Source organism: Prorops nasuta, unplaced genomic scaffold (genome assembly GCF_024137725.1).
Source record: "Prorops nasuta isolate Cenicafe-Biocafe unplaced genomic scaffold, Cenicafe_Pnas_1.2 PNAS00008, whole genome shotgun sequence".
NCBI classification, from domain to species: Eukaryota; Metazoa; Arthropoda; class Insecta; order Hymenoptera; family Bethylidae; genus Prorops; species Prorops nasuta.
In genome coordinates, this window is record NW_027116805.1 from 8,320,557 (window position 1) to 8,598,006 (window position 277,450).

Below are 277,450 nucleotides of genomic sequence, written 5' to 3' on the forward strand. Positions count from 1 at the left end.
CAACAAAGTGGACGTAGGGAGATACATATAGATGTATATGTGTACATTTATATGTCATTGAGAGATTATCCCATAGTGGGCGTAGATCGTACTAAAAAATGCTTGGCTCTGGAAAACTAAGAGTTTCGTTAAACCCCATTCCACATCGCATAAGGATCGAAAGCGGACTGGGCTTGACGATACCGTTAAACTGACTTCCGTCTGAACTGAGCTGAACTGAGCCTACCTACCTACCTACCTACCTACCTACCTACTTTCGTCCTCGCTCAACCAACCAACACTGACCGTTTCGCAATCCAGGAGGACCGGCTGTGATCATCCTCGAGCAACGCCAACGTTCACCAACATCCTGGGATCGTTCAATGACCTCGGTGTGTACCGAGTCCAAAAGAAACAGGGTACAAAATGCGATGATACTGGTACAATGCCATTGTAATGTAACCCCTTCTTTCTATCGTTCTCTCTGCTCTTTCTATCTTTCTCCATCTTTTATCACAGAGGATGCCTCGTAGGAAAGTACAATAGTTGCTGTACCATAGTAATCAAGGTAGTCCTATATATATATCAACCCTTCTCTCCTACGCTGTTCAGCTTCTTCTTGGACAATTCTTCTCGACACTTTTCCCGTTGTCCAAAGCTCGTCAGTCTTCTTACCTGAAAAAATTGAACATTTTACAAATATTGTCTTCTCGCATTGACACAGATGTGAGCGTATGTTTATGAAAGGACCCTGATATAAAAGGATTGACTATTCATGGGTTGGATTCTAGGGGTCGTGAAGTCGAAGAAAAGGTGGTGTCTAGGGACCGGAAGTCGTCAATACAGAAAACTAGTGGTTTTTCGCAATGGCGTAGTACGTCTGCATTATCAAAGTACTTCTACATAATTTGAAGTTATTCATGGATTGACTCTTGGGAGTCGATGAAATCAAAGGAAACGCAGTATCTGAAGACTGGAAGTCGCGAATACCGAACAATTTGAACAATTGTCTTCCCTGATTGGCTAGGATAGGAGTACGTCACGAAAGTGTACCGATCTGCATTGTAAATTTTAATGGATCGGCTTTGTAAGGTCACAGGAAGAGTACTGGCATCTGGGGGCCGGAAGTCGTAACTTCCGAGTCCTTTGGCCCCGCGAACCGCGAGTGTTGCCTGGTTGACATTCGAATTGTCTTGAAAGCGTCGAAAGGTTATTTGGGATGGGACGAAGGGGGTGTACACTGGGTGTATGCTGTATGCTGAGGTGGTAGCTTGGCGAAGTGTGAGCTGTGACGGTAAAGTAGGAGAAGGTGGAGAGTCTCGGCTCACGGCTCACTCAGTTCGGTCGTCTGCCGTCCCGGTTGGCGGGAGTTTAGCGGGGGAAAAGGAACAAGCGAGAGAGACCCTCCCCCCTCCCCCACTCATCTCTCACTACGCTTTATACTCTCACACCATACACTCTCTTTCACTTCTCCTCACGAATAGGATAGAGAAAGAAATAAAGGCACATACAGGGTATGTGTTTGTGTAAGTGAGAGGAAGAAAGAGAACTAGAAACAGACAGAAAGAGAGATGACGAGCTGTTGGCTACGTCAAGCCAGCGTTGGGGAAAGGAAAGGGTACATGTTGAGCTCCTTACAGTGCATTGGCTTTACGATGATACCCCGTACCCCGTTCGTCACACCCCGTGCCATGAGCCACGCCACCGACAAATCTCCTACTGTAGTGCTGTGGAGTACCGAGCAAGTACCGAGTACCGACTGCCTTCTTTCATCGTTAAAAGATCGAAAGGACGATCCACCTCGTCGTCACAAGATTCGAGTATTTGCATGCCAATCGAATCCCCCTTTTGATATACCTCCTCTTTCATTATTTCTAGCAATTCAGAATTTTCACGAGTCTCACTTTTCTGAAAGGGTACAACTACGATGTATTAGTTGGGATTATAACCTGTCTGCCACACCCTGTACTACGGACCAACTGGGTATCGCAATACAACTACTCCCGAGATTACATATAAGGTAATAGTTGGTGTACTCTTCGAACTTTATTCAAAAAGTTCAGAAAAACAGCAAACAAACCTACTGAGTGTTTTGCATCATGGAATTTATTCGTTTCTGATCTTAGAGATTTAGGTATTAGATTTAATGTTTAGTATAGTGTGCAGAAAATGCATCAAACACAAACAAATTTATTAATGGATCGAAAACAGAATCAAGATCGGTTCACTCGTTACACCCCAGTTAGGACTAGGTTCTTAAGTTTGTTTAGATGTTTCCCCCCTATACCTTTTTTTCTTTGGCTGACACGTCGCACCATACCTCTATTTCTCTTATCAAATTATTCTTTTCTATGTATTGGTTGGAAATAGTATTCTCGGAAGGAACAAGAAACGTTTCACGATTATTTCCGTTACTATCATTGAAAATAAAACTGGATACCAGTGGGGGTCTAATTTCTTGGTATTATACTTATTACTATTTCTAGTTATCGTTTTTTGATCCTTTGGATGCATTTGCTTATTCCAGATGCCCCCGTGGTTTTATCGAAATCTCCACTATCGTAATTTAGCTCAGCTTTCCGTAAATTTCTGTTCCTAAAAGCTTACCGGATGTGCAACTGAAATAGACCGGACATTTCACTTTTAAATTTTCATGAATTTATGCTCAACTTCGAGCCATTCGCCCTTTGGATTGTTTCAAAGAGATGAAATCAACTGTAATACCTGAAAACATATATAGGGTGGATGAAAAAAAAACTGAAGAAAAGAAGAAGCGGGTAGTAGTCATGTAGAGGCAGTAGTACCGTAATCCCAAGTTGGTTCTTTCGGTTGTTTTCTCTATCCAGCTGTATCTGTAGTTCACGCCCTTCTCTTCCAGCATAGTACATACACGTAGAAGTCCATGTCTCTCTCTGTGTATACGTGAATACTCGTTCCTTGAAACCTTCACATAAATGCAATGCACTCGCTTAACGGGAATAAACGCTCATTGCCATTTCTCTTCTCTCCTCTACCCTCTGCCCCCTAACAATAATACCGCCAACCAGTAACCACAGTTTTTCGAACAGAGTCGCCATCTTACGATTGCTACACCTATCAATGCTCACACAGCTGATCCTGCTGATCCAGCTGTTTTCATTAATTAATATTTGGAGTTCAGACTTTTGATTTTGTGCTCCTTATGATGCCGATAGTTTTATACCGCACTAATATCACATCACATCGTGCATTTTGTTTACACAAGTCGTATTCATTTTGATATTTTGTGTTAAAATATAAATTAATTGTATAAACATTCGACTTGTAAGTTTTATCTCTTAATTACGAATCTTCAATATTTAAACTATGTCCTTGTTATTTAAAAACATTATTATTAGAGATCTAACAAAGGTGCCAGTTAGATTTAAAAATCATAAAAATCATTGGGTAAGTCTTACAAGAATTTTAGAAAGAAACTCTAGTTTTGTCTAAAAACTCTCTTCTATTTTAGTCAGTCTTAAGAAAAAAAGTAGAGCCCAAAGACAAAGCTCTAACTTATTTTGATGACTTTTATGCAACCATCTATGGAAAAGATTGGAATTTTATCAGAGAAGCTTTAATGAAGGAAGAAACTAAATATGTAGCAGTTATAAATAATTTAAGTGAGCCTGAAAGAATCGAACAAGAACTGCAGGTAAATGATACTTATTTCATTTTAATTTTATCTTATATCTTTTTAATTGCATGTTTTAAATTACAGCTCAGAGGTGCGCTGAATCTTAAATCAGTTTATAATATTTATTTACAATCAAATAAGAATAAAGAGAAAAAAGTAGCTGATGTAGAAATAAAATCTGAAAAATTAAATCAAATAATTTCAAATGTTCAAATGACTAAAATTGAATCCTCCCTGCCTGAGGATTATAATGTTTCCTTGAAAACAGAAACCTCCTTGAAAGACGATAAAGAAAAGTCAGATGATTTTGAGACTCAAATAAATGTACAGCTTAGGTCATTGGAAGAGGATTTACAAGACTATGAGCCAGATCTGGAAAGGATTGTGGATCTCAATGATGGAAACGCAGCATTAAACGAATATGTTCCAGCAACACAATTAAAGGGTATGATATAATAGGCTTTTATAAGATTCTTTTTAATTTATCTCTTTATTGCAAATTAAATTTTTTTTTCATTTAATTTAGGTATGGAAGATTGGGTTTTGGAGTCTGATCATTATGCTTTTTATGACAAGGGGGCAGACTTTTCTGTAATGTCCATCGAGGAACAAGTTTTACTGTTTCCAGAGAGATTGAAGGTATATACATTTGAGGAAGGCAGTAAGGAAAGATTTCCATCACCAAAGAAAGGGGCTGCTGGTGTTAGTGGTTAGCATTAATTTTCATTATTTTACAGAAATTTTAATGTATCCTTAATGTTTAAAATATTGCTTCATTTTTTTCCATAGATTACTTTCTGTTTGATGGTGGTTCCATTTTGCCAGTCTTAGCACTGGATGTAAGACCTGGTGATTTGGTTTTGGACATGTGTGCAGCTCCTGGAGGAAAAACTTTAGCAATTTTGCAAACTTTCAATCCTGCTTTATTTGTCGCCAATGATATATCGATGTCCCGAGTGAATCGAATAAATAAAGTTTTAAATGAGTTTTTAGGTGAGATAGAAAACTCACAATTATTTGTAACTTGTAACGATGCTAGATCTATCGAAGACATCGATTTGTATAATAAGGTACGTTATTTAATGTAAAAGATTATTCATATTTTACTTTCATAGTTTTTATTGAAAGATTTTAGTGGATGTGCCCTGTACGACGGACAGACATAACTTACACACAGATGAGAATAATTTATTCAAACCTTCCAGACTCCAAGAGAGGATGAAATTACCAGAACTGCAAATGGAGATCTTAACGTATATAATGAATATACAATTTGCGTTTTAATCTTATTTTACATTTATACATTTTTACAGGAACGCATTAAAGATAGTGGCTAAGGGTGGAACTGTGGTTTATTCAACTTGTACTTTAAATCCTATACAAAATGATGGAGTAGTGCAGGCAGCCCTAAAAAATTGCTGGGAGCAAACCAGTCACGAAATGGTTGTAAAGTAAGTTTTTAGCAATTATTTTAATTTCACAGAAAATCTGCAGTTTACGTTTATTACAGAGATTTATCAGTCGCTTTATCCCCTTTAAATTGTTTGTTTAAATTTGGCAATTATGGGTTAAAGCATGGTCATCTTGTTATACCGACAATAAGGAAGAATTGGGGACCTATGTATTTTTGTAAAATTATGAGAGTCAAATAAATTAAATGGTAAACAGTAAACAATTATGGTAATATATGGGGTAAAGAGTGAACAAATGAGAATAATACATTAATTAAGACTAGTTTCTTTTAGAGGTAAAGTTTGGTCATTGGCTTCCTCATCAGTCTCCTTAGGTCTGTTCCAAGGTTGTTCTTCACCACTACCAAAAATGCAGTAAACTAAAATTTCTATAAAGTACAATCCAACAGTAATATAAAATATGATTCTCCATGCCTCTAGGGTTTGCTGCAAAAATTATATTTAATTAGTCTATGCTATTAAATAGGAGAAGATTAAGAAAAAGTTAATAAGAACATTCTTACGTTTCCACGAGTTAACTGGCCAACAAATATTGGAACGAGAAATCCAGGCGTTGTAGCAATACAATTTGTAATAGCTACCAGAGTTCCAGCAAAGTTAGGAGCGATATCGATATGATTTGCCAAGAAACCACAATACATTCCCCCGATGCATGTCACGCTAAGTGTCATCAATACTACCGCCAATGTTCTATTACACCCAATATGGGATACACCCAATAGGCAAATCATAGGTACAAGCGACGCTAAAGAAATATCATAAATGAATCATACAAGTATCATCAAATTTTTGCTTTGAAAAAGATATACCTACAAAATAGAGTTCCAATTTTTCTAGATTGTGTAATTGTGATCAATTGTTTGTTTTGCATAATAGCTAAAATCTTACTAAGGAGCATCGTAAAAATCCACATGCACAAATATGACACAGAGGAAAGTCCAGCATTAGAGCGCATGTCGAACTTTAAGATTTGATTCATAAAAATTGGTAATTCTAAAAGCAACATGTACCAACCAAAGTTACTGCAAAAATGTGCTATTAAAATGGCTATGAATGGCTTTGAACAGAAGATCTCTTTCCAAGGCATGGGTAATTTCTATAATAAAATTAATGATAATAATTATATAGCAAAAACATTGATTCAATACTGAAAATTTTGTAATGTGGAACCTTTTCCTCTGTGGTAGATTTACTTTGTCCCAAAGACTCCATGATATACAGCTTTTCTTCTTGTGAAATGAATCTTTGCTGCTCCTCTGGTGAATCTTGTATCATCAACCACCAAGCTGTGCACCAGATTAAACACAAAGTGCCTTCTATATAAAATATCCATATCCATCCTAGATTGGCAGCCAGTAATCCAGACAACAACACCGAGATGACAGTTCCCAAAGCTGTTCCTAGAATGATCGTAAATCTCAATTTTTGTAATTGGAACAGCATCCATTAACTCGATCGATCCTAATTATTTACCAGCGTAAACAATGGATGCTATAACGCTTCTTTCATTAGGCGGCGCCCACTTAGCTATCATCACGTGCATAGCAGGAAAAGTGACACCCTGAAATGTAGCAATTTTATACAAGTGCTTCAGTGAAACTGGTCAGCGATATAGGAAAATACGAGTAAGTTGAACCAACTCCTCCGATGCCTTGGATAAATCTCAACATTAAGAAAAGAGAAAAATGTAGCTCTACTGCAACTGGTGTCAATATTGAAGCAACCACATTGAGTAGAACAGATCCATTCATCATCCACTTTGCTGATAAGCGCTCTGCCATTCTTCCACCGGGCACCAAAGAGATCATATAGCCCCAGAAATAAGATGACAGGATTGCACCTTGAATAGTTTCATCCCATACGAAAGGACCATCCTGCAATTAACCGTTAAAACTGAATTAAATTGTTATCGAAATATCCAGAGTAATGATCAATTTTAATTTATAAAAAGAAGAAAGAAACCTCGACAAGCTTTGCTGTATCATTGACTGTATGATCACCCATTTGGCACACAGTATCAATGGAATCGGTAGAGAAACTATTTTCAGATTCGTTCTTTCCGATTATTTTTACAGCCGTATGGTTCACCATAGCCACTAAGGCGACACTAACGTTGACCTTGAACCCATAAATGATGGCGAGTCCAATGGATCCCAATATTGCCATTAAATACCTTATTGGCAAAAACGTTCTTTTACCTGTAATGTTATCAAAGATCAAGCAACCAATTATTGGATATTAAAACTTTTCTTTTCAAGAATCTGCTAAGGTTTGTACTTATTTCGGAGCAACGTTCGAATACATACCGATTAACATTTTGTTTGCGCAAGTTTACTGTAATGTGATTCACAAATGTGTCAAGATAATGTTTTCACAGAATTTTAACGAGAAACCCTCGGCGAAGAAAAAAAAAACGAAATAAATGGAAAGGAAGAATGAAGAAAAAATAAAATTGAATCTTTACGTGTTTACGAAGTTTTAAAACGGATCTGCGACCGCATTTCTCGCGATAGAGATTTATCTGAACTAGAGGGCACTTCAAGGGCAAATCAGGATGTCTCGTAAGAATGTTTTTTACGTGAACAATTAAATGTACCCTATCAGGATGAACTGTTCCAAGTATGCTTTTGCATTTCTTTTGATTTTGGTATATAATTTAACTTTTTTTTATTCAAAGGGATTACTCACCTTCTACGGCCATTTTTTTCTTCTTATTGTAAATTATCTTATTTCACTGAAAACTCTCGTCCTATGATCGAGCTGTCAATACTAATAATTATTATTTAATAACGAAATTAATGAGGCGTCTGATGCAATTGAATGTAAAAATATTGTTTTTTAAGAATTACTTTATTTTGTAGATGTAACAAGGGAATAACTTGTGGTACTTTTCTTTTACTATGCGCTTTGTTTATAAATTGTTGTAATAACTTTGATGATTTAGCAAAATAGTGGATGGACGCCTAGCCAATTGAAAGTCGTTGAAAAGACTGAAGCTAAAGAAGCTCTCCGTCCGCTGATGCAAAGCCGGCGACGGGCACTGGGCGCTCTCTTCCATAATGCTATAAATGCCGCGCTCACCAATACATCGAAAAACCTGGACTCATAGGAAGAGAAAATTCGTGAGGACCATTCACGTCACGCTTTTCATGCTTTCCTGGACTCTCATGCTTCACACGCAAACGCCACGCGGACGCGGACCGCAGACCTATTGGTTTGGTTTAATACGTGTCGACCATGCGCAATACAGAAAAGTCTGTTTGCATTTATCGATACCTGACTGGAAATATTGTCATTTCTTTATTTATAACTCTCTGGCTTCACTCATACTTTTGGGTTCACAAGCTGCAATGAATGACCGTATGCTAGTTAATGCTACATAATCCCAACCATCCATTGGTTAATTTCAAATACCCAATTGTGTTCTCACTCTAATTGAAGCACCCTTTCGATATATCGCTCTTTTTTTTATTTCATTCCAATGTTTATAAATTTGTACGATTTTCACTTTCTGACAGCTTCAAGTTCAAAATTGCAAAAATAAAAAATATCGAAAAATGGAAGTGGAAGGAGAGGAAACTTTGACTGAAATTTACAAATGGATCGACAATGTGCCGTTTTCAAGACCAAAAAGAATTATCGCAAGGGATTTTTCCGACGCTGGTAAATTTACCTCTTCAATAATGATTGTGTATACACTACAATCAGATTTTCCTCAGTTCTTATGGCGGAATTATTGAAGAGATACTACCCAAAAGTAGTGGATATACACAATTATATCCCTGGAAATAGCGTAGCAAAAAAAATAGATAATTGGTGTACGCTGAATCGGAAAGTTCTGTCAAAAATTGGCATGAAGCTGGGAAAGGAAGTAATTGAGCAACTGGCAAATTCTACTCCTGGAGTTATTGAAAAAGTCCTGTTGGACTTGCACACAAAGATCCTAAAGAATTCCAGCACAGACAGAAGTTCTCTATATGCTGGTTTAGAAGAGCCTAGTGCAAAGGGTATTAAATAAAACTATGTGGGTCTTGAGAAATTATTCAATGATAAGAACAAAACAAGTAAGTAAAATTTCATTTTCAGAAATTGGCTCAATTCTTGATCCTGATGGGATAGCCAATAAGTCTGTGCCACGTTACGTGTTTGTTAAGCTGAAAGAAGAACTGCAAGAAAAGGATGAATTAATTAACTCCCTGCACAGGAAAGTTTCTCACCTTGAAAGTATAATGAAACTGAAAGAGCAAAGAATTGCAGACTTATCAGCTCAGATTGTCAACTCTACTGGGCCAAACCTGTCTCCAAGAATAAACAGTCTTGAATCTGTCTCTAAAAATTTAAACTAACTTGTTGGTAGAAAAAAATATCATTTTATTTGGAACGCAGCTTATTAGTTAAAAAATACACATGGTAAAAAATTAAACTTGATTTTAAATTGGTGCTCTCATGCTTGGTGGAGAGACAAGAATAACACCATCTCCACGCACAAAGAGCATAGAAATGTTTCTCTTAGTAGTTCTATAAACCTCTTCGTAAGTTTCTTCATCAATTTCAACAGTGGTTACTGTCTCTTCTGCCTCTCCTAGGACCATATTTAAATGCTGGTCATATGCCTACAAATGATAATTTTGAACAACATTAGATCTTTAACAAAAAGCAAATAGCAAAGTAAAAAAAAATAAGCGTACGTGTAACCTGCCTCGCAGCTCTCTTTCGTTTCTCATCTTAACGTAGATCCTTTCATCTAAACTTAGTCTAATGAGATCCAAAGGTTCTTTAACATTGATAGCCGGCACCTATCATTCGAAAAATAAAAATTATGACAGGTTATGTTGACAGACACCAACAAATTACCTGTTCAGCCTCGTCCAGCATTGCCAAGTTCGCCATTTTGAATTATACTACGGGACCGAATTTGAGGGGAGAGATTACCTATGGACGTTTGCGCGCCGTATCCGCGCACGAGCTGTCGTCGCCACAAAAGCCTCTTGAAATCGGATATGCAGGGGGGTTAAGCCAGTGGCGCCACGTTGAGATAGAAGAGAGAAATTAAGATTTGCCAGACGTAGCCAAGAGGACGCTAGGCTGAGAAAGCAAGATTTGCTTTACCGAGGCTGCTTGCTATTGCGTAGAGCGTTTGTGGCAAGCAGTGTGGCAATCAGTACAGCACCAGTACAGCCATCATACAGAGAGAAAGAGAGCGAGACAGAGAAAAGGGGAGAGAGAATAGCAAAGAGTAACTATCAAGCTGTGAGCACCGAGCAGCGCAGCTCGTCAACAGCGAGCAACGCCATTTTCTGTGGCAGAATTCGGCCGTGCGATACATTTCCACGACCCCGACGAGGAAATCAAGGCCACCGGTCTTGTAAGAGGTTTTCGGTGCTATGTGGCAGATATCCACCGGCTTCCTGGATATGGTGAGTACACCCAACCCGGGAACATGACGTCTTGTGTCACTTTCCAGAGGCAACGCTAGGGATGGGCTCGTTCTTCCCCTCCAAAACCTCATCCGTCTGTCCACCAGGAATACATCCTACTCATCGCAAACGTCATAATTACAACGTTCGTCTCGTTTCCTTCAAATTTTTATCCTGACTGTTCATTTACTTAAAAGATGGGCGCCGGCTGTCCGGGGGGTGTTCTTTTACTCTCGACAGTCGCCAGCATTCGTGAGTCGACCCTACACCTACACCACCATATCCACCTCCACCACCTATATGCCCTTCCCTCTTTCGACTAACCTCACTCCTTACCCTGCTTCAACAAACTTAGACCATTTTATCAATAAACCTTCCATGCTTATACCAGTTCATCTATTTTTTCACAGATTCCTCTTCGGATAAGGTCGACATACTGGTTGGTTCGTGTTTCGCCTTTTTTCCTTTGAAAAGAGCAAATGTTCATTTGCAATCACAGCAGTGATGAGAGATTCTTGAGATGTGTCATAATGCGTTTTTTCTCTCCCTCTCTCTTTCTCTCACAAACACACACATGCATATTCTTTCATTAATATTTTATTAGACGAGTTTGCCTCTGCGTATAGTTCAGCGCGTCAGCCTGGATTACTGGCGTGAAACATTGTGGGAACGCAATTCAATTTGTTACCCATGCCCCAATTAAAAGTTTTACCCCTTTGGATGTCCTGCGAATCCCGGAAACGCTCATCTATGCTTTCATCAATTTTATTCGTGCTGTACTATGTTTATCTGTATAACATATATACCGGGTGGACTGTTAACTTTGACTAAACCTATAAATTTGAATAATATCAATAATTTTATGTAAAAGCTTTTATGTTGTTTATATATTCAGCCTTTAATGAAGGAATTATTAAATAATAAAAATTGCTTAATCCAAGGTTTCTTTTTCCTTTTAAGAACAAACTGACAGCCTGGCTAATAGAAAAAGAATTTTGAGTAGCTCTGCCAGTCAGAAGTCTCGAATTAAATAATCTTTAATTCGTTATAATTTTATTATTCTTGGGTAGATTTAAAAATTATAGAGAAACTTTCTTCTTAGAATATTCGTATTATCGAATTTTATAGGTTTGTCTGATGTTAATTTGCCTCCCAGTATGTCAGTCGTTCAACCCAGAAAAAATACGTAAGAAAGTTTTTTTTATCTATCGATTAACGATATCACATTTTTCCATAAGACATCTCGGAATGCAAATAATAAGGTCTCAAAACAAGGTTCTATGCAAAAATTTGATACTTCTAACATTTACTGAAATACACGTTTTCTTGCATCTTCACTCTGCGTCGTGTTAAGTACCGAACCTTGTTATGCATGTACTAGGTGTAAAATCCATTGCATTCCTTTCAATAAAACAACTCCACGCTGCCTACAAGATTTATTACGCAATCGATGAAACATTCACTGGTCTCTTATGATTCACTGGATGTGAAAATTCAATATTCTTCTCATTACCGACTTCACTTCAAAGTTTACAAAGTTGACCGTACCTCGACAGTCTGGACTCTTAGCGCCAAATCTATAAACCAGACTAACCTCAAACTTCGATATAACTCTTACGGAAATAGTTAAGTATTCTGGTAAAGATTATAGTAACACCGAATTCTTGGATATTTGCACTGGTATAAGTGTTCGTTTTTTTATCTTTAATTTTCAAACTAAGATAAAAAGAGACATTAATGTACAGTGTTTGCTCTTTTTGCCACACTACCGGATCGCTGCAATTGGTTAAAATAAGATAAGCATATGCTTTCTCACTCTAATTTATTATACTAGTGCAACAGTGTAACGAAAAGAAAAAGACCTACAGAACGCAATTATGCAAATCTCTAAATTCGCTATAAAAAAAGGCGTGCATAGTTAAAAGAATGCAAGTTAAATTGCAGCTCGGTTTCTAAATTTCACGCGTGCTGCATCTGAAAAGGTTGTCAGTAGTAATTCTTGTTATCGACAGTTACAGAAAGTTACGCGAGGAGCCAACAGGTTGGAAAAAGTCTCAGCTAACGGTTCGCGCGTATCGTTTCTCTATTTTTGCCAATAACAGGCAATACGAGATTCTGTGAAAGAGTGGGAAGAGGGGGGAGTGGGACGAAGAATGCCATCCGTACTGAAAAAATTAGAGTCACACGATAAACAAAATTCATGGACAGAGACGAAATAACTCGCTTGAAAATTGTCCCAAGATACTAAATGAATTCCAGTGAATCTCATTTCAGTTTACGCCATTTTCCTGGATGCCCGACAATCTCTTATTTCACGACTCTCTGCGACTCGATTGGATCATAAAACTTTTGCACCAAAATTCTGCTTCTTTGACGAAGTCAGAGGACTGTCGTAAACTGTTGATAATACACGTAGTATTAGATACGTGCCTAAAACATTCCAACGAGGTTATTCCATCCAGTACTTCTTACAAACAGAGGCAATAATAAATAATCTGTTGGAATAAGCACTGTATAGGCTTACTTCTTCTCTGTTTTGAACTTTTCTTTTTATTTCTAACCTCTTTACAAACAAAACAAAACATGCCTGCAATATCCGAGCGAATTTCTGATGCCTTATCTTGATTAGACGTCGATATTTTCCGTTGTAAGCAGTGACTGTTTCTATTAGTCAGCAGAGACCTTGCCATGTTGAAAGCATAAATAGTACTATTTTGGTGTTTAATTAAAAGCAACAGTGTCTCCATCTGCTTTTATTACCTAAAATGTACTGACTATTTTTTTTTCTATAGATAACAAGAAAGGCACGGTGAGGCGAAAATAGGATTGAGACAGGAAGGACAGTAAGGCTTGGAAGAAAATGCCGCTTCCTAAGCGGCTGGTGGAGCCACTGCACGTGGCACGAGGAACGATACCAGAGAATTTCCCATTGACCTCGGAATTAGAGGCTGCTACAAATGGAACTTTAGCAAATACAATCAGGCAATTGTCGAGTCTCTCCAGGCATGCCGAGGATCTGTTTGGGGAACTTGCGAAGGAAGCACACGGTCTCAGCGACCGTGCAAACTCTCTCCAGGCCAGGATAGACAGACTTGCCGTGAAAGTCACTCAACTCGACAGCAATGTTGAAGAAGGTTCTCTTTTTCTTGTACCTTGATTCAACGTTGATTCTTTTTTATCATGCATTGTACTCATATTTATATGATTTTAGTATCCCTGCAAGATATACACATGAGGAAAGCCTTCAAGAGCTCGGTAATATTCGACCAGCAAGTTGTCTCCAGGGACACAATGCCCACAGCTATGCTAGAGACCTACAAACAATGCGACACGCCCCCACCTCTGGACAAGCTCAATATTTATCGGTAATACATTAATCTCTGTTTTAGTCTTTGTTACTGATCACTCACCGAGTATCTCGTTTTTAGGGAGGATGGTAAGGATGGTTTAAAATTTTACACGGATCCGGATTACTTCTTTAATCTCTGGAGCCAGGAAATGCTCAAGGATACCGAGAAGAAGCTGCACGATAGAGGGAAGAAGGTGAGAATTTGAACAGTTGGATTGATCTTGATGGGCAAATCTTTCTTTGTTTCTCAAACAAAATGAAATACTTTCGTATATAAAGATTAAACTGAGTTCTCTAACGAAAAAACTCTGTCCCCTTGGTTATAGACCGAGTCAGAATATGCCGAACCGTTCAGAGAGGCAAGTCGATGGTTTGGATCTTTGTAGTTTCTTTATCACCACTTCCCTCTTACTTGAATCATCAGTCTTTTGCCAATTGTATCTTTAATCACTCTATCACTATCGATTCCTTTCTCATCATCCCTCACCATACATAATATCAGATTCACCTTTGTATTGCGTGTGGATTTTTCATTAACCAGGTTTTTTGCGCCGACATAATTGCGCTAGTTGCTCGCTTTTTTTACCCACCTCCATCTCATGTATCATTTCAAGATTCATTAAATCCTTCGCTATCTCGTTTTATGATTGGTCACATCGAGCCAGCCATGCAAGTTTTTCCTTCAGTGTACAACTTTTCCATATAAATAGTGTTAGATTACATTCATAATCGGATGTGTTATTGGCAAGGCCTCATCTCTCACCTCTCATCGTTTTTTCGGCTTATGTTTGATGCAAGTGCACCGAATCTCAGTTTATTGCATAAAATCGTCAACAGTCGAGGGCAGTCTCTTACGAAGTTCCTTTCTTTCCACAGCCCCATAGACCGAGAAACGAGGGTGGTGGCGGAGGAAGCAGGCATAAGAAGCGTGTGAGGCAACCGCACAATACCAGAGAGAGGCAGCGACAGTTGGCTGTAGGCCATGGGGAATACATAATGCCCGCACAAGGAATTCAGTATAGGGCACAGCATAATATAACTGATGAGGCATTACTGGGGATGGTAATGACCGAGCAACGACCACCAAGGCCCAATAGTATCGAGCTTAGAAGAAGTTACCCTACGGAAGAGCAACATTTATACAGTCCTCCCACTGATCATTACAGGTACCTTAAATCAAGTAAAGCTTTTGTTAACTTTATTGCTCATGGTACTATTTTCATGGTTTCAGGACAGCGAATTACGTAGCTCAAGGCTACGAGGATAGTCTATACAGTTCTCATTACGGTCCAGGACAAGGACAATCAGGCAGTGATACGTATCAAAGTCCTGGACAGAGTACACCGAGCAGGGGAGGTCGTAATAGACCATCCCAGCCACCACCAGCGCCTCCGAGTAACGCATCCAGCAATTCCACACCAACAATAGCATCTGCCAATAATACACCAACCAGGGGAAGATCAATGAGCACCGGCAGAGATACTCTACCCCCGCCTCCACCTCCACCTGGTGAAACCATGTCACCACCTCCCATGAATGGTTACAAGAATTTATTCTCCTAATTTTGGTCGCATCGTTAATGAATGTGGTAATGAACGAGAATTTGTTTTTTAGGGTCCATACCGTCTCACTTGCTTGCCAGAAACGGAAGTCGTTCGAATAGTCCATTGCCGAGTCACCACGGGGCACCAATAGGAGTTCAAATGGGTGCAGATGAAGTGGATCCGGCACCCCACGATTTGCCACCTCCTCCCCCGACTCCAGACCCAACCCCTTCGAGACCAATCTCCCCTCCCTGTAATATTCCTCCTCCACCACCACCACCTCCTCCACCACCTGTCGCCAATGGACCACCATCCGTACCGATGGCGCTGACGAACGGCGACATTGCCAAGATGATTGCCACTAACCCACCAAAACTCAGGCCCGTGAAAAATATGATCGATGCCCAGCTCAGGAAGTCCGTTAATCCAAATATTCCCATTGTAGATCCTAGAAATGATCTGCTCAAAGCTATTAGGGATGGTAACGAGTCGTTTCATTATTCTTCTCCTAATACATATGTATATAACAATATTAGAGTGGTATCACAATACTTTGTTTTTATTTAGGAATCAAATTGCGCAAGGTGGAGAAAAACGAGCAGAAAGAAGTCGAAAGAGTGAATGCACTGAACGACGTAGCTTCGATCCTTGCACGTCGGGTAGCTGTGGAGTATAGCGACAGTGACACAGCTTCTGAGAGCGAGTGCGACAGTGAAGGTTGGGGCGAACAGGAAAGCAATCTCGCGTGACCCGTCTCCTTTCCATCCGCTGCTACCGCCTCATAGATTCTGCTTGGCCGAAAATTCAAGCATTCGACAGATCTGGTCGATTATTTCGACAAACAGCAAATGGAAAAATTGTAACTCTTCAACATTCTACAGATTGATAGTAAAATTTCTTCGCGTCTTTTTTTCTCTTGACAGAGAAACTAACAGGAAGCTCGCCGTTCTATTTGCCGAGTGATTAAAATCAAGTAAAAGTACTGTGTCCAGAGGCGCTTCACAGTACCATTTAAGCATACCAATTTGCTAAATATTTCGTTTCATCTGTATTATTTAATTTCTCGTGCGTTCACCTTGCATAAGAACTGAATTTCGCTGATGATAAAAGGTCTTGGCTGTATAAACGGGCGCTCTATTATTATTATTACTATTACTGTTATCACTCTTGATCATTATTATTATTATTTTAAAGATAATACGATTCAAGCCAAAACACACGATCACAGAGAGCTATTATTTTTATTTGTTGTTGTATAAGTCTGTACAATATTCTCGGTTACACTTGATACAAAGAAGGAGTTGGCATAAGGATTATTTAATTTTGCATGTTCGAGGATCTTCCATGATTTTACTCATTTTCATTTATCTCGTTGATAAGCCTATCTCTAATAGAGTTGCCAATCCTGCGCAAATCAGCAAGTAAAGGAAGCCAATTGTGATTTATTTTGCATCGAGATTATTGAATTGCTAGATTAATATATGTGGATATATATATAAATATATTGTATAAGATTAAAAAAGGTATATGTATATTGATCGTTAAACTATTAATCAATTACGAGGAATGCTGCAAGGAAAGTAGTTTTTCTATTTTTCAGAAATTTTTCCTAATGTTTTTCGTCGGATTGTCGATATGCGGCCGATTGAATCGTGCTGTCAGGTTTACATTCTTCATGGATGCACACGGAATATAATAATATTGTATAGACTATTGGCAGTGTGTCATTTGCATTTATCATGATCATTTATTATACGTGTATTATAAATATTCAACATATCGTATAATACACGTATAATACTATCACATACCGTATATGATTCATTAGGATTAAATGACTTAAATTAGTATGCTTGATCTATTTCGCCAACTACGACACAGTATTCATGAAAGATACAAAGTGTGAAGGATAAGGGGGGTACAAGGGAAATTTAGTGGAAGTAGGAGTCCTCGAGTGTTTTACACGAGCCAAGTTCTTTACCTGTTTTGCAATGTGGTTGCGTGTGCTTATCGTCGAGGAGTTTGATGGGGTTTTGCAAGCGGCTGAGAAGGAAGGTATATATAAGAATTGATCAACCAAATCTCTGTATCCCTTTTCGTACTTGCACTCAAACAAAAGTCTTTTATTAATCCTTTGATTAAATATATAGATTAATCTATGCTCGATCGATGCAATAAGAAACGATGTTAACTCTTCTACCCCTGTATAACTGAAAATAATAACAACCAAAAAATGATGCAAAAGGTGAATGATTAAATAAAAGTAATAATAATCGCATTGGAGAAGATGGTGTACACCAGAGTGTGATCGTCTTTACTATCAATATACAATTGTATTATTAATATTAATAAATTTGTAGCAAAAACTGTACAGAGCTAAATAAATCAAAAAACTTTGATAAACCATATTCTCTCGCAATCTAGTTACAATTACACATGCGTTTCTAGAAATCCTGAGTTCCCTCATTATTCAACAATATCACATTTAATGCTCAACGATGAATTAATTCTGTAATACAAGTATCTTTCTCACGAGAGAAATCAGTAGTAGATTAATTATTGTTTATCAATCGAAAATGTGTAATAACAGAAATGCATTATTATTATTTGCTAAATAATTTAATTTTTTGTAAAGCTATGTTAATATTTTGTTTTTCAAGAACTCTCATATTCGAAGGATGAAGGAGATGGCAAGATCCTGGATGAGGTCATTGAGAAATCGCGAGCATCGACACTTCCAATTAATCATTTTCATGCGCAATCAATGCCTGGTAATTATTCCAATTGGACTGGATCCAAAGCAGAAGTGCAGGTTAGATAATCAATAAATTTTCGTAAGCCTTCAAGCATTGCATTGGTATGTCAGCCTCTCAATTAGTACTCGTAGATTGGTTTGGATCCTGAAGATCAAGCGACAGGAGTCGGTGAGAGTGAGTGAATGGAAGGAACAACAATGGAGCCAGGAGATGCAAAAGTTTGGTATTGCAAAGCAAGATAATATAAAGGTAATGGTACAAGAGAGTCTGAGTTTAATTGAGAAGAATGAGTAAATCAAATTGAACGCTTCTAATTTCTTGCAGGTGAATATTCTCAGGCCGATTGTCAGAGATGGAGAGCGAGGGAGCAATTAGTCATCTGCGGGATGTTTATATATATATAGTCTCGAATAAAGTGTTTAGCAGCTTGAACAGCGAGCGTCGCCAATCACAGTGCTACCCATTATCAGGATCGAAGAACAAAGTCCCAGCGTTACAAAGGCATCATTGCTAAAAATCTGTAACACCGGGAAGAGAGAGGATGCCTTTACTTTACTCAAGATGGATTCAGCTATTAGATCATCGCCTGTCTGCCTCCTGCTGACGAAAGCCGTTTGTCCGTTTAGCCGTTTAACCATTTAGTCATTACTTCATCTCGACTTGCGTCTCATTACTTTCACATTTTGCGTACATCCAGTGCTCTCCTTCCTACACACGCCATGCCATTATTGCGCAGTCGTCCATCCGATTCAGAATTATTCAGATTATTCCGCATCGAGCAACATCCGTCTAAATCAGCATTCCCCAATTATAACGAATTTCACGTTTTCAAAATGCGAGCAGTGATGTCTGCAGCCAGTATGCATTAATAATAGTCAAAATTAAGAAACAGCGATTCTTCAAAATGATAATGAATTCCGGTTCAGGTTCCACAAAGCTTTGATCCCGATGATGGATATGTTGTTGCGGGATCATTGCTGAAAAAAAGATAAGTAGATTAACACATTCAGTATTGTAAGGGAATGCAGGGAATTGCAAACAGAGATTTGTCTTTATTGTCGAAAGTGTGACGATGTCTAATGGGAATTCTGATGCAATTTGGCCATCGTACGCTGGCCCCCTCTTCTCACGTCTGTCCATATACTGTAATTAAAAGAGATTTAAGAATTTGAGAGGCTATATTTGTCAGGTAGAGGGAAATTTTTGTAGGACGCTCGATTTAGATCTGGAAGTAACAACAGCACACGTGAGGCCTGCTTTAATTGCTACTTTATGATCCATATAATTTAGAGCACCTTCTGACAATCGCCAAGCAGCGTTAATGATTATGTAAACTAATTGCAGGTAGATTCTGGCCATGTGTACAAGGATTTGTGAGAGATACTCATCGAGCAATATGTGGAAAGAAGAGATACATTGAGCAACGTTCGTCAGTATCGGAGGCTGCGTGTTGTGGAGTTGCGAAAATTGGAGATCGAGATGCACGAGTTCTCAACAACGACAAATCATCTCTAGAATTTGCCTGAATCGCTTGGCAAAAGGTCTGCCCCCAGCTGAATTGGCAAAGGCTAATGGTGAAAGAAATGGTAACATCGTATTTCGCATCCATCACGGATTTATTTCTTACGTTACACGAATACATCTCTTAAACACTATAGTTATACACTCAATTATTATTTATCATACATCGTGGTTGGCATAAACCTCGATGAGCCCTCCCCCATCTTTCTCTCTTAGCTTTGATTGAGCTTTCACTTGCTTGCAGGATGCAATTGCCAAGTCTTCATGCTGCACGCTACTGCTGGGTCTCGCTTATAAATTAGATAGAGCGTTACAATTACTGACTGACGTATGTAGTTATGATACATGTATGCTAGATCGTGCTTTAGAGCAGAAAGAGGAAAGGAAAGAGACAGAAGAAATGAGAATTTGTTGGTTTTTAAGTTAAGTTGCGTTGCAATGGCTCACACGGTTCTGGGACCCCTGCCGTGCGTAAAATAAGTAAGAATGTTGTTATCAATAGCGATAACCGTTGTTGTATCCATTACTGTATCCATTATTATATCCATTGCTGTAACCGTTTCGATTTCCAGTGCTTTCCTGAGTGTAAGTGATTCTTGGCCGGAAACCATGACTATCAGCTTCGTATTCCACGGTCTGTCGACGTCCGTCTGGTAGCAAGACATAATATACTCCTCTGGCAATGTCACCGTCCCTGCTCTCCTTATGGCCAAAATCATTGCTAGATTCAAAATCGTTCACGGAATACTCGAACTCGTACCTAGCAGGTGCCTGAAATGAAAGCAGTGATAATCGAAAATCATTGATAATTATGAATTGTATTGCTTGGAGTTCATTGAGAGGACTCACGTCATAGTCTCCGTAACCGCCCCCGGTTGCTCCGTATTGCTGATTTGGAGCTGTAAATTGGTGGCTCGATGATGCGTAATCCTGATTTGGTGGCAAATATTGATTATTGAAACTGTCCTGTTGATAATTATTATTGATGTTGTTGCCAAAGCCCTGTGGTGGTCTGTATTGCTGGCTTGGTGGCAAATATTGGCTCACTGGAGGTTCAGGTCGTGCTAGGACGTTCGTCGCTAATGCTGTCAAAGCTGCTACTATTAAAATCTGCAAGTGAAAAGAAAAATGCGCAAGCGCTCGTTATATGAAATGATGTAGGTAGAAGAAATGGAAGTTTTATGTGTACTGGTCGAAAGTAATGATGTATGATTGGGCAAGGGACATTCATGGATGGCTCTAGTTTAAAGTTTCTATCCACTTTACATGCGTTGCTTGGTGTTCACGCGTTCAAACACTTGACGAGGGTCCGGTCTTAGTCTCCTTATGTATTTTGTAATGCGCTTTTCATATTCAAATACGGATGAGAGAATCGGAGTACTCCCGCTTATAAAAAATTATACAAAAATTTTAAACAAATTTCAATGCAAACGTATTATAATAATTCCGTTTTCACTTAATGAAAAGTTTGAACGATTCCAAAAATTTATTGTTAATAACAGTCATGATAAAACAATCGAAAATTGTCGGACGGTTGGAAGCTTGACAGTAAAGCTCGTTTGTTGTTTTGTTGATATACGATGCCCTCACCCTCATGTTGATAATTTTCAATCAGGTCTGGAGAACTTTAATAAGTCGAAGATCCTCCTCAGATTCTGACAAAGATTCGCCCGGGCACGTTAATGGACTCAGAATACGAGGTAACATCTAACTTGGACGGATTTTATACTCTCACGAGAGCAGACTCATCCAACATTCTCCGATGTGTAACATCGCGAGCAAGGCCGTTACGTCATCGATTCCTACGCAATGGGGCAACCTGGACACGTTTCGGGGGTGTTCGACTTCCCCAGCCATTTCAAGTATAAACAACGCACACAGACAAAAGCCTCTCATTACCAATCGGCAGAACGCTAACAATCTTTAAGGACAGATCTTTATTTTACCATTAATCCGTCCAATATTCTTCCATCTCAAGGATGTCACTATGACTGAAAAATTAGTCTCAAGATTATTTCTACAATGGTAACTGCTTTCACAGAGAACAATGTACTGCTGCATACTGCTCTAAAAAATGTAAACCCTTTCGTTCACTATCGGTCATTTTTTAAGTCTGTTGTGCTTGCAGTGTGATATATTCAAATTTCATATAAAAGGAGGATAGTAAAAGATTGCCAAAGAGATCTTAACATATATGTATGGCTATGCCACTTTTTTCTTAAAGTACACATTTTCTTTGAAGGATTGATAAATCATTTATAACAAAATAAGAATATTTGTTTTAGGTAACTTTCCATTTATTCAATCTATAAATTAATTATATACACAAATAACTGAAATCCATAATTTATTACTAATTATTATCTTGATTAGGCTCACATCTGCATATCACAGATATTCGTCTAGTTTTTATAACAGGTTTATCTTGATAAAAAGACTCTTTTTGCTTGAGAATTTCATGATTGAATTTGTACCTTGCCATCCCACTAAGATAAAAGGAGATATGTAGTTTTTTATTTTGTTTTGAATTTAAATTGGAAAGCAATTATGCTTATATTTATTTGGTTACCTAATAATGTAAAGTGATCTCCTAGGTAGCAAAAAGTCTTCATAACATTCCTTTTCATGACCAACCAAAGTAAACCTCATTACACTGTCTGTCAAAAGACTTAATCCAGCAATAATTTCACCGCAAAACTAAAAAAGCTCAAAGAATTTAGTTTAAACAATAGTAATGATAAAATCTGAGACAAAAATGACTAAAATTCTAATTTTATACCCTGACACTATCAATATGAGGTTTTATCCATCCTTTCTCAGACAAATCTAGGATGTGGACCAGTGACAGTTGTGGCAATCCTTTAGGAAATGCTACTGTACGTATTCTATCTATTATTTTAGAATTATGTTTGTTCCATCTTAGCCATTCAGTTTCTCTGTAACCGTGTATTGCCTACAATTTTCCATCAAAAATATAGCTTTGTGCTATTTGAATATCATATAAAGAAAGATAGAGAGAGAATACTGACGTCATCCCAATGATCAAATTCATATTTAAGGTTTTTCATGTATGGCTCTATTTCCTCCATCAACAGAGTTTCTTCTTCCTCGTTAACAAAATTTGGAAGAATCTTTATGGTTTCCTGAAGACCCTGCTTCCATTCCTTGACATCTTCTTTTAATTCTATAAATTTCTTACTTGATAAACGAATGTGCCTAGCAGATGCTTTGCACAGCACCTTATTAGCATCTTTGCATAAAGCTAAAAATTTCAATGACATTATGCACTTAATCCATAGAAAATATCCAATGATTATATTTATTATTTTACTAAAAAGTTTTTACATCCAACTACTGTGAGTGAGTAGGCAGGGTAGGTTTGTTTTGAAAAATTTCAGGTTAGGTTAGTCACCAAACGACTGCAGTGTCGGGCGGAAAAGTTTGGTACTAATAAAAAAATTCAAATGGTGCTACGTACAGAAGTAGTTTATAAGATATAAAAGAAATTTAAGTCAATAGCAGACAAATTGTTATTGTAATTGATATCGAAATATTTACAAAGTTTAAGAGAAAAATATTTCGCTTGCTCCTCGTCTGTTTCATGATTTTCGCTGCTGCGTTCATGTTCATGTTTACAAAAATTTCAAAGATCAATGGAAAAACTGCGACTCCGGAATTCCCGTAAGCCTTTTGTAAGTCAAGGAAAGGTCAGGGAAAGAAAACAAAATTATTATTTCACTAGCCGATCGGTCGGCGTGGATGATTCTAAAGTTTTCAGTGCGCGTGAGATGTGCGAATGTCAAGGAAAAAGTTTGTCTTCTGGAAATATAGAAAAATGGGAAAGGTAGCTCGTTATGGACTTATAAGCAGTGGAGACCGTACGATTATCTCCGAGAAGGATGCTAAAGTTAAGAGGAAACGGAGGAAAAAGGATCTCGAAGAGTCGCACTCGAAGGCTATCAAAGTGAATAAACCTTTGGTATAATTTCTATTATTTTACATTTCATTTCTTCATTTCTAATATTTTATTTTAATATTTTTTTATCAAACTGTCATTCATTCAATGATTATTTCATATATATATTTTTTAAAGATGAATGGTAGAACACTAAGAACCAGAACTGCATTGACTAAGACTTTACAAGATGTTGTTGAGCAAAGGGAGAAAAATGTTGTGAGTTTATTTTCATTTAATTATCTTATAATTATCTTTATTTGTAATTAAATTTTGTATTCTTTATATTTTTATAGCAGTGTGCAACTCAAGCAGTGGTCAAGGGAAAAAGAATTAATAGAAAAAAAATTTGCAGTCGGATCCTGCCAGAGCCAGTTGGTATTTTTTACCTCACCATTTCCCAACACCTCTATTCCTTTTGTCAATTATTCAATTATTCTTGAAAAATTATATTTAACATTTTTTTTTTTTACTTGAAAGATAGTCGGTATCTACAAAAATGGAGCCAAGGGTAAAGAAGTTAGAAAGTGTAAGCAACTATTTTCTAAAAGCTCTCACTCAAGTCCTTTTATATTGATTTATTTTGGTTCTTTTGCAGCTCAATATATTACAAATCCTGCAGATCAAGCTAGACTAGATGGAGATGTTTTTAAATTACTGCAGGGAGATACCAATGAAAAGTATTTTACATTGATTTATTTGAATTCATTACCATATTCTTTTTTTAATGTTTATAAAGGTATTATTTTGTTTTCTAATTTCATCAAAAGTATTACAGAACCAAATCATAAAAATGCCAGTATCGAAGGACCTAGTAAAGTTGTACCAGTTGAACAAAATTCTTCAAATAAGAAACCATTAAGTTTGGATGGTATGGGAGGGAATGTTTCTCCGATAAGCGAGTACAGAGACGTGTGGTCATTGATATGTTCTGAAAATTTTGATTACAATCGATTTCTAAACGATAAAATGCCAGGTAATAGTTAATATTCAATAGATCAACTACTTCCTTTTTAATAATGTCTTATTATATTTGCAGATCCATTGATAGAGGTAAAGGCAACGTTAAGAACAATCTATGCGGATTCCTCGCGAAGAAAATTTGAACAGATTCAAGACTTGCGTAGCAAACTTAATTTTTCAAATCTGATTGAAACCGCATACTCAGAATCAACCAAAACCGATGTCCCAACTTACTGTTCATTCTCCAATGACTCAGTAGATTTTAGCGTGGAACAATCAAAGATGTTCGATTCCTTGGATAACAAGATAAAAACTCGCTTAGATGAATTTTACAAAAAAACCTCAAGAAAAAGTACTATTAACAAATTGCATTTTTCAACGGGAAATAGTGAAGGGAACGGCGAGTCATCCAATGCGAATCAGAGTCGGGACAAAAGTGATTCGTCGAATCAATTTTTATTCAAGATCGACAGTAAGGGTTACAGGAAACCGTCTACTAATGATTTGGAGGGCTCAGAGTTCTCTTTGGATCTAAGGAAACGATTATTCAATGGAATACGCGATTTGAGTGACAGATCATCGGAAATTGATCTGGATGACCTGGAGACAACAAATTTATCATGGCAAGAGAATTCTGTGGATACCGAGCAACAGGGATTAACTCATTTCTCTAACGAGCACAGAATCTCATCAAAAATGAATTCCAGGAACGAGAAAGGCTCAAGGACTTCAGACAATTCCCTGCAATCAACCCAGGACGATCTGCTATCGTTGAAAGTCAACGATACCACCAGTTGTAGAGCGGAGGACTTTGAGATCAATAATCGAGAGGATCTGCTGGCCCGATATCTGAGAGACGTAGCTATGAACAAATCTAATGAGATGAGGGACGATGGCTATCTGACCAATTCCAATAACAACGTTCCACGAGAGAAGCTGGAAACAATGAGGGAGATTCAGGAGTTAGAGGAACTTCTCGCTCCCAGGGAGGTTCAACAACTCTCTAAACCGACTGGTAAGATTTCCAGGCACGTTCCGGCTATTCTTCGACGTGGCAATTATCACGCGAGGGATTCTCAGCAGCAGGCGCTGGCTCAAAATTTCTGCTTTCCCAATGGTATTATGTGCCCTATTGCTCATAATCTTCGCTTACCCTATCATCAACAATCTCACAATATTCAACCAATATCACCGAGGATCTCTGATATAGATACCAGACAGCTGCCTTCTAGAAGCCTCAAAGTTCGTCATGGAGAGTCTAGAAGTTTCAATGTCGACCTAAAATTCCTACGCGAGCAGAGACCTGCGAAACTTTCCCAAGAATCGCAGGTTGTTCATGGTAAGACAATGAAAGCATGTTAATCATGATTGTGGATTGAAGATCATTTTAATCTCTATTTTCCAGGCACCAATCAGACTTGCATCGGTCGTGCTAGGAAAATTGTCACTTATACGAAGAGAAAGTCGAGTGTGCAAAGTCCTCAGCATGAAGGTAGCAGTGATTATCATCAGGTTTTCCAAATTGAGAAGACGCGAACCGAAACGCAGGGTGGAACGCAAGATCCGCTGCATCTTCCAAAAGATGCTTTCTATCAGCACTCCATGGCAGTGTCGCCAAAGATTAACAGACAAAGGAAAATCAAACATAGTGGTACGCATTTCATTACGTTAAAGACACTCGAGAAGCATGAAAAACCGCCTCGAGTCGAGAAAGGTGAGAAAACTCCAGTTAAATTTTATTTCTCGATCCCCGTATGGTTTGCCTGGACCTTTAATAAGAAAAAATACCTCTGTTGCACAGATGTACAGCGAGAACACATTGGAGAGAAACGTCAACATCAGACGTTTTGTTATCCGGAGAACGGGGAGGCTCGATTTGAGACTATGGGCAATAATAACGGAAGGTTTTACGTGGTAGCCTTGAACGAGCCCCCAGAATCTCGTGAGATGCAAAGCACTCAGAACTTTCAAAGGCCGAGCCAAGAGTTTCTACCAGTTCTTAATCAGAACACTGCCCAGAGTCAATTCTTGTTCCAAAGGCAGTCATCCGATTTAACTATTAGAAACGGCGTAAATAATTTACAATTAATGACATTAAGTGGTCAAGAGAATCTGATCAATGTACAACAAAATAGAGGAATGATATTCCAGGATTCTGTTCAGCCCTTAAAGTACCTGGCGATAGCGGATAACCATGGCATTCAGAGGATACCAGTTTATATTCAGCCAAACGGGCAAGCTGTGGTAGCTTCGAATTTCAATCAAATGCCCAACCCGGTATTTGTTCCTAAAGGGCCAATCGTTGTAAATCCCAGTTTTCCACAACCAGAGTATTCGATGGCGAAGCATTACGAGCATCTATCAGTCGTGCCTGCCGTGCCTCAATTGAGAGAACCTGTTCAGGTGAGAACTTTGAAATTAATATATCTTTAAATCTATCAAATCCTTTTCCATCTATTGTTCTCTTCCAGATTCCTCAAACAAGTAGAAATCCAGTTTTCGTATCCGACGCAAAGGATATTAAATTCGCTTATAACATGTCAGGAGTACAGCCTTGCCAATTCAAACAAGTAATTCTTTATTATTCTCTTTTATTGTATTTCTATTTCATTGTCTTTCCCATGCACCCTCTTTTCCCGTCTTCTTCTCTTTGTCTCTTTGATTCTTATATCTTCTGCAGGTATACACATTAAATGGATTGTATCCAGTGGAGACCAATCAAAACTTTTGAGCGAGTTTCTTATTATTAAATAAGACAACAATAAAATGGGAAGTTCTAGGAAGAATCAGAAAATCCAGGAATACAAAATTGTTATTGTTGTATACTTAGATTTATATGCGCCCGGGGGTCTTTGCTTCTTTTTGTAATTTATTTTCAACATATATATGCTATGTTAGTATTAGTTTGTTATTTGCGAGCTGGCTAGTTAATATAAATTTCATTTGTGTTTCGATTATATACTAGGAAGTGTTGCCAGCGATAAGAGAATGGAATAAAATGTTTCATTGTGCAACGAAAAGCATCTTTTAATTTATTCAATTACTATAAGCTAATCGAGCATAGGCGATAAATCGTTTATTATAACGATGGATAGCAGAAATAAATTTCTATTAGGGATTGTTAAACGGGAAATGGTTGCTAATGGACGTCGTGGCGTCGTTGACAATAATTATCAATAACAGAAATGACGCGTTATCCTTCAATATTATCATGAGTCAACTTTCGTACGGACCATTACTTATGAATTTTAACGGTTCCTCCATACAAAATTTGCAACGCGATTTATAATAATATAAAAACCATCAATGGTAGCATCTGTATGTATGTGTGTATTTGTTTAGCATTAATATTTCACAGTTTCTATTTGCAAATGTCTGCGAGAAAGAAGAAGTCAAGAATTGGCCGATTGTAGAACACAAGAAGAATCGATCAGTTTGGTGAAGCATATGAAGAAGCAGCATGCCTGCAGTTGCGTAGGATATTCAAGGCCTGAGAGTTCCAGTATGAGGATAAGAGGACAGGAAGCAGATAGAGACAAATCTAGCAATAACAGCGGAAATGGTCTCGCTGTCGGTTGGCCACTGGAAGATCAGAGGGAGGGATGCTTTTTCAACAAGTTTCTTTCCATTCATACTCGCAGCTCTTCAGTAACCACCGAAAGCTCTGGAATTTTAATTTTCGCGCACCGCTTTCTCCCCGTTTGATTTCCGTTTTGACTTCGAAAGGTACGAGAGATTTGACTGACCTTGCACAGGATGTGGCAATGAGTCAGCAGACATCTAATAATAAATTTTAGTTTTAATCTTCGACTTCGCACACTTAGTCAACTAATAATTTCATTGTTTTATTGACAGATCACGCTGTGTGTGGATACGAGTGATGTTTTCAATTGTCCTGTGAATCTCAAGAAATTTCAAGATGAGACATTGTACGTTGTTTTTGATGTTAGCTGTGTTCAGTCAGTGTTACATAGAGTCTCTACAAGTGTGGTCAGGAGGTAACAATACCACTTATAATTTTATTATTTGCTGAGAGTCTAGACTAGTTTATTAAAAATGATATTGAAACTTTAGTTCGTTGTCCTGCTGTGCGATTAGCCAACGGTAGAGTAAAGGCACGTGCTCGAGGAAGGATAATTAGGTTCAGCTGCTTCGATGGTTTTACCTTAGTGGGTAATAAATATTCCACTTGTGTCAGAGGCCAATGGGATACGCCAATTCCAGTTTGCGTCAGTGTGTATCAATCAAAGATCAATATTCTATGATTTTTCTTTGTATGAACGAGAATCACTAGATAACTCGATCAATTTGTATTTTAGATTCGAAGTGTCCAATACATACTGTACCGGAGCATGCATTAGTGGCACCCAAGTATAACGGTGCTATATTAATTTATTTTTGCGAGCCTGGCTACACTCTGATTGGGACGCCAGAGATTTATTGCGATGGAAGGCAGTGGAATGGTACAGCTCCGCAGTGTAGAGGTATTTGTAGTAATTACTTATGGCCAATAGTAGTACAGGATTGATTCAACAGGATTCGTAATACGTATAATTAACAGATACAAACGCGAAACCATCCACCAGCTGTGATTTCGAGAAGCAAGATCTTTGCTGGTGGGAGCAGGATCCTCATCACGATTTTGATTGGAGAAGGCAAAATTTTGAAACGCCCAGCTGGCACATCGGCACAGGACCTTCTCACGATCATACACTTGGAGCTGGAAACGATGGTCTAAATTTTACATTTTATTTTAAATCCAACCGAGAGTTCTTCCTACCTGTGCTTGCATTATGATTGTAGGTTATTATCTTTACATTGAAGCTTCGGGAAGACTCATGAACGACACAGCTAGAATAATTTCACCACTTTACAACTCCTCCTACACAGAAAACGGATGTTTCTCGTTCTGGTACCCTTATAACATTAAGAAACGTACGATTTTTCATGTTTCATTTTCATTGTAAATCAATTGAAATAAATGATTCCTTCTAGGTATCACATGTATGGAGCAACGATCGGATCTCTGCGCTTGTTCTTGAAGCCAGAGAACGAATCTTCCATAATGCTGTTTAACCTCAGTGGAGATCAAGGCAATCAGTGGAAGGAAGGAAGGTTCCAACTACCGAAAACTGACAAAGATTTTCAAGTTAATACGAGACCTGTTATTTATATTGTCTCTCGATATTGTATTTCTGTTTACAGCTCTAGTATTTTTAGATTATAATCGAGGGTGTTCGTGGCAGCAGTTATGTGAGTGACATTGCAGTGGATGATGTGGCGATTCTTCAAGGCGAAGAATGCACAAAATCAACAACAGAGGTCAGCCCCGTAACAGACGATAAGAAAGGTGATTGATTTCTATCCACAAAACATAATAGTAATCGTTGATTCAGAAGTAAAAGCAACAATCCTTATATCCTCACAGATCAAGTGGAAATAGTAAACGCTATGCAAACGTGCCGAGGCAGATGCGAGTTTAACTACATTACTCCTTCAACCTTGAAAGTACCTATCCACGTAATAGAGAAATGCTCCTGTACTTTCGACTGTGTAGAAGATTCTTCCTGCTGTCCAGACTACGCGGAATTTTGTGTATTAGGTTTTGCATAATCTTAATTCAACTCATTTTCTTATTTCAATTGATTCTTCAAGTACCGTTTATCAACTAAAGCCGTGGATTTTCAGCATTGACGGAGGAGCCTACGACGCGTCGACTGAATAACTTGGACGAGACAAATTATGGAACGAAAATTATACCAGCATATCCCAAGGATGAACTGGATCCAAATGCTACGACCCCATCAATTATTACCACAAAGGAAATTCTACGAATGACTAAGAAACCTGAAAAAAATGTTACCAGAACCACAGTGACCAAAAGAACCACTCCACGTCCAGAAACGAGGGAAACACCGTTTCGTACAGCATCTACAGTTGTTTTCCCAGCGGATGGTAGAATCATTTTCCTATAAAAGATTGAATATCTAATATCATATGTACTGAATACTCAATGTTAATTTTTGTTTAGAACCTAACAGGACTTTTGCAAAGAGTACGGTGGAAGTGACGAAAAACACGTCGATTCCTCTCTATGCATTAATATTGGTGGTAATTGGCGCGATCTGCGCGGTCGGTATAACGACAATGATCAGTATCGTAATCGTGCGTAGGCGGAAGTCGTACAAGAGGGGAACCAACGGCTCCGCCCTCTCCGATGACAGCGACGTCCGCTTCTTAACTTCCGACGAGATCCTAGATTTTAATCTCGCCAGGCCAAGCGACCATGACGAGACTCAGTGAGATATTCTTTTTGGGTTTCCCTTCTCTCTCGCCATCTCACACAATTTAAAAATCAACAAAATGATTCATAGTCATACAAAACTATTTACATTGTTACAAGAATCACCAACTAATCATCGTTAAGGTCAAATTGTATTCTAAGTAAGTTAATTTAATGAACTAATTAATTAAAAGATATGGCTTGTCGATTTTTTATAATTCAAGCCATTCGGGATAAAGGAGCAAGGCGTAGTCAATATTACGAATAAACGAAAATACACGAAGTACCTTTCAGAGTAAAGGATTTTCTTCTACTATTTTGTTTTATGCACACAACGACACGCAAAGTCTGAATAAGAATGAAGCGTTTATAGCTGAACAAGTGAAAAACTTATACATTGGTGTATTCTCTCTCACTCTCTCTTTCTTTCCTTAAAAGCCTCCTTAAAAAAGAATAATCCTTATAACTTAAGAAAACTGATAAAAATATAATATCTTAATTAAATTAAATAAGATGGCAAATAGGAAATATATGGCAGTGCGCCGAATGAATTGACTAATAATGGAAAGACCCTATATAGTTTAAGGGCCAGTGGAAAATGGGATGGATCGTTGAAGGATGAATATTCCTCTTATGAGGTAGTAGGGGGGTAATTGGGTGTTGGTCGATTGACCGTCCCCCAAAAGAGTATAAGCTTGCTAGCATCGTGCCTTATGAAAAATAGGAAAGGTCTATTGGCTATGAGGGTGTTGGCACTTCCGGTTCTCTCCAAGGAGACCGTAGTGACGGCTGCAGCTTCTGTTCCTGTCTCCGTGACGTCCATTTCCACCTTGTGAAGGACTTGATCAGCGTACAAGCGAGGATTTGGATGTCCAGTCAAGCTATTCCTCAGGTTGTCCAAACCAAACGATGGAAGATTCTGAGACTCTAGGAAGGCCAAAAAGTCACCATCTATCGGCCTGTCCTGTCTCTTTTTCCTCGTCTGAGCATTACCTTTGGCTGAGAATCCAATATTATCCTCTTCTGCAGTTGGTAAGGTACGTCGCATTCTACGAAGTTTCTTCATCATAAATCCGTTATGCCACTGTTCTACGGCGTAGCCGCCAATTTTCTCCTCGTACCTCAAGTAATTTCTCTTTTCAGAATTTTGCTGCTCCGGATTGAACCTCGAAAAGATCAAAATGTCATTGTTGTCGTTCCTTCTGGGCAATGGAGACCCTGTATATCTAGTATTAGAAGATTGAGGCTGAGCTGATGTAACCGGTGCTCCTGGAAATGCTATAAATTATATCGTCTTGATGATTATATTTCTTAAGATAAAAAATATAACGTATGCAATCTGATAAAATTTTACCTCCTGCAGGTGGTACGTATCCCGAAGATAAAATGCTGAGATCAGCCTCTGCTGGATTGAACAAGGAAGTTAAACCAAGAGCTTGAAGAGCTTCGTTTAGTTTCAAGGAACTTGAGAGCTTCATCTTTGGCATTCCTATTATACAACTGTTCACCTGCATCTTTCCTATCATCGTCTCCAAGGATTCGGCACTCAAATTCCTCTGAAAATTCTTCAAGGCTGTAGCTCCTACCGCATTTGGTAACACCACATACATCGTTGTCTGTGGAATGCAATTATTGATTTACAGGCAATTCTTCGTTATTTCTACTTTGACCTTCCTCCGTTTTAAACTGTACACTCACCGTGTCTCCTTTGTAGGGTAAAGCAACTATCTTCGCATCCAAAACAGGGTCAATGTAAAATGCGAATCTTCCACCATTGTACATCATGTCCACATCTATCGATTGTCCTGGCTCTACGTAAAATGGTTTCCTGCATAGGGAGAATAAAATCAAGATAAGAATAATAATGATGCTGAAGACTGAAATTGCGACTGGTAGCATCGATAAAAAAATTAATACAACACGCGATGGTAAGCAAGAAAAGAGAGAGGTAGAGAAATTATTGCATTATTGAACGATCAATGTCGGAGAATCTTTTTTGTAATAGAAAAATGTATTAATTATAGCCTCATGCACATGATCTACGGAAATCCATTCTTACTTTACTGTAGAGAACGTTTTTTTCTCTGAACTTATTTAGCTGTGTAATTTTTTGCTAACTCTCTACTTTTTTGTTTATTGCGATAATAACAGAGCGCGTGGTCCAATAGATATTGTATTTATCTATCATGACTTTTTTTGCAGGCTTTATACGTATAGAATTACACCGGAAGAGCGGATTGGTTTCCTTGATTAGGCTCCAGAGACGAAATTTACGAATAGAATGGATTAAGACTGCTAATGGAAATGCTTGATCGATTCGTCGTCAATACAATGATTCTGGTTCACCTTTTAGTTGCACCTTCGATAAAGTGTTGAGTCCATTCACCAAGGAAATAAAGGGCAGATGCTATTATGACTTTGGTATCATAACGTGGAGGTTCTGAAAGGATCCCGTTAATCTTCTGATAGGTCCTCTGTCTCACCCATGCATTCACCTTTTCCTGCGCCTCAGCTGCACGGTTCATAAAGTCAAGATTGATGGTTTCGCTCTTGTAAACCTTTTCACTGACTGCCTTGAACTCTGGACGGATCGGATAGCCTTCCTGCAAAAATATCGTTTGGACGAACAGGTTTCATTAACTGGTTCGTGATTATCGTATAATATATTTTGTAAATAATGCAGAGATTCTATTAAACTGGCTTCTCTATTTCGTACCTGGACAAAAATTGCACTGGCCACGTGAACTCTGACGGTGGAATTAGGACTGACTTGGACACCGTCGAGTAAAAGTCCAAACATTTGGTGAACAACTTCTGAGTGTCTTGAGATATCGACTCCGGCCTCCAGGCCAAGGATACGTGCAACTTGTAGGAATGTTGTCCCAGCTGAGCCCAACAACACCATTGCCATGGTCCCAGCTAGGCTTAAAGGGGAAAACACCACGTTCTCCGTATTACCAGGGGTCAATCTCTCCTTCATGTTTACTATTGCGTTATCGATGTCGATTGCGAATTTCATTATACCTCTCGATATCAAATTATTTACCTAAATTAAGGAAGCCATTATTAATGGATATCACACAGCAGAAAAGGTAAGCATTTTATTTTTCTAATAATAATTGGCAAATACTAACGTGATTGCTCCATCGTTCAGGCAGGACACTTTGAAATGCAGAACCCAAAGCATTGGATGCTGGTTTCGCGGTGGTCGTAACGAGAAAAATAGGAGATACGTTGGATGCCTGTTTCGCATGTAAAGGACCACCAGCGTACGGTGCGATTGGATAACTGGAAGGGTACATGGTTGGAATTGAGGATGGATATGATTGGGGAATGGGATTTGGTTTTATCCGTTGAGTCGCCTCAATTGTTGACTTCATCCTCTCAAAATCGTCCGGGTACAGGATCTGTGCCCCGACTACTGTCAAAAGACTGGCTACCAATATAGAATACATCTCTATAAGGAGAAAAATAACGAGATCAACTTATGGACCTTTCAATCACTTTTATATTACTTTTATAATTTTACGTGTGCTCGCTTCGTGCTTAAGCTATACTACAATTAATTTTAATAGGCAGACGACGGCAGGCAAGTCGAGAATAACGAGTTTATCTTGTTGGAATTAATGAGACCAGAGTCTTCTCGTACAGACGCGTGTAACATCTAATCACGAGGAGATATTATCGTCATAAAACGATTGATGGCTAAATATTTTATAAAATTTTATTGAATGTCATGTGTCATGTCGTAATCACATAACACTCTTTACTACACTGGCATAATGTTCATTTCATTCTTCTTTCTCGTCGATATTTTATAATCTGCACCAGGATCTGCCAGGAAATAATGGTTGATTTGAAGGTCAGCCAGAGCAACCTTTAGCTCACCCCTCAATCCCCAAGTTGTATCGACTAGCAAAAGACACGCGAGATATTCGTTTATAGGTATATATGAGTCACAATTGTGTCATTGACATTTATCGCGTCTCCTGAGTCCCGACGTGTCACGTCAATCCACCGTATCCATCTTTTTCTTTTTTTATTCTCTCCTGCTATGTCGTTCAAGCATTAATTTTCATGAATAGAATGCCAATGAGAGCCGGCTCATATCGCACTTATCACTGTTTTCTCACTTGTAGGACTGTTGGGAATGTTGGGGAACGAAGAGCAAGGAGCAGAGACGATGAGAATGGAGAGAACACAAGTTGGACTAAACTGAAACGCAACTAGGACTTATTTCTCTATTTACTATTGTATCTAATATTCATTGGATTGACCTTCAAGTCATCCTTGATTGAATCAAATTTTATCGATGCGTCATTCATGATTATTATGACTATGGTTATGATGTTTTTTTTGAGGGGGAAAAATGAATAGAGGAAGGTAAAAACAAATTTCAAGCGTCAAGTTTATACAGCATGTAGTACATACCTGTTTTTTTTTAAATCTAATACCAATTTTTTTCAGCGACACGATACAAGTATTTTTTATCAATGATATACCACTCTTTTGTAATATCAAAAAACATGAAAATTGATAATAGATTGAATCAAGAAGCTGTATCGTCCGAGCGGAACGACAGGGAAATAACCAACTGGAGATCCTCTCCACCTGCGGTCTTATTTACCGTAGTTCTTGCTTTCCCCCACCACAAATCATCGAATCGCCGGTTGGAGTAGCAGGAGTGGCCGGGCCCGCATTATCCTTCCTAGCTAGCGCATCTGGTCTGCAGTGGTCCGTACCTCAATACAGTTTATGTGGTTTATATGTTATAGTTTCAATGTGTGTATATACGGTGCAGCAGTACAGACCTCATGTACTTGCTCATGATGGCATCATGCTCATTCACGCAATTCACGTTCGCAGCGGCCGCTATGTCAGAGAGCCGCCCCCTGATAAGCCGACAAGTATATCTGGATATATTTATACATGAATGCTCCCAAACACGACCGCACATTTTAATTTTAGTTTTTATTATGAAAACAGCACAGATAAAAGCTAATAAATGTGTGTCAGGTAAAAGTCTATTGTATTATTGATTGATTTTAATCAATAGAACAGTCGTTTGTATTTAATCATGCTGATAATAAGCCCACAAATGGTTCAATAATAACATTAAAAGAAAAATTCTTTTAGGCGACGATTGGTGGATCAAAGAAATGACCTTGGATGATATGAATAATAAACAATTGAAAACGTACATAATAGATATACTACATTATTAAGAGGACACGATCTGTATGACAAAACAGATAAATTGATAAACGAGCATTAGGCGTGACGCAAACTTCTGCAATGTACTGACAGCAGTCGTAACAATAAAGAGAGGAAAAACCAGCTTGGGAAGTTCCCAAGTTCTTAGCCACGATTGGCGCATCACATTCAGGTCTGAGGGATTAGTGGATCCGCGACACAACCCACCCACGTGTAGGTAAACGAGCTCAAGATTAGAGCTGATGTAATATAGGTACATATAAATGTATATAATACAAATTTATATATATATATATATATTTATATAATGTAATTTCGGGGAACTACAACGTTCTTAACAATGGCAATTGTCAAATAGGAAAAAAGTTGACAAGTTTCAATGTCATTCGTTCACCTTTTACAAATTCTTCTTATTACATCCATTATTTTAGTCTAGCCAAAATTTGTTTATAGTTTATTTTAATTCAATCATAGGATACAGGATAAACACGCTATATTTGTCAATTGTTCAAATCTCGCGTAACCTGTATAATACACATATATTTACACATAGTTTCTTTATGGCCTTCTAGGTTTCTTTTACGACTGAATATTAATGAGGGCATTGTGTTGTATGGCCGAAATGCAAAATGCGGGAACCAGCAAGTTTCTTTGCTCTCCATAGATAAAGATATTTTCTTTTTGTATATACACGTGTTTATACAATTTGTTTGTGTTAATAATTCAAGAGTGCATGTATTTAACATTTTCCGTTATGTTCATGATTAAATTTTTTTATTAAGCTTTCACTGATGCAATTTACGAGCTCTATCGATGACGAAAAGCCTATTTTCGTTTTGATTTCGCTTCCTCGAAAAGCAGCTTATAAGGAACATAATAATGTATAGATAATGCCATAAAAGGAGACCGGATCCAATGCACGGCGTGTGTGCCCACGTAATACGTCACAGCATATTATCTATCATTTCTGAAAAATTTCAGTAGATATACACTATTTACTATTTATTTGCAATTAGTATATTGCGAATTTTCAATCGAACATATTTTCTATGTTTCCTGGTACTAAGTATTCATAATAGGAGAGAATATATATAAAGGGGGAATAGATCTATAAATTAGATCAGATATAAGTATACTGTTCCTATAGTATTCCACATATTCTTAGCTATTTCTAGGTAATTGGAATGAACGCGAGTTCTGCCGATCCTGTCTATCTAAGTATTAATTGCTCGTTTATAAACGAAGCTTGTGAAAATGTATAATCTCGGCAAATTTTATTGATTTGAAAGTAAGCTTTCCAATCCTCGCTTGAAAAATTAAATTTCATGATTGTTCCATTCATAACATAGGATTTTTGGTGCGCAAATCACAGCGCATGAGCAGCAGTGAAGGTACTGAACATTTTAGGTGCACATGCGCAATGCGCATCAGCATCACCCGCATGGCCGCGCGTGGCCGGTAGCCTATCCTATGTTACCGGCATTGTCGCCATCAGTCGCCATTGTCGGCGTCTGCCTGCCTGCCGGCGTTATGGCCGAGGATCTATGGCGCTTTAGTCGCTACAGTTTTTACACCTCTTGCTCAATCTACTTGCATTTTGTTTCTTCTGGCTTTTGCGTCATCTGATTAATTGTGCGGTGTACGCTTCGGTATAGCTCTTGACAAATTTCCTTATGTGTAAATTTTTTCAGCTTGTAAAGCGCTTTAATATCTGTGAAACTCTTCTGTAACTCAATAATTTTCTGTTATGGGTCGCTACAGAAGGTGAGTTAAATAGGTTTAGTATCATAAAAATTGAAATGTCCAACAAAAATTATGACCGTTCGGAGCGTCGCTAAGTTTTCGCACGCTCCAAATATCTAAAAATGAATATAATTTTTATATAGTCGACTATAATTATTAGTAAATACCTACTGGTAACGTAATTTGAACATATTCCTTTCTCATAACCTGCTTATTATTATTTTGATAGCGCAATGCTTTTTACTCTATAAACTCATCTGGATAAATAAACAAGTAATTTCCAAACTAAGCTATTTCCAACCTTACAAATGAACAGGTTTTCTGCTGGTCTCTGAATATTTCACTCTATTTTTTGATGTGATGCTTAATGGAGTAAAATATTTTTTGTATTTATTATAGTCGAAGTCGAGATAGAGATAGAAGGAGAAGATCTAGAAGCAGAACACGCAGCAGATCTCCAAGAGATAGAAGAAGCTGGGGCACTGGCAGTGGCAGAGACAGAGGCTCCAATAACCGTAATGGACGTAGTCAACCAGGAGCAAATTTACGCAAACCTAGATGGGATCTTAGTCGGCTAGAACCATTTAAAAAAGATTTTTATATACCGAGTGATGTAGTACAAAATCGAGATCCAAGAGTGGTAGAGCAATATAGAAGTGAAAAGGAAATTACACTCAAGGGAAAGAATATACCTAATCCAGTACTGAAGTTTGAAGAGACTGGTTTTCCAGACTATGTTCTTAAAGAAATAAAGTAAGCTATAGAATCAAATTTTAAGTATTCAATTTATAATTATTTCTGTTACTGATAATTATACAATAGTGTAAATTAATGAATTATTTTAATTTTAGAAAGCAAGGATTCAGTGAGCCAACATCTATCCAAGCACAAGGTTGGCCAATTGCACTAAGTGGCTGTGATATGGTGGGAATTGCATCAACTGGTTCTGGCAAGACGCTTTCCTATATTTTACCAGCAATTGTTCATATAAATAGCCAACCAAAATTAAGCAGAAAGGATGGCCCCATTGCATTAGTCTTGGCACCTACTAGAGAACTAGCACAGCAAATTCAACAGGTAGCAGATGATTTTGGTCATTCCTCTGGTATCAGAAATACTTGCCTGTATGGGGGAGCTCCAAAAGGCTCTCAAGCAAGAGATTTGGATGGAGGAGTAGAAATAGTCATAGCGACGCCTGGAAGACTGCTCGACTTTTTAGAGTCTGGAAGAACAAATCTCAAAAGATGCACATATTTAGTTTTGGACGAGGCAGATAGAATGCTTGATATGGGTTTTGAGCCTCAAATTAGAAAAATTATTGAACAAATTAGACCGGATAGACAAACGCTCATGTGGTCAGCTACTTGGCCCAAAGAAGTGAAAAATCTTGCAGAAGACTTTCTTAAAGATTACATTCAAATCAATGTTGGCTCTCTTCAATTGGCTGCCAATCACAATATTTTACAAATTATTGATGTCTGTCAAGATTACGAGAAGGAGACCAAGTACGAATTTTTCAAATGAATAAATTCTTCAAAAGAGTTTGATTTTATAAATAAATTTTTGCTTTTAGATTAAGTACTTTACTGAAGGAAATTATGGCGGAGAAGGAGAATAAGACAATAGTGTTCATCGAAACGAAAAGGCGAGTCGAGGAAATTACAAGAAAGATGAAAAGGGATGGCTGGCCAGCCGTATGTATCCATGGCGATAAAACTCAACAAGAAAGGGATTGGGTGTTGCAAGGTAGCGATCTAATTTCATTAGATCAATATTTCACATACTAATGAGCATGATTTACAGATTTTAGATCAGGCAAAGCACCAATTCTAGTCGCAACAGATGTTGCAGCTCGTGGTCTCGGTGAGTAAGCCAGTGCTGTTTTAAATGCAAATAATAATGATGAATAAGATCAGTTCTTTTAGATTCCAAAGTTATTCTTTGTCAGTATACAAGTAAATTTTTGAATTGCAATTTTAGAATTTAAAAAAAATTAGAAGAAAAGTTATGTTCAATAAATCAATGAAATTAAAGAGTAGAGAATATTATTGAAAAAGTCAAAATCAAATGAATTAATTCGATCGATGCGAACGAAATAATTCAGTTCCGGATAGAAGAAAGGAATCAGCTATTTTCTTGAAAATTGAACATAATTTAAGCATAGGAAAGCTTGACAATAGAAATAGCAGGGACAGATAGCAGATATAAAATGAGAGTAGTAGTTAAAAAAATAAAAATATAAAGAAAGAATGAAAAAAGAATTAGGGAAAAAAAGAGTATGAGGGATAGTTTTTATAGAAGAAGCCGAGGAGGAAAATTTGTGAGGAAGGGTGTGGCTAACGCGTGCTGGATGTTTTTTTGGATTGCAGAGGCACTTCGCGCGAGCCAGGCCGGGTAATGCAAAGCGATAGTTAAAAATTGACTGGGTGTGTCTTAAGAAAATTCGGTGGCGCATCCGGATCACGACTTGCATTGTCTGCGCCGGCTGCGGCTGCGCCGTGCCTCTCCATCTCGCCGTGATCACTCTGAGTAGCCTTGTGAAAGTTCAAGGCCAGGCTGGCCCCTGAACCTGTCGGTTGCCTGGCCACTGGACAACCCCTCGACTCCAACCGCGGCTCCGTCTCATGCACACCCTGTGCTGCTCTGCTGGCTCTCCGCCGCGGGTCTCGCGCCAGTTCTCACAGACACACTCGCACTACTCTCAGGAATCCTGAGAGCGAGCGGGCGGGCAGGCGGGCGAGATTCGAGGGAGAGAGAAAGAGAGAAAGCTAGGGAGAGAGAAAGAGTGAATGCTAGCGAAAGAGATTCATGCAGAGGTGGTGGCACGATTTGATCAGATGCCAGAGCCTCTCTTAGCAACGTAGCAACTCAGCGCCGGAGGCTGTTCCCGCGGAGACCGCGAACAGCCAGGCCCTGCCCGTACGTTGCTATCGACGAGTCGCCCACTACCACTTCTTCTTTATTAGTATGATAGTCACACTAAGCTTCTGATCTCATCTTCTCATTAGTTACTGCTAACACTTTTATTTTTATCACTATTAATACTACTAATACCAACACCTCAATTTTCTTATTTCTTTCATCTCTCTCATCAACAGTCATCTCTTCTTTTCTATTACTATTTCATCTCTTTTCTCTGGTACTACCATACTTTTCTCTTCTATTACCATAGCTTATTTTGATTGTCATATTATTTTCACCCATAGTTCTAACTCACTTCTAATTTCTATCGTACACTCTCTAACACAAGACGTACAATCATACCTCATGACATACTAACTTTAGTCGCAGGGTATTTGGTTTTGGTCTCCAATAATAATTGTTTTGTTTGCATGAATGCAATAGATGTACTCATCAATTACTACAATTTTGTTGTGTAATTCATCGTGAATTGTGGTTTGTTTTTAAGAAAATTATTTTACTATTATTAGTACAGTCATTGTAATTGTCAATAACATTAGTATAATGAGTGATCGTTTGATTGCCCACTGGACCAAAACCAATTAACCAATGATTTATATTTTTTCACACATCATTCTAATGCCACCAAAATCACATTGGTACGGCTCAAGTCTCTTCCAGAGGTGTGATTATCGGCTTATCGCTGATTAATCGAGCATTCAAATTCGTTTCAGATGTGGAAGATGTGAAATTCGTCATTAACTTTGATTATCCGTCCTGCTCGGAGGATTACGTCCACCGAATTGGAAGAACCGGAAGAAGGCAAAAAACTGGCACTGCCTACACCTTCTTCACACCCAACAATTCCAATAAAGCCAATGATCTGATTCAGGTGTTGAAAGAGGCAAACCAGGTTATAAATCCCAAGCTGTTGGAGCTTGCCGATGGCAAATCAGGCGGTTACGGAAGACATAGGGGTAAGTTTCATTGTGAATCATAAAATATAATTGATTACAATATTTTATATTAAATTATTACATCTTGCAACAGGTGGAAGGAACAGGTGGAGAACGCGAGCTGGTAGAAATGGTAAGGAGCACAGCATCTCGAGAAGCAGAAGTAGAAGTCACAGTAGAGAACGAAATGGTCGAGGAAGTCGACGTAGCTACAGTCGTAGCTACTCTCGTAGTCGAAGCCCAGTAAACAATCGAGCAGGTACGCGAGATTCGCTGGAAAACCGCATATATCAAATATTTTTTAATAATCTCTCCTCTGAATTATATAATGCATAATTTACTGTACGTAATTTGTCATAGAAGTAATCGGGAAGAGCTACTGGAGCAGTGAAAGATGATCACTGGACTAAGGATCTGTTGGATATTTTCATATTTTTGGGATGCTTAGGTATTTCCTGCACTGATCGAGGGCGTGGAAGAGACTTTCTAGGAATGAAGATTTCCTTGCGTTGCGTAAATTATCAAAGGTGGAATCTCCTGTGCGTTTCCTTCTTTTCTTGTCCTGTTCTCGAAAAATTAGGTGTAATCGACAATGACTACAATCGTACGTAATGGTACGTTAGCTAACCTAATAATTTTTATTTGTATATGTATAGAGCAGCATTTGACGATCTCGGTGATTTTTATCGGGACATCGGTAAACTATCAACTCGTCATATACAATCATGGTTCATCTTCTACGCTTAAAAGACTATATAAATCTTTTTTCCGTACGGATACATATTGTATGTATTATATTTAAGCAATTTTATACTTAGCGATAAAAGTATAATATAGTAGCATTACTCTGAATTTTAACCGTGTGTTGCAATTATATTAAGACATAGAAACCTCGAAAATGTCAATATGCGTGAAGCGATAACTGTCAAAGAATTCATCATTTTATAAAGAAAATTTTTATAAAACTGTTAAAGGGGGAAAGTACAGATGTAGAACCTCTTTAGATTTTGTTAGGTAGATATATATATATATATATATATATACTCGTGAACTTAATTTTATATATCCACTTGACTATTTTATCGTCTGGAATGTCTCGATTTTGTATTTTTTAACCCTATACCTTTTATTAGCAAACATTTTAATTGGAATCCAAGAGAGAATACTAAAAATCTTGCAAATTCATTCCTTGTGTATATGTATATGCAGTAAGTGAAATAACTAACAAATTTGTTTAGATGTATGTAAAAAAACTAATAGGTAGTAATGATTTATTTCATGTGTAGATTAAACAATTGTAGTCCTTATATATGTAAATCCATGTGAATAAAAGGTGTAGTGATTAATTATTTGTTAACACTTTAACATTACATAGATACAGGTAATTTTCTTTTGCTTTACAATCAATTTACAAGAGTTTTGATATTAAAAGAAACTGAAAGAAGTCTTTCCGATGGCTTTTACTCTCGCTTTTTCTCTTTAAGGGTTATACAAAAAATGCAAAAGCAACGATAACCAAATAATTCACCGTGCTACCGCGACAAAATGCACCACGTCGGGAAATAAGTGTACTCCGACACTGATACTGAAAAATCCGCTATACTTTAACATTGACTGGGCAGAATCGCCAAGTTACCATCATACTATCGTATAGGAATAATCCATTTGAATCAAACAATAAATTACGTTTTTACTACGAACTTAATACCCTAATACGAAAAATCCTTAAAAAATTATACCGCCGATCACACATATAGCTCGACAAAACAAATCAGTTATCGAACTAAAATAACATATTTTCTTACAAAAAAGAAACAATTTTCAGTTAGCGTATAACATAGAATTTTCAAGGATTTTAGTATTAACTTCGTAAGTGTTGCAAATTACAGCATCATTTTACAGATAAATCTAAAACGACTAAAACTAAAAAGAGTAACTTTTGTAACTAGGAGTTTCACGACCTCTTTTAATCATATGTTGTCTTGTTACTGTTCTAATATTTTTCTCATTCTGGTACCACAAGGACAAAATAAAAATAGCAAATACACGCATTGTTTGAATTTTACCCGATTGTATAAATCAGTGTGTGTGTGTGTGTGTGTGTGTAGATTCATAGAAGATATGAATAAATATCATGTATATATATATATATAAAACTTGTTTAAAATATGCGTTTTTATGTTTCATTATCAAAGTAATGAAATATGATGAAACGATTTAAACGTGTGAAGAATTAAAAGCAAGAGTTTATTTTTGACATTTTAAAGAAGACAAAATTGAATTGTTTCTTCTGTATACTGGCGCTTAATGTTTTCCTGACGCAGGACACAGCTGATCGCAATTTTTACGTTTCTGCGCAGCTTGTCTGCCTTGGCTTGGCTCGCTTGTTACATTTGGGATTACAATTGATGTACTTTTCACTGCTTTCCACGCTTGAGTCAATTTTTGCACAAATCTCATCTGAAATCAAGAAATAATGGTAAGGAGCATTAGAGTTTATTTATTACATTATTTATCGTTATTGTTTGGTAAGGTTATGTTCTTCAAATGATGACATTTCACTTTTTTAGTTTAACTTCAACATTTTTCCGGAAAATCCACGACCTTTTTACACCCAATACAAATGCTTTTCTGTGTCTATGCTGCCTGGTAGCTATAGACAAGATGTAGAACGTGGTGGAAAAAGTATGAAAGATATTTTGTATACTGAGGTATCACATTACTAACCGTTATTTTATTATCTGCTTTTTGTTATTAGTTATCATGCCTCCTTCAGCTCTAGAGCAACTTACAAGACTGAATATTAATTATCCAATGTTGTTTAAATTAACAAACAAAAAAACTAACAGAATCACACACTGCGGAGTGTTGGAATTTGTTGCGGATGAAGGAAAGGTCTATTTGCCATACTGGGTAAGATTATTAATTTTTATTTAAAGCTCTACTGTTTTAATATTAATATTAAACAATTTTTTAATACTAGATGATGCATAACTTATTACTGGAAGAGGGAGAACTGTTGAACATAGAGAGCGTTTCCTTGCCAGTGGCAACTTTTTCTAGATTTCAGCCACAGCATGAAGATTTTCTTGACATAACCAACCCAAAGGCTGTATTGGAGAATGGTTTAAGAAGTTTTGCCTGTCTGACAACAGGTGATGTGATTGCAATTAAATATAATCAAAGGATATATGAAATGTGTGTGCTAGAGACAAAACCTGGTCATGCAGTTACTATAATAGAATGTGATATGAATGTTGAGTTTGCCCCACCTGTTGGGTACAAAGAGCCAGTTAGAGAAATTAAGAAAGAGGAGGCTGAAATGGATCCTGCAGATTTAATGCCTGCTCCAGCTGGCTTTGTACCATTTAAGGGCCAAGGTAACAGGTTAGATGGCAAGAAACGTAAAGAATCTAGTCAGGCTGAACAGCTCTTTAATAAACCAGCTTATGTTAGAGGAATTCCAGATTATGACTATCAAATTGGCATGCTTAGATTTTTAAGAAATATGAAACCTATTAATAATAAAGAGGTAAACAATTTTCTCTCTAACATTACGTATTATAGATCATATAATTCTCTTTAAAAATCATTAACTTTTTTAGACAAAGGAACAAGAAGAATTCAAAGCTTTCACCGGTGAAGGGTTTTCTCTAAGAAAATCGAAAAAGTGACTAGTGAAACTAATATAAGTTTTTATATATGCACATATGGATATTGTCATTAAACCAACCTAGTATTTTTTATAAGATATTTCTCTCTGATCTCCTATTATTTATTTAATGACAAAATAAGGATATGTCAAAGTAAAAAAAAACACTTTATTTCCTGTATTACACCAGTCGTCTTTGTATGGTAAAATATTTTACGTACAAACTTAAGGTACTAATAAGCATTACATCGAATAGAAAAAAAAGTAGATTAAAATTACAAAGTATCACAAGGTTTCAGTACAATTAGACTATAGTCATTTTTAATCCACCAAGGGTCCCCAAAAATGTTTACTGGGCCTCGTGTGATCCTCGGTAAGGAAAAAGTCGCGTCCCAGAGTAACGAACTCGTAAAGACTTATTTTTCCATCTTCATTTGTGTCAATATGACTGAACGTCACAACGGCATGCTACAAGAAAATTGTACAATTGATGAAGATAATTTTTCCAGCAAAAACACTTATTGAGGATCATACGATTGTTTGTTATTACTCACGTCGTGTTTGAGATCTAAGCATTCGAAAAATAATTTGAATTCTTCCACTGTAATTTCTCCATTCTGGTCTTTGTCGACTGCCTATAAGATAATTAGATATACATATAAATCAAGGTAAATTCTTTAAGCATCCTTAACTCGAATCATACTTTGATTATTTTATTGCTTTCTTTTTTCATTACTTACCCTAAATAGGAAAGGCAAAAATTTGTGACATTTTTTTTTCAGGGATTTATCATTCAGTACATGCTTCATCTCCTCTAAGTATTTCTCCACACAGACAAGATTGTATGGACTGATTTCTCCCCACTGTTCCTCCCACATATCCTAAAAACATTTTGGATAAGTTGTAGAGTTGAAAACTAAGACGACTAAGTTTCGTTCTACTATCAAGCTGAAGAGATAATGATATAGAAAATTACATTTAGGACTTGTTTGAACTCCTTCTTGGCTTCTGGCGATAAGTGACCAAGTTTGGAGAATCTCTCGCCGAGAAGCATAAAGTCCTCGTAACTGATCACTCCGTCCTTGTTGACGTCCAGATGACTGTGGAGAGTTCTCATTTTTCTCCTCCAAAAGTTTGACTGACCCTGAAAAGGATTTAACGAAATTTTAAAGACACAATCAAGACCAATATCTCAAACGTCAATATTCATTAATTTCATATTCGAGAATTGTATGGATATGTTGAACTCAATTTGGGTGAAGGACGGTAAATATACGGGTGTGTTGACCTTCTCTCGAGATAAAAGATATATTCATAGCTTTATAGATTATATCCCTTGGGAGAGAAGCAACGTTGATGAATATTTGTTGTAATTATGAGAAGAACCAATCTAATTAAGTTTTTTTTCTAGCACCAATTGAGGCCAGCTTGTTGAAATTCGTGCAAATGAGGGAATGACAGTTGATTTTTGCAGACGTCCGACTCTTACGAAATCAATCGGAGTAAAAGTCACGTATAATAATTTTTACAAGGCGGCCTACGCAATCCAGAAGCCGGTTTTAGAGAAAAAGGACGATGAAGGACCAATCCCCTCCAGTTTAACTCCCAAGTGAATAAGAATATTAGAGGGTCGAGAAAGTTACTTGGAATAAACGGACAGGCGAGAGAGGATGCTAATCGACTGTTGTAGGTTCTCAGGCAAAAATTTTCTATTACTCACTCTTTCTTGCTCATTGTCCGAGTCACTGTCGCTGTCGCTGTCGCTCAGCTCATCCTGTACTGTAGCTGCTTTATTAGAGTGGTGTACATTTCTCTTGCTGTAAAGCCGCCTAGCTGCGACGCACAACTAAAACACATGGGATAAGCGTTGTAGATTAAAGTATGCCATCTTCATTTGTATACCGAGTTGTTACTTTTTACAAGTAAGAAACGGTATCGCGAGGTCAATGGCTTCTGGCTCAAACACCACCAATATAAACGTGTAATACGCCTTTCTCTAGCTTAGCGTGCCACATAATATAAGTAACAAATAGTACAAGCCTTGTATCAACAAAATTATTTATCATTTACAAACATCGGACTAGATTATTGGACAGAAACATTTAATTTGCTAGATTGTTCGATTTAATAATGTGAAAAGGACCTTACTTGTGACGTTATACTGCTCTTGTTTATGTCGAGATCAGCGTCGAGGAAAGCAGAACCGAGAGCAGGCACGATTTTCTTTTCGAGAACACCTTTTGTCACTAAAGAACGGAATCCCGTTCTCAACAAAACAGTGGCCATTGCGAAAATCGTTAATTATTCAGTGTAAATCAAGTAAATGGCAAAGACAGTGTTTTGTTCTCTATGTTTGTAAACTGTATGCTTAGCGTGGTGCAGCAGTTGCGCGTCCAATGCGTCCAATACTTAGATGTAAGCAAGAGAAAACAGTGCGTAGTGCGTAGCTTAGAATGTAATGTGTAACCGGGGAACCGAACGGGCCCCTTTTGTTGTTGTTGGCGTCCCCCCCACTCAAAGGACGATTTAGCTCGCGCAAGCGCCTTTAAACCTTGAAACCTTGCGTCCGACGGCCCCTCCACGTGCCCCTTTTTTCGCTTTTTCCGTTTCACGGCTCCGAGGGCTGAGCAAACGAGCTGGCGAGCACGTAGCATACACCGTATACGCCAACTTTCCTCGACCCCCATCGTTTGCTGATTGTGTTTCTCTCTCCCCTTGTTCTCTTATACAGTCTTTCTCCTTATCAGTGCCCTCGTTCTTCCAAACTGGGATGTGGATGTCATTTGCAAATAAAAAAGGAGCTTTAATGTTTTTTATCATGCGTAGCTAATTAGTTCTATTTTATGATTAATCGCTGTTTGTAATAGATAAAAAGAGGAAAAAGCTGTCTTGAGACTGTCGGAGACTGATAAGCCGCGCTTAAACAGAAACAAAAAGCAGAACGTTTCTTTGGTTTCTACGTGACTGCAGTCATGGCAAAGTAAGACACGTGCGTAGAGTCTTACGCACGCGATTGCGTGATTAATAATTATGGTTGTTACGTAATAATAATGGACGCAAAAAAAAAATGTTATAGCAATGTCGGTATATTACCATTAAACGTTGTTACCTTCTTCGTGTGGTAACAGAAATTTCTGTGAGCGTTGGTGATAAAACAGATTTAGCGGGAAGGTATATATTTATACTTTATCTCCTACACCCTACCTACACTTAGGATGTAGGTTGTGGTGGTGTATTTTATTGACAAGGACTCCCAGGATAATTTGTGCATTTGTGCACGATGGTGGGAGTACCGGAACGGTTGTGAGGGTGGGGATCGGCAGGATCAGGTTAGGTTAGTTTGAGTCCGGTGTCAATGACAGTTAAGCAAGCGAGCACAAGCAGTGTGGCCCGGTCCGTGTACGTAAGCGCTTCTACTTTTGCGAGGGTGGATTTTCGATCGTTCGTGCAGTTTGAAAACCCAATTACCTTTTTATACTTCTTAAAAGCATATCAACTTTATCAAAAGTAACGTGAGACCTGTGAATCTAACATATCAGTGCTGTGATAATTCAAGAAGGATCTTCCATGCAGAGTGGCTCTACTTATCAGGTTAGAATCATTATCCTGAACCATAGTCGTGACCACGTGACCAATGTTAATAGCTGCATACGTTCGAACAAGGGTGGTCAATGTTAATCGTTCAATTTGCAACAAAGGAAAACGTTGAGCTGGAGCATCATCGAAACTCGCAGAAAAACTATAGAGGTATAAAAATTGATATATCTTTCTCCATATCCGATTCGTATGTATCAGCCGTAACTCGATACAATAACAAGCTTTTCCAGGAATCCTCCAAGAAGCGAATCTATCCTATAATACTTTATGTATACATAAGCCATAAATTCGTTGGAATCTTTCTACGAAATACGACATTGTTCAATTTCCAGCAAAATTCTTCGTTTATTCTCAAGAGTATTTGGAGTACTTTTTTATATTTACGATCGGTTTGTGGATAAAATAGTAGAGAAATGACGTAACAGTGGTCAAATTTGCACGTCATGCTAGGTATAATTGTTAAAGTGTAATGAGTTGAAATGCTTCATCTATCATATATGAATTATAGTTAAGATTGTTTGTTGTTTTTCCACCGTAATAGTTATTGGAGGGAAAGAAGAGTTTCTCGGGCAGGTGCTGATGCGGGTGGATGTTGAAGAGGAGTAGGAGGGTCGCAGAGGGAGGGGGAGTGGAAGAGAGGAGAGAGCTGCATGGGGTTGTATACTTGTATGGTGCGCCGTGGTCCGTGGCCAAGGTGGGGACAGATCGATAGCATAAGGGACCTCCCCGACCTTATGGTGTCTCCTCCGTTTACCGACCTCCTTCGGTTCTATACTTGTCTTATCAAGGTCAAACGCGACATCTTACTATTCCATTTCATTTAAATAAAATGTCATTCAATATTATCTAACTTATGCAAAAAATTCTAACAAATCACAACATTTTATTTGATAAAACAATCCCAGCACTACTTTTTGCATCGAGGGATTTTGAAATTTGAGACGGAATCTTAGAATGTTTTTCACGGTACGCCACATCGGTAACCGAGTCACGTAAAGCTTCGTATTGACCAGGAGGCTGTAGGCCTTTGTGAAACCGCCTCGTACACAATTTTTACTCGTTTCTTCCGTCTGTTGGCAGATTATGATACAGCGATGAGCCTGCAGACCCAGCTTCAGATTCAGACTTCAGCACAACGCCCTGCGAGATTCTCACCTCAAGAAACAGTCAAGGTAAGATCAGAAGAGTGCATGGAGATTCGGGTGGATAACTAGCCTGTATGGAAATTGGGGATGGAACAGCAGGAGAATGATTTTAGGAAATGCTCTCCGTATCATCAAGGGAACGACGGTGCTTCAACAACAATTATATAAAATGACGTAGCACCGTCGTCGAGGCACTACCTCCTCCCTTATTCAACAAATTTATTCGCCATAACCTCAAAACCAATTTCAATCGGAATTATCTTGGAAGGTTGATTATGATTTTACTAGTACAGAAGATGGTAAACGACAGCAAGCGATCCCCTTGAAGGCTTAAAGCGAACTTTCGCTTTTTCACTGCCAGTTAGCCTTTACCACCCCCTCGAGCAGTTATCCAAGGTACTCTCGCGCGCGCACGATGCTATTTCGGTCTAAACTTTCTCCGCGGCAGGCTGCTGCGCATGATCTAGCTACCACGTGGGAGGAAAATCTTCCATAATTCTCGATGCTTTATGGCTCCCATTCTCAATCCTGTCGCCTCTCGACTCTGCACACCTACATTTTTTTCTCTTTCTCGCGATACATCGGTATTGGTGAGAATTCCCTCCTAACCGGGACAATAGTTTCGCAGCTCTGTTCGAATTAATGGCAAATCCATAGTAGCTCCACTCGGGTCAGGACTCGGAAGGTGGTCGGAACTCGGGAACACGTAGCTTCGCAACTTCCCCTTACCCTGCCTCACGTGAAAGCTCCATCTTTCTATTCGGATTGAGAATTCCAGGAATCCCCGTACAGGATTTTATCTGCTCAGCCTCCCCGTCGCGTCGGTAACTTACCTCGGTTCGTTTTCCTCTCTCACTTTGTTATAATAATTTTTATTGATTTTTGTTTGCACATTATCTATGAGTTTTGACCTATTGTTTTGTATTTCCAGTTGATTTGGACGATGAAAGTGTATCGAGTTGGAACAATGTTGTAGTTGCAAAGCTATGCATACGATTGCTGGTGAAAATGACTGGAATGGATGGTGAAGAAATGTTGTCCTTTGCGATAAAAGGCGAGAGGAACACGGCGGATGCCTATAGGCGAATGTAATTAGTTTTTGGCCCCTTAAACTCGATGGGGGGACCACAAGGCTATATGCAATAGTCCTGGGCTGTTTGGCTCATGTTGGGGAAGAGGGTGACTATACGTTGTATAGGACATGGGCAAGGGGACAACTGGCAGGCTCAGTTTGCCCGAGGCGCCCTTGGCAAGTGCATCTATTGTCTCAAGCCAGAGGCGAATATAATACCGATAGTTCAATCTCGTGAGAACGCATGCTACTGTGCAATTTTCCATGAGTTCTTATCGCTCTGGATTTATCAGTGGAAAGTAGTGAAGATGACGGGGAGGAAGAAGAAGAGAAGAGGGTGGAGCAAAGAACGAAATGTATAATAAAAAGTCGTATCATCTGGACTGGGATTCACCCAGTACAGAGACTGGGACTGTGAAAAGAAGACCCGCATCTCTCACAGGATTCTCCACTCCTGGAAGTTATAAGTTTCTCGGTGGTGTTGCGTTGGAGGATCGACGTGTGGTCCTCGAGGAAAGAAGAAGGATAAGGAAGGATTTTGGATTGAATTTGCGGGAGGAGCCACCACCACGATCAAAGCCGAAGAAGAAAAGCTTGATCCCACGATGGAGGATGAGGAGAGCTATGATAGGCTGTGGATTGGTCAATTCTAGCTCGGACAGCTCTGGCTTCGTTTCGCCATTGTCCCCGTTATCGCCTCAGAGCAAATGGGAAAAGAATGGCAATAGCGAGGAGAGCAAGAGCTCCGGCATTGGTTCGCCGGATTCGACTCTATTTTCTTCACCCTTGCTTACTGATAATCAGCGATATGCCACTTTTGAGTCTATACAGCAAGAATTGCGGAGATTAGAGAGTTTAACCGAACAGGAATATTCCCAGGTAAATCTATATAGGGAAAAATGTTTGTAAAATTTGAAGTTTTTATCGTGTATGAATGTTGAAGGCTATAAATCTTGTGAGTCACATTCTGCGATGGGATTGGATTGGATGGGATGTAACGGGGTGGGAGGGGGTTGAGAGCGTGGGTGCGCGTGCACGTGCTACGAAGGAATTACATTCACCACCCTCGACTGTGTCGTGTTTTCCTTGCGTGGCGTGGAGGCATGCGCTCCAACCATGGTCACCCTCCATATTACACGCTTCGTCTATGCAATGCTGTTCTCCGTCCCCTTAACCATATTCTACTACATCCCCATTATTAACATCAAACTTTTGCTCTCCTTTTACCTTGACTCTTGGTATTAACGGATATTACGAGTAAATTCTCTTTCTCTCTCAGCGAGTAGCCAATGAAAAATTGTACGATGCGCATGTTCAAATATGAGACTGAGGATGGTGTGGAAAGATTTACGATGAGAATTAGCATCGTGAGTGAATGTGAAAATGAAAGAGTTACGCCAATGGATATCTCTCTTAGTTTCTTTTTTCTCTCATTCCCCTGTCACTTGCAATATTGCAGGATTAGAGACTTCTTAGTTTTCCAAGTCTCTTTCGGATTGGAAGCATTGCTGTTTGAAAGGTGAAATGTTCCGCTAGAGGCCGGGTGCTTGGAACCAGGAAGATGTTTGCTTTAAGGGTCAGGCAACGCAGAATTTTCCTAGACTGAGCGAGTGTGTGACTGAGTTAGCGAGAGAAAGAGAGACAGAGAGAGAGAGAGAGAGGGGGGAGGAGAGAGGGCAGAGATTATTATTATAATGAAGTGATAAAATCCTTCGCAGGAAGTTATAAACTGTATACCGAGAAAAAATACAATACATTAATTTTACACATAGTCGCGCGGATTAATTACAAAGCAAGAGAGACGGAGAGAGAGAGAGAGAGAGAGTGGTCTCTCATTTCTTTTAACGTTGACTCATCAAATTTGTTTTCCCAGTAGGAAGGAAGTCGCGTAAGCATACACTTGGGCCAGTTTGGAAAATAAGGACGAAGACTAGGAGAAGATGAGAAAAATTGTCGAACGATAAAGGCTAAAGTGCTCCCTGCTGACCTCAACACAGACCCTTGGTTTATCTCCATCACTTAAAAGCGAGGTTCGATGCTTCTTCGTGTACAACTCTGCAGGACGATCACTCCTTCGTGGATAAGTAGCGGACAGATGAATATTTCATCAAGTGATTTAGCTACATGGGAATAACGCACGACTCGTCGTATGTGTATACTATATATTATATGTGTATAAACCGACTTGGTGGCGTTATAGCGTAGGCCTCGCGTAACAGCGACTGGCCCACGCTATATTCCCATGTTGTTCAATTCACAATTCGCTAGTCGCATATGCACAGATACACGCGCAAAGGTATATTTATCTCTTGATCCCACGTGCACCGTGTAAAGACGACGTGGGTGTGGGTAGGTGTGCTACACCCATTCATACTCGCTCATATGCGTGCAAATCTCTCACGTGGCTCCTCTGCTTCTCCCACCACTTTGAATAATTGATTCGTTAACGAGTCCGAGGCAAGCTGCGACAAAGAGCGCACTGTCTCGAAGAGTTTTCTCCTCGATGAATCAACATTCGTGGAAGTTGCCGGAAAATCTACTGGATTTTTGTGCATATAGAAGCAGAGTGAGGGAACGATGAGAAGTGACTGCAGTAGACCGAGGCGTGTTTGAGCCTGTCGTGCTCGAAGCTGTGCCGACTGCCGCTGCGGCCGGCGAGGTGGAAGTGTATAGTGAAAAGAAGGGGAAGGGTACCTACCAATACCGAGTTCCGACTCCCGGCGCTTGCCGTCCGCCCCGCCAAACCGAACCGTGCCGAGCAGCACCGCAAGAACAGAATGAAATTAAGAAACAGAAGCGCGTAGTCCGCGGTACGATATATACGTGTTCCTTATATCCATTCTGTCGCTGCTCGCTGTTGGTCGTTGGCATCGGGCAATGGGACTCGTCTCCCAAACCACCGTTGAAAGTGGAGGGTCCGTAAGTGACCGCAAAGTGCCCAAGTGATTGTGCAATTTCATCGTCGAATCGTGAACGATCTCGAGATTGGAAAATTGCTCGAGTGACAGAAAAGCAACCGTTCGACTCATTATCCTCCGGCCTCTTTTCTCTCCACGAAAAGAGAAGCGTGAGAGGAGCTCGGAGAGTCAACGAACCTGTGCTAATCGACACGCGATGAGAGCGAGAAGAGAGAAGAGAGGATGTTGATGTATCGCGAGGTTGTCCTTGAACGGGCAAAGGTTCCTCTGTTATGACGCTGGATTTCAACAGCAAAAGCGGTGTAATGGCGTGCATCAGAGCACCAAGATCGGTTCGCGAATCCAGCGAGGATATGAAAACCGAATCAACGCGCAACGTCCTTCTGGTACGTTGTTGTTTTGCCACTCGTGCATGGGTTATCGCCAAATGTGTCAACGTCGTTGCAAATTCCTCAGAGGTTTGCGGCACGTGGTGCGCGTTTATCAGACCTGCGACCTAACGGTGCATGCTAAGTTATGGCTAGTCGTAATTCGCGACGTTTTATCGATCGCGATTATATTAATCTGAGAAATGATTGTCTATCGGTGCAGATCTACACGGACTGGGCCAACTACTATTTGGAACGCGGTGGCTGCAAGCGTCGAGTCTCCGACCTGCAGACGGATCTCTGCGACGGCGTGCTCCTCGCGGACCTCGTCGAGGCAGTCAGTGAGTACCAATATCGCGCATATTACAGTGGCCTACATAGGTATATTACTCTGCCTTTTAAAAGCCACCTTACGCACCTAACAGTACCGTGTATACACAGTTACCAACCCCCATAATTAAGCCAATCGCTCCTGTCTTGCATTCGAATTAACAAACATTATTATTTTTCAGCCAACCAGAAGGTGATAGACGTTAACCGGAAGCCGAAGAACGCTCAGCAAATGGTGAGACTTATCAGAGATACACGGCGAACGCGTGCGGCGCGGTGACTTTCCAATTTTGTGTTTTGTCGAGGGTGGACCAAGTCGGCAAAAAGGGCTCTGGTCTATAATTAAAACGACGAGGCTGCGCTCGTATATAGCAGTCGTCAGCCTGCTAGCGTGAACGAGCATGCGCGCAAGCTCTCTCACGCGTGTCTTTTTTCTTCGATCCTCTTCATTTTTCCAGACAAAGATTCGCGTGATTATCCTTTCACGTTCACGCGGAATCTTTGGAGTACGCTGAAGGAATTTTTATCGGCCATTAGGCGCCATTGGAAATATTATAACGCACCGTGGTGGAGGACGCATTCTTTTTCCATGACGTTCGAGATTGGAGCTGCATCTGACCGTCCGGTCCATCACGATCTATTTCTACTTGTGGAAAGGGGCTGCTGCACTCTTCTTACGAGTGACTCGGAGAGCTCTAGACCGAGCGTTTTCTTTCTCGAGCATATATATCTCGATCGCGTACTTCTATTAATTTACGCAATAACACCGTTCTCTCCGCCTCTCTTCATTGTCTTTTAATAGAGGAGGTGCAGGAGGAGGAGGAGGAGGAGGAGGAGGAGGAGGAGGAGAGCAATGGCTGCTGGATCAACAAACGTGCCGGCCACGTGGATATTGCAATCTCCCACCACTACCTGTGCGAGCCCACTCTGTTGGCCACTGCGGATTGCGCCGAGTATCTTCTCCCCCACTCTCGGGCCAACTGGACTGTTCGTCGAGTGCCTCTCCGTGGACTGTGTGCTACCTTCCACCTCGTGGCCGCTCTCCTTCTTCTTCTTCCTCTTCTTTGGTTCTCCTTCTAACGAAACAACCGAGCCAAACCACCAGGCAACGACCAGTCGCTCACAATCTGGACACCTAGATTGTTCCTCTCTTCGCTCACGCACAAAAACACACTCTCCTCTCTCTCTCTCTCCGTCTCTCGTTTCGCACGATGCATCGGCCTCTGGCAGAGAATCCCTCTTTGATCCAAGAATAATCCATCGTTAATTGCAAATTTATCGTCTCTTCCGCAGAGGCATCCTCCTTGGACTCCTCTCGTTTTCTCGATTCCCCTATCGACAACCAGAATAACTCGGGATAATCTCGATGCCGTTAAATAGTGCGCTGACTCTCCAGGGATAAAATTCTCTCTCGGTTGCGAGGGATCGATGAACTTGATCGGAGCGGAAGTTTGGCAAAAGTGTGCGGGATCGGGAACAGCGAAGATCCATGACCCAAGGTATCCCTGGCCAATTATCGTTCTCGTTTATTAATATTTTCCTTTTCGTTCTTTTCAGCAAGACGACGCGACGGCGAGGACGGTTGCGCAACTTGGACAGATTCCTGGAATTGCCCAGTGGTAGTTAGTGGCGCGTGAACTGCTAATTTTCCTCGAAGGTCTCGCCGACTCTCTAAGCACGACGACGCGTTCACCTCTGGCTGGCCGTGTGTCCATTGGAAACCATCTAGGAAAAGTCTGTGCAGAAATAGGACGTAAAATAATAGAGTGCGCGCGCGCACGTATTAGATTTCGTCTCGGTGTCAGTCTCGATTTCCAGATGGTTGTCCGTTAAAAAGACTGGAGGTGTGACCTTGCGCGTTCGCTGGAGGTGGTAGACACGAGACAAATTCCATCGCTTCCGGCATATGGTTTTTCATCGGTAGTGCTGCTGCGACGCTTGGTTATTCCGTGTGTAACGGAGACACTGGAGAAGCGTTGTTGCGGCGCGTGCCGTTAAAAATAATCCACTGTGTCAGTTTTCTTCTCGCGTTCCACGACAATCTCGAGGAAAGGAAACCGCAAGGAACGTTAGCGAGGTAAACGACGTCCTTGAGGACTATCACGGTGCTCGCCTTTGTGTGTTGGTGCATGCGTGATATACATATATATATATATATAGAGAGAGAGAGAGAGAGAGAGAGAAAGAGAGAGAGAGAGAAAGTGGAATAGCAGGGAGGACAAGAGCGCTTTTGTCATTCTTATTGGCCAGCGAAGGTTGGTTGGCGAAGACGTTACCATAAGAGGGCATCTCCAGGCGCGAGCTTCGATGAGAACGGCCAGGACAGGAGCCTCCTATCCGGCTGGGGTATCACTTTCGATCATCGCGCCACTGCTCGCTTCGATCTCCCACCCTCGCCAGGTCGACAAAAAACATACGAACAAAGTGTAAACCGGATGGATCTTTGGAATCCCGAGAGTGGAATGCATTAAAAAGCGCCGATGCCATTTACGGCTTTCAAACGCTCCGGAGAGAAAACCATCAGCCAAAACTATTCTGCTTCGTCCCAGCTCTACTCTCTTTACTAATGGATTAGATAAGGTCAAAGCTCCCGGCTTACCTTTGGTCCCCTATACCAATCCCGGTCCACCTTCTCTTTTCACAATTTCGGATTTTTCAACAAACAGTCGAGTCGTAAAACTCTTAATGTACTCTCCTGCTTCCTGGAAGCCACGGTGACGCATTATCGCAGCTTTGTCCCCGTCCGGGGAACTCCTTTGTTTTTCTAACGTTTTATCTACTTCTCGCCGCGCGTCCCTACGGTACCGTTTCCTGGTACACGTACTATTGAGCACCACCTCGATTCCGTATAAAAAGTATAAATTACGTGTACATACTTAAGACGCTCTTCGAGCGTAGTTCGGAATGCACCGATGGATCGTATTACTCGTGTCGCTCGTTCCCGGATCGACGTCACGGAGAAGGAGTTCGAGAAATGTGGAATTGGAATTGGGATATTTTATCATCAAGGTATAATATTTGTTACAGACGGAGAACGTGAGTCTGTGCGTGGGAGCCCTCCGGGCTTTGGGAGCGGATGTTGGCACTGTTAATCCTGGGGAATTAGCTGCGGGATCGTCCTTGTGGCCGGTGCTCGCTCTGCTCTTCGCCCTTTCGAGGTACAAACAAAGGGCCAAGCAGCTTCAAGATATGCCAAGGTAATTTCCCATCCGCAGCGTCCTGCCTTACCGACGGTCGGTAAAACAGTCCCGCTCGCGTCGATAAAACAGAAATCCTCCCTCCCGCTTACCTTATCCTCGGATTCAGCGACGGTGACGACGCCGATGACTGTAACGAAGCAATGAGATTCCATGTAAATCCTCTCATACCCCAGCATTTGCGATACCCGCCAGTTGAGGGGATCGCGCAGGGCGCAGGAGAAAAGTTACCCGATAAAAAATGAATCTTTCTCACGGACAAAGGAGGCGTTAATCGAATCGACGTTGGAAAATCTAATGATGGTAATGACTGCGAGAAAGAAGAAAGCAACAATGGGATCAATGATGGAAACCGAATAACGGGGAAACTGCTGTTGCACGCGAATGGAAGTCGAGCTCGGAGACAGATGGCGTATTACGCGAGGGGAGCCGGAGGATTTGAAAGGGAAGGGATCCAGACCGACACTACGGTCCTCGGTGACTCGGCTACGGCTAGGGGAAATCCCCTGAGAACGAGAGAGACGAAAACACACACAAATAGACGAGAGACAAGGTGTGCTTTCGATGGGAGAAGAAAGGGAAGAGTGTGTCGGACAGGGAGAGATTTGCTAGGGGCAGGATGTATATTAAATAAAGAGAGTACAAGGCCGGATAAAGAACGAGATGGAGAGTATACTGGTGAGAAGTGGGGGGGGGGGGGGGTGGTGAGGAATATGGTAAATGTTAGAGAGAGAGAGAGAGATGAGTTTGGTGCGCAGAGAGGGGGGGGGGATACAAGGTGAAGGTGAAAAAAAGATGAAAGATCCCGTTTTAGCAAGCGTAGAGAGGCGTAGGGTTGGAGCGTGCGGTTAGAGGGAGAAACCAGGAGAAGCCACGTGCTATAGGAACGGGAATAGGGAATGGGGAATGGATCGCTGTGTTGGCTGGCTGGCTGCTGGCTGGCTGGCTCTCTCACACTCTGCTCAGCCGGGTCTCTCCTCCGCGCTCTTAACTCTACTCACTACTCTGAAACTCAGTTCGAAACGGGCCATCGGTGATGCCTGCTGCACCACTGCACACCATGGCCACGCCATGGACGAGCTAACGCGATACAAGACATTAACGTGTCATTCGTATCTCCATTATATTTCCATATATTCATCGTCGCATTTTTTCCTCTTCTTAGATTTTTCTAAGAAATCACAATGTGAATCGGAAGTGGATTTTAGATATTTCCCGAATATTTCCATCTCCGAATAATTTGTGCCAAAGCATTGTGCGATCTTCGTGGTGTCAAAGTACGAATCTTTGAGAAACGTCGACGGAATGTTCCTCCCCGAGAGCTGAGGAGATCCAGAGGGAAAATGGGAAACGGTGGAAGCAGCGGGAACAACGCTGTCGCCAGTAGGAAATGCAGAAGTTTGCCGAATTCACCGGAAGTCCACAGGTGCGCGCCGGATCATGGACAATTTATTTTTCATCGCGTTTGCTACTTAGAATTCCTTTCTATGGCTTTGGAATTGAATAACTGTGGTGGTGAACGGTGCGTGGTTGAAAGATGCTTAATGCCTTCGGGAGAAAAATTCACATTTCTCGTAGAGGTGGGAGGACCGGTTACCACTGTTTCTCGAGTCGAGCGTACACCGGTACGGATAGGATAACAAAATATTGTCTCTATTTTTTTAGCTGGCCAAAGAGCGTCCGCTCGCTCTTCGACAATATTTTCTTATCCGGTCCGTTCATAAGGTACATAGTAGCGAGAGAGCTTCGAACGAAACATACATTTCTTGCACTCTTCTTCATCTACGTAAAGAGATTCAAGAGAGAACTGTCCTCGAGTCGTCCCTACACTTCGAGGCTTTCAAATTATTTTCCTCAAACAATTTCACCACGCGCACACAAGCCTCTGGAAATTCTGTTAATTTCGCTTAGAACCTTCAATGCTGTGCGTACCTCGAAGAGTGCAGTGAGAACCAAGCGAGATAAAATTCACGCGCGCTTATCGGCGATTCTGGGGAGCGTGAAGCGATTTCTGCTCGCTCAGCTTGCATCTTTGTTCAGCGACCTGGGGAACTCGCCAATAAATTGTCGAATAACCTTGACTCGTTTGGGCCAAACTTGATATCAGAATTTCTCGCGAATGCTCTTTTCGCTCGAGTCTCTGCCATCAACGCTATATAGCGACTCTCTTTATTTAGCGAGGAGTTCAAAGACATCCCCTCCGGGCGTGAGTCAATGTTTTCCCATAGCTCAAGCACAACCACGCACACGCACACAGATGCACGGAAATAGATCCAGCGAAGCCACTATTTGTTTCCAAAAGCTAATTGTTCGAGACTTTAAAGAAGACCCTTTCAAAGCAATATATCCCTGAGCACGGGGAACTCGTTAAAATAAGCTGCTGTTAACGGAGCTTCGGAGAGAAAGAGATTTTTCATTGAAAATGTCAAGGGCAAAAAATGGTGGGAAGATTCAACTGGGATAAGAGGAGCGTACACAGCGAGACAAAGATTCGATATTAATCAACAGCGATCATTTTCATGACCAATATCGTTTATATAATCAACACGCCCATAACGCCAATGATATATATTTTCTCGCATCAATCAATCTCGCAATTTGCTCTGATCAGATAACCATCGTTCGATAACCACTTCGATTGATAACTGCGCACGAATAATCTTTTTTTCGACGCGAATTTATATTTTGGGTTTACATTTCAGGCTACCATCTCCTTACAACAAGCAGACGGGAAATTCTGGTGGAGCTGGCTCCGGTGGTACCACGACCAGCATACCATTGCCAGCCACAGTGGCCACCACCAGGAGATGTCCTCCGGACAAAGTCAGGCCGGTCCCGACGCCCACGCACCAGTCACAACTCGGCGGTAAAATTCCAACTTTGTATCATGTTCATCTTCTAATCCGAATCCTATACCGGCACACATGGAACCTCTGTCCTAACACGAATCTTTCTAATTAATGTTCCGAACGATAGTCCTGCAGAGGTAAAGAGACGTCTCTGAAAAGGGTTGATTGGCGACGATTCTCACCAAGCGATGAAAATAGCACAACGATGACAGGAGTTCCACGACCGAAATAGCAACTTGGACATAAATGACGAGGAACGATAAAGCAACGAGGCCATTGATCAGCGAAGGAGCGAGTTGCGTTTGTGTTTGCGCTCGGAGCTGGAATGGTGCGGAGCGAGGAAGAATTTTTCTTTGGATTATTTCACGACGGTGGCGTGGAAGCATAATTTGAAGAGAACTAGTCCTCGATGAAACTAGGTCCCACAGCCTGTGAGCCCTGGTTGTCGTGACGTTGACTGCCAAGAGTCCACGGGTCGCCTGCCTGACTAGCGGCTCTCCTGTTCGTTTCGCGACTGATGAAGGCGCATGCGCCTTCGGAAAGAGAACAGGGAGGCCAAAGAGGCTCGATCTGGCCGAGAGAGAGAAAATTCGTGTTGCACGGGTGGTTTGTACGCCACTGACGGGGCACACGTAAGACTCGTACTCGGTCTTTAACCCCGAATCCGACCAGTGGCTCTCAGTCAGTCATGAATATTAACGATACACCGAGGAAATGCCAGAAAACCACCCACGAACGTCCCAAACACAACCAATGCGTTTCTCTCTTCTTTTTTTAATGCTAAGGAGCCTCGTGATAGAAATTGTTCGCCCAGGGGGACTCCTCTGGGGAGTCGGGGGCTCAAACGAGATAGTGAATCACTATCTGTGTTTTAACAGGCCATCCCCCCTGCCCCCATGCTCGCACGTGCATCCCGGCCAGTGCGAACAATTTTCTAGATTACGAATGACGCTCGATAAATTTTCACGAAGGCTCATCTTTAAGATCGAGGGGAGTCTATGGAGAGATGAGTCTTCGAGAGAGAGAGAGAGAGAGAGAGAGAGAGAGAGAGAGAGTCAAGTAGGGCATACTCGACTCGAGTGTTTTGGGATTCTGGCAGTGAACGATCGGTCCACGATCGGATCTCTGTTAAATCGTCCCTACGAAGCTCCAATTGCTTTTGTACTAATCGATTCGAACACGTTTCTGTGTGGGTTAATGAAGAGTCATTCTCCACCGACTCGATTAAATCGCCCAAAGCTGACACAGCAGGGACCGATTGCTATAAAAAATTCACGAATCCAGCGCAGCACCGGTTAGCCGAACAAATAAAGTGCAGCTGGTTAATGATCTGATTCGAGCTTTCATCGAGCTGCACCATTGTAGCTGGCTGATGTAATGCAGATTCAATCATTTCTTCGTTGCATATTTTACATTATAGTCTGGCTGTAAGTGCATGCCCTTACGCGTTCACGCTAGTGCACCGTTAAAGACTCGCTAATGCAACTGCGTTCCCTCTTGCATTGGCGAACTTTCATCCAGCCTGCAATGACAGAAAGAGAGAGGGAGGAGGGGGGGGGAGTGGAAAATGGGGTGAGTAAGAGAGAGGCAGGGGTGGAGGGGGGGAAATAGAGTGGTAAAGAGTGAAAATGGAGGGAGAGGCGAACTTAAGGGGAGAGAGAGAGAGGGAAAGTGTGGAAAAGGGGGAGGGAGAACTAACTAAAAGAGAGAGAAAGAAAACTCGTGGGACTCCGCTGCTACCAGCTGCCGTTTCAACTAAGAGTTTACTTGCAGCTCAGAATGCAGTAAGACGTCTTTCCTCAAACTGTACCAAGTCATTCTTCCAATCTTAGTATTAATCCACTCCTGGTAATCCCAATATCATTGTTCTTAACTGTAATGCCAAACAAAGTACCATATAATAAGTTGTTTGATAAGAATGTTTTGTATTGTTTTTTATATAGGACTGAAATATGTCAATGGTGGTGGACTAGGAAGTGCCAGTAGCTCGAGGAGTACCAGCCCCAGTCAACAACACTCACCTCAAAGCGGATTGTCCTTCATTCCACAGCCAAAGTCTCAATGCTCTAACAAACAAACTCTTGCAACTACACCCAGGTATCTTCAAGCTCTCTTTTTGCTACTGATCTTAAAGTTCCGGTTTCAAGCTTTTCATACAATATTGATTTTCAGTCCCAGAACATCCACCATTGGCAAACCAAGTGCTACGAGGCTGTCCCAGCAACAACCACAACAGATACAACAACAACCATCACCTTACACAACGACAGTAACACAACCAGTGCAACAAAGCAAGAATTCAGTTCTGGATAAGTTTAAATTGTTCAACCACAAGGATAAAGAACGCAATAAAGTTTCCTCATCAGCAGTTTCGAAGAGGACCTCGAGTTCTTCAGGATTCTCCTCGGCAAGATCCGAGCACTCGGACAGCTCCACCTCATTGTGCGACCAATCCAGAGTTCAGCTGGAATCACCCAAGTCCAGAGTGCTAAAATCTAAACTCCAGACGGTTAACAAGAGTGGAAAACAGTCAAGTCCAAAGTCCCTGAGGAAGGAGCAGAGCAAATCACAAAGTAAAATAGCAAGAACGAAGGTCCCCGAGAAATTGACAATTTATGGTACCACGCAGGAGGATGGGAAACATGGGAGGAACATCGGTGTTAAGCTTGCACCAGACAAGAAGTCATTACAGGATACCCTGAGGACTGGTATTCTTCAAAAATCCAATTCCTCGGCTGTGCTTGGGCCCAAACCTCTTTCTCCGGATATCAAGAACCTAGTATCTAGCAAGAATGATTCGGTTCCAAAAGGAGTGTTGAGGGGAAAGACTGAATTGGCTGGGAAAATGGGAGATTCCAAGATTCATGGTCCAAAGGGGACCAATGGACTAAACAAGGAAGTTCAGGATCTTCTGGAGAACGGTACCAATGGTACCATGAGGATCGTCTCGAATAGGGAGAGCTTGGATCGAACGAATAGCACGAATAAAGACAACATGTCGGAGGATGATGACGAGGGAGGAGAGGATGTAGAGAAGCCACGTTGTATCGAGCTGCATCAAGTTGATCCTGCTACCAATGACGTACCAGATCCAAACGAATGCAACAGGGACCTTGCAGAGTTGATGATTAACGAGAAGCAGGAAAATTGTCAGAGTAACAAATCTGGGATTCCAGCTTGCGCTCATTCTATTGGAATCAGCTCGAGCATTCCAAAACCAACTGCCCTCGTGAAAGGAACCTCAAAGCCCACTAAAGAGAGCCCTGGTTTATCCGGGCTCTCTTCCCCTGCTAAATCCAAGGTCGACAACGTTCATAGGAAACTGGATCCCAGCACTGTGGCCATGGTTTCACCTATGCCCAGCATCTCTGACCTGATGTCAGAGAGTTCACACAGCAACTCCAACAGCACTGGACAGAGCAACTCTAGCGACAGCAGCGTCATCTACAGACCCAGCAGTGAAAGTGGCAGTGAGATTAAAACGATTCCGAATCGTAAAATCGAGAATGCATTCGATCAGATCGATAAGGTGCTTGATCTTGTTATATATATTATTGTTTAAAGGTTTATTATAATAGTATCATACATATAAGGTATTGTCTGAAGTCCGCTGCAGACTAAAGAATGTTACTCTCCAACAGCCAAATGAGTACACCAATACTTTAGTAATTCTTGTATAAATTACACTTGTACAGACTAGAGTATTTTTTTTAGTGCACTTGATTGGTTCCTGTGGAACAAAATCTTCAAATTCTTAACACGTCTTACCAATCTGCATTTAATTCAAAGAAATAGTATATTATATATCGAGCCAACCATTTTATAATTTGTGATTGTTCAAAATTTCTAAATGAAAAATTGTTAGCCAAGGAGAAGTTGTAAATTACTAGGTTTAATATCTGATATCTTATTCTTTCTAATTGTGTTCAAACCACAATGCTTGCTCTTCTCATTTATTCTTGGAATGCTATCTAACTTTCGATTTTAAATGGCAGGTGCTGTCTGACTCTACTTGTGGTGGAGGTGGTTCCTTAGCAGACGAGGAAGCCGAGATGAACGTGAAGCCAATGCAGCCGTTGCTGCGTGGATATGCTCCATGTTCCACCGCAAGAACTTTGCAGACCTTGCCAAACAGGGGAAACAACAGCAGGCAGTACACGGTTCTTCATTCCTCCTCGCATCATCATGTAACTCATGAGTACACAGACATCGATGTGGCATCTGGATACCTCAGTGACGGAGAGGTTCTCCGTTGTGGCATCAGCATCAACTCCAGGACTCTGTCTGATCTCTGCGACGGATATATGTCTGAGGGCGGTGCATCCGTCTATGGACGAAGAATCAACGCCTCTTCCTATGAACACGAGAGGTTCGACAGAATTTTTCTGCTTGTATCAAATTGATATCATCGAATATCAGTTTATTGCAATTTTCGCTGGGGATTGAAATCTACCATCCCTCTTCTTTATTAACACATTGAATGCCATGGAGGTTACCTATGAGCAGAAATTAATTTGGCACTAGCGTCGTGGGAAGTACAGTTTAGTGTCAGGGGAACATTGATGATCTCGGTAAAACAAATAAATTAAACATGATTGTACACCCTAAATTATCTGTTATACATAATATTTCAACGCTATATGTATAGCATAATAAATAATTCATCGTGACGCCTCAGGCAGTCCCTGTAAAACCAGCATGGCCTTCAACGTGTTAAATCGTTTGTGATGTATGTAGGATGTATTATCAAATTTCCATTCCAAATTTGATTTTCCCAGATTATGGCGAAGAGTCCTGTATACATGTCTAATAATGGTATATTCGTATATAAACGAAGAATCAATGTCTTTTCCTGGGAACACGAGAGTTTTCACAGAAACTTTTCTCTTTGTACCAAATCGATATTACTGAATATTACTGGAGGGCTGTTATCTTGTAGCATAAAATCTTTGCTTTTCTCTTTGTTGAATCATTTGTGATATTAACAGGGTGTAGCATTAATATTTCATTGTAAATTTAAATTTTTTCGGATTTTATAACGCGCCCTGTATATATGTTTAATAATGATGTATTTCTCTATCGACCATAGATTTTGTTTTAAACGGGATGTCCCATTTTAGATAGCTTGTCTTGTTACTCCAAAGCAACAATTTTTACTCCAAGAATATCCTATTATCAGATATTTACGAAAATTGCAAAAGCAAACAAAAACTGATGGTTGCCACCTGGCAGCGTTTAGAGCTAACAAACAGTGAAGGAAGTGGGTAATATATTGTTCCGTTTTGAGGAAAACAAATAGAAGGTCATGTTATGAGCCCGTCTTTGTGGGCGAAGGATCAAAGTTTCTTTCTACAAACAAAAAATTCGACAAAATGTTCTTCCTGTACCAAATCGATATTACTGAATATCGTTTGGTTACTTTTTTCCATGTATATGGTGTCCTTGTACATTTATCTTTATTGAAATATTTTTTTCGGATAGATATTCAAGGAGCAAGACTATACGTGCGATTGTAACTTTCTGCTTTGTAAACCTGCGAAAATAAGAGATTCGAGCGAAATTTATCCCCTGCCTCGTGGCAAGTAGTAAAAGTAATGCTAGATGATCGATAACATCACTGGGTATCATTCGAATGCGATTACCTCTGCGGAAGCTTTGATGATATTGAAATCTTCGTTCCCTCCTCTTTATTGGATCATGCGTTTAATATAAACCGTACGTGGTGGTAGAAGAAATCGCTTGAAAGCCGATTCGCTTTCTGAAATTCTATACACTCGACACGTCGACCCTCTCCCTCGCGTTAGTGCAGGACTAGCCCTGTGTATAATGTGTATAGTGGGAGTCTCGACAAAGAAGTCCGAGCTCTCTTCGCATATTTCAACGATTACGCATTTTCAAATGTTCGAGACGTGACTCTCCCTGCGTTCCTCGGCCCATTTCGAATTCTCCTTTGTGCGTAGCTCATGCTTCATCCTGAATTCTTTATTCTCTCTATTTCTCTCTCTCTCTCTCTCTCTCTCTGTTGTTTAAAAGAGAGACATAATGGTAAAGTCGTTAATTAGTCATTTGTAAATGATTATGAAAATTTGTAGCATTGGTGTAAATTTTATTGAATGGAAGAAGGAGAAAGAAAAAGACAGAAGTGCGTTAGCATTAATTCTGGGAAAATATAATGGAGAATATTGATCGATATATTTTCGAGCATAGATTAGAATTCTAGGAATTACTTGTACATCTGTGTAACGTGAAAAATTGGGCTTTGTATTAGATACGAAGTAATCGGATAAATTTGATGATAAGGGTGAGATTTTGAAGTATACTTGACTCGACAGTAGGGAAACAAAGAACAGTATAGGCTAGTGATCGTAAATGTATTAGGATTATTATTAGGAGCTATATATTAAAGAGTAATCATTTATATTTAATTTTAAAAATATCTCGTGAACAAAATGGGGTTTGAAGGTAGCAAACAATTTTTATGATAGGGGAGAAATTCTTAAATGTATTTGCATTGATGGCAAGGAAACAAAGGAGAGAGTTGGTTAATGATCGTGGATGTAATAATATTTCAGAATCCAGTAATTCATATGCAATTAAAAAATATGCTAACATGAAAAATTGGAATTTAAATGGAGCAAACAAATTGGATGATAAGGGAGAATCACGAATCGTATTCTCGCTTCGATAATAGCGAAACAAAGGAGAGTATTGGTTAATAATAATGAATGTGTTAAGAGTTCAGGCACCAGTAGTTTATATATAATTATAAAAATATTCTAGCATAAAAAATGGAATTTAAATTGATAAAAATAATTTGATGATAAAAAGGAGTCACAGACGTGTATTCTTGTCAATGAGGAGGGGATAAAGAAAAGAATGTCTGTTAATTTTCGTGGATATATTAAGATTTAAGAAACCAGTACTTGTATAGAACTTTAAAAATATTACAGCCGAAGAAATGGGGCAAAGAAGGTCGATGATAAGAAGGAGTCAGAGAGTGTACTCTTGCTGATAGTGGGGAGGCATAAAGGAGAGTATTGGTTAGCGATGGCGGATGTATTATGATGATTCTGGTAGAGGATGGTAGAAGTGGGGGCGTAAGTTTATCCGGTGTTTTGACGCTTGCGTATGGGGTACAGTGACGTCAGACGGATCGATGATACAGCATCGGTGTCCCGATCTGGTGGCGTTGCTGTAAAACAAGAAGGGCGGCTTGGGCACCTCACAGAGTGGCCAGTGCGATCCGAGCTGCCCTCGACAGCTCCCATACACGGTAAAAACCACGAAGGATCTTTAACAAAAAACCTTATTCGCCCACTTTTCATCCAATCAAAAATCCAATTCCAAACCAGTCCACCTACTGTCGTTCACCTGCTGCGGGAAGTCTCATGTCAAGTTTCACTTCCTGCCTGGCTTAGGACCGGTTTCTCTATCGACGCTGATAATTCTAAAAAAAGCAGGGGAATAAAAGAAAAAGAAAAGAGCAGGCCCTCATTCCTTGGCGAATCTTGACCAAAGGATACCGTTCCTCGCAGTACACTTGGATTACCACGACAGTTACAATCTAAATCTAATATTACAAAGCGTTGATCTTCCTCGTGAGACTTAATTTTGCAACTCGTAAGGCTTCCAATTAAACGTTACAATTGTCAAGTGTTATTACGTTTCATAGGATTCCCGAGGAACCTTGATTAGCTCTGAGCTAACTGAATTTAAACAGTGTAATATACATGTATATTAATGGTTGTATTTTTTTAGGTGCGTTGGTGGGTCCAGGCGAGAATTGTCAGGGGTGAAGGACCTTGTGAGTACAAGAAGAGTGCAGAAGAGACCGTCCGTGAACGTGGTGAGGTCCGATGGGCCGGGTCTCTTAGGAGGCAGTTGCAGTGGTGGAAACGACGCTTTAGCAGATTTAACCATCGAGGACCTGGCCTCCATCCCCGTGGGCAATCACAGTCCACTGTCCAATCACCCAGGACACCCAACGCATCACAAGGTTCGAATTCTTCGAATGCTGTATTTCCGCCTGCTGCTACCACACGAAAATTTTATAGATATAAGTTCCCCTCGTTGTGTGCTGTCTGGAGCAAATTTAAAGGGATCGTTCGATGCTCGAACGCTTAAACTGTGATAGTGATAAGCAACGAGCAATCTGGTTTACGTTGGCAACGCCAGACAAACATGAAACTGTCAGCTGTTGCATCGTGCAGCTGTCTCCCATACTCAAAACGTACCAGTGTCACGGTCCGAGGCCCCTGCTTTTCAAACTCTCATATTCATTTTTTACTGCCCTGTGCTTCTCTCGTGTTCTTTGTCTCTTTCAATTTGCTTCTAATATTTATTGTTACATTCTGATAGTTTTATTTCGTTTCTGATTTTTTTTTTATTTTATTTTTATAAGAGATTTTGTTTAAAAATTGGGGTAGGATTTTCGAATAAATGTTAATATTGTTATTGCTTTTCGAATTAATTGTTATACTACATAATTATTGTTTTTTATAATTATTAGTATTTATTTTTGTTGATATACTGGTTAGAATTCTTGTGTTTGGTAGTTTTACTCGTTCAGTTTTATATGCTTTTGTGCGTCATTGGAAAAGTTGCCTTCCATGTGCAACGTCCTCACTCTTTCTCTGTCCAGAATTCGATCCAAATTGTCACGTGGACACCCTCGCTCCTCCTCGAGAGGTAAGTAAGAGGGAAAGAATTGCCATAGGCGTAGAATCAGGGCTACGATCCAAGATCTCTCCATGCTTGACCGACGCGTGGCTTTGAGTTACTTGGCGGAGTCACGTCAGGTCACCGAAGGAAATCGATATCCGCTCGCTCAAACAATAAATTCTGCCCGGGAGGAATCGTAAAGTGGCTAATCCAATTTCCCGAAAAATCCCAGCGCGTCCAACAGATCAATTCATTTCCGTGTATCTCTCCCGAGCCTTGCTTTAATGGCGGTCTTCATAGGCCCCCAATTTCTAACTGGAAGTTACCGTCCACCTTATTGGATCCGTTATATGTCTAATTAAGCTTTAAAATAACAGCATTGAAATTTACGGGCTATGAAAGTCCTTGACACTTTTGCCGTTGACCGTTGCAAATTCACAAATCCACAACACAAAACAACACGCGTAATTTTCACTGGTAACATTAACTATAATTTCCATTATCACAGGAATTTTTATAAATGTAAACGCTTTCGACTTCACCAAACACTTCACTTCAATGCTCTATAAGATTTGTAGAAAAATGAACACTTTTGATTTCACAATAAGACTACACTCGAACACTGCATCGAGCATTTGCAAGTAGGAAACGCTTCCGGTATCACACTGGACACTTCACTTGGAAATTTTATCGTATTTCGAGCGATTCTCTTGATTAAAAGCGAAGAAAAGTGCGAATTCCGGCGAAAAACTGGAGGAAAAGTGGTGAAAATGCACTGGCGCGCGAGAAAAGCGAGAAAAACCAAAAAATCCGGTCGCCCGCGGTTGAGGATTTGAAAAAAGGAAACGTCGCGGCGGCCATGTTGGAAGAAAAAGATGGCGCCGGTGGTGGGGAGAGGGTAGAACCTGCACGCACAAATCCGAAAACTGGTATCAGTTCAGTTTTCGGATTTGTGCGAGCAGGTTCTACCCTCTCCCCACCACCGGCGCCATCTTTTTCTTCCAACATGGCCGCCGCGACGTTTCCTTTTTTCAAATCCTCAACCGCGGGCGACCGGATTTTTTGGTTTTTCTCGCTTTTCTCGCGCGCCAGTGCATTTTCACCACTTTTCCTCCAGTTTTTCGCCGGAATTCGCACTTTTCTTCGCTTTTAATCAAGAGAATCGCTCGAAATACGATAAAATTTCCAAGTGAAGTGTCCAGTGTGATACCGGAAGCGTTTCCTACTTGCAAATGCTCGATGCAGTGTTCGAGTGTAGTCTTATTGTGAAATCAAAAGTGTTCATTTTTCTACAAATCTTATAGAGCATTGAAGTGAAGTGTTTGGTGAAGTCGAAAGCGTTTACATTTATAAAAATTCCTGTGATAATGGAAATTATAGTTAATGTTACCAGTGAAAATTACGCGTGTTGTTTTGTGTTGTGGATTTGTGAATTTGCAACGGTCAACGGCAAAAGTGTCAAGGACTTTCATAGCCTGTGAGTTCTATTGATTGTATTTTAGCGCTTAATAGACTATTAAATTAACTCGTTTCGGTAAAACATAATAACACAAATTTTATGTTCTTTTTGGTTTACTGGAAATGAATGGAAAACCGACAGATCTGTTTGTCGCATATTTTCTTACGGTTTTATAGTGAGCTCTTTCAGAATCTATTATTTTTTTTTCTATCTCAACATATTTTTTCAATATGATCATTTAAATTTTGAACAATGTGAAAATTTCCATAGTATTTTTCCATCAGTCGTAATTTTAGTTTGAAAAAAGCAGTTTTTTTTTACCGAAATTTAGAAACGCGCGTGCGCGCACGGGCGTCATACAAATATTTATTTTAAAGTCCGCACAAGGTCAAATAGTAAAATTCAATATGGCGTACCTAAAATGGCGACGGTCTCGTACGGAGATTGCAACTTTTCGCTTTTTTTTCGATTTGTTTCTATTATTTCAAGGTAGATACTGGCATATATTATTAAAAAGTCAGTATTTCTATTGTTGTAACGTGTTATACTTTCAATTTAAGGGCCTGGAACTGAATCAAACTTAGTTTTATTTTCAAATTTTAAGTTTTTAGGCAGTTTTAGTGTATTTCATATGACGTTCCATCACATGTTAAATCCACTTTTTTTTCATTTTGCTAATTTCAGTTTAGTTTTAATATAATATATCCAAAATGATGTAAAATTTAAAAAAGAATCATTTTCTTTTATAAAATATACAGAACACCGCCAAAAAACAGTTATAATTTAAAATCAAAATTAAGTTTGATTTATCTCCAAGCCTTCAAATTGAATGTAACACGTTCCAACCTCAGGAACACCGATTTTTCAATAATATTTGTCAGTATCTACCTTGAAATAATAAAAAATATTAGGAAGTAGCGAAAAATTACCATTTTCTTACAAAACCGTCGCCATATTGCATACGTCATATTGAATACGCCATATTGAATTTTTATATTTGACCTTGTTGACTTCAAAGTAAATTTAAGTATGCCTCGCCCGTTCCTAAATTCCAATACAAAACAAACCGCATTTTACAAACTAAAATTACAGCTAATTAAAAAATAATATGAGTATTTTCACTTATTTCAAAAATTAAACGGTCATATTGAAAAAGAATGTTGAGATAAATAAAGAATTATATAGAATCTGAAAGAGCACACTTTTGAACCGTAAAAACATATGCGACAAAAAAATCAGTATATGTTTTTCGTAATTTCCAGTAATCCAAAAATAAAATAAAATGTTGCTCGTTTTATACCGAAACGTGTTAATTTGATAGTTTATTAAGAACGCTTTGGGCCCTTTTTTTACGATCAATGTGGTAATAGTCTGGATAGGAGGAAACCCTGCTCTGTAGTGCCTATGAGTCATTAGGTGTCATGGATCTGTCTAGTAGAAAGAAGAATGGCAGAAAGAAATAGGGGATAGGTGTTCACACCCTACGAAAAACTCTGAATCATACTTGGAATTTTTACTTCTCACATAAGAAGTCTATGTCTATATGTATATTGTTTACACTGAGTACTGAATAGCTTTGTGTTTTAATTACTGAAATTACTTTGGGGCATGCAAATGATAATTAGCAATTTTTATATTTCAGCAGAGAGTGCCAGGAAGTGGTAGCGCAATCCTGGGGGGTGGCAGTGCATCGGCCACCCCCCAAGGTTCCCAACAGAGCAATAACTTGATGTACAGGGTGGTGAGCTCTCGACATCCTGGAATTCAGAGTTCGCACACTAAGAAGTCTGATAGCTCTCAGCAAACGGAGTCTTCAGCCTTCAAACAGCAACAGCAACAACAACAGCAGCAACAACAACAGCAACAGCAGCAACAGCAACAACAGCAGCAGCAAAGTTCAAACGGTTCAACGAACTCCAGTTCGAATAGCCAGCAATGGAAAAAGTACATAGAGGCAGGTGCTGCCAGGGAGAGGGACAAGGATGGAGTTCCTCCAAGTCCTAGCCCCTCCAGGAGGTCTCAGGTACGTGCAGCATTTTCCTGGGACGTTAGCATTATTACTTTTCTTCTGCCTCTTCTTCTCATTGCACACGTTTCTCTTGCAGGAGAAGCATCGCAAGCAGACAATGGAGTATGCTAATGGAGAAAAAAGTCAGAAAGTCTCGTCAGGAACGTCTACGTCTACTGGCAATAATAGCATCGTTAATAGCACAGGCAGCAGCAGTAGTAGTAAAGTCAGAGGAGTACCACAGAGCTTTGGATATGTGAAACGGCACAGTGCAGGTACCAGTTCCAGTCCCAATGGTGTACAAAATGGCAAGGATGCCACCAGGACTGCTCAAGTCAGTGCAGTACCCAGGACAAAGGTAGATTGCAAACTAAGCAACTTTTTTCATGCATAGTCATTAACGACCAATTATTTTCAAGGTCAAGGTTTCCGGTGGTACTCAAACGTGTACAACGGAGCTGCAGGCCAACTCGACCAACTCAAACCAGGGTCACCATTACAAAAGTTACAGTTTGACTGGTCCGAGTGCAAGTCAGCTCTCTCAGTCCGTTCGTGATCGTCTAATGCTGGGCTCGCAGAGTTTACCAAAGCCCGGAAGTCCCGAGTTCACTGCTTTGTTCGCCGCTGCCAGGGAACGAGGAGCCAGTGCCAGTCCTGGTGGACCTACGTTTTCACCGAGAGTTCTCAAGCCCTCCGACGGTAGCCTCAGTGACACGTGCAGCAATTATGCTGCACCTGATATTCAAGGTTATTACGCTCCTAACAGCCCATACGCTACTTCCTGGATGAGGCACAGTAATACTTACACACCCAGTGGACGTTCCCAAGGTTATTATATTTTCGAGTTCTTTTATTTCTAATCTCGTTTAAGTACTGGAACAGTGGAATAATCATTTTTCATCATTTTTTAGGCATGGGCTTGTGCGAGGCTGATAGCGTAGAGTCTCTTGGGTCTCACAGAGCAAGCTTGACACACGCACGGTTGCTGATGCACCAACGAGACTCCACGGGATCACCTGCTCCACCAAGATTGAACCGCAGTAATTCCATAAGGTATGCTGGATTTACGTGAGAGGCCAATTTCCCTTCGAATCTCGCCTGATCTGCTCTATCAGTCATTTTCCAGTTTGCCACAATTGTTGTACAATTGTAAATAGTAATATCGCATTTTCGTACCATTTTAGCTATCTCAGGGACAGGACGTATCCAAGGTAGAACGAAAGTCTTGCGAATTCATCGATTTAGTGCTTCAAGCTAATAATGATTTCAGTATTCTTGTCACAAAGCTTACACGTCCTGTACTTTTTGTTTGAAAAATTGTTGCACCTAATGGGCAATTTGCTTCCACGGCCACTCGGTTTATTATTTGAATGTCCCACAGGTTTTTCCTAGATTCTAATGTAACTGTTTGCTTTCTTGTTTTTTTTAGATCAACGAAGAGCGAGAAGATGTATCCTTCGATGCTAGCCAGAGGCAGTGGTGCATCGTCTTCTGTGGGTGAGGAAACTGGGGTTGGAATGGGAATAGGGATGGGAGTGGGTGTTGAGCCTTATTACAGCGTCCCTGTTGGCTCTGCCACTTGTGCAGGCCAGCACTGGTCTCAACCTACTTCCCCCACCCCAGCTCATACCTCTAGGCAACCACCTAATTTATATCAGCATGTACATAAGGACGACGATGGTAAATTATTGCTTCTAGACAACTCTATCAGACAACAATTGATCTTTCATCAATTACAATCCTTTATTCTATCATCTTTCAGTACATGGATCCTCAGTCTCTCTTGTCTCAACTGCAAGCAGCCTTTACAGCTCAGCAGAGGAAAAACAAGCTCATGAACTCAGGAAACTGCGGAGAGAACTGCTGGACGCCCAAGAAAAGGTCCACTCTCTTACCAGTCAGCTATCAACAAACGTGAGTCTATTGTTATCATAATTTTCACAATTGTCGCGACTATTCCGTTGTGAAATCTATTATATTATTAAATATCAAGTTTTAATGAAAACTTCATATATATTTGTATATAGGAACAAGAGTATATTTTTATTAGACGTTTGTAAGATAAAATCTTATCGCGCTTTGACCCTTGAGAGTGTAGCATAATTATAAAAATGAATGAAATCGATAATGCTACAGAAATGGGAAGAAAAAAATTGTCGTGGGTGTCTCATTGACGAAAGACAGCGAAAGAGATGCTAGAAGAAAGTGAACGGACAACTTCTGTCTATTGAAACGTTGGTATGCATCAGCAGTGGAGGAGAAAAGATAGGAGAGGATGGGGATTGACCAATGAAAGTCCTAGATGTGCGAAGGCTAATAGCAAGAGAAAAGGAAACGGAACGAACAAAATCGAAGTCGAACGAAGCTTATATGAAGAACTAAAAAAAAGTGGATTAATGTACAGTCGCGTATATGAAATTTATCAAGGAGTTGAAGAAAAATGTGGATAGCAGTGACTCCTCTCAAGACCTCAGACCCCTCAGACTAAGCGTAGTGGGGAGAGCAAAGTCTAAGTCAAATGAAATAGGAGTAGATTACTGTACAGTATTGTATACAGAATTTATCCAAGAGCTAATGGAGTGGGGATGCCAATGACTCTTTCCAAGACCTCAGGCTGAGGGTAGTATGGGGAGCAAAGTCGATATCGAACGAAGCAGAAATAGATTACTGTACAGTATTGTATACAGAATTTATCGAAGAGTCGATGAAGTGGGGATGTCGATGACTCCTCTCAAGACTTCAATTTGAGCATGGTGGGGGAAGCAAAGTGAACGGATCGGCTCGACTCGGTTCAACTCGGCTGGGTCTCGATGCCGTTCGTTCAGTAAGTTCAGCCAGCGGAGCAGACTGCCTGCCCAGCCGTTTATTTAGTTTTTGTCGAAACGCGCCAGGCAAAGCGTCGCTTCTGCTTAGCTGCATCACACTATTCTGCGATATTCTCTGCAGAAAAGTTTCCCCACAGTTTCCGTGATTGTGCATACACTCGGTTCCAGATTCTTGTGCTTGTTGAAGAGTGACGTGCCTATATTTGCAAGAGATGGATAAGTCTGCTGGATCTCACGAGTTTCCCTCGTGTTATGGAAATTTTTGATATACAGGTGCACCTGAAAAATGAGATGAGAAAGAAGATAAAACATCTAAGTATACAAGTGGCTTCGGTTAATCGAGAGATCAGCTGTTGCGATAACAAGGAGGGGAAACTCACAAAGTTTGTACTGTGTTGAACCATTGCGCCGTTTCTTTGAGTTGTTTAATGTAACGTTACAGAAAAAGTATCTCGCGCTTCAACAGTTAGAACGATACTGGAAACCAGACGAGTCAAGTTTCTCGAGGGTCGAGGATTTCTATGATCCTTACTCAGGTTTCTGCAAACTTCAATATAGTTAATTGAGATTCCTGACATTACCTACCTTCAGTTTTTTATTAAGTTATTTTGGCGTAGTAGAAAAATTTTTAAAGCATTATCAATGCTAGATCTTAGGGGTCGATGATTGAGGGACGGGCTCTTGAGTGAGCATGAGAAGCGAGCGTATAAGGAAGAAGAGAAGTTGTTTGTAGGAAAACTGCCTCTTGTAGGGGTACAACAAACGCGAGACCCGTCATTCTCAACGTTTTCACGTCCTCTAGCTCGACTAATCTCGGTTGCGCTTCCTCAACTTCTTTTTTTTCTTATAACTTTTTTTTGAGAAACTTGATATTTTCTTCAATTTAAAATTTCTTTCTCATTTGTAGCGCTACTTCAATCATTCAAAAGTCATATTCGTTTCTATTTTTTATTGTTGTTTCTTCTTTAATAAATCTAAACTCCTAATCAATTGTAAATTTCCATAGCTTCTTAAAAAATAACAAAAAATCATTGTTTATATATTTCTTCGTCCTTGCGATGATTTCTTTAAAAATTCCGAAATCGTTGTTACTTTCAAATTTTTCTTTCCGCAGCATCTTTTTAATGAATCCCTAAATCGTCTATAAAAATCTCTTCGTCGTTGCAGTTACTCCTTCAAATACTTGAAAATTGGCATTTCTAAGTTTCTTTTTCTTCTTCCTCCTTCTAAAACATTACAACATTTAGCTCTCAAATTTTTCACGTTCTCCGACCTTAATAAATCTCACTTGTTTCTAGGGTTTCTTCTTACAACAGCCTCTTGCCATCCTATCTCAACATTTCTCACATGCTTCTAGAGTCTCTTCTTCGTTTTTCCCATAGTTTACCCCTTGAAAAAGTCGAATTTTTCAGTCTCAACGCTTTCATGTCATCCAACCTCAACAAATCTCACTTGTTTCTCTTTCCTTCAGCAGCCTCTTCCTCAAATACCAGATGTTGAGAAAAAAAGCTCCCTCTTCCTTGCTATTCGGCCGGTTCTAATCAAACAGTCCGAGATTTTTACTATTGAATTTCTAAATTGTACTTGGAAATTGGTGAAAGAAAAAGTTGGGGAAACAAGGGAAACAGTTACAATAGAAACTAAAAGATAATATTTTCGACAAATTAGATTTCACTCTGTCGCTTCTCGTTATTATTGCATGATTATTTTTATGCTCTTACGTGTTTATGGATACAGCAGAGATTGGATGGCGAAGAGCTGAACTGCAGCTGCTATTACGTCAACGAAGATCAAGAATTCATAGCCTCAGGCTGGTTACTGCCAGATAACGACAAACTATATTCGTGCAACGATTACTGATTTATCGTTCCTGGAACTTTTCGTCGTTGGGAACTAATCCAAGCAAACATAGTCATCCTTGTTGTTTACGTCCCACATAATTGCTCGTGCAACGAACATCTGAAAATCGTCCGTCTTAATCTCTAACGTATCTTATTGTTTACTTAACAATTACCCATTATAATCTGGTGTCGTTTGGCCTCGTATATTTTCAAGTTAATCTGTGGAAGGTTTATCGAGTCGGAGGAGAAAGACAGAGAGAGAGAGAGAAAAACGTGAGGAGAATGCGAAGCGAGGAAGTAATGGCGGAGTGCAGTGGCATTGCGTGGTTTTCGTGAGAAGTAACAACGCTGTTGGCGGTTCGTGGGGGGGGGGGGCGCCCTGTGCAGGTGACCTAGCGCTTCTTCAAATCGAGCGTCTCGCACGTTGCAGCAGCCATAAATCACCATATTTATGGCCCCGTACATCCGCAACGGCACGGTCGCCTCGTGCAAATGTGAAACTTTCCCAATATCGACGCCTCGACCATTTCAAAGGTTGATCAGCCATTTGAATTCTGTCGACCAACAGGTTTGTTATTGATTCTCTTGTATAACAATCGTTGGCGCGGGAATCTCGCCTCTTCAGGTAGCTATGACCCTCGCTATTTTTCCCGTTAGATCTGTCTTCCTTGCAGGATTCTGGGAAAATCCTCATTGCTGTAAAGAGTCGTTTGTATAAAAAAATTCTCTGCTGTATTGTTTTTGCTTCGCTCGGGATAGCATGAGATTTTTCGAGCTGGCTTTAAGTCTCGTTTAAGTGTCACAGAAGATTGTTCAAGGGAAGACCCCGATTGTTGATTGAAGCCAACTAGCCAGCCAATCCAGCATCCCAGCTTATTAAAATTGACGACGCTGTCGTACTGTACTTTGTCTCTCCTTTTTAATGGAGCATTAACTTTCTTCTCCCTGTCTCTCTCGCTTTTACTTTTGTGTTCAAAGGTCAAGCTATACCAGCACAGTTGGTTAATTTTATTCAGGTTCTGTGTGTCATTTTTATTTTTATTCTTCGATATTAAGCTGCTTCAATACAGTTAAAAAAGTCTAAATTTAAGTTTCTATTTTTCACAAATTTACTTGTACTTTCAATAGCTAAACAATAACCTATCCTAATATAGTACAAAAGATTAAATTTCACACACATACACACTTTTACTTTTGTGCTCAAAGGTTAAAATATAGCAGCACAGTAACTACTTAATTTATTCGCTCTTTCTGCATCATTTTTATATTTATTGAGTGACTTCACCGCAGTTACAAATTTCATTCACTATTTTACATACTTTTATCCTTTTACAAAAGATTAATCTGTTTTGGAATAATAAAAATGAATTAATTTAATTTACTCTCTCACTTTTACTTTCGTGCTCAAAGGTCAAACTACAGGAACCGCGTGCATACTAACATAACGATGGTAGAGTAAGAATGTAAAGTAGTACACATGCATACTACCAGCGGTATCTATCGTTAAGTTTTGTAATTATAAAACAACATTTTCCGTGTCTGTATACAACTACACATTCTCACTTCAATATTATTATATTTGAGTAGGCAGTACCAATACCAACAGAATACAAAGTAAATTTAATTCTTTCTTTCTCTCTCATTTTTATTTTTTAAAAACTATTACTTCACTATAATCGAAAAATAAAGTCTGTTTTTCTTGTACTCAGGTTTACCTTTGTGGAGAAAAATTAATGTTAGCATTGTAAAAACACAAATTCATTTTAATATCACATTCTATTTAATAACAAAGATTATCTATCTGTCTATCTCTCTCACACAAACATACACACACCCTCCCACAAAACCGCATACTTCTCATTAGTTTACTTATGAGTTACGTAATCGCAGCAATTTCGTTTCCCAATTTTCAATGATCGTTGCACAAACAGTTTTCTTCATAAAGATTCGGTAAAAAAAAGCGATCAAAGACACACTACACGCTTCCAGGTTGTACATACAACCTTATCTCTATCAGCAGTAGAGTTGGTGTGATAAGAAGTGCCTTATCAATGTGGTATCCCGGACGATCCAGTTTGCATCGACACCTCGTAGCCTTTTCGATGACGTTGCTGAATCCTTCAATGGAATTCGCTGTTCCAAGACTATAGCAACTGTCCCGTTGCAATGGCCCAATTAAGATGCTATGAAAGGATCGATGAGGTTTATAACATGAGCTACGGTTGGTCCATTTTCGTCGAGAGCCTCGACAGAATTGATATACACTGCAGGTTGACCAAATTTCATCCTTGAAGTTTGTCAGTATCATTTATTTCCTCTAATTACCTAAATCTAGTATTTGCTTGACAATGAATGGGGGGGAAGGTTCCAAAAGATCTCTCGATTAATCCGAATGTCGAACGTGAACGATATACTGATAAAAGATTTATTTGTAGAGTCCAGGAGATAGAAAAGAGGCTTCTGGAGTTGAGAGGACCACATCAGAGCAACTCAGTCCAGGCACTCGAAGGATGTTAGCCAGAGTCGAGGAGAGATATTTTTGAATTCCTATCATGGACCTCAACGTGTGCTCCAGAAGAGTGCACGATGGATATGCAACGATCAGGACTCGAGGTCGACCTCGAGCAGTTTACAGATCTGATTCTGAGGAGCTGCTGCAAGATACTGGGTCATGCGACCTATTCAAGACCACGAATCGACCTGAGAGTAACCCTCAACTGGCCAGGTGGTCTAATTTGGCCAAAGATCGTCATTTGGAGAACTATGGTACACTTAAAGCCTCCTCCAAACAGCTCAGGGAGCCTGAGAATCCTCAGGTAACTCTGGATACGTTCTCCAGCAAGTTCGAGTGGTCCAGGAAGTCGTTCCAAATCAGGTTGCATGGTTCTAAAAGCTCCAGTCATCATACTGGTGCTTGGAGAACTCCAGCTAGACATTTAAAAGATCAAAATGAGAGTCTAGCACGTTCTTCCGCCACTTGCAACGATGACGAGAGGGTATACGATTCAGTACCTATGGAAGATCATCCTGAGGACTGCGATTCTTTGAAAAATTCCCACCTCACAGGGACATCTCAGTCTTGGTTCGACGTTAATAACAGAAACAGAAAGGATAGGGCAGTTTATGCAGTGCCCAATGTTCCAGTGAATGGAAATTACATGGCTAGTGGTGATCTCTATAGGTCTACTGTAAAGTACATCGAGGACGTTAACAGAAACATTGCTGAATTCGACGATGAGTCCCGTGATTCCCAAGGCGTTGAGAAAATCAAACTCAGCGAGGACCAAGCTTATAGGTACAGAAAAAGAGACATGGCACCAATGCCCCCTATAAGTCCAGATTTCGGAGAGGCTATGGATGAAAAGGACAGGGTAGAGACCTTGAAATTGAATCCTAAAAAATTCTTAAATACAGTCTCTGGGAAGAGAAACTCCAGTGGACACTTGCCACCTAGGACACTACCTAGGTCATCGTCTATAGACAGTACCTGTAGACATTCCACAGGGTCCACAACCACTACGTCATCGACAAAGTCTGCAGAATCTTTGTATGCCATCGACGAGTCTAAGAGATCCGAGGATAAAGCTGTGGATGCTTCTCAGCAGACTACCTATGTGAAATCCTGTATTCAGGATGGTCAACAGGAGTATTTGGACAGAAAGAGTGTCCTTGGTGAGAGGAGATATGGTACTCTTCCTTGCAGACGTTACAGAACCAACGTACTGCATAAATCCAGCGAGGACGTTCTGAATGAAACAAGAAGCAGGAGCAAAAGTTTGAGGAGGGCCTGCTGTAGGAGTAACAGTAGCATCAGTGCTATCGACGTCAGAGACCATCCTTCGCAGGCTAAAGAAGAAACTGAACTGTTAAAACGAGCTCCTGTCGTGCATCATCCAACGATGATGACTATGGACGCTACTGAACTTATTCTCAGAGGCCAGATGGAGAGATCGAGATTCAACAGTGTCGAAAGGCTAACTATCACCTATGCCACATTACCTAGAAGAACCAGCACCATCAAGGAACAGTCTGACCCTGCAAAGAGGCTCTCAGGCACTCTGCCAGCACTGGAGCCCCTTTACGAGCATGCAGTTAGCGATCCTGTGAAGCCCAGGAGCACTGAACAAGTCATCCCCTGGTGGGAGTTGGCTACCAGAAAATATAGACACAGAAGCTGTCCATCCTTGCAAGTAAGCCAACGACGCTGGTTCCTGCAAGGCCTTTATTATTGTACGAAGAATAACGATGATAGAAATAATTTCATCCAATTCGATGAAATCTGCCAGAGGCATTCCACTGTATCTTATCAGGATGAGAGTTAGGGTGGTTGTTGAAGAGGCCCTTTCATGTATAGGGGCCATGAGGCGTTTGGCCAACCATGCCAGTTCAGAGTCAATGCGTCAATGAGCATCTGCGTAAATACACCAGCTAATTATAGCGAGCTGGATCGAACGATCTTCCAATGTGCGCTTTAGTATAGCGCAGGTCAATGACCTGTACGTTTCACGATAATTTTCCTATCTAGCGTGTAGAGGCTGTGAGCACGAGCAGATCGACCAAGAAATTCGATTGAATAACCAAACCATGCCAGACGTGAATCATACTGCTTCTAGATTACAGCTTGAACTTGATTCTTTTCTGTCGAGTCTCTCGTGCTACGGGTCCTCTGATGCCTTAGAGCATCTATAAAGATCTTAACAACACACTTGATCGAAAGTTGACTAGAATTAGATTTTTAAGTCAGGTTTTTTATTAGAGCAAACTGTATGCACGAGCAAATGCAGTCACGAAACTTGATTGAATAATCAAACCATGACACAAACAGATCATGCTCATTTTAGATTCTAGCTTGAACTTGATTCAGCATCATCATCGTTCATTCAGTGCGATCAAACCACGAAACTCGATTGAATAATCGAACTGTGCCAGACACACATTATACTGCTTTTCGTGAACTTTATTTTCTTCTTTCGAGTCATCCATTCCACATATCCATTTGATGATTTGAATCATCCATTATAGAAGAATTTCACGTAACAAAAACTTTGACTAAAGAATCGATTCATACTTCGATTTATACTTAAATTCGAATTGTGCCAAGCATGCATTATACTATTTTTCAGAAATTTTATTTTTTTTCTTTCTTCTACCGAATCTCTCGTGCCACATGTACATTTAGTGACTTATAAACTGTCTATTGTAGAAAAACTTCACAAAACAGAAGTCTTGATTTATAAGAATCGACTTATACTCCAATTTATACTCAAAATTAACTTTAAGTCGCCTTTTAAGTCAAGTTTGCTGTTAGACGAGGCTTTGTGTTCGAGCACTGGATTGAATAATCGAGCGTGCTGGACTTAGTTCACACACTGCTTTGACTTCCTCGAATGAACTTGATTTTCTCCTTCTATCGAGTACCTCATGGTCTCCTGTTCGACCTCAAACCTTAACCTGACCGAGGCTCGAGATTCTCACAGGCCTTCCAGTATTCCCCTCCTTCTTACGCCAGAACACCTTTCTTATTATCCTCCTTTCCAACGACACACTTTGATGCGCCGCACTTTCCTTCAAACTACGCCAGTATTCCCCTCACTCTAATTACACTTTTCTTCATACTTCGGGCTATCTCGCTTGACCTACCTCACACACAACTGAAATGTATTATTACAGTTTGTTAATGACTCACCACCTTTGTAAAATCTGACTTTCACTTGATAATTTTTCTTCTATCAATTGTATACTTGTGATGGAAACTGGAATATTGAATTTTAAAATATTATTTTTCTTTGAATTGTGTTAAATATAATTTAAATAGTTGAGAAAATGAAGATTTTTCAATAGCCGTATTATAACGCTGACTAAATGTATGAGTATTGGTACTTCTGAGATTCGTCAATTTCTCTTTAGATAAATTTCTTTTACACATTCTATGTAGAATTTGAACCAATGTTACTTGTTCTCATATTTTTCTATATTGCTTTTGTAATTGAAGTTTCTTGTAACATGCAATTTCGTTCGACTGCTCGATCTCGATCGTACAAACTAACGGCAGAGACAAGGCGTGGCTCTGTTTGCCAATTCGATAAATGCATGCTTCTGCCTCTTCTTTTTGCTCCTCGAGGCTCCTAAAGACCACTTTTTTACAACTGTACCCTATCAACCGTCCGATTATCACGCGCACGTTGGGAAACAGCATGTTCGTCTGTCGAAAACTTTGCGATAAATTACTCATGATAACTCTAATATGGACTGAAATCTATGCGTAATACTGTCTACGTCATTTATTATATTATATACTGAAGCTTTTGTTTCAAAATACTCGAATCTCTGCAATAACTTACTTCTGATAATTCTATGCTGTAAATTATAATCTCTGCATTGAGGCCATAGCGAACGAAAATACTCAGAATAGAAAGAATGAAAGAGAAACGACCTAGCACACAGAAAATTTCAATACGCAATGCTGAAATTCTCAACTGTGATTATTTTCTTACGCTTAACTCGGTTATTCATAAGCAGAATGTAAACTTCAGTTCGAGCTTAAGAACTGTAAAATCTATAGTCTATATAACATATCTTATAAATTTCAAGCTAAGACGAAGCTCAAATTTTGTTTATGAATACCGAGGCTTGGCTTACTGCTTTAAATATTCTCGTGTACATGGTCTTGATACTATCTACGTTATTTATTATTTTCCCTATCGATGCTTTTGTTTCAAATCTTATATTCTAATGACACAAAGGATTTAAATCATCCTGGTAGGTCAAAACCTCATTAATGAAACGGGATTCCTTGGAAACAATCTGCTCGCCTTCTGAAAGCTTTACAACAATTCTAATAATTCTATTGAAATTTATGGGTAATAATATCTAATCAAAGTTTACGTCATTATTTTGTATAACGAGGTTTTATTTCAACATTTATATCTTTGCGATAATTAATTTCTGATAGTTTTACTCCGTAAATTAAAATCGACGCGTACTAACGTCTACGTCATTTATTATTTTGTATTACGAAGCTTTTGTTTCAAAAATTAAATTTGCGAATTTAACTTCTGTTCATATTTTGTAAATTAAAATCTACTCGTAATACCGTCTACGTCATTTATTATTTAATATACCGAGGCTTTTATTTCAAACATTAAATCCCGCAGAAAAGAGGGATTCGATCCTTTTTGTCTCAAAATTTTCATTTCTGCAATGATTAACCTGTAATTACTCTCTGCTGCATAAATTAAAATTTATGCGTAATATCGTCTACTCCATTAATTATTTAATGTACCAAGGCATTTGTTTAAAAACTGAGTGTTTCGACTTCATCCTGGCTGGTCAGAGCCTCATGACTGGAACGAAATATCGTGGACCAAAAATATCCACGAGTCATCGTACTCCAGCCCCAGTCCAGTGGATCATCTATTTCTGACAAAGTCCCTCCATCTATTTCCAATATTAAATAACAATAGAATTTCAATAATATTAATATATTTATTTCTGTTTTCTTCTTGTAGGCCCATGTTGTATCAGCATTCGAGCAATCCTTGTCCAACATGACCCTAAGACTACAACAATTAACTGCAACAGCTGAGAAAAAAGTGAGTATAACTAAAGAAGAAAAGTCTTTTAACTCCCCACTCTATTTCCTTTTCTCTTTTACTTGTTCCCTGAACTAAGCCACGAATCGATATGTCTCGTCCAAAATTAATATGTTATTAAATCACTAAAAAAAAAAAAAAAAAATAGTAAAAGCAAACAAAGAAAACCTCCCCAAAAAATGTCTCCATAAATTTGGGAGCAGCAGTGCTAAGCAAGAGTTAGTGAAAATTTAGAAAAGAAGCATTTATTGAAGTAGAACTAAAGGGTTAAATGATGGAAAGACGCGATGAGGATGGTAAGAGAAAACCGTTGAAGCAGATTTTTCAAGGAGGAACCATGAATCTGTCGAGGAATGCATTGCGAGATATGATGGAATCGCAAAGTGGACCATCCGAAGTCAAAAATGTTCCCAAAGACAGCAAGATTGCAGATATGGAAAGTCAGAAGGCAAAGAAAGGAAAAACATTTGAGCGTTCAAGGACCCATCGTGATCTACCAGTTAGGATGGATTTGAAAAGATCGGAGATGAATGAAAGAAGAGCCCAACAACGAGTCAGGATCTTCGCTCAGAGACGAAATATTGCAAAAAAAGTGCTTGAAAACGGTCAGTCCAATGTGGTCAAAGTCAGCCCCAGTGCTGAAGATAAATCTGACAAACTTGGCAAGGAAGTTGACCCTAAATCCACAAGGCAATTGTTTAGCATGGCTGATTCCTGGTCCAGTGATTCTGTGGCTAGCCATTCTGATAGCTGTAGTTGTTGCCACAAAGATCAATTTAGTACTGGTCATGGAAGTTTCAATAGTAACCATGACAATAGATAAAAGTAAAGCTACAGCTTCCAAATGTAAAATGAAAAATCCTAATTTCTGTTATACTTATCTCATTATAATTGTATCTTTGAGGGGTTGTAACATTGTCAATTATATTGCAGGACTCTGAGCTTCAAGAGCTTCGAGAGACTATTGAGAGGCTAAGAAAGCAGAGTGCAGAGGCTGGTTTGAACAATGGAACATCTTCTACAGGGCTGAGCAATAATAATTCCAGTGGCAGTGGGAGACGTCATACTCTAGGAGATTCAGAAAGTGGAACAACTGGTTGCACAGGGATCGGTGCCAGCAATCATCATCATCAGAATCATAATCAAACAACTTCGATGGCTAGACAACTATCAGCTGACAGTGTAACATCACTAAATTCATTGAGTAGTGCTTGCTCAGCAAGCAGCCATCAGAAAAAGAAAGGTTGGCTACGTAGCTCATTCTCGAAAGCCTTCTCAAGGTCGAGAAAGAACAGGCATGGTTCTGTATCTGATGCTGAGGACTGCAAAGATGGACCAACTGGTGAACTATCTGCACCTAATAGTCCCAGACTACCAACAGCTGTGAAACATGAAACCATGAGGACACAAACCATGCAGCAGAGTAACAGTGTAGACTCGAATGCTGAAAAATCGCCCAACCACGAGAATCCACTGTCTGGCAGCAAGAGTAGTTCTGCTCTGTATAAGAAGGAAGATGAAGACGTGGACGAACTGAAGAAACAGCTGAGAGAAAAAGACCTTGTACTCACCGACATTAGATTAGAGGCCCTCTCCTCAGCCCATCAATTAGAATCCTTAAAAGATACTGTGATCAAAATGAGAGTATGTACAATGATTCATGTAAGATTAATATTAAAATATTGCGATTGTTATATTTACGATTTTTGCAGAACGAGATGTTGAACCTAAAACAGAACAACGAACGTCTTCAACGCTTAGTGACATCTAAATCACTGACGTCATCACAATCCTCGCTCCCCAGTGATCCTGATCGTCGTTTCAGCATGACTGAAGTGGCTTCAACGGTGGCTGCTTTGTCGAATGGTGATGGGAACTGCACAACTGATAATATGGAGGATCTCAGTGTTCCGGAACATCCTGTGGTACCAAATACGACAACTACAACGACGGAGCCTGTCTTGGAACAGGATACTGATGGGAAGAGAATCAACGTCGCTGTTTTTCTTGGCAGCGAAAAAAATTTTAATTACAACATTGTACCTGGCAACTCCTCTGACGCGGAGCCTCCTCATTACGTAATTGCAAACGTCTGCATCAGCAATAAAACTACTTGGGATGGTCTAGATTCAATTGTGAGGAGATGCTTTAAGGAGTACGTGTCCAGGGTCGATCCTGTAACCAATCTCGGCCTTGGTATCGAATGCGTAGCTGCTTACCATCTTGGAGAAGCGTCAAGGTCAGTTTCCTTTATTGCCTTTTTGATGGAATTTCTCAGTTCTTATATTTATTAAATATTGTTGAAATAAATTATTTCAGGTGTACGAGCGATTCTCAACATCCGGAGCTACTACCCTGTGGATACTTGATAGGTCACGTAAAAACTATCTACTTAGTTCTTTCTGGCTATTCATGGTTGGCCATAGATACTTTGATTCCACGCTCCATCGTTCAAAGATTGGTCTCCCTACTGACCGAACATCGTCGAGTCATTTTGTGCGGACCAAGTGGCACCGGCAAGAGCTATTTAGCGGGTAAATTAGCTCATGCGCTTGTCGATGCTGAAGAATCTAAAGATGCGGCTGCTGTAGCCACTTTTAACGTTGATCATAAAACCAGCAAAGAGCTAAGGCAATACTTGGCTCACATAGCTGAAAGATGCGACTCCAACGCAGCAGATGAGCTACCCAGAGTTATTATTCTTGAGAATCTTCAGCACGCCGCCTCTCTAGGTGAACTATTTAGTGGTCTGTTGGGTACCAAACACTCCTCGTGTCCTGCCATCATTGGCACGATGAGCCAAGCCACCTGTAGTACCACGAATTTGCAGCTACATCATAATTTCAGGTAGTTACGCATGACCAAACACTTATTATAATCAATCTCATTAAAGCTTTTAATTGGTTATATTATTAGCAATTCATTGCTTTATTTTTTATTGTTTCAATTTTTTAGGTGGGTGCTCTGTGCCAATCATATGGAGCCAGTTAAGGGTTTTCTAGGTCGGTATCTTAGGCGAAAGCTGTTAGAGCACGAACTTAGAGATTGTGGCAGTGGTACCAGAAATGCTGAAATGGCAGCTGTAGTCGAATGGCTGCCAAGAGTATGGCAACATCTAAATAAATTTCTGGAGACTCATAGCAGCTCTGATGTAACTATAGGTAATTCTTTAATATTGTTCACGAAGCATTGATCAATCTTACAATTGCAGTAGTAGAGACAGAAATGAAGAAAATAAAAAACCGAACATTAACAAAGACATATTTTAGGACCCAGGTTATTTTTGTCTTGCCCCATGGAAGTGGCAGGATCGCAGGTATGGTTTACCGACTTGTGGAACTACTCGGTTATTCCATATCTTGTGGAGTCAGTTAGGGAAGGTTTAACTTTGTACGGAAGACGAAGCGGGAGCGGAAGTAACGAAGCCAATTGGGAAGATCCGGCACAATTCATCACTACCAGTTATCCTTGGATTTCCACGCATGCTGTGCACGGTGGAAGTGACGCTCTCCTTCGTCTCAGGCCAGAAGACGTTGGCTATGACCTAATCACACCGTCTCACAATTCAGGAGTCGGCACGTCCAGCGTGAAGAGCCTTGGTAGCACCCACAGTGACACCGATGGGGACCCTCTGGTACCAAAAAGACATTTTTTTTAAAAAAACCCAAAAAGCTTATAAATTTGTTTGTCGAGATTATACATTTAATTTTCTCTCTATTTCTTCAGCTCAATATGTTGATGAGACTGCAGGAAGCTGCAAATTATTCGAGCCCACATAGCAACGACAGTGACTCGGTGACCTCCCTTGACTCTTCGCACACTCGTCATTCCGAAGATTTGAGCTCCTCGACTTCCTCGTCAAGGGGAGTGGAGTCAACGCTCTAATTTCCAAAGTAAAAAATTTCATAGACTGCCATCTCTCACGCTATCACTATCGAAGCAATTTATTTAATGAAGGACAACGGATCGCAAGAGCGATAACTAACTAGGCCTATTTTTTCAAATAAAACGTGAACAAATTTCTAGTGCCAGTGCACTTTTGTTTGTGATATTGATAATTAACTGGTAGACGAAATAATGACGAAAAGCCACTTACGAGATTGGCCTGGTTTTGATCCGGTCGATGCTCCGTGCAATAATCTCCATACTGCCATTAGAAGTTTTTCAAGATTTTTCTATCAGATCCATAGATTTTCTATTCGTAATTAGATAAATTTTGATGGAATATACAGTATTATAGTGTAAAAGCCTTGGGAACTGCGCAACTCTTTAGGAATGACGGCTCTGAGGTCATCTCCAGTATTTTCGCATATTTCTTACAACGACGCCCGTTATTACAATTCGCCAAAACAAATCGATCTCAACGACATTGTGGAGAAGCACACAATGAAAAGAGAAACTAATGAGAGATTGCGCAGTTCTAGGCACGCTAATCATGCGTGCGGAAAATAGTCTATTTATACAACTTTGCTACGGAAGCTCTATTTAACGAAAGAATCTTATTATAATACTACTATACACTGTATGGCGATAAGTATCATGAAAATTTATAATTAGCTAGTAAGCTACGTGAGTAATTCTGGTCATATAGCGTTTGTAAATATTAATATTAGAAGAACGAGGACGCCAATGAAGATATTTGAATGTGTAGCCTACGACATCTGTGCTGTAAAGTGTACAAAAGATTGGCTGATCTTTGCCAATGCCATCCACGAAATATCATCGAGTTATTACTTCCACGTAGATTTCTGATATAGAACTCTTGCAGAATATACATATTGTACATGTTCACTGTAATTGCAGAATTTCATCGAGAAAAACGGTCTTTCAAAAGAGGCTTAAGAACAATTTTTACAGCATTTTCATTCTTTCTTTTTTACATTTTGTATGGTATTTATATGCCCAGTATGGGGCTGCACCTAAAAAACAATCCAAATATTGATAATTATTGTGTCATAAATAAACAACAAATTGAATTACGATATACTCTTTACTAAATGCATTTGATTGGCAAAGAATTATATTTACAAATAAAGGAAATAGTTTCCGCTCTAATTTATTACAGATCTTATCTGTGATCCAGGATCACATTAGATGAGTATTTCTTTTCTTTTAAACAATACTCTACTATGGCATAAATGATTAGTAGTCTTCGATCCATGGCATTTAAGTGATTTTGCGTTATTAGCGGAGAAACATCAGCCATGTAGGATTCGTGGGCCACCAGTTTTTCCAAGGAGATGCTCAAGGATCCTCCGCTCAGTAACTGCATTCGATCCCATGTCGTTTTATGAATCCTACCATATTATATAATTTTTATTTAATTTAAATAATAATTGTTTAATCATACAATAAACTACTTCGTTCACATACATGCAGCACTGATACAAAGGAGCAAGAATGTCAAGGTGATCGATGTCTGGGTTTCCTAGGCTCTTTCCATTGTCTATTAAGAGTACAGCGGGATTGTGAAAATTATTAGTTAATTCGTAATGGTGTCGATCACCATTGTCCATTAAGAAATCAAATATTGCTGTATCCACCAAATCCAGCAATCTACTAGATACTTGCGGGGAATACAGTCTCGAATCTTTGACCTAAAAATACTCATTTACTAGTCAGCTTTTGCTTATATTCTATTTAAATTATATAAATATTTATTTTTTTACATAGGTATTACCACCTTTTCGCAAAAATTTTCATCCATTTCCCAAGAGGCCATTTTATTTTTCTTGTAAGTTCTTTGCCACGGATGGCGATGTTTAACAAGTTTTAAATAATTCGGCAACCACAGGATAAGGGCTCCTTCCAAAGCATGACCAGACCCACAGACAGGATCAGCTGGAGAGCAGTAATAGCACACGCCATAAAGACAAGTATTATTTCCTTCCTGGTACATCGTCGAATAGAGTCCTGGAGTTGCTTGTGCCCGAATCTCATCTTGCAGGTTTACTAAAATTTTAATAGAAATTCTTAAAGAATGAGAGGATTAAAATTTAAAAGAAAAAAAAACATGATATCTGTACGTGTTCTTATAACAGTAAGCGGGACTCTTCTTAGTGATAGCAAGGATGACAAATGAAAAGCAGCTATTTCTGCATTATGCCTATCCTTTCCATGATACACCGGTCCACGGATGACAGTATCCCTTGAGTACCACTGGGGCTTAAATAAGGCTTTAACACCACTTTCCAAATGCAAAATTAGCTTCAATTGAGTTCCCAAAGGCGCATTGTCGGCTCTTACTATTTTGGATGTACGCATAGCGTTCAAAATTGTCCCAAGCTCCGGAGCAGCCGGTGGAATTAAATGGTGAGCATCCGGCCACTAAAAGCCATTGATCATTAGAATAATAATAAAGAAGACACTTATAAGAAATATTAAGAATTTGCCAACATTGTTACTAGGGATGCTCCAAACGTTTTCTCCAATATTTGGAATTACTTTTAATTCATCTAGCAAACGCTCCAGTAAAACGTAATAGGTTGAGTTTTGCTTAAAATACTTCGAAGGTAAATTTTTCAACTCTTCCTTTAATTTTTCGTGCATCATATAAGTGGTAGATTTGATCGATTGATCGTTTTCTTTCCTAGGAAAATCTTCATTACTTAGTTTCGTGGATATTCCTGGCACTGGTTTAGATATTCTATTCTGTGATGAGCTTTCGATTATCATTCGTATAAAATAAACATTCACCGTAAGAACTACAATCAAAAGTCCGCCAAGAGCAAAAATTGCACAACGCGGGCCAATCATCTGAAAGGAAAATAAAGATCACTAAGTGAGATATTTAAAAAATTATATTTCTCTACCTTATCAAGTGAGCATTTAAACATAAATATTTTTTCACATTAATTACGAAATTTAGCCAAATTGGTATGATTTCTTGAAAATTTTCATGTCTTCTAATTAGTGTTTTAAATAATATAAGATGAATGAATCATTCGTTTTCTACCTTATAAATGTAAAAAGGGGTCAGTGTTCGATTAATATCAGATTTGTAGGTTAAGTTTGGTAAATCTCTTTTAAAACAGTGAAAAGTTATCTTACATTTTAATAATTGGCCTAATCCTTGACATCATCTATCGATAGTGAACATCCTCGTCGACGAACTCACAAAAATCCTCTTCGACGTGCCCTTGTTGAAGACCATGATGAGATACCTGGCGCCATTTTTATTTTTACAATACATTCATCCTCTTCCTCCCCGATCCTCCTTCTTGAATGCCTCGTTGCTATTAAAATTCCCGAAATAGATATGTACTATTCACAATCTTCTAAGTCTAAGTCTAGAATGTTAGTATGCTTGTTTGTTTTAGAGATTCTAATAGAAAAAATCCAATCAGTACAGACTCGTATTCGGCAGTCATAATTTTATTTTATAAAAACATGTAAACTACATCAGGATGTGAATATAATTATAGCCGAGGCTAATACTCTCTACGACAGGAGTATTAATTAATTTTTGTAATTATATTATTCATACAACCATATATATCAGTAATTATAATAATTATATTTATTATATACATCATCATGGATAGCTTCACGTTTTTCGTTGTCTCTCCCTTTCCCTAGCAAGTTCCGCAGCATAGTCATAAGGCGAGCTTCTCCTAAAGAAAGAAATGTTTACAATATAAGCGTTTTATACTCAACAAATATTGAAATAATAAAAATAGCCTACCTATCTCTATGCCGTTCTCTGTCACGATGACGGTCTCTACTCCTGTCGGCGTAGGACGATCTGTCCCTGCTGCGACTCCTATACTCCCTTTGTTTTCGATTTCTATCTCTGCTACCCGACCTCCCTCTATGCCTATCCCTTTCCCTCTCTCTTTCGCGTGGTCTCTCCCTCTCTCTATCACGGTCTCTCGCTCTGTCTCTTTCCCTATCACGTTCTTTATACTTGTCCCTGCGCTCTTCAGATCTAAAAATATAAATACATACCTAACGTTTACCAACAATTGTATTAAGTAGGGAATATTAGGAAAAATCCAGCAATCATACCACGTAGACGCACCTGGCTCGCCAAAGGCTTGTTCTTTCAGCTTCACCCCATTGAGCTTCGCTATCTGGTATATGGCGAGGTTGCTGATGATTCCTCATTGTCAAACTGCCATTGTCTTTTCTCCCTCCACTGCCACCACTGTTGCTACTGTACTTTCCGTGATTGTTTAATGTAATGGGAGGCTTGGCATTTCTGTTGTTCATAGTCTGCTGAGGAAACCTTTCTGCCAGCCTATGCTCCAGATCTTTCTGTATTGGTACTGGTATTCTAGGAAAAAGCGTGGAGAACCATTCTAATTTAGTGAGGAATTGCTTCAATATATCTCCCATTTTCATTAATTGACCTCCACCAGCCTTCACATCCAACTCCTCTTCATCCTCCAAATAGTCACTGTACCAGGTGAACAAATCTGCCGGTGGTTGTGTATATCTGTAAGAAAAGAGAAAAAATTAATTTTCCTTGCTCATCACCATTAGATATATGCTTACCTAATATACATGAATCCTAAGGCTCGAATGTATGGAGAATCAGGATGATTAATAAGACCATTCAATTGCTTCCTAGTAAGCCTAAGCGTGAATAATTTATAGAGAAGGCAGTAGGCTGTAGACACAATCCCTCCAGCTCCAACACCACGAACCTGTATCAAGTGCTAAATTTATATACATTGGCATTGATTAATTTTTCTATGATACATAACTTTAACCACAAATGTGATACTCTGAAGTAGATTAATGTTAAAAAAGATATGTTCCTTTATGGAAAAAGCTCCAAACTGTTTATACTTATTTAAATACTTAACATTCAATGGTTGAATAGAAGTTTATATATATATATATATATATATATATATATATATATATATACCTAAAGCTACAATGCTATATAAAAATATGCCACAGAACCCCATAATATAATGCTAATAATAGGCTTGATACGTGACTAAACGTAACAAACCCAATTACACTGTTCTGTTGGTTATCTGTATGTATTTTCATAATTCCTTAAGATGTTAAAATGAACAATGTAATAGGTCCTTAACATTGCCAATGTGTGAAAACATTTTATCATACTAACAATAATTATACTAAGAAGTTTCAATAAACATACTACTAGTTTAAGCAAACATACTCACGCCTCCACACATGCCAGTTTGACCAGCAGTCTTCCTACTGCCCTTCTCCCATGGCTCCAAGTGGGACACTTTGAAGTAAATCTCATCGATAACTTCATGGTATGTCTTTAGTTCATATAAATTGACTTTAAAATAATGAGAAGATTGTATGTTTGTTAAAATCAAAGGATTCAAGTTCATAGTCCGCTCGTTACCCCATAAAGGTAAGGTATTGGATTTCTTTCCTTCTTTTTGATTCGGTCTTCGTTCCTCCTCGCAGCCACTAGAATTATTCCACGGAGAGCCTATAAAAGAATCAAAACTCGTAGAGGTTATGGTTCCCAGAAAAGTCAATCGCATTCTCGTAGTTAAGCGAAGTACGATTGCTTTAATGCAAAATATAAGTTTTTAGTTATTTCTTAGATATATTAAATATGTAATTACCATCTGTCTTTTCTGCCTCTGGTACCTGCATTTCAGGAAATCCTGGGCACACCACTGATAAGTCAGTTTTCTCAAGAAGTAGTTTAAAACTTCTGCTAAATTACAAATAAATCATTTATTTGTAGATCATGTATAAGATAGTTACCGTCGACATTCCATTCGTAAGTAATAATTTGGTACACGAAAACAAATCTTTGCAAATTCACAAGATTTACAACGCGTTCAACTGATGCGTTGTTACGTTATATAGCTATAGTAATACACTACAGTGTTCAGCTGTACTGTAGAAGTGTATACACACATACACACACATACAACTTGACCTTAGTGCACACATACATATAGTTAAATCCATGGACACCATTCCAGTTGCCAAACCATGCACACACATGCCCACTTATACTACGATAATAAAGTGAGAATGTGTTAAGAAAAGCATATGTGCACTATCTGCAATGCTATTCTTAATTTTTCTTAATTTGTAAGTTTCCTCTTTGTATACCTAACAGTTACATATTCTTACTTCAGAGTCGTTAGGTGGTGTGCTGGCTATACATTTTAGTCACAGCAACGCGGCTTCAACTGTAGCCACAGCTTTGAGACGATGGATTCTGACTTAACAACAGCCGGTATGGAGATGTATAAGGGATTAAAAAATATAGCAATCAAATTATAAATTCTCTAGTGGTAGTAGGAACAATAACAATTGCATGATTGCTAGCGTCCTCTCAAACGAGACTACATTTTTATTATTCAAATACGTTAATATTACATAGTAAAAAAATTATTTTTTTTTGGATTAAAATAGTGATGCCTACAATAAGTACTAAAAAAACAGATAGTTATCAATTATTGCAATTCTTAAATATATACATTTGTCAATTATAAGATTTCTAAACAATATTTGCTATGAGATTAACTTTTCTTAAAACTATCAAATTTTTCCCTGCTAATGGAAAATAATTAAATTTCTGTTCTATCTTCACAGCTTCTTCATCAGTTTTAAAATATATTACACAGTATTGAATCAAAGTTTTTGGTATAATTTTAACAAAGGTAGCTGCTATTGGCTTATAGCTTCTAAAAAGATATAGAATATAATTTTCATCAAAATCAGAAGGAATGTTAGCAACTATTATTTCTTGAGCTTTAACAGTTTTCTTTAAAGTGACCGGGGATGGTATATCATCTTCTGCTATAACTTCATTGTTTTCATGTTTTTCACTTGTTGGTTTATCAGTAGTAATGACTAAATTAAACTTTTTATTTGGTACAGTGTTTGAAGTTAATAAATTTGGAAGTTTTGTTATACAACACTTTTGATTGTTCTGTGTATCATGTTTTTCTTCATTTGGAAAATTATTAAATGCTGGTTTAGTTTTGATACATTGCATGAAAGAATTGTTTGGAGAAGCTTCTTTTGAGCTTGAAAAACTATTATGATTTTGTAGATTCTCTCTCATATTAACTTTATTATAGTCTCTGGCATTGACTCTATCTCTATTGAAACATCCATTGTCATTTTGTTTAGGCTTATTTGGTTTTAACAGATTAATAAATTTATGATTTTTAAGCCCTTTAACACAATTACTTGCCTCATCAGCAGTACCATATTTAACAAAACAAATGCCATAATCATCTCCTGCAATCTTCACATTAGTTACTTTACCAAATTCAGAGAAAATTTCTGTTATTTCCTTTACGCTCAATCCCCTTCTATTTGAAAATCTTACACAATATTGACCATGATGTAGATCATAAAGTAAATTGTTTTCTTGGGCAGGCTCCATAGCATGTGAAGATGTGAGGAAAGTAGGCAGTGGCAGTAGCTTCTGTGGATAAATTTATATATACTTATTATTAATAATATACAATCTATTTTACCATACACATTTACATACACATGCAAATAAAGGAAATGTTCTTGTCATATTGAAATTGCTATAAATTTGTCGTTCATATTTAATTACGTATATCAATGAAAACAATGTAAGTGAAATTTAAGCTTAGAGACATTTAAAAAAAAAACTTATTAGATATTAAACCAATCAATTTATAACTTTTCCTTGGTCAAACGTTTCTGTTTGAAAAATTTTTCCAAATGAGAACTCATGAATTGCTTATTTAATATCTACATATTTTATTTCTTTTGAATATATCCCCAGACTCTAAATTTTTATTAATCGCACACAAATACGGAATGTTACGTGTCAAGGTTTATGGAAATATTAAAATTACCTAACAGTCGTAATATTGTGATTACTTACATGGTTTCTTTCTTTAATTTGCAATAAACATAAAATAGGAGCAAGATCAATTTGTTGACTAACTATGGAAGAGAATAAATTGTATTATAAGATAACGAAACAATCTAGTTTAGGCGCTCTAGCAACAATTAAACCTAGCTACTTTCTGAGCTACATGTTTACTCTACTATTAACAATAGAATATCTACAAATCACAGTACGAAAACAATAAAAGTAAGAGAGACGAATAAGATTGAGACTAGAACGTACAAAGCCGGAGAAAGGATTTGATTGGTTGGAAAGTGGCGATGGCTGCCAAGCTGCTAAGTAAGGGCGGTGCAATTGGAAGTTTGCGTTTGGCATACTTATATTTGGCAGAAAAATTGTGTGGGTGAACATTTCAGGAAATATTATTCGGTTTTCGAAAGTCCCGTGCTGGTGGTATTGGCTGCTAGCCACTACTGCATTTGGAAACTTTTGCATGATTGTACATGCACAATGTACACTTGTTTGAGCAATATGGCTACTGATGGCTACTCTGAGAGCAGCTGAGGCCTGGCCTGAGCTAAGAAGAGTATGAGATGAGACTGATGAGAGACCTTACACTCCTTACAGGCTTACACACTATGTACACTCTTATACGATTGTGTTTAAATGTGTTATATATATTCTTAGAGAGGGGAGCTTGAGTTTTCAGGGTCCAGAGTCCAGGAATGTAGGTGCCAGGTGCAGCGTTCAAGAATCAAGATCCCCCACTCTGACTTTTAAGCCTATACGGAACGTTATATTGAGTTGGAGATTAGAGTAGGGGCTAGTAGGGGGTCCGACTACGCTTTGCTTTAGTTTCCAAAAAAAGAAGCGGTAATTAGGTGGCATAACGATCTGCGTAGCCACTCTGCTAAAATAAAAACAGCTGTACTCGTGAAGTTTCTTAACATACAATAGTTGAAAATCGGTGCTATAGGATCTCTTTTACTGATTTAAATATTTTTCATTAAACGGAATTTTTCATATTAACAAAACAGACCAAACGCTTCTCAACAATGTAACTTTTTTGTGAAAAACGATTCAAATACTTTATTACAGTATTTTAATAATGTCGTGAACTACTGTTTTTTAGTGAAATAGTCAAACGCATAAAAAGATCTAAAAAGTGATATTATAAAAGCAATCATTTAAAAAATATATTCCGGCTTTCCGAAAATCTAATTACTATAAAGAGCTGCTCTCGCAACACAGAAAAATGCTATAACCAGCTTGATATCGGTTGTCAAGTAACCCCGTATCGTTGAAATCTGTTTCTGAGTGTCATTTTATAATCTGCAATGATGGTTCAAGGGATTCCTTTAGAGGAGAAAACCATAATGGACAATGTAAAATATCAATTTGTTGTGTCATAATTCAATAGTAAAACTACAAGTAATAAAACATTGAAAGCACGTATAATCGGCCACACCGGTCGCTTAAATAACAGATAGTTTACTTATTGTGATACAACTTTAGGATACACAATGCGTGTCTGAAACGTGGATGCTAACTGAATAAAAGACTATCTGCTTAGAAATATTTTTCTAGAAACTAACGGCATCATTTAAATTGACAAGTGAATTACATTCTTCAACCGGCAAGTATATGGGTATATAGTGGCGCGTTTTTATTTATTAGACCAGAAAATTAAGTTTAAGTTTTACGTAACATTAAAAATATTTTTTAATTAATTAAAAACATTAACCCGTTTTATGCGGATATATTTTTTACTGTGAAATAGAAAACAAAATTTATCATTTGAGGACATATACAGCATAATTAACGCGCGTCAAATTGTTACTCTGTGTCACTCATTTGATTGCGCGTGCGCATCATATAGGCATGCGAATACTGCGCCACCTGAACCCCGCATCCTTTTCAGAAACTAATAAAGCGGTGCCTCTCCCTCTACTCCACACTCTGAAGACAAGAGTGTTAGCTCGTGGCTGTGTAGCAGAGGTGGTGGGTGGTACGATACGGTGTGGATAAGCATCGGTATTGAGGGGTGAGGTAATGTGTGTATATACTATAGTTTATATTGTTCTATACTACTACTGCTACTATTCAACTTATTCAGCAATTCGGCTCAGCCAGGTCAGGACTCGGTAAGTCAGCATAGAGCACAGGAAGCAGGATATATCAGGATACGGAAATCATCAAAGAGAGAGAGAGAGAGAGAGAGAGAGAGAGAGAGAGAGGGAGAAAGATAGAAAGAGAGAGAGAGAGAGTAAACTGGTTAGTGCTTAGCACTCATTGCGCTGAATTCGTTGATTTAACAATCGGGGGCGGATACGACGCCGAGCTGAAACTGAATCTGAAAAGCCGCCCGCCAAGTATGTATACTAATACTATCAACGACGTAACCATGTATACGTAAAATTCGACAATCCGTCAATCTAAAACTGTAGAAATCAAGTGATACATAACGTAAATCAATGAAAATTTAGGTAAGACAATTTAGTGAAAATTGTGAAGCGATAGGATACGAGGTAGCTGCATCGCGTTTCTCTCTTACGAATACTTGCGCAGAGAGAGAAAAGAAGAGAGTGACAAAGAAAGAGAACAAGTATCTCTGAAAATTGGCTGTTGAAGCAAAGTTGATGAGTATAATTGAAGAATATTTGAATAAGTTTGAAAAAAGAGCCAAGTACTGTGCAGTAAGTAGCATTATTGAATGCTAGCATTAAAAAATAAGGAGATAGAGAAACTGAGCACGAGAGGGAGAGAGAGAGAGACAAGACAAAGAAACAGAGAAGCAGTCGGAGAAGTGAACTGAGAACCTTGTGGCGCTGGTGGTATAAGCATAACAGCAAAACTGAGTTCACTGAGAGAGCATAACCTCCAAACGCAGCAAAATCATCAACGTCAATCCTGATTCGGAGTCTGTGTTTGTTCATGTACAACGATTAAAAAGTAACACAGAGATACAGAGTGATTCGTGCGTTCAAGTTTACAGTTGATGGATGAGACTGGAAGGATGCTGCAACACGGTGGCTCAGGCGTTGGTTTGATGGGTGGAAATCAGGGCCAAGGAACCCAAAATACTACAGGCTATGGAAGCATGGGTCCCGTGGATGGATCAGCGGCTCAGGGCCCGGATCAAGCTGTGGAAGCTAGAAAACAAGATATTGGCGAAATTCTTCAGCAAATCATGAACATCACCGATCAAAGCTTGGATGAAGCGCAAGCGAGGTAATCTTTCGCAACCTATTAATGATTGCAACTAATTAAAGCATTAGGGAAGACAGGCTTCTAGTTAACGTTTTAACACCCTCATTTTTCACTTGTTCTAGGAAGCATACGTTGAATTGTCATAGAATGAAACCAGCGTTATTCTCCGTTCTCTGTGAGATCAAAGAGAAGACAGGTAATAGAAATTATGATTGTTTCTTTTTTAAGCAACTGAAAGTGCGATCGAACAGTTTTCATTTAATTTTTTCCGTGATGTACATTTATTTCCTGTGTCTCGTTATACAAGTTATTCAGATTTTCCAAACATGAATATCGAGGATCACGCAGCAGCTCCTTTCAAAGTCACTTGGAATGTGGTATTTTCAGCTTTTGTGATTTTTTCTTTTTTTCTAGTTGACGCTTCCCCCTCTCTCCATACTTCATCCCCTCTCTCGATCTTCTTCATTCTCCTTCTCTTATTCGCCGCAGAGTCGCTGACTTTACACGTGAAAGAAATTTTATTCGTACCGTACTGACCAAGGTGAACCACCACCATCACTAATAATGCTCGGTATTTCTTTCTCGATTCTCTCACCAATAGGCTTCTGGCAGTCTTGTATTTCTTCGATCATTTTCAGATTTACGATGCCAGTTAATTCGATCAACGAATTTTTTAACGAGATAGAAATTAAAATTCTTTTTCCAATCGTTGTCCGCAAAGATAAAATCTCTACCGAATTCATAAACTTTGAATTGATGTTAGATATAAGAGGTATCATAATAATCGAGTAAAATAAGATCGTAAAAGCAGATAAAAGTGGGGGTAGAGTGAGACTCGATGCCGACGGTATATTCTGTACTGTATACAATAATCTAGATGTTTTGCGGTGAATCCGGAGAATGGTAGTGTATACTTGAAAAATGGTCGTTTGTGTATACGCAACTATAGAAGGATAATTTTAATTTTATTGCATATAAATTATATCGCTGGTTCAACGCAAATTATCTCAATTTTATTCCATATAAATGATATCCTTTGCAGTCGTCGGTACTCCACTCTACACAGTGAACTCTTGATATTATTTTTTAGTTGTATAGAAGAACGATGGTGTATACTCAGAAAGCAGACTCGTATGCGCATGTGTAACTGCAGAAGAATTATCTTGATTTTATTGCATATAAAAAATATCATTCGCAGTCCACAAAATAATGATTAATTTTATCGCATTTGAATAATACCAGTAAACATACGTCACATGATTTTTTAATACCAAATTTCTGAAATTTCTTTACTCTGTCAAAAATCAAATTTTAACCAAGCACATCTACGCCTTTTTTTGTTTAATTTTGGAAATTCAGATTCTAGTCAGGAAAACGCATTGAAAGCGCAACAAATTGTCTCAGATACATTTCTTCCTTTAATTATGCTTTGTAAACGCAATACAGAGACAAAAGTATAAAGAGAAGATGTTATTCAAATGGTTACTGTTTTGAAACTGGATATCTCTTTGAGCATTTTAACGATCTAACGTATTTTTCTGAAAGCTGAGAATAAACCGAAGAAAGTGAAGAATTTAGCATATCAGAAATTTTCCCACTGAACCGAGGATACGTTTACTATTTGAAACGTGCTATTAGTAGGAATGCTTTTATATGAGAGCGAGAGTTGTAACGTTGCTCGTAAAAACCTCATAAACTCGAGGTCCAGCAACAGGTCCTTGCATCCGTCTGCTCTGGAAAGGATCGCTTGCTTACTGGATAGACTGTACATATAAGTGTAGTGGTGTCTACCGAATGATTATTTGTAAATATAAAAGCATTGCTCTTGGCCTGTTGCTGGCCAGCAGCGCTACGAGAGACGACCAGAGTCGCTCGATCAATACAACTTTCCACGCTACGCTTTATCTCACAGGCCTATCGAGCAGACAGCGAATCCTCCCACCACCTCCCCAACTGTATCATGGAACAATTCGAAATTCTTTTATTGCAGTAAATGTCTTACAGCCATAGTTTTTTTACCTATTATTAGAATTTATCTATTCGGTAAAAATTACAAACTGCGATAAATTCTTTTCATTTTCCAACTATTAAACAGTTAAATTTAACAAGGCATTTACCAATGGGTAGGAAAACTGGCCCTTGTTAAGACTGCAAACCTATGGTTTAGTTACTCATGTTCCAATTATATGTTTGGCTTGTGCTCATCTTTTATTTAAATGATTCAAAATGCATTTTGTCATTTCGTTGTCAAAGATTGAAATTTGACTAAATCTTACCAAGATTAGGTACAACCTGGTGTTGTTTCTGTTTTGATATCTGCAGTAGGATTGGTCTGGCTTGGATGTCCCAATATTTAAACTAGTGTTTTTATTCTGACAACACTGTGTGAATTTATACATATTTTAATGATTCAAAAACCATTTTTTTCATTTTAGAAAAAGGATATCTTAAAGTAGGTTTAAGAGTACCCCTTTCATTCTAGTATACAAATATTGCAAGATAAATGTTCTCAAAGATGAGTAGAAATAAGCATATAAATTTAACCATTCTCCTTTTAAGTTAAATGATTTACTAGTTGAAAGAAGAATGAGAAAGAGAGAAAGAGACTAATAAGAATTAAAAATAAAACCAAATTGTGTTGGTTTCAGTACTCTCCTTAAGAAACACTCAAGAAGAGGAACCACCTGATCCTCAATTAATGCGACTAGACAACATGCTGATCGCAGAAGGTGTGGCAGGTCCTGAGAAAGGTGGTGGTGCTGGTGCAGCAGCCTCTGCCTCAGCTGCTGCGGCAGCAGGACCCCCTGGACAGCCAGACAATGCCATAGAACATTCAGATTACAGAGCCAAGCTTGCCCAAATCAGGCAAATCTATCATCAAGAGCTGGAAAAATATGAACAGGTCCCTTTAGTATACAGTAATCTAACATTATTATATCATGTTGCCTTACTCACATCTATCATGCACTTTTCAGGCTTGTAATGAGTTTACCACTCACGTTATGAATCTATTGAGGGAGCAGAGTCGCACCAGGCCCATAACACCTAAAGAAATTGAGAGAATGGTTCAAATCATTCACAAAAAGTTCTCCAGTATTCAAATGCAGCTCAAACAGTCCACGTGTGAAGCCGTCATGATTTTGAGAAGTCGTTTTCTTGATGCTAGGTAAGAGTTGATTGAACGGGATAGATTCAAGGAAATTGACTAGACAGAAGGAAGAAATAGAAATTACGTAAGGTCATACACATTTGTCTTGTTTTTAGACGAAAACGACGAAACTTCAGCAAACAAGCTTCTGAAATATTGAATGAGTATTTTTATTCCCATTTGAGTAACCCATATCCAAGCGAAGAGGCTAAAGAAGAGCTGGCACGAAAATGTGGCATCACCGTCAGTCAAGTACGCATATACTTTGTTATTTAATGATAAACATCTAGATATTATTGCCTACTTACATTCCATTCATATATTTTTCTCCTCTTGGTGAACCAAATTCATCCTTTTGTTATTTTCCTAGGTTTCAAATTGGTTTGGCAATAAAAGGATACGTTACAAGAAAAATATAGGTAAAGCACAGGAGGAGGCAAATTTGTATGCAGCCAAAAAAGCAGCTGGTAAGTTTTCACATTTTATAGTAAGCACGAAGTATATTTAAATAAAGATACGAGTGAGACAAATATTTTCTTTTTCTCGGCATTCTTTTTATTACTGCTAACAGTAGACTATAAAGATGAATAATATTGCTAGATAGAGAAATGGACTCCTATATACGACGAGGTTTTGACACTGTTAACACGTTCAGTGTGTAAGGCTCCGGTGCATTACGTGATATGCCACAATGATGAAATAATAGATAAATACGATGCGCAGTGAACGTGTTAATTGAAAAAATTAACCCTCGAGCTTTGTATGCACCGCGATTGTTTCTACAGCAGCTTTTGCAGGAGCGTCACCGTACAGTATGGGTGGTGCCAGCCAAGGTACACCGACCCCAATGATGTCTCCAGCACCTCCAGGAGGTCCCCAGGATATGGCAGGATATGGAATGGGTATTAACGGAAGCGATTATGGCTCACAGCCGTACAACGACGGCTCCATTGGCTACGATCCTATGCACCAGGTAAACTGAACGTTAATTGGTTTACATTAGCGTTCAAGAAGTCACATTCGTTTCATCACTGACTCCTCAATGATGAATCTTCGCTGTGAAAAAACACCAGTTGAATCACGCCGTCCTTATGCGATATCCCGGCATGAAGACTTAAGCCTGCATGAACTCCTTGCCTCTTGACTTCCTTCGCTCATTTTTTAACAAGCTCTCTGGTCAATTTCAATCGTATGCCTTCGTTCAAACCAATGAGTTTCCATTCAAATTATAACAAATTGCCTTTTGAAAGAAAGCTTCTTGAAGTTTTTGTTGAAAAAACTTGTCGAGTGTGTTTGGTCGCATGCATTTGGGCAAGAAAAGGAAGAGAGGAGATGAAGGGGAAAATGATGGAAATAAGGCAACCATTCAAGGAACAGGGAGGGAAAAATTTAGAAGAGACTATTTGTAGCGATAGGGTAAAAGCAGGAAGGAAAAGTGACGTTATGCGCTGAATAATGCCTAAAAGAGCAGACTAACAGCAGCCTTTTTATTTCGTGCGTTACGTATTTTGCAACACAGAACGCCAAATAGTATCAATAATAATTTTAAAAAACCGTAGCTGCTCTCGCACGCTCTTTCGCACGAAAGAAATCGACTATTTATACTTAACACGATTAGAATTAATTTTTTTGTATGTTTAACACTATAAGCCGATAATAAGACTTGCATCGAGCTCATCGGTGCAGGTTCTTTCTTGACGGTTTACTGTTATGCTTAAAAAGCTCATTTTAACACACCTCAGTATTACTATCCTTGCTACTCTTTTGAAAATTTCACTTTACAATTCAAGTCTACTTTTTATCATTTCACCATTGATTTGCAATTAATACTACGTTTATATTCACATGCGAAATGATTCAATTTTTCTTGGGAACAGCAGTAATTGTTAAAAAAAAGAAAACTCGTCTATTTTATTATATTTTTATGTTTAGTGCGTATCGCCTATTCTTTCTCTCTCATGATACTGTACAACAAAACGATAAAATAAGATTAGACATAAATGTTTTGTAAATTTATTGAGGAAGAATAGGCACAGTATATTTTTATTTCCGAGTGAGTTTTAATGATTTTCTTTTCTTTGTATTCTTCTTATTTTATACTGATTTTGGTCCACTGGTGACTTTCTTGTATGTTCACAGTGACTTGCCAGGACGGTCGAAAAAGCTCGCGATAAACAATCAGATATGAACAGATAAACAAGTAAGCGGTCGATGCAGATAGGGAGTGTGAGAACAAATGAGCAAACTGTAGAGATTGTACTTGGATAGCCCTGTTTATTTCACTATTAGCTTAGATTTGTTAAAAAAGGCGAATTTCTTTCTGTCTCTTTCTCTTAAATGATTGAGTAGTTAACAAAGAGTTATCAATTCTGTCCTGTTTTTTATTCTTAGCACATTAAGTGTCCAATATCCAACAGGATTTTTAATACAAATTTCGTAGTGCCGTTAAAACAGTTTTACCTGCAATATGTCATAAGAAAAATGACTTAACATATATATTAAACACACATACGTAATTATACTATACATAAATGCGTGCAGGGTTTGCCAAAATAAATGTATTCTTTCTAAAACAATTTCACGATGTACTTAAATTAGTGGGAAGCTTTAACTACATACTTTAACATTGAATATTATAATTTTATAGATAGTATACTAAGGAAAATGAATTGTTTGTTGAAGCAAAATTAATGAATTTTGTCATACCCTGTATATAAAAAGATAGGCACACGCACACACATACTAAATATACTTTAATACTCTCTTAATAGTATAGAGAATGTATATGACTAATTTGATTTATTTTATTCTTCTTTAATTTTATTTCTTGCTGTTGTTAGAGTGTTATATTTGTGAGCCTACACGTTGCGTATTACCACAAGTTACAGGTGCGTTTGTAGCTTTGTGTGCGAGGGAGTATAGCGTCCTTTAACATTGTCCGATCAAATGTCTTAAAATATGAATTTAACATTAAACCCCTTATGCGTGCAATAATCGACATTAGAAGCTTTTTTTAGACTGTAAAGAGAGTATGTTTGCATAGTAAAATTATACGTAGTATAGAATTAAGTCGAAGAGCAACGAGACAAAAATTGAACCAGAGATTTACATTAGAAATACGATTAGAGGAGAGAAGAGAAAATGTTGAGTTGCAGCAGTGTCAAGATTTAGAGGAACAAGCCTCGTTTGTTTTTTACTCTTCCTTATGTTGCTCCTTTTTTATTGTCCTTTTCTTCTTAACCTCTCCTTATTCTTGTTAACCTTCACAATCCCTTTAGTTTTTTCCCATAAATTCAATTCTCTTTGTATAACACTTTGCGATATGCGAAGAGTCAATGTAATGGTATAAACTCGTCAACTGACGACAAATATCCTTGAGGTCTGGTGCTGTTTAGCTAACAATGAGGCTTTTGTCATTTTCCTTTTTTACCTAGGCCAAAATTTTAATGTACTTTTGTGCAGAAAGTTAAAAGGGAGAGCAAAGAATAAAGTGAAAGCTTGAAATATATTATTTTAAAATTATTATAACGTTCAAGTAATATATTCGCTTTTTAATGACAATTGCACCAATTGTAATCTAAATGCAGATTGCGTACATACGTCGTATGCTTATTTGCTTTCAGGATCTGTCGTCGCCTTGAATTCTTCAAGAGGAACAACGAAAAGGCAATTTTATATAGGAGATAAGAAAAGAAATAAGCTAGAAAATATTAGTATAGTGGCCGGGAGGGAAGGGAGATGGACAGAGCGGAGAGAAGTAAGCGGACATACGAATGAAAAAATACACAACCACGACGCTGAAAATGTATTCGCGCGATTCGATCACCTCATTATCTGTGATCTGAGACTCGCCATATAATCGGTGGGTAATACGAACTTCACAATCGATATTAAAATATTAAGATTAATGATGTAATATGCTCGACTGGGCAAGGATATATGGGAAAATTGACAATGTTGTAGCTAAAGATTTACCTTTTATTGTACTCAATTAATACTGCTGCTACTAGTAATACTAAACGTAGCGATGATAATAAAAAAAAAAGAAAAGAAATCAGTCGAAAGCAGTAAAACATTTATGAGTTAATTTTCCCAAATTGATGAAAAAGTCGAGCAAAAGCAAATCTGTGCACGCGGCGGCTTTGCTTAATCTTTTCATCTTTTGTATCAACTTTACTGTGAGAAGTGACTTTCTCGATTTTCGATCATATGGAAAGAGTGATAAAAGAAAGTAAAAAAAGAATGAAAAATCTTGATCTTGGACTTGTATACAAATCTTTTTCATCTTTTGTCTCGAAAATCGAAAAGTTGTAGAACTGGCAAGAGAATGAAATGTGTGAAATCCTGGCAGCAAGCAATTGCAATAGTCCTACGACGTAACATTAATGTATACGATTTTTCAACGTGGAATTATTATATTATAGCTATACATATAGAGGTATATTAAAGAGTGTAGGATATAGCATATAGGCACACAGCATTTATAGTTACATACATTGCAGTTATTAATGCAATCATTATCTCCATTATCATCATTATTACTATCGTCAGCATCATCGACGTCGTCATTAACATTATCATCATCCGCATCATCACTGCGACTTTTGCAACGTATTTGCCGCATTGCAACATTTTTTCCAGCAATTTATTAAGAAATGCATTTTCTTATTCGACTACTATATCTCGTTACTATACAATTAATTATTTGTATTGAGCTATTGTCGAGGTTATTATTATTCGTCATTATTATTTTGGTCCTAGGTCAATTCTGAAATTGAAAGACTTTTAAGCGGTTATTAACAGTAAAAGACAACGTCTCATCAGTTTTAGTGGGTAATTAAATATATGTATAAGATATCTTATATCAATTACACGAAACATAGGAAGATAAACGTGGAGAAAATCACGCAAGCATTCTTTATGCGGTTGGATGATACAAATCTGTTATTAAATAATATGTCGCAGGTGCGAGAATCGATTTAACAAGTCCATTTGTCATTTTCTGACTAGGAAGAATACTATTTTACACAATATTCGTTGTTCTGCTTGCTTTTATCATTATTTGATAAAAGTGCAAAATTATGATTATGCGCAATACCCAATTATTATATGTTTTTATATATTCTATACATGTGCTATATTAGATTGATTGAATTATATTTAATTTATTGAATGATGATGGAATGATTTTATTCGTTGGACTTTTGAACGATTTTCTCAGCACTTAGGCGATCAGTACAAGTGCGTTTGGCACAGCTAGTATACGAAAAACGAGCGCCTCAGATACGCTCAAAGCGCGCCTTCAGGCACCACTTATAGGCATTATCTAACGTTTAATAAAATGAATAATAAATTGAGAATATAAGAGATCGACAAGAAATACAAATAAGAGCTTCATTATTAACCTACGAGTATACTATAATATTCTCATACATCATTATTATTGTTTTATTTTTAGTATGAAAAAAAAATTGATTTTATTTTATCCTATAATTTCTTAAATATTTAAGTAAATGGCGTATCGTTTGAATAACTATTAAAACGAAAAATTAAACGCTTCAACTTTTTTTGAACATTTAATTTAATTATTGCGTGGTTCGAAACAAAAAATGCATCTGTAACGTCGTTTAAGCGGTCTAGCTTCAGGTTCATTTTTAGAAGCAGAAGGGAGATATGTTATTAAAATTATTAAAGGGCTTTCTTGATCTCATTCCAGTTTTAATTTCAATAATATAATCCATTCATGAACTAGTTCCAGCTATCTATGATATGAGTAAATGGAGAAATGATATTTGTGGTATGCATAGTGTTTCCTTTTATGATATTAATGTTCACTTTTTTAAGATGATTTCAAATTAATGATTAATTGACGCCATACTAAATGTTATTGGGAATAGTTGTTATTTTTTATCTTATTGCACATTAGCTCAGTTTGTTGCCAAAATGGGTAGTATAAAAGCCAGACGAAGAGGTGAGAGGCTTTTGAACCAATAACCAATAACAGCATTAAAGAATAAAAGTAAGAGTAGATTCAGTATGTGGCCAACCAGACTAGTTTAGCAGGCTACCGTCAGTCGGACAAACCAAACACTGCAAGCAACCAACCAAATACCAGTAGATAGATAGTCCCAATCAAGTCCAGTCTCTCTACTCCACTCTACTCTCTCCACCACCGCATATGTATAACTGACTCCACTCTTGAAAACGGAGAGGCCAGCAGAACGATCGGACGAAGAGAGAAAGAACAAAAGTGATGTAAAATCGTAAATAAGCAAACGGTCCAGGCTCAGACTCAATCAGTCAGTTGGTCAATTAGTAATTAGTTATTTTTATTATTCAGTCAGTCGGTCTGTTGATTGTCAAAAATTGCCTGTCTCTTCCCCTACCTATCTACCTGCCTCTCCCTCGCCCCCTTCCTGCCTATCAGCTATATGTAGATAAACTCTGTATTTTCTAGTCTACATTCATTGATAATCGAAACGAGGATGTCTAGCACTTTGGAAAACAAAATATTGAATTTGCAAGAGCGTCTTAGAGCGGAAAATGAATCTAGAGAGAGAGATAGGCATAACAACGAGGTTGGATCGGTATCAATTATTCAATCGTCATCCTCGGCTCCTACCTCTAGTCCAGCCTTACCAAGGCCGAGACAATGTACGTTTTCATCTTTCAAATTAATTGATTTCTCTTTTCCATTTTTTCATCTACCAATAGCTTATGTTGCATCTAAACATTGATCAAACTTATAGGTTATGTCCATTTTATATCTTCTATAATTCTCTCCTCTTTGTTTAATACTTTGAGTTTTTATTCATCATTATCTTCTTTACTGCTCAAACTAAATTTCTATTTTCTGCAGTGGGTGAAATGGGTACCCCTACCAGACCAAGGCGACAGCTCAATTTACCAGTGTCTCAGATGATACCACCAAAAACACACGACAGTGAATTTGAGTCCAAACTCCAAGAAATAATGAAAATGAATGGAATTTTAAATATAAACGGCCAAAGATATCAAACTGAAATGAATAATTTGGAGCACTTGGGTGAACTAGGCAATGGAACTTGTGGTCATGTTGTAAAAATGAGACATAAGCCCAGTGGAGTTGTGATTGCTGTTAAACAAATGAGAAGGTCTGGCAATACTGAAGAGAATAAAAGGATAATTATGGACTTGGATGTGGTATTAAAATCTCATGATTGTCCATACATAGTGCAATGCTTAGGTTGTTTTATAACAGAGTCTGATGTTTGGATTTGTATGGAATTAATGGCTACGTGCTTGGATAAGCTATTAAAAAAAAGTAGGCAAGCAATTCCTGAAGATTTCTTAGGAAAAGTAACGCTTGCTGTTAGTAAATCAAATTTCTATAAATAACATTTCATATTATAGTTAAAAGTCTACACATTTATATTAAGCAAAAATCTTTTGGTTTTTTTAGACAGTAAAAGCATTGTCGTACTTAAAGGAAAAGCATGGTGTAATCCATAGAGATGTCAAGCCTAGCAATATTCTTCTGGACGAATCTGGTGATGTAAAGCTATGCGATTTCGGTATTTCCGGGCGTTTGGTAGATAGCAAGGCAAAAACGAGAAGCGCTGGATGCGCGGCATATATGGCTGCAAGTATCAACTTTATTAACTCTTAATCATTACTATAACCATTAGTTTACTTCTCATTTTGTCCTTTCTTTAATTTTCTTTCATGGGATTAATATATGCTTCATTTTATAGCCGGAGAGGATAGATCCTCCAGATCCAACAAAGCCGGATTATGACATAAGAGCTGATGTGTGGAGCCTAGGTATAACTCTGGTGGAGCTAGCTACAGGAATATTTCCCTACAGAGATTGCAAGACTGATTTTGAGGTATTTAAAGGCATCTTTGAAATTCTTCTTAACACTGTGGAATCATACAATATAACTGTTTGTCTATAAACTCTTATGTCATTGACATTGCTAGGTATTGAGTAGAGTAGTCCAGGATGATCCACCTTCCCTTCCTGCTGATGCTATTTTCTCAAAGGAATTCAGGAATTTTGTCAATTGCTGCCTAACAAAAAATTATAAACATCGACCAAAGTATCATAAATTAATGGAGCACCCATTTATTCGTAAATATGAAATTGAATATGGGGATGGGACTAACTCTATGCAAAGTTCAGGCTACCAGTGGTTTGGTCGCGTAATGCGACAATTAGAACCTAGGTAAGGCGTTTTCTTACTCTTCCATTCATGTAACAGTTGCGATTCATATTTGCCAAGATTGTATTTATTTACTATATTGTCCTGTAGTAATTTTAGTCAAAAATTCAATTTTCAAATAATATCTTTCAATATAGCATGCCTATCCCGACTAATATAATAATGTCCGGTTTGGAGTCCGTGAGCAAAGTAGTTTTATTTTAATATCGTATATAGAGTTCTCGAACAATGGGTAGATCATGAAGAAGTACTATCTTCTCTTTATGACTTTAATAGTATAATATTTCTTTCATTTATAATATTCCAAGCTAAAGACATTTCCATTGACGTCGACTAAAACTTTGCGTGCGTGTTGAATTGTGTTGCAGCGTTGAGCTTAAGGGAGGCAGCGCAGCGTAGCATCCCCTGCCATTTTTCCATTTTCCTCGATAAGCTACCTAAGAACTCCAAAAAAAGTAGAAGAATACGAATGTGTGTAAAAGTACGTGCGTGTGTGCATGCATGAAAGAGAGAATAGTAACGTTCCTTTCACTTTTAAATGAGCTAAGTGACTCAGTTAAATCCTAAAATTCTAAGAAAACTTTCCACATGTGATGTTTTACCTTATAATTTCATTATATAACTGAGACACTGAACTGATATTTTCTGTAAAAGGAAAGCCACAATGATTCGATTGAGAGAGTATGTGTACACGTGTGCAAGTGTGTGAATGAGTAATAGTGTGAATGATAAAAAAAAATTACAAAGATAGTACCTTCAAAAAATTCCAACAATCTGCCAGATTTTCATTTCGAGTTGTTTGGTTTGTGCACGCGCCTGTTACACACCCCACCCTTCAACTCCCATTCATGGTAAGCATTGTTTTTATTTATTTCAATAACAATTTCTTTTTCTCGTTTTGCTCTATTGTAATTGTTCCAGATGTTTCTTGCACGTGTATTTCATTTATGCACACCTCAATTGTTGAAGAAAGAATTTTTACCCATGTCCCATATAAGTTTGTCTATTAGGGTGTTACGGGACACCTTTTATGGTTTAACAGTTCCTAGTAGTACGAAATTCTTATCGGTGATGTATGCATTGTGCAAGATATTTAAAGGGCAAAGATGAGGAGGAAGAATCATCAAAATGCATTATAAAAAATATTAGTGTTCGTTTACTTTCAAATTAATCAGTCAATATTTCATTTGCTCTATAATTTCTGAGATACGCTCTCTTTCCTCAAATTACTGTATGCATGCAACTGATTAACGTTCTAACGTCTATTAACAGCAATGATAAGATCCTTAATCATTTGCAGAGACAGTGCGAAATTTTTCAGCTACAACAGCAGCATCAACAAAAAAAATTAATTATTAGTATACCAAAGGATTGATTAATAAAATGGTATCCGTTTCAGGGCTACAAGCGGTGGACAGCAACGAAATACGGGTCATGTATCTTTGAAGCAGACAGTTTACTTGCGCGGCCAGACAGAGGTTCCTCCCTTCCTAAAGAGCAATGTACATAAAGATGCAGAGAAGACCACTTTCGTGCCGTTTCATCAGCGATCAAACAGCGAGAATAACGCCAGTTCCATATCCTGCAGCCCCTATATGTTAAAGCGTAGAGACGTCTATAGACCATTTTCTCCTCCGTCGACGTCAACCACAGCAACCAGGACAGCCACGACTACGACGACAATGAAATTTTTTGATAAAGAGTCTGACGGAGTAGATTTTCACTCCCGTTTATTTTCCCCTTACAAACAATCAACGAATCAGGCTCATGATTATCACTCGAATCTTTGTGCCATTAATGGTCAGGCAAGGTTAATAGACAAATCGACATTTCCCTCTTACAAAACGGAATCTAAGGATATCGGAGATTCTCAAACGTCAAGAGCTTATTCCCCCTATAGACATGAACGATACGGATACCAGGAGCGAGACGACAGTACTGCTCCTAGATCATTGAGCCCTTTTGCACGCGATTATTCACCTTGGAGACGGGAGAATGTTGATCCTCCGGGAGTCGTACCCGCCAATTGCGAGAGTGGACGATATTCACCCTTTGTACAACAAAGGCTAGCACATCTTTCATCACTTTCGAAAAGCCACGCACAAGCGCAGGACATATATGGAAGTCCCATGATTAGCCGAAAAAGGTGAGTTATAAATACGATCATTTCTACATTCTTTTCACCTACGGATGCAGCTTTTAACTCTTTTCTATGCGACAGATTTCCATCCGAGCCACCACCACCGGCAGCGCCACCGCCAGTCACAAGTCAGTCAGTACTCTCAATGACGCCACAATCCATTCAAGGATCGCATATTTCAACCAGCCCTCAATTGTTAATATCTCGTTTCGCCCATCAGTTGAAGCAAGAGCCATCGTCACCGACATATTCCGCTCCTCAAAGCGGTACCAAAGAATCTGCTAAGAAACGATTCGCTTCTTATGTCCGGCTTCGGCTCGGTAGCGAACGTGCACCTTCACCAGAACCACCTCCTAGGCTGAATCGAGGAGAATCTCCACTTGCTATTAGAAGATCCTTAATAGAGCAGCCATCCCCTTCGTATTCTCGAAGGTGCAACGATTCAATCTTTTTATCAAGATGATAATTCTCAAATTGCTTTATAAAATCATCTACCAACTCACTGAAGTTGATTTATTCATTTTTTTTATTTGTTTCCATTTTATTTGCTAGATACGTTTCGCCTTCTCCGCCACAACCTCCACCGAGAAGATTATCAGACAGTAATTCCTTACCTGGCAGTCCGCAATATGTCCGAGCCCGCCTTCGTTATACTCCGGAGCCCCAGAGAAGACCACCGCCCCCATAGCCCATCATCGCTTTTTAGTACAATTTCACATTACACTGCTGCTCAGTGCCGTTCACAAACTACCGTAAAATCAATCGTAAGCGTTATTTTGTAAGGACTCGTTATAGTGTTTTTAAACAATATTTGGTGCTCTTTATAAGAGCTATCGCACCAATTGATACTTTCGTATACAAAAAAAATTTAGCTATTTTCTTCCACAGCGCCGAAACCACAATAAGCCAAACTGGAATGGATACAAATAGTGGATATTTCTCTTAATGGCGCTTGTATCTTTTTGAAATGCAATATGACGCTCAAATTTTTATACATTACTCGTGAGAATTCGGATGCAACACGTGATATTCTGCAGGAGATTTTTCTTGAGGAGAGATTAAACTGGTAGTGCATATTGACAATGAGAGCGACAGAAAATCGTTCCTACGATACCTGGCTGTAAAGCTGTGAGTGAAAAAGGAAGTATGAATGATGTGTGTGTATGCATGTATGTATGTATGTATATACGTGTGTTTTGTATGGATCTGTGACTTGCCTCGCAAGATTGATAATTTTACAAGAGCATTCGTTCGTTAATAAAATCTTTGATGACCTTGTAACTTGAATTTGTCGGGACAATCTTATTGTTACGCTTTACTATTGTTTTATTAATTGTACCAAACTTCTGAGTAAAGTTTTAAAGTTTTACCATTGCATGTGAGAGGAAAGATCGAAAACGAGCAAGTTGTGCAATTGTTATTTCCTTAAGTTTGCAAGAAAAGAGAAAATTCAGAATAAGGGAGGGAAGGGGCAAAAAGTATAATAAATCTGACAAATGTACACTCTGTATAGCTTAAAGTAGAGAGGTTTTGAGAAAGCTAGGCTCGAATTTATAAACCAAACTAAGCTCGAATTTTAGCTTAACAATTACTTAAGACAAATACTGCGCTGCGCATTGTATTGAAAGTAGAAGTAAGATAATGGATCTTAACTAAGACCGTACTAAGCTTAAGCTCCGTTTATAGATTCGGGCCTTAGAATGTTATAATTATTTTTACTTCAATTATATTCATTCTACATACTCGTAACTACTTTCTGTCATTTATTTGACAGGAGTATTTGTTGCATTGTAAATAAACATATATTTATAAAATACATTGTTTTTTTTTCTCGGTTTTATGGGTTATGGTAATATGGTAATAATATCCTGACGAAAATATGAACAACAATTTGTCCTATTTTCGATAGTCATGACATCTAATAGTAAAGGGCCGAAATAAAAGTTTAAAAATTAGTTTCATCTTGATGATGGCGCCACCAGCGAAAATGATATATTAATAAAATTATTTAAATTATAAAAATCGAAAAACGATTGATCGATTGACGGCCGATGGGGTCAGTTTGGGTTTGGGGACTACAATACCGACCCCGGAACTTTTGGAAGCTGGAAATGCTGGAATACAGAAAAAGATGGTTGAATGAAAAGTAAAGCCAGCATAGAGCGTGCGTAGCTTTAGTCAATTTAGTGTGTGCGATTTTTGAAGTTAAATCAAACTAAGAATATAAAATAAGGAGAAGCTAAGAGTGAAGAATCAATATGGCTTCCAGCTTAGTGTTTGTGTTTCGGTAAAGCTAGTAAACCAACTGTATGCTGTCTGTACCCTTTTACTTACGTTACTACAGTAACTATCAGATTACATTTTGCATTTCTTAACACGATTGCATTGGTTTGGCGTGTCAATGTCGGAAATAACGCAACGTTAATGGAACTGAAGATGAAATAAAAGTTTAATTGGTTATTGAGTGAGGCGATAAATCAAAATGTTTGCTTCACGGTAGCAATGAGCACTATAGAATTGTCAATCGATCGGATATTTAGTCCTAATATATGACTATTTACAACAACATTAATGTCATAATAGTAAGGGACAGCGACTTTATAGCCTAATCTCTCTTCTTTAATAACTCTTATTGCTTATACATAATCAACATTACAAATTTTAAACACTGCTTACCATGAATTGTATTCTAAAATTCAACCACTGAATACCAACAGTGCCACGGTACTGTATATGATAGTCTGTTCAGATTGATTAATAGTAGAAAACGATTATGGAGGAAATAGCAGAGGATAAAGTCAGTATTCAACAAATTCTTGAAAGTATGACCAATGAATTTAATAAGGCTCTTAATATAGCTAAAAATTCTATTGTTGATCATGATCGATTAGAGAATAATCTTCATGGGGATGAGAAATTGGAAGGCGAGGTGTCTGGAAAATCTCCTTTAAATAATGACTCTCATTTTGATAGGTTATCTCAGACAGAAAAGATCTCAGACCTACCAACTACTAAGAATAATTGTATTGATACAGAATTTAAAGAGAAAAAAAATAATGTAGCCAATGAAAATTCTACTGAACAAGGAAATATTCATACTGATGTTGAAAATATAAAAAATAATGCAACTCTTGATATCGATAAAAATGTTGAGCAATCTGACCAATTGTCTGACATTCCTTGTAATCCTGATGAATCATTGTCAAATTTTAATGAGAATAGTGATTCTTCCCTAAGATTAGAATTATCTGATGAAAATAATGATGTTATGGATGAACTGAAAATTGAAAACCTAAAAGAAGACAAAGCTAATCTCAACTCTATTGATAAAAAAATAGAACCAGCTTTATTTAATATGGAGGAACAGAAGGCAACAAATATAGAGAATAAGACTGAGATTAAGGAAGAAGTTAATGAAAATAATGATCATAATGTAGCCAATATTAATGAGCAGTTAAAATCCACAGCACCAGTTACCAGAAAAAGGAGAACTGGTAGACCTAGACTAAGAGCCCACAGGTTTCATTCTTATCAAATTTCTTTCTCTCTCTCTTTCAACTTTTCTAATTATATATGATATAAATTATTTGTTTAAATATAAGACTGACATTTATTTTACATGTTTCTAGTGATTCAACAGAGGATCCGCCAGGTCCAAAAAGATCAGCTAGAAGATTATGCAAGGAATCATTAAAAAGTACAGTTTTGGAAAGTGCTATTGCTAGGAAAGAGAAATCAAACTATACTGAAGAGCATCTGCAATCGAAAAAACAAAGGAGATACAGTAAACCAGGCAGACCCAAAAAATCTAGCTTAAGCAAAGATTTGATTAAATCTGCAAAAAACTTGGATTGTCACATACAAGAAGGAGGGGAGGCTGTTTCAAACCACAACTTAACGGATGTTTCTGATTTGAGTACATCTTTGGAAACAGTGGGAACCAACAGTAGTTTAGCAGATACATCAGAATTAATTTCGAATGAATTACAAAATACAAGCATAAACTTAAATGATATGCCAAAATTAACTCCAGCTACGAAAAATACGGAAGGACAGATTCCAAGGCTGAATAATTCTTCAGTTAGTCCTATCAGGGATGATGAAGTATCAAATAGTTTGGAAAGCGAGAAGCCATTTTTAAGACCTTCCGCGGGTAGGCCTAGGAGGGAACGAGGTAGGCCTAGAAGCGTGCAAGTAGCGCGAAAGATAGCAAAAGCAGACACTTCAGAAGGTAACAAAAATTGTATAATTGTGATTAAAAACAAAATATATCAAACTGATTATTTTTTTTTCTGTTTGTCATAGATGGTTCACTTTCGGCAACGGAATCAGGTAAAAATAATACTGATTATTCAAATGGTACGAGGGAGATTATGGTAGATTACCTTTTTCCTGAAAAGAATAATAAATTTGATGTATTGCCTTTAGAGGGTGCTGTACCTGCAAAAAGAACGCGTAGAAGTATGGCTCCAAGTCCGAGCCCAGCGGAAGGTCAAGCATCCAAACCCGAATCATCGGCAATTGTTAGCGAGGTTCGCGCTTCTATTAAAATAAGTTTCAACAGTAGCAATAACGAGTTCCGATAAGATTATTAATCTTATTATTTTTTTACATTTAGCCATACGGACAATCGTTGTTATGCCTGTGTCAAGTGCGTTCTCAGCTGTATGTGACAATATCCGGTTGTGGAGCACCATTATACTGTACAGCTATAGATTCCATCGACAATAAATCGGTGGGTTGTTGTAATGAAGTAGATAGCAATGATGTAGCCATGCGTAGACCCAGCACTCGTGTGCCATTTATCATATTATGCAGAATGCATAAAGAAAGGCTTCTTAGGCATAATTGTTGCCCTTCTTGTGGTTTGTTTTGCACCCAAGGAAGATTTGTACAGTGCACCAATGGCCACCAGTATCACAGGGATTGTGAGATTTATCCTAACAAAAAAGGAGCATGTCCTCATTGCGCCAGTGAATCCATAAATTATGACATAATGGTCACACTGAGTGGCGTGAGAAAACCAGTTTATATTCCTACACGTAAAAAATTTTCTAAACTGCCCTCGGCAAAGATGAGCTTGCCCGGAAAAGGAGATAATACAAAATTAGCAGAATGCCCCTCTGCACCGTTAATTCAACCGGATATCATCAAGATTCCAGAAACGAGCAATTCTAATTCGGAGAGACCAGAGCGTTATACGATCATGAGTTTGTACACTTCTGTAAAGAATGGAGATTTGGAAAAGCTGGTGAACGTTTTGGGTAATTTTATCGAGAAATCGATTGTTGTTCTGAAGTTTATTCCATATCTTTTCCCTATTTGTTATCTGTTTCAGGATGCGGTTACAACTCGAACCATACATTTAAAGATCATGCATGCCGAACCGGTTTACACATCGCTGCTGAAAAGGGACATTTGTCGTGCGTTCACGTATTGGTTCAAGCTGGTGCTCAGTTGGACGTGATGGATAGAAATCAATTAACTCCTTTAATGTTAGCCGCAAACAAGGGTAGATCAGAGGTGGTTAAGTATTTGGTAAGAATTGGAGCTAGCGTGACTTTGAAGGGTGAAGACGGTATGACCGCGTTACATATGGCAGCCAAGTCTGGTCACTTAGAAGTTTGTAAAATTATTTTGACAGAATGCAAAGTACCAAGGACCTTAGTTGGTAACTATCTATCTACTGTTTATATCTCACTCAAATTACAGCTCACATTCAATTTTCTTTTTTCTTTCAGATTGTGTTGACGATGGAGGATGGACTAGTTTGATCTGGGCATGCGAATTTTGCCATACTGATGTAGCTCGATTCCTAATAGAGAAGAAATGTGATCCTCTGATCAGAGACTCCGAGCAGAATATAGCTTTGCACTGGAGCGCCTATAGCGGTAGCTCAGAAATAACTGAAATGTTGCTGAACGAAGGCTGCGATGTAAATGCTGTTAATGTGCATGGCGATACACCCTTGTGAGTAATATTAATTATCATATTTTAAAAGGACAATGTGTGTTAAAGAAAACAAAATGTGTTTTTGATTCTTTACATTACTCCACAGGCATATAGCAGCAAGGCAGGATCAGTATGCTGTTAGTGTTTTATTGCTGGCTCGAGGTGCTAAAATAGGTGAAGTTAATGCAGCGGGGGAAACAGCGATTAATTGTTGTACAAACGAGGGTGATACTATGTCAGCGTTAAGATTAAATGCCAAGATTAACGAGTTATCGGAGCATATGTGGGAAAAAACAGTGAAAGTCTTGACAAAGTGAGTGTCGATTGTTTGCTATAATGAGAAAAAAATGGCAATAGTAAATACACAGGGTGTAACGAAACGTTCGCATTTTTTTTAACTGGAGGTTCAGGCTGACAATATAAGTGAAAATTTCAAATTTTGTAGAAATGGTTGAGGGGTTGAAAAGTTATTCCCATTTTAAAACCACTCTTTTTGACCCTTTCCGAACGATTTTCACAGTAAAGTTCAGATTGGAGAAAGAGAAATAAGTGGCGATGAGTAACCCACAAAGAAGGAACAGTTACCGAACGCATAGATAGTACATTTCTTATTTACTCATTAGTGCGTTCTTTACATCATGGCTTCTGATACTTTATTTTTCATTACGTCAATTCGATTTTTTTTCAGTTGTGTTAATAATAGCAATTTCATTTTTCTACGGAACTGGATCAAAATTGTAATGAAAGGATTTATTTAAGTCTTATTTTAATTTAATAACTAAATTAAGGAAATAAATAGTAAATGTGCTATCTATGCGTTTGGTAATTGTTTTTTCTTCGCGGATTGCCTATCGTCATTTGTTTCCTCATTTTCTCCAGTCTACACTTTGCTATCAAAATTGTTCGGAAAGGGTCAAAAAGGGTGAATTTAAAACGGAAATAAGTTTTTAACTTCTCAATTGGTTAGAGCGAAATTGAAATTCTGTACTCAAATTGCCATTCTGAACCTTCAGTTTAAAGAAAATACACTCGTTTCGTTATGGCCTATATATATTTTTTATGTTTGTGTTGAATCGCAGCGATATTTCGAGAGGCAAAGAAATGAATCCCATACAGTGCGTAAATGGATTTGATTCGGAAGATAAGCCTACAGATTTTATCTATGTAACGGAAAATTGTTTCACCAGTCATATAAATGTTGACCGGACAATTACATCTCTGCAATCTTGTCGATGCGAGGATAACTGCAGTTCCGAAAAGTGCTTATGTGGAAACATCAGTTTAAGGTGCTGGTATGATGAAGAAGGAAAGTTAATACCTGAATTTAACTATACTGGTAAATAGACCATTAATGAAAATAAAAAAGACATCTTTTTCTTTCTTTTATATTTATTAAGATATAATTCCACACATGCCATCCATTTAGATCCACCAATGTTATTTGAATGTAATCCAGCATGCGACTGCAATCGGATAACTTGTAACAACCGTGTTATACAGCATGGTTTGACACAAAGATTTCAGCTGTTTAGAACAAAGGGAAAGGGTTGGGGTCTTCGTACTCTACGACACATCACAAAAGGTAGTTATGTCTGTGAATATGTAGGAGAGATTATATCTGATTCTGAAGCTGATCATAGAGAAGATGATTCTTACTTATTCGATTTGGATAATAGGGTAAGTAAACAAAATTCATTTGACTGTATATCGACAATAACGGTGTAAAATATTTAAGTAACGGTGAACCTATTTTGATATTTCATTTATGTCAATAGGACGGGGAGACTTATTGTATCGATGCAAGGCGTTATGGAAATATAGCTCGCTTTATAAATCATTCTTGTGCGCCCAACTTATTACCAGTGCGTGTATTTGTCGAGCATCAGGATTTGCATTTTCCGCGAATTGCATTCTTTGCAAACCGAGATATCGAGGCCGATGAAGAGCTTGGGTAAAACGATATTTTCTTTACCTTATGAAAGAAAGAAACAAAGCAAAGACTACTATGTGCATGTTTTTATGCAATTATAGGTTCGATTATGGAGAAAAGTTTTGGATCATAAAATGCAAATCATTTACTTGTACCTGTGGCGCTGAAAACTGCCGGTATTCTGAGAAGACTATACAAGTTACATTGGATAATTATCGTCGAAAAATTCAGCAAGAAGAACTGCTAGCGAACCAATCTTCTCAATCGTAATAGTTAATGTAGGTAAATCTCGGAAACATGGCCTGATTGCCTTGTTGCTACTTTTATATTCAACTCTTTTGGAAAACGAGTATATAGTAAGTTTAGGATATAGTAATTGCGTTATATATAAAGAGTGTTAGTACAAATATAGTGTTGTGGTGCAGGGTGTTTAAATTTTACTCTTAAATCGAAAAATGTGTGCGCGATGAAAGTTGAATAGATTTTTTGTAGGTCCTTTACTAATTTATTCAGCAATCTTATATATAAAACGATTTTTATAAATGTTACGTCAAACTGATCTTTTTTATTTACATGGAAGAGAGAGAGAGAGAGAGAAAGGAAGAACGAATCTGAGCGAACATGCGTGTAGCATACACAGTATACACATAGATATTTTGCATATGTGTAAATGACTATTGTTAAACGTTTTTTACATATCTATAGAGCAAACAATTTTTTTCTCTTTCCTTTTATCGCTTGTTTATTTGTAATCAAACTTAGTGTATCGAATTGCAAAAAAGTGATGATAATTTTGCCAATCGATGAGTTACAGTTGCCTCTTTTTTGTACAAATGAATAAGACAATTTTTTAAGAATAATAAACGGTTTGGTCTGTTTTTTAAGCGTAATCTTTACTTCTTGAAAGTTTCATCATTGGTCGGTATCGTCTGTATGCGTCTGTGCAATAGCGTCGAAACTAGAATGGTCGGTTCTGGTGGAGGCTGTGAATTTGAAGCGTGAAAAAGTTAGTATAGGTGTCAATCGACGTGTGAACACAAACCTGTGTCCGAGTTAAAATGAAATCGAATCGAAAGCTAGAATAAGATATAGCCTAAGTGATAGAATATACCAGGAATGTTTTAGTCTTAACTTTTGCCAATTTCACTAATCCTGGCCTTATGCTTGGAGATATTGCATTTATAGTTAAATTAAAAGAGGCCTATTAATAAGTTTGTCAAATAAACGGGAAAGTAGACATTTGTGTTTGTGTTTGTGTGTGTGTGTGAGTGACTGAGAGAGGAATAGAATATTTGAGATAAAATTGCATGTTATTTTGCATTTTTTACCTCATTAATTTGTTTCTTTTTTCTCCCTGTATGTATAGATTAATTTTACATTTGATTTTATTAATTGCCTCATTTATTAAAGGAAATCTTACATCCTTTACTTTTTTATTCTATTGTAAAAAGAAATCTATCACATTTTCCGTACTTGAGCAATGTGCAACTATGATAATCTATTTACATATGTTCTTATTAAACGTTATACAACAATGCAATTAATTATTAGACTGAATTAAATTACTTTCATCTTGTAATTTATGTATACCTAATTTTAAACAAGACTTTAAATGAATATCGATAGTAGGGTGACTTAATGTACAAGACAAAGGGTCAAGATAATGTAGCTTGTCAAGTTGTTAGATAGGCGCCTTTCATAGCTGTAATAACGTTAGTAGCTACGGGGTGTTTCCGATTTGGTCCATGCCACTCACAGCAGGAGATAATTTAATCTCCGGTGAGGTTCTACCAGTCTTCAATCCTATCGCTGTCATCTTCGTCATCATAACACTTGTCGACAATTATTAGCAAGTAATCTCGCTACGCGTATAAATGTTGAATCTGTCCTATACAATACATGTATAGTAAATATTAAGATTTTGTCAATAAGAACACGTGATATTTCTTATTACAATAGTAGACAATAAAGAAATTGGAAAACTACCAGCAATATAGTTTAAATTTATTTTTCATCTTTTTTCAGTGCATTGGAATTTTGTTCATTTAGTTCTTCTACTATTTCTTTTTCTGTTAATTATTTTTTTATTTAAGAATGTTGGGTGGTGCTGGTGGTCGACACGTTTCGACGCGTAGACGCGGAAGTAGCCCTTTAGTGCGAGCTTATCAACCTGGTTTTGGGCTTTCTTGGGGTTATGGGTCATGCGGGTCATCAACGGGAATTGGAAGCGGAAGTCAGAGTGGTTTCATTTCCGGTTTAATTTTTGGCGGTAACGTGGAGTTCGTCGATAAAACAGTGACGCCTCCTAATTTATTGAAATATGCCAGTTGGGGAGGAGGAGGAGGTGGAGGACGTCGTAGGGCAGTTACCAATGATCAAAACCGGCGTAGGATCTCAACAAACCGGAAGCTTCACGGTGTTTTGAAGGTTGAAGAAGAAAAAAAGTCCTCCCATTTGATATTTGACCGGTAGGATCACACTGCATCAGTGTAGCATTTTAACTTGTTAGATAAGTCACTAATATGAACAATTATAATTAACTTTATTAAATATAAGTTAGTGCAGTTTATATGGAAAGATGGAGAAGCTTGCTTATTCTTAAAAACTTTTAAATCTAAACTAACGAAATAAGTTCACAAGAAAATTTTCTTTGTATTTAATGGTAAAGTAGGATGTTCTTTTAGCTTCTCAGTTGATAAAAAGTGACTAGGAACACCGCGATTAGAGAGAGAGAGAGAGAGAGAGAAACAAGTTTTTCCCTCTTTCGCATTCTTTTGAAAAGTGGAGGAAATGGTGGTAGGGGTAGTATGGTGCTTGTTGCCGGTTGGTGGTGTGGAGGGAAGTAACGTCGTTGCGCTAGCGTCAAGCAGTGAATCAATACCCGCATTGCGCGTGTCATCCCCTCCTTCCCTTTTCTCCCATCCCTTTCTAAACTATGCCTTTGTCCCTCCTTTCCTTTTTTTTCGAAAAGCAAAATTAACTAAAAATTTAAGGAAAAAAAACAAACAACATATGCAAGCGCATTGTATATTTGTATGTATAATTTGTATACTTCCAACGAAAACAGAAGAAAAAGATTAGCTCACGTAATGCGATGAGAATGGATTAATTTGCGAATGACCGAAGACGATCGAATGGGAAAAATGAGAGCACATCGACGTTGAAACCTTATTCGTCCAAGCCAACTATATAACGTAGTTACAGCGTTAGATTTAAGAAGACTATTCGATGAATCCGTTTGGTTGCGCTATACATGATCAGTGATCGTCAACGGTACTTATTCAGAAAGACAAGTCTACCTAATACCCTGAAAGAGAAACTCTTGTCTATGTATATTGCAGGTAATTAAGTGGATAGTATAGGTGCAGCACTACTGATACTATACATAAATAGTTTCTTATGTAACCTGTATCCTTTCAGAAACTGATACAAAATATTCTTTTGACAATTGCTTTCTGATTATAATATAATATTGTAAACAATATAGGTTGACCTTAACATTTATCTACACGAACAAGTGCAAAAAGAACGTATCCACCAACGAAGACAAAAGAACCCTATCCGGCAAATTGGCGAAGGATTTCATTGTTTTGATTCGCAATTGTTCTTGAACGCCAAACTCTTAAAATTTTATACAATGGACCACTAATTGCTCTTTATCAAACTGGAAATAGTGCATAAAATATGTGCATAAATTATTTACCCTTTCAACTAGGCTATTTTCTAATTTTATATTTATTTTATGTCAGGAGAATCTTTTGAATTTTGATCTAATTATAAACAAAGTTGTAAAAGCACTACGAACAACGTAAAACGGATCTTCTTGAGAAAAGTATTAAACTGGTTACATTTTTCTTGGTTAGCTAGGGTTTGTTTACGTTTTTCTGTATTCACAGTCGCCCTTGTTTGTCAATTATGGACACATGCATAGGTGTGAATACGCCTAGAACGAAAACTCGGTCAAGTTTTCTGCCAGAAGCATGGAACATTCACGCCTGCTTGATTCCTTCCTGCCAATAGATTGTAAATCTTTTGTTTTATCTTACATCCTGATAAAAGCAGATCTCCGTGCTCTTATAACGCACTCTTTGTCGTTTGCTCATGCTGATATAAATCATTAAAGGTCACTTACTATATTTGTATACCAATACGTAGAAACAGTATAGCTTTGCAGCTGTGGTAAGATCACGGGACTGCATCTTTTTCTAGAGTAAGACCATTTGCATTTTTTGCCAGGATAGAAAAACAGATCGATGTCTGGTAATAGAGAGCTATCCCTTGATTTCACAACGATATCGCAGAGGCTTTGGAAATAATAATATCGATTGCGAGACCGTTTGACGTCATATGGGATGGAATGGTATGAGGAGGTTACGGATATGTGTATGAGATGTTCCGGGGACGAGTTAGGAAGGATATCAGAGGGACGTAATGCTACATTGCAAATGCTATTTTGTGTATGGTCACGACGAAAAGTCGAAGTAAGAAATGAAGAGATATTTTAGGCGTACTCTAACCAATTCGTCCATACAACAAAACCATTCTTGAAATATTCCACGTTATACGTCTCTCTTAATATTCTCATTAAAGTAATTAAACGCATATATTGCATTTTTCACATGTCAATGTCTCTCTGGGAAGTGGAAAAAAAGGGCAACCGCGTCCACGCTTGTTCAGCGAACTCGTTGCGTCTGCGCTTCTCGCTTTTGCACGTTCCAGTACTTCCAGTTCCAACACGTTCTTTCTTACTCTATCTCCTCCTGCCCCTCTCTTTCCATATCCCCCTCTCCCTCTCTCTCTTTCTCTCTCTTGTACTTCGTCTATCTTTATCTTTGGCCGAATTTGCGCAAGTCGTCATTGGCCAGTGCCCGAACCTCGATACACCATCCAGTCTCCACTCCTGAAAATTGGAAAAGTATGAAGGATGAAACAGGTCATAAAGAAATGTTTTGAAACTCTTCTGTATGGTTTTACCTAATGCTTTCAAAGCAAAATAAAAGTATCAAAAGAAGAAATCTCTTTTTGTTCTCATACGCTAGTCTTGATAGGAATCTGAAAGAAAACAAAGTCAGTTCCTGCGAGAGGTGAGGGGGCAAGATGATTCTAAGAATCAGCGGGTATGCCAGAGGGCGCTGTAAAGTGCCTGTTCGAAGGTTTGAGGGACGTTAGAGGGATGTAAGCTGGCTGGGGCGAAACTCTGATCGATGTGCGATCATCGAGATTCTGACAGAGTCAAGAGAAGAAAAAAGAGAACATACGAACAAAAAGAAAACGAATTTTGATGGATTCAGCGAGAAATGGTCACTGGAATTCTTTTTTCTCTTCGGTAGGTAATATTTATTTCACCATACTCTGTATACGTATATATGCGTGTCGAGTATGTTTGTGCCAGAACAAGGCTAGTCGAGCACTCTATCGACTGTATGTGATATTCTTCTACATCGTCTCCCCTCTCTACAGATTGGCGTATTTTTTCTACTTTACAACGAGTACAGAGAGCTGAGAAGATTTTAATGAGACAATTATAGGCATAAAAGGAACAATTTTGAAACGGATAAAGCAGTGAGCAAGGAACGTTCCCGGGTCGTTGTAAAGGACTATCGGAGGAGGATTTTGGTGGTGGTAGGGGTAGATGGTGGTAGCTGCGGCGGCGACAGCGGTGGCTTTCAGAACCTCAGCCACCCTCCCCGAGTCACCGAGTCCCGAGACCCGACGACCCGATATGGCCAACCCGTACCGAATCTGACACTTGACAGAATCAGAATAGCAGTAGCAGTAGCAACTACGAAAAGGACGTGACGAGTTGTTTTGGTATTGGTGAATCCGTCGTGGTTGTGTTTCAATGTTTAGTGGCATTTGGCAGTAAATTCTATCCTATTGGTGTGTGTTGGTGTTATTAGCAAACGACGACAGGAGGAAAAGATAATACTTGTTTTGCTCTGGGAGAAAGAGAGTGAGTAAAGGAAATAAAGTGTCGATGGGAAAGAGTGAGAGGGGCAAGGAGGTCGAAAGAAATCAAAGTGTGAGTAAGAAGGAAAGAAAACAGTATTGAACGATTTTAATGAAAATTGGAATCGGTGTGGAAAGTATACAGAAATCGGTGTATATTCTCTTTCTGTCTCCTCCCTCCCCTCTCTTTCTGGTTAGTTGCTGTTACTTCAGTGCAACTAATTATGTTCTAGCTCTGGCGATTTTTTCAATACAAGAGAGGAACAAAGGGAATCAGTCATAATACTACAAGTGTTTTGAATTGGTGAGAAGGTAGTGATCGAAAAAAAGTGTTGGTGCTAAGAAAAGAACGATATTTTGCCAGTAGGCTAAACGAGGCTCGAACGTATGTAGGAACATGGCTGCATTCAACTTCTGCCTCCCTCTAGAGGTAGGTTGGAAAGCTAAGTCTTATGTCAGCCCTTTTCAACTATTTTCTTCCCATAACATTTTGCACTTATTCTTTTAATATATAATAATGTCAGCTCTGTGGAGTCTAACATCTAGCCTATCTCATAGGGCACGTGTCGTGTCATGGCCTTTATTTGTCACTAGTCACACACAGAGGCGCGCGTATTAATATCATGGAAAATTGAAACTGGAAAGATCGAAGCTGATATAATTCATTAAACGTATTAATACACTTTGAGCTCTATGTAAATATATATTTTGATGGAAGTCTGCCTGAAAGGGCACGCTCACGAGTGTATACTTTAACACACGACAGTGTGTATATACATAATATTAAGTGCCCTAATGTCCACAGTTATCCGCAGTAATGCCTGATATTGAATATTGTGTTGTTGTCGCATAATAGATGGTAAAGCTCATACACAAAAATTTGCTATACGATGAAAAATATATTTCGAAGCTCTTCTTAATATAAGCAATTGCTGAATGATTCGTTATCGGAAAACGATTGTCTTTGGAGAGAATACAAATGGAGGAGAAAGAATTATTAGAAGAGAACGAGGATAGTATACTATAGATGAATCTGCAATCGCCACGTGTGACGTGTGACGAGCTTTTGTAGAGTCTAAAAAGCTTAACGTTGGTAACACTGCGACGGAACTGGGTAAACCGGGTGAACGTTTGACTTTTGGATAGATAGATGGCTGTTTTTGTGCGTGCGCGCCTGGTTGACTGGGTAGGACGCAGAGTGGCGACAGTCGTCTGAGTTGTTCAGGGGTGAAGAGGGTGTAAGGGCGGTATGAATGAACGATCAATAGGTATACTATAGTTGCCCATCCGCTGTTAAGATGTAAATAAGAGTAGAGATAACGAAGCAGATTTTTCAAATTCAATGGTGGAGAGCATATCCTTAATGTAACTATATAGGCACGAAAAAAGAGGAGTATGTCTGACTAATGGAACATTGTACTACTGGTGTAAAAAGTAGTGCAGCATGCGTACATATGAGTTTTGGGCGCCTTCGTACACGTTGCACATTTTTTACACCCTCTTACCTTTAGAGTAAATATTAAAATTCTTTAATTTTCGATATAATTTTTATTTTCGAATATCGACATCCACAATCAAATTTATAGAGTCAGACGGAGTCAGATCAATTGCCTCTTTCTATCCCCTAATTATATCGATTCCATAACGGTTAGTACTCCAAACTCCCTACCCCTCCTGTTTCTCGGTTTTTGCTTAATATCTACACACGTCACACACGTGGCGTTCAAATATATCTGAAGAAGCATTGGCTTGACACCATTCCCATGTGCTGTAAAATTAATCAGGCACGTTAACGTACAATGTAGGGTTATGTCATATTAAAAATTATTGGAGGTTTAACGAGAGGATGAAATACGATACGATAAAAGTACATCAAATTGAGAGTGAAATTAGATAAGAGAATTATTTTATCGTATCTATTAATATATAAATATTTTATAGTAGAAACCCGTTACACCTTTTAAGACATCAAATTATGCAAGCGATAAAGCAAAAATATGAAAAAAGTGTAGAAACTTTAAAAAATGTGACTAAAGAAGACAGACCCATAACACACGGTTATTTCAGGTTGGCAGCTGCGCAAGAGGCAGCGCAAAGGGACCCTGGAACTGGATACGCGAGTTGGCAGCACAGGAGAAGGCCGTGGTTGGCCGGACTGAGCGGTCCCGGTGACTGGGCTAGCTTTAGAGGGGAGGTAAGCGTGTTTATACGCGATCAACAAACACAGTGGCATTATGGCTTGCTTTTCAATTACTTTTGCTTGAAATCCACAATTCCACAAGAAAGACGTAACATAAACAATCCACCAATGATTTTTGTGCATTTCTCAGAAGTCATTTCGAGTTCTTGAAAATATAAAGGAATTTGTATAGTATAAACAACAATTTTAGCAATTCACACAAAATGCAGTGTTTAGAATATCAATCCAATCTTTCTATCTAAATTAGCTGTTTCTGCGTTTTCAGAACTCGGATCGCAAACACAAAGTTTCACGGATATGTGACAGGTTTCAATTCCGTAACAAGTAGCAACATAATGAATGTCTTTTGTGCATTCACAATGGTTATTTCGATCTAAGCTTTTTATTCACCCATTCAAGAAATCGTTTCGAGTACTCGGACACAGAAAAACTTACTGCAACTAGTATTATATAAAAATAACTAATTTAATATTTTTTGATCGAATGCCGTGTCTTTGGTTATTACTTGAGGTTCTCCATCTAAATGACTGTTTATTTATAGGAAAACTCAGATCATGTAAGCAAAGTTTTATATTTATATATATCAAACAGTTAAATTTAATAAGAAACGTAACAAGAATAATACAATGAATGCTATCTCACATGGTACACGGTATCAGAATCGTTTTTGAAATGTTCTCGAACGTAATTTAAACATAGGAATACTTGAAGAACGTTTTTGATATTATGCATGCTACTTGGCTTTTATTCATTACTCGATAGTCATTTTATGTTAACCTCTATAGGGTCAGCATTCTTCGATATAAATTTAACAATTTTTTCAATTAAAAATTTATGTAACCTATATCATTAAGCAAATTGTAAGTTCATTACTGGCCAAACACATGGCTACTCAGGCCACCTAAAGCTTAATTACTGTATGCACGATTTAAGAAATTAGTTCTTAAACAGTTAGCTTAGCTTTTTCCGTCAAGATGCTGTGTCTCGAATATCAATCTATATGCAATTTATCATTTAAATTGACTGGTTTACGTAAGAGAACTCGGATGACAAAGAAATGCAATGTAAAAATCACGATTGAAGCGTCTCTAAGAGTTAATCCTGTATACGTAATAATATCGTATTTTCTGTCTGCAGGTACGACCTGGTCTGGTGGATATGACGCCAGGCCGGGAACAGGTAGGATGGCCGGGAGGAGGGGCTGGAGGTGGCGGTGTTGGTGGTGCCGGTGCTGGTGCCGGTGGTGTTACTGCTAGTGGAGGTGTAGGAGGAGGAAGCGTTGGAGTTGGTGTTGGAATTAGCGGTGGTGGTAGTAGTGGTGGTGGCGGTGGCGGAGGTGGTGGTGGTGGTGGTGGCGGCAGTGGAACCGTTGGTTCCGGTGGAGGAACGGCCGATGCAAGCAAGAAACCAACTTCTTTGTTCCTCTTATCCGAAGAAAATTGTATAAGAAAGCATACACGTTTCATAATAGAATGGCCACCGTTCGAATACGCCGTCCTACTCACTATCATCGCAAACTGCGTGGTCCTTGCACTGGAGGAGCATCTGCCGAAACAAGACAAAACGATCCTTGCGAAAAAGCTCGAAGCTACGGAGATCTATTTCCTTGCGATCTTTTGCGTCGAGGCGAGTCTCAAGATACTCGCCCTCGGCTTCGTTCTCCATCGAGGCTCCTATTTGAGAAACGTCTGGAATATCATGGACTTTGTCGTCGTGGTCACTGGGTGAGATCGAGTTCTTTTACTAAAAATTTCCTTCATAATATAATTGTAATCTTCTTCTTAGTATTACTTATGTGGCAAGACACACGTCTCTACTACTATTGACTCGTACCTTTTTCATTCTTCCTTCACTTATTTTCTTTGTATCATTACCTCCCCACTTCTTGTTCCCTGTCTCATACCTTTACACTCACCATAAACGCAACACCTATTCTTCTTCATCCTTTTTCCTCCATTCAACGGCTACACGTGTATCTCGCATTCGCAGAAACAAGTACGTTTCTAACATATCAAATTATTTTCATCCTACGAGAAATAAAATGTTATGCTACGATATTAGTCTTTTTCTCTCTCACTCTCTCTTTCTCTCTGGTGCAATAAGAGAGGAATCGAGTCAAGGGAGAAGAAAAGCGTCTCTTCGTAGGATGAGAATAAATAAAAAGAGGAAAGGAGGAATATACGTGGGGATAAGATTAAGGAAATAATATGTCGTTTAGCGAAACGTTCGAACAGATAGATTGTAGAGTGATCCTTAAATTAGGTCGATGACCGTGTTCGCCGAAACAAACGTGGATGTCGACCTGCGTATGCTACGTTCCTTCAGGGTCCTCAGACCGCTAAAGCTGGTTTCGAAAATCCCAAGTGAGTCACTTGCAAATCAGTAAGAATTCATACGTCTACACGCCCACGCATACTACTACTCACACCTACAAGCGCCGGTGTTCGTACAACACAAACGCAGAAACACGGACACGCTCTCTTTCATGAAAAATACATGCGTACATTGAGATGTATAGTTTCTTTTGTATAAATCACAACCCAGAAAACAATCTGTTTTGTTTCATTGAAAGTTGTAAACATCTAATCTAGTGTACACTTAGTTTAAGAGTTTGCAAATCACATTGAAACTAGCAATTAGCATACTGCGCCTTTCATTCTTTCTCAATCCATTTATTTGGTTAGCTGATTATTATAGGGTAACGATTCGGGTTTAAGACCCCTTTAGCGGCTGTGGATGCCTTAGCTAATCGATTTTCGCTATTATAGATAGGTGGATAAATTTTCAATATATATATATATATATATATATCATACGTATATGTATAATTATTTAGGTATCTATAATATTGTTTGTTGTCCAAGTATTTAGTTATCTCACACATTAATATTGTCACACTATACGTATACATAGTACAACTTGAGTGTCGAGTATTAGAGTTTTAGTCTGATTTTCATTAGAGCTATATAATAAATCGGCCTCTGTAACTTTTTGTGTAATTCAGCTATCACAGTCTCTTCTACACATTTTTAATATTTTTGTTGTTGTTGTTTCCAAACTTTGGACTTTTCGACGGTTTATTTATTTGTCAGCTTCTCTCTCTCTCTCTATCTCTCTCTCTCTCTCTCTCTCTCTCTTATTCCTTAACCAAGGAAAGAAAGAATATTAATTGAACAGGAGAGAGGAGATGCAAAAATAAAAACTAATCAGCCTGTGCTCCAAGGAATGAGAAGAAATCTTTCTTTGGTCGGTACATTCGTCCACGTTTAATACACGGTATGCATATGAACACGTACTATATCTAAAAACTAATTCATAGAGGCCTGATACTATCGTCTAGATATAAATTATATGAAAATCTATCTTTAGATAACGTTATTTATATTATATACGCTGGTAAATACATTATAATGTTAATTATATGTCTAGAGCAGTAATGTACTCAATCGAGCTCGTATTTCTTTCGTAGATCAGTCGCACTTTTTAGTATTGATTAGTCAATATTAATATCTTTGTATATCCCCAGCGATTCGTTTTCCTCGACGATCCTTCATCATGAAAATATCCTTGTATCCTTTTTCCATTTGGTTGTTATCGCTGCAGTTATTACGCCTAAAAATTATTGTACTCAGTTTTCTCCTCCTCTATCTTTCATTAGACATCTTCTCTCTTTTATCTTCTAATCCTAATCCCATATCGCCACTCCTTTAATTATATAGAGACATTTGTGTCAATGAATAAATAAAAATGAGGTCCTTTCTTTTTCAGAAATCTGGCACCTCTGTGAAAAACAGTAGAATCACAATTAGAGCATTACATGAATAGAGATAATCTTTTGATAGTAGAACATTTGGAATTGATCAAATATTTCAATAAGAAAAATTTGTCCAATGTCAAATAAGAGGCTTTTAATACTTGGTCGATAGCAGGACTCGTTGTACAGTATTCAAAATATTTGTTATTTTCTTTTTATAATTTTATATCAGAAATTAAAATTCTTTTTTTAGTTATTCTTAACGACAATATTTTGAATAACATATAAAGAGACATCCCTATCACCCTCGTACAAAAAGGTTGCTTCTGCCTTTCAGTAAATTAAAGATTGTATCTTTTCTCCTCAGATTTTGCATTTATTTTCAGAGTGAGAACAGATCTACTTCTCTTTGAGTGGTATGTTCGTCTGTGAAAATAACGATGAAATAATACTTGAAATAATCCATCATTTTCCTTTGAGAATATGAAAATGCCTAGGCTAGGATATGTTAGGATAGGATAGAATAGAATATAGGCTAGGCTAACATAAACTAAGCTAGATATACAAGTAGATTATTTAAGTATATTAACGTAGTGTGTGAATTAGTATAATTAGTATAATAGTGTAGTAAGTAGTAAAGTATGGTGGGGTGTGTGTGTTTTGGGCCAGGTTCATCATGGCGTTCTCGCAAGGCATAGAAATGGATATGGATCTACGCACGTTGCGTGCAATACGCGTATTGCGACCGCTCAAACTTGTCTCCGGCATACCGAGTAAGTAACGCTTCAATTTTTTATATGCCAACACAATCATGTAAAATCCAATGCCAGTCCATTGAGAGTAGAAGCGGTAATGAAACAGCCAAAATAATCGTGATAAAACAACAGCAACAATAACAATAACAGTCACCAAAAACATTCACATTACACCACGAGGTTTCGTTTGGACAATTGTCAATCGTAAAATTTTCTTCAGCAGGAATCTATGCTGAAAAACTGAAAAAAGAAGAGCAAGATGATCAGAGAACATTGTGCTCCAATTTTGTTGTCACATTTTTTTTTATTATACAGTATTATTCTTTCTGATTATTGTTCAAACGACACCCTGTAGATCGTGTATACTCTGCTACTGGCAGATGAAACGAGAATATACTTTTTACATAAAAATAAACAATTTTAGGGTAATCTTGGGATTGGGGTCATTGACCTTTCTCACTGAATCTTCATGTTGTATACAGGTCTTCAGGTGGTGCTGAAGTCCATCATCAAGGCTATGGCTCCTCTCCTGCAGATTGGTTTGCTGGTCCTTTTCGCCATCGTGATATTCGCCATAATAGGCCTCGAGTTTTATTCGGGGACCTTGCATAAAACATGCTACAGTATAAAGGATATTAGTGAGTATCGAATTTCAAGCGTGTCTTGAAAATAATGATGTATATTTTGTAAAAGATTATTCTAGGTGGTAAGAGAGTAGGATTAGTCTGCTAGATAAGTTTTTCAGAACCAGAAATTTGAATGCCTGTTATTTTAGGTCAAATCGTTAAGGAGGGAGAGCAACCGAGTCCGTGCAATACGGATAACAGTTGGGAGGCACCGTTTGGTGCTCACGTCTGTAACTCAAATGTCTCGATCTGCATGGATCACTGGGAGGGACCAAACTGCGGCATCACCAGTTTTGACAACATCGGATTTGCTATGCTCACTGTCTTCCAGTGCATCACTATGGAGGGCTGGACTGCCATATTGTACTGGGTAAAGCAGGAAATGTGTTCTTCAGTGTTAAACTGTAACGAGCCTGTATATCTTCTTTCTTTCATTTTTCTCTTCCCCTGGCCATCGCCCATTTACCACCTTCTCAGTGACTACCTGTCGATGTTTCAATTTAGCCATTTGTGTTCCTTGTTTTATTTGGCTTCTAAAAATCTTTGTGTATATTGTTTATCCATGTCCACTACTCTTCTTTGCCACTTCCTTTCATCAGTGGCTTTAACTGTTCTCTAGCTATATCGAGTGTATTTTTATATCCTTTAAACTATTTCTGTTTTCTTTATCCCTTCCATCCGTCATTATTTGTTTTTAACTCTTTTGCCTTTATTTAGTGTCGTATACATATGAACTGTGTGTACCTATTGATGTTTCTATCTCCATACTTTTATTTCTTGTTTACTTTGGCGTCTACAAATCTACTTGATGTAATTTGTCTTTTATCCTTGTTTGCCACCTTCTTATAAGTGTGGCTGTGGTTATTCTCTGATTACATCCTGGATACTTTTATATTATTTAAATAATACCTTTAGATGTTTCAATTTCGTTAATTGTATTTTTATTGTTTGGCTTCTAAAAATCTTCTTGTAATCATTTTTACCCCTTTCCATTACTTCTATTTGCCATCTTCTTTATTTAGCAGCTTTGAATATTTTATGGCTGTATCGAGTGTATTTTTACACCATTTAAACAATTTGTTTCTTTCCTTGTCCCTTTCATTCATTATTGTTCTTTTTTTTCTTTGTCTCTCTATAGCATCCAATACATATGTACGGTGTACCTATCGATGTTTCCATTTTGCCACGTTTATTCCTTGTTTTATTTGGCTTTTACAAATCTCGCACAAAGCAGCTAACACTGACGTATATGTTTGATGAAATTGCTCAGTATGACATTGTCAGTTTCAGTCCTCTCTCTATATCTCAATGTTGTATGTTCATTGTTCAATCATATTTACCAAGCTTAACATACGTTTTGTAAAATTTTCTCGAGGATATGTTATAATGGTATATAACTCGAGAAGAGAAATCTAGGCCCATTTTCATGGTTTGTTCATGTCGGATAATTACAGATAGTCATTCCAATTTCACACGAGTCTGCTCAATTTTACAGACAAATGATGCTCTTGGCAGCACTTACAACTGGATTTACTTTATACCATTGATCGTCCTTGGCTCTTTCTTCATGTTGAACTTGGTTCTTGGTGTTCTTAGTGGGTGAGTATTCTCTGATTAATCTCATTCTCTCTCTCTCTCTCTTTCTCTTTCTCTGATTTATAGCAAAGAGACAGGGAAGGGAGCAAAGTTTATGAGAAAGGAAAACACAAACATATATTGATCATATTTAAAAATCATTGATGCTTCTCATCAGGGAGTTCTCTAATGAGAGAACGCGAGTCGAGAGGCGAGCAGCTTATCAAAAAGCGAAAAGAAAACGCCTGTTCACTACTGCATTCAGTTCCTACTTAAACTGGATTACGCAAGCAGGTTCAAATCGTGCCTCTCATGTAGTACCTATATATAAATACAAATATAAATTTATATTTGCATTTATACATATATTTGGAAAGTTTTACCCCGTAGATTTTGGACAATACGTGCTAGTAGCATTTACAAGTTACAAAAGCCAAACGAGTAAAACACGCTCCTATAAACCATCTCTTTGCTAGAGAAATTTATGTAATAAGTATTTTTGCCAATAGAAAAAAGTTGTAACCAATTTGAGCTAATTCTTATTCTATCAGCTAGATCAATTTTAGCCTTTTAATAGGATAATGTCTGGCAGCTAGAAAACTAAAAGTTATTTCGTTTCAAAGAGTCTTCCAGTCATTCATTCACGTTTATATTTCTCAACGAGTGAAACGAAATATCTCACATTTGTTGTATAACGCTTGTAGAGAGTTTGCAAAGGAAAGAGAAAAGGTGGAAAATCGACAGACGTTTCTAAAATTAAGAAGGCAGCAGCAGCTCGAACGAGAACTGAACTGCTACCTCAATTGGATCTGCAGAGCAGGTTAGAGAAGCTTTTGAATCTGTACCAACTCCAATTTCCCTCATGCTTGTGTATGCACGTATAAATCTTGTCTTTATTCGATCCTTGTTCCTCTTTTATTTACTATCCCATTTTTGTCCTACTCTGACTTTTTTCTTAACATTATTTTCATTAATAATATTCTCACTTTTGCAGAGGAGGTCATACTTGCTGAGGAAAGAACAACAGAAGAGGAAAAAATGCATATATTGGAAGGTTTGCAGTCTGTTCTCTTAAATTGGACTTTATCAATTTCGTTTTGTATCGATTCCTTTTTTATTTTTGCAGTGCGAAGACGAGCCGAAGCAAAGAAGAAGAAATTAAAAAATTTGGGCAAAAGTAAAAGCACAGACACTGAGGAAGAAGACGCCGATGATGATGTCGATGACGGTAAGTTGTACAGATAGTTGTACATGATCGACCATGTCGATCGAGTTTCTACAATGATAAATGCTTTATGAATGCTCCCCAAATCTTATCGATGAACGTTCTAAACACACGCTGTCAGATGATCCTCTTTTTTCAGAACCTAAGAAAGAGCTGAAAGGTAATTAAAAGCCTTGAATGCCATGAATGGTCGTTGATGCAAAATTAATTTTAAAGGGGGTGGGTGGGTTTACAAGGTCAAATGTCGTTTAAAGAAAAAAAAAGAAGCTTTTGTCTTTTATTATTGTGCATTAATATTATATTCGGTGTGTCCAGTTGGTAGTTTTCATTTCAACTAGTATATGTATAATAACAATTATTTTTTTTTTATATTCATCTCCAATTTTAGTTCGAGTCAGAATTATTATCTTCAATTAGTAATAATAATTGATATAAGATTTCTTATCATTTCACACTGTTGAAGAAACAAATTGGTAATCGTTAGACGAAGCAAATTTTCAGTTTCATCGCATAATAGTCCTTGGTTTTAGCAAATTACTACATAGTGCAAATTTGTTGCTTAATGGTAGCGAGGCATCTTAGAATAGTCACACGTTTATACGTAAAGTGAATTAATCATAAATACATACTCTTATCATATATAATATATAGTATTTGTGTGTGTGTATCAAACAGCCAAGCGCCCTAGGGCATTTTACTAAATATATATGAATTGTTCACAGGATACTCGAGAGCTTCCTACTTCAAGTCGAAAGTAAAAAACAAGGGTACCTGTATGCAATTTTGGCGTGCCGAAAAGAGATTCAGATTTTGGATACGTAATTCGGTTAAATCGCAAAAGTTTTATTGGTTCGTTATCGTCCTTGTGTTCCTGAACACTGTCTGCGTGGCCGTCGAGCATTACGGGCAGCCCGATTGGCTAACGTTATTCCTTTGTAAGTAATTGCAGCAGTTGTCAAATGGTTTTTTTTCCTTATTAATAATTAATACATTTTGTAACTGATTTCTTTGTTTTGTTCAGATTACGCCGAGTACGTGTTCCTGGCCCTTTTTATGATGGAAATGTTTATAAAGGTGTACGCGCTGGGTCCACGCACTTATTTCGAATCGAGTTTTAATCGGTTCGACTGCGTGGTTATCTCAGGCTCGATCTTCGAGGTGATCTGGTCTGAGGTGAAGGACGGCGCCTCCTTCGGTCTCTCCGTCCTACGTGCCCTGAGACTCCTGAGGATATTCAAAGTGACGAAATATTGGAAGAGTCTCCGGAACCTCGTCATCTCACTGCTCAGCTCGATGCGCAGCATCATTTCTCTCCTCTTTCTGCTCTTCCTCTTCATTCTTATATTTGCTTTATTGGGCATGCAGCTCTTTGGTGGACAATTCAATTTCGATAATGGCACACCGCCCACTAACTTTAATACCTTTCCCATCGCTCTGCTTACCGTCTTCCAAGTAAGACTCTTTCTCTCTCTTTCTCATTATTACTCTAGTTTGCAAAATTAACTGTTCAATACTTACAGATCCTGACTGGAGAAGACTGGAATGAGGTGATGTACCAAGGTATCGAGTCTCAGGGTGGCCACAGGAAAGGCATGATTTATTCATTGTACTTTATTATACTGGTGCTCTTTGGCAATTACACTCTGCTGAACGTCTTCTTGGCTATCGCCGTTGACAATCTTGCAAACGCCCAAGAACTCAGCGCTGCCGAAGACGAGGAGAAGGAGGAAGATAAGGAAAAACAAATACAGGAGCTCGAGAAGGAAATCGAATCCTTGCAAAGACCTGGTGACCATACAACTGCAAACGTTGATATACGATCGTCCAGTCCTACTAGAAACTCGTACGTACCCCATTAATGTAGGAGAAGATATTTGATATGTAACCAGCATTTTTATAATTTAAATAAATAGGGATGGATTGGACAGACAAGCGTCGGAAGAAAAGAAGCAAAGCGATGACGACGACACGGGACCAAAACCAATGCTGCCATATTCCTCCATGTTTATACTGTCCCCTACGAATCCGTGAGTATCCATTCAGCTGCAAAACGTTTTTGAGAAAATCTTATAACAAATGATTATTATTGCAGTGTGAGAAGAGCTGCTCACTGGGTCGTCAATCTGAGATACTTCGATTTCTTCATAATGGTGGTGATTTCGTTGTCGAGTATAGCGTTAGCAGCCGAGGATCCAGTTTCGGAAAATTCAGCGAGAAACACGATTCTCAACCATTTCGATTACGCGTTCACCGGTGTCTTTACCGTCGAAATGATCTTGAAGGTCATCGATCTGGGTGTTCTATTGCATCCAGGATCGTATCTTCGCGAATTTTGGAACATCATGGACGCAGTGGTGGTTATCTGCGCCGCAGTTTCATTCGCCTTTGACATGAGCGGAAGCTCAGCTGGCCAAAATCTCTCAACGATTAAGTCGTTAAGGGTACTGCGAGTTCTTCGACCTCTCAAGACTATCAAAAGAGTGCCCAAACTTAAAGCTGTATTCGATTGCGTCGTCAACAGTCTGAAAAACGTCATTAATATTCTAATTGTATACATATTGTTTCAATTCATATTTGCCGTTATCGCTGTTCAACTGTTCAACGGTAAATTCTTTTATTGTAACGATGAGAGCAAGTATACGCAAAAGGACTGCCAGTGAGTTGATTTTTTTTCTCTGTTTTTGTATAGTTGCGGCTTGTGTAATAACAGCTAATTCTTTCTTTTTATCAAGAGATAATAAGTGGTATTTGAAATTACAGGGGTCAATTCTTCGTGTTTGAAGACAATGCTTTGATGCCAGAAGTGAAGAGACGAGAATGGCAACTGCAATATTTCCATTATGACAACGTTATGGCAGCTATGCTTACATTGTTCGCTGTACAAACCGGCGAGGGCTGGCCACAAATATTGCAGCACTCCATGGCAGCGACTCATAAGGATTCTGGTCCCATACAAAATTTTCGAATCGAAATGTCCATTTTCTACATCGTCTACTTCATCGTCTTTCCTTTCTTCTTCGTCAACATTTTCGTTGCCTTGATCATTATCACCTTTCAAGAGCAAGGTGAAGCAGAGCTACAGGATGGTGAAATTGATAAAAATCAGGCGAGCATTTTCTTATTTTTTCCACTAACTGATTCCCTCCTAATTGTATTAAACCTATCCTTCCTTGAATTTTATAATATTATGATTACTAACTTTCGTGTCTTATACAGAAATCGTGTATAGACTTTACGATACAAGCACGTCCATTGGAACGATACATGCCAAAGGAACGAAACAGCGTCAAGTACAAAATCTGGAGGATCGTGGTGTCAACCCCTTTCGAATATTTCATCATGATACTCATCGTATTGAATACGTTACTGCTCATGATGAAAGTAAGTTTTCGTTTTGCCACCACTTAATATTTTTAGCAGAATTAATATTAATACGGGCAATAATCCTTAATTATTGAATTTTCTTCATAGCTGTTTTAATCCTTTCCCTGTTATTACTTTGGAAAGAAAAGCAAAATTGGTCGATATTTAATTTCAGTTCTATTCTTTTACAGTACACTCTTCGTTAATTTTGAGTTAAATCAACAAAATTTCCATATCCCCTATTCTCCTTCCACCTTGAAAATCCTCTTCTTAATTCGGAATCTTTTTCGTACCATTTCGTTCATGCATTAAATCCGGTTGTCGATATTTTCCTGCTCGCCAATCTCGTATCGCGCTCCAAACTAAATACCACTGGCAACTTTGACTATTTGAAGAATTTAATATAAACCGGATGAAAAAAAAATCTTATCGTTGCCTGTTAATATTTTTACTGTCAATTGTTTAATTAATTGTCGCTCTTGATAAGTATTACACACACTTGTATGTCGAATGTTCACACTGTTTTTATCACTTTTCATTATTTATAACCAGATTACCCTCCAAAACCATAACACAGGGAGAAGTTATTCTATATATCTGTTTTAAATTTGAATCGCGATAATTATTTCTCGTAGCTCTTTCTTTCCTCATTGTTTCTCTCGTGTCAACCCCACTACCGTCATTTCAATTCATCCTACTTTACAGACATGACAGGATTGACAATTTGCATGGCTACGTTACACGCGCGGTAATGTCTACCAGTAGAGTATAGAGAAAAGATCAAACATAGAAATAACACACGAATGAAATTTAATTGATACACCAACAAAACCATGCTTTAGCTGGTGATACGTTGAACGCTTTTTCTTCCTTTAACACTGATGATACTGGATCTTTCCTTCTAACAATTACACGTTTAATAAGCTTCATTCCTGTAAACTAATACTTATTATTATCTAACAAACTTCACCAGAGTGTATTAGGAATAGGTCTGTTAAATTGTCAAAAAGATTTGAACCAAGCAAACTGGCCACTTCGGATCACTGGCATATAATAATTTATTCCACGTTATATTACTGTTATGTGAATTACTGTCATGTATTGCAAAACAATTGCTTCTAAATTGGTCAGACATGATTTGAAAAAGAGGAAAAAATTTCTCTTCATTTTATGTACTATTGCACCTGCACATTATATAGCACAACAATGAAAAAATGCACCTGAGAATGTCACTTGATTGATTGATTGATTAATTCACATATTGTACTGTACCGCTCTGTACTGTACTGTAACATACCGTAGCATACAATTTTATATTACTATACATTGCCGTACCGCATGCTGGCTGCTACCGAGGTACAACTAAAATTTTAATAAACATCAGCAGTCGATTTTTAACACAACAGCTTATGAACTTGAAACAATACAAGCTACTGTACGCAGGTTCTGATTTCTATTGTTGTAATTGTGGGCGGCGATAAGTTATTATAGGAAAACACAGTCTCAATGGCAAAGCTGGTCCTAATGATGTAAAAATTACCAATTTCCTATGAGATTTGTTTTTCTTTGACTTGTTGTTTCACGTCTATGATACAGCAATAGAAAGTTTACCTGTATAGTAATGACAATCAGTTCCTTCTGCACTGACACGAATTTATTCGTACAATCCAAAAAAACATACCATAAATCTTCATTTCCATTAAACCAATTAATCCTTCCCTAATGAAACTTCATAGATTTATAAATTATTGAAAATTACTTTTGAATCTTTAATACTACTTGATTCATAGCATTGAACATACATGCTTCTAATATACCCAGCAAACACAATACGTAACTTACTGGATATTGTAATTTCTCACTTGGAAATAGAATTTTCGTATATTCATATATAACAATTTAATACTTAAATTTACATTTTAGAAGAAACTGCAGCTATAACGAGTATTTCGTTGCACAAATCTTAGAGATACTAGGATCTCCTTCCAGATACATCCTTGGTATATTCTCAGTAACTATTGAGGACATTCTGTGCACTATAAGAATTGTATTATTGCTTTTGCTGGGTATTTTTTTGTAATGACAACAGTCAGCATAACATCCAATAGTGTGTGCTCCATTGCACACAGTAATTAATTGAAATTGTAATGAGAAAATGAAAGGGAACACAAAATTAATGAAATGTATTATGTTATTAGGTACTTGGTTGTTTTGCACACGTACATATTACACACTTATATTATGTACACGCGTATAAACATCAATGTGGAGAATTAATGTATAAATGTAATGTTACAATTAACACATAACAATATTAATGGAAATAACGTGGTAGAATTAAAAAATGACACAAACACTAAAGATGAATATACGCGTGTATCTGAATGGCTGGAGCGAGGGCCTTGTAGAGTCTGTCTGGTTGCCGTGTGTGTTGTCAGTGTATGCATTGCAGTTCTACCGGCAAAGCGACACGCACAAGAACATGCTCAAGTATATGAACATGTGTTTCACCGGGATGTTCACCGTCGAGTGTATACTGAAGATCGTCGCTTTCGGCGTCAGGGTAAGCACCCATATAATCTCTCACCAAGAAATACTTCATATTCATCAAACGTGACAAGACTACCTGACCAATTTTCCATGATCCTCGCCAATCATCAGCGTACACCGTTCTCAAAAAATTATTTCTATTCTGAGTGTTGATTCACTCTTGATAAACGGTGCCTACCAGCACTAATAAGTGCAGAATTTCATGGTTCATGCATAAATTGAAAAATTGTAACCACCTAATCTTTGTATCACTGTTCATTGATAAGAAATTATGTACATTTTATATACATACATATATGTTCTTTTTTATATATATTTATGTATATAAAAATATAAAGATCTACACACACACATACACACAGTAGATAAACAAATGCGCGCGTACATTATATACACTGTTAATATTTATTATTATATATTTGAATTGTTTTATACTAATGCAAAGTATGTTGTAGAAGCTGACTAGCCAGGAATGTAACATTTTAATATTCATCTGTGAGCTTTATGCTATTCATCCTTCATTATTCACACACACACACACACACACACATACACACACATATATATATAGTATATGTATGTTTTGTAATCCTGTACAACTGGCACGAGTTTTTGCACATCTATCTGCTGTTCAATATGGCTTTTTAAATTTTTGTGCTTACGTTGCATGTAATATTCGTGAGGATTGAAACGTATTCATGGATCACTTTGTACGTACCAATGTATACCACTGATCACTCGTATACGTGTACACGTGAAGGCGTTTAAGAAACTAGAAACATATACCAATATCCTTGCCAACCGTTATGAAGATTTAACGAACCATCTTGCTTACCGAGAAAAATTTGCAAGAGATTGGCTTGGTAATTTTTCCAGCAAGTAGCCTCCTTTGCTTCTTATTGTAATCATTTGTCTGTCTTCATTATTATTTTTCGCCCTATTTTTTTGTTTGTTTTAGTTGTTGCAGTATTTCTTTAACATCCTTTAAACATAATAATAATAAATAGTCAGGAGATTGTTGAGTCTTTTCATGATCCACTGCAGGAGAGTGTACAATCGATTGTATATTATCAGTGACGTAGAGAGCTAAATGACCGTGAATTGATCTCGGATATCTCCACAAAAGCCTTTTACTTCCTCTCACTCCACCTGATCCAACTATCCTTCTTCCTCTTCTTCGAGACAGAAGCGTGATAGAAACAAGTTTGGGAAGTGTGACAGGAGGATTCTATGAGATACTTGAAAAAATAACAAAAGGGCTTTGAGAATTATTAGAACTTGGATTATGTCACGTCTGTGTGTGTGTTGGGTGTATTTTGTAGTATCACGAGGCGCCGCCAATTCTATTGGACAGCTTGACCATCGTGAACTTGGTCGTCACCCTCCTTTTCCTCATTGAGTGCATCCTAAAACTCGTCGCCTTTGGATGCAAGGTATAAACAAGCCTCTTTTATTTACTCTATCTTAATTCTCACTCTCTCAGATATCGTGTACACCTTGTTAACTACTTACCTTTGGATTATAACCATCGAATTTTCCAAAACAACACAATTACATTTCTAGTTTCTGTATTCGTTAATGTATTAATGTATCTCAGGGCTTCCCACCACTCGATATTTCCCTCCCTCATATTTGTATCCATACCAAAATACGACGATTAAGACAACGAAGATATCATACTATATGTATAAGCAAATATTGTATATTGCTCCAAGCAAGATCAGCACCTGGTCTTGAGCAGATCATGTATATCGCGTTTAACAGTGCGATTGAAACTCTTCTCCTAGATATAAGGGATCAAATTTTTTGAAAAATCTGCATCTCTCCACAATTTGCGTAAACCGTAGTTAAATAGAATTTGGAATTAGCGAATAATTATTAGTGTCACCGTTGCTATTAGGTATACGTATAAACACACATGTACAGGGTGGAGTACTATAAACTTAGCCTGGAGCATGGATGTAAAAGATTTGTATCTTCGTAACTATAAGAGATAAGAATGAAAACTTTCCTGAAGCTCCTTTTTATTTGCACCTAGAAAAATTTTATGTACAATTTGATATCTCGTGTGATTACGAAGATAAATACATCTTTAAAACCATATTCCAGGCTATTTCAAGTACCCCACTCTATTTATATATAAATATATAGCCAAGGTCTGATTTTGCGTTACGCATATGGCAGAGCACTTAAATTTGGTCAAAATCGTGACTTAAACTATAAATGGAACATTGAAAACGTTCTTGGAATACACTCCGGATGTCCTGAGTATATACGAATGCATTTAGAGTATTCTCAGTACATTTGTGGTAGCAATACTGATCCCCATGACGTTCAGTTATTCACGAGGATTCAAAATTATTGAGTTTTGCTACTAAAATTCTGAGGATTTTTATTCTATTAATTATATGATCGCTCTATGCGTAGCTCAGAACGCACCTGTAATAGGAATCGTACTTGCATAATTTAAACAAGCACGTCGAACAGGACGAGTGTAAAACTCGTATGAACAAAATGTGCGCAATACATTTACAACACAAACACACACACACAAACAATGCAGCACAAGCGCGCGCACCTACACAAAGAAACGCCCAATATAGTATAGTATATTTCCAATTCTTATGCACGCCTATTAAAATAGTTTACACATGGTATACCGATACGTGTACGTATAATCGGCTATGCTTCATATACTTATCTCATAAAATTTTCACCAGTGCCTTTGACCTCTCTTCTTCAGCCAACTTCTTGCACAGCCAAGTATACACGTATGCAGGCTACTCACACGATACACGTTCGTTACTTGGAAGGCTTGCTAAAAGGCTTATTTAAAAAGAAAAGAAAGTACGAACTATTTGCTGTAGAATTTTGCTTGTAATTGTGACTCTTTTCTGCATACAAAGAGAGATTGATAGCCTTCGAAGGAATAACACGTATTCGGCATATACTATACTATATTACTACACGTTAAAAGCACCAAAATGTGATATTAATATATTTTTTATTTTATGTTTATTGAAATTTAGAACTTCTTCAAAGATGCGTGGAACACGTTCGACTTCATCACCGTCATTGGTAGCATTGTGGACGCTCTGGTGGTTGAGTTCGGGGTATGTAAAGCTTTAGCCGAACAATCGTTCTCTCAAAGAACTTTATTCAATCTTCTAGCAACAGCACTCAACAATTTTCAGAATGAAAGAATCGCGTAAGTCTTAATAATGACGCAAGCGCCTGGCTTTAACCCTTTTGCATTATTATATAGAAATTGAAGAAATCAAACCACGCACAATCATCATTCGAATACAGGAATAAGACTTAACAAGAAAACTAAACCTACGATGTCACTACATACATATTAAACACACTTAGTATATTTTCTTGGTATCTACTGATGAGGTTTGTGCTATACGGGCTACGACCGTTATTACGTACGTTACATCACGAAAACTGACCTGAACTAATTTTTAAAGCAATTCCTTTTTGCTACGAATGAATAAAACAAAGCAATTAAGTTTTGAATGATAAGAAGAAAGACAGCTTCTATCCTTATGGAATTAAAAATCTTATCAATGTGGCTTCTTTGAAAATTACTGTATATATTTGTAAATTAACCTGGACAAAATGGACTTTTTTAAAATGCTTTACTAATTCAAAGAAATCAGAAAGAAAAACGAGTGAGCTTGGGAATGGGAAGAAAAAGTAGCTTTGCTTGAAACGGAATAAACGCTAAAGAGATGATATGTTTAATAGGAACGAATGGTATCGAGCAACACCATGGGCGAGAAGAAGGTATTTTTATTTTCATCCCCTATGTTTTCTTGATATATTGCAGTATCTCTCAGTCGATCGATATCTCTTAAAAATAGCTGATATTAATACGTCGCAGTATTGTACTAGATAGACTAAACGCTTTATTTTGATCTATTGAAATTTCGGAGAATTATTCCCCCTTAAAAGGAAAGTAAAATAATGTAGTCTTGCTAAAAATTACGTTAGCCCTGTTGGTCGCGTTAAAAACGTATTTTTCTTTCTTCCTTTATCGTCGTATATACTTTATTTTTTTGCAGTTGCGCTACAAATCCTGCAAGATTTTGCTTGAAAGGCCCTCCACCATGCTGTACTCGAGTATCCAATATTTTATAGACTTGTGTTTTATTAGTTGGCACTCGACAAGTTACACAAACATAATTGAGAAATCAGGTGCATACATGCCTATCTGGGCAAGGGAACAAGTAAAACCAACAGAGACTCTGGAAACAAACATAAGCAAAAGGGTTAATTCGAACGAATGATCTATCAGATCCTAGATCCAAAATTTATTAGAACAAAGTTGCAAAAGTAGTCCTGTAAATTCTGTACACTCTTAGGAGTTGTTTGCTAATTGCTTACGAGTCTGTGAAGTAATATGTACATATAATATACAGATATAGTATACATATACTGGAAGATTAAAATTATATAACCATGGTTGATTGTAAGAAATCTATATAGCTGATCTTTGTAGCTGATTGCTGTAAGCTAGAATATTATATTGCAAAGTTGAAACTGCTGGGTCAATTTGGGATATTTTGAAACAGTATTCTTTTCCAATAACCATTTCCATAGTTTTCCTTGAACCAGTTCCTATTTTATAAACCGTGTCTTGTAAATGTGACGCCATAAATCCGCTGCTATGCCACGTATGCTTCTTTCTTATCTCGTTCTTATTAAATTCATAATGTATAGATTGTTTAGTCGTCCTACGTGCAGCTCTGTCTCTCTCTCTCTCTCTCTTTCAAAATCTATATCTGTCTGACTCTTTATCTACCTATTTCACTTTCTAACTTTATGACTTTCTCTCTCTCTCTCTCTGTCCGGATAGAACAAAACTTCACATAGTGTTAAGGGAATATTTATATATAGAATAGAAACTATATCTTATGAACATTCTTATAACATTCTGTGAACTTTTCTTCTACTTGGATATTTTCCTTCTTTTCTTTCGCCCTCTGTCCAGATAGTACAAAAGTTCACACAATGTATTAAAGGAATATTTAAATAAAAAATATTTTATCAACATTTTTTTATAACATTCTATAAACTTTTCTTCTATTTGGATATATCTTTCGTTTCTCTCCCCCTCTCTCTCTCCCTCTCTCTCTCTCTCTCTCTCACAAATACTCCATTTTCCCCCTCTTTCTCTTTGCTCAAATACAAAATAGCTCCTTTCGTGCATCGTGCAGATCATTGTCTATCAAAACTAATATTGGTTTGACTTAATAATTTTGAGAAGCGGCCACAAGTGAAGCTTGAAAATCTATTATTTAAAAGAAAAATATAAAAACGACTTTTGATATACGACGTTGCACGCATGGAGCCGGTTACTCTTGCCGCTAAGAGATCGGTATATCTCGTTGACTCAAGTGCAATTTTCTTTGTTCTCTACAGGAAAATTTTATCAACGTTGGATTCCTCAGGCTCTTCCGAGCTGCCAGATTGATCAAACTCCTCAGACAAGGATACACGATACGAATTCTGCTGTGGACCTTCGTGCAATCCTTTAAAGTAAGTGGACGAGTCTGCAAAAGCACGAAAATTGATGCCCAATAAGAGTAAGAACAGAATTGGGTCTGTTTGTTTTAGCAGAAACTTGCCACACTTTTTACATTTTTCCACTTTCTTCAGTATCCATTTATACGAGGGATAAAGACAGAAAGACCAGAAGTGTAAAAAGTTTAAAATGTTTAGCTGAAATTAAGAAAGCTACTGTAATATTATTATCAACGATTATTTGGAATTGTTACTAAACATCTTTAATTTTCAGGCCCTGCCTTATGTGTGTCTTCTCATAGCCATGCTGTTTTTTATCTATGCGATCATCGGTATGCAGGTACGAACAAGCATTGATTTTAAGCTTATGATGAGACCTATTTTCTCAAGAGGCACTAGCTGTCGCAGCTACATACGTAGGAGATGTAGAGTACGTGGATAGGATATTATGAGCAAAGAGGAAAATGCAATGAGGAAGAGAATGTGAAATATCGTACATACATCTGGATTATGCATAGTGACAAGAAATATTATATTGTCAGGTCTTTGGAAATATAGAGATCGATCCAGGAACAGACATCAATGATCACAACAACTTTCAGTCCTTCTTCGCCGGTCTTATGTTGCTTTTTCGGTGAGTCGAGCAGCTCATCACAGATCAATATACGTTAACATGAGATACGGGCTGGGCTATTTACTACAAAAGCATGAGTTTAACTTGAGAGTAAGCTGCTCGACATTGTCAGTTTGTTGTTTATTGATCCTGCAGTCGTTAGATTATCCCTGATTAGCTTGCTCCAAACGCACGCACAAACACACGCTCACACAGTCACTCACAGGAATACACAGAGTCATATGCGAGGGATTTAGCACGTAAGACCAAACCCTGGTAATAAAATTGGTCACTCTGACGTCATTATGACATGAAAATCTGAAATCAAGTTATTTTTACGTCATTGGGACCAATTTTGCTACTGGAGTAGGTACACTACATTTTACACTCATGTAATACGTAAAGCTATTCTGCGAAGTTTATAATAATTAACTAAAGGCTACATTTTGATATCGTTATACATAGGAATAGGTAGAATAGTGTATTGGACTATGTTCTCCTTATTTCCATCCTTTTCCCACTTCTCCCCCTAATATATTCTTACATGGATCCTACAATTGTTTCTGTTTGGCTGTACAGTAGTTAAAAGGACGTATTATAGTAAATAGTTAAATTTTTCTTTTGTTGCGCTCCATCTAAATATCCAACGTAGCACGAGTCGCGATGAGAAAATTCGGTGCAATTGAATCTGAGCTCAAATTGAAATACTTAAATGATTAACGATGATTAGATGAATAGAAGGATTTAGGTAGATGATAGATGAAAATAGATTGTAATTGAAAGAAAGGATGCGTAATAGTTGAGAAAAGGCAGGGGGGATTCTCGGTTAATATACTAATCTAATAAGTGCTGAACGCTAATGCCATTCTTGCCATTTGGCCTTGGCCATCTTCTTTCTTTGGCTCTCAGGTTTTTGGTAACATCAATTTGGACGCCAATACTGGTATTACCAAGCACAACAATTTCCAAAGCTTCATTCAAGGTCTGATGCTTCTCTTTCGGTGAGTACCGTCCGACAAAATTTATTCCACAATGTACAACAACAAATGACAAAACCGTGCATTGTTCTCTCACTTTTCTTGAAATCTGAAAGCAAAACGACAAAAATTAGAAAGACCATGATGAACGAAAGAAGAATAAAAGGGAGTAAAAGATTGCAAAAATCGGGTACTGTTCGTTGAACCAGTCATAAGATATCGCGATCGTGCACTGTTATACATAAGTAGACGTAAATTTGGTACCTCTAGAAATATAGATATACCGAAAATATCCCTTGATGTTTTTTGTCCAGTATTGTGTGTGCTCCATTTTAAAGATAATTTGCAGAAGTAAGAATTAAGGTTTCCCTTAGAAAGTAATGTCTTGTTGTGTAAGAGAAAGTAAATAGTTAAAAGTAAGAGGCAAAAAGTTAAAAGTAAAAGAAAATAGTAGATGAGAAAAGAAATAAAAACTTAAAGTATGCATGCCAATATTATACAGCTTGATTGAATATTTGGACAGCATTATTGAAAATATATAATACCAAGTGTCATATTTTTATAAATTTTCAATTATTATTCTTTGAATTTTACATATTATTTTGCAATAGACTTAGATTATATTCCACAAAATACTCCAAGTATCTAATTCTAATCAAGCCTTTACTATGCTTAAAAAATTTTTTTATAAAGCACTTGACGCTTTTTCAATAACTCTGTCCAATCTAGCTTGCGCGAAAAGCTTCTTTATTTTTAAGGATCGGGTCTTTTACAAAGGTTTGGGTAGTATATAGATTTTTTCATCGATAGGCTATCTTCTTTTATTATTCATGATTTGAAAAGAGAAAATGAAATGTTGAAACGTGTTTTTTATTAAATTAAACACTATATTAATATTGATTGTAATTTTGTAGGTGTGCTACTGGGGAAGCCTGGCCAAACATCATGTTATCTTGCATCAAGGGTCGTAATTGCGATTCAAGGGCTGAGAAAATGGAGTCAGGTAGCTGTGGATCCAACATTGCATATGCCTACTTCGTCTCGTTTATCTTCTTCTGTTCGTTTCTCATGCTAAATCTTTTTGTCGCCGTCATAATGGACAATTTCGATTATCTCACGAGGGACTCTTCGATTCTTGGGGCTCATCATTTGGACGAGTTCGTCAGGATCTGGGCAGAGTACGACCCAAACGCCACTGGTAAGATACACTACACCGAGATGTACGATATGCTGAAGAACATGGACCCTCCTCTCGGTTTTGGCAACAAGTGTCCAAATAGACTGGCTTATAAGAAGCTCATTAGGATGAATATGCCTGTTGATGTTGATGGAAAGGTCAATTTTACTACTACCCTTTTTGCTCTCATCAGAGAGAATCTCAGCATCAAGATGAGATGTGGTGAGTTACCACAATTTATTTCCTCTCTTTGTATAGGGTATATTATTATTGGTATTGTTATCATTACTGTTAAAATTGCTAACACAAATTTATTGTTTTTTCCCTAAACTTATCCTGCATCAGCCGAAGAGATGAATCAAGCTAACGAAGAGCTCAGGGACACTATCAGAAGTATATGGCCTCTTCAGGCAAAGAAAATGTTAGACCTTTTGATACCGAGAAACGAAGGTTTGAATCTATTATCAATGATCAATTGTTTAAGTATTCTCAAAACAATGGATTTTTTTTATTGTATCTCAATAATTAATTACTTTACAGAATTGGGAAGAGACAAGTTGACCGTTGGTAAGATATACACGTGCCTGCTGATTCTCGAGTGCTGGAGAACGACCAAGTTTGGTCAAATAGAATCGACGGAAGAAGTGAGTATCCTCCTTGGCTGGAGCTGAGACAAAAAATAGCGATTAACTACGATGCGTATATTTTTTATTGTGCTCGGAATCGGAATTTCAAGAATTAAAGCTACAAGAGAAGAGACTGTATTAGGGGGGTGAAGCGAAGTAGTCTTTGATGGCAGGATAAAGAAAAAATTTGTTTATCAATCAGTTTATACGCGGATGCTTGTTTCGGTCGCGTTTATTGGTCTTACGTGATTTTTTAAAGTATAATTGTTGTAACCAATTAACTATCGTTTAAGTTAAATTAATTTTGGGTAATGATGAACGTTTTTCCACAAGGAGTCATATTGCAGGTCGTGTGTGTGTTGCGTGCGTTTATATATCTATTTCTCTCTCTATCTATCTCTCTCTCTCTCTCTCTCTCTCTCTCTCTATCTGTCTGTTAACGGTGCACTTACACACGAGCAAACGCACCAAGCACAATGAATTTTTTTATTTTTTTATAGAAAAAGTAGACCATGACTTTTTTTACTAGGTAAAGTTTTGTCAGTAATACGTAAGAATCGAAATAGATAATTTAGGGGTAGTTAACAAACATCGAAATATACGTCAATTGTCTATTACTATCTTCTATAAAATTAGTTAACTCTTACTATTAGGCTAATATTTATATTACACGTACTTTAGCACACAGTCACCATCAATCTTTTCTTTTCTTTTTTTTTCTTCTTTCGTATATTAATTATTATATGACATTCTGTCATCTCTTTGTATATGTTTTCTTTGTTTTACAGAACGATAACGATAAAGCTGGGCAAAATCCTGCAGCCCAAGCGGTATTACTTACTTTTTCTCATTACATTATTATTCTTATTATTGCTATTTTTATTATTATTATGTTAATTATTGCCATTATAATCATTGCCATCACTCTCTTTCTCTCTCTTTGCCACTCCATTATTATTTTAATTATTTTTACAATAGCTATTATCAACAACCTTACCTAATCAATTCTCTTTTGAATTTTAATTTTTTACAATTGCTATATTATTCATTACAATATTATTATTACACCAAAGTACCATACATCATCCAGCACTTAACAATTTTAATTATTTAGTTTCAATCATGTAGTATTTCTTCATTGGCACAGACAGTCCATTCTATTACACAGATATAGCAAATAGATAAACTAGATTTATAAACACTAGCAATGATTTGACATACTATAGTGTATCAAAGGATGTTTCATCGTACAGTTAGCAATGGCAGACGATTACCTTAGCAGTAATATACGTATTGTATTATTATACCTATGGCTACAGCGAATATAAGGGATCAAAGTCAATTTCTTAAAGTCTAGTTATTAACAAAAATTACCACAAAAATGATAAAACATCTTATAGCAAAAAAATAATTAATAGTTGGTCAAATAATATATATATATATGTTAAACATATATGAGCTTTTGTTAATAACATGACTGCACAAAATTCATCTAGGTCCCATAATCACTGTTGCAATAGATATGTATAAAAATTTTGTGACCGTGAAGTTTAGCCCAATCCTTGGTACAATTAGACGTATGAATTAGTGCAACGTGAGTGTCACGTGCATATCGGCTCTCTCGTTACTGATAAATTACCATGTAGTTGAGTGTAAGTAATAACTGAAGTACTGATCTTTTTATCTCATTTTTTACAAATATCATTAAGTAGTTTCCTCTTAAACTTTATTATAATCTTCTTGTCTGTGTGGGCCCTTTCACGTTTTTCACCTCTGTTTAATAGTTGCGACAATCAGTCTTATGCCTCAATAGAGCAGTAGAGCGTCTTAGATTTATACACTCAAGCATCGTCAAAAATCTATATTAAATAGTACTTTTTGCAGAATCTTAAATCATAGCAACAATTGTAGACATTCTCATATTTCATTTTCCTCTCTTTATGACTCTTGGTCCTTCTGCATCATTAAGGGATTTTAAAGCTGGTTTTTAATTATCATTCTTAATCTTCATTTGTAATCTTGTTTGCATAAAATCTTACATTTTTATTTTCCCATTTTAATACTTATGAAAACCAGTTTCATGTCTCAATAGAGCAGTAGAGTCTCTTAGATTTACAAACTCAAGTATTATTAAGAAACTAAATTAAATAGTAATTCGACTAGATTCGTAGAAACATATGCAACCAAATATCGATTATTTACCTATTTTTCTCTCTCTCTCTCTCTCTCTCTCTCTATCTGTATTACTTTTGGCATTTATGCATCATTAAGAGATCCCTCAGCTTATTTGTTTATAATGCCTATTGTAAACTGTAGAGTTTAAGTGTACACAATTCTGCTGGCAAGTTTTTCTAATACTAGACGATCCAATGATATACATACAGGCATGTTATACAATAACATACTATGTTACGTCTCAATTTTACTCTATTCAATGATAATCGAAGGGATGGCCTCTTCTGACACTATAATTTTCCTCAACACCTTTTTTACCTTTACTCATCTTCTTTTTTTACTCTTTCCCCGTTGACGATGCAAAGGTTTGTTCGCACTGTACTTTACTGACAACTGGATGCATTTTTGCATGCTTTTCCAACCATTTTCTATTTCTCTATCACTCTTGTTCCTTTTACTACCTTATTATCATTAAAATCCTAAAATGAGGGGATTTTTCCTCCTCAGGATGGTTCTCCATTTAGAAGTACAGGGTGTCAAGCCAATTCTGCAAGCTGGGTGTTTCTTTGAAAATGATTATCCAACGCGAATCCTTCCCACAAACGCCAAAAATCAATCAAGGAAACGCGTTGGCTGTAACATCATAAAACAACAATGATCCATCCATGATTTCATGCTGGACCAATATTAAAGAAAATAGACATTTTGTGTGCATGAAGAGCGAGTCAATTTTTGCCTAAGTACACGATCAACTAGTCTGAATTTATTTATTGAGAACTGTGGTTCAGGGATGAGAAAATAAAGTAGCTATAATAGAGGTAGGTGTAGAGGTATAGGTGTAGACGTAGAGGTAGCAATATAGGTAGAGGTAGATGTAGAAAAAGGTAAAAAGAAAATAACAAATTAAATGAAAAGTGATCTGGATGTACGCGAAGTAGGTTTGAGTAGAGACAGAAAAATAATTGTAGAGAGAGAGAACTGCCAATTGAGAAAAAATAAAACTTGGTCTGATCGTCGCTATGGTTTGGCAATGTCTTCGCGAACAGCCTTCATCAGCCTTTTACAACTGCCTGCTGGACATGGCGGCTGTAAATCACACTGGGAATAACAATCACGGAGCAACAACGGTAGCAGGAAAGACAACGATCCCAGGGAGCAGAACAAACAGCCTGGAGCCTGTGATAACCAGCAACGTGCACTCGCGTCAGGCCATCGTCGAGAGCAGAGACCTCATTGGTAGGCGCAAAGTCTTCAGAGATGAGGAGGACAACGAGAGTGAAGCTGGTGATGATGAGGAACAAATACTAGCTGAGGAACAACGCAGACACCAGCGTATCATCAGGTTTATCTTTATTTTTCTCTCTTTCTTGTTTTATAATTTATATTTGTTTTCTACTTTTATAAAACAGATGATTAATCGTACCTTATTTATTTTCAGGAATAAAAAGGTGAACTGGATGACGTACGACAAGTATACACAATTTACTAAGCAGCGAGCAAATTATAATCGTAACAGGGAAAGGACGAGTCCGTCTGGCTTTCAAAGACCATGGATTGTTGTACGATCCATCACTAATGCTTTATAAAATTGCAACAAGTCCTTTCCCTTCTTCTTTCCATCGTGAATCGCGATGTTCAATGGTACTCGATTCTCTAACAATGTGGAGCTTCGAAAACGGTTTTTGTTCTATTTAGCCGACTCACTTTGTCATTTCTCGAGGAACTGATGTACAGGTGTTCTTTAGAAAGATTATGTTGACTAACTTGTAATATATTCTACCTATGTTTTAAAATTACGCGTGACTATATCTCTGGTGAGTGAAAACGAAATGACAGAGAAATCAGGATTTTCTCTATTTGAAAAATCAATCTTATCGTTAGTTGTATCATTTTTATTTCTTTCTCTGTTTTATCGTCGCTTTTTCTTCATATCTTTAACCAATGGCATGCGCATGCTTCAATTATATTTTCTTCGCATGCTCCGATCACGAATATTTAACAGTATTTATACACATGGTTAAAAACTACTCGACGAGAACGTTCAATTCATCTTGCTGAAACTATATATGGATTCCTTGATCATCATTTATGAGGATTAAAGGTGTGAGATACCAAGCAGAAGGTACAAGTAACGACCGAAGTAATGAAAGGGTTACGAAGAAGAAAGAAGACAATTTGATGGAATATGATAGTAAGGTGCCAGATGGAGAGGAATATGGAGAAAAGTAACACAGAGAGCAGATTTAGCGCGTGACACAGTGTTTTTAATGGCGTGGATTTCGGTCGAATATAAGATAATTTTTTTGTAAATCTTATCTAATATTCGGAGCGAGACGTACATGTATTATTCAGATTGATCGTAAAGTATTGGAGAAACTAATTTGAAATTTCATGATTTTTAGATGGAACTGCAGGATGTTCTTGCAACAGATTCACGAGCAGGAAGTCTGGAGAGTTTAACGCATGGTACAGACAGACTTCACCCTCATCATCCATCGGTGCTTCATCAACGTTCCCGTTCGCCAAGTTCAAAGTCAGTTTCGAACTCTTCATCTTACTCCATATGCACTTTAAATACTAACGACACCATTTTACTTCCGCTTCTTAGGAGGCATTCACCTATATTGCACAGATCGCCATCACCGAGGCGACACAGATACGATCATCAGGGACATTATTATCACGATGGACCTGGATTCAGCGATACCGTTAGCAACGTTGTACAAATACAACGTCACACTCATCAACCTCACGCAACACAATACAATCATCGCCGTAGGATACGAGGTATGAAATAGAGGCGACGAATGAGCTTGTGCCTGAACTAGAGCAAGAGGGAACAAAGAGCACTCCTGATTCTCAAAACTAGACTTATCAAATATGTTTCAAAAAGCTGTAACCAAAATGTACAAATGCGACAGTAAAAATGTGCTCTGCTGTACATAAAATTACTCGTTACGCAGGCTCTTATGTGAACTTGATATAATACGTTTTTAATCCTTTTTTGTTATGTGCAGACTATTACGACCACTGCGACTATTACGATGATGGTAATTTATTTAATTAATTACTTTACATATTCTTTAAACTATCACAAATTATCCACTTCTATTTTTGATACAAATTGACCTCTTTACTCTCCAACGTCACTGGTTATATCTTATTATTTAGTCCACGTACAATTTTAGATTGTCTTACTATGCAAAATTGACGACTGATTAGACATAAATTCAACAGGACCATGGAGCGCATCAACGAGTCCTGCACGATCTCCGAGTCCTGTACACCGAATGGATCGTGGACGACGTCATTATGGAACGACAAGCTTGGAGCAACGATCGAGAAGTCCAAGTCCTATCGGAGGTAGTGGCAGTGGGGGTGGTGGTGGTAACGGAAGCAGCAGCGTCACGACGCGACAAGCAGCACTACGATCGTCACGTCCACCTATTCATCAACAGTACCCTCATCAACACAGTTATCCTGTATTAGTAAAACGGCGCGGTCATGGACGCAGATTACCACCGACTCCGAACAAGCCATCCAGCCTTCAACTGAAACCATCAAACATCAACTTTCCAAAATTAAACGCGTCTCCTACTCGAATTCCTCATATGGCAGGATCGGGTGGTGGAGGTCAGGCTGTAAGCCCAACTGGCCAATCAGCTGCCTCTTCTATGCCTGGAGCATCCCTGCCAGTAGCAGTAGCAGTGGCAATGCCAGTACCAGTGCCAATGCCACTTCCAATGCCTTTGCAAGCGTCTCAGGTGAATGCTGCAGCATCAGCATCGGTCCATCCTCTGAGCTTCGAGCAAGCTGTAGCTTTGGGCCGTGGAGGCAGACTTTTACCTAGTCCTGTGCCAAACGGCTACAAGCCTCAGCCTCAAACGCAACCGAAACAACGAGCACCCAGGTTCTTTGCATTTTATTGTTCTATCCACTCAAGGTCTCCCACTCCTCCTCCTCTTGTTTTCGCATTTATTCTAATTTACATCACTTCTAGGTCAAGGCATTCTGATAGTGACGAGGACGATTGGTGCTAGCCAAAGTGGGACCCTGGACGGTGGTCCAGCGACATGGAGGGCCCCAGGCGCGTTCGGCTCTGTGCCTAATACACACGTACACACCATTATCACGCGCACGAAATACGCTATCACAAGAATACAAAGGACAGTTAGACATAATCGCAATTTAGGGGAAAATACCTGGAGCCTGGAGCCTCGTGACTTCGCCAGGGTCAAGCTGCTAATGGTTTGTGGCACGTCGAATGGAACAGTGAAACTTATATGTAGCAACGTTATATGTAATATAAATTCATCCCTCTCACTTTTCATGAATCATCTAGTCGTGTGATAAAAATCTCAGCGAGGGAGATAAATGACTTTTATGATGGTGTTATTGCCGTTGCTGATGCTGCTTTCTACCGATGTTGTACTGTATTTTTCATTCTACTATAATCACTCTATTTATACTATTGTTACAGCTCTTGATCCAACTATATCACTACCACTGTTTAAACTCTTTATATACTACTACCTGACACTATTGAAGCTATTAATACGTATATCGACGCTGTTCTTATCGCTATAACATTATCTCGCAAACATATTCGCTAACCCGTACGTTGTCGTTTAAGCGTGGAATATTAAATTGGCAATAGCAACATTGGCAACTGCAGCGACAAACACGTTTAAAATACGTGCATCCTTGTGTAAGACTATTGGAAGGAAAACGAGCTAACAATGATATATTTACGTCAAAAACAAGTAAAGAAAATGAGAGAATGACATTATTGAATACATTCGACCTACTGCCAATCATAATGATATATGTATACATTTTAAACTTTAATCAACTATCCATACACAATTCGCCAATGCGTGTGTGTGTATGTGTGTGTGTATTCACGAAAGTGTACATACATACTTGTAACATTGCAAAATCAATAATATTGAACTAGTCGAAGAGAAAGAAGTAAAAAACTAGATTCAGACTTTTGTACAGAGTCAAAGTTATACGATTAATTAGCTATTTAATGGCTTAGATCGATCGACCCAATTTAATTAATTGAATAAGTCAAATTATGTGATTGATCTATTTAATAAAACTTTCACAGTTTGTTGAATCTATCCAGTTTATAAAATTGAAGGAACTTGTAAGTTGCTTCATTCCTTAATTGATTAAATTGAGCGTACTGATTTCGCCAATATACCAGGATAAAGTAAATTTGTGTGTGTGCGTGTGTGTGTGAGAGAGAGTGAGAGAGAATGAGTGAGGGGCGGGAGGGGAGACGTGCAACAAACAGACTAGGGTAAATTTTAAAAGACGTCCAAAGCCCGAATGTGCATGGTTTCCATTAATAATAAAAATTAAGTGTATAATTCAATTGAAAGAGTCAAGATAAAGAAAGATACATTTCTCTGTGATAAACACAACAAAATGGAAAGCTTACCTTAGTCGCGAATTTGGGAACACACGATCGACATATTCCCATCCTAATAGATAATTTTACATTGGAGCAAAATTATATACATATATGTATAGGGAAATAGAAACAGTTAAAGAAAGAAGGAGAGAGAGAGAGAGAGAGAAAGAGTGTATGTGAGTTGGTGTGCTTAAGGTGTGCGAAAGATGTACCAAGAGATTAAAAATGCGCTCGAAATAAAAAGGAAGGAAACTATATGAGTCTCGTTAAATAAATAATTGAGGTTGAAATAAGTGCTGCCAGATAATTAGCAGATACGACCAAACTCATCCCATATAATAGTTCTGCATACTTTACATATATAACAGTATATGTAAAGACAAGACTAATTCAATGGCTTTGACGTTTGTTTCGCATTTCATACATCTCGAATAATCAAACCTTAATGTTTACTGTCGAATGTATATATTTACAACAAGGTAGTGGTTTTGCATATTATTCTATTATTACATATTTCAATCAAACTCAATTATTTTTCACTTTCTTAAATATCAAAACAAAAGTTACAGCTTAGTAGAAATGAAGGAATGCTTAATTTTGCCAAACATTGCTACTTTTTTTGTTTTGCACATTAATTAAATTTTCTACACATAAGGATTACTAAAATTACAGTTTTATTAAAAATCTCTAATATACCACGAGGCCCTATAATTATCTTCAGATAATAATTAGAAACTTTAGGAAACGTAAGATGATCAAAGCAAGGTATTGATCTTATTATATCCAATTGAATTTTCCTTTCTTTTTAAATGCGCGATCCTTCGATCAAACCGTCAAACTTTTTCATAATAATGTGGTAATGGTAGTGTATAAAGTAGTACCTACAATAATAATAGTAAAAATACAGATATTAAACAATTCTACAAAAAAGATCATTGTATACATACATACGTACGCATACACACTATATTTATATTTATTGAAGGGTTGTTTCTTAAAAACAATGAAGTACGAATCTAGTATATTACCGTCGTTCAACACAGTTTATAAATATATATATAAATATAAATATATATACATATGTACACATATTTATATATATTTATACATATATATATATATATATATATATATATATATATATATATGATGTTATTATCTATCCAATAATATAAAAGAATTCCATAGAATGTTCATGAAAGAAAAAGGGAAAAAAGCAGAAACGAACAATCATTACCAATGCGACTAAAAGGTGTAACAAAAAGCTGAAGACAATGAAACGAAACAATACCCATTAAATAATACGATTATTATCATTCGACAAATTCATCGATCAGTGATTTTACCAATGTCAAAGATCTCTCTTTTATTAGAGATAAAAAAAACAGCGAGAATAGGCAAAATAGAAAATTTTGACAAAATAAATAATTCGAGTTAAAGAAATTGACCAAGCGCCGCCAATAGGCATGACAAGTTTTTTTACAGAAGCATACGCCTTCTATGTAGTTTATAATAATGGGCGGAGCGTCAATGAAAATAACAACAACAAAAAATGATTAGAAGGAAAGCGTCGAAAGACAAGAGAAACACGACAATTGAAGAAGTACATTAGTTTCGTTTGTTCATCGAAGATAAGACTGGCAAAAGGGACAAGACGTACTTTGCAATTTCTTCACGGAAAACATTTGTTAATCCTATCGGCTCATGGAAAATTTGAAACTTTTTAATATCATCGTCTATCTATTGGATTAAAGACTTTTTATACATACATTATAGTATATTATATTATATACTATGCATATACTATATTGCATAGCAAAGCGAATAGGTAATACAATACAAATTAAGTTTTATTTCTGCTCGACTGTTATCCGTTCTTTGTTTTCATTTTGCATTTGATTGATAGTGTAAAGAAAATATACATTGTCGCATTGTAATTAGAAAATTTAGAAGGCGCGTCTCCCTTTAAGCATCCTTAACTTAACGTCTGCATATACTATATATATTATATAAAAGAAATATGTAACAAGCGTGCGTCACTACCCTATCGTGTATAGTAATTCAAATCTGTATGTAGTGCTCTCTTAAACGAGAAATCTGTGAGGAGATTATAATGAGGGATATATATACACACAAACAAAAACACAATCATTATACGTGTACCTTTGTTACTGATGTTTGATTTATCGTGACGCAGAACGTTGACAGAATTTCATACTTTTGCAAATACTCGAAATTTCTACGAATGTTATATATATTTTATAGTATATAAATCAATATATTATAATTGTTTATATTTTCATTCAATTTGCTGAGTTCTATTAGAAGCGATGGAAGATTTTATCCCCTTAGCAATGGTGCTAAAAGCTTTTTCAACGCCTGACTTCAAGGCCTAAAGTACGCTTATGTTAATGTCTTACGTATATTTGTAATTTCGGTTGGAGAAGAAAAGAAGCATACGAATATTTTAGTTTTCAGGAAGCTCTTTTTTTCTCTTGCACCTTACTTATGTATGTACAATGCATGTGTAACTCTCTCAGATAGCACAAAAGTTCTTTAGTACAAGAGTTTTTATAGAGCATTGATCATCTTAAAAATATTTTGTGAACTTTTGCGTTATCTGTGCCTGCACATTTCATTGGCGTTTAGTGTACAAAGGGAAGTCAGGAATTTCTATAGATACATATTTCCACCATTTTTCTAGAATCATCTCATTCCACTAGACTTTGTTTTTCTTTTATTGTTGTTTTCTCATTATTTTTTATAAAATATTAAATTAAATCAAGCGTATATAATGAAGAAAGTCTAGTAAAATGTTAAACTAGGAAAATGAAGGAACTACCTGTCTGAGAATCATTCGTTACAATACAATGTACAAGGGTAAATAAATACATAGGCGAGTAAATAGATGCAGTCAGTACAAGTAAAATAATTCTCTTGAAGCAGACTTTCTCGTTTGTAGAGCAATTGCTAATGAACTTTTGACAGCTGAACAGAGAGGACGAGCATTATATAAATTAAGAAGTCGAATTAAGAAATTAAGACAGGTGTAGCATTGACAATAGAACGTCATTATATTCTGCCCTTAATTTTTGGATTCGTTAGAAGAAAGTAGCCTGTGTAGGCGTTCATGTACACATTATATACTATATACTATACGTGACGTTTCGAAGAGGCGAGGATTGATATTGCGAATGAATGCCAAACTCGATAGGCATCATAGTAATTGTGATGAAAGAATGAAAAGAGATGCTTTATTATCTTAAATTGCAGATTGAGAGAAATAAGCTCTAAAGGAGAAAGGCATGTTATTCAACAAGAGTTTATCGAATGTTTAAGCTACACGAGCGTAAAGAGTCTAATAAATATATAGTATATATATTTAAAGAGATTGATATATTACGAGAGACACGACAGGGAGTAACAGTGGCCCGCTGTTATTATTACATAATGTACGTATGTAAAGAAAGAAAAAGAGAGATAGATAACAGGAGAATCCACTAAAAGCTTTAACTTTGAATAAACTAAAATGATATGAATGCAATGAATGTTCGTACAAATGATGTGCATGAGGCATCAGAGGACTCCGAAGCTGCGCGAGAATTTCTTTATTCAAGTTCCATAAACATCCACATCATTCACTTCTGCGCTTTTCACACTTGCGCCTCTTCTTACACAAAACCAGCAGTATGCGTATCGCGCAGCTTCCTCTGTTGTCCCTTTATGCCTCCAATCTCTGTAAACTTAATTATTATATATTATAATAAATAATATACGCATAGACGTAAAAATACGTGAAAATGCTGAACAAGCTATCGCATTTTTATCTTATAAAATTGTCCGTCTTTACGAATCTGCAGAATTAAACTGAATGCTGTTGAAAAATTTCGCCGACTCGACTAATTAGCTTTTATAACAATGAAGTATAATCGGCGGTTAAAAATGTTTTATCTTGATGCTACCAAAGCATTATCACGTATGCCTTATGTACTTGCGTAATATAATATAAGTAATGGGGAAAAACACCTATCTAGTTAGTGTGTACAAATATACATACATATACATACATACAACTTACATGCATGCGTACACACATTCATATACTATTAAATACATATACGGATGTAGCTAATTCAATTTGCAACTTAGTGTGTATTGCTTCAAAATGCTCGCGCGGTCATTAATACACGCCAGAATTCCAAACACAATAACCGATTACGAGTTCATTCTTTTTTTAAGAAAATAAGGAACAATAAACCAATAAGTTTTGACGATACAATTCTGTTCTAAATATATATCCTTCCACGTGTAGTGTGTGATACGAATAATGAAAATTCACTAGCTAATATGGAATGCATATTAGGACTGCTAGACACGAATTAATTGTAGCAGTTTGGTAACGTAGGAATGACATTATAGTAAAATTGATTTTCGAAAGAAAAATAACATTTGTTATAATAATTATTATTTTTACAATATATATTTTTTTCATTTTTACAAAAGTCTAATTATTTCATTAAAAACGGAAGTATGAACGTGACTAAAATGCTGTAATAATAAGTTTAAATCAGTTTTTAAGTTCAAATAAAGTCGATAGACATACGGTATTTCTTTGCTACATCGGTATTGTAGGAATCTATACGAAAATCAACGCTACAGAGTGAAGTTAGCCAAAATGTAACCGATTGCCGATTATTTCCCGCACTCTGCACTTCTACTGTATTTATATACATAGTATGTATGTACATATGTATGTAGTACAAATGACCGGCATATATGGCGTCCCTTGATGCATTTAGGAACAGCGTTTTAGGGACCCTCACCATCTCAGTAACTCGAAACGGAAATCGCGAGTTAGCATACAACCAATGCCAGGTATGGCTTTTTCTAATGTTTCGATGCATTTAGGAACTGCTTTAAAAAGACACCAGCGCTCTTACTATGTAGTGCTAATACGCGCGCCTATGTATAACTCATCCTCGCTTATCTCGTATATACACAATGGGAAATTAAATCATATGTAGCTCAGGCATCGGATAGTGTAGTAATGAATTAAATAATATAATTCAACCCGGGAAAGAAAACTATAGTATAATTAACGGGAATCCGTATACCGACACTACATAGCGAAAACTATTTCGCATGCAACGTCGTCATTTGTTGACGGATTGTAAAGTTATTACAGGTTTTTGGAAATGCCAGAAGCTTATCTACTAAGTTATGTTAGGAAAATTAACAAAAAATGAAAAAAAATTTTTGTTTAAATAAATGTATTAACATTATTGAGAAACAACAATTAAATCGCAAAATCCCCCAACGTACTTTACTAGATAATGTTCATACGTTTCCAAAAAGTCCACAAAAATGCAAATCTATCAAGAAATGACGATGCTGCATGCAAAATAAATAATGGAAGAATTTTCATGTTGGCGACTTCCCGAACACGAAATTCTTCCATTATTTATTTTGCATGCAGCATCGTCATTTCTTGACAGATTTTCATTTTTGTGCACTTTTTGGAAACGTATGAACATTATCTAGTAAAGTACGTTGGGGGATTTTGCGATTTAATTGTTGTTTCTCAATAATGTTAATATATTTATTTAAACAAAAATTTTTTTGCATTTTTTGTTAATTTTCCTAACGTAACTTAGTAAATAAGCTTCTGGCATTTCCATAAACCTGTAATAACTTCACAATCCGTCAACAAATGACGACGCTGCATGCGAAATAGTTTTCGCCCTGTAATGTCCGTATACGGATTCCCGTTAAGGTGTGGTGTGCTCTTGGCACTTCTACAAGATTCTCAAAGATCAGAAAATTAATTCGAATCATTTACTAATCGGAAGGGATCTTGTAGAAGTGAGCCCCCCCACCACGACAAGGTGGCACACCGTCGGGGAGGGAGGCGGCGCCGCCTCACCTGAAACAAAAAGAAAACAAAAATATACTTGAAAAAACGAGTATTCAACCCGAAATGTGGAAGGATTTTCAAGGAGAATATTCCCACATTTCAGATTCAAATTAGGAATTTCAAAGACAGACAAAGATATAAATTAATAAAGCATGCTATAAAAAGTGAATGAATAGAGAAACTAACTAAATTGTTACTTCTTTCCAGCGGTTAATTGAAAAGCTTCCTCCTCTCGAGCGTGAATGTTAATTCACACAAAGGTCAACCAGATCATGACTGATACTCTCCTCAGTGACTAATTACCCTTACATTCTTTGTCCCTTGGTGTGGATCCGAGTTGTCACACGAAGAACTACTACGTCGAGGAAACGATTTACACATCAATAAAGATGGACCCCTATTAGGTGAACTTAATGAGCCAACGTCGAGAGTCCACAAGGACAAAGTAAGTAAGGGTTGATAGTCGCTGAAGGAGGATCAGCCCGAGCCAGTTGACACTCGAGAGTCCACTTCTCAATAAACACCTGTACTTGAATTAACAATGAATGAAAGTAATAAAAGTAAATTTGCCTATCCTTGAAATTATTTAAATAAATGTGGACTTAAGTAAACGGAGAGTGTTTACTTCCTACTCCTTGGTAGCCTTGTCCTATGAGCGTCCTTCCTAAAACATAAAATAAATTAAATAAGTATGACAAATAAGAAATGAATGTATTTGCCTGTACGTCTTCCTCCAACGACGGCTCGATTCCGAATGATGGTTTCACTCACTCCAACCCAGGGAGGCAATGGCGCATGATTGGTGTCGGTTCGTGTTGGATTTATGCCGAAAATCGACAATGTGATCACTACCCATGGTCCTCTCCCGATCCAACTGAAACAGAAAGAAAACAAAAATATACTTGAAAAAACGAGTATTCAACCCGAAATGTGGAAGGATTTTCAAAGAAAATATTTCCACATTTCAGATTCTAATTAGGAATTTCAAAGACAGACAAAGATATAAATTAATAAAGCATGCTATAAAAAGTGAATGAATAGAGAAACTAACTAAATTGTTACTTCTTTCCAGCAGTTAATTGAAAAGCTTCTTCCTCTCGAGCGTGAATGTTAATTCACACAAAGGTCAACCAGATCATGGCTGATACTCTCCTCAGTGACTAATTACCCTTACATTCTTTGTCCCTTGGTGTGGATCCGAGTTGTCACACGAAGAACTACTACGTCGAGGAAACGATTTACACATCAATAAAGATGGACCCCTATTAGGTGAACTTAATGAGCCAACGTCGAGAGTCCACAAGGACAAAGTAAGTAAGGGTTGATAGTCGCTGAAGGAGGATCAGCCCGAGCCAGTTGACACTCGAGAGTCCACTTCTCAATAAACACCTGTACTTGAATTAACAATGAATGAAAGTAATAAAAGTAAATTTGCCTATCCTTGAAATTATCTAAATAAATGTGGACTTAAGTAAACGGAGAGTGTTTACTTCCTACTCCTTGGTAGCCTTGTCCTATAAGTGTCCTTCCTAAAACATAAAATAAATTAAACAAGTATGACAAATAAGAAATGAATGTATTTGCCTGTACGTCTTCCTCCAACGACGGCTCGATTCCGAATGATGGTTTGACTCACTCCAACCCAGGGAGGCAATGGCGCATGATTGGTGTCGGTTCGTGTTGGATTTATGCCGAAAATCGACAATGTGGTCACTACCCATGGTCCTCTCCCGATCCAACTGAAACAGAAAGAAAACAAAAATATACTTGAAAAAACGAGTATTCAACCCGAAATGTGGAAGGATTTTCAAAGAAAATATTTCCACATTTCAGATTCAAATTAGGAATTTCAAAGACAGACAAAGATATAAATTAATAAAGCATGCTATAAAAAGTGAATGAATAGAGAAACTAACTAAATTGTTACTTCTTTCCAGCGGTTAATTGAAAAGCTTCCTCCTCTCGAGCGTGAATGTTAATTCACACAAAGGTCAACCAGATCATGACTGATACTCTCCTCAGTGACTAATTACCCTTACATTCTTTGTCCCTTGGTGTGGATCCGAGTTGTCACACGAAGAACTACTACGTCGAGGAAACGATTTACACATCAATAAAGATGGACCCCTATTAGGTGAACTTAATGAGCCAACGTCGAGAGTCCACAAGGACAAAGTAAGTAAGGGTTGATAGTCGCTGAAGGAGGATCAGCCCGAGCCAGTTGACACTCGAGAGTCCACTTCTCAATAAACACCTGTACTTGAATTAACAATCAATGAAAGTAATAAAAGTAAATTTGCCTATCCTTGAAATTATTTAAATAAATGTGGACTTAAGTAAACGGAGAGTGTTTACTTCCTACTCCTTGGTAGCCTTGTTCTATAAGAGTCCTTCCTGAAACATAAAATAAATGAAACAAATATGAGAAATAAGGAAAGAATGTATTTGCCTGTACGTCTTCCTCCAACGACGGCTCGATTTCGAATGATTGTTTGACTCACTCCAACCTAGGGTGGAAATGACCGCATTAAAGGTGTCGATTCGTTATAGGGTTTATATCGTTATTGGATACGGGGTCACTATTAATGGTCCTCTAGCGCTCGACCTGAAACAAACAAAAAAATTAGAATAAATTTGGAAAAAAACGAGAATTCAACCCGAAATGTGGAAAGATTTTCAAGGAAAATATTCCCACATTTCAGATTCTAATTAGGAATTTCAAGGACAGACAAAGATATAAATTAATAAAGCATGCTACAGAAAGTGAATGAAAAAAGAAGCTAACGAAATTGTTACTTCTTTCCAGCGGTTAATTGAAAAGCTTCCTCCTCTCGAGCGTGAATGTTAATTCACACAAAGGTCAACCAGATCATGACTGATACTCTCCTCAGTGACTAATTACCCTTACATTCTTTGTCCCTTGGTGTGGATCCGAATTGTCACACGAAGAACTACTACGTCGAGGAAACGATTTACACATCAATAAAGATGGACCCCTATTAGGTGAACTTAATGAGTCAACGTCAAGAGTCCACAAGGACAAAGTAAGTAATGGTTGATAGTCGTTGAAGGAGGATCAGCCCGAGCCAGTTGACACTCGAGAGTCCACTTCTCAATAAACAGCTGTACTTGAATTAACAATGAATGAAAGTAATAAAAGTAAATTTGCGTATCATTGAAATTATTTAAATAAATGTGGACTTAAGTAAACGGACAGGTAATTAAGCCTTACTCGTTGACAGCCTTGCCCTATACTTGTCCCTCTTAAAACTTAAAAAAATTAAGCAAGTATGAAAAGTAGAAAAATAATTAGGATATTTATCAGTACGTCCTCCTCTGATGACGGTTTGACTCCAAATAATGGTTTGTCTTTCTCCAACTGATGGAAAGAAGGGTACAGGGTTGGTATGAATCCCATATCGAATATATATCGATATTGGACAGTTTTGCCACTAGGAATAGTCCTCTTCCACTCCACCTGAAAATAAGAAATGTTAATAAAATTTGAAAAAACGAGTATTTAACCTGAAATATGGAAGGTTTTTAAAAAAAAATATTTCCATATTTCATTTTATAATTTGGAATTTCAAGAACTGGCAAAAATGGTATTTAATGCGAAGATTCTACCAAAAACATACGATTATAAAAAAAAGGGAAAATGGTATTTGATTCTAGATATTAATTGAGATGCATCTTTCTCTCGAGAGAGTGAACGTTAATTCAATTAAGATGTGCCTTTATTAGTTGAACTGGACATGTGGGAAGATAGAATCTCCGTGGAAAATGAAGTTGAGGTGATTCCCTTTATTTTAAAAGGAATTAAGAAACCTGAAAATGATACCCTACCTAATACCGAAAACTATAATGACTATCTAATTCACAAAGCTAAAGAGCCTACATATAACGCCAATCTAAACCTAATGAAAAACAGAAAATACGCGCAAAATAGAAATAGACGATACGGAGGATCTGAAAAACATTAAAAACAAAACAAGAAATGATTTTAACCGAAGAATGGTCAACTGTAACCTACTGATAGGTTTTTGGTCATTCTTTAGTTAATAAAAAAAATTTTCACGGTTTTACCCGTGGGACTCACTCATTCAGCGAATTCACAGCCATAATTCATACATATTCTGCGATAATACCGAAGATGGGAATGGTGATGTTGATGGCGATGAGGACGCTGACGTTATGCACTCGCGAAAAAATGATTTTTAAACGGCACTGCGCGAATTCTTTTTAAGGTACACTTCTCGCGACAACCGCACTACGCGACGAGCACTTCACGACTGACACTACGAGACTCGGATTATTCAAAAGGCACTACGCTACGCGATTTCTTTTTAACGTACACTACCGGGACAACCGCACTACGCGACGAGCAGTTCACGACTGACACTACAGACTCGGATTTTAAAGTAGCAGTGCGCTACGCGATTTCTTTTTAACGTACACTACGCGGGAGAACCGCACTACGCGACGAGCAGTTCACGACTATCACTACAGATTCTGATTTTTAAATCAGCAGTGCGCGACGCGATTTTCTTAACGTATACTACGCGGGACAACCGCACTCCGCGACGAACACTTATCGACTGACACTACGAAACTCGGATTTTTTAAACGGCACTGCGCGACGCGAATTTTATTTCAACGTATACTACTCGGGACAACCGCACTGCGCGACGAACATTTATCGACTGACACTACGAAATTCGGATTATTCAAAAGGCACTACGCGACGCGATTTCTTTTTAACGTACACTACCGGGACAACCGCACTACGCGACGAGCAGTTCACGACTGACACTACAGACTCGGATTTTTAAAGTAGCAGTGCGCTACGCGATTTCTTTTAAACGTACACTACCGGGACAACCGCACTACGCGACGAGCAGTTCACGACTGACACTACAGACTCGGATTTTAAAGTAGCAGTGCGCTACGCGATTTCTTTTTAACGTACACTACGCGGGAGAACCGCACTACGCGACGAGCACTTCACGACTGACACTACGAGACTCGGATTATTCAAAAGGCACTACGCTACGCGATTTCTTTTTAACGTACACTACCGGGACAACCGCACTACGCGACGAGCAGTTCACGACTGACACTACAGACTCGGATTTTAAAGTAGCAGTGCGCTACGCGATTTCTTTTTAACGTACACTACGCGGGAGAACCGCACTACGCGACGAGCAGTTCACGACTATCACTACAGATTCTGATTTTTAAATCAGCAGTGCGCGACGCGATTTTCTTAACGTATACTACGCGGGACAACCGCACTCCGCGACGAACACTTATCGACTGACACTACGAAACTCGGATTTTTTAAACGGCACTGCGCGACGCGAATTTTATTTCAACGTATACTACTCGGGACAACCGCACTGCGCGACGAACATTTATCGACTGACACTACGAAATTCGGATTATTCAAAAGGCACTACGCGACGCGATTTCTTTTTAACGTACACTACCGGGACAACCGCACTACGCGACGAGCAGTTCACGACTGACACTACAGACTCGGATTTTTAAAGTAGCAGTGCGCTACGCGATTTCTTTTAAACGTACACTACCGGGACAACCGCACTACGCGACGAGCAGTTCACGACTGACACTACAGACTCGGATTTTAAAGTAGCAGTGCGCTACGCGATTTCTTTTTAACGTACACTACGCGGGAGAACCGCACTACGCGACGAGCAGTTCATGACTATCACTACAGATTCTGATTTTTAAATCAGCAGTGCGCGACTCGATTTTCTTAAAGTATACTACGCAGGACAACCGCACTGCGCGACGAACACTTATCGACTGACACTACGAAATTCGGATTATTCAAAAGGCACTACGCGACGCGATTTCTTTTTAACGTACACTACCGGGACAACCGCACTACGCGACGAGCAGTTCACGACTATCACTACAGATTCTGATTTTTAAATCAGCAGTGCGCGACGCGATTTTCTTAACGTATACTACGCGGGACAACCGCACTCCGCGACGAACACTTATCGACTGACACTACGAAACTCGGAATTTTTAAACGGCACTGCGCGACGCGAATTTTATTTCAACGTATACTACGCGGGACAACCGCATTCCGCGACGAACACTTATCGACTGACACTCCGAAACTCGGATTTTTTAAACGGCACTGCGCGACGCGAATTTTATTTCAACGTATACTACGCGGGACAACCGCACTGCGCGACGAACACTTATCGACTGACACTACGAAACTCGGATTATTCAAAAGGCACTACGCGACGCGATTTCTTTTTAACGTACACTACCGGGACAACCGCACTACGCGACGAGCAGTTCACGACTGACACTACAGACTCGGATTTTTAAAGTAGCAGTGCGCTACGCGATTTCTTTTAACGTTTACTACGCGGGACAACCGCACTCCGCGACGAACACTTATCGACTGACACTACGAAACTCGAATTTTTCAAACGGCACTGCTCGGCGCGATTTTTATTTCAACGTATACTACGCGGGACAACCGCATTCCGCGACGAACACTTATCGACTGACACTTCGAAACTCGGATTTTTCAAACGGCACTGCGCGACGCGAATTTTATTTCAACGTATACTACGCGGGACAACCGCACTGCGCGACGAACACTTATCGATTGACACTTCGAAACTCGGATTTTTCAAACGGTATTTCGTGACGCGAGTTTTATTTTAAGGTATACTACTCTGGAAAACCTCACTCCACGACGAGCACTTATCGACTGACACTACGAGACTCGGATTTTTCAATCGACACTTCTCGACGTGAAATTTTTAAACGCGCTCTCTCACTCTTTAGTGAAGTTGCTAACCGTAACAGAAATAAATTATTGCATGTAATTTTATAGAGTTAATTTTAATTTATTTAACTTTAATATATTTAAAGTAAAACTGGCAGGCTTTAACAGTCTTTGAGGCTTCTGTCTTTATTCGCTGCAGCACTCACACACACATATACAATAGACACGCTCCGCACTGACTGTAGTTACAAATTTTCTATTTATTACGCGAATTACACACAGATAAAAGCTTTTTTTTTCATCACACACTGCATTCATTACTATTTATTCTATTAAAATATCCCAACTGCATTACTTAAATTTCCCTCTTGACATAATTAAATATGCGGAAATTATATAGAAAAGTTAATTTTAATTTTTAAACAATGTATTGTCACCAATGCCGAATACTTATAATTGCACAACACTATTAAAAAATTTTAACCAGAATTTTAAATTTATTTAGAAATTAATAATAATTAATAAAATCTTAAATAAATTTAAATTGTTTGTATAAAAATAATAAAAGCTAATTAAATTTATTTAAATTTTATAAAACGCGGCACAATTTTATTAATATTATAAAATAAATAGCTCATATGTGACGAAAATAAAACATTAAATTATTTTTAATCGCGACTAATTTAAACTAAATGTCAGTACTCAGGTTACGAAAAACCACAACGCGGGATCCACTGACGACCGGTACGCGGATAATTGATAACTGAGTTGATGTACCCGCTACGCGAGAGGGCTATACGGAACAGGTATCGCTTATTGTGGGCGGGTTAATTAGCAATCGCACCTGATTGGTTGCAATTTGAGATATTCCGCAAATCAGTTGCGACTGCTATCGGTATGAGTAGGATCTCTTTCACCAACTTTTAAAATGATTATTTTGCCAAGTACGCATTGACCATTTTTTCGAAAATACTTATGCTAATACATTGCAATGTTAACAATTTTATATCATATGGCAAATTTAGTGTTTTAAAAGCCAGTGAAAAAGAATCTTAACGAGTAGTACCTGTCCCGGATGGAATTTTTTTGAAGCGCGAGTTTCCGTTTATCTATCAAATTTCCGCGTATGAGTTGTCAGTAAATCGCGCTGTTTCTTTTTATAATCACTGACATTTATTTCGCATTAGTCGCGATTAAAAATAATGTAGTGTTTTATTTTCATTAAATACGTGCTATTTTATTATTATGTTAATAAAATTTTACCGCTCTTTAATAAATCTATGTAAATTTAATTAAAATAAATTATTTTGATACAGTTTAATTAATTTTAAATAAATTTTCATTCATTATTATTGATTTTATATAATACAATAATTTAATGGAATACTGTATGTGATGAAAATAAAAGCTTTTATTTGTAAAAGAAGTGTATTAATTAGAAAACTCGTAAAAATTGTCAGTGTGCAGCACACGCGTGTGCGTGTTTAGTGCTTGCACGATTAAACGTAGAAGACTCAAGGACTCTCTTAACCCATAATTCTCATCATTTTATTTTGAAGTTAACTGAACTCACTACAGTTTAATAAAATAATATTTGTTATACATTAGACGATCTTATTCTAAAATGAATGCGCGTTTAAAAATTCCACGCCGTGTAGTGACATTTAAAAAATTCGTGTCGCGTAGTGCCGTTTAAAAATAATTCTTTTGTAAGTGAATATCGTCATTATAAATGCTGTTTTGCAATTAATTTACAATAAAAAATGTAGTTAATAAATATTTTAAAACATCTACATGTTATAATAAATGATGTTCTGTTAAACAAATGTCTGCATTTATACTATTTATAGTTCCCGCTTACATCTGACGTGTATAACGAAATTTACCGAGCTCAGACGAAGTTTTTTTAATAGTGTATAGACACTGTGGAAAATTGATCGCCGTCTTTGAAATTCGTAGAGAAAGTACGAAGTGAAGTTAACTGAAAGGTCGCCGAATCAATTTCCTATGGTGTATGTAGTGCACAGTGGGAAATCAGTGGAAAATTGAATCGTGTGTGGTTCAGCTAGCTTCACTCTGTAATTTAACATGGAAAATGATTACTATACACTATAGCTGAAAGCACACACGATTCAATTTATAGTTGTAGTATATACATATACGAACGAAGCAAGCGAGTGAGTTAGGTGCGCGAAGTAAAAGTGCTGGTCTTTTTAATGCGATTCCTAAAAGCATCGAAAAATTATGGGAAAGCCATACCTGGCGATTACTGTACAATATTTACATTAAATAATCTTCGAACAATAAAATTTAAAGTTTTTTTAATCTAAAATGTATGCTAACTTGGGCTTTCCCCCTTGAGCTACTGATGGTGAGGGACTTTATAATGTGGTTCCTAAATGCATCAAGGGACGCCATATATGCCGGTCACTGCATTTAGGAACAGCGTTTTAGGGACCCTCACAAAATCCAACTTCTTATTTTTGACGCTAGCGTCAATTGAAGTCACGTGACATGCCTTTGACGCTGCTTTTCAGCGTTCATGAAATTGCCCCTTTACTCTCTAGGTCACTCTACTGACTGCTCTCGACTCTCGTATTTGTCTTGTGTCTTCGCTTCATGGTCAGATTAATGGCAATAATTTTATTTCCCGCCTTTTCCCGCCAATACGTTTTAGGTTCATTTTGCACGTCGGTTGTGAGTGATTTTGTATTTTTTATATCATAAACTTTCAAATCTCTTATCAATTAAGGAAATTCGCATAAAATATGGGGCAATCCGAGAATACAGAAGATTCTATATATAATAGACATCAAGATCTATGTCAAAAACTTAATATGGATGCAGCTGCTGCGTCTGAAGCTTGGAAATCGTATGAAACAATTCGACAAAACTATACTTTAGAGGTATATATGAGATATATGAAAATGAAATTTATATAATAGTGGTAAACTTTATTTCAATTTTATTACAACCATTTGTGTACAGAAAATATATATATTTATTCTTTTGTAACAACTTTGGCATACATTCATATAATTTTTATAATGAAAACAATATAGTAATATGACAGTGTAAATTATTAATGATATTTGTGCCATTAATTATTTGATTGTAGAACTTTGTAAGGATAATAAACAGACCTCTGATTTACTTGAAAAATTGAAAGATTTTCCTATATTGAATAATATTGTCTGTGCTTTGTTATATTTCAAGAATATTAATCTTTTATTATCTATATGTTTCATTTATCCAAATTACACTCTTCTTTTAATATTTAACAATTTCTGACTTTTTGCATGGTTATTAATTTAATGTTTTTAGGGTGACCAGCTTCACTGGATAGGATGCGCTTTGTATGTAGCATGTAGGAAATCCAGTATACCTACTGTTGGAAGAACTGGAACTAGCGTGGAAGGAAATTGCGTTTCTCTTACCCGTTTATTGCAATTGTGCAATCTTCCATTGATACAATTTTTTGCCAAGAGTAAATCATGGGCCGACATGGCAAATATGCCTCAAGATTTTCGGACAAAAATAGAGAAACTCGAAGGAAATTTTTCAGTTTCAATGATCATCTTTAAAAAATATCAACCCATCTTTACAAACATTTTCAAAGATCCGATAGATGATGTTTCTAAGCCATCAAGGTCCAGGAGACATAAGGCAATACCGTGTACTCCTGCAAGAGTATTTGAGTTTTGTTGGACTCTGTTTGTCTGTATAAAGAAAGTTTTTCCAAATATTTCAGATGATTTAGTAAATTCCTATCACTTGCTATTGGCTTGTTGTGATTTCATGTATAGTAATGCATTACTTGCAAATAGAAAAGATTTATTGAATCCTACGTTTGCTGGTCTACCTTCTAATTTTGGTGATGAAAATTATGTACCACCACAGACAGCTAATTGTATATTAAGTTTATTGTGCGATAATCACGAAGGTATTCCCGTAGAAGCCAAAGTGATTAAAGAGTATTATTTAAAAACTCATATTCAGAAATTGTTTAACGAGAGGATATTACGTGGAGATGCTTCAAGCTTTTCTGGCATTCTTGAAGCCATATATTTTGATGGCAATAATAAAGCCGTTAATAAAGCATATGAGGAGCATGTATTAAGTGCTGGAGACTTTGATGAACGAATATTTCTTGGACCTGATGCGAATGAGAATATTGGTTCTCCTGCTCAATTGACTAATATTAATGATCTTCAAGAGCAATGTTCAACAAAAAAGGATAGATACGAAGGTGTAAGTACATTTTCCAATATACTTTAATTTTTCATTTTCTATCATTGATAATTAAGGAGAATTAACTTGTGTCTTCTCTTTTAAAAAGCAGTTGCAACATTTAGCTCCACCAACGCCATTGACAGGAAGAAAATATTTAAGAGCGAAAGACCTTTCTAATATTACTCCCGTATCATCTGCTACTCAAAGCGTAATAAAACTTCAAGCGATGCTTGCGAGTCATAATTCGCCAAGTGAGAGCTTATTGAAGTTATTTAACAGTTGCTCTAAAAATGTGCAAAAATTAATTGAAACGAAAATTAAAACTCTGGGGGAACAATTTTGTGCACAATATAATCAACCGGTCGATAGCGCTGAATGTTCTACGCCAAATTTTGCTAAACAGAGGCTGCTACTTGGACAAGAATTATTTTATATGTTATTGGAGTTGATTTTAAACGACGAAAAGACGAAAAAGCCTAATACTGATTTCACGGTAAGTTTTGTGCTATTGTGATTCCGTTTATATAAGTTTGTTAATGTCACTTGGTACCAATATCAATTTCAGAGTCTACTTACAAAAGAAATATTCATTCAGTGCTTATTTGCTTGCTGTTTGGAGATAATTGTTTATTCCTATAAAGTGAATGATAAAATGTTTCCTTGGATTTTAAATTGTTTAAATCTAGAGCCATATTATTTTTATAAAGTGATTGAAATTATCGTCCGAGCGGAAGATCAATTGTGTCGAGATGTCGTAAAGCATTTAAATCAAATAGAGGAAAAAATTCTGGAATCCCTTGCTTGGAAAACAGGAAGCCCATTATGGGCAGCAATAGAAAGCGTTGAAGGTGGTGTGCCAAGCTGCGAGGAAGTATCTTTGCCTGGGACTTTTGATACAGTAGATCCAAATATTCCAGGCCAACCAGTATTAAGAAAACATGTCTTAGATCGTAGTAATAATTTCCAAGATATTCAACAAAGCCCCGTCTCGTCTGCTTCAGAAAGGTGACAGCTCGCAAACAGAGTTTTAGTACAATAGATTTATGTAACCATTTTATTTAATCAATGAAATCGGTTAAATGAATTAATAAAAATTTTTACTTTAGATTCCACTCACCAGTAGCTTCAGGTATCGTAAAACGTCTGTTTACCGATACAAGAACGAGTGGTCAGAGTGTATTACGAGCACCGCAAAGTGCTTTATCTATAAAGGTTGAAAATATTATTAATATGCCAGATCAAGGTGCATTGTCGAAAGCCGTTACTACATCATCTACTTTATTACCGCCCGCCTTATCGTCAATTGGGAGCAAAGAATTGTCTAAACCAAAAAGAACTGGTTCCCTTGCTTTATTTTTTCGCAAGTTTTATCATTTGGCGTATATACGTATGCAATATTTATGTAATTCATTAGGAATAATAGAAATAGAGGAGCAGAAAAAGATTTGGACAATCTTCGAATATTCCATTAAGGATCGAACCGAATTAATGAAAGATCGACATCTGGATCAAATTTTAATGTGTGCTGCATATGTAATATGTAAATTGGGTAAAATGGAGAAAAATTCATTTACAGAAATTATGCGCTGCTATCGTTTACAGCCCCAAGCAGAGTCACACATATATCGATCAGTTTTGATCTCAAAAAATTCTTTATGTAGTAAAGCAGCTGAAAGCAAAATTGATGGAAATAATGAAACAGATATTAATGAAGATAACACAACTCCTCCTACGCCGACAAGAATGGCGGGTACGTCACAAAATTTTGGACAAGAAGAGCGCGGGGACTTGATAAAATTTTATAATACTGTATATGTGCCACGTGTTAAAGAAGTGGCAAATAGATTGGGTTTGACTAAGGGTAACTCGATGAATTTGAAGCTGAGTCCATTGCCAAAAGGTAAACCCAGTACACCCATTAGACGTGTTACAAGTAGCATTATGACTCGAACTCTCGATCCTAAAGCTATTACCGCATCACCCGCGCCCCAGTTATGCTACTGCTTTAGTCGTAGTCCAGCCAAGGTAATATATAAACTTGGTAAAACAAGGAATTACAATTTGAACTTAATTTTTATAATTTTTTTTGCAGGACCTTGAAGCCATAAATAGAATGATGATTTCAGTTGATGCGAGGAAAAGTGTTGGGAAAAGATTACTTTCGGACGATACTGATGTAAATATAACGAGCGATTCACCGACTAAGAAAACAAAGCCTACCTTTGTTACTAGAAAATTAGAAAATATAATTGGCGACAGACGTACACAAAATCAGTAAAAAAGAAAAATAAGAAGGAAAAAATTATTAATCATGGTTAATTGATAGTTTATGACATTAGCAGCTTTACTTTTACAGAAAAATGGCGAATCTCACACTTGTGAAAACAACAACTTTATGATATTCACCTAACTTTTACCTACGTGCAAATTGGAACCATTAGTATTGTTTTTACTAAAATTATATATTGATAACGTCATTGGTTACTTTTCTACTTAAACTAAAGTGTTATGTGAATATTTCAAGGTTTTTAATGACTTCACAAAGCAGAGTTAATTGAGCTTTCGTGTAAAAGGAGAGCCGCGATTATCGGATGATTTTTTTTAAACTCGCAGATCTTGAAATTGAACACAAAAATTTGTTGTTTAACACAATTTATTTTTATTATGATAAATGCTGAAGTGTGTGTTTATTATAAATATCATAAACGTATAAAGTAACGATTACAACTACTTGTCATCCCTGTATAACAAAGATTAGTGAAACATTAGAAATGAAGCTTCTTTCTTAACGTTTCAAAATTTTAAAGTGTAAATTATTTTTAAGCAATTTACGGTTTTGTATTTAAAGTAAAAACTAATAAACAAGATATATATATATATATATATATATATACATTAAACAAAAGTTATTAAACATGATCATTTTAAAGTGTAAATATTAACGGAATATTTCCTAACTTTTTCAATTTAGCTGTAACTTTCTATGCTCGATATAAAAATACTGTTAATAACTGAAATGGAAGGAAAATTCATTATTGACAACATGCACTGAATTAAAGTTTTTTAATTCTCTATACTTGTTAGTAATATTATTAAAATGCTTTAATGTTAGGTGTAAGAATTTAAAAATGTATAGTTATACACGCTGCGCACCGCTTAAAATGCCGTAGAGCGTGACGTAGGAAAACGTTTATCCCTGTAAATGTAAGTAATATCAATTTTTTCATGAGACCTTTTCGAAGTTCCTCTCTACTTTTTTCCATAGTGGTTTTATGCAAAAATACTGATATTTCTTATAATCAGCTGTATTCGCAATAAAGTGGCAATTTCCGGTAGGTGTGTTATTGAACTTCTCTCGCTTTGGATTTCAATTCTTTGGTCCATGAATGGCGTTTGGACAATTATATATGTATCATGTGGATTACATATCCATACGCGTCAAGGTAAAAGTCGACGCGAGCGCGCTAACAGATCTTAAAATATTCTTAAATTGTTTAATAAAAATAATAAGAATTTTTAACAAACAATATCCACAAATTGTCTCTTTATTTGTACTTTTCCTTCATTTAAATTTGTAATGATATTTTTTACGTGACTATCCATTTGTCTTAAATGCTGGTTGAGAAACGCTGACTCGATAATATAATGTATTGCAGACCTTTAAATTAAACCCATTTCCATTGGAAATGACGTAGCAAACAGTATCTTGTATCAAATTAGGAATATTAATTAAGATGAAAAATTTGCTGAACGAAATTTAAATGTTGAAGTATCACTATTGGCGAGTTTCTCTTTAATACCAGCGTTTATAATATATGTATATCGATAAACTGTTATTTTTCTTACCAGAGTGCACGAATATTTCACTATCTGCGCGCGCGTGGTCCGTGCATTTCGTAGAGGGCACACAGATTTAAATGGATAATTATTATTTTTGGTTTTGCAAAAGGACAAATAATGTACGTAATAAAAAGGAATTTTTAGCGGAATATATAATTAATTACGATGTAAAATGATTCTTTATAAGGATCGAAACGCTCAAATATGTAAACTAGGCTTTTGAGCATATTGCTATATATCATTTACCTCTGTACCTATAATTAATTTTGTATTAAATATTATTTGTGTGTACGTTCGTTGAGCTGAGAATGATAGTAAAATGTGCGAATACATTTTCGATGGGTGGACTGGTAATAGTACGTGTATTGGCAAGTAATAAGGGGTTGGAATACACTACCACCACCAACAACAACAACACGGGATGTCTCATCGAAAATCTTTAGATCATTAAATGAAATTAATTAAAAGATATTTTTTATTCTGCAGCATACAGGCATGCGTGTATTGGTTCCTTTCCTGAGAAACGGTCGTATTAGATTATACTTTTGAATCTCTTTACATATTCATTCATAGAACGAAATACACATTTAAGGGTAATTCTAGAGAGACGTGATACCGACCGACCAACCGAAAAATCCTTATTCCGTTTTTTACACAGAGGATTAGCTAAAACTGGAAATAAAACTAAACAATTTAAATATAATGTTTGCTTACTTTATTGAGTATTATAAAATTACTTAAAGATACGGCATATATGCGTCGTCGTAAACAAAATATATATGTATAAATGTGTAACATTGTTTTATACCGTTGTATTATGCTCTTTCTGTTACATTATTCAAAGTGCACAAAACTTTATTTAACTTGTCATTTGATTATAAACGACTATATTGTGGTGAAATATAGTTGATAAAGCAAATGTGTGGTATAGATGGATGTATCGACAAGCTTGTGCACTCTAGGAAATGTGTCTTGCATCGAAATTGTGATTTTTCTCAATTTTGTAACCTGCAGATGTGCCCACATACAATGTATATGTATATAGTTATTGATAATCGAGAGAAGGGCACCGATGATGCCGCGAATAAAAATTTACGTGCTTGTAGACACGACAGATATAAATATATATATATATATATATATTATTTGACAAAATATCAAATTCTCTTCGATGCGGTATAAGAACAACAATTTTACTATATCGATCGCTTCTTTTAGCCGCTTCTATTCATCCTTACGACGTTTGTCATGAATGAGTTTTTAGCAAACTATAAGAAAAAGAGATAAATTAAATTGCAGAGTTAAATTTGTTTGAGTTGCATTGGAAAACGGTCAGCAATTAGAAGCAGGAGAGAGAGAGAGAGAGAGAGAGAGAGAGAGAGAGAGAGAGAGGGACGTTCCAAAAATTTTATGCCGTAGATTTTTCAGCGTCTGCAACGGTAGTGACTCCAGAAACAGTTGACGTGGCATCTCCACCAGCGTTTGAATTACCACCACATGCCAAGGATGGGAACCTTTGGAATAGAGCAGCTCGATATTTGGGATGACTGGAAAAAAACAATTAAAATTATTCTTTTGCCCCGTATAGGGTTTGCTTTTTTTTCTCTCTCTTTTAATTAATTGTGACTCGCAGTAAAAAAGAATAGCTATGATAGCTACCTAATTCCATACACAATAGGGTTGTATACGGCATTGGCTTTGGCGAACAAAGATCCCCAAATTGTGAACAGGGGGCTAATCTTTATCGTTTCAAAAATGCCAGCATAGTTGATGACCAGATAAGGAGTCCAAGCCATGAACCACAGTGAGATGGTCATCAGAGCCACCTATTAATTTTATTCCTTATGTTTATAGCCTATCTTTACTTTTCAACAAATTTAACGTCTTATAAGTGCAGTGTTGTGCAGTTAAATGTGTGTGTGCATATATATAATTTAATTAATAAAGATAAATTACTCCTCGTAATAAGGAGCAGCTAATAAACATTTGCAAGGATTAGCTCGCTTGTTGATTACTTTTGTTTAGTACATATATGTATATGTATCGACAATTAATAATTGAAAAATTTATGTTGCGAAAGTACGACCATTGGCATGCACACTGAATATTTAATCTAGTTTTAATTGTCCAGTCAAGTTAATCCGGTATCGCGATTTTTAGCACATATATACATACACATATATGTATATTGTTATTTATAATCGTAAGCGAGGCGAATCTTAGCGTTGAATCGTCTCGTCTAGATTGTACTCTTTTGAGAAATACCTTGGCTAATTTGCATTCCGCGCTGGTACTTTGGTTCTCGGCGGATCGGAGGGATGCAACATTCATCTTTTTAGCCTGTTCTCTCATATTTTTCTCGTGAGCAGATACAGCTTGTATGATGAAGAAATAGCTGTAGATAATGAGGAACAATGGTAGGTAGTATACGAAGAAGCTGTAAACAAGGATGTACGATCGGGAAAGCCAATCTTTACTGAGGTAGTCGGTACCACAGGCTGTCATGTTGCCCTCTGGAACGTATCTGAAACGCGTAAAAGATATATCTTCTATATATGCGCGCGATGTATGCATCGACTCCCAAAGTTATTTAGCCTACGGATGCAGTGGCATCTATATATATATATATATATATGCATAAGACATTTGTGTTTCTCCTTTTTCACATATACCAATCACAAATTGAACAGTTTTATTGTAAAATGTTAATTCTGAATCGACGATATGTGTATATGTATATATATTTAATACAATTACCGGTTCCATCCAACCATTGGAGCGACGGTCCAGAGAACGGAGAAGAGCCATATGAACAATATTCGCAGCAAGGCACCATTGATGGTCACCGGCTTAGCGGATAAACCTTTAACGATTACGTTATATCTATCGAATGCAATCATGGTCATGGTCCAAATGGAGGCAGATCCGTATAGAGAGCCAAACATGGCGTATAGCTCGCACATGAAAGGCCCAAATACCCAGGTCTCGTAATAACAATTGATAACCTGTTCTCACAATGGCATAATTTCGTTAAAATCTTAAAAATGCATATATGTGTATGAGGCACGGTTGAAACGGCCCAGAGCATAAATGTAAATATATATAAGCACGCGCGCGAATCTCCTATACACAACTCTCTATTACATGTGTGTGTACCTATATAAATATATATAATTATTATGAAAATTTGCACGAAACCCCTCTCCGAGTGCTTAACATTCAGAGGTTTCGTAAATAATGTATAAGCATGCATCAGCCAAAGGTCAATGTCTCGCTTATGTATATGTACAAATGTGTATATACGTAAAAGGTGTGAGAATTGCATGGATGCCGTGGGCTATTTCAACTGTATATAGAAATCTATGTGTATATGGGACACAATGCTTACCATTGGTGGAGACATCATGAACATCATTAAAAAGTCAGAGAAGGCAAGATTGATGACTAATAAATTACTCGGAGTGCGCAGAGATTTGGTAGACGAGAAGATGTAAACAACCATACCATTTCCAATAACCGACACGAAACCAAGACAACCAATTACAAAGCCGAGAATTCCATGCCACAATGGATTCATCGGTGGGAATTGGTACCAATGAGGATCTACGAGATGCAGCATTTCTGGAAGGACATTATCGACTACTGTGTGATTTCCGAAGCCTCCACCCGTGGCACCCCATGAATAAGCAGCGTAACGTGGCCCGTTTACACTCATATTTATATCTGAAGGAAACATGCAGTCTTTCATTAAAAATATTCCCTCTCTCTCTCTCTCTCTCTACATATGAATCTTCCTGCCATTAAATTCACACTCACACTAGAACAAGTTACCGTGTGACTCTTATATCTGTTGCTCAATTGAGAAGAATAAACATTAAGAGGTAATAATTGATCGAAGGTTTATATAGAGAAACAACTTTTTCAATGACAAGAAACACAGCGCTGTGTGATGACGGCGGCGGCGGCGGATCGTTTGTTAAAATTTTCTTTGGTGAAATTTGTTGCGGACAATAAATGGTATAGGTTTTGATTGTGTGTTCAGTCTACAGATTGGATTCGGTCGATTTTAGGAGTCCCGTCTAAATGCACACTGTCTCTTACTCTTTGCTCGCCTTCATATGTACCCAGATCTTCCTCCTCTCTATATGCCTCTCTTGGCTAAGTCTCCAAACCGTCTTAAGAAAGCGCTTATTAAGTTAGCAGGGATTGAGAAACACCTTGATGTTACACATAGAAGCCCTACGAAGGGTATACAACACAGGAATAGAACACACGAAAGCATAAATCTCCTACTCTTATAATTTAAGCAGTATTTAGCCATCTTTACCTTCGATACGTTGTAAATGAAACAGCGCTCGCAGCAAAGTTTCGATCCTCTTTCAGCTCCTACTTCTCTGTGTCTATGTAAACGATCTGGGCTATAAACTCTATCAACTATTTGACCCCTCTTCCTTTCACTACAAATTACTCTTTAATCTTATTTTCAAACAGTTTTCCCTCCCTTGTGAGGATCTGCCGAACTCCTTATGTATATATATATATATGTATATGAAACTGTTAATTCAGGATTTTGGCCTGATATGGTTTCATTCCGTAAGAAGCTTATAAGAAAGACGCACAAAAGTTTGCCGTCATCCAAGAAGTAATCAAATTTTTTCGTGTTAAAATATGTGGAGTGCTGAATATACATCTCTCTCTCTCTCTCTCTCTCTCTCTCTCTCATAAACCTCGAGACGCAGGTGATTTGAAAAGTTTCCACACGTGTGTCTGATTTTTAGCCTTTTTAACGTGTGCTCTATAGCCGCAGTAGTATAACTCGAGGTTTTTGCATACGCCACCTAGCACATATATGATATTGGGGCTTTCCTCCTTTACATTCTGCAGCGTTTTTAGAGCGTTTTAGGCACAACGTATAACTAGTTGAGTTTAAATGATAAAATGAGTTGATGCAATTATGAAGAGTATGTTAAATGCATTTTTTATAACTATACAATTATTGTTTAATAAGCTAATAATGCTACCTTCACTTATAATCCAATTAAAATCTTGTTAAATGTCTGTTACGCGCGTTCTACGAATAAAATATATATAATTAGTCATTGGACAAAGGAGAGGACATATTTTAATATTGATATATGATTTACACATAACGTAATAAAATTCTTCAATTGTGATTTCTATACTATTTGTAATATCAAACAAAACACTTGATCCAACCGCGAAGATTTTAAAATGTTTAAATCGTACAGCTCTCCATTATTGAAATTAGTTTTTAGAATTTTGAAAATGATCTCTGGAAGGGTTGAGATAGAGCCTTGTTACGCTACTCGCTATACGATAATTTGATTATACTGCTGTAGCAATAAAATCAGAAGAGTTCCACACGCACGCGCACACGCACATTGGATCGCTGTGAGCTGTGTGGTGTTCGAGCAAATAAATCTCGATCGTGCTATAACGAAGGAATCAATAATATATCTATGTAGAGAGAATTTTTTAGAAAAATCAAGAACAATGAAGAATAATGTGCAAAGCGCGATAGAAATTGACAAATAGTGCACACAATATGTAGTGAAATATGACTATATGTATATGCTGAGAGACCGTTAAAGTTTTATCAATCTCGTTCTCGCGTGGCAGTTTCTCAAAATTAGTTTGAATCGTTCCGCCGTTCTTCCAGTACTTATATTTATATATACATGCAGTACTCTACCTCTTTATGAATTATATTGTTTATTTCACACACACATATTTAAAAATGTATATAAAATAAGTATATTCCACACTTTGTGCATGTTGCGCGAGTGACTATACTGACTAGGAGCAACGCGGTCAAGGACCAAGCGTCACCTTGCTTGGACACTATAAATTGGTTATCTTATTTTATTAAGTATTAACAACTGCTGTCAAAGCTTGGCGTACGAGTGGGTAAAAAAACAAAGTAGTAGGGATAACTCGGGTGGACTCTTTCCAAGTACTTACCGGGAGAGATACTCTCTTATACACATGCCGCTCTAACAGCCAAATAATGTGTTGGTTGGAATAATAAAATGGCCGTTGGCAATACGACGAGGGTGTTTTGAGAGCTAAGACTAACATGGAATTTTTATGAGTTTGAAGGAAAAGAAGCATTTTAATATAACAATATAAATTTTGGATTACATCAGTAATTGTACATTCCTCGCTATCTATCTTGTGTGTAAATCTTAAATTCAATAAGTATATAATAAAATCGTGCTGTACGGGGCATGAAATGGTTTTTGTGAATAATGTAAACTTTTACTTTGGTAAAAGAAATCAATTTCCAAATATAAAAATGATAGCTTAAGAGAGAGAAACTAATCTTTCATGGAGATTTTACTGCAGGTACATGTTTCCGAATAAATTGTATTTACTGGCTCCGATAGTTGACCTTCTTCACCAACAGCATGCAGTGTAATTATCAGTGGTTCGCAAGTTTTAACAACTCCTAGTACCGCTTCTGTTTGTGTTCCTGGACTTACAAGTGTGCTGATTTTTCTATCAAAGATATAAAAGTAAAATGTATTTAATTAATTATAAATAAGGGAGAGAAAAACTATGTAGTGTGAACGTAGATTGTGTTAAAATTGGATAAAAACCCGTCGATAAGTATCTGATAGCCAGTTACTCTTGAAGTGTCAGCAATTTTCCAAGATACTAAGATGCAATTACAGATTTCTCTATCAATTTTAAACTCGGTTGGAGCTGGTATTACATCATTTGACCCATTTTTATCAATTATCCTGTCACCGTTACCATTATTATGCCCATCAATATCCGAGTTTACTTTGCATAAATAGGCGTATAAGCCACAATGATCAAAATCCATTGTTTTACAGGTTTCGTCGATTTCTGTCAGTCTTTGAGAAAATTCCGCAAGATTTGTCGTTTGACGGAGTCCCTCGACAAGAACAGCTATCATCTCATCTTTACTGCGACATTTAGACTGCAAAATGTTTACAGTTGCTGAGAGCCCTGCAAGATGAGACATTTAAACAAGCTACACATAAGAGATGTAGTATAATTATTGAAGTTTGCGGGAATAATGAGGAAAGAAGTGATACGTGTATATATATATACCTGAATGGGTAGCTCTGATTGGTGGATACTTGAACAAGGCTTCCGAACCATCTGCTAGGCAGCCACAGTCTATCAGTACTTTCTGCAACTTTTCATTTTCTTCCCTAATCAATTTAATATATTCTTCTAAATTATAAGTAGTTAGTTTCGATGATAGGTCTGTCCCTATACTTGATTCTTCTGCAGCTTCTTCCTCTTTTTTTAATCGATTCTCATGAGGTTTACTGAAATAAGCATGCAATGAAGTTAATAAAGAAGAGCAAAACTGTCATTCGTAATAAAGTATGGTTAAACTTGAACGAATCAGTGCATTCACAGCAAGGTATTTCGACATATTCTCCTTGAAAAAAGCCACACCCGCATGTACAAAGCTACAAATAAAATATAAATTAAGAGAGAGAGAAATTTAAAAATTCTAGATAATAATGGAATGCTTTGTACAACCAAGTCGCTATTTTCTCTCTCGATGGAACCAATTGCACATTTTTCGCATGGAGCTCGAAGAAAGTTTTCGTAATTGGATTTGCACTGTGTCGCACCGCAAAAATTCATTTCATTTAAATCAGCATGAAATTGTGCATCCGGCAAGGGGCTGATGACTCCTAAGAAAAATTAATACATTTTCATTAGCTCGAATATAATATAGAGAAATCGATTGGTGCATGCCAATTGCGTTGGTTAGTATCGATGTGTCGCGTATTGCATATATGTATCAGCATTACATGGAGCGAAGCTCTCCTACAGCCTGAGTGTTTTACAATTATGAAAAGAGATTGTTAAATTTTCATTTTGCCAGCGGCTTTTGCATTCTTCTCGACAAGCTAAATTTTCTAACATGTGTGGTAAACCACTTTCCAAAATGAATCTCCTTTATATACATACATACATATGTATATATAGGAGCGCCTCCTTGCCCTTCTTATAACAACAACAGTATTTTTATACCAGTTTTCGTAGTGGTAGTCTCCACAACGCTCCTAGTCATCGTCATTGAAAGATGCTCTTTAGACGAGCTTTTTGTAAATGGTATTGTAGATGTTTGCTGATGCACTGCCGTAATACGAGAGTAAATGCATTCTTCCTGTCCATTAAAATTATGACTAATCGTTGGTGGATCTTTGGTAAACGTGATTTCATCGAGACAACACTGGCCTCCAATTCTATCCGAGGAATATATTTGCTGAGAAATGACATTTTCAGACTTATTATTATCAATATTTTTATCATTTTTGCTCCATCTCTTTGACCTGGGTGCACTGCAAAGGCAGCCTTCGGTGGATGAATCAATGCTTTCTCCGCTGCTTGCAGTATTAGTCTCTAAATTGGCACTCTTTGGTGATATAACATGACATTGTAATTGATTGGATGTTTGCATATTAAAACTAGCGTTGGTCGGGCCTTCTTTCTCAAGACATTTGCCACATGCCGGACAAATTTCACCATTCGTGTAGTCTAATGAACCCTGTCGATAGGAAGAAAGAAAGAAGGACTTGGTAATTGGTAATGAATAATTAATAATACAATTTTATTTATAACTATATATTTATATTAGGGTGGTCATTAAAAAAAAATTTTTTAGTGGATCCTTAAAAAACACTAGTATTTGATGAGAAGCTACAGTGGTTGAAACCTGTGGCTTGACACAAATGATGGAAACACGTGCCTCATTGCGATCAAATATAATTTTCCAAGAATTTTACAGTTTTTCGCTGATAACTCATTAAATATTCGATTCTATGAAAAGATGCACATAACCTTTTCTCTGAAGAATTAAATTCTACATAATAAAGGTTCTATACATTTTTCTTCTAGAATGCATACTAATCGAGATATTCCTGAAAAATCGATCCTTTTTTTCGTTTATACACATTATATTGACATATGCTCATATGAGTAGTTATTCTTATTTCGCTGTAGTTACACATTTTATTTCTCTTAATTTAATAAAATATGTTAATTGTACGGTAAACTAAAAATAATTATTCATATAAACATATCAATATAATGTGTATAAACGAAAAAGAGGATCGATTTTTCAGCAATATCTCGATTAGTATGCATTCTAGAAGAAAAATGTATAAAACCTTTATTATGTAGAATTTAATTGTTCGGAGAAAAGGTTATATGCATCTTTCCATAGAATCGAATATTTAATGAGTTATCTGCGAAAAACTGTAAAATTCTTCGAAAATTATATTTGATCGCAATGAGGCACGTGTTTCCATCATTTGTGTCAGGCCACAGGTTTCAACCACTGTAGTTTCTCATCAAATACTGGTGGTTTTTGGGGATCCGTCAAAATTTTTTTTTTAACGACCACCCTAATATATATATATACACACTATACTAACCGTTTGCTGATCCATAGTCTTTTGTAATAAACTTGTTGAAACTTGTACCGATGCTGAAAACTTGACCATACCTCGTATAAGTGGTCCCTGTTTCCGTTTTTCTGAAGAAAATTGGGTAATTTGACATCTCTCCAAATTTTCACCATTTTCCCGTCGGCCTACCGATCGACAGTGTCAATTAATTAGCATTTTAGAGAGAATACATGTAATTCTATCGCGTACCAATAATATCTTCTCCATGGAACAAGTCCTTCTGTTTGGATACATCAAATAAACAAGTGGATCCGCAGCCACCATCGTATATTATGACTTTCGAGTGACTATGGCAATCCGAATCAGAAAAATCAAAGCCCTAAGCAACAAGACATCTGTTTAATAGTTTAAAATACCGTCTTACGCCTGCGGGTTATTCAGGGTGAGACGCTTTGCTGGAAAGGAAATGAAATTAGTAATAAATAGTTGTAAAATGGCCTTAAGATTTTCCCACCCTAAAATGCCTGTAGGTCGTAAAGACTTGAAAGTGGAATATTGTCAAAGGAAGCGAGACCCCCCCCCCCCCTAATGCATGCACAGGAGACACAATGACCAAGTAGAAATTGAATTTCGTTGGAATAACTGCATGTAGTCGGGAGTACACGTATATGTATATCCCCCTCTTGTATATATAAACGACTCTTTTTATCCCAATACTCATGGATTAATTTGCTCCACCGAGGGCCGAGTTTTGTGAAAAAGAGATCGCGAGATACACATCGATCTATATCCCCCATATGCACATTCTTCGGAAATCCAATGACTATAAGGATAATGCAGGTCCTATAGCTGCTCCCCCATTGCGCCAATAACTTACCAAGCTTCTTAATTCTGGCTTACGAGAAGTAGAACAGAAGCAGTTTGCTCTTTCCTGGACTTGGCTGATATTGGCCAACTTACTCAGCCCTAACGCCGCTTTTTTCAATGGTGCAAGAAGCTTCCGAAAATTTGATTCCTGACCAAAAGATTTCTTACTTTATTTAGTTGCTCGAATCCACGCAATTAAGCATTCATATATTCATATACTTTAAAAATATTTCATAAAATAATACTTGAATTTTCCATGCAGTCTTTTCGTACTCTCTAGCTATGTTCCATAATGCAGCTGTACTGTGTTGTGTACTTTGCTCCATCATATCCGAGAAAACGTTTAATTTTTCTTTCTTAAATGGTTTGCATCTTTTGTATTTCCTTTGGGAGACACTGCACATCTAAAATAATAATGTATTAATTGCAATAAGATTGTTTGAATTTATTTCTCCTACGCAGATGGGATATACGATGTATATATATTGTGATGGAAAAATATTATTGACATAATTTCATGTGTAACGTTGTTAAATATATTGAAACCTTGCCTAGCATGCGTATAGGACATTTAAATTTTCTTACTTAAGAGAAACGACAAATTTTGGTAATTATATAAATTTAAATGAGAGAGAAACGACTCTTATATATAAGTAATTGATTGTAATTATATAATACAATGCGCGTATATATAAATATATATTAAAAAATGTACGTCACTTCACTTTTAATTATTTCTAGGGTACAACGCGTTGCTATTATTCAGCGTAAACGCAGAGGGCTGTATATTCTTTATGCCACTTTATTCTTTATTCCTTCTGCTCTCTCACGTTCATCCTTCTCTTTTAAGATTTCGTCCAATCCATTCATAATGAAACATTAGGTTATAGCATGTTATAATTATGAAGATATATATGATATCACAGCTACTTATACATTCTCGGAGCTTGAAATAATGGAGCTTGATTGACGTTTTTTAAACACACACAAATAATTTTAATTATTAATTTATTAATATTAATTATGTAGCAAGTACACAAAAATATTCTAATTGAAAACGGAAATTTTTCAAAATCCCATGTTTACCTAACTAATTTTATTTTCACAGATGCGTTTTTGTTACTTTTAAAATGAGCTTTTTTAGGCAGCTGTATCATGTATGTATGTACATTATACAAGGAGTACGCGCGCGCGTATGCGTAGCGGTTACGCACACTACTCTACATACACAATACGTACATATGTACATACATTCTAGTCTCTCGGGCCCCCGGGGCCCAGGGGGTCGAACTGACTGGAACTGTTGGATCTGCATATATTGAACAAGTGGTTGGAAGTTTAGAACTTGGACGTTAAACATTTTTAAGCTCAGCGCTGCCTTCGCTGACATCAAATGTCTTAACGGGATCCCTCACGCCTACTTTATCGACTGTTAAAGTCAATAAACAATTAGTTTAATAAAATTCAAATGCGAAGCAAATTGAACAATCGGGCGTTTGTTGGACAATGTGCCAGTCCTAACGAGTCAAACGAACTTAAAAACACTCAAATTAGTTGAAAAATAACGCTGTATCATTGTGCCGCGTTCTTGAAGAGAGGTTACTTTTGGTTATTTCCACTTCAAGAACGCGGGACAGTGGTACCTGTGGTACATACAGCGTTATTCTTCATCCGATTTGAGTTTTTTTAAGCTGGATTGACTCGTTAGAATTGGCACCTTGTCATAAAGAAGCCTGTTTTTGCAATTTGCTTCGCATTTTACTTTTATTAAACGAAATGTTTATTGACTTGTACTGTCGGTAAAGCACGCGTAGGGATCCCGTTAAGGTACGATTTCACTTGTCGCTCGTCGCTAGCGACAAAACTGTAACCTTTGATACAATGCTTTCCAACTTAATCGTCTTAATCTTCGTCTTAAATAAGTGCTTGGCTAAATTCGAGCTTATATGTATATATCTCCGTTTAACTTTAATCGTACATACATACATACATACATATATATTACGCCGTTTACGGACATTATCTGTACGAACCAATGAGAGAAAATTCAAACGCAATTTCGAACGCACCCTCGTGCGTGTCGTATATATCGAGGCCTTCGAACCTCAAGAATGTATACATATGTAGGTAGGTAGAGTAATACTGAGTAATACGTATGTACGTGTAGTAGTAGTACGGGTGGTAGTACTGGTAGTACGTTTATGTATTCAGATTCAGAAACCTCTGTTTGATAATCCCGCAAGTTGAAGTAATGCACTTCCTTATTGAGCCAAAAACAATAATAACCGATCACAGTAAAAAATTATTTTAACATTTGCATCGTACTCAATCAATTTCCTTCTTCCTTTGTAGGCTTTTAAAAAACAATGAATCATGCCAATAAGTTGAATTGCTTTAATGCTAAATATTAATTTAAAACTTTGTAATAAAAATGAGTAGCAACAAACTAGACGTGCAGTGGTCTCCTATGCACTCTAATAAATTTATTACATGGGGAACAGAGATATGTCTTTATGAAGTTAGTCAGATTAAAGACAGCAATAGACAGTCTAGTAAGTTGTTAATTTTTATATATCTGATGTACAAGAATACTTCTCTTCCGTTTTAACTTTTTTGTTTTGTTAGGTATAAAAATATCAGACTTAACTGCTGCTCATCTTCTTGCTACGAGTACTAATTATCATTATGTAAAATGTATTGATATCTGCCCGCAACCAGAGCCTGACATCTTATTAGCAGTTGGACAAGCCAGTGGTAAAGTTGCTTTAGCCACATTTGGTCCAACAGTATTTGATTCTACTGGATTACCAGGAAAAGAACTTGGTATTTGATATATTTGTCTATTATATTTTCCAATAATTAAAATTGAATTTTTGTTTACATAATCATGTTTATTTATATGCTCTTAGTTCCAAAACATGCAAGACCATGTAATTCTGTTGCTTGGAATCCAGTAGATACGAATTTATTAGTATCTGGACTTGATAAACACAGAACAGACAATTCGATTCTTTTATGGGATGTCGTTAAAGGTTCGGTAGCATCCGATAGGATATATCATCACAGTTTAGCACAGACAGATTCTATTAGGCCAGTAGCAGAAACAGGTGTCTCTGAAGTTATTCATTCGCTTGACTGGTTTAATAATGTTCCTAGATGTTTGGTTGTTGGCGCTAATAATAAACAGTTAAAAATTATTGATTTTAGAGGTAAGTATAATTAAATCTTTAATAATTATTCTTAAATTATATATTTAAATTACTAATGACTCCATTTTATTAGATTCTTCCAAAATTGTTAATACCGCACCTACAAAAGCGGTGTATAATACACTTGTTAATCCACATAACAACTATCATATAGTTTCGCATGTTGATAATCAAATAACCATTTGGGACACTAGGTGCTTTGAAAAGCCTGTCTTAACATTACCTCAAAACCGACAGATCACTAAAGTACTGTGGTGCCCAACTAGGCACAACCTCATAGGGGCATTACAAAAAGATTCAGGTAGTTATTAATTCATATTTAAAATTTTCTTGTTAATATAACAATTAAAAAAGAAACATTACTTTATAGCCTCTTTACATCTTTACGATATTCAACATTGTAGTGCTAGTGGTAGTGAAGATACAGAGCCTGGTGCTTTGGAAAGAACGGTGACACCAACACTATCTAATCCTACTAGTTTTTCATGGCATCCGACTCACGTTAATCGTCTTCTAATAATATCGCAGCAAGGTAAAATTTGTAACAATAATTGGATAGTTTGCAATAATCTTATAAACTGTTAATGCATATTATTTTCTTTTAAAGGGTTCCTAGATTATACTGTATGCGAAAGGATAACGATAAATTGGTCAACCAGATCCCATTTAGCATGGAATCATGCCTCAAAAGCTTTCAAGTACATACATAGTGAAGATAGCATTTATAAATCCCTCGATGACATCTCAATTTTAACTAAAACACGTGCAATTGCTGAATATGGTTTACAAGTAATATTAGTACAATTAAAAAATATAGAAGCATTACTATGGATCATTTCTTTTAAGTATTACTTAACAAATATTTTTGCCAACAGATAGAATTAGCCCAAAATGGTGAGTTAGCAGAAAATGAAACTTTAAAGAATTTATGGCAGTGGTTATCTCTTAGCCATTCATTAGTTGATGATGGAACTATTTTAACCACGGATAATAAGCATCCTGGTGTAAGGTGTGATATAATATAAAAATACTACTCATGAATTTGCAAATAAAGTTTAATTGACAAGTCTTTCACATGTTTTCATAGAACAATTTTAAAATTGGATGGCCAGTCAAATTCAAACAATGGATTTTTAAAATCTGAAATAGTTCATCGTCCATGGTCAGATATTGGATCTAACCACACAGCAAAAGTTTATAGGTAAGAAAGATTTTCTAGATTTGTCAGGGTAGTTAAAACTTGTTTCTCTGTGCAATAATTATTGCGCAGAAGCAAAATAGAAAAAAATGTTAGCAATATAGATCTATTGTTATTTTATGCGTATGGTAAAAATATGCTTTTTTTATATTTTACTCTGCAGATTTTAAAAAAAACTTACACCATCTAGTAGTACCTTAAATTGTATTTATATTATAATAAAAATTATCCTGATTTTAAATGTATCAGTCTATGCACATCACAAATTCATTTTAATAGGATTAAACTTAAAAAAGTTTGATTAATGATTATTCAGGTAAGAATAATGATGAGATTCAAGTACTTGAAATAATTTCAGATCCACAGATAGGGATAAAGCCCTACTGCTATGTGGCTGGAGATTCGATAAAGAAACTAATGCACCGCACGATAATCTTTTTTTGGATCGATTGGAGAGAGAAGGAGCTTATCCAAGAGCTGCAGCCATTGCTACTTTTAATCTTTGCTTGAGACAAGCTATTGAAATTTTAAATAGGGGTGCAAATAAATTGCCAATGGCTGCCAATTTGAATATTGTTGCTATGGCTATATCTGGATTTACAGAGGATAAAAATAGTATGTGGAGAGAATTTTGCTTGAAGTCAAAATCACAGCTTACCAATCCATATCTTAGGGCAACTTTTGCGTTCCTTACTGCGGATAATGATTCCTATGAAAATGTACTTGTAAGTAATCATTAAAAATTATATTTATATTTAAATTGAAACAATTTATATATATATATTTTTTTTTAATAAAAATGTTAATTTTTAGAGTGAGAAAGGTATGGCTGTGGAAGACAGAGTAGCTTTTGCATTAATATTTTTATCTGATTCTAAATTATGCGAATATCTTAAAAAGTTGGCACTAAACTTAAGTGAAGATGGAAATTTAGCAGGCTTCTTACTATTAGGTAGCTTTTGTTTAATAATGTATTATTCGTTTTTTATGGCTTTCATATTACAGACATTTTCTTTTAAGGGGCCAGCTTAGAAGGTATTCAATTATTAAATAGATATTTGGAAATCACTGGTGATGTACAAAGCTGTAGTCTTATTGCAATACGAGCATTGCCACTTAAATTATTGCAAGAAAATCAAGTTCAAGTTTGGATATCCAGGTACTAAAGAATAAAAGTAACAAAATGACATATTAATATATGAGCAATTTTAGTTACAGGAATCTGTTGAATGCGTGGAAAATGTGGAACCAAAGAGCTCAATTCGATATTGTTATGAGGTGCTCGACTAACGAGAAACCTCCGCCTCAAATATATATCTCCTGCAATTTCTGTGGTAAAAGTATATCTGCTTTTATGCAAGGAATAAGCAGAGCCAGGGGTCCTTTTGGCAGATTGGGTAGTACCTCTAATAAATTGAAAGTAAACTAAATAAGAAAATTTTTCATTTGTTTTATTGTAACATTGAACAAATGATTAAAACCAAAAAATTTTAGATGTCGTCTTGTCCAAATTGCCGTAAACCATTACCCAGGTGCGCAATTTGTCTTATGCATATGGGTACCATAAGTGGCTTGCAAATGACTGCTAGCGTTAATAGAAACGAGGATGAAACAAAGCTTACAGATTTCAACAATTGGTTCACATGGTGTCAAACATGCCGCCACGGGGGACACGCAGATCACATCATACATTGGTTCCGGTAAACAACAAAGATTTTAAACATTTTATTCCGTAGATTGAAGAGTAACATACACAATTTGGAATTTTAGGCAACATTTGGAATGTCCAGTAACATCATGTACCTGTCGTTGTTTTTCATTAGACACATCCTGCAAGTCAGGGACAATTCCTGTTTAAAAATGTATATTCTTTTCCATTATTAATTTACATTGATTACAATTTCACACTTCAAATGGTACAATGAACGTAACAAAACATAAAGTTTTAGTGTACGTAAAAGCCAAAGCTGTATAAGAGAGAACTATACTTTATTTACATTTTTTGCACCATCTAAAAAGTAGGATGTGTGAAAGTACATGAATAAAGTTTATAGCTTATGATAAACAGTATGCTTTCTAAAATGCTAGAAATACAGATAATGTAAAGCATCATTATCGCTCGAATTATACTGTTTGTTCATTTTAGCTGTGCTTTCTATAATTTTGGGACATTCGACATGTGTTATAGCGTAGATTGGTGCCATGGAAAATTGGAAAGTACAGCTAAGCTTGAAACCAGCTAATAATTATATATACATGTATATTTACGATTATTTTATATTTTTCAAAATACAAAAAGATTATAAGTAAAAAAAAATTAACACTATTACATGCTGCAAAATTATTGGTTATTTTATATATTCATGGTAAAAAAAAGAAGAAAAGAAATCTTAAAGAATCATTTCTTCAAATGGCTGTTTGATAATGCCGTTAAACCGGCTACTTTAAGGGCCATTAAAAGTTCATTATATTCTTTAATATCTGAAAAGCAAATATTGTTCTGTAATACAACCTAAATAATGCGAAATTTTATAAAATAAAAAATATACGTACTAAAGTATTCGGTCATGTGAGGTGGAAAAACGACATAACGTTTACAAGAAAGTGTAGACTTGGATTGAGCAGTTCCATATACCTCTATATAACCTTCAACGTTATCCGTAATAGGCTCCGGCAATGTTACATTAACTTGAGTATTATCAGTTGTACATAACTCTATATTCATTCCGTTTGTTGTCTTCTGTTGGTTAAATTAAAACAACATTTATTATTAAGCTGTACACGTGCACTTTATTTTATGAAACATTTTAAGTTCTTACTCGTGTTACTGTGCCAATTAATACAACTTCATCACCCACGTGTTGTCCTAGCTGATTTCCTGAAATTCGAAGTAGTGGATCTAAGGTTGCCATCTGTCCTCTTTGTCCGGGATACTGATCTCTTTTATAAACCTTACGGGAACGCTCGGGGGGATTTCTAAATTTATCTAGGATTTTTAAATCGTTCGAAAAAGTTATTTTTTTCTAAATCGTTATTACCCGAAAAAGACTGATCAATAAATATTATTGGAAATCGGAGATGTTTGTTGTGGTGAGCGGTTCGAGACTGGCACGAGACTGGCTTCAGGCTTGAATCAGTTGAATCTCGGGTTGGGTTGGGCGGGTTGGGCCGCGGTGCACGCACCTGACGGCCTGACAGTGGTCGTCTCACACCGGCGCGACCGGCGCACTCTCCGGCTGCGTTCCTTTATTTAGCTGCGAGGGCTGCGAGTAAAAACTGTACTACTACAATGTACATACTATAGCTGTGTTTTATTTAGCTACACTTTTAACACTTTTCTACACTTTCCGTATTTCTGTCTTTGTCCATTGTATAAGTTGAAACCTTAAAAAGTGCACAAAGTGTAAAAAGTGTAGCAACTTTTTGCTAAATAAAACATAGCTTATGTCACGTAAAATATATATAGCATAAGCGTTCCGATACCAGGCGTAACGAGTTCAAGTATCGATAATTCACTAAATTTTGCCCATCGATTCGTACTTTCCATTCATTATTGTCAATATTTACTTTAGTAATTTACTCTTTTTGACATTTCTCCATTTTACACCTCTTTTTGCTACAATTAGCATGTAAACACTTCTATACACCATAATGGCAGATTATTTTCGTCATCCAACCGTTGGCAATGGCTGAGTTAGGTTGGTACTACACGAGATTGACCAATCAGCGTTCTCGGATTTCATCATTCCGAGTGCTACAATCAACTAACACGATTCTCCTATACATATGGCGCCGTTAGAAAAACACCCTGTATAATGGTGTTAAAATCTTAGTTTTTTTGGCAAAAAAAGTTGAATTTTTTTCATATAAGGGCCAAATTAGTCAATGAGAGATATCTTGAAAATTTTTAAAAGTACCTGCTAATTTTTGGTATCAAATTACTCGTTAATGTTTGCCCGAGGGCGGCGTATAGTCTTACTTGTTCAAAATTTCTTTAAAGAGAAAATATACGTCACTGCTGATGAAAGTATTATAAGTATTGTTAAAAGTTATTATAGTGAAACTTATTTATATGTAGCTTGGGTATTTATAAATAAAATAATGACGCTTAGTTGGCTAATTGAATTATTCTTCTTTTTCTTAACAGAGCTTTTTATAATTAGTTGATTTTTCACAATTTCATTGATATAGTTTAACACTTGCAAAAAAACACGAATCACCTTACATGTTTATCAACCCTTTCGGATCTGGCGGTCACATGTGTGCAAACAAAAGATGATTATTCATATCATACATATATATGTTGAGATTTATAAAGAAAAGAGAGAGAGAGAGAGAGAGAGAGAGAGAGAGAAAAGAAACCTCTTTTCAGAAGTCCATTTAAGTAGAGACATTTGTCAACATCCATCTTTCTCGAATATGCTGCACGCGCGCGTTATCGTTTATAATGTACATATATACTGATATTGAATAGTGATAATTTACTGAGAGTATTATCCGCAGTGACGCACAGCACTCAGTGAAAGAAAGCTAGGTTCGAAAGCGTTAAAGTAACAGGTATAGGCTTTTTATGGCTATGTTTTTGTCATTTTTCTCAAGCTCACAATTTATTCGTCAAAGGATTATTGTCACATCTAAGTATCCAATTGGAGACGAACTTAATTTATGCCAGATAAATTGATTATAGTAATAGACGTAGTCGCGTTTCGATGAGTTTGAACTGCTTATTCAATACTACCAGAGGTTGTAGTGTGCATGTCACGTATAATCGATAGCCGGCGTATATAGGTATGCAATTACGGATGATGATATTTCTTTGAGATTTTGCAAATTGATTTCCACGTTCTCTCTCTCTCTCTCTCTCTCTCTCTCTCTCTCTCTCTCTCTCTCAACGTTGCGCCTCTCACACTGCAGTTGACACACGTTCGCCTTGCGTATATTTTGCCAACTATATGTATATAATAATGTTGAAGAGTCCTGAAATCCGAACACGCATGCAGCTTTATCCATATCTATATCCAGAGACAAGACTCTATGCCGCGGATGTATTGCAGGTAATTGGAGTTGGGATCTTTATACGCGCGAATGTAGAATTTAAATGATTTTTTAGATTTTGCTATCGCGTGGATCGATGCAAACGTTTGATGGAATTTTTACAGGCTGATGATGCATAGAGCTAGATGAAAGAATCGCACATGACATAGCAAAATGTGTAATAAATATTTCGAGGCAATAAATGAAAAAGGGAGGAGAAAGAGCTGCTCTGCTGGTTGTATAAAAGATTGGGAGAGGCGGGCGGGCGAGCTCGTGGTCTAGCTCTATCGATGCATGAGAGAGAGAGAGAGAGAGCGCGATATATAATACATGCATACATGTATACAATAGCTATTCAATGCTGTCAGCAGTTGCAGTATCGTCGAGAGTAGATAGCCAATTAAAGATCATCATGTTCCTTTCGTATTTTGACAATTGATTTCCACGTTCTCTCTCGACGTCTTTCACAGTTAACGCATGCTTGGCTTCGATATTAGCAACGAGCGTCGACGTCGTTGACGAGGCCTGAACAGCCGTGATCGTGGCAGGTATGAATAATTTGTTTGCAGAATTGTTCTGAGCCGCGGTAGCCGCTGCTTCCAGCTGGTCCAGATTGAATTCGCTCTGAGATAACCTTTCCAAGGCACGATACGTCGTCAACAGTCTATAGGGCATTGCAATTGAGATTTCAGCTAGAGCTATATGTATATGTACAAATATATAATGGTTTATGCGTGGGTAGGAATGAAACAAGTGTGTGTGTTGGGGCGAAATATAAGCCGGGATGTAAGCGTCTCACCTCCGTCGAATGTAGTTTTGCCGAACTTTCTTATTTACAGATCTGACGAAATCGGCTCCGGAGAATGGTAAGACGGCTGGCGATGAGAAGAGCGTAGGGGGTGGTACCGATTGTTGCAGACTGCAGCTCGTTGATTGGGTGGAGGCTGCTGTTGTAGCTGCTGCTTGCTGATAACTCAAGGTAGAGGATGACGATTGTTCGAGTGGTGTAGCCTCCTGGCCCTCTTGCCGTTGTTGTTGCTGCTCGCCAGCGGCGGTACTTATCGTTACGACGCCTCCATGAGGACTCGGCAGCTGCGACGTACTTGCGACGGGCTCACCGACGGCCACCCACGTGCTGCAAGATCGCGAGGCGTGATCCAAGCGCGTATGCTCCAGGAGAAGATTGTTCCTCTGAGTCGTATCGAGAGCCAATGCCGAAACTGCCGAACGTAAGCCTTCCGGAGCCGAATTCTCGGGGCTCGGTAATTGGGAGATGTCGCTCGTGCTGAAACTCTTTCGTAAACCTAACGCCGTTGACAGCTCACCGCAACTACGAATTAACTCATTTTCCTCCTCGAACCAGAGACTCTCCGGAATATTGGCAGGCCTGCGTGTGCACGCACATTGCGTTATATATTTCTTTGTATATATAGATTAAGGGCTAAGAGATAATTTGCCTATAACATCGGCTATACTCACCTGTTGCAAGTGATTTGCCTGGCATCTAATTTTGGCGAAGGTCCTCGTCCTGTAAGCTGTGCGTCGCTGTAAGATTTGAAAGTGACCAATCTATTAGCGACTCGGAACTCGGTGGCCAACGAAGAGATGCTAAACAAGGAGAGGTCAGTGGTGACGCTTTCGTGACTGGGTGATCTCAGCATTCGGGGTGTAACGTTGAATCCGAGGCATTGTACCGATGTCGTCGTTAGATCGCTGCTGCACCCTTGTGTACATATTGTAGGTGGTACCGGCGAAGCCGGTTTTACCTTACCTTCGGACATTTTCTCTCCTGCAATTTTTTACCTTTTCTAAACTTTTCCTACTTTCCTTTTTTCTCTTTAACCCTATCGGTAACAATTTTTCTTGTCAGCTTTCTTCTTACACGCATCTTGCCATTTTAAAAATAACTTTCTCTCTCTCTCTCTCTCTCTCTTTTCGTATATATATAAATTTATGCCTTGTTCTTAAGCTTCTCTTCCACTTTGCATGTATGCACTTTATTTAAACCAACTTTTCACATTTCCTCTTAAATAATTCTTATATAGAAATTATTTACCAGCCTTCATATGTATAGGGTAACGAGTCTTGAAGTATTTCGCATATATAACATATAAATATACGTTTATTTAGAAAAAAAACTTTCAATCTCCCTTAAGCCTATTCATCTGAAACACAAATTTTATAAATCAAGCTACACACACACACACACACACACACAATTTGCTCTAAAATGTCTGTCATCGGTTATTCTTTATCGTTATATGTACATGTGTGTATACAAATAGCATAATTTTCTTTTCAAATTGCATCAATCGCGAGTGAGTACTGCTACTATAAGCGGCCATATAGTTATATATCTTTTCATATTACTTTAATTTATAATCGAAAGACATGATAAATATTGTATACGGTGTGGAAAATTTTAACTGCGCAGGTTAAAAACATTCGAGGAAAGTATGGAATTTTGGAAAAGAATTTGTGGCCACAACGTTTGCAGACATATATATATATATATATATATATATATGTGTGTGTGTGTGTGTGTGCGTGTACAATAGAGAAAAGGGAAGGAAGGAGTTTTTATCACCTACCAGATTCTTTCTCAGTGATATCGAAGAGTTGTGGCACAACTCCTTTTAAATTTCCAATATTGATTTATAAACATTTGCAGAGCAGTCGGATGAAATTGATCCAAACTGCTTGGATATAGAGTGTACCGATGAATATTATTGGTAAGACTACTCTATTCCTGCTAACGCCATTATTATCCTGTGGCCATTATCGCCAGAAGCAGAGACGACGAACGACTACGTGAATACATACAACAATTGGCTCGAATGAAATGTCGTATATACGTATATAAGTAAGCTCGACCGTACGCGGTCTGCGTGGTCGGCGTGGTCAGCGATGTAACAGTTGAGGCCAAGCGATCGAGAGAAATTTCTCGACATATATATATATATATATAGCTTATCTAAAAGACCTTTCTTCTACTTTTTGTTTCATTTACATCAAGATATATAATATAAGGCGGTAGAGGGGCGCGCGCGGGCGCGCGCGCGCACTCAGCGTATGGAAGATGCGAGAAGACCGGACCGGGCTGAGCCGAGCCCGCGAGCCGGGCTGTGCCGTGTGATATCAGAAAGATACGTACAGTCGACTGATAAGACAACGGTTCGCCACCGCCACGCCGCGCCGCCACCGCTGCGCCGTCGCGCCACCGGCGTCAATCGATAAGGTTGCGCGCTCTGCGCACACACACATTTCCCCCACCACCCTTTACACAGTTTGCTGCATGCTGCACATATAGTACGCTCGATTTATACATATCTATATATATTTTAAATAAATAAACATTATCTCTCATACATCTTTTTCTTTTCCGTCTCTTTTTTCTCTCTACGACCGTATAATATATTTATAATTTATTATGTTATTATAATATAGAGCTTATGGAAATTATTAGGAAAGTGAAAAATTGGCAATTTTATTTCTCATCGTCAGTCTGTTTATAATTGTTAGCTGCCCTCGTTCTTTCTAGCGAAATTTCTTCATTTATCGATGCCTCCTTTTCTATATTTACGTATTTGTAGAATATGGACATTATTGTAAATATCAAAACATCCAGTGCCATTAGGAAGGCAAATAAAAAGAACTCGTAAGCCTGAAAATAAGTATTTCATTAGTAGAGAAAGATAGGGCCCGCGTGCACGCGCGTGTGATTGTTTAATCTTATGGACCGGCAGTGTATATCTCATTTGTGTCATCTCTATCGTGTCGTGTAAATTCTTTTTTACAGTGATTTCCCTATGGGATATATTTCATAGCCGCGAGATATTTTCTTCGTACGTTTGTCCGACTGTCCGTCAGTCCGTTCCATTTCCATCGTCCGTGCAGTAATTATATATATATATATGTATATACCCATCTTACCTGACTGTTGAAAATGGATATTTCTGTAACAATAACGACTATTAGATTTCCAAATGCAACTGTCAATAGCCAGCTAGCTTGTAGCAATGACTTCATACTGCTCGGTGCTTGAGTAAATGCAAACTCGAGGCCAGTAACAGAGAACATGACCTCTGCTACGGTAATAATAATGTACTGAGGTAGCAACCAAAGAATGTGCAGAGAATTTGGTGCGGTAAGAACAATACTTTTAAGCATTCCACTATCGTCAGATATATCTGTACCGAGTATCGTGTAAACGCCTCCTAGTTTCAAGTGCAAATCTTTTAATAGTAACCTATTCTTTAAGTAAACATCATAAGTTCCAGGTTTTACTTCCTGTAATGTAGTTTCTGTGAAATTGTCGGTAGTTATATTTATAAGAAATTCTTTGCTTTTATCTTTAAAATTTAATGCAATCATATCTTCATTGGGCGTCACTTTATTTCTCTCTACATACATTAGAGCTCGAATCGCTGGTTTTCCAGTCTTACTCTTCCTTATGTCGTCGTGGTACGAATGAATACCTTCTTCATATATTCCCCATGAGTCAGTCTCTTTCTCATAGATTTTCAAAATGCCTGTTTAAGAAGAATGCGATGCTTCAATTCTCGTTCATTAAACTGATATATAAATAAATATGGGCATACATATGTACGTATACCGATGTGCGAACAAAATGTAAACGAAATTTTGCTGAAAAATTTGATGGAAACGTTGACAACTAATGAGTAAGATAAGGAAAAAGGAAAATCCTAATTTTTGCTGAAAATTTTCACTCTACACCTCTCTTATTTACGACAAATTTATATGTTCTTCTTGGGTGAAATAACTGATAGATATACAGGATTGTTCTTAGATAAAACGCGAATCAGACCATGGACATAAAATGCTGTTCAACTTTGTAACTGGAACGGGTAGCAAGTTTAACAGCGTTTTATGTCCATGGTGCGATTCGCGTTTCATCTGAGAACAATCCTGCGTATACAATATGTATATACATATATGTGCTTTCATGCGTTTTAGTACAGTGGGAGTGATCCAGCTAATTTGATCTTTTTATCAATATCATGCGTAGAAGAAACACACTTTGCTTACCATTTATTTGTTTTGCTTCTCCACAATCTCCATAATTTACAGTGTACTGTAATGACATGTTTCCTTTAACCTGTTTAAATTCCTTTTTCCACATTGATAAACCTTCGAGTACAAAATTTTTTTGCATCGAAGGTTCGTATGCTTCGCCAAGTGTTACATTTACATTGCAGTTCATTGTATTAAATATTTGCAATTGCGAAGTGCCGATAGTTGGTAAAATTGGATACGTTTTCTATAAATAAACAATCATAACATTTCGTTACTTATATATTTATAATTATATGGCGCTTATATTTATTAATCAATCTCTAAGATACTTGAGTGTTCTTATATAAGATTTGCTAAATTCCAAAGTAATCTACGTTTGGATATAAAAGTTCGAAATAATCAATCCAGTATAATAGAAGATAGTAATTTGCAAGATTTGTTAAATTTAAAATTAGTAGGATTATATGGTACCTATTGTCGGTCTCGCACTTCGTCCTAATTCTCTATTCCTATATCTATATTGTCTATATAGAGTAAGTTGGATCTTCTCATGAGAGAAGAGATTTGTCGCGCGCGAATAAAAGAGGTCTGATGGCTCATTCACCTTAATTCCTTGACGCCTCATCGACCGCGCATGGCGAGGCTTACTTTTGGGCCTGTCAAAGTCTATCGAAAGGCTGCAGCCATGTGTACATCACGGGAATCACGGGATGGACAATATTTTAAGTCTTGAGTCAGGGAAAACTCGCCCGCGACAGTATGTGTGTGTGTGTGTGTGTATAGAGAGAGAGAGAGAGAGAGAGAGAGAGTTTTGGGCTGCAGATGAAAGTCAAGACATGTTGCACTTTGAATATTAAGAATAAGACGTAATCCTTGTGTAAAACAATAAGGTATATATCTATAGCTTATTATTAATGAGTATAATGTTAAGATTTAAACTTTGCGCATTACTATATTTCTGGATTAATTATTATATATACGCAAAGCTATCGCGTAGGGCGTTATAATAAAGAGTTCTTCAAATGTATAATTACCTCAAGCTGTAGCTCAACTAAACCGGAAACTACAAAAGATAAAGCAGCAATACTACCGCCTACTCCAAGTTTCCTAAGTGGCGTATTTACAAAACATAATTTCGATAAGAGCGGATAAACGCACGTTTCGAAAAATGGTATAAATAATAATATTAAAAGTGGATTAGCCACTTGCATTTGATCGGGTTCTATAAGATAGCCGCCAATCTCTCCGTCCATCTTTGTCGCTTGAATCGTCCATCGTGATCCTTGCTGATCAAACAGTGCCCAAAATATTGGCAAAGGTATAAATAATTTTAGCACTTGCAATGCTGCTTTAATATCACTGATCAAGCTGCTGTCATATTTTTTGTCTGCATGATCCAACCAATGTTCTCGTACATCTCCTTTCGAAGACACAGCTTTCTCGTAAATGGCGCACTATAAATGTAAAATACGTCATTTTATTTTAAATCTTTCATACATACACAAGTATATTTTCTTCCACTTTGGAAGAAAAGTCATGCAGCCTCGATCGAGAGTCAGTCACCCCCCTCCCCTGCACACATTCGGGAAACTCATATAATTATACCTATGTCATATATTAATACTGAGAGATCGCCCGCGGTAGCAGTTAATAATATTAAAGTTGTTGCACGTGTACCTAATTGTTAATCTTTTAAAGGTCGCTCGCGACTAGAGGCGTCTCCCAAGAAAATTTTAACAGCTTGCACCTTTTTCGACGTGACTATTTCCTAAGGAAAAGAAAGAAAGGAGAACATTCAGGGCTCTGGTCCCACGTGGCACATAGCGTGCATTGTACAGGCAATAATTGATTTTCGAAAGGGGGGGGGGGGGGATAGTATCTCACTCGCGCGCTCCCCTCAATCACCCTGCTTTTGCCAGCTCTCTGTAAAATTAAAGCTTTGACCGCGCATTCGCATAAGTATACTTACAGAAATACATTTTGCGACCTTGACAACTACATTGCCTTCAGGATCCTTCATTCGGTACGATCGTTTTCCAAGGACAAATATTACTGGAAAATCAAAATAGTTGTAATTTATATTACATTTCGTCCAAAATACCATCATCGTGTACTTGAAACGCGCGTCTTTTTCTTTATAAAAATAACAAAATTGTTAAATATCGTTGCTTCCTCATAAAAGATATATATATATATATATATATATATATATATTCTTCATCGTTATATTTTAAAATAAATTTTAAAAAACATTCAAGTAAAGAAGAAATAGTTTTGTAAGTGCAGTATAACACACGATATAGCAATAATATTAGTGATATATTGTAAAATATGTAAGCACAGGAAAGCTATACGAAAATAAATTTGAATTATAGATGAAACCTATACACCATATATGTAAACTAGGGTGGTCATTAAAAAAAAAATTTTTGGCGGATCCTTAAAAATCACTAGTATTTGATGAGAAACTACAGTGGTTGAAACCTGTGGCCTGACAAATGATAGAAACACGTGCTTCAATGCGATCAACTATAATTTTCGAAGAATTTTACAGTTTTTCGCTGATAACTCATTAAATATTCGATTCTATGAAAAGATGCATATAACCTTTTCTCTGAAGAATTAAATTCTGCATAATAAAGGTTCTATACATTTTTCTTCTAGAATGCATACTAATCGAAATATTGCTGAAAAATCGATCCTCTTTTTCGTTTATACACATTATATTGACATATGCTCATATGAGTAGTATATTCTTATTTCGTTGTAGTTACACATTTTATTTCTCTTAATTTAATAAAATATGTTAATTGTACGGTAAACTAAAAATAATTATTCATATAAACATATCAATATAATGTGTATAAACGAAAAAGAGGATCGATTTTTCAGCAATATCTCGATTAGTATGCATTCTAGAAGAAAAATGTATAGAGCCTTTATTATGTAGAATTTAATTCTTCAAAGAAAAGGTTATATGCATCTTTTCATAGAATCGAATATTTAATGAGTTATCTGCGAAAAACTGTAAAATTCTTCGAAAATTATATTTGATCGCAATGAGGCACGTGTTTCCATTTGTCAGGCCACAGGTTTCAACCACTGTAGTTTCTCATCAAATACTAGTGGTTTTTGGGGATCCGTCAAAAATTTTTTTTTTATCGACCACCCTAATGTATACAATACATGATCTAAGAGAGAGAGAGAGAGAGAGAGAGAGCTACCCATAGATCACCAAATTACATAAAGACATCCTTTAGGCGTCTTTTAGTCAATTGCATGACTAAAAGATGTCCATAAGACAACTTTTAGTCAAGTGTGCTGTATGAGTGTAGATAATAATATAGAAAAAAGCAGAGAAATAGAAGAATTAAGCTAGAGCAAAAAGATAAAGAACCTATAAAAGGATTATTAGTATATATACGAGTATATATGTAGAAAGAGACGTAAATATAGAGTAGTAGTATTATGCATAGTTTATTGATTTTATTGAATCTATAAAAAAGTCTTTACTTTATCGATTTTCCAATACCAGCTGACTTGTTTTCGTTTGCCCTGAAAGCAGCCGATCTTTTTTTTTAATCAATACTGGTCGGCAAATGTCAACAGAGACGCTCCATGTTCAGCGCGCGAAAATCCTATCGTGCAATTGGTCAATTTAAAATAATTTTCATGTAAAAATTGTTAGGCAAGACATGACATAACTACGCGTTTATCGCACAACTAGAAATATATATACTGCATTTTTAATAACGAACGATATTCACTATTGAAATATTGTGTGTGTATATAAAGATAATATATTTAGTATTTACCTATTGACATGACCATTAATATAGCGGGTACCAAAAATGCTAAGGAAACACACGTATCCTCACCAAAACATTGTACATTACTCCTTAGGATAGGTGTAAAAAAAGTAGATATTAAGGAACCAGAATTGACGGAAAAGTAATAGAGCGAAAAAAATGTGGCAAAGTAACGCTCCTGCTGAGGTAAAACAAATTGATCTCCACCAAAAGCCGCTACGCATGGTTTTATACCTCCTGATCCAATTGCTATCAGTAGCAATCCGATTAAGGAAAATTCTCTGCAAGAAAAATTCATTCCCTTAAAAAATACCACTTTTAATTTAATCTATAGTATATACCCATACATGTGCAGAATCGATCATTTTACACGGTACGCTTTGCGCGGTAAATTATTCATTCGGATAATGTTAAATATAACACGTTGGGCAAAATACAACCAATTTAAATTATAACTATGAGCATCTTTTCTCTGTGTTTGTGTGTGTGATTATACTATACAATTTAAAATATAACAAATACAATTAAAATTAAACATAGATTTTATGCATTTAAACTACATATATATACATGTGTGTGCATGTGTGTACTTGTTGCGAGCATTACTTTCATTAATCCCAAAAGAAGAAGATAAAAGACCGATAGTAAAATTTATATATATCATTGTGAAAATATGTATGTATAAATATACAATTTTCTCACTTTAATTTAAGAAAAAGATATCCAAAAGTTGGGATTTTTAGTTGGTAAAAGCTCCTAAGAATCATTATAAAAAATATATGGTGATAAAAAAAGATTTCACTTTTGATAAAGTACAGATAAAGAAAAAAGAAAGTATAGATAGTTTAACTAATTAAAAGAGTGCAAAGGTAGAGAAATGAAGCAGTCTTGTGAAGAAGGATGTGGATTTGAAAAAAGTTTATATAATGTCTTGGTCAAATTCGCCAGTCTTTTGCAGATTGCTGCGCGCGTTATACTATAAAAGTGTACAAACATTTGGTTTCTTTTATAAACGGCGCCTTTCATGCAGCAACAGTCGTCTTTTTACTGAAATAGATGCTATTACTAATAATATAATATTCGGATGGATGTTAATGCTTCGAATAGATTTGTATAATCTATAATTTAAATGAAAAGTATAAATTCATTTATAATAAAAGATTTAAAATGTTGTACTCACTTGGACGTTAACCCTAATAATGTTGTTGCGCTAACGGAAAGAAGTACCTGACCAAAAGCGTAGACAATGCTGAGATAAAAGATTGTTCGAAATTTTCCAAACATGGAGTCGGCTAACATAGCTCCGAATAAAGGGAAAAAGTACACAAACATAGAAAATGCATGATATATAACAGTGGATGTGTCTTTTGTGTACATAAGATGGTCTTTTAAATAAAGTACAAGAATAGCTGAAAATGACAAATTAAAATAAAAAAACATAAAATGTTTATAAATATTAATATTTATTGGATTTTAATAAATTATTTATTTATACTTACTTTTCATTCCATAAAATGAAAATCTTTCGCAAAACTCATTGCTAATAATGAAAAATATCGATTTCGGGTACTTTAATTTCTGCAACAAAAATTCTAAAATGCATCAATATATATAATAACATAATTTTGTATTATTAAGCAACTCTTTCTTTAGAGGAAGAAGAAGACAAGGTGTTGAGCAAGACTAGATTAAAATAAATTTTGGGGTAAATTTGCTTAAAATATATCATTTACAATGTCAGGAGACTCGGTAAAACTGCAACAGTGTTTGTTTATTTATATAAAAAGAAATATAATCCAAATAGATGTAATGAGCTAGAGAGAAAGAGAGAGAGAAGATGGATGGAGATGAAACTTTCATGAAAAATAGATTTATATGTATGACTTTCTTTCAAGAATAAACTGGAATTTGTAAAAAATACGATTTTATCTTCCCTTTCCCCTACATTCCGTCCCTTTTGTACATATTTTCCCCTTTTCCCGTTCCGTCCCCGTAATTCCCCGTTCCGCGCAGTACTCTCCCACCGGCGCTAGCAGTAACGGCATACTGAAGCATTCAAAGGCCGCGCCACCAGAGGCAGAGCTACCACATCATCTCTCAGCAAATGCTGCCAACCCAGTTTCGTGCCGAATACCGGAATGGAGTGGAATATGGATCTATCCTGATTATTGATTGGATCAAGAGGATCACACTCCTGTCATCCATCAATCAGAGTAATTGATTGGCCTAATATGCAAATAAGGAAAGGACGGAGCTGGGTAAATCTGAGGAGAGCCGGAAGAAGGACCACTTTCTTGTTGCGCTGTCGAGTGCCGATTTTCGCCGTGCTGCCCATCGTTTTTGTAAGGAGTTCCTCACGAGTAGTCGAATCGGAGTTGAAGTGTCGCCGTGCAATTATACGAATCGCGGCCGCTACAGGACCTGCGGGAGTGCAACCGGACCACTTGCTACCTTCCCTTGGTTCCCTTCTCGGGTCTCTTTTCACCCTTCCGCCTAGCCCTTCCATTTACTCTTTCCCGATGCCCTTATTTTTCTGCGTTCCGACCCCGTGTGTGTGTGTGTGTGTGTGTGTGTGAAAGTGAGCCAAAAGACTGAGGGGTGTATGATAAGTGAGCGTGAGTCCTGACAGGGTAATCCCGAACTTTTTTTGTGTATTGCCCTCGAGGATAATTTCTTTATTTTCTTTGTTTGGTGTGAATAAAATTAAGTTTTAGTTTTCTCGGGCTTAGTTTCTTTCGCCCGTTATAACCTATATTTCTGTCAAGATAGCCAAGATGCTATCTAGCTATCATTGCGAAACTTTAATCGTTCCCTAAGTTAGTGATATACATGGAGTTTAAAATTTCCAATGGATTATGTTTTCTCAACCCGCGCGCACACACACACGCGACCGCGCGCGCATGCAGATATACACATATACAATAAATAAAACCATAAATGAAGAAAAAGATTAGTTTATCAATATTTATAGAGGCCATAAATTAAAGTTTCTTCCTCTGGAAAGGTCGCTAATTCTTTTCCACATAAATCCAGCAAGTTTTCACTTTTCACGAACACGTATATAGAGTACCTATATACATCGGGCCCCTATCGTTCGCGGCGCGCGCGAACAAGCTGCCACGCGATAGGTCAACTTGAAATTCCTTCGTTTAAAGGTTGAAAAAGTTAGACCTGAATAAAACTAATCAATTGTTGCTCTACTTATCGTTATCTTTATAAGTATAATAATTCTGATAGCGCGAAAAAAAAATAATTCTTCGAATAACAAATTGGCGCCATTATGCCATGCATCATCCTCCCTCTCTATACAGCTACAAAACTATAAGCATTATCAAATTTTAATTATTTCTACAGAAATGACGTGGAAAATTTTTCATTGCACAATATTGAAGCTTATCAGCTGAGAGCTAGCTATTGGAAGCTATAAAGAGTAATATAATATATATTTCTTCTTTTCGTGCAATGAGAGTAGAGCATTTCGAGAATAATATATAGCTTTAAATTGACTGCATAAAAGAGCCTCTGGTATATGTATTATATATATATTAAATTTATCTATGTGTGGTATTTGTGGTGAGCGCGCGTCTCGGTCAATGTTATAATTAAATAGTACCTATATTATTAACAGGTGGTTTAGAGAGTATAAAGCGTACATTGCTGATCAAATGGAACCATTATAAACGGAGATCTAACCTCGCGCTCGGATCATTTGATATACACTTTATTAGCGATAAATATTCGGCCCCAGATTCGAAGCATTTTACCATGTACATGCGTATACCGGACGATAGACGTGCCATGCGCCCAGCGCCACAGGGCGCGCACCCTATATGATGTATACATATGACATTACAACCAAACATCCACTAAATTTACTTTCGATCATATACAATTGCGCGTGGCCAACTTTTTCATTACTACAATTCAAGAGGAAAATATTCATGCACTTTTATGTAATTTTATATATACAAGCACGCTTAATAGTAATATTATTTTTTTTAATTACAGTAATTGAAACGTTGTATAGTAATTTGAATTGCGTATGCAACGATATCAACTTACAGATGTGGAAGAAACGCATATTCGTATGGTGATGCCGTACGCACACACACACACACACGAGCAAGTTTACACCGGTGTATATATGTAACTTGGTGTAATTATACTGGAAAACATGATGAGAGAGAGAGAGAGAGAGAGAGAGAGACACTAAAATACAGGATAAATCTGAGAATAAGACAAGTCGAAGAAAATATATAAATAAGATACGAATGAATGAATGCAAGACATAATACAAAAACGTCATGCTGATATATATCGAAAAATTGATTAGAAATTATTAATTAAACGAGAGAGATTCGTTGTGTATTTGTATCGCTTTTGAAGCGATTATCATGAGAAGAATGCTTGTTTCCGCCTGATTTTTTCGTAGCCAAGCTCGTTATCAGCGGGAATTACCGCTTGCGTCGCTCTATAGTCTTTAGATTATTATCAAAAGCTCAAGTAAGTGTGTGTGTGTGTATATGAGCTTCATTTATTGTATAATTTTGGCGTACTTGGATTAGCCAAACAAATAAAGCAGTCGGATGGAGCGACTTATAGGCTTAATAAAGAAATATAACGACGAGTAATCAATGGTTAATTAAGACTGGGACTCGAAGATGCTATCTGATTTTGCAGCGCAGAATGGAGCACCTCTCCCCTCAATTATCCGCGTATATCGATCATTTCCGCTGTTTTCATGGCTATCAATTCGGGGAAACTGCGTTGTTTTTATCGGACATGGCTAGGCAAAGTCCATGATAATATATATATACACTGAGAAAAATTTCCCATTAATTTGCATCCAATTAACAGTTATTCGTGATATTAATAAATTAATTTTATTAATATTACGAAAAAATAATTGATTGTCAATTTATTCATAATATCAATAAATTTAGTTATTGATATCACGAATAACTGTTAATTGGATGAAAACATTTTTCTCAGTGTATACATATATATATATATGCATATAGGAGCTATATAATTATTAAACAATACTTGTTAAAGTCTGACGAAAATTTAAATAAAATTTGCAAACAAATATTTGATTTTTATATTTTATAGTATTAGGGCAAGATATAGAAAATATTGTACAAGATATAGAGCAGTTAGAAGAAATGGATATCCTCCATTCATGCTTATCGATTTTTCTAAACAATAATTCTATTGCTAACTTTTCGCGCAAGAATATTCAAAGACCATGCATTATTCGTTATATTTGTAAATAAAGTTCAATTTATATAAACATCGCCGCGATTATTGTTAGGGGTAAGTTTGACAAAATATATGATTGTGCATGGATGCAGTGCTATATATAGATCGTTTTTACATGATTAGGATCAGTTTTACCATACTGCTGCGTTTACACCGTACGTGGTAAATAAAGAAATGAGAAAATTTAACTTTAACACGTATCGCTTCTGTTTTTCATGGGAAAATCGTTTCTTTCGTATAAGCACTTGGAAATATAATTTGATAAAAATACATTGAAAAAATGCTTCTATATGTTTCTTCAAAACTCTCAGACATCGCGCGATAAAATGGAAAAATTTCAGATAAAACCGATATATTATCTTACGTACCTGATCTTGAATATCATTCATCTCCATGGTGATGTCTAGGAGTAAGCGTTCACACTTTGAGAATAAGTTTATATATAAATAATTTTCTCTTCTCTCCAATACAGCGCTGATCTTAGCGTAGAATTATTTTCTTATTATTATAAAGTCATGCATCGAATGATATATATCCTGCAAGAATTTGCGATAATATTACATATGCACGAGAAGGACGATTTTTAAACTGTTAAGTATGATAAAATTAACGTACGTTCAAAAGACATCGACTGCATAGAATGAATAAATGAAATAAAATATATTATTCATTTTTTATAAGAGATAATAGAATATGGAAGGTTACATCAAGCAGAAGATTAGAGATGATGCACCACACTGAACATTATAATTGTAGTTACTTTTTATACATGCAAGATTTCCATTGGATCGAACCAAGCTCCGTGAAAGATGTTACTTGGATCGACTCAACTATACGTACTACTTATTGCTGCCTTTTACAGAGACTCTCTACCGAGTGGGCGACTGGCGAGTGCCGAGTACACCGATACCGATGCCGATTGTCGATTGCCGATGGGTTTGTCCCAAGCGGCCGATGTATGTCACTCACTGTCATTGTGTTAGAGAGAGGTAGCCGAAGGTAGCCAGCGGAGCGCTGCCGAGCGAGCCCCGTGCCACCGTGATAGACACGAACGACAGTGCCAGCCACACACACACACACACACACACACACAGCCAGAATTTACTATATACGTAGGCGAACGATCCAACAGTGTGGTGGTGGTAACTGCGCTGTGTCTGCGCTACAAGTATTTGGAGCACTGTACGCGATGTGAAAGTAAAATCGTGACTTGATTACAGGACGCGTTGACAATCTATAAGTTTGTACTGTAATCTTTCCTTCATATTCCTCTCTCTCTCTCTCTCTCTCTCTCTCTCTCTCCCTAGCAAAATCTTTCTTTATTCTACAATTATATAATACACTGTTTGCACATGTAGACTAGTTCAAACAAATAGTACATCTATGCACGAACCATTGTAGAAAATAGAACGATTCGTGTAGAATGTGTAACACTCGAAGGCGAAAAGTTTGTCGCGAGATAATACTAATAATCGTCTCAATTGAGTATAAAAGGGTACGTTTGTCTTGGGGAGGAATCAGCATTTTTATTCAATTCCACACTATATATTCAGGATGGATGTATGCTACTTTCGTATTGGAGCTTGCGAAAGATTTATTTTAGTGAAGAAATCTCTACATGGTAAAAATGTTTTGGGGAGGGGGAGGGTGTGGATTAAAAAAGTATATATCGCTTTTGTCACCGAATGTTCAAAAGTTCAAGGCTATAGAAAGTAGCGATGTACAATTGAAAAAATAAGCAATTTTCCGTAAAGACGCGCCAAGATTTTGTTAAGAAAACTCTGAAGTTTATAAAGAAGTCTAGAATTGAGGTTATTATTGCTTTGGCCTTGGATTGCACGAGAAAACGAGGCAAAGAGCTCTATCGGCCTTTGGAATGGTAATTAATTTCTATGTTTTATATTGCATATGTGTACTTTATTTTATCTTAACTGGATAGATCCACTCTATGAAAATTTCCCATTAATATGTGAATGCGCATTATTAAAAGTGTGTGTATATAGATTGTTGTACGATTTGGTGAGAAAGTATGCGCGCAGTGTGTACACAAGTGCATGTGTATTCCCTCAACGTCCGTTGCGGCCTCTAACGCCTCTGCTATTCGTGACGTAAGCGACGTAAGCCAAAGTTAAGCTAACCTCGAGCAGCCAATGGCTGTGCGTCTACCTAATTGTCAAGTCCTAAGCTTTTGTGCGAAATACTTTTGTTTAAAAAACACTTTTTTCCGCAGCTGTTATTAAGCTTCATTCTTCCAGTCACACACACATTTTTTCGAATAAATCGTCGTATCTTCGAGTTTCTTTATTTATAACTTTTATATACAATAAATATTTATATTTTCTTAATTGTTTTCCAGTGTTCTCTCTTATCATTATTAAACGGAATAATGCAAGAAGCAGACCCGAATGCATCGAATAGAAGTTAAATAAGAGAAATTTGAATAAATGCAGTTGTACATAACGCAGCCGGGCTATATATATATATATATATTTATGTGCGTGGGAACGCGTGTTAGAAGAGTGGATCGAACAATTTTTGACCGCATGGAAAAAATATTGTCAATAGCAATGATCTATATACAGCATATACATATAAATATATAAATTTCATTAGAGTTTCGCCAGGACGGTACACAATAATAGGGAGGCGAGAATGCTGTGTCCGCGCGACTACCAGAAAAACAATTGGGCTCTCTCAAGATGAAACTGAAATATATGAATGCATATCGCTATAAACTAACTTACTTCAACGAGAAATCCATAAAAAGAAGTATTAATTATTAGTGAAATCTGCATGTTAGCATAGTTGTATCTTGCTCGCGTAAGATAAATGTCTCGAGTGACTGATTTCGATTTGTATTACAGATTTAATAATCCAGTGTAAACCTTGAAATGGCCTGCACTAGTTTTATTCTCCTCCAGCACTATTATACGATTCATAAAAAGATAATTGATTTTTAGAATGCATATCTGTTAAAAGCAATAAAGCAGCCACGCTCACGCAAGAAATATCTGTGCTTTGATTTATTGTTGAGAAAAAACCCAGTAATTTACGTGTTTACCAAGCGGAATTCCCTCTCTCGCGATCGTTCACTTCTATTGAAACTTTAAAGGCTCTTGTAAACTTTTTACGGAAAAGAAAAAACAAAAACAATTTTTCTCTTCGTTATCAATACGTATATAACTATAAGAGACGTTGAAATGTCTTTAAAAAGATGATATAACTATACGATAATTACGAGAAAACTGTAAAGTTCGTGTCATCCTGTTCTCTCTTTAAGTGAATTCTGTAAGAATAGACTCAACCTGTGTGTTGGTGCGCGCGCGCGCGCGCGTGTGTTTCTATATAATAATGTAAAAAATATTTAATAAATTAGATTGCTTCTATTAAACTACAGCTGTCTTATTAATAATATTAGCCTTTATTTTACCAGATAAATGTACATATCTATAATGTTTCTCTCGATGGGGCTGCGAACGAATGACATAAATCTATTAACTATATATAGAAAATGTATTTATGTATAGACATATATATAATAAGGAAGGACCGGAATTTTTGCGCACTCCACGTAGCCTGTATACTTACAGCGAATAGAATTATAATCTATCGATCGGTATACGTGGTAACCTTTATTTACACATGCACATATATATATATATATATATATAAAAGCCTCTCCGATGATGATTCGAGACTCGGGCACACTCTTAATTGGCCCTTTCGTGTGCAGGAGGCGAACTGCAGCAGACGTGTATACATCTAGCTGAGAGATATCAGACACAACTGTTGCCCCAGCAGGCGCACCATGGCACACTCTCGCTGCTAACGCTAATCTTACGTATTTTGGATGGCTCGACAGTAGTTTCCCTGCTGCTGATCGAATTGGTTCTCTCTCTTTGGGATGATGACTCTCTGCATGCTTTTGTGGCTGTCGCAGCATTGTCAGTAAATTTCTTGCCGGTGACGGGAGGATGGTTGGCCGGGCTTCCCGCACTGCTATCGCAGGTCCTTGTGGAACAAGATAAGGAGGATCTCTTCTTCTTGCCGTTCAAGCGAACGGAGACTCTCCTAATTCGATTATTTTTAGCCGAGGAGGACTCTTGGCCGGACGAGGATGATCTGCTCTCGCTCTTCTTCTCGGCTGAATCCTGCAGCGCAGGGACTCGACCGCTGCTGCCAATGTTCAATCTCTTTCCTCGTTTCTCCTTGCTCTCGGCACTTTTCGCCGATGACGACTCGGACGATTTCGAAGAAACTCCGTTACATGGTTTGGCGAGATCCCCGGGGGTGGAGAGAGGCTCGAGGCTCTTGATGGAGGTCGTCGCCGTCGTCGCCGTACATACCTTCTTCTCGTCGCTCTTGGGGAATTTTGGACAATTGGAAATGGGATCGGTCCTTTCCGAAGTGCTACGGACAGTGGCGCAGGTACAATAAGGGACATTGCCTATCGCTCTCCCAGCCTCTACCACCCTCAATCTCATCGTCTTGTCGTATTGCATTCTCACACTGGCGATCTGTTGCTGAGAAAAATCAGTCATCGATCCGGTCAGCACAACTCCTTTTTCGCATCGCTGCTCGTCTTGGTTAAACAATTCATTGGCCGTCATTAAGCTCTCCAAAGGATTTTCTTCGTAATGTGAGGATGATAGGAAAGTTCGTGGGCTTGGTTGCTCGAATGAAGTCACCTGTATATTTGACTTTTCTCTCGGTATTATGTATGCTATTTTATTGATTTCGCATGCTTGATCAGCGTGGACGAAACGATCGTAGGGAGCAACGGGGCCTCCTCCTCCCATCCCATCTCGATCATTGTAGGGGTAGGGATAGGAGGAGGAGGAGGAGGAGCAGGAGGAGGCAAAGGCAAGCTTTCTCTCATTCACTTTGATGACAAATGGATCAGCAGCAGCAGCGATTACGTTGATACTCTTTCCATCGGAATATGCAGCAGGGATCTCGCCGAAATATTCGTCGGATGCATCGTTGAAAAAGTTGCATTCAATGGGAGGCAGCAAGCTTAACGTTACGTCCACAGTTTCATCAGAGCTCGACGAACCTCTCAGCGCTGCCATTGGAGGAGTTTTAAGAGTAACGCTCAACTGACTCTTGAAGGCCCTATCGGAGCAAAATCCTTCCACGCTATTCTTCAAAGCCTCGTCACATTTTCCATGTATCCGTTGATCATTGCAGAGAGGAAATATCTTCAACTGTTCAGATATTGATATTTTCTTATGACGATTTGCTAAATTTCGGCAAGTTGTTAATTTCACCAGCTCGTCGTATTCCGGAAGGGATTTTGATTTGAATTTGTCTCCCTTCCCTAGTCTCCGTAGTTTTATCCTTTCGCAAGGTACAATTGCAGCGATGAAAGGATCGATGGTTAGGCGTTCGTCGTGTACAATGTTTCCTAAGGAAGTTTTTAAGGTTGCTCCGTTGGCATGATCGTTATAATGTACATTTGCGCTATCGCCATCTCCCTCGATATTTCCCTCTTCCGTTCTCAATGGTGCAGGAAGGAACCTCCGAGAGCTCGCGGGTCTAAATTTACTGGCACCGTTCGTACCAATTATTCGCAACCTTTCGTCAAGAGCTTTCTTCTCCCGACTTTCAACATTCCTCTCGTAAGAATCTTTCGAAGCTACAGTATCTCTCCTCTTCGATCGATCGATATTCCGAGCTATCAACCAACCAACAGCTGGAGAAGCACCAAATTGGTCGAAAGAGTTATTTTCGACGGGCGAATCGGTAGATTTGGCAGGCTGCATCGATGGCGCAGAGAGTAGTGCGGTGGTCGAGAATGAATCTCCTTTGGAGCAATCGGACTTTGTCTGATTTTCCGCGAGTACCCGTGGACCCCGAAGCATCGGATTATTTAAGCATCGGCAAGTCGACGAAGAATGACTGGTGGCTGTCGCTGCTGATGGATCCAAGGTGCTCGAGATTTCGTCAGATAATTCAGGATGGAAGGTTAAACTGTTTTTAAATGTATGGAGAGTCTCGAATGAAGGGGAATGACATAAATAATGATTTCGCGATTGCTCCGCTCTAGTGTTCACAGCATCATCAACCTGACTCTCTAGGATCGATTTTAAAACTAAATCTTGCCTATTCTCTTCTCTCCACGAAAAATCTTCTTCTTCGCCAACAACCGAGAGATGGTCAAAATCCTGCACGTCGAGTCGACGTGAACCGTTGCCCATCTCGTCCCTCGTCATTACCCTTTCAACGCTACTCTCCTCATTTTCCACGTGCTCTTCGGTCTTTCCGCTCTCATTTTCTCTCGCATTTTCCCCCTCCTCTTCCTCCTCCTCCTCCTCCTCCTCCTCCTCCTCGTTTGAATGTTCAGAGTACCAGGCTTCCTCGTCCTCCTCGCCCTCCTCGAAACTTCCCTGTTGGTCAATAAACAATGCTTCGATCATAAATCAAGTAAGAAATAAATTTAATCGTAAACCATTTTACAACATTTACAACGCTTTCCTTCGAATCTTTTTGCTGCTTCAAAATTGCTTCCAGCTTCTCGTATTCGTCCCGCAGGCACCATATCTCTCTACGCAGTTGCTCGTTTTCCTTTCGAAGTTTCTTGATATCATTCTGACCTGTGATTGAACGACAGAGAACAATATTAATTAACCTTGCTGCATTTGCGCATCACTTTAATTTTATTAAAAGCAAAGTGTATAAGAAGATGACGATGATATAGGTAGGCATGCATACATATATTTATATATCCTAAGAAAACTCGTGATATATTTATTTATATCTCTCAGTCGATAAAATACGTAGCCGCGATTCTTGAATTTCTTACGGTATGTAACAAAATCACTCTACTCACAGTTTGATCGATGCTCTTCGATCGGTTATTTCACAGAGATTCTACATTTGATCATTTTACCAATAATTCTCACATATTCGAATATCTTTTATAAGAAAAGAAAAATTAATGTATGACTCGATTGTTTCGGCGAAAGTGCGATATAATGGCTCTAGGAGCTACAAAAGGGAGGGAAGACCTCGCACAAATCACAAAACCATCCCATCTCTTTAATATACACGTACATACGCTAGAGTGTGTGGGGTACGCGAGAGCTGTAGGCTGTAGGGGAAAGAAGCGAGACGTACATTTTGCTTGGCACATGCTCGCTTTTGGTCCGTACACACGTGCTGCACTGCGCGATGAAACGACCGAGAATACTTGCCATAATAAAAGTATTTTATTGTTAAAGTGTGAAGAATTTTGGTGGTATGGCAGATTTTCCTCGAGTTGCAACCACTCGTAAGTCTGTATATACATATATGTTTGTACTAATTGATTGTCAGGGAGGGTAGGGAGGGAGGGAGAGGGGAGCTGTTTAAAACGAAGCAAGTATCGGAGCATCGTGATGCCACTATAGCAATGCGCGCGTATATAAGTATGTATATATATAGGTATAGGTATATTCTCGTCTAGGCTCCGAGCACGCTCGTATCTTTCTTGTTTGATTGGCTGGCGAGGCGTACTTCTCGCACGGTCCGCACGCACTCCGCGGGCCACCGCCACTCCAATATTCTCTCTCTTCTCCTCTGCACCCTCGCTCGCTCACCCGGTCCAGTCGGTCCACGGAGTCCACCCCACTCACTCACACACGGCACTCACCCAACAATAACCTATGCACCAGTCCAACGAAACGTGCCACGCTATATTTGCGTCGGACGTGTCTCACGACGACGACGACGACGACGACTCGACTCTCTCTCTCTCTCTCTCTCTCTCTCTCTCGCGGCTCAGCACCGATGGTCGATGGACGATGGGCGATGGGCGCGCGAGATGGCCACCACCGGCAGACCCAGCAGTTTAGCCTCGGCTGTGCTCCAAGTAGACGCAACCGTAACGTTAAAAATAACAAGAAAAACTATATATATATATATATATATAAAACGGCTAATTTTTCCATACTCGACACTCGGACACTTTTCATCGTCTTAACCAAACTGTACGAGTCGTACGTAATGAAAAACTCGTAACTATAATAATAAGTGAGACGTGATATACTGGTGCAACACGGATCGAGGCTGTGGCTTCTGCATCAATAGAGATGTTCTCTTTAATCGCACAACTCGTATATCGCGATCACTTTGTAGGAAACATAAGGAAGCAGTTGGCCATTATGCAGAGCCGGGGATCTGCCATTTTCACCCGCGTTGCTCCATCGTAATTATTCTCTCGACAAATTTCATGGAATCCAAGTCCGGCCGCGCGAGCATCCATATCGAGTTATAAAGCGTGCGTAAATCTTGTTAATACGAGAGATAATAATATACGCGTTACCTTGCTCAACTTCGGCGTTAATGTGGATGGTTCGTAAACGAAGCTCCTCGTTCTCGTAGATCATTCCCCTCGAAGATCTTCGGTCTAGCTTCCGATTGGGCTTGATACTGACGTCTCGACGCCTGGCTCTCAGCATCCCTGCACCACTCACGTTTACACTATTTCCTGTCATCATTTTTTCACTGAATTCCTCCTCCTCCTCCTCCTCCTCCTCCTCCTCACTGTACAACACATTAATCCCACTCTTTCAATTTACATTGTAGACAATGCTTAATCGACATGCATCTCTTATTGGAATATTAATTTCAATAAAGAAAAGGAGGATAAAAATGATCGATATAAAAATATATGTATAGTTATAGAAGAGAAGATGAGAATTTGAGTATAGGCTGCAGTACGAATAAGACAGGGCTCTTCCTCGGAGGGAGAGATGTGCGACGTACAGCTGGATGGCCAGGATGGGCTCGATCGCACGGCCACAATTTCTCTATAATTGGCCAAATATTTTTACTATCGGCTGCTTCCATTACATATATGCCCCTGCAAAGTATCAATTACTCTCACACTCTCGGCAATGAGTCGCGCGCACTGACCGCGTTTGCGGACGAAAACTAAACACGTGCCAGCTGAAACCTTTTTTCTCCGGCAGTGCTTTAAGCTCCATCTCCCCCCCTCCTCCTCCTCCTCCCCCTCCCCCTCCCCTTCTCTCACCGCCTCATATAATCCTCGGATACAATACACGCTTTCTTATTTAAAAAATTTATATACACTTTTCCATGCAATAATATTATAATATTGCAGCGGGAGATGAAATTATATTAATGCGATAAAACACACGGCTACAGCTATATAATATTTAGCCATGCGCAATATCAAAACTAATCTTACATACTTTAAACGAAGCAACATCGAACACATTCGATCGTTTATCATCGATTTATATATGGAAATAGCTAAATTTTTTTCATTTAATTTTCATACTACACAATCCCGCACGTTCTTTACTGTAGTTACTTTCGAGATTATGGTAAGAGTATTTATTTAATGCTTGTGTACGCGCGGTATTTTCATTTTGAGGCGTAAATTCAGTAACTGTGCTTCAAAGATTTTTTATTTAAAATATCTATAAGAGAGATAATAACCTGGCGATGAACATTAACATATTCGGCAATCGGCTCTTATATATATATGATTACTACCACACCAACAAAAGTTTGTTAAAGAGTCAAGTCGAGAGGAGGATGGTATAGAGAATCGAGCGACACGCGTCCGTATATGGACAATTTATAAATCCTAGTCTCCTTAAATCGCATTTTTCTTTAAGAAAGAAACAAGTAGCAATCTGCTTCATCACACACACACACACACACACAATTATTAAATTATTATATTATATTCGAAATAATTATACGGAGAAACTGAAATTTCTTCTATTTACGCACGATCCACCTAATATGTGTACATTATATTTTAATGATATTATGAAAAACTCGCACGTATTTAAACAATTAATGATCTATACCAACCTTTAGCTGACGAGTATAAACTAATAAATCGCATAAATATAGCAGAGCGACCTGCTCTACTTCTGCCAATCTCTCTGTTTCTCCCTCTTCCAATACCAACTGTTCCATCCCCCAAACGAACCCCCCCCCCCCCCCCCTCCCTACGGTACATATAAATTTAATTACAAATCAATCTCAATAAGAGAGTTGAACATTCTACAACTTTTACTTGTGTGTGTCGCAAAAGTTCTTAACTACCACCCGTAGTACCTAATACTACCCTGTAGAAAAATATCACACTCATTTGAAAAAACCTCCATAGATTTCTTTATTTTATTAAAAACATAACCATTTTATGCATGCGGCGCTTTATACGTATATGTATATCAACGTCTACCTTTTACGCAGCTCTTAAATTTATTTAGCTATATAAGCTCTATATTTTGGTCGATTCTATTTTCCTTTAAAATATTTATAGACACCATATTTTCTATATATGAGCTTCCAGATTACGCACAATTTTTCTCCGCATCTTGTAAACATTATAGACTTGTTGTTTTTGCGAGATCTCGCAGAAGCTGTACCCTCATTACTATACTCTCTACTCTTTCCACAGTCCTTCTTATTGTATCGCTTCAAGCTTTGCCATCTCTGCCCCACTTTAATCGTTTTCTTTCAAAAAGAGATTATACACACAGGCACACACACGCACTATCATCGTGTTTCACAAGAATTTGCTTCGCTTTGTAAAAATTCATCGTCCGGCTGGGGAAGAAGAAGATGAAGAAAAAGGCGTTTACATTACATAGCCAAGATTCCTCTGTCAGTATCCTCATAGGCCTTAGCTCATATCGCTCTACGCTTCGACAAATCTGTCGTTCGACTTGCAGTGATTTTTGAAAGAGAGGCAAAGAAAAAGAAAAAAAGAAGGAAAATAAACGAATAATGTGGCAGAAATAGTTTTGCCTCAAACATTTCATCATTATTTTTCTCCACTTTTTTATCTTATAGACGCGCGTTTCTTTCTTTTTTCTGCCTTATTTATCATTTCAGCAGCTGCTCTACTTGGACAAATATACAGAGGCAACGAAGCAGTAAAACATTTGCTTTACGCCGAAGGTCGCGAACTACCATAGGTAATGGGACTCGATTAGTTACAAGATGGTTACCGCTTCGACTTGATTGAAACAACTGCCAAAATGCATTGATGAAACTAGGCTCAAGAAGCCTACATAGTTACTGCATGCTCTTACTCACTCACCCTACCTTTTTACTTCCCAAAAATCCCCCTCTACTTTAATATAATCGGCTTTCTTCCCTTTCTCTATTTCGGTCATCCTCCCCCCCCCCCCCTCTCTTATTCCATTTTTGTCTTCCATGTCCTCCCACTGAACGTTGGCGCCTCTGCATCTCTCCCTCTCTCCCCCTTCTCCACATCTCCCACTCCTTCTCCTTTCCTATACCTTCGCAAACCATTGCCAATTACGCGTTCTCTCTCTCTCTCTCTCTCTCTCTCAATACGTTTATACTGTCCAAATCCTACCAGACTCTAATATAATTGGATCTCTCTTATAATTCCTATCACACACACACACACACTATATTTTGGCCATCCTCTCTCGCTCTTCCTTACTTACTCCATTTTTCTCTTCCGTGTCGTCATGCACATGCAACGCCCCAGGGTCTGTCATCTCTCTCTCTCCCCCTCGTCTCCATATCCCCTTCCCCACTTTCCCTCGATCAATGCCAATTAAGTAGATAGACATTTTTAACAATTATGCACTACTAATCTCCTTTTGTCTTCTCTATCCTTTCTCAAACGCTACTCCATCTATCCCCCTAACAATTAGAATACTACGATATTTTAACTTGGCAATTTGGTTGAGACACTCTCTCTTATCTATATTTCAAATCAAAGTTGGGGAATAAGAAGTATTAAAGGAATTTATATAAGAAATACTGCTAAATTTCTCATTATCATCTCTCTTCAGGATTAGCGTTTAACGTTTCATTTTCCAATATAAAGCTTCTTGGTGGACTCTGGCTTGACCTTGCATTTATATAGACAAAAAATTAAATTGAAACAGGAAATGTGTGGAAAAATGACGTGGTTCTAAAAAAAGAATTGGTATTGGGGAAGTTTGCATCGCGACTATTGATATTAGTCGGATATATCTGACTTGTATAATTTCTGTTGCCGAAGAATGTATATTTGGATGAATGTTTGGAACGCGCGCGAGTCGGAGGGTATACTCGCTTACAATCTCATTTTACTGCTAAATTATCTCATTCAAGAGCACATTGGTACAGATTATTCTCAGTAGAAAGAAATTTCTCTATGCTACATTACGTACTTGATAAAGAACTTTAAGCTGTTCCTCCATTATAAACAAATTCTTCGGTATATTGCACTAAACCTATGGGGAATATTTTTCCGCACTATTCGTTCAACATTTCTTCAATTGCCAACTCCATCTTTGAACATGTCGCGGATAAATGGGTGACATTAGTGTCAGGTCCTTGATGAGCCAAATATTTCATAATGAAGAATTTTTATACAATATACGTGCATATATGTACACATAGATTTAAACTAACAAGAAATTAATCTTTAATATCATCATCGTCATTGATTTATATTATTAAATAATATATAAAACGCATAAACTCTTGGTACTTTTTATATACTGACTTAAGTATAGGAATGTATACTTGTATCATTACATATGCATTGGCAGTAAGTTTTAGAGAATGTACACTATATGGTTAATGCAGCTAGCTTTTAAAAAAACTTGTTATAACATGACAAATACCAATTAGTACTGGGACGTGGGTGGGGATTGGAATGTCCGATCTTTTAGGTAATTTAATCAACTACGCAAATGCATCTGAAGTATATCTTTAAATATTATTTTATTGCTTTACTTCGAAAGATGTTTGGAAAATGAAGATTACTAGAATGACTTGTAGAAAACTATCATAATTTTAGTCATTCTGCTCAAGTTTAAGTATACGTACAAAAATATCATTCATTTATATACTTTTAATTAGATGGCGAAGAATGCACATTGAAATTTAGGAATAAACTGAGCGAATCGGTTGATTGGCATGACGACTTTTTATCTTTGAAAAGACTTGGCACTTGAAATAAATGGCTTTTGATATTTCAACAATGATTTAGGGATTTCTGTGCATGTGATTGGGGTCGAGAGCTGGAAACACATGGAGAATATTTCACTATGCTTTTCGTACCATGCACGTGGCAGCTGACACTGAAAATCAGTGACGTCAAAACTGTATATAGTCTCCAAACGATACTCGGCTAATAGATTCGGAGGTATAAATATACTCCCCTCCCCCTAGGACGATTAACAAGAAGGCGCTCCATTTCAAGGGTTGGTAACTCTGAAATTTTATCGAATGTTTTAATCCAATAACATATCACAAGCGGTTTAAAAAAAAGTGAATAAACAAAAACACTGTTGCTCTCTCTCTGCTTGGTTATATTTATCACTTGCGTTGTTTCTTCTCGTAACTTTATGGAATAAGCAAATCAGTCCTTATTTGAGCCAGTTGTATGCAGGATTGATTTCTCAAGTTTAGATACAACTCCAATTCTTCCACTATACTATTTGCCGCCTTTACACAACTTTCATCTTTGCATTCGACAGTTGATCCAGCAAATTTATCTCGTATAATACACAATATGATATTCAACTGAATTTTGGACCTGAATGAGAAAAGTAGCTTTTTATTATTTAGTACACACGTATGCACGCGCGCACGCACACACACACACACACACACACACATGTATATACAGTCAGTGGGGGCTAAGTATGGGGCTGATTGTGGAAATTATAGTCAGGTGGAACGAGACGTTAGAAAATAGAGTCCTTTATAGTATTTGGCATCCCATACAGCATAGGGCTTATTTACTTGAGAATTATTGAAGAAAAAATAGTATATAGCCTAGCTTTCATCCCACCTGTGTCCATATAGTTTCCAAGGTGATTTAAAGAAAAAGAAACCCTACATATATTTAATGGTATTTTTGCACACAATGTTTAAATAATCTATTAAAATTGTTGTTTTTATTTGATATTGGCAAAATGAATGTGAATCGAGTTATAATTACAATAAATGTTACCTTGCTGAAATGTTTAGTTTGGCAATTCCATCGATAATTGGTAATATTTCTATGAGACAGTAAAGGAGTGATCCTGGCTCGTTATTTAGAAAGACGTCTGGATGAACTTCCTTGAAAGCTATGTCTGCGAGCAAGGCCAGAACACGTGGTCCTGTATTTCTCTTTGCCTTTATATCGATACCTATAATTGCCTGGACTGCTGCAGATTTAATCGCTAGGATACTGTAGGTGCCCTCCTCGTTGGTAAAATTTAATGCACAGTCACCACCATTGATTGTATCCTCTGCTGTAAGTTTTACTGGCATCACTCCCACTTGCAATTCTCTTTCACCGACCTCGTAAGAGATGGTACTGCATAGTTCGACGAAAGACGTCTCGTTAAATTTCGGCAAATCAAGGATAAACGTGGCTACAATGTCATCCGCATTTCCTTGAATCGCATCGATTGCTGTCCAAAAACCGTTTTCTTCTATGCACCAGAAGGATGACGCTCCGTAACTTTCCACTTGCTCTTTCACCATGCAATACAGTCGAAGATTTCTCAAGGTTCTGTAACATAAAAAAAAAACATCTATGCATATAGAGAGTAATACTTTTAACATGCGATCATTTTTCCTCTAGCTCTCTCCCACATTCAAACTAATTTCTTTCTTTTGCTAAAATTGTAATATTAAGCTCACATAACGTAATTGTAAAGTTTACAGTGAAAGAAAATAAATTAAGGTACGCGAAAACTATTTGATCTATGTACATACGTATATATGTGAACGAAGAGAACTGATTTTAAGGCTATTCGAGAGAGCCTGTTGCACTCTTGTAAGAATAACATTTATTTGCATGGTTAATATATATAATTAAAAGTTTGCAGCAACGCAGAGGATTTGCAGTCGGGAGCGACACGTGCAACGCGGTATAGGTACGCGTCGATCGGCAACTGGGACACTGAGAGAGAGAGAGAGAGAGAGAGAGCGGAGCCAAAGACGCGAAACGTGAGACTACCTCTTCAGGTTTGGCGCAGTTGACGACTCGCGAGCGGCGTTCCTCCGGCCAAACAACTACTATACACGCGGTCGGTGCACAGTGCACCCTCACCCTCGCCTCTACTTCTTCTGCTCTGCCTATCCCCTCTCTTTTCCGAAAAAGCTCACGCGCGCTGCCATCTCGATCCACACACGCTCACCTCTAATTCTTACACTACACTTTTCAACAGTTTTATCATATATTACACTCATCTCACATGCATATATATATAATACAACATACGCACCTACATGTAATAATACTCTAAGCATTTTCAATACAAATCAATTCAAATTAAATGTTATTTTATAATTTGATAAAGTTTTAAAGAAATTATTCGGGAAGTACCTAATAATTTACACACTTGTTGCATAAATAATTTTTTTATTGCATCAACGCTCTAAGAGGTTTTTCTCAAGCATGTCACTTATTCGAGTTAAAATATTCCAACACACAGCCGGTATAGTAATATACAAGATGGTGAAAAACAATCAAGTACTTTTTAAATTATTTTATAGAGATCTGCAGTTATACTGACACGCGAGTATTTTACAATTTTAAGCATTCGATTCAATGGCCCTTCCAAATTTGAATAAATTTAGGGGTAGATATGAATAATAGTGTTTTAGTCCCGCAACGCACTCTTATTTCTATGATATGAATAGTTGAAAATAAGCCCCCCCCCCCCCCCCCCTATATACATACATACATCAAACTCCATAATCAATTGTCAGACGTATCACAAACACACACACACACACTCGTAGTAATATTACATCATCAGCCTTTGCAAGTAATGCATGTTCACTGGAATAGATAAAGAACTATTAAGTAAGGGTTGAATTATTATATCATATCTATTATTTAGTAAATTTGGCCACTTTCGATTAAACTAAAGTATGTAACTGTGTGAAACCCCCTGAAAAGGCTACCAACAAAATAATATATGTATATAAAATCTGGATAGGATAAAATTTAAAAATTTGAAAGATTATAAACGACTCGCAGGCTTTAAACCAATAACATCACTGGATGCTCCCTTTAAACCAAAAGCTTGCATTGATTTGAAACTATTTTTGAAGACATTATTCAAAATGGATCATCACTATGTAAAATAATGATAGGCTCAGTGATGAATTATTTTAAGACAAATTATAAATGGAGTAAAATGTTGAGTAGAATTAGAGATTCGAGCTATTTTCACGAATAAATTGATAAAGAAAAATCCTTATAGGTGAATATATAAAAAACTGGTTCAATGTGACTTCTCCGATGGAATTAAGTGACTCAGTGCCATCCCTTAAACCAAAAACTTTCATCTGAGACTATTTTTCAGCAGCAGGCTATTGAAAATGGGGCACCGTACGTGTGTATGTAAAGAATAACGATTAGCCTATGTACACATGCACACATATATAAATATAATAACGTTGTTTAATACGAATTATAAATGGAATAAAGTACTAAGGAGAAGGGGAGAAGGGAGCTATATATTTTCATGAATAAGCTCATAAAAAATTTGTTGAACGTCATTTCTAGAATGACAAGTGTGTCTGTTTGGTAGGTGAGTATGCGCATTGAACCTAGAGGGTTCTCTCATCGATCCGGCGAAAAGGCGACTTTGCAAACTAGAATGAAAAGGAAAGAGGAGGAGTCACGGGGGTAGCGAGAGAGGAAGATATTGAATATTACAAAAGAGAGAAAGGGCAAAAAAAAAAGAAAAGAAAAGGTTGAGGTTGCATTGCTTATGACATCGGATTCTTGATCAGCCCATGTCTCTCTCTCTCTCTCTCTAGCGATGATTAAAGTCATCTTGCTGATTACGCATTGGATTACCTCTGAGAAATTATCAACTCGAGCTGAGCGCATGCTCGAGAGTACACGACTACGGAGGGAGAGAGAGAGAGAGAGAGAGAGAGAGAGAGAGAAAGTTAGTCAGTGATCTGCAGGATGCCGCACTGATCGGTTGGATTCGCGTTGCTTCGCAAAAAGACTAGCAGTGCCACGCATTATTAACAGATCAACTAGATCGACCTAACTACGTACGTCTACGGTAAATTTTCAAACGTCACTGAAATTCTCTCTAACCAGCATCGCCATCAACTGCACCCCCGCTATAATTTCTCTCCTCTCCCTCTCTCTCTCTCAAGCTAAATATTCCTTGCCTATACATGCATATGAAAATCAAAGGTGGATCTCGCCTGGCCCTATTTATTTATCGTCGACCTTTCCACGTATCATTAGCCAATAGAGCTTTTTATCGCGATTAATTCTAAAACGTCATAAAAATTGTGGCAAACTGTGGACTATAAGTAAAATTTGTCTATGTTATCGACCCTTTCGATCCAGTACACGTTAACAGTGAATGTTGCAACATGAAAAAAATTGTGCGTCAAAGCAGCCATGCATATACACACATACAGTAGAGTATAGACCTCTGTGTGTTTAAATGAGAATTGCGATGAGGATACATTAAGGGGCGGGGGTCCTCTGCATAGCATGCTTCTTCTCTCTCACACCGACCATCCTTCCTTCCACGCATCGTTGAAAAAATGGTAAATTTTCAAAAGTCGCAGAAAAATTGCGTCTATAACCGTGCAGTCGTATACAACGGTAGAGTAAAAGTGGCTTTGAATGAAAATTCTTCACTACGCGGTATACTGAAATGGAAGAAATTACAAGTGGTGCATGTGGACCTTAGGCTTTTCACGCATCACGCATTATTATAACAATATAGATTCGAGTGCGCGATAAATTTTGCAACGTCATAGAAATTTTGTCCATGCAATCATTAAACAGTATAATATCTCTGTAGAGTAAACTTTTCACCGCTGCTCTCGCATAAAATGAATACCTTAGCCCTCCTCTCTCGACCTATCCCTGTGCTTTATTCTCCTGGCCTTCCGTGGCTTACTGGCTGGCACAGGCTGGCTTTCCACACATTATTAACCGATCAGTCCACGTTCATAGTACATATTTGAAGGTGATAAAAATGATGCCTGAGAAACCAGTATAATTTCTCTACAGCAAACTTTTCACTGCTATACTCGAGCAAAAGCCAGAGATTAGAGCCTAAAAATCGACCTCTATTTACTGATCAATCGGAAAGGATAATCTCTCTCGGAAATCATATATATATATATATATAAATAGAGAAGAAACTCGGGATAGGCAGAGAACAATAAGGAAAATAAAGGAAGACGTTTCGGTCTTTCTAATAGGAACTTGTGGATAAATGCTTCACTGACTACTAGCTACTCGGGCTATATATGTCCGTAGAAGGTAAGACAATGCTCACTCTTATTTCGAATAATATATACGCTTTGATTCTGCTACACACATATATGCCATTTTTCCAATCACACCATTCTAATCATTTTTATTCCTTACTTTCTGCCAACTCCCTGTAAAATTAATTTTAGCAATTTTGCTGCACAAATAATTCTAGTATGCACATGTAATAGAATTATTTCCCTAGTAGCACAGAGCATGTATATACATATACAGATCTGTATAATATTAATCATGTTAGGCACGACATTTCGTATTTATAGGGAAATTATTTCTTTCTAAAATAATAATCCTCTAAATACCTCGAAAGATTTGACAAGCTCTTTTTAGTAGACACATACATTCCGGAGAATATTTCTTGTATAGCATATAGACGCGGTTGTTTAGCGCGCGACACACAATATGCGCGTCTCGCCAACTTGTTAAATATACAATTATTCGCACAATGTACTTGGCCAAGAGATCGCATCGCGCGCGCTGACTTTAATCATTTTTTTCCAAATGTCAATATCAAATGACGTATCACGTGATACTTGAAAACTATATTAATAATATAATGTAGTACACACATTAACGATAATAATTTCTCTTATACATTATAGTATTTTGCAAGAAAATACAGTTTCTGACACATAAACATTGAATTATTTTGACGGAAATGAGCTTATAAAAGATGGTCGCCATGGATGAAGAAATGTTTGATAAAAGTAGAGCTACATATATGCGAAAACTCGATAACCGGGATTGGTCGGCTCTGGTCGCGCGCGCTCTCCTCGGGAAACCTCGCCAACCTCGGGGCTCGAGACGAGAAAAAGGCTCGCGCGCCTATCAATCGCACTCAGAGACAAAAATTAGCATTCTCTCACTACACGCACACACACGTGACAATATATAATATATTATTTTGCACATCAGGCTTCAGACACAAGTACACTAATCGACGCATGTATCCCCCCCCCCCCCCTCCACCCCTTGATTTGAGCAGAGTGAGCGCGCGCGTGTGTGTGTCCACCGCGTTTCACACGCACTCGTCGGCATAATTTTATTTTAACATTCATTTGCCAAGTTTTTTATGCGAAATAACGCTCTTTGCGTCACGCGTACGACAATAAGTGTCTTACACAACCGCGTGCCCGCCGTGGCGTATGTGATTGCAATAACAAGAACACATTCTCACTCTCGAAATAATAATTACAATTAAAGACCGTAGAAAAGAGAATCCTTCAGGGATAATCATCGTTATTATATTATTGCTTTTCTCTTCAAATTCAGAATGTTATTTTACTCGCGTTAAATGTATATTTGTGTTATTTGAGGCATTATATAAAAATCTCGTGAGACATGAAGAGGTATGATGCAACTATAGAATTAAATGCATCCGCATACAGCATGCACCGCCGCGCGACCGTTTAAAATTGCCGTAAAGCGCATGCCGTAAGGAAATGCCCATGTTTGCAGTATCTGGCGGCATCTATACCCCAAAGTTTTGCCCACAACCCTCTCTTCGATGCTTTTACATTTAGAAAGCTAGGTCCTGGCGCGCAGCGAAAACCTATATCATCTTTCATACACAATTGCAAAGCTGCGAGACTTTTTGCTCTCATGTTCCTATATAGGAGCTTTTGAAAAGTGCAGGTGAACGGATGGTCCACTCTCTGTACTGTACATGCATGTAATGCATAAATGTATATGAAAAATAATTTAAAACACATTTAAATGGTTTTGTGTTTCAGTTCGATATGAGTACAAGCGCAAAATTATTCCGAGGGAAAAGATGACCCTCCGTCGTTATGTCTTGGCAGCAGCTCGTCGAACCGTACTCGCCATCACCATCTTAGCCCTTATCATCCTAACACTATCCAGCCAGGATGGCACTAATAGTCTTCAGCAGGGGCTTCTCAATGCAAGTCAATAATAATTTCTATTAAAATCAATCATGCATCTCTATACATATACATTATATACAATGAGATTAGCACTGAATTTATTGATTCTCCTTTAATTCTTGATATTCTGCCAAACCGCCTATTGATTTGTGCCGCAGTCGAGAGAGAGAGAGAGAGAGAAAGAGAGAGAATTTCTATACGACTATTTAAAAAATTTCAATCTTAGTATATACAGAGGGAGGTTCTGTTGACCTGTTTAGCAAAATGCAAAAATTGGGATAGAAAAGGAAATTCTAACAAGAAAAATTGTGCATGTTAAATTATTTTAATTCTACCCATATTATAAAATTTCTAGATTTTGCATGATTGCAGCAGACGATTGGTTTAATCGTTAGGACGATCAGGATTATTCTACGTTAGTCAAGTTAGCTGACGTACAAAAGCTAAAGCCGAAAGTAGTCGATGCTTTGTCACGTGCTGGATTGCTTGGCGTATTTAGAATGGTGACTGCTGCTTGGATATCTGCATTGTTACAACCAACCAATCAGCAAGGATTCCGGCACGTGAGAAAGCATCGTCCTAATTTCACTTGGGATTCGATCAATGGAATTGGTATAGAAATATAATATATATATATATATATTTCTATGTAGAGATGTGCCCACAGGCTGTGTAGAGAGCTCCTATCATAGTATAACCGGGGCGCGACCTGGACTAGCCCTAGGCTCAAACTCCCTTGGCCGATACCAATGTCGGTGGCGCCACTCTTGCAACTCTGGCCGGCCGGCAAGGCGGCCGCGGCGTGACGCGTGAACCATATATGACGGTAACCACGAAATCTATCCCAAGCGAACCCTATAAAGAATTTAACGAAAGGGAAATAAGCTTGATTAAATCTCGATACACCATAATTCAAACTTTTACCATTTCCATCGATTGAACACAAGCTTGTAATTAATATTTCATTATTGTATATACGTATTTTAAGATGATGATCGGTCCAACCACGTTTACTGCTTCTCATTACTTCCTCATCACTTCAATCAAAAAGTTGCAAGAATTTTAGATTTTGTTATTCACAAGTATATACATATATACCAGAGCGCGCATTGGATTCTCAATAAAAAAATGCGAAATATTTTGTTTAACATATGAAAAGATTATTTTTTGTCATTTTACTTATCGCTGCATGGTATTTATCTTGACACAATAAAAGGTTTGAAACTATATGCCAACTCGTGAGTCGCGCTTACTCATTTTCCAGCGTGATTTTAAAGTTTCTATAGTTATTATAATTTATCCTTTTTCCTTGAAATGGCCAGCTGATCGAGGCATCGTGCGCTCACATATACATATATACAGCTAATAGTATAGCGTGACACACACAAGAGACAGAGTAGCCGGACAGACTGTAGCGTCTGTAGCTAGCGGCTAGCGAGACGCTAGACTCCGCTAGAGTCGGCTATATGTACATATGTATAGAGTCATTCTATACATATAGTCATGTGTCATATGTGCAAGTCGCGAGAGACTCGAGAAGGCTCTCTCTACTCTACCTACAGTGCCATAGGGTCCCTAGACATATTTCAGCAGACACGCACGCATCTCTCCTCTCACACACTATTCTTTGGCATCGCGCAAATGTATAAAGGCATTTTAAAGACACGTATATACCTATTTGGATTTTCTTGTATTAAATAGTAGATGTTAATAGACTTTCGAGAAGCTCTTGACCAAACAAAGTAGCTATATGTGTATACATATATATGACATTAAATATATTCGGGTTTCCATTCAAAAATTTTAAGATAATCTTTACCAATGAGCTACGTACATACGATATTTTATCAAAAGTTCGATCAATGTTGCCATTCGATAATCTCTTAAAAAGAAAAAAACTAAGAATATCTTCCGAATAGACTAATTGTTACTTCTTCCAAGGATTTTCTCATGTTGGACTGCCTAAATAATTCCACACATAGCATATGTATATAGAGAGTAATAAATATTGATCAATTGTAAGATTACAGTACCTATATACATATGTATGAAACTATATACGTAAAGTTTGTTATGTTACAGGAAGGAGTGGGTTTATCGGCAGAGGACAAACTTATTGATAAAGCAAGTAGAGAGGAAACGGAAAATAGACTGAATGCTAGGAGAAAGTTCCTAAATGAAAAATGCAGCCAAGAGGGGTTGGATCGGCCTGGGAATGATTCGCTTCACAGGCCAAATGCTTGGGAGTTCCTTGTAAATAGAGAATACCACCTCATATGGTGCAATATATTTAAAGCTGCTTCCACCTCCTGGATGTACAATTTTAATCTACTCGCAGGGTAAACACACTTTTCTTTATTCTTTTTCCAAATTATTAATTTGTTCAACGCCTATAGGTATAGGGGTGGTACACTATACATAAATCGCGATAGAAAATAATATCAATAAACATATATCCATATATACAATATGTGTGTGTGTGTGTGTATACTCTTATTCAGTTACAGTCCTCAATTCCTAAAAGCTTCGAAAGCTGTGCCAGTATCTTTAGCAAGACAAAGATATCCTAGACCAACCGCCGAAGAACTTGCCAGGTTCTTAAATGACAGTATCAGTTTCCTCATCGTAAGGCACCCTTTCGAGAGATTACTCAGCGCATACAGGGATAAGCTGGAACAAAGTTTGCCGCATACATTTCATAGCAACTTGGGATCTTACATAGTTTGGCATTACAGGTCAAGGGTAAAAACATAAAGAGATACTTTACTTTTTACAAGTGTATATTCAAAGGTGCATGGCTACTTCCTGCTTGGTACTTGGAAAACTAATATTATATAATATAACGAGTACTTGCGTGTCTTGGGTGATGGTTCGAACGTGTTACGCCTAAAGAAATAAATTCCTAATTACTTCTCATACTATATATATATATATATATATATATATATTTGTATATAAAAGAATTTACGTGCAGACGCGTAGACAATAAAGTGTTATTGCGCATAGTCCAGCTGACGAGTCTCCATAGGCTAACTTTTATGAAAATATTTGGCACAAGTACTTGTGAATAATTTGTTAATATTATCATGTAGCTAGTAGCTAGGCCAGTTGGAGCAAATAATTCTTAAAGAATATTTATATAGGGTAGAAAAAGTAATGGAAGGAAGGGGCCTAGATATCCGCTTTTCGAAGAGTTCGTCAATTGGTTGCTTTGCGAGTGGAAAGCTGGCAATGAGCTGGATATGCACTGGACGCCAGTTGTCAACTTTTGTACACCTTGTCAAGTACGGTTTGACGTAATAGCTAAGTTTGAAACTTTACGCGTAAGCTTTTCTCTTCCTTTACTCTTCCAACCAATTCCTTCCCTACACTTTTTCAATGGATATTTCCCTTATCTCGTTAACAGGAAGACCAGGGTTATCTAATAAAACAGGCACATGTAGGACACCTGATCAAGCCAGAATGGAAAAATCCAACAAAAGGCACTCAAACTAAAGATGTAATAAAAAATTATTTTGCTCAATTATCTAAGAATCAAATTCATCAACTCTATGAAATGTTCAGGTATGCTAAAGTATTTATCACCATAGTCCCTGCATGCATTCTTTCACATTCATACCAATTTTCGGCAATCTTATTTTTTCAACTTTCATTCTGCTTTTTCGAGTGTTCAATCTTTCTCTCTCATACGTTTCTTCCTCGTGCATGACAGGGGATGACGCGCAACCGCACGTTTATCTCTTACAATCTTGTAAGATTTTTTTAATATAGGCTTCAATTCTTTAAACTTTCTTCGTCTCGCTTCTTCTTTCGTTGAGTAACAGTACATTTTTTATCAACATACGGGGTGTAACAAAACGATCGCAAAGGACTGTTTCATCACGCTCGTCATGAGTCTCATTAGAATCGGTGCCTGCAGCAGTCTCATTACCAAGTCATTCATCTCTGGAAATTAGTAGTTTGTGAAACTTTTAAAAAACTAACGTCACCCAGGTACCTCGGCAATATCTCGATCGACCGGCTGCAGTTTCTTGAAGGGCCTTAAGAAGGCACGTACACTTGTCAAATGATCGACTTTTGATCGGCCATTCGGGAACACTCTTTGCTGCTACAACTCTATTAAAGATTTTCCAATAATTCTTACACCATTTTCTCCCTTTATTATCTAATATTCTGCATAAATTTTCTTTAGCAACATGACAAAATCAATGCAGATGTATACGTATCTATGACAGGGGATGAAACGTGCGACACCTCCTCAGAATTACGATGCCAAACCGTATACAAGATACAGCAGTTCATTTTCGTCTCAAATGAACAATGAAAATATCTTATTAAGTATCCTTAATCCTGTGTTATTGGTGAGATACTACAAAACAGAGCTTTTGCAAAATTTCCTTAAATAATTTTGTTAAAAACGCGAACATTGTTATTGTGTTTCTTTCCTCTTGTCTCACATCTTAAGAAAAAAAAAGCTGTAAAAAATTAACAAAATAAAATTTAAAAAGTGCTGCATTTGTACCTCAACAACTGGATTAAAATATTGAAATCTTTTCATACAAGTAATGCTTGCTGTATCACGAACACTGTCGTTCTAAGGTGATCGTCTCATCTCAGTCCCTATCAGAAACACATAAATTCTATTATCTACATTATTAGGGAAGAAAAATATGTCAAATTTTAGACAAAAAAATGAACAGGAACAAAATGATTCAAGAATATACTTAAAAAATCTTTGATAGTTCTCCCGCAAGAAATTCTTGAAAAACTGTTGGAAAGTCGATGGTTGCACGAGTGAATCCCGTGAAAGATTTCCAAGTAGGCAAGCCTCGAAAGAAACTTGACTTAAAATGGCGTGCGGTCATCTTGTTACATCTCGTCATTATTTGATTTTTATTAAAACTATAAAATAAAATCTGATTTGCTCAGATTTTTAAATAATTCGAGACATTGGAACATTTTATTCAATTGTCAAACAGCCTGAAAGTGCAATTAAATGTTCTTATTATTATTGCAGGTATGACTTTGTACTTTTTGATTATTCCCCAGAAGAGTATATAGTACTAGGAAAAAATGAAACGACTTCGTTAATATGCAAAAAATAAAATCATTTGCCATGTAGGGGAAGGTGCTCTGCCTTGCGCAAATACATTTTATTAAAATAAACGAAAAACTGTTTCACTCGTAAAAGTAATCCTCTGAGTCGAGGAATGTCGTCACTCGTCACAAGATAACATTAACACGATCAAGCGCCAACTTCGTTTACAAGAGTAATTAAGTAAAATAAAGAAATCATTGTAAAATTACATTGGATTATAGGGTATTATACCAATATTCAATCTTCGCTGTAAAGTCATTCCGCTGATCCCAACGCAGAAACAATTTCAGTCATTTTGCAGTCACAAAAAATTAATTTCTTAGTTATATTAATGACCTTAAATGGAATTATTAAGTGTGTGTACGTGTTATTTTCGTTGATTGCAACAACACTGTATTTCTGACATTATATGTCAAACATGACGTAAATGTATAATTTTATGTTACACTCTTAGCAAACTAAAAGCCTTGATAACTAAACCAGTTAATAGTTTGTTTGCAAAATAGTAAAGGGAGCTTCATATTAGAATATAATATACGCTCAAAATAATCCTTTCTTGTGGTGTTCGAATCTTGTGATACCCTGTATAACGTTAAATAAATAGTTTTAAGTAATATGTGGCCTGAGTTTCAATCTTTCATTCTGTCATAAAATAATATCTACTATGAGAGAGCACAATCGTTATTAGGTAGACATAGCCACGTTTCCCGTGTACACACACACATATATACATATATATATATATATATGTGATACGTGGATCGTGTTTTGGCTGAAATTGGTAAAAACAGAGTGTTTTTTGCACAATTCTGAATAAGATATCGTTACTGGTTCAAGGATAACAATTCAGTTTTCTACATCTATAAAATTTAGTCGACCCAAAAACTTTAACTCAAATTTCATAAAGGCTAATCATTTCCATAATTTATATTTCATTTTCCCATTCTTTTTTAACCGCTTCTACTGTCGACAATCGCTTCTTGTATAGAAGCATCGGAAATTAAAAGTTCGTCGCTGAAGCGTAAAATGCTTCATAACAATTTCCAATATACGTTAGACAACCGATCGACCATAATTATCAAATATTGCGGTACACTAAAGTAGGCGTATAAAGAAATTGTTTAATTATGAGTTGACTAACCTTGCTTGTAATTTAGTTAATTATCATTACGCGTTCAAATACCGCTCACTAAAGAAGAATATTTTTCATTATGAGCTATTTAAAAAATATATATTATAAAATTACGCATGTGTATTATTTATAGATTAATTCTCCAACTATAAAAAAAAAGGTATATTTAAAACTTTACCAATATTTCTTAATTATTCTTTTTACTTAATGACAAACAAACTATTGCTTTCTAATGCATATATGCATATTCATGAAATAAAATAATATAAATCCTTATATAAATACACAATCGATAAGAAACACTTTAAGCATTATTCATTTGTGCACATATTTTATTTTTAATATTAGGTATAATACACTATAGCTTATTTACATTTTAAGTAAAAAGTTAGTGCAATGAGTGTAAGAGAAGTGATGTAATTTTATTAGAACCTAATTTATTAAAGAATTTTTTATCACAATTAAAATGTTTTATTTAGAATTGTTACTTAATGATAAGAGCCTGAATTAAAATTGTTAAAACGTGGTCAAGAGTATTTCACCATTAATGTTCTAATAGATATTTCATAAGTTATTTGTGAAGATTAATGAACCACGAACAGACCTTTCGTCTATAAGATTTGCAGAAATAATACTTTTGTTTTCTCACATTAGTTAAAACTTCACTTTTTAATTAGCTTCTAATTTTAAACAGAATAAATAGTTAATCATGAATAAGTTACATTGAATGTAATTGGAAACTAAAAATCCAGGTAACATCAGAGACTATTCTATAAATAAAAATAATAAAAAATTGATTTTGAATAGAATTGTTGTATAAAATGGTGTGGTACAACACAATTAAAATATAATATTCCCCCAAATATTAATGTTTTAAATAAATCGACACAACATTTCAAAAACAAAATTTTTACAACATAATTCCTATGAGATGTTATTTCGTTATCATAACTTACTATCATAATTTCACACATGAGTCAAATGATTTGTACCTCAAAATTTAATGTTTATTCATAATTATATCAAAAAGCTAAAGTTAAATTAAGTATATTAAAATAATCACAAAAAAGCTACTTACCTCTTTGACAAGTTTTGAACTAAAACTCCAATAACCCATTTCATATCAAAAACTCGCTGCCAAATTTGTTTAACGATTAATGTATTGTAGTTGCTTAAAATCTTTCTCATTTTCAAGGTTTTCTTAAATTTTGCATTATTAAACTGTTACAAAACAGATGTAATATTAGTTAATAAAGGGATTAATAATTATATGTAAATTTATACTTGTATAAAAAACTTACTTCGGAATCTGAATTATAATGAAATTTTTTTGCATATTTAGCTTGAAATAATAAATTATCTAGGGCTTCCTTAGTAGCGTTTTGCACATTCTCAATGTCCTTCCTCGTGCCTTCAACAAAAGTTTGTATCTCAAAAAGTTTTTTCATTAAATTCTCTGCAATTGGATTTGATTTTGGTGGTTCCAACTGATCTTCATCGCTAAATGCAAATAGGTCATCTTCGAATGAATCCATTATAGATTATTATGTATGTAATATAAATTAATAAGGTTAAAACTACACCTGATTAAACTAACACAACAAGTAACAATGGATGATGGATGATGAGGGGAGAGGCGGGCGGCGGCGCGGAACACTGCCGGCTGCAATGTTACTCAGCGGATGATGGACGTAAACATCGCAAATGTAAACATAACCTGTAAACACACTCCTTTATAATATTATAATTAATAAAAAAGCATAATGCAAATACATGTCCAACGAATAAATTCTTTCCCGCGTTTTATTATATTATATAAACGTGATTTTAACAGACACGTTAGTCATTTATTGCAAGGTAAATCATGAAAACTTGAATCAGATGTAAACGGTTTACTTTGTATTTATACAAAATTTAATTTTAGGATTTCCTGAGAAATATGACCTAAAAATGACAGAAAATGGGCGTTACGAAATATGGATGCAAAATAATTATTTTAATCCTAACAATATAGAGAAAGAGACATTTAAAATGATATTACCACCACCTAATATAACAGGGGTATTACATTTGGGACATGCGTTAACAGTTACCATACAGGATATTTTATCAAGATGGTAATTTCATTATAAATTTAAATTATTTATTTGTAATATTTAGAACATTATGCAATTGAATCTTTCTGTGCATTATTAAATTATACTGTAAAGGCACAGAATGAGAGGGTACCCAGTGACATGGATACCTGGCTTAGATCATGCAGGAAGTGCTACTCAGGTGATTGTAGAAAAGATGTTAAAGAAGCAAACGAATCTAAGTAAATCAGATATGAGTAAAGATGAATTTTTAAAATTTGTTGAGCAATGGAAACTTGAGAAAGGGGATACTATACGATCTCAGCTGAAAACTCTTGGTGCTACTTTGGATTGGTCAAAGGAGTTTTATACGTTGAATGAGGTAAACAATGCTATATTTCAGATTTCTATTCAACAAGTGTAAAGCTAGTTTTTTGCAGGATCATAATATTTCTGTAACCGAAGCATTTATTAAATTGTATAAAAAAGAATTATTGTACAGGCATAAAACTTTAATAAATTGGTCTCATGCCTTAGGCAGTACAATATCTGATATTGAAATCGAAAATTTGTGTGTTGATGGTAAAACGATGCTTGAAGTTCCTGGCTATGATAGAAAAGTTGCATTTGGGGAAATAGCAGAAATTGCTTTTCAAATTAAAGACTCAAGTTTGTTGAATTTTTGTTTCCTAATATACCAATAAATAAATTCTATTTATGGACAAAATTCTGTGATTAAGACTTCAGAAACAATCTAAAATCTCTATTAAGAAATAACTAAAACTTGAATGGAGCAAACAGTATATAAAGCTAATTTAGCCTTTTTGATAAATTGTTGTGCATCTCATTTTTCATTCGAGAGTTTCAACTGACTTGTCCAACAAGTTTTAGTAATTTTTTTTGCATCTGACAGCTCTGACTAATTTTTCAGATAATGGAAATAGGCAGCAATAACAATAATTTGTTTAATATTTAGATAAAAAAATAGTTGTTGCCACTACTCGTCCAGAAACTTTACATGGAGATGTTGCGATAGCGGTCCATCCACAAGATTCTAGATATGCTGATTTAATAGGTCAAGATGTTTGGCATCCATTAAGAGAAGTCTATGTACCTATTATAGCGGATAGCTTAGTGGACAGAAATTTTGGAACAGGTATATTTGAAATTCTAGAGAATGTGTTTTTAATAATATATGTATAACTGTAATCTGTTGATTTATTCAAGGAGCGGTTAAAATAACACCTGCACACGATCGTCTCGATTTTATCATTGCTCAAAATCACAAACTAAGTTCAATCGATGTTATTAATGAGAATGGAACACTGACTAATGCTGCTAAATCATTTATGGTATTTTGTATTTATTTTGTTTATGTAAATTAATGTAGTGTTTAACTAATTTGATAGATATTCTATTTAAATTTTTAGGGTTTAAAGAAATTCCACGCTCGTTCAAAGATTTTATCTAAATTGTCTGAGCTTGGTGCTTTGCAATCTATGAAAGAACACAAAGTAATGTTACCTTTATGTAGTCGTTCTGGCGATGTAATAGAGCTAATTTTGAAAGAGCAATGGTTTCTTAAATGTGAAAAAATGGCTGAAAGGGCAATGGATGCTGTAAAAACTGGCTCTTTAAAAATTGATCCAAAAAGTAGAGAAGAAGAATGGTTTGATTATCTGCAAAATATTAAGTAATGATTTTTTAAAATTCTAATTAGACATATTTTGCTTTAACAATTGACTATATTAAATTTATTTTAGGGATTGGTGTATCTCTAGACAATTAATTTGGGGCCATCGCATTCCAGCTTACTATGCAACAACGAATGGTAACTTTGGTGAATGGATACCTGCTAGATCTATGGAGGAAGCAAAGCGAATAGCCCAAGAGAAGTACTCATATAAAAATGAAATAGTTCAAGATTGTGATGTTCTAGATACTTGGTTTTCATCTGCTCTTCTTCCCCTTACTATTGCTGGATGGCCAAACAACGTAACTTTTATATACTTTTAATGCTCTAGAGTAAAATTAATAATGTCACTCTCTCTGAGATATATTAATTCTATTTTTAATTTATAGTGGAGTAATTATAAAAAGTATTACCCATTAACTTTATTAGAAACAGGAAAAGATATTTTATGTTTTTGGGTTGCTAGAATGGCTATGCTGGGACTAGAATTAAGTAATCAACTTCCATTCGAGGTATACTTAAATGGAGCTATGATAACTAATGACTCTTGTATAAAAAAACCATATCTTGTAGAATATTTTGCTGCATGGTCTTATAACTGATAGTCATGGAAGGAAAATGTCAAAGAGTGTCGGTAATGTTATTTTACCGGACCATGTTATACATGGTATAGATTTCCAAGTAAATAGAATAGTTAAAAGATACTCGTTGGTTTATGCTTTCATAAAATCTATAAAACTGTTTCTTCTCCAGAGTATTCAAGAAGAGACAAAGAAGACTTTTGAAGCAGGTTTAATTAAACAACAGGAATTTAAGCGTACTGTAAAGTTATATAATGAATCGTTAAGTAAGGGAATTCCAGAGTGCGGAACAGATGCTTTAAGAATGACTCTCTGTGCACCTCATAACGTAAAAGGTTGGTACTTTTAAAATAATTTATAGTCAGTTAAATGTTTGTAACAAATTAACTTTTACTATTGAAAATATTTACTTGACAGACCAGACAATCAGTTTCAATGTGGCGGAATGTGAAACGAATAAACGTTTTCTTAACAAAATTTGGCAAGCCTGTAGATATGTTTTGGGAGTGATAGAAAAAGGAGAATTAATTGAACCTGCAATTTTTTCTGATATTGATAAATGGATTTTAAGCCGACTAGCTTTTATGGTTCAAAATGTAAATGAAGCTTTAAGCACAAATCAATTTAATAAGGCGATATTATCAATGAAAGAATTTTTATACCATGAATTTTGCGATGTATATATTGTAAGTATCGTTTAAAGTTGTTGTGCTTTATAATTTAAAAATTTTATTTAAATAATAAAAAGAACTATTTGGCAGGAAGCAACAAAATTTGTGTTGTCTAATAATCATAAAGACATGGATGAAAATGAAATCAATATTGCTAGTCATACATATACTCTAGCAAAATGTCTAGAAGTATTTTTAAGAAGTTTTGCGCCTGTAGCTCCATATTTTACGGATGATCTATATTTAAGACTTTCAGAAAGATTATCGATATTTTCGCCTGGGCCTTCGATCTTTAAAACTTCTTATCCTGTTTCAAAAGAAGTACGTAATCCAATATTATTATGTATTTTTAAATATATATTAGCTTTTCTATTGATTATTAGTTTCAGAAGTATCGAGATATAGACTTGGAGGAGAAAGTGAGGGAAGCTAGAAAAATTATGAATCCGCTTAAAATGATATTGTCGTACGTCAATAAATCGGAGACACAAGGTAGAAAACAGAGTTTTATATATGAACATATAGTGTATTCACGGAGAAAGATAAATTGAAAAGTTATTTAATATTTGTTTTTAGTTTATATAGTGGTAAAGAAGTTGGAAGATCGATTATTTTTAGAAAAATCACTTAGTTTAATTAGGAGCGGAACAAAAATTGTAGACATTCAAGTACGAACATACCAGAGCTATAAACCAAAACCTGATTCCATTTATGGCAAGATTGAACCAGACAAGTTTATCTATCTTAAAATAAAGGTATACTTTTAACATGAGGGAATTATTAAATAATACTTCAATAATACAATAATTGTTTTCATAGAATGCTGATAAGGAGAAGCAAATTAAGCAAATGATAGTCGAGAAAAGAGAAAGTATTTTGAAGGAGCTGGAAGATCAAACAAATTTTATACGGGGCTTACGAACTGATAAAAAAACCGATTTAAATAAAAAAATAAAGGCTGAAGCCAAAGTAAGTAAATGCAAAATTTAATGAAAACCGATAATATAAAAATATTTATATACACAATAAAATATTTTAACCTAATTCAGATAAAAAGAGCAATTAACCAGTTGGAAAGTATGCCAATGCTAGGGGAGGTTGATTTTGCAGAGACCAATGTGATTAAAGAAAAATGATTATATCAATTCGTAAATAGTTTTTAAATAAAGTGAGCTTTTTATTTTAGAAAAGTAATAATTTTCCTTATTCTGTTTCCATTTTATTTTCATCAGTTTCACAGCTGCTATCATCAGAATTATCGTCTTCCTCGTCATCATCCTGTTCAGTATCTGAGCTAGACTCGTACCAAGTTTGGGAAGATAAATCATCACTGACAATTGTTTTCCACTCATCTTGTTTCCTGAAATCTATCATTTGGAAATTATCAATACAAAATAAATATGTGGTGATAAAATGAAATGTAATAAAAGAAATTTTTATACCTAAAGCATAAAAATCGTTTAATGTATACTCCTTGTTTTCATCTTCGAATAATCCTCCATATAAATATAAAATGTTACGCTTAATAGCTAAACCAGGATTTATTCTTGGACAAGGAAGAAATAAAGTTTCTTTTAGAAGTTTTTCATTTTTACAAGATGAAGAAGCAATTTTAGGTCCAATAGTTACCTATAAAGTAAGAGCTTATAAAGCAAAATGGACAATTAGGAAAAAGTGAAAATTATTTCTATGTATGGAAATTTACAGTAAAGATATCATCTTCATTGGTTAATGCCTCTGTAATTATTGCATTTGTTGATGGAGTTGTAATTACTGGACTTTCTTTACAGGAATCAATGTCATCATTTTCATTGTCAGCATTATTACTACCTTCATCGCTGTCTTCCATTTTATCGTGTTTATCGTTAGATTTTTCTCTTGGTTTTTTCTTTTTATGTGAAGCTGTTTGATCTCTTTTTCCAGTTAAATTAACTGAAACAAATTTGAATAAATCATACATTAAATCCTAAAATCGAGTCATTCTGAAAAATATTTATTAAGGGATTTGCAGTTTACCTATGTGCCATTGGTATTTTTCTAAATCAAGTGCAAATAGGTCATTATAAAATTTTCCATGCAATTCTTCTTCAGATTCTTCTTCATCATAAACTCCTCCAAATATATATGCCATATTTGGTTGAACTAATATTCCTGTTGCACTACATCTCGGTGAAACATAAGCTCCAGTTTGTTTTACGGATGTCCATTTCCATTGTAAGCCAGTCTGATCATTTTCTAAATAAAATGAATACCATGTATTAGAATAATATGTATTAAGATAATACAAATCAATCACCTAGGAAATATGATAAACTTACTAGCTGGTACAAGCAGAAACATATCACTGTGTATGTGACCCTTATCGATATCTTTCTGAACTTTCTCCTTACTGTAACCACCATAAACTAAAATTTTGTTATCTGGTGTTGGAAAAATCATACATCCAGATCTAGGGCATGGTGCATTTCCTGAAATCAATTCTACTTATCAATACCAATTATTAGAAGTAATATTTATTACAATGTACCTGCTGGTTCAATCTTATGCCACTTATAAGTGTCTATATTGAATATGTACACATCATTATAATATTTATAGTCCCTAAGATTGTCATAGAATCCTCCAAAAATAATTAACTGCTTTTTAAAGTAAGCCATTCTATGACCACTGCGAGCAGAAGGGCCACCTGCAGCTCTAACCAAGTTTTCAAATTAATTAGATTTCGATAAAAAGGATATTAATTCAACCATTAGAGTTTTATGACATACATAATTTTTTCCCACTTTTTATCACCAATACGAAAAACCCACAAATCTTTATAATGATAAAACTGTGATTCAGAAGGACTAGAAAATTCTCCACCAAAAATCCACAGTTCTCCTTTATCAGTATTAGTAACTGCTGCTTGATGTCCACATCTCGGTGGTGGAGCATTTGGAGCTTTTACCACCTTCCACTCATTTTTGTTCAAGTTATAAAAGAATAAGTCTCCATAGACAATTGTCTACAAAATCATACAGCTATTGAATAATATTCTCTTAATAATTGCTAACATTAATAATGAATAATTGATAAATACTTGTTTTCCATCATGAAACTCCCCCCCAAATATAATAAGTTCTTCTTTATAAGGATGTGATGAAATGGTAAAGTTGACTCGTCTTGAGGGATGCTCTACAATCGCTTCCAAAACCCTTTGCCTACGAGATTCTTCTCTTTCTATTTCTGCTATTACTTTTTCTATATCTTCCTGTTAGAAATAGGTAGATTAAAAAGTTTAAAGATCGAAGTACTAATAGTTCATTCAACTTTTTTTCTACTAACCTCACCAAGAGCAGCCAGTTCTTTCTTTTGCTTAGCTGTCAACTTCTTCTCGGTTTTCATGACAGTTTTATCCATGCCGCTGATTTTATTCTTTTTCTTATTTTTTTTACCCATATTTGAAGAATATTGTCACTATATTGTCAGTTTGAATTTTCCGTGAAAAAAAAAAATCACACACAACAAAACATTGCAGTGTACACGGTATGCAGTAGTATGCAGCATGCACACTGGCCTGACTGGCCCCAGAAAGACGCCCGTCGCCCACGTGCCACGTGGTTGGTGGTATGACCAGACCAGGTGGTAATAGGTATGACTGACCGAATCGTCTGCGGTCTAGGAGGGGCCTAGGAGGTAATAACGTGATTAACGTGTGACGGTAATGTTGATCCCGATTCTCGGTTCCGCGGTAAGGACGGTTGTTGACGGTAAGACGATTTTAAGAAGGAATAAGGATAAGGCAAAGAGAGAGAGAGAGAGAGAGAGAGAGCCACTAAAACGGATCTGTAAATATTTAGCAGCTGTTAAAACTTTACCATTATTTTGGACATAGAAATTTCTGTAAATTTATAAAATGTTATTTCTTTTCTTATAACTTCTGTTAGAGGAAAATATTTAAGTATTTAATTATTTGAATAAAACTGGAAGTATAAAAAAAGATAAATTTTGTATTGTTCGCAAAATCATATGTCTATAGACTACTATAAGTAAATGTCTTTAATAATAATTATCTATAAATATACAAAACTCATTTCTTTAAATATTAATGATCAGATGTAGTATACATTTATGTAACAATAGTATAAAAATGATCCATGGTCTTTAACAGGAGGAGGATTTAATTAAACCATTTGGAAAGTAGCACTAAATCTCTCGGTATAAAAGACTAAGGGTCAATTATTGGTCAATTAGTCATAATTGAATGCTAACTCAGACTATGCCAAACGCCGTTGTCAGTTGTATAGCGCGTGTTGCAGGAGGACTATATGTATGCTATATGTTATACTAGCTGATCTTATATGGTAATAATATATAGCTTTAGAAGATACACATATAACGGACGGATCGTGGGTTTTAGTTGCCATGCCAAAAAGAGCAACTGCTTCTTTAATTAAACAGAAACTGTAAAGAAACATTAATGGCCTTTCTCATTCGGAAAATGCGCAGCTGTTTGGTGAGATTTGTTGCAAAGAAATCTATTCCTTCTCTCATATTGGTAGACGCATACAGTAGATGACTTTGCTTAAATATTAAATAGCAAAATATTGATACGAGTCGCTTTTTCTAGAAAAGGACGGTGCAACAGGGCTTATAATAGATCTACTAAAAATTAATAATACGCAAATGCATTGACATTTTGGTTAATGGCAATGATTTCGATGACATATACCCATACATGTACTACATGAAACTTTCTTTAAATGAGGATTATAAATGTGTGCAATATATCCTACTGTTGAAATAATTGTAGTTTAATCGTGTACGGATACAATGGACGGAGGCGGGGATGCTTGAATTGTATCCAGACTGAGAGATGAATATCTAGGGGCTTCGTCCATTAGGGTAGCCTGCTCATAAGTTGGCGGCAGATCATCTTGTCCCGACAATTTGAGAAACCTTCTTTCCTGCCTACGTTCGTCCAAGGCGCGTAGAATAATCACTGCTGGGCCAAGCACTAGCATGACAGCCCCAACTGCCACCATTGCGACTGCTGCAGCAGCGCCACCTCCACTCAAACGAGACAATCTCAATCTCTTCCTCGTTTCAACGGATCCCATAGTTTTCACAGTTTCATTTACATTTGCCAAAAATCTGTCAAGAGATTCATTGACTTTGTTATCCGTATGTAACTCATTGTATCGTCGGGCGGAGATGTCGAAAGTTTCTTTATTCAGCTGTTCCATTCCTTTATTCCGTTCCTCGAAAAGGCTCTGCGCTGTAAGTTTAGCCGCCAAATTTTCTAAGAATCCCTTGCCCTCAGCTTTGCTGCTATACTCTTGAGTCCCATGAGATCTTTGACCATTGCTAAGAGGACTGCTAGGAGACAGTCTCTCCGTAGTCCTGGCTCCTCTGGAATAATCGGCTCCAGATACGTCTTGATCCTCGGTTCCCGTAGACTTCCAGGTTGCATAATTTCTTGAAAGTGGAACGACCGCTAATTCGTTTGCCTCGTTAGATCGGTCTTTCGGATCGTTCAATGCCAATATCTAAAATAGAAGTGTTATTAATTTGATAGCTGTTCCAATTAAAGCATAAGTTTAGGTGCGGCCGAGCGATAACGGTATTACCTGTATCCTAGTGCCATTTGCAGCTTCCGGCATTTTTTGCAACGAGGTCACTCCTTTCTGCAAAAGAACAATGCCCACCGAGCTCCACGCAGCTAGCTGTAGAATGATTACTACCCTTGAAGCCCATTTATTAGCTCCCAAGGTTAAGGACATTCTGTTATTTTCGACTGTGACACCAGTCGTTGCAATTATCTCGTACATTTAATTATGCTACCGTTCATAATGAATTATTATCACGTTTATCCGCATCTTTGTTTTTCACCTTACCCCTCGATTAGCTTCTCTCTCTCTCTCTGCACATAATATACAATTGGACGATGTTCCGTCGACCGTCGACGCGTTTTATCGCTATACTTCTGCAAGAAAAGAGTATTTAGTAAAATATATAAATAAGAAAAATGCGTTTTAAAAGATGGAGAACGAGAGGAGAAGGATGATAAGTAATCATTGGAGACTCGGGGATGCGCGATTGATCGTTGTTTATAGGTTATTGAACGGCCGGGCGCTGGTATTATTTTCTAGTGTCGCCGTCCGCAAAATTTCACTTGTTGCGGAAATCGGGACGGCGACGGCGATGGCGACGGCACGGCACGGCACATGGATACAATTGCATCGCGCGCATCCAGTATTAGATGTAAACAACATATTGTAGTATGTACGTGTGTATGTATAGGTATGTATATAGTATATCTCAACTATACTACACTACTAGAAAACTATAAAGCTATATACCGCTGTTATTAGTACCAAACCGGATACTGCGTCAATGCACGCGTGTGTGCATGTGTATGTGTGTAAATATTCGCTGAAAAAAAAAGAAACTAGAAAACGTCAAACTGGCCTTGCAGATATGGCATTCGAAAAAGAACGGTGTATAGAGTATAGAAATGTGATTGTGTGTGCGACGGCATATACCTACTTGTGCTACATGCGTGGTAAATCATGTGGAGGTTTATTGCTGAATTTGAATAAAAATTGTAAATACGTTGGCGGTACTGCTTCGTAATCTTGGTACTGTTGCTCCTTCGTTGGCCGCTGGCTGCTGGCTGCGTGTCAATATAATATGTTAATCCTGCGATGTTGCAGAGTGGAGAAGAAAGGACGTGATTTCTCATGTGAAGCGAGCTGGATAGAGCAGATGGCCGATCAGGCAGGATTAATCAATCAGCGAGCGGCTGGTCGTCCAGTATAACAGAAATGGGGTTCGTGCGTTGAAAAGTGGCTAATGTATGTATAATTGTACGTAATAGTAGGTGGAATCGATCGACCATCACCGCGACTGCAGATAACGAGAAGAAACAAGTTGGATCGGAGTGGAATAGAGCTAGTGTAGTCAACGGACCGGACAAGTCAATGAAGAAGTTATCGCGCTGTGTGTTGCATTTGGTACGTGTTTTTTTATGTTACGGCTCGGGACGTCGCGTCGGGAGTTTGATCGAAATTGCTATTGGGAATTGCGATAGGAGAAGAGGAGGAGAGGTATAAAATGTTTTCTCCGCATGTATCACACTGTAACACATATATATATATATATATATATATATACGTTCTAGGTCCCTCTTGCGCAGTTGTATGTGTATATGGTATCGCGTTTCGCCTTGCAACCAACTTGTCAGTTGCCACACCTCACACGCAAAGAGATAGGCCTGCTCGCGCACGGTAGCGATGAGCCTCACTCACGGCCCGTGAGTTTAGTGCACGACGCACGACGCACGACGACGTTGAAAAGCATGCGATTAGCGCATGGTCGCTACTCTCGCTATGCTTTGCTTTTCCTCCACCGTCCACGCGGTCTACGCTGCCACGGTGATGAGTGCGATGACTAGTGTTTGCAATTGCGGCTGCGGTGCGGGCGGTGGCCGGTACGTACCCGGTGCCCGGTGCGCGCCAAGCGGCTCCTGTCTCCTGCCTGCCTGCCTGACTCCTACGCGAGTACGAATTCGCTTCGAGTCGTTGTGTTACCGAGGCTATACTGATTGACCGAGCCGAGCCGAGGAGGTCTGAGGCTTCGTCGTCACTCGCCACTTGACTTGCCACTCGCGGCATCGACTTCATCGACACAGGAATCACCACCACCAGCCACCGAGTTTCACTCTGTGTGACTCATCCCTTCTTTCCTTCCTTCCTTCCTTCCTTCCCTCCTTCCTTCCCACTCCCCCCCCCCCCCCCCCCACCCCCACCATTCGTTTTTTTCTTCCATTATACAAGAAGAAAAAATTTTTCTTAAACATATTGTTCATGCATGCGTATCGTAGACTCGCGAGCTGATTCTTTATGGACCACTCGGACGCTCTTCTGGATTGTTCTTTATAATCAGTAAACTCGCATTGACATAACATGATAATTGTAATGCATGCGGTAAGTATATGTATATGTAAATGTCACTATATCATACATTATACGCGTATTTCTCTTCAGCAGTGTGCCAAGAAAATTGACATCGATGGATACTGGTTGGTGCGAGAGATAATAATTATTGCTCTTTGAACTGGAAGAAATTATGCCTCGACCAATTTATGATAAGAGAAGAAAAGTTTCACGTATAAAGGCACGCACACGCGCTCGAATATTTATATATTTAATTGTGTTATGTTTATTCGCGCTTTGTTACTGCTCTATTGTAAATAAACAAAAGTAGGTTGTCCTTAGTGACCTGTTCATTATGCAAGACGAGCAATGGTTGCAATGTAATCATATGCTATAAAACGCCTGTTATCAGCGTCATGAGTATACTTTCCCACTACAAATGCAACCTACGCGTATTATCGTGCTTATAAATAAGTCAGCTATAATCTAGATATATATATATATACGTATATGATGAGAGAGGCATTTGTTGAAACGCTCCAAAATTGGAATATAAAAATTCACACAATAATCTCCATAATTATAAGAAATGTTAATTATTTTACAAGACTCGCGCTTGAATGCCAATAGAGAGAAATGTCCAATAGGTTCTACATCTACGCGACAAAATTGATATATCTATTATAGTTAGGGGGGTAAACGTTCTCTTACGTTCATATTCCGGTGGCGATTCGTACAAGTGCCTACTGCCTCATTATGTGTGCAAACAAGATGAATCTATACGAGTGATACAATTAATAACATTTCGAGAAATAAGGATTCGAGGGAGAAAAGCGTTTTTCATACTAGTGCAGGTGTAAATGTTATCGGTTTCGCCTTGAAAAGTTATTCAAAGGTTGCACGAAGATGAATCAAGTTTTTTAACGAAAGCCTCTAGTTTTTATTGTAATATATATATATATATATATATATATATATTAAAAAATGATGTTTGAGAACTTTTGAAAAATGTAGCAGTTGACCGAAAGATTGATCAAATATACTATACGCGTGACTGAGACTTAACGAGTCGTCCATAAACATAGGTTTTTTTATGACAAAGTTGTTGTAGGAGTTGAGCATTCGTTCATTCGTCACTTTCTATTAGTCGAACAGGTCGAAGAGCGGGCGATTAAACATTCTGATGACGACGTTGCTCGCTATTGGCTATAGGAATCGCTAGAACAATCCATTGACCAACGCATTTGATCGAAACGTAAACTAAAAATCCAATAACGCGCACTCGACGTTACATGTAATAATTGTTTTTTTCTTGGAATTCCTTTCTCCATCTACGATATTGAGGTACGGGTTAAGGGCCAAGATAATTTCTGTCGTATCCAACACTATACACCGTATGTTATTAAACTGATGCCTGATCCATGGGTTTTATCTGGTTTCAGCTTTCAAGTGCAAGACCATTACCGGATGATACGATAATTCTCTTTATATATATATCTGCTTGCACAAGGATATAAGTAAGATTGCGACCAGGCGCGCGCGCAATCGAGGCTCTTATGATCCATCGTATATGTATGCATGTATACCACCTGAAATATCATCGAGCTGAAAGTTCCGGGAGCCATCACACTCTTTTTTTTCACTAACTCTCTTCTTCTTCAATAATTGATATCTCTGCGTTAACCTTTCTGCCGAGTATTCGCATTTTAGAATAAAAGTAATTTTTATCTCTCGTGCATGTGCGAATGCATCAGCTGCAAGCCGCGCGCCTTTCTTATCCGATTTGTATCTTTAATGCTAGCGCAATATGTATAATTCACCTCAGGTTTTTCTGCAGCTGTAATTCACAGGTGTGTGCTCGCTTGCTTTCCTTCCTCGATAAATCGTCTTTCGATTGTCATTATGTTAAGAGAACCGGAGTATTTATAAATGACAAATTGTGCTATTGTTCTATCAAAAGTATAATCTAGTATTGGTATGTTTGGCGTAATTTGTATTCAGAGCTTGTCCACTTGCTGCATTATTCCATAGGCACAATAATTGTACTAAATATATACTCCCCAAATATGTAGATACGACGGATCGAGCTTTCTATTCTTTTCCTCTAGATATAGTTTTTCTACATTTTGAAACAATAAAACACAAAAGTGCAATTTTATATATACGCATATGTGTATTGCATGCGTTAGGGCGTGTGCGTTACACCTCGAGTGGCCTTCTGCGGTCACTCACACACACACACACATTAATTCTACTCGCGACTCTATATTGCTTCGTAGTTGGCCTAATAATTAACAGTTAGCCTTATATAGAAGAAACTAATCATTCGTTCCTACATTACCTAAAACAGCAAATTGTATTTTTATCAATCGCGAACCATTATGCAAAACAGCTACAGGAATTTCTTACGTTTTCATGAGATAAAAAAATGCCTTTTTGAAAAAGAAGGAGATGTGTTGACTCGAGCTATTGTCAAGAGCGATCTATAAAGCTATCACATCTTTTTATTAAGAAATAATGCGCGCGCGAATAATTTTCTCTTATAGTACGTTTTGCTAGATTTTCTTCTTTTTTTCTTTTTTTAATAGGGGAAAGAGTGGATCGAGGGATTTTCGAGCGAGAGACCATTTGCAAAGATGCACAAGTTGCTCCCTATAGAGGTTGTAGGTACTGCTGGGGCTGATTCCTTCGCCGAGCAGCACCAGCCGCCAAATACCATTGCAATTGTGGATGGAACTAGAGTTTTTCTACCTATCTGTAATGCCCCCCCACCCCCTCCCTCCCTCACCCGTCGTCCGTGTTGGTGCTAATGCCCCAAGCCAACTCCGAGAAATTTGAGCTAGAATAGTGTCGGTGTAAAAATCTTCTCTTTTCTAAATAGCAAATTTTACGCTTGAAATATCAATTATTTCACTTGGATCGTAATAATCTTGAACATTTTGTGTGTTTGTTTTTTCCCTATCACTTTGTGCGCCTGATTCTTTCTTTAATTTCATACGTAGTGGGCGTTTTTAGAAATTGATAAAAAGGTATAATTTTTGGTGTTTGGCCTTGAAAGAAGGAAAGAAAGAAGGAGTATTTGCGCAAATAGACTTGTGCTCCATCCAGATCTCCTCTTAAAATTTGTTGTTTCATTAAATTATTTATAATTTCCTGTTGCTTATATACATATATAGAGATATGTCGGTAATCAAGTTGCAGCTATTATGCCTCGTCGTTCGTCTCATCATCTAACAACGATACTGACATCATTGTCGTGAAAGCAGAGGTAGCTGCGGAAGAATAGGGGTTCGGTTACACCGGAGTCACACAGCACTCAGCAGTAGTCAGCGGTCAGCATTGGCAGTTGGCTTTGGCACCGGAATTAATGGAGCCCACGCGACGCGCGACGTGTCAACAAGCACCGAGAAAGATGCGCGCGGTATAAATTGCAGGATCCAAGAGTACAACAGCCATCGTATCATTTGCTCGCTTAACAATCGAGTCTTCTCGATACGACCAACCAATATCAGTACAAGACTAATAAGAATTATACAAATTTCGTAAGCAAGCTCTTACCGTCCTAAAAATATCTTTTATTTTTTATAGGCAACACGCAGAATGAATGACTGTACAAAAATTATGACAGAGACTAATATTATTTTTATTCATAGATAGGTTTCATTATTTACAGAAAGGTATTAATGATTCGGTAGAAGGAACATATTGTTGGTTTTACCAGTGCCGTTGGTTTTCTTTCTTTCTTACTTTTTTTTCTCTTTTTTTTTTATTGGAATAGAAAATGCCGATAATCAAAGGTACATAAATAAGAAAATACTTTATTTTTTTGAATACAGAGATAAAACTTATTTCATAATCCCTAAATTTTACAAGAAACAATGCTTTTTTTTTCAAGGCAAATGCCTAGCTTTAAAAACATTTTATATATTTTTTGAATTATCAGGTAAAAAATTATGTGGTAAATAGTCATATGAGATTTCAAACCAAAAATATTTTAATATACACTTCTCTCTAGTCTTATATTTATAAAAAGAATAAATTATTTACATTCAACACTTTGCTATATTAGATTTCATTTAAATTAGGCTGCAAACTTGGAACTGCTGCGTTACAAGTAAAAATTAAACATTTGTCTAAAAAATAGTGCATTAAAAGAAATGCATCAATATGTACAAGACTGATATATTTTTGTCAATTTTTTCACATATTAAAGTTTGAAAGCCTGAAATAAACATAATATTAAAATATTTCTGTCTCAACATAATCACTTTTATATTAGTACATACTTCTTATTTTTTACACATTTGAATCAGTATTTTTCTAGTATGATATTATAAATGTATTATAACTAAAATATACAAGATTAATATATGTAAATATAGAATTTAGTTAAAATACCGGCTAAACTATGCACATCAAGTGTAATAATGATAGGATGAAACCACAGACACTGGTAGATCATATTATATTATCATAGCTATTTTTTTTTCTTTTAATAACGTCAAAAACGCTAAAGTAAAATTGAAGCATTTGTCATTTACAGCTATGTAATATATAGATCAAGTTCAATTAACAAGAGACACATATACTGGGCAGTGAATAGTTATATATGAAAAGTGCTTACAGTCTAGAGGTTTCAGAAGAGCATTTGTGAATGGGCATATGATATTAATGCTGGTGTGTATTTAAGTGCAAACATAGCCTGCTTGCACTACTGAAGATGCTCCTGTTGGTCCTTCCTAAACAAATTCAAATATAACTTTTTTAATTTAAAACCAAATTAAGTAAACACTAGTTTATTACATCTTTAGTGGCCGTGGCATTTTGCTTATATTCATCTATACTAAAGCCAGAATTGCTATCATCTCCACAGGATTGAACTACTACAGAGCTTTCTTCTGCCTGAAATAGAAATGATGCTGTTTGCACACAACTTCAAACTTATTTTTTTATCATTCTTTTAACTATGATATTATAGTAGTGTAATTTACAGTTAATTATCAATACAAGATCTTTTTGGGGTTTTAGTAGATGTAAGCAATAAAGAAATCTAAACATACGACAGTATCTCGACCATTAGAAACCTTTACATTTACCAATTAAATCGACACAATATTACTTATTATTTTAGGCAAGGAGTGATTCCCCGTTTTAATTGGTCTCATCGTTCTCATTTTTGGGCAAAGAAGAGATTATCATTAGATCCTGCGCTCTCTACAACGGCTATAACTTCAGAAACAACTTCTCTTATCACTGTGTAAATCTACGTTTACAGTCGTCAGACATTCTAACAGTACAAAATTAATAAATACAGTATTACTGACAAGAGCAAATAAGTTATATTTATTGGAAGGAAAGTCAAAGAGAGCTCATACAATATATTTTAACCACTGCTAGAAACTTGCGTTTAAAAAAAGGTAAACCAGCCGTCTAAGACAAGATTATATCAGCCCGTTTATACAAATCGTCCTCAAGTACATTTTAAGTATAACCTTGTATATATACATTAGGGTGGTTATTAAAAAAAAAATTTTTGGCGGATCCTTAAAAAACACTAGTATTTGATGAGAAACAACAGTGGTTGAAACCTGTGGCTTGACAAATGATAGAAACACGTGCCTCATTGCGATCAAATATAATTTTCGAAAAATTTTACAGTTTTTCGCTGATAACTCATGAAATATTCGATTCTATGAAAAGATGCATATAACCTTTTCTCTGCAGAATTAAATTCTACATAAAAAAGGTTCTATACATTTTTCTTCTAGAATGCATACTAGTCGAGATATTGCTGAAAAATCGATCCTCTTTTTCGTTTGTACACATTATATTGATATGTTTAAATGAATAATTATTTTTAGTTTATCGTACAATTAACGTATTTTATTAAATTAAGAGAAATAAAATGTGTAACTACAACGAAATAAGAATAACTACTCATATGAGCATATGTCAATATAATGTGTATAAACGAAAAAGAGGATCGATTTTTCAGGAATATCTCGATTAGTATGCATTCTAGAAGAAAAATGTATAGAACCTTTATTATGCAGAATTTAATTCTTCAGAGAAAAGGTTATATGCATCTTTTCATAGAATCGAATATTTAATGAGTTATCAGCGAAAAACTGTAAAATTCTTCGAAAATTATATTTGATTGCAATGAGGCACGTGTTTCCATCATTTATCAGGTCACAGGTTTCAACCACTGTAGTTTCTCATCAAATACTAGTGGTTTTTGGGGATCAGTCAAAAAAATTTTTTTTAACGACTACCCTAATATACATATATTGTAAAATCATAAAACAGTGAGTTCGGTAAAACACTAGAGACTGTCTGTTCAAAAGGAACATTTTAAAAGAATAATCTAACAAACATTTCATAATGAAATTGACAGCAAAAATAATAAGTATTCCAATGTCAACTTGATACAAATTGTAATATTTTAATGAGCATTCTAATTCAGTATGTCACTAAATTTACTATCAAATACTATTCTTTATTCTTTACTATCAGTTTTCTAGAATCTTAATACTTACAATAAAAACAGTTTCTACATACCTGCGTCGCTTGGTCACTTTCATTAGCTTTTCGTTTTTTCCCATAATTGTCCAAAGATTGGTCTGATGGTCGTTTTCTATTAACCAAATCTATTTGGTTGCGTGGCGAAACACTACCATTATTCCCAATTCCAGTAATAATACCATTTCGATGAACACCACCGGAAATCTATACCAAGTAATGAAGCACTGTTAATAATACTGATTTCACAAAAATTATAAGATTAATGATGAAGGTTTAGATTTCTCACTTTTCTTTCTCGTTTGAGTATTGCAGATGAAACATATGTATGTAAGTCCTTTTTCTTAACATGCTTAGCTTCAATTATCATACCTTCTTTCAACATATTAATTTGCTCTGCTTGTCTCTCAACTAAAAATATGTAATATTTTCGAATTAGGATTATTTTTAGTAAATTGAGGGGGAAAAAGAAGACAAGGGCAACTTACTAGTTTCGACGAAAGATTTTATATCGTACGTTAAATCAATATTTAAATTTTCACTTTTTGGAAAAAGCAAGCCAATAAACCACATTGAGCAATGTTTATCAGGCTCAGGTTCAAGGGGGGGAAATGCCTCTGGATTAACATGTGCTAAAGTGATGTGAGGATTCCTTTCTAGAGCTCCTATATTTAAAATGTAAAATTAATCTATACATTTGAGAAAGTAAATAACATAAGGTGAGTTAAACAGAATAATACAAATCATTTCAGAAATAAACAAAATATTATAATAAAAAATACTTATTTCGCTTATAATAACAGCATACTGTTTTTCCAATTATTTAGCTTGAGACTTTGATTTTTATCTCCAGAGATTAAGAAGCACAAATATAAGAAATAAATATAATTTCACTTTCGATAAATGCTTGACACAACACTATAATACACAGTTCATACATACTTTTATATAAATAAAATGAAAATTAAAAGCAAAGCTATTTTCTAATGAAAGTTATTTATTAAAAATTCATGTTTTACCTATCAAATGTCGTATTTTGGATTCTACAAGTCCACACCATTCCAGTTGATCCTCAGCACTTAAACTTCTAGCTAGTAGTACAATATAATGCCTGTATTTACTAAAGAAATTTGGTGGCTCGAACATCTTATCCCACGTCGCTTTACCCATTATTATTTCTTCGGTAATCGCTAGACCATTTTCAAATGCTTCCTGCATAATTGTTCTAGTGGATACAGATACATTAAAAGTAGAGTTTTGTTGGGGATATGCCGGAGTAATAATAGGCATTAAGTGATATCTATCAGATACATTTACCTATGGAATTAAATACATCAATTTTATAATACCATAAAGAAATTTGTAACGTTAACGGATATTTCAAGCTGCCTGTACTCTTTCAACACTTAATTTGGAATGTATGCTTGGCTATATAAAACCTCCTCATTCTATTGATAAAAGTACAGAAGCAATGGTAAATAAGAAAAGGATAATAAATACATACTCTTGGATCCCAGACAGGAAAACCCAAGTTTACATTGTCTGGTGGTTTTAAAAGTACTGGTTGAGGCCATTTCCATTGGGAGAATACAAGAAAAAACTTTTCAATTAAGGTTGCAGCAACTGCATTAGGATATAGTTGACACGTACGAGCTACAAGCATCGCCCAGGAAACGCCACCAAGATATCCTAACACGTTACTATAAATTCCATGTCCTGAAAAATATGAACACATTTAAAAGCTACATAAATTGAATAGAGAATTATTAATTTTCTATTAATTAAAAAGAAAGACCAATATAACATACGTTTCGCCCAAAGTTTTATGGCCCTAAGAGCTAGCCTAAAATTTTCTATATTAGGTACTAAACGCAATATTTCATCCGTTACTCGACAGCCGTTTAAGCTCCTTACACATTTTTGGTCAAGATTTTTCAATAACATGTCGTCCCGGAGATCCTGTAGCCATATTAAAATATCAAGGAAAATTTTAAAAACAATTATATATCTGGATAAGAAGTAATCATTTACCATTGAATCTGGAATTTCCTTTAAAGCTAAATTTGCAAAAAGCATGTCAATTTCGATACCATCGAAATTCATTTTTATAACAGGCACGAATGCTTCTTCTACAGCCTGAAATTATTAAATTTATAAGAAATGAAAATGTTTTCTAAATAATAATTCTTTAAATACTCTTATTTACCCGTAAGTCAGTAACCTCTTCCTGTTGCTTTAGTAATTCAAAAAATGATGTAAAGTAATCTGACCTATAAATATGTCTAGGTACAACACATAAAGCATCTATATCTGCTCCTTTATGATGTACGCCTAATCTGTATGAACCGAATGTATATATTTTACCACCGACTTGTTCAGCCACATTAGGTGGCATATTTCTGGCTATACTTGTATCTTTTATCCATTGTTTAACCAACGTATTTAGTTTACTGAAAATTTTTAAAATATATAATCTATTCTAAAAATTTTGGTATTAGTTTAGTCGATACTAACCTTAAAATTTCCATTCTATGGTTTAATTCTTCCTCGGATTCAAATACATTATAAGGTTTTAATGCTTCTTTCAATTCATTTGTTCTTGTCAAATCACTTGGTTTTGGCTCTGCTACACTAATAGCTGATGTCATACCAAGAGTACGTAAACTTTTATCATTGGATGAATTAATTGTATTAGAGTTATTACCTTGCGTAGACCACATTTTTGTATCTATGGTAGTACCTACTAAATTGTTAATTTTAACAGTATAGAGTTAAGAGAGGAATATAAGATCACTAGATACTAATCCATATGAAAAAGACAATACACATTAATTTGTAAATTAGTGTATATTTGTAATAGTTTAAAGAATAGTTATTAAAAAAGAGTTAATTCTTACTTTTATATCAAAAGTACGCTGACATGATGCTTGTAATAAAAAAATTTCAGACGTTCTTTCAGGTTATGGTCACAAGAATGTTTGTGTTTAAAATGCGTCAAATATACAATTGTAAGAATGAAGTTCTGAAACGAAAATAAAAAATATACATATATATAAATTTCTGTGAGTGATCTATTTTGCTTTGAATATAAAATATTAACTAGATAAACACAGAGAAACGTATCCAGCAGTCCGACAGAAAGCCACATACGCACATATATACATATATAGGAAATATATATAAGGAAATAATTTTTCTCAACTTTTCTCTGAAAGATATAATTGAATGATTTTCACATACAACCAATACTTTTAATGACTGTATTACTATAAGCTTAAGTTATTCGTAGTATTAGAAGATAAACAGAAACAGCTAAAGGTATACAAGATATAGAAAATATATCACCGCAACACAACGATTTTAATATGGCGTCGAGTATACAGAACAAAGAGGTCATACTTATGTATGGCCAATGGCCATGGCCGTTGATTGTGACTTCGCGTTCGCGCAAATATGAGGTTTCATAAGAGTATCCTTTTTTTTTTGACAGCCCAGTGGAAAATGTGTATTACTAAATCTGATATTTTATTTAATGAAAAACAACTTTCGTGATGACATACAGATAAAAAATATATTAGCAGAGCGTGGTTTCGATCCACGGACCTCTGGGTTATGGGCCCAGCACGCTTCCACTGCGCCACTCTGCTCTTTTGCACTTTGGTCATTATTAAAATACTTATAAAGCAGATTCACATAATTTGCACAAATTGTCGGAATTCTTCGTGTTAATAAAGAAACAAATGGTTATTTTATAATTTAAAAGTACAGATATATTATTTAACAAATTATAATAACTGTATATTATGATATACATTGGTCTAATTTTTATATATTTATAACTTGAAAAATTTCAGTATTTTATTATAAAGTTGCTAAGATTCTTGTAAATCCAACACAAGCTGCTACAATAGTTTGTCCAATGCCCCAAAATAAGGCATACAAAGGGGGCATTTGATAGTTAGATGCTCGATAAACAAAAGCTATAGCAGCCGAACTGAGAACTCCTGAAGTTAATGGTAATAATATACCCATTATTATAATTAACAATGGAAAGAACCTGAAAAACATTACAGAAAATTGTAGACAATGATAATTGGCATAGCTTTTAATGCAAAGAAATGGTTAGATATTTGTATTATTTAAAAAGATACATTTCCACAAGCTTGAATGTTTTTTTACAGCTTGACATTGATTTTATACAAATTATTTATGTACCTTATTTGACACCAAGTTTAATATATTGCCATTAGTATAATAAAAATTGGCAAAGAGGGATCGACCTTCAATTAAACGAGCATTTATTGAAATGATCGATGACAGGAATTGCAAGAAATATAATCATTTCTTTACGTTTTTAAATATAGAAATGCATTAATTCTATATACAGTCGATTAATGTAATTACCTATTATTTCAAAGTATTTAAAAGAACAAATAAATAACAAATTATACAGCTCTCGTTTATTAAACAATAGTTATACATATTATCTAGCTTATTGTAATTGAAATATAGCTATAAAGTATGAATTAGCACACACAACCCAGGGTACTAGGCTTTCAATTACCGTACAACCTATAGAGAGTCAATAAGCCATAGCTGGAAAGTACGAATATATAATTTTTTAACTATTTGGATAATAAATAAAATAATATGTGAAAATTTTCTTGTTACGATCATACTGATTTATACTTGAATAGAAATTCAGAAGTTATTTTAGGGAATATCAATAGTTTTGAATACATACTTTCCATATTTATGTTGACGTAATGTAGCAAAGCAAATTGTTCCTGCAATAGTATGTACGAACAATGAAGAGAACAAAGCCCATAAAAAAATTTGATACCACATTTCTGCAAAGAAATAATGACATTATGATAATATAAATGAACATATAGGTTTAAATAATTATATGGATTAAAATTTTAATAATTTTACCAGCAAAAGAAGTTAAAGAAGAATACATGAAGAAACTACTATTACTTATATTTTGAGAACTAATTCTGTGACGATGACTGTTTTCCTTGTATGATTCCATTTTAATTATTAATTATGCCATTTCATATATACATAATATCAAAAATGTTTATTTCACATTTGTCGCATTTTCCAGCACCTGTCAAAAAGATATAGAAGATAGTACAGCCAGACAGACATAGAGCAGTATTGGCTAAAATATGTATATCTCTGCTAGTAATTAAAGATCAACAAAATAGGATCTCGGATGCTACTCACCTGCAGAATACAGGAATCTAGCCGATCGACCAAATTGACTTTTCAATTTTTAATAACAATGGAATAATCGTGCTCATGATTGATAGATAATAGATACATAATAAATTAACCTGGTGAGAGACATAAATTCAGGCAACTTTAGTACATGTGTATATCACAGAAAAATTTAAAAAACTGCAGTGTTGTTGTAGTTGTGTTATGACTTGTGAGTTGATTAAATCTTAGTTGAGCTATTCACCGCTAAATAGCGTGACAATCGAAAGTGACAAAATAATGGCTGGAATTTATAAACGAAATTAAGCTCAATTACCGAGCTATAAAAATTTGTATCGAAGGTAAAGGTAAACGCACACACACAATTGACATACACCGGTAAATAATCAAGATTGGTATACCAATTCATGTACCCTTGGAATCTACAATCATGTATAATGTGTATAATACATGTGACGTAAACTATTGACTTACAAGATACTATTCCTTGAGTTGAAGCGGTTGAAGCTTTGTAGTACACTGTGCAGTGTACATACATGGGGGAAATTGAATCGTTGTCTTTTGTCTGTAGTAATAGGTATTTTGCGAGGATTAATTTCCTACAGCGTACAATAAAATGCCCATGGTCTTAAAATTCCGGACTGATCGGAGCAGTCGGACTACTGGACAGTGGGCACTGAGTACCGAGTACTAACTGTCCGTAGTACTGACCAGAGAAAGTCCAGACTCCAGAGTGCGTTCAGTGAGTTAAAAGGCAAAGCACTCGTTATGTTTTTTTTCTAAAGTTTTAGAGGGTTTGAAGAAACCTGTATTTACCGTGACCCTCTATTTTTTGACATTCGATTAAATTCGATATGTCAAAGATGATGTCGTGTCAAGGTCATATTAAATTTTTTAAACGATCGAAATGACATGTTCTTAAAGTACATTCTTTCATGTATATAATGGATGCATGATAATAGTAACTATATTGGAGCTTACTTTAATCTATTTAGTTATCTGACAGTATAATTATTCCTGTACCCGTTTATAAATTTTCTTGCTTCTTTTTAATTGATTTAAACAGGATTCTTGGAATATTGATAAATATAACAAATTAGGAGAGTGCAGTTTAACCATTGTTATGCATAGTCGAGAAGAATGGAATTGCTCACTACTTATTACTAGTCATTAATTCGTTCATGATACGTATACCACACACCAATAAAAGGCTCCGCGTGTACTACATACCATCTATAATATATTATAGTATACGCGTATCAGCTACTTTCCGCGAGGCGATCTACCGTAGTTTAAATTACACGTTTTCCTTATAAAGTTGACGCGAGTATGTGTATTTCGTAACAAGAGAGAAACGGCGTGACGATAGAAGATAGGAAAGAAAGATCTTTAACACACGCTTTAATGATAAATTAATTATACAGGAAGGGCCTATATAACTCGAGCTATATATCCATAGCTGACTTTTGACAAAACTGCGTGTTAGTTTTCGTTCGGTTAGCCTTATCTATTTTTTTATCGAGTCTTGTAGAATTTTTGAAAAGTGCTGATTGGTGCTTCGAGAGTAGGATGTCATGAATGACGTAGCGCGAGCGAGATCCAGACCTTGAATCCCCTATTGATTTCATTGCGTCCGTGCAGCGTCATTGAGGATTGAGGGAGGCGGTGGCGGCGGCGGCAGAAAAGTCCTACGCAACAGGCTTCTCTCCATCGATCTCGTCCAAATATTACCACAACATTCACCATATCGTATTTCTAATGATTTCATTCACACTACTATAGGCTCGTTCTATTTTGTTCTTTTCATTTAGATTAGTTACACACACACACACACACACACACGCACGCGCGCGTGCTTTGCCGAGAAAGAGTGAACAATTTTTATATTAAATTTTTATTGCACAAATTATACTTCTACCACCATATACTATATGTATAGTAGAAACGCACAATAATGGACTGATTGTTATACTTAATTTTAGCGCAAAAATAACATACATTCGAATCTCTTTACAAACACGTATAAAGAGATTGGAAAATAATACATTTTACATGAAACAATCTTTAAAAAGTTTTTCCTTCTTCTTAAAAGCATATAGATATGAAAGATTAAGTAAGTGAAATGTAATTAATCGATGATCAAATTTACTGGCAAATACGCGTGTGCATCATATTTTAACAAAACATTGGATAGGGAAGTGTGTAGAATATCTATACTATAATTGTCAATTATTAGTGGCGATATTGAGAAAAGTAAATGGAAATTATATATCTGAAATCCTTAATAGTAAAAAAATTACTAATTTATCGTGGTCATTAAGCTCATTTTACAGGTTTTCTTTTAATCAATGGACTTTGTTCAGTCACATTGTTATCATTATTTTAATGCAAGGAAAGAGAAGAATCTGGTCACTTGAATAAAAATATAATCAGAAATTAGATATATGATTAAAAATACTTGGAACTTGCACTGATTAGATTTTAATAATAATTTAAAATTGGAGCGAAAATATGAGGGATGAAGTTTCAAAATGTCTCTCTATATACGATTTATAGAATATTATTGCAGGGGAGATGGATGAGAAAATTTGGATTATTTCGACTGGACAAGAGTGGATGGTTTGCAGTGCGTGTAGGTGGTGAGAAAAAAGGTTGCTTTATACACACGCACGCACACACGCTTTTAATAATTTCCAGTTGACGTAATAGAGGCGAGCCGAGAATTAAGGCGTGCGGGTATCGAGGAGAGAAAATTATATAGAAAAGGACGCGCGGCTGCGATTGTGATCGTTAACGAAAAGAATGCTTCCAACGAAATTGAACCGAAAATTTCGTCAGCTTTTGCGTGCGAGTCGTCGCCGTTCGTCGGTGCGTCGGACGCAAGCATCGCATTTTTTTCTCACGTGCGCTCATGTACACCATTCGAGCGTTATTATATTATATATATATATATAGTGGCCGGGGTGGATGTGGAAAAAGGCAAAAGGCAAAAGGCAACTCTGCCCTCTGATCGCAGCCGGCCTGATCATTAGGTCACACATCTCCTTGATCGGTGCAATGTTGTCAACTGCGTGCGGTTGTATATAAGGTCAAAATTCAGACGTTTTCTACATTTCTGGTTGGAAAGAAAAGTCAAATGGTTGCGATCCTAAAATATAGCAGACTTTCACCCTTTCGCTTGGAGCGCGAGCTCTTGCACATATATATTCATACATATATATATTAACGCGCGCCTTCCTGCGTTATTCCTAAACACCCCTATTAGTTTCGACACAAACCAATAAACTATTACTATATAACGATATACGAATAATCAACAAGAAAGAAATAAAATTGCAAACAATAGAATCAAAGTAATTGACGTACTTTTGAAATGGAAATCAATCGCAACCATAACGAAGGTGAGAATCTCGAGAATTAATGATTAAACAAATAAAAGTTAAGTGTTGCAGTTTATACAAAAAAATATGAAAAAGGTAATAGATAAGCTTCGTTAACACGGTTCATTAAGCGTAAAGAAATAATTATATAGTAAATTCGAATTTACTCTGCTCATTCAAGGTTTTCAATTTCAATGCTTTTTTTTGCTTTGGTTTTTTATTTGTTATGATTCGTTCATAATCCTCGTTTCGCAGAGTAACATTTACATTCTCTTTGGGTCTAAGAGCATGCGAAGAATAATTGGTAGAGCGAGATTGTGCAACCCATTTTGCCCGCTCGTACACACACACACACACACACACACAATAAGCGAATAAGAGGAACGCGGAGAAAGCCTTATTCGCAGCAAACTCAGAAATTTCCTGACACTTCACTTTACTAAATTATCGATTATGAAATGCCTTTCTTTTTTAGTCCTATTTTGTTTTCATTCATATATGCACCCCAGTTTTATTCTTGCCATGCATTTACACTCGACTTTTTTTTTATTTCTACCATTTGATAAAATTAGATTACTCTTATATCAATTTTATTCCGCGCCTCTCTCTCTCTCTCTCTATCTTTATAAGCATAACATCCATTATAAATGACAGGTCAGATAATATAGTTTGCTTGGTTGGTAGAAGACGGTATGCGTAGAAATAAGAGGCAGGGGGTATGGGTTAGAGGGGTCAGTTACTTGCGAAATACACACATTTGTCTATTGTATTTTGATTTATGTTGGTAAATTGAGAAAGACGAGAGCGAGCTTGGCCCTAGATATACGTTTGGATATATGTATATCGAGTGTGCGAGCGAGGTTCATTGGGGTGTCTAATAAAAAAACTGTAAAAGAGCGAGTCAAAGAGAAGAGCGCCAGAGATTTTCAATAGAAAACTCTGTGTTTGTGCAGTGGCTTCAGCTATTGACATTGCGGCGCGATAGAACAATCCATTCATTTCTATTTGTCAAAATATACTAGAACAATCTATCGCGAACAAAATAATAATATCAGAGAAATATGTTAATTTCAATTCATAATAAAATTTCCTCATTTTTTTCATACGAGTTTGTCGCTTGTAGGCTACAACACTCGTGAGTTGGCATATTAATTCATCTTGTAAAAAGAGAATATTAGTGTAAAATTTACACCGAATATCGGGCTGCGAAATAGTAAAGTGAAGATGGAAATATTGAAAAAGAGATAACCATGCGGTGCGTATATATTATACTATTTCTCATAAGACGTATTTTTAGCATTACACCAGAAGATTTGAAATTGTTACGAAAGCATGCAAATAAAATATACACATCGTTAACGACTGCACAATATGAGATTTGCGTGACATGGCGCGCGCGTTATAAGATTATTCGTATATAACTACTTCCGGGGGGCTTCGTTAGACTCCCTAACGATACAAATCGACTGGAAATTTTCAGATTTATCTTTCACAAAAGACATGCACAATTTGCTTCCTTAATTATGACAATTTGTCTAAATATTTCTGAAATTCTTCCAATCCGCGATATTTGAATGCCTGATCTATATGTTATAATTTGCTCTTTTTCGCTTTTATATTCTCTATTCCTTCTTTTGCCCATTAAATTCATCTTTTGTTGTACAAGTTAAATGATTAAAGGGAATTAATCTTGCTTGCACGCGCATACACGGGTTCGATGAGCTATTACGCGCGAATATAAAGTAACGATATGTATACATATATATACAAAATTGATTGGCTTTCGCCCACACAGCCAAAAAAACCCACGTCGATGCATCTATCTATGATATTAACATGTGTTTCTATAAAACGATAGTACTAAGTAATTGATGCTAATTGAAATGAAAATGTAGCTTGGGTTAATTTTATTGGAAGAAATCTATATATTATTCTTATATTATATTTTTCTAATGAAATAAAAGTTTTATATGTTAATCATATTATATTTCTTATACAGAAGAAAGAAGTTGTACGAGTTTCTACATCGATATATTCGACGATTCGTATAAGATAATAATGTTGACAAGCAATGCCATCGTGACGTAACACACGTACGACTGTGTTACTTTTTCTCACCCTTGGATAACATTTGCTTGGCAACTGCAGCTGAGAGATGCAGAATCTATAAGGGATAAATGTCACACGCACACGTAATGTGGCTATGGGGGATATTTTGAAAGAAGGTAAACATTCGATGGGGCAAGTTGTATAGGAGCGTACTTTCGAAAAATCCCAATACTTTCTTACAATTTTATTTATTCGATTGTTATTTTTAAAATTGTACCTTTAATCAATAATACTTGTTAAAAAACTGTATTTGTTGATTGGCAGATTGCATTTACGAATGGAGAAGACAGGAGGGGAAGATATGAGCCAACGAAGAAAGAGAAGACCGAGTGAAGTAATGGTAGAGGAGATAAGAAATTGAAGGAGGAATGGGGTCGAAAAGACCAAACAGTAGTAGAAATAAAGAGTCGAAAAATTTCGTTAAGTTAAACTAGGAATGAGAAAAAGGCTGAGGCGCGCGAGAGGCGAATAGAGGCCTGAAGGAATATAGAATTAAAGAGGAGAGAGTCCTCGAGTATAATTATAACGAGACGAAGACTTTGCTGAAGAAGGAAATTGCCAAGAGAATTAAGGGCTGGAGGGATTAAGTTGGATAAAAGAAGGAACTCTGATACCAAGAGCGTAATAGGCCTGAAGATGAGGTGTGGGGGGTGGCTGACACACACGCGCGGGTGTGTGTGTGTGTGTGGAAAGAGCCAAGTGGGAAGATGAATGGGAGGAAATGTGTGAAAAGGAAGAAAGATTAGGAAGGGGTGAAACGAGGGGGTAGTATAAGGCGCGCAAGCATATAGAGCATGGGTGACCTGGGTAGATGCGCGCGCGCGCTGTGAGCCTTGGGTAAGGAAGGGAACGAATTGGGGTTGTTGGTGGGAGTTGCGTGTGCACGCGAGGGCGCCGAGGGCGCTACTGTGATTCTCTAGGCGCGCGCACATGTATATGTATATATATGTACGTAGAGGATTGGAGCGAGCGTGGCGCTTTTGCGCGTGTGCGTGTGCGCGGTGCCGGGACGTCGCGTCGTCGGGGACTACCGATCGGGTCGCTCTCGCGCGCGCCCTCCCGCCCAGACCGACCGATGCACGCGCGCCACCAGCCAGCCAGACGTCCACGAACGGCACGAACGACTCGCGGAAGTCGGACGGACTTACTACGTACGTACGTACGTACGTACGACGAACGAGGCAGCCTGCAATCAGCGAGCGAGCGAGTCATTCGAGACTCGACCACCGTGCCGCGTCGAGGTTCTTCCTTGCCTCGCCTCGCCTCGCCTCGCCTTACCGCGCACGACTGTACATGTATACCACCGAGAACGTCCCGCAGGATATCAAGCCCGAAACCATGAAGAGCCACTGAGAGAGAACCGCGAAGAGGAGCTTAGCCATTTTTCACATCCCAACCAATTTTTCTCAACTCCGCAACTACACTATTACCTACCCTTCTACTCAGCCCTACGAACGAACCCCTTCTGACGTCACGAGAGATCCTTCTTCAACCAAATCCTTCGCGCATCTATTTACGTAAGTATGCCATATATTTTCTTTCTCTTCCATCAAGGTGACTTAGTGTGACATCTGTGTGCCATCGAATTTTAACGTATAAAGGATGAGTACGGTTGAAAGATCAACTGGGATAATCTTCTTCTTCTTCTTCTTCATTTTTTTCTCTTATACATATTTTCTCACAAGCCTTCCATCTGTTCTCGTCCAGTTTTTCATCTTTCTCATCCTTGAATTTTAGTCGAGAAAACTAGTTGGATTGATTTTATTATTATATAGAATATGTGACAATGATACAAGGCGTGAAAATTCCACAAAGTTTGGTGTTTCGATAAACTGGCGTTGTGCTCGTTTCAAAAGTGTTGACTGAAAAGTTTTGACCTTGTGATTTTGGATAGATGAATAATTAGGGGGAGGGGAGAACTGGTTTCACGCGCGAGTCACCATATTTTTTGCCAAGTTTTCGATAATATTGCTATAATTTATCCTTCATCCTAGTCCTTCTCGTGAGAAGGACTAACAATCGACGTTGAGGAGATGCGCGAGGTTGAAGAAAGGGGCTGTTTTACGGCTGGTTATCTTGGGCCTTTGAGAGAGAGAGAGAGAGAGAGAGAGAGAGAGCTACTGCAGGCAACTGTTGCTTCCTTGCATTTTATTTTATGCTTCAACGTGACCTCGCGTTACTTTAATTATTTCAGCTCTAATAATAATAGTACGTTTACAACGAATAGCTAGCAAATTGTTGAAATATTTAATATTATTTTTTTACGGAACGAGACGCATTCAAGATGAAATCTAATGAGAATACCTGAATGTAATCAAAATATTTTCATTCACATCATTCTACAGAGTCATTTTTTCTCTTCCAACGTTTAACAAGTAAACTAACAGTTGGAAATTCAGTTTTACCAATACTTTAGCCCCTCCCTTTCCTATCTTTTACGCTCTACGTTCAATTAACAGTTTTTGTCGTTACTCCTTGGAGGAAATGTAAGTCGTGCCAGTCTCATTGAAATCGATGAGATAAATATGCGATGTGACAATTGAGAATCTCGTGTTAAAGGGGCATTAAATGATAAAGCAGAAAAGGAATAGGAATTAAGACTCGTGGAAGATCGGTGGGGAGCATTAGTTTTTCGTCAAGCGGCAATCGCCTTTTAAGGAATTACTACCGATTGCAGGGAATTTGGTGTAATATCGATAAAAAAATGCAATGTTTAAAGGGATTGGAACGGTGGTTGAAAGGTAGGTTCAGGAAGGTATAGAGGAGCTGTGCGGAAAATCCGGTCGGCGACCCACGTGGTCTATTGATTTTCTCGGCCGCCATGAAACTTCCCTTTCTACTTTATATGTATATATATATACATGTATAGGTACATGTTTCCCAAATATTTCCCCTATTTACAATTAATCCAAGCCACCTATCTTTGCCAAACCTTATGTAGAGTATCTATCAAAATTATTCTCGACCTTGCTCATCATCGCTTGTAAACATATTTCTCGCATGTGTCGTATTTTAAATGGTTACCCTGCATTGTAACAAGAATTCCACCGTGTCACACGTGTGCTCCCAACTTTTATTCCGGCTTATTGAAATGGACAATATTACCAAGATAATTGCATAATTTGTGCAATTATTTCTCTCTTACATTATTTATACATATTATATTCTTATTAATTCTATAGCATCGATATAATGTTTACATTAATATTTATCATACACACGACTGTGTTGATTTTGTTGGGGAGAAACATTTGATCGGAGGTCCTGAATATAGAAAAGCATTGCAATTATTGTTGCATTTGAGAATTGGAAAAAGAAATTAAAGTGGCATAAGGTGTAGTTTTAATTTGTATATCCAAGGCAAATATACATGTATATTGTACATATAGAGGATAGGCAAAATTCTATAGACATGCTTCTAGCGAATCGGATCGATGATAGATTATCTTAGCCCTGTCCGTCCATGCAGTCGTTACTTTAAATACAGTTGGTACTTGGATCGAAGCTTGTCTATGTTGACTCGAGATCAATGAAACATGACGCAATACTCGAAGGAGGAAGACGGGCAGAAAAATTGCAACTTCTTATCCTTCTTCTCGAAGCATAGCTACCAATCCCATGGAGTTTTATCTACCCTAACACACACACACACACACACACAAATCTCCTTCTCTTATTTACTTAGGAACGAAAATTTCACTATAAATGGTCAAAGGGAAAAATGATATTTTATCCCGAGTGCTTAACTTTCGTATAGAATCTTTGGTGTTCTCGATGAACATTGAGAAAGATTGCGGCGTGGTTGGTAAGGCTGATGATTTGGCGGGAAGAGCGGAGAGCGCAAAGGGGGGAAATGTGCGTGAGGGGGCCCGGTTAGTTTCACTGAATGGATCATGCACGCACGTGAATAAAAGGGCCACGAGCACAGATATATATATATATATATATATAATAGCCTAGCCGCGGAGATTGTATTGGTGAGCAAAAGCTGTGCGAAGCGGCACAACTGCCAGACTTGGGTTGCCGGTCGTCGTTGAACACAAGGGGAGACCCGGGCGGGACGTCACCCCTCGTACTCTCCCATGAAACCCTGAAACCCTACGGCGCCCGTGAAAAAGCCCTCCGTGAAATCTTTCAACAAGCTGCACCTTTTAATCCACACACGTTTCAAATTCTCTCTCCCCCCCACCCCTATCCTACCTAATATGCCTACCTTACCGCTCTGGTGCGAAAACCACGTATTCCCATATCTCGAAACGTTCCGTTTGATGATTCACTTGCGAATCATTTGTGTGTGTAGATCTTTTAATGTACGTGTCTCTGTTTGTCGAGAGACTTTCCAAGTGTATGTTAAACAAATTTCGATAGGACAGTAGACTTTGAGTATTTCTCTCTTTTCTCGTTCTTAAGAAAAAGTAGAGCGAGGGGTTTTATGGAAAGTAGAAAAATTTTAATGACAAGTCATTCGACTGATATTGCGGATGGTTGTTAGAGCGTGGTGCATGGCTCGATTTGGCGAGAAAAAATTACTCAATTATAATGCAATGTTTAATCACAGCCTCCTTAAAGCTGTTGTGAAAAATGGATTTTATTATGCTTTTCCAGTTTAACCAATGTTGCACAATACTCTTTTTTTTCAATTGAATTACAGTGGTTGGAATTTTCTCTGGAGGCAGCTGTACTTGTGCTATCGCAAAACTGTCATATCTTTTAAAAGAATAAATATTATTCGTTAATATTTGTAATGTATAATCGTCTGATTTAATGGCTCACAGATATAATTGACTCGATTCGCGCGCATTGTAATTGTTGAGTATATATCCTACGATCCTACCTATACTCATTTGTCATTCCTATTATGTGTAATATAGAATTGAAGGAATTTAGCTCTCTTATTTATTTATAGAGAATGTAACTTTGACCCGTTTAGCTGTAGATAGCATTGTGGATTTTATCGATTGGTTTAGGAATGAAAGTTTGTTGAATAAATTTGCGAAGCTATAAAGAGAGAAGAGATATAAGTCTTAGGGGGAAATAACAATTCCACCATTTCTCGTATATCCGTCAATTTTCATTCACTTTCTTCCAACTGCAGCAAATTTCCATTGATTCCTCTTAAATTTTATTTTATCCCGCAGACCCGAAACATCTGCGGAGATTTCTATTGAATTCTCCTAAAAGCATGAAAATGTCACTAACATTCAATTATTCCATTTTTTCATTGCTATATTTGTGCATGCTATATTTTTTATTTTCAACTAAGTATTTTTTTGCTCGCGAGTGCAATTGATCCGGAATCAGAGAAGAGTTTGGGTCAGCAAATTGAAGATGTTTATTATTGGTGATACCGCCAAGTATACCATATTCAGCATACTTGGAAAAATTTCGAAGACTTTTAAAGCAATTTTTTAACTAGGCAGCTCACTGTTACTCAATGCACGTTAGATATTTCCACACATCTTGTTGTATTGCTGTACTAGTAAAATCTATACTGTGAGATCGTTAGAATAAAGCATGGCTTCCCTTATATCCCCCCTTTTTATCGGTATAATTGTATATGTATATAGCCATTTAAAATAATAAGATCCTATCAAGTCTCTCTCTTCGATTGAAAATTATTGTCATTGTTGATGAAGGGATTTGTAAAATCATGCATGCATCTGCAGGAAGCGCGCTGAGCTTTCGCTACTCGACGAATACTAATCATCTAAAACTATTGTGGGATAATAAAAAACGTTAGATAGAAAACTATTTTTTTTTTTTACAGAATAATTATTATTAATCTTTGTCTTTTAATTGTTCTCTTTTGCCCAAGCTTCTAAATAATTCGAAAGTTTGATATTATTTAGAATAATCTTTAGACGCGTAGATTAAAATTTTAATGTTGCGACGGTAACTAATAACAATGTTTTTTCTTTATACTAATTACACTGGTCGTAATAGAAAATATTATAACTTTTTCATAAACGTCAAAAGTAGCTGACTGGTTAATGTGTGGAGAACAGGTTTTTGTCACGGAACATAGAGAAAGGTGTGTACCCAGAAACGAATTTCTCATTGGTCGATTCCTTAGCGATCTAAATATGGATATGGAAATTAGCTACGCTGCAAAACTAATCATTATCGGTTTTATTGATCGTGATAGCAAGACTTTGG

The 277,450-nt window shown here is 37.1% G+C and overlaps 36 protein-coding genes, 1 long non-coding RNA gene and 1 other non-coding gene across 99 annotated transcripts in view; 18 read left to right on the forward strand and 20 right to left on the reverse strand.

The window, feature by feature from the left end:
- The first annotated feature begins 3,114 nt into the window (after positions 1-3,114).
- l(2)10685 (5-methylcytosine rRNA methyltransferase l(2)10685) lies at positions 3,115-5,575 on the forward strand. Of its 2 annotated transcripts, XM_066730038.1 has the most exons (9): positions 3,116-3,282; positions 3,357-3,405; positions 3,470-3,652; positions 3,719-4,079; positions 4,161-4,343; positions 4,424-4,704; positions 4,763-4,887; positions 4,948-5,085; positions 5,145-5,575. In XM_066730038.1, exons 3-9 carry the CDS (start codon positions 3,578-3,580, stop codon positions 5,284-5,286), a joined length of 1,305 nt encoding a protein of 434 aa, XP_066586135.1. In that variant the 5' UTR covers positions 3,116-3,282; positions 3,357-3,405; positions 3,470-3,577; the 3' UTR covers positions 5,287-5,575. The 2 variants fall into 2 exon arrangements, with proteins under 2 accessions (XP_066586134.1, XP_066586135.1); XM_066730037.1 differs by having other exon boundaries at positions 3,115-3,405; positions 5,145-5,286.
- Positions 5,356-8,635, reverse strand: MFS3 (major facilitator superfamily transporter 3). The gene is made up of 9 exons (XM_066730036.1): positions 7,956-8,635; positions 7,795-7,875; positions 7,069-7,304; positions 6,747-6,980; positions 6,580-6,667; positions 6,277-6,506; positions 5,920-6,202; positions 5,610-5,851; positions 5,356-5,532 (listed from the first exon to the last, which is right to left on the reverse strand). The coding sequence occupies exons 2-9, from the start codon at positions 7,805-7,807 to the stop codon at positions 5,356-5,358; spliced, it is 1,503 nt and encodes a 500-aa protein (XP_066586133.1). The 5' UTR covers positions 7,808-7,875; positions 7,956-8,635.
- Positions 7,239-9,538, forward strand: LOC136775350 (sperm flagellar protein 1-like). 2 transcript variants are annotated; one of them, XM_066730039.1, is made up of 6 exons: positions 7,239-7,375; positions 7,484-7,667; positions 8,051-8,228; positions 8,625-8,769; positions 8,826-9,113; positions 9,193-9,538. In XM_066730039.1, the coding sequence occupies exons 3-6, from the start codon at positions 8,175-8,177 to the stop codon at positions 9,450-9,452; spliced, it is 747 nt and encodes a 248-aa protein (XP_066586136.1). In that variant the 5' UTR covers positions 7,239-7,375; positions 7,484-7,667; positions 8,051-8,174; the 3' UTR covers positions 9,453-9,538. The 2 variants fall into 2 exon arrangements, with proteins under 2 accessions (XP_066586136.1, XP_066586137.1); XM_066730040.1 differs by lacking the exon at positions 8,051-8,228.
- LSm3 (U6 snRNA-associated Sm-like protein LSm3) lies at positions 9,454-10,100 on the reverse strand. The gene is made up of 3 exons (XM_066730041.1): positions 9,961-10,100; positions 9,795-9,902; positions 9,454-9,719 (listed from the first exon to the last, which is right to left on the reverse strand). The coding sequence occupies exons 1-3, from the start codon at positions 9,994-9,996 to the stop codon at positions 9,537-9,539; spliced, it is 327 nt and encodes a 108-aa protein (XP_066586138.1). The 5' UTR covers positions 9,997-10,100; the 3' UTR covers positions 9,454-9,536.
- Positions 10,101-10,199: 99 nt separating this feature from the next.
- On the forward strand, positions 10,200-17,818 carry SCAR (wiskott-Aldrich syndrome protein family member 3 SCAR). 3 transcript variants are annotated; one of them, XM_066730034.1, is made up of 10 exons: positions 10,200-10,523; positions 10,934-10,966; positions 13,316-13,657; positions 13,735-13,888; positions 13,952-14,066; positions 14,199-14,231; positions 14,749-15,038; positions 15,104-15,411; positions 15,487-15,897; positions 15,984-17,818. In XM_066730034.1, the coding sequence occupies exons 3-10, from the start codon at positions 13,384-13,386 to the stop codon at positions 16,163-16,165; spliced, it is 1,767 nt and encodes a 588-aa protein (XP_066586131.1). In that variant the 5' UTR covers positions 10,200-10,523; positions 10,934-10,966; positions 13,316-13,383; the 3' UTR covers positions 16,166-17,818. The 3 variants fall into 3 exon arrangements, with proteins under 3 accessions (XP_066586131.1, XP_066586130.1, XP_066586132.1); XM_066730033.1 differs by lacking the exon at positions 10,934-10,966; XM_066730035.1 differs by lacking the exons at positions 10,934-10,966; positions 14,199-14,231.
- Positions 17,819-19,845: 2,027 nt separating this feature from the next.
- On the reverse strand, positions 19,846-21,289 carry LOC136775797 (pro-resilin-like). Its single transcript, XM_066730872.1, has 4 exons — positions 21,150-21,289; positions 20,883-20,932; positions 20,543-20,832; positions 19,846-20,464 (listed from the first exon to the last, which is right to left on the reverse strand). Exons 1-4 carry the CDS (start codon positions 21,287-21,289, stop codon positions 20,189-20,191), a joined length of 756 nt encoding a protein of 251 aa, XP_066586969.1. The 3' UTR covers positions 19,846-20,188.
- Positions 21,290-21,974: 685 nt separating this feature from the next.
- LOC136775302 (alpha-ketoglutarate-dependent dioxygenase alkB homolog 7, mitochondrial) lies at positions 21,975-23,173 on the reverse strand. 2 transcript variants are annotated; one of them, XM_066729959.1, is made up of 5 exons: positions 23,039-23,173; positions 22,723-22,955; positions 22,473-22,646; positions 22,263-22,390; positions 21,975-22,179 (listed from the first exon to the last, which is right to left on the reverse strand). In XM_066729959.1, exons 2-5 carry the CDS (start codon positions 22,780-22,782, stop codon positions 22,047-22,049), a joined length of 495 nt encoding a protein of 164 aa, XP_066586056.1. In that variant the 5' UTR covers positions 22,783-22,955; positions 23,039-23,173; the 3' UTR covers positions 21,975-22,046. The 2 variants fall into 2 exon arrangements, with proteins under 2 accessions (XP_066586056.1, XP_066586055.1); XM_066729958.1 differs by having other exon boundaries at positions 22,723-23,063.
- Positions 23,174-23,353: 180 nt separating this feature from the next.
- Positions 23,354-27,633, forward strand: LOC136775292 (uncharacterized). Of its 6 annotated transcripts, none has more exons than XM_066729938.1 (12): positions 23,354-23,672; positions 23,787-23,867; positions 23,945-24,022; positions 24,129-24,177; positions 24,247-24,328; positions 24,419-24,624; positions 24,688-25,234; positions 25,319-25,950; positions 26,017-26,325; positions 26,413-27,014; positions 27,083-27,181; positions 27,292-27,633. In XM_066729938.1, the coding sequence occupies exons 1-12, from the start codon at positions 23,490-23,492 to the stop codon at positions 27,340-27,342; spliced, it is 2,919 nt and encodes a 972-aa protein (XP_066586035.1). In that variant the 5' UTR covers positions 23,354-23,489; the 3' UTR covers positions 27,343-27,633. The 6 variants fall into 6 exon arrangements, with proteins under 6 accessions (XP_066586035.1, XP_066586034.1, XP_066586036.1 ...); XM_066729937.1 differs by having other exon boundaries at positions 24,688-25,950; positions 26,413-26,681; positions 26,763-27,014; positions 27,292-27,632; XM_066729939.1 differs by having other exon boundaries at positions 24,688-25,728; positions 25,822-25,950; positions 27,292-27,632.
- A 264-nt stretch (positions 27,634-27,897) lies between these two features.
- LOC136775296 (uncharacterized) lies at positions 27,898-30,924 on the forward strand. The gene is made up of 11 exons (XM_066729950.1): positions 27,898-28,337; positions 28,467-28,609; positions 28,686-28,844; positions 28,931-29,095; positions 29,173-29,343; positions 29,415-29,523; positions 29,607-29,760; positions 29,832-29,961; positions 30,040-30,213; positions 30,300-30,566; positions 30,643-30,924. Exons 2-11 carry the CDS (start codon positions 28,531-28,533, stop codon positions 30,912-30,914), a joined length of 1,680 nt encoding a protein of 559 aa, XP_066586047.1. The 5' UTR covers positions 27,898-28,337; positions 28,467-28,530; the 3' UTR covers positions 30,915-30,924.
- Positions 30,925-30,992: 68 nt separating this feature from the next.
- Positions 30,993-35,466, reverse strand: Spn28Dc (Serpin 28Dc). Of its 6 annotated transcripts, XM_066729947.1 has the most exons (9): positions 35,326-35,466; positions 34,029-34,351; positions 33,611-33,940; positions 33,241-33,497; positions 32,593-32,722; positions 32,249-32,510; positions 32,016-32,172; positions 31,888-31,943; positions 30,993-31,821 (listed from the first exon to the last, which is right to left on the reverse strand). In XM_066729947.1, the coding sequence occupies exons 2-9, from the start codon at positions 34,347-34,349 to the stop codon at positions 31,526-31,528; spliced, it is 1,809 nt and encodes a 602-aa protein (XP_066586044.1). In that variant the 5' UTR covers positions 34,350-34,351; positions 35,326-35,466; the 3' UTR covers positions 30,993-31,525. The 6 variants fall into 6 exon arrangements, with proteins under 6 accessions (XP_066586044.1, XP_066586042.1, XP_066586041.1 ...); XM_066729945.1 differs by having other exon boundaries at positions 30,995-31,821; positions 31,888-32,172; XM_066729946.1 differs by having other exon boundaries at positions 30,999-31,943.
- A 2,166-nt stretch (positions 35,467-37,632) lies between these two features.
- LOC136775294 (probable ATP-dependent RNA helicase DDX17) lies at positions 37,633-44,179 on the forward strand. 6 transcript variants are annotated; one of them, XR_010822917.1, is made up of 9 exons: positions 37,633-37,872; positions 38,251-38,604; positions 38,703-39,356; positions 39,425-39,597; positions 39,655-39,714; positions 41,487-41,729; positions 41,803-41,967; positions 42,069-42,322; positions 44,069-44,179. XR_010822917.1 is itself a non-coding variant. In XM_066729948.1 (8 exons), the coding sequence occupies exons 1-8, from the start codon at positions 37,856-37,858 to the stop codon at positions 42,104-42,106; spliced, it is 1,704 nt and encodes a 567-aa protein (XP_066586045.1). In that variant the 5' UTR covers positions 37,633-37,855; the 3' UTR covers positions 42,107-43,746. The 6 variants fall into 6 exon arrangements, 2 of the variants coding, with proteins under 2 accessions (XP_066586045.1, XP_066586046.1); XR_010822918.1 differs by lacking the exon at positions 44,069-44,179 and adding an exon at positions 42,365-43,746 and having other exon boundaries at positions 42,069-42,247; XR_010822919.1 differs by lacking the exon at positions 44,069-44,179 and adding an exon at positions 42,365-43,746 and having other exon boundaries at positions 42,069-42,235.
- Ufd1-like (ubiquitin fusion-degradation 1-like) lies at positions 44,047-45,545 on the forward strand. Its single transcript, XM_066729956.1, has 5 exons — positions 44,047-44,187; positions 44,279-44,393; positions 44,467-44,621; positions 44,692-45,240; positions 45,314-45,545. The coding sequence occupies exons 1-5, from the start codon at positions 44,185-44,187 to the stop codon at positions 45,380-45,382; spliced, it is 891 nt and encodes a 296-aa protein (XP_066586053.1). The 5' UTR covers positions 44,047-44,184; the 3' UTR covers positions 45,383-45,545.
- Positions 45,516-48,147, reverse strand: CBP (sarcoplasmic calcium-binding protein). The gene is made up of 6 exons (XM_066729957.1): positions 47,509-48,147; positions 47,081-47,206; positions 46,337-46,504; positions 46,101-46,241; positions 45,915-45,995; positions 45,516-45,828 (listed from the first exon to the last, which is right to left on the reverse strand). The coding sequence occupies exons 1-6, from the start codon at positions 47,644-47,646 to the stop codon at positions 45,682-45,684; spliced, it is 801 nt and encodes a 266-aa protein (XP_066586054.1). The 5' UTR covers positions 47,647-48,147; the 3' UTR covers positions 45,516-45,681.
- Positions 48,148-49,555: 1,408 nt separating this feature from the next.
- sick (sickie) lies at positions 49,556-90,204 on the forward strand. Of its 3 annotated transcripts, XM_066729933.1 has the most exons (23): positions 49,556-49,651; positions 50,038-50,129; positions 54,684-54,801; positions 54,973-55,025; positions 57,818-57,987; positions 60,690-60,853; positions 62,780-62,933; positions 63,009-64,365; positions 64,832-65,205; positions 68,595-68,832; positions 72,599-72,979; positions 73,062-73,322; positions 73,384-73,792; positions 73,876-74,017; positions 74,394-74,644; positions 74,727-74,878; positions 85,139-85,222; positions 86,156-86,866; positions 86,935-87,461; positions 87,542-88,069; positions 88,178-88,383; positions 88,492-88,856; positions 88,949-90,204. In XM_066729933.1, the coding sequence occupies exons 2-23, from the start codon at positions 50,052-50,054 to the stop codon at positions 89,105-89,107; spliced, it is 6,882 nt and encodes a 2,293-aa protein (XP_066586030.1). In that variant the 5' UTR covers positions 49,556-49,651; positions 50,038-50,051; the 3' UTR covers positions 89,108-90,204. The 3 variants fall into 3 exon arrangements, with proteins under 3 accessions (XP_066586030.1, XP_066586029.1, XP_066586031.1); XM_066729932.1 differs by lacking the exons at positions 49,556-49,651; positions 50,038-50,129 and adding an exon at positions 54,015-54,478; XM_066729934.1 differs by lacking the exons at positions 49,556-49,651; positions 50,038-50,129; positions 54,684-54,801; positions 54,973-55,025; positions 57,818-57,987 and adding an exon at positions 59,316-59,413.
- Positions 90,205-90,274: 70 nt separating this feature from the next.
- On the reverse strand, positions 90,275-92,441 carry LOC136775297 (glycosaminoglycan xylosylkinase). Its single transcript, XM_066729951.1, has 6 exons — positions 92,273-92,441; positions 91,619-91,978; positions 91,249-91,549; positions 90,906-91,174; positions 90,596-90,819; positions 90,275-90,519 (listed from the first exon to the last, which is right to left on the reverse strand). Exons 2-6 carry the CDS (start codon positions 91,976-91,978, stop codon positions 90,291-90,293), a joined length of 1,383 nt encoding a protein of 460 aa, XP_066586048.1. The 5' UTR covers positions 92,273-92,441; the 3' UTR covers positions 90,275-90,290.
- Positions 92,442-92,595: 154 nt separating this feature from the next.
- Positions 92,596-95,327, reverse strand: LOC136775298 (pre-mRNA-splicing factor 38B). 2 transcript variants are annotated; one of them, XM_066729954.1, is made up of 7 exons: positions 94,934-95,327; positions 94,789-94,830; positions 94,366-94,649; positions 93,719-93,870; positions 93,243-93,659; positions 92,907-93,149; positions 92,596-92,835 (listed from the first exon to the last, which is right to left on the reverse strand). In XM_066729954.1, the coding sequence occupies exons 2-7, from the start codon at positions 94,817-94,819 to the stop codon at positions 92,769-92,771; spliced, it is 1,194 nt and encodes a 397-aa protein (XP_066586051.1). In that variant the 5' UTR covers positions 94,820-94,830; positions 94,934-95,327; the 3' UTR covers positions 92,596-92,768. The 2 variants fall into 2 exon arrangements, with proteins under 2 accessions (XP_066586051.1, XP_066586049.1); XM_066729952.1 differs by having other exon boundaries at positions 92,597-92,835; positions 94,789-95,327.
- A 181-nt stretch (positions 95,328-95,508) lies between these two features.
- On the reverse strand, positions 95,509-97,775 carry LOC136775299 (uncharacterized). The gene is made up of 2 exons (XM_066729955.1): positions 97,305-97,775; positions 95,509-96,620 (listed from the first exon to the last, which is right to left on the reverse strand). Exons 1-2 carry the CDS (start codon positions 97,515-97,517, stop codon positions 95,682-95,684), a joined length of 1,152 nt encoding a protein of 383 aa, XP_066586052.1. The 5' UTR covers positions 97,518-97,775; the 3' UTR covers positions 95,509-95,681.
- Positions 97,776-97,934: 159 nt separating this feature from the next.
- On the forward strand, positions 97,935-109,090 carry exd (extradenticle). Of its 2 annotated transcripts, none has more exons than XM_066730415.1 (9): positions 97,935-99,071; positions 99,139-100,253; positions 100,355-100,428; positions 102,881-103,134; positions 103,208-103,398; positions 103,497-103,632; positions 103,751-103,847; positions 104,166-104,353; positions 107,004-109,090. In XM_066730415.1, exons 2-9 carry the CDS (start codon positions 100,021-100,023, stop codon positions 107,019-107,021), a joined length of 1,191 nt encoding a protein of 396 aa, XP_066586512.1. In that variant the 5' UTR covers positions 97,935-99,071; positions 99,139-100,020; the 3' UTR covers positions 107,022-109,090. The 2 variants fall into 2 exon arrangements, with proteins under 2 accessions (XP_066586512.1, XP_066586513.1); XM_066730416.1 differs by having other exon boundaries at positions 97,938-99,071; positions 104,178-104,353.
- A 445-nt stretch (positions 109,091-109,535) lies between these two features.
- On the forward strand, positions 109,536-115,540 carry LOC136775635 (dual specificity mitogen-activated protein kinase kinase 7-like). Of its 6 annotated transcripts, none has more exons than XM_066730602.1 (10): positions 109,536-109,679; positions 109,838-110,034; positions 110,240-110,730; positions 110,822-111,001; positions 111,114-111,248; positions 111,343-111,587; positions 112,984-113,730; positions 113,806-114,156; positions 114,277-114,488; positions 114,613-115,540. In XM_066730602.1, the coding sequence occupies exons 2-9, from the start codon at positions 109,866-109,868 to the stop codon at positions 114,410-114,412; spliced, it is 2,454 nt and encodes an 817-aa protein (XP_066586699.1). In that variant the 5' UTR covers positions 109,536-109,679; positions 109,838-109,865; the 3' UTR covers positions 114,413-114,488; positions 114,613-115,540. The 6 variants fall into 6 exon arrangements, with proteins under 6 accessions (XP_066586699.1, XP_066586702.1, XP_066586697.1 ...); XM_066730605.1 differs by having other exon boundaries at positions 109,548-110,034; positions 112,984-113,394; positions 113,485-113,730; XM_066730603.1 differs by having other exon boundaries at positions 109,555-109,695.
- Positions 115,541-115,786: 246 nt separating this feature from the next.
- On the forward strand, positions 115,787-123,583 carry G9a (histone-lysine N-methyltransferase G9a). Of its 2 annotated transcripts, XM_066730667.1 has the most exons (12): positions 115,787-117,243; positions 117,354-117,955; positions 118,030-118,083; positions 118,153-118,256; positions 118,343-118,988; positions 119,063-119,395; positions 119,466-119,694; positions 119,783-119,989; positions 120,756-121,012; positions 121,103-121,353; positions 121,452-121,627; positions 121,708-123,583. In XM_066730667.1, the coding sequence occupies exons 1-12, from the start codon at positions 116,498-116,500 to the stop codon at positions 121,874-121,876; spliced, it is 3,774 nt and encodes a 1,257-aa protein (XP_066586764.1). In that variant the 5' UTR covers positions 115,787-116,497; the 3' UTR covers positions 121,877-123,583. The 2 variants fall into 2 exon arrangements, with proteins under 2 accessions (XP_066586764.1, XP_066586763.1); XM_066730666.1 differs by having other exon boundaries at positions 118,030-118,256.
- A 3,217-nt stretch (positions 123,584-126,800) lies between these two features.
- cac (cacophony) lies at positions 126,801-158,912 on the forward strand. 9 transcript variants are annotated; one of them, XM_066730915.1, is made up of 34 exons: positions 126,809-126,932; positions 127,067-127,559; positions 127,789-127,985; positions 129,623-129,749; positions 130,893-131,479; positions 132,018-132,118; positions 134,747-134,902; positions 135,040-135,260; positions 136,386-136,489; positions 137,170-137,285; positions 137,460-137,519; positions 137,592-137,693; positions 138,413-138,625; positions 138,712-139,142; positions 139,211-139,533; positions 139,604-139,717; positions 139,783-140,346; positions 140,451-140,796; positions 140,907-141,071; positions 143,506-143,616; positions 146,633-146,716; positions 147,357-147,395; positions 149,034-149,150; positions 149,410-149,475; positions 149,678-149,769; positions 151,640-152,124; positions 152,248-152,352; positions 152,443-152,546; positions 153,317-153,358; positions 157,106-157,236; positions 157,312-157,490; positions 157,721-157,753; positions 157,941-158,613; positions 158,704-158,912. In XM_066730915.1, exons 5-34 carry the CDS (start codon positions 130,914-130,916, stop codon positions 158,741-158,743), a joined length of 5,883 nt encoding a protein of 1,960 aa, XP_066587012.1. In that variant the 5' UTR covers positions 126,809-126,932; positions 127,067-127,559; positions 127,789-127,985; positions 129,623-129,749; positions 130,893-130,913; the 3' UTR covers positions 158,744-158,912. The 9 variants fall into 9 exon arrangements, with proteins under 9 accessions (XP_066587017.1, XP_066587012.1, XP_066587011.1 ...); XM_066730914.1 differs by lacking the exons at positions 132,018-132,118; positions 137,170-137,285 and adding exons at positions 134,179-134,282; positions 136,644-136,759; XM_066730913.1 differs by lacking the exons at positions 132,018-132,118; positions 143,506-143,616 and adding exons at positions 134,179-134,282; positions 144,926-145,036.
- A 16,495-nt stretch (positions 158,913-175,407) lies between these two features.
- Rbf (Retinoblastoma-family protein) lies at positions 175,408-181,450 on the forward strand. 2 transcript variants are annotated; one of them, XM_066731165.1, is made up of 6 exons: positions 175,408-175,726; positions 176,145-177,071; positions 177,160-177,546; positions 177,619-178,058; positions 178,160-179,078; positions 179,146-181,450. In XM_066731165.1, exons 1-6 carry the CDS (start codon positions 175,589-175,591, stop codon positions 179,329-179,331), a joined length of 2,997 nt encoding a protein of 998 aa, XP_066587262.1. In that variant the 5' UTR covers positions 175,408-175,588; the 3' UTR covers positions 179,332-181,450. The 2 variants fall into 2 exon arrangements, with proteins under 2 accessions (XP_066587262.1, XP_066587263.1); XM_066731166.1 differs by having other exon boundaries at positions 177,163-177,546.
- Positions 181,451-181,585: 135 nt separating this feature from the next.
- LOC136775952 (rhodopsin-like) lies at positions 181,586-185,019 on the reverse strand. 2 transcript variants are annotated; one of them, XM_066731168.1, is made up of 6 exons: positions 184,710-185,019; positions 184,282-184,616; positions 183,651-183,898; positions 183,159-183,417; positions 182,553-182,719; positions 181,586-182,440 (listed from the first exon to the last, which is right to left on the reverse strand). In XM_066731168.1, exons 2-6 carry the CDS (start codon positions 184,606-184,608, stop codon positions 182,302-182,304), a joined length of 1,140 nt encoding a protein of 379 aa, XP_066587265.1. In that variant the 5' UTR covers positions 184,609-184,616; positions 184,710-185,019; the 3' UTR covers positions 181,586-182,301. The 2 variants fall into 2 exon arrangements, with proteins under 2 accessions (XP_066587265.1, XP_066587264.1); XM_066731167.1 differs by lacking the exon at positions 184,710-185,019 and having other exon boundaries at positions 184,282-184,629.
- Positions 185,020-185,786: 767 nt separating this feature from the next.
- On the reverse strand, positions 185,787-192,568 carry LOC136775953 (uncharacterized). Of its 2 annotated transcripts, XM_066731169.1 has the most exons (7): positions 192,437-192,568; positions 191,196-191,589; positions 190,346-190,773; positions 188,940-189,456; positions 188,439-188,596; positions 187,995-188,365; positions 185,787-187,889 (listed from the first exon to the last, which is right to left on the reverse strand). In XM_066731169.1, exons 3-6 carry the CDS (start codon positions 190,412-190,414, stop codon positions 188,216-188,218), a joined length of 894 nt encoding a protein of 297 aa, XP_066587266.1. In that variant the 5' UTR covers positions 190,415-190,773; positions 191,196-191,589; positions 192,437-192,568; the 3' UTR covers positions 185,787-187,889; positions 187,995-188,215. The 2 variants fall into 2 exon arrangements, with proteins under 2 accessions (XP_066587266.1, XP_066587267.1); XM_066731170.1 differs by lacking the exons at positions 191,196-191,589; positions 192,437-192,568 and having other exon boundaries at positions 190,346-190,823.
- An 801-nt stretch (positions 192,569-193,369) lies between these two features.
- mio (GATOR complex protein mio) lies at positions 193,370-197,712 on the forward strand. The gene is made up of 14 exons (XM_066730100.1): positions 193,370-193,737; positions 193,811-194,008; positions 194,095-194,394; positions 194,468-194,695; positions 194,765-194,926; positions 195,002-195,183; positions 195,270-195,403; positions 195,482-195,595; positions 195,951-196,317; positions 196,406-196,544; positions 196,613-196,751; positions 196,805-197,012; positions 197,087-197,292; positions 197,363-197,712. The coding sequence occupies exons 1-14, from the start codon at positions 193,617-193,619 to the stop codon at positions 197,448-197,450; spliced, it is 2,586 nt and encodes an 861-aa protein (XP_066586197.1). The 5' UTR covers positions 193,370-193,616; the 3' UTR covers positions 197,451-197,712.
- A 139-nt stretch (positions 197,713-197,851) lies between these two features.
- Positions 197,852-198,753, reverse strand: LOC136775380 (replication protein A 14 kDa subunit-like). Its single transcript, XM_066730101.1, has 4 exons — positions 198,631-198,753; positions 198,412-198,568; positions 198,146-198,332; positions 197,852-198,073 (listed from the first exon to the last, which is right to left on the reverse strand). Exons 2-4 carry the CDS (start codon positions 198,502-198,504, stop codon positions 197,991-197,993), a joined length of 363 nt encoding a protein of 120 aa, XP_066586198.1. The 5' UTR covers positions 198,505-198,568; positions 198,631-198,753; the 3' UTR covers positions 197,852-197,990.
- Positions 198,754-202,408: 3,655 nt separating this feature from the next.
- Positions 202,409-216,389, reverse strand: LOC136775957 (peptide transporter family 1). Its single transcript, XM_066731177.1, has 11 exons — positions 215,350-216,389; positions 215,103-215,270; positions 210,972-211,050; positions 210,653-210,881; positions 209,479-209,753; positions 207,633-207,715; positions 206,698-207,117; positions 205,676-205,907; positions 204,560-205,158; positions 203,218-204,290; positions 202,409-202,791 (listed from the first exon to the last, which is right to left on the reverse strand). Exons 2-10 carry the CDS (start codon positions 215,127-215,129, stop codon positions 204,114-204,116), a joined length of 2,121 nt encoding a protein of 706 aa, XP_066587274.1. The 5' UTR covers positions 215,130-215,270; positions 215,350-216,389; the 3' UTR covers positions 202,409-202,791; positions 203,218-204,113.
- Positions 216,390-217,501: 1,112 nt separating this feature from the next.
- Positions 217,502-223,630, reverse strand: LOC136775956 (uncharacterized). Of its 2 annotated transcripts, none has more exons than XM_066731176.1 (3): positions 223,040-223,630; positions 221,203-221,330; positions 217,502-221,123 (listed from the first exon to the last, which is right to left on the reverse strand). In XM_066731176.1, exons 1-3 carry the CDS (start codon positions 223,212-223,214, stop codon positions 218,511-218,513), a joined length of 2,916 nt encoding a protein of 971 aa, XP_066587273.1. In that variant the 5' UTR covers positions 223,215-223,630; the 3' UTR covers positions 217,502-218,510. The 2 variants fall into 2 exon arrangements, with proteins under 2 accessions (XP_066587273.1, XP_066587272.1); XM_066731175.1 differs by having other exon boundaries at positions 221,197-221,330.
- A 3,810-nt stretch (positions 223,631-227,440) lies between these two features.
- LOC136775961 (uncharacterized) lies at positions 227,441-242,797 on the reverse strand. Its single transcript, XM_066731180.1, has 4 exons — positions 242,423-242,797; positions 242,200-242,342; positions 228,695-229,243; positions 227,441-228,274 (listed from the first exon to the last, which is right to left on the reverse strand). Exons 1-4 carry the CDS (start codon positions 242,654-242,656, stop codon positions 228,082-228,084), a joined length of 1,119 nt encoding a protein of 372 aa, XP_066587277.1. The 5' UTR covers positions 242,657-242,797; the 3' UTR covers positions 227,441-228,081.
- LOC136775962 (carbohydrate sulfotransferase 11) lies at positions 231,635-240,605 on the forward strand. 9 transcript variants are annotated; one of them, XM_066731183.1, is made up of 8 exons: positions 231,635-231,756; positions 232,742-232,996; positions 234,739-234,912; positions 236,978-237,230; positions 237,393-237,633; positions 238,035-238,214; positions 238,298-238,455; positions 239,909-240,605. In XM_066731183.1, exons 2-8 carry the CDS (start codon positions 232,984-232,986, stop codon positions 239,994-239,996), a joined length of 1,107 nt encoding a protein of 368 aa, XP_066587280.1. In that variant the 5' UTR covers positions 231,635-231,756; positions 232,742-232,983; the 3' UTR covers positions 239,997-240,605. The 9 variants fall into 9 exon arrangements, with proteins under 9 accessions (XP_066587280.1, XP_066587279.1, XP_066587284.1 ...); XM_066731182.1 differs by having other exon boundaries at positions 231,642-231,767; XM_066731187.1 differs by having other exon boundaries at positions 231,642-231,767; positions 240,014-240,605.
- LOC136775955 (valine--tRNA ligase, mitochondrial-like) lies at positions 242,781-247,495 on the forward strand. 4 transcript variants are annotated; one of them, XM_066731172.1, is made up of 18 exons: positions 242,781-242,978; positions 243,046-243,238; positions 243,332-243,578; positions 243,637-243,865; positions 244,173-244,352; positions 244,424-244,548; positions 244,627-244,889; positions 244,960-245,191; positions 245,279-245,401; positions 245,463-245,570; positions 245,643-245,805; positions 245,888-246,156; positions 246,232-246,462; positions 246,525-246,633; positions 246,718-246,896; positions 246,961-247,110; positions 247,191-247,309; positions 247,374-247,495. In XM_066731172.1, the coding sequence occupies exons 1-17, from the start codon at positions 242,885-242,887 to the stop codon at positions 247,275-247,277; spliced, it is 2,982 nt and encodes a 993-aa protein (XP_066587269.1). In that variant the 5' UTR covers positions 242,781-242,884; the 3' UTR covers positions 247,278-247,309; positions 247,374-247,495. The 4 variants fall into 4 exon arrangements, with proteins under 4 accessions (XP_066587269.1, XP_066587268.1, XP_066587270.1 ...); XM_066731171.1 differs by lacking the exon at positions 247,374-247,495 and having other exon boundaries at positions 247,191-247,328; XM_066731173.1 differs by lacking the exon at positions 247,374-247,495 and having other exon boundaries at positions 246,531-246,633; positions 247,191-247,328.
- LOC136775960 (kelch domain-containing protein 4) lies at positions 247,345-249,931 on the reverse strand. Its single transcript, XM_066731179.1, has 9 exons — positions 249,466-249,931; positions 249,221-249,391; positions 248,910-249,145; positions 248,669-248,835; positions 248,460-248,609; positions 248,158-248,376; positions 247,847-248,073; positions 247,584-247,770; positions 247,345-247,508 (listed from the first exon to the last, which is right to left on the reverse strand). The coding sequence occupies exons 1-9, from the start codon at positions 249,577-249,579 to the stop codon at positions 247,345-247,347; spliced, it is 1,635 nt and encodes a 544-aa protein (XP_066587276.1). The 5' UTR covers positions 249,580-249,931.
- Positions 249,932-250,112: 181 nt separating this feature from the next.
- Positions 250,113-253,844, reverse strand: LOC136775963 (uncharacterized). 5 transcript variants are annotated; one of them, XM_066731194.1, is made up of 4 exons: positions 252,670-253,844; positions 252,483-252,555; positions 251,751-252,106; positions 250,113-251,669 (listed from the first exon to the last, which is right to left on the reverse strand). In XM_066731194.1, the coding sequence occupies exons 3-4, from the start codon at positions 251,949-251,951 to the stop codon at positions 250,935-250,937; spliced, it is 936 nt and encodes a 311-aa protein (XP_066587291.1). In that variant the 5' UTR covers positions 251,952-252,106; positions 252,483-252,555; positions 252,670-253,844; the 3' UTR covers positions 250,113-250,934. The 5 variants fall into 5 exon arrangements, with proteins under 5 accessions (XP_066587291.1, XP_066587293.1, XP_066587292.1 ...); XM_066731196.1 differs by lacking the exon at positions 252,483-252,555 and having other exon boundaries at positions 253,621-253,844; XM_066731195.1 differs by lacking the exon at positions 252,483-252,555 and having other exon boundaries at positions 252,736-253,844.
- Positions 253,845-253,966: 122 nt separating this feature from the next.
- On the forward strand, positions 253,967-257,040 carry LOC136775966 (uncharacterized). The gene is made up of 3 exons (XR_010823012.1): positions 253,967-254,108; positions 254,169-255,401; positions 255,500-257,040. It is a non-coding gene; the product is annotated as an uncharacterized lncRNA (long non-coding RNA).
- A 1,085-nt stretch (positions 257,041-258,125) lies between these two features.
- Positions 258,126-263,970, reverse strand: hrg (hiiragi). The gene is made up of 13 exons (XM_066731178.1): positions 263,680-263,970; positions 263,477-263,601; positions 263,094-263,322; positions 262,786-263,029; positions 262,611-262,715; positions 262,388-262,538; positions 262,084-262,295; positions 261,599-261,896; positions 261,068-261,244; positions 260,869-260,990; positions 260,619-260,786; positions 258,861-258,959; positions 258,126-258,796 (listed from the first exon to the last, which is right to left on the reverse strand). The coding sequence occupies exons 3-13, from the start codon at positions 263,297-263,299 to the stop codon at positions 258,743-258,745; spliced, it is 1,836 nt and encodes a 611-aa protein (XP_066587275.1). The 5' UTR covers positions 263,300-263,322; positions 263,477-263,601; positions 263,680-263,970; the 3' UTR covers positions 258,126-258,742.
- A 184-nt stretch (positions 263,971-264,154) lies between these two features.
- On the reverse strand, positions 264,155-264,226 carry TRNAM-CAU (transfer RNA methionine (anticodon CAU)). Its single transcript has one exon. It is a non-coding gene; the product is annotated as a tRNA-Met (tRNA).
- A 97-nt stretch (positions 264,227-264,323) lies between these two features.
- Positions 264,324-266,835, reverse strand: LOC136775965 (transmembrane protein 170A). 3 transcript variants are annotated; one of them, XM_066731200.1, is made up of 5 exons: positions 266,280-266,835; positions 265,812-265,921; positions 265,515-265,692; positions 265,324-265,429; positions 264,324-264,636 (listed from the first exon to the last, which is right to left on the reverse strand). In XM_066731200.1, the coding sequence occupies exons 3-5, from the start codon at positions 265,612-265,614 to the stop codon at positions 264,441-264,443; spliced, it is 402 nt and encodes a 133-aa protein (XP_066587297.1). In that variant the 5' UTR covers positions 265,615-265,692; positions 265,812-265,921; positions 266,280-266,835; the 3' UTR covers positions 264,324-264,440. The 3 variants fall into 3 exon arrangements, with proteins under 3 accessions (XP_066587297.1, XP_066587296.1, XP_066587295.1); XM_066731199.1 differs by having other exon boundaries at positions 265,812-266,088; XM_066731198.1 differs by lacking the exon at positions 266,280-266,835 and adding an exon at positions 266,163-266,255 and having other exon boundaries at positions 265,812-266,088.
- Positions 266,836-272,398: 5,563 nt separating this feature from the next.
- LOC136775849 (Y+L amino acid transporter 2) overlaps positions 272,399-277,450 on the forward strand; it is a 32,119-nt gene continuing 27,067 nt past the window's right edge. For all 3 annotated transcript variants that reach the window (XM_066730972.1, XM_066730970.1, XM_066730971.1), the window contains exon 1: positions 272,399-272,811. The gene's annotated coding sequence lies outside the window, so the exon portion shown is untranslated. The remainder of the gene's footprint in view (positions 272,812-277,450) is intronic.

Coding starts and splice junctions, on each gene's coding strand:
- Ufd1-like (XM_066729956.1), top strand. Junction 44,394..44,466: donor TGTAGAACGTGGTGGAAAAA/GTATGAAAGATA, acceptor TTTTGTTATTAG/TTATCATGCCTCCTTCAGCT. Junction 44,622..44,691: donor AGGTCTATTTGCCATACTGG/GTAAGATTATTA, acceptor TTTTAATACTAG/ATGATGCATAACTTATTACT.
- LOC136775952 (XM_066731167.1), bottom strand. CDS start 184,629: ATGTTTCCTTCAGATATAAATATGAGTGTAAACGGGCCACGTTACGCT. Junction 183,899..184,281: donor TCATGATGTCTCCACCAATG/GTAAGCATTGTG, acceptor TTGTGAGAACAG/GTTATCAATTGTTATTACGA. Junction 183,418..183,650: donor CCAATGGTTGGATGGAACCG/GTAATTGTATTA, acceptor TACGCGTTTCAG/ATACGTTCCAGAGGGCAACA.
- SCAR (XM_066730034.1), top strand. CDS start 13,384: ATGCCGCTTCCTAAGCGGCTGGTGGAGCCACTGCACGTGGCACGAGGA. Junction 15,039..15,103: donor CCTCCCACTGATCATTACAG/GTACCTTAAATC, acceptor TCATGGTTTCAG/GACAGCGAATTACGTAGCTC. Junction 15,412..15,486: donor GTCACCACCTCCCATGAATG/GTTACAAGAATT, acceptor TTTGTTTTTTAG/GGTCCATACCGTCTCACTTG.
- LOC136775955 (XM_066731172.1), top strand. CDS start 242,885: ATGCAAATACATGTCCAACGAATAAATTCTTTCCCGCGTTTTATTATA. Junction 245,571..245,642: donor TACATGGTATAGATTTCCAA/GTAAATAGAATA, acceptor TTTCTTCTCCAG/AGTATTCAAGAAGAGACAAA. Junction 247,111..247,190: donor AAATAAAGGCTGAAGCCAAA/GTAAGTAAATGC, acceptor AACCTAATTCAG/ATAAAAAGAGCAATTAACCA.
- LOC136775294 (XM_066729948.1), top strand. Junction 39,715..41,486: donor TGTTGCAGCTCGTGGTCTCG/GTGAGTAAGCCA, acceptor AATTCGTTTCAG/ATGTGGAAGATGTGAAATTC. Junction 41,968..42,068: donor CCCAGTAAACAATCGAGCAG/GTACGCGAGATT, acceptor AATTTGTCATAG/AAGTAATCGGGAAGAGCTAC.
- cac (XM_066730914.1), top strand. CDS start 130,914: ATGACGCCAGGCCGGGAACAGGTAGGATGGCCGGGAGGAGGGGCTGGA. Junction 131,480..134,178: donor TTTGTCGTCGTGGTCACTGG/GTGAGATCGAGT, acceptor GTTTTGGGCCAG/GTTCATCATGGCGTTCTCGC. Junction 153,359..157,105: donor AAAATCCTGCAGCCCAAGCG/GTATTACTTACT, acceptor CATGATTTTTAG/ATGGAACTGCAGGATGTTCT.
- LOC136775296 (XM_066729950.1), top strand. CDS start 28,531: ATGAGACATTGTACGTTGTTTTTGATGTTAGCTGTGTTCAGTCAGTGT. Junction 29,096..29,172: donor TACAGCTCCGCAGTGTAGAG/GTATTTGTAGTA, acceptor TATAATTAACAG/ATACAAACGCGAAACCATCC. Junction 30,214..30,299: donor CGCGGAATTTTGTGTATTAG/GTTTTGCATAAT, acceptor GTGGATTTTCAG/CATTGACGGAGGAGCCTACG.
- G9a (XM_066730666.1), top strand. CDS start 116,498: ATGGAGGAAATAGCAGAGGATAAAGTCAGTATTCAACAAATTCTTGAA. Junction 118,257..118,342: donor CATCGGCAATTGTTAGCGAG/GTTCGCGCTTCT, acceptor TTTTACATTTAG/CCATACGGACAATCGTTGTT. Junction 118,989..119,062: donor AAAGCTGGTGAACGTTTTGG/GTAATTTTATCG, acceptor TATCTGTTTCAG/GATGCGGTTACAACTCGAAC.
- LOC136775635 (XM_066730602.1), top strand. CDS start 109,866: ATGTCTAGCACTTTGGAAAACAAAATATTGAATTTGCAAGAGCGTCTT. Junction 110,035..110,239: donor CTTACCAAGGCCGAGACAAT/GTACGTTTTCAT, acceptor TATTTTCTGCAG/TGGGTGAAATGGGTACCCCT. Junction 113,731..113,805: donor CCCATGATTAGCCGAAAAAG/GTGAGTTATAAA, acceptor TCTATGCGACAG/ATTTCCATCCGAGCCACCAC.
- LOC136775957 (XM_066731177.1), bottom strand. CDS start 215,129: ATGGAGATGAATGATATTCAAGATCAG. Junction 207,716..209,478: donor ATTAATGGTCATGTCAATAG/GTAAATACTAAA, acceptor TTGATTTTCCAG/TAATATTTGTCCTTGGAAAA. Junction 205,908..206,697: donor TAGTTGAGCTACAGCTTGAG/GTAATTATACAT, acceptor GTTTATTTATAG/AAAACGTATCCAATTTTACC.
- LOC136775962 (XM_066731183.1), top strand. Junction 237,634..238,034: donor TTTGGCATTACAGGTCAAGG/GTAAAAACATAA, acceptor ATATTTATATAG/GGTAGAAAAAGTAATGGAAG. Junction 238,456..239,908: donor CAACTCTATGAAATGTTCAG/GTATGCTAAAGT, acceptor TTATTATTGCAG/GTATGACTTTGTACTTTTTG.
- LOC136775297 (XM_066729951.1), bottom strand. CDS start 91,978: ATGATTGGCCCGCGTTGTGCAATTTTTGCTCTTGGCGGACTTTTGATT. Junction 91,550..91,618: donor GGAGCATCCCTAGTAACAAT/GTTGGCAAATTC, acceptor AATGGCTTTTAG/TGGCCGGATGCTCACCATTT. Junction 91,175..91,248: donor GCTTACTGTTATAAGAACAC/GTACAGATATCA, acceptor TTAAAATTTTAG/TAAACCTGCAAGATGAGATT.
- LOC136775953 (XM_066731169.1), bottom strand. CDS start 190,414: ATGGTCAAGTTTTCAGCATCGGTACAAGTTTCAACAAGTTTATTACAA. Junction 189,457..190,345: donor AGACTATGGATCAGCAAACG/GTTAGTATAGTG, acceptor TCCTATCGACAG/GGTTCATTAGACTACACGAA. Junction 188,597..188,939: donor GACTACCACTACGAAAACTG/GTATAAAAATAC, acceptor AATTTTTCTTAG/GAGTCATCAGCCCCTTGCCG.
- LOC136775797 (XM_066730872.1), bottom strand. CDS start 21,289: ATGAGGGTGAGGGCATCGTATATCAACAAAACAACAAACGAGCTTTAC. Junction 20,933..21,149: donor TCGTTCAAACTTTTCATTAA/GTGAAAACGGAA, acceptor ACTTTAAACTAG/AGCCATCCATGAATGTCCCT. Junction 20,833..20,882: donor TACATCATTACTTTCGACCA/GTACACATAAAA, acceptor TCATATAACGAG/CGCTTGCGCATTTTTCTTTT.
- LOC136775965 (XM_066731200.1), bottom strand. CDS start 265,614: ATGGAATCATACAAGGAAAACAGTCATCGTCACAGAATTAGTTCTCAA. Junction 265,430..265,514: donor TTCTTTAACTTCTTTTGCTG/GTAAAATTATTA, acceptor ATTTCTTTGCAG/AAATGTGGTATCAAATTTTT. Junction 264,637..265,323: donor CGTCAACATAAATATGGAAA/GTATGTATTCAA, acceptor AATGTTTTTCAG/GTTCTTTCCATTGTTAATTA.
- LOC136775299 (XM_066729955.1), bottom strand. CDS start 97,517: ATGCAAAAGTTTCCAAATGCAGTAGTGGCTAGCAGCCAATACCACCAG. Junction 96,621..97,304: donor CAAATCCTTTCTCCGGCTTT/GTACGTTCTAGT, acceptor ATTTATCCACAG/AAGCTACTGCCACTGCCTAC.
- LOC136775350 (XM_066730039.1), top strand. CDS start 8,175: ATGCCGCGCTCACCAATACATCGAAAAACCTGGACTCATAGGAAGAGA. Junction 8,229..8,624: donor CTCATAGGAAGAGAAAATTC/GTGAGGACCATT, acceptor ACTTTCTGACAG/CTTCAAGTTCAAAATTGCAA. Junction 8,770..8,825: donor AAGGGATTTTTCCGACGCTG/GTAAATTTACCT, acceptor GATTTTCCTCAG/TTCTTATGGCGGAATTATTG.
- LOC136775380 (XM_066730101.1), bottom strand. CDS start 198,504: ATGGCAACCTTAGATCCACTACTTCGAATTTCAGGAAATCAGCTAGGA. Junction 198,333..198,411: donor TAATTGGCACAGTAACACGA/GTAAGAACTTAA, acceptor TTTAACCAACAG/AAGACAACAAACGGAATGAA. Junction 198,074..198,145: donor TCACATGACCGAATACTTTA/GTACGTATATTT, acceptor TTTGCTTTTCAG/ATATTAAAGAATATAATGAA.
- LSm3 (XM_066730041.1), bottom strand. CDS start 9,996: ATGGCGAACTTGGCAATGCTGGACGAGGCTGAACAG. Junction 9,903..9,960: donor TGCTGGACGAGGCTGAACAG/GTAATTTGTTGG, acceptor TTCGAATGATAG/GTGCCGGCTATCAATGTTAA. Junction 9,720..9,794: donor AGCTGCGAGGCAGGTTACAC/GTACGCTTATTT, acceptor TATCATTTGTAG/GCATATGACCAGCATTTAAA.
- exd (XM_066730415.1), top strand. CDS start 100,021: ATGGATGAGACTGGAAGGATGCTGCAACACGGTGGCTCAGGCGTTGGT. Junction 100,254..100,354: donor TTGGATGAAGCGCAAGCGAG/GTAATCTTTCGC, acceptor CACTTGTTCTAG/GAAGCATACGTTGAATTGTC. Junction 103,135..103,207: donor AGCTGGAAAAATATGAACAG/GTCCCTTTAGTA, acceptor TGCACTTTTCAG/GCTTGTAATGAGTTTACCAC.
- mio (XM_066730100.1), top strand. CDS start 193,617: ATGAGTAGCAACAAACTAGACGTGCAGTGGTCTCCTATGCACTCTAAT. Junction 194,009..194,094: donor ATTACCAGGAAAAGAACTTG/GTATTTGATATA, acceptor ATATGCTCTTAG/TTCCAAAACATGCAAGACCA. Junction 195,596..195,950: donor CACACAGCAAAAGTTTATAG/GTAAGAAAGATT, acceptor AAATAATTTCAG/ATCCACAGATAGGGATAAAG.
- LOC136775956 (XM_066731175.1), bottom strand. CDS start 223,214: ATGATGACAGGAAATAGTGTAAACGTGAGTGGTGCAGGGATGCTGAGA. Junction 221,331..223,039: donor TAACGCCGAAGTTGAGCAAG/GTAACGCGTATA, acceptor GTTCAATCACAG/GTCAGAATGATATCAAGAAA. Junction 221,124..221,196: donor CGAAGGAAAGCGTTGTAAAT/GTTGTAAAATGG, acceptor ATTGACCAACAG/GGAAGTTTCGAGGAGGGCGA.
- CBP (XM_066729957.1), bottom strand. CDS start 47,646: ATGGCCACTGTTTTGTTGAGAACGGGATTCCGTTCTTTAGTGACAAAA. Junction 46,505..47,080: donor CGGACAATGAGCAAGAAAGA/GTGAGTAATAGA, acceptor AATCCTTTTCAG/GGTCAGTCAAACTTTTGGAG. Junction 45,996..46,100: donor TTTTGCCTTTCCTATTTAGG/GTAAGTAATGAA, acceptor ATTATCTTATAG/GCAGTCGACAAAGACCAGAA.
- Rbf (XM_066731165.1), top strand. CDS start 175,589: ATGGGGCAATCCGAGAATACAGAAGATTCTATATATAATAGACATCAA. Junction 175,727..176,144: donor GACAAAACTATACTTTAGAG/GTATATATGAGA, acceptor TAATGTTTTTAG/GGTGACCAGCTTCACTGGAT. Junction 179,079..179,145: donor TTAGTCGTAGTCCAGCCAAG/GTAATATATAAA, acceptor TTTTTTTTGCAG/GACCTTGAAGCCATAAATAG.
- LOC136775960 (XM_066731179.1), bottom strand. CDS start 249,579: ATGGGTAAAAAAAATAAGAAAAAGAATAAAATCAGCGGCATGGATAAA. Junction 249,146..249,220: donor AGTTTCATGATGGAAAACAA/GTATTTATCAAT, acceptor ATGATTTTGTAG/ACAATTGTCTATGGAGACTT. Junction 248,074..248,157: donor AAAATACCAATGGCACATAG/GTAAACTGCAAA, acceptor AATTTGTTTCAG/TTAATTTAACTGGAAAAAGA.
- MFS3 (XM_066730036.1), bottom strand. Junction 6,981..7,068: donor ATACAGCAAAGCTTGTCGAG/GTTTCTTTCTTC, acceptor GGTTAATTGCAG/GATGGTCCTTTCGTATGGGA. Junction 6,668..6,746: donor TTATCCAAGGCATCGGAGGA/GTTGGTTCAACT, acceptor GCTACATTTCAG/GGTGTCACTTTTCCTGCTAT.
- hrg (XM_066731178.1), bottom strand. CDS start 263,299: ATGTGGTCTACGCAAGGTAATAACTCTAATACAATTAATTCATCCAAT. Junction 261,245..261,598: donor CAAAATACGACATTTGATAG/GTAAAACATGAA, acceptor TTTTAAATATAG/GAGCTCTAGAAAGGAATCCT. Junction 258,960..260,618: donor AAAGTGACCAAGCGACGCAG/GTATGTAGAAAC, acceptor TTTCTATTTCAG/GCAGAAGAAAGCTCTGTAGT.
- LOC136775302 (XM_066729958.1), bottom strand. CDS start 22,974: ATGTCATTGAAATTTTTAGCTTTATGCAAAGATGCTAATAAGGTGCTG. Junction 22,647..22,722: donor AATTTGATCATTGGGATGAC/GTCAGTATTCTC, acceptor GGAAAATTGTAG/GCAATACACGGTTACAGAGA. Junction 22,180..22,262: donor AGATCACTTTACATTATTAG/GTAACCAAATAA, acceptor CTTTTATCTTAG/TGGGATGGCAAGGTACAAAT.
- Spn28Dc (XM_066729943.1), bottom strand. CDS start 34,349: ATGTATTCTATATTGGTAGCCAGTCTTTTGACAGTAGTCGGGGCACAG. Junction 33,941..34,028: donor CTGAACGATGGAGCAATCAC/GTTAGTATTTGC, acceptor TCCTTAATTTAG/GTAAATAATTTGATATCGAG. Junction 32,511..32,592: donor TACCCTACAAAGGAGACACG/GTGAGTGTACAG, acceptor TGCATTCCACAG/ACAACGATGTATGTGGTGTT.
- sick (XM_066729932.1), top strand. CDS start 54,365: ATGACGCTGGATTTCAACAGCAAAAGCGGTGTAATGGCGTGCATCAGA. Junction 60,854..62,779: donor GCACCAGTCACAACTCGGCG/GTAAAATTCCAA, acceptor TTTTTTATATAG/GACTGAAATATGTCAATGGT. Junction 85,223..86,155: donor CTGCAACAGCTGAGAAAAAA/GTGAGTATAACT, acceptor ATTATATTGCAG/GACTCTGAGCTTCAAGAGCT.
- LOC136775298 (XM_066729954.1), bottom strand. CDS start 94,819: ATGCAGGTACCAGAGGCAGAAAAGACAGATG. Junction 93,871..94,365: donor AAACTGGCATGTGTGGAGGC/GTGAGTATGTTT, acceptor CACTTGATACAG/GTTCGTGGTGTTGGAGCTGG. Junction 93,660..93,718: donor TTAGGATTCATGTATATTAG/GTAAGCATATAT, acceptor CTTTTCTTACAG/ATATACACAACCACCGGCAG.
- LOC136775963 (XM_066731196.1), bottom strand. CDS start 251,951: ATGTACGAGATAATTGCAACGACTGGTGTCACAGTCGAAAATAACAGA. Junction 251,670..251,750: donor CAAATGGCACTAGGATACAG/GTAATACCGTTA, acceptor CTTCTATTTTAG/ATATTGGCATTGAACGATCC.
- LOC136775961 (XM_066731180.1), bottom strand. CDS start 242,656: ATGGATTCATTCGAAGATGACCTATTTGCATTTAGCGATGAAGATCAG. Junction 242,343..242,422: donor ATTATAATTCAGATTCCGAA/GTAAGTTTTTTA, acceptor GTTTTGTAACAG/TTTAATAATGCAAAATTTAA. Junction 229,244..242,199: donor GTTCAAAACTTGTCAAAGAG/GTAAGTAGCTTT, acceptor TTTATGTTACAG/AACCTTGAGAAATCTTCGAC.
- LOC136775292 (XM_066729935.1), top strand. CDS start 23,490: ATGTCAAGGAAAAAGTTTGTCTTCTGGAAATATAGAAAAATGGGAAAG. Junction 26,326..26,412: donor ACCGCCTCGAGTCGAGAAAG/GTGAGAAAACTC, acceptor TCTGTTGCACAG/ATGTACAGCGAGAACACATT. Junction 27,015..27,082: donor AATTGAGAGAACCTGTTCAG/GTGAGAACTTTG, acceptor GTTCTCTTCCAG/ATTCCTCAAACAAGTAGAAA.